The 268,441-nt window shown below is 47.6% G+C and overlaps 9 protein-coding genes and 2 long non-coding RNA genes across 24 annotated transcripts in view; 4 read left to right on the forward strand and 7 right to left on the reverse strand.

Moving 5' to 3' along the window:
• GLIS1 (GLIS family zinc finger 1) overlaps positions 1-6,809 on the reverse strand; it is a 249,851-nt gene extending 243,042 nt beyond the window's left edge. The window contains exons 1-2 of one of the 3 annotated variants that reach the window (XM_072649517.1): positions 6,675-6,809; positions 5,786-6,212 (exon numbers count right to left, since the gene is read on the reverse strand). In XM_072649517.1, the coding sequence (XP_072505618.1) occupies positions 5,786-6,173 (388 nt within the window). In that variant the 5' untranslated portion in view covers positions 6,174-6,212; positions 6,675-6,809. Of the gene's footprint in view, positions 1-5,785; positions 6,414-6,674 lie in introns of those variants that run through there. The other 2 variants (XM_072649516.1, XM_072649518.1) reach the window with 2 other exon arrangements.
• Positions 6,810-16,903: 10,094 nt separating this feature from the next.
• On the reverse strand, positions 16,904-52,857 carry NDC1 (NDC1 transmembrane nucleoporin). Its single transcript, XM_072649519.1, has 18 exons — positions 52,536-52,857; positions 49,878-49,998; positions 46,917-47,018; positions 46,389-46,563; positions 43,944-44,082; positions 42,108-42,216; positions 40,597-40,648; positions 38,990-39,122; positions 38,159-38,251; positions 36,848-36,929; positions 33,996-34,157; positions 32,942-33,190; positions 31,355-31,476; positions 30,506-30,556; positions 27,576-27,639; positions 26,932-27,032; positions 24,008-24,168; positions 16,904-17,844 (listed from the first exon to the last, which is right to left on the reverse strand). Exons 1-18 carry the CDS (start codon positions 52,659-52,661, stop codon positions 17,781-17,783), a joined length of 2,106 nt encoding a protein of 701 aa, XP_072505620.1. The 5' UTR covers positions 52,662-52,857; the 3' UTR covers positions 16,904-17,780.
• A 2,910-nt stretch (positions 52,858-55,767) lies between these two features.
• Positions 55,768-76,684, reverse strand: YIPF1 (Yip1 domain family member 1). Of its 2 annotated transcripts, XM_072649521.1 has the most exons (10): positions 76,522-76,684; positions 72,342-72,423; positions 71,799-71,962; positions 71,387-71,467; positions 67,824-67,911; positions 66,637-66,753; positions 64,730-64,896; positions 62,869-63,051; positions 59,258-59,369; positions 55,768-56,243 (listed from the first exon to the last, which is right to left on the reverse strand). In XM_072649521.1, the coding sequence occupies exons 2-9, from the start codon at positions 72,370-72,372 to the stop codon at positions 59,274-59,276; spliced, it is 927 nt and encodes a 308-aa protein (XP_072505622.1). In that variant the 5' UTR covers positions 72,373-72,423; positions 76,522-76,684; the 3' UTR covers positions 55,768-56,243; positions 59,258-59,273. The 2 variants fall into 2 exon arrangements, with proteins under 2 accessions (XP_072505622.1, XP_072505623.1); XM_072649522.1 differs by lacking the exon at positions 62,869-63,051 and having other exon boundaries at positions 76,522-76,660.
• Positions 76,685-78,832: 2,148 nt separating this feature from the next.
• On the forward strand, positions 78,833-79,458 carry LOC140530172 (uncharacterized). Its single transcript, XR_011975827.1, has 3 exons — positions 78,833-78,947; positions 79,059-79,123; positions 79,404-79,458. It is a non-coding gene; the product is annotated as an uncharacterized lncRNA (long non-coding RNA).
• Positions 79,459-98,828: 19,370 nt separating this feature from the next.
• DIO1 (iodothyronine deiodinase 1) lies at positions 98,829-115,361 on the forward strand. The gene is made up of 4 exons (XM_072649523.1): positions 98,829-99,235; positions 100,956-101,099; positions 114,039-114,238; positions 114,892-115,361. Exons 1-4 carry the CDS (start codon positions 98,905-98,907, stop codon positions 114,958-114,960), a joined length of 744 nt encoding a protein of 247 aa, XP_072505624.1. The 5' UTR covers positions 98,829-98,904; the 3' UTR covers positions 114,961-115,361.
• A 1,516-nt stretch (positions 115,362-116,877) lies between these two features.
• On the reverse strand, positions 116,878-127,029 carry IFT25 (intraflagellar transport 25). 3 transcript variants are annotated; one of them, XM_072649525.1, is made up of 6 exons: positions 126,713-126,892; positions 122,263-122,387; positions 121,200-121,306; positions 119,050-119,118; positions 117,997-118,040; positions 116,878-117,081 (listed from the first exon to the last, which is right to left on the reverse strand). In XM_072649525.1, exons 3-6 carry the CDS (start codon positions 121,273-121,275, stop codon positions 116,968-116,970), a joined length of 303 nt encoding a protein of 100 aa, XP_072505626.1. In that variant the 5' UTR covers positions 121,276-121,306; positions 122,263-122,387; positions 126,713-126,892; the 3' UTR covers positions 116,878-116,967. The 3 variants fall into 3 exon arrangements, with proteins under 3 accessions (XP_072505626.1, XP_072505627.1, XP_072505625.1); XM_072649526.1 differs by lacking the exon at positions 122,263-122,387 and adding an exon at positions 126,210-126,257 and having other exon boundaries at positions 126,713-126,886; XM_072649524.1 differs by lacking the exon at positions 122,263-122,387 and having other exon boundaries at positions 126,713-127,029.
• A 5,432-nt stretch (positions 127,030-132,461) lies between these two features.
• On the reverse strand, positions 132,462-138,351 carry LOC140530176 (uncharacterized). Of its 5 annotated transcripts, none has more exons than XR_011975832.1 (5): positions 138,264-138,351; positions 136,486-136,747; positions 136,056-136,151; positions 134,929-135,951; positions 132,462-134,819 (listed from the first exon to the last, which is right to left on the reverse strand). It is a non-coding gene; the product is annotated as an uncharacterized lncRNA (long non-coding RNA). The 5 variants fall into 5 exon arrangements; XR_011975831.1 differs by lacking the exon at positions 138,264-138,351 and adding an exon at positions 137,985-138,043; XR_011975829.1 differs by lacking the exon at positions 138,264-138,351 and adding an exon at positions 137,214-137,939.
• Positions 138,064-155,222, forward strand: LRRC42 (leucine rich repeat containing 42). 2 transcript variants are annotated; one of them, XM_072649527.1, is made up of 8 exons: positions 138,064-138,143; positions 145,640-146,126; positions 147,472-147,603; positions 148,640-148,758; positions 152,770-152,858; positions 152,957-153,070; positions 153,989-154,067; positions 154,736-155,222. In XM_072649527.1, the coding sequence occupies exons 2-8, from the start codon at positions 145,654-145,656 to the stop codon at positions 155,008-155,010; spliced, it is 1,281 nt and encodes a 426-aa protein (XP_072505628.1). In that variant the 5' UTR covers positions 138,064-138,143; positions 145,640-145,653; the 3' UTR covers positions 155,011-155,222. The 2 variants fall into 2 exon arrangements, with proteins under 2 accessions (XP_072505628.1, XP_072505630.1); XM_072649529.1 differs by lacking the exon at positions 138,064-138,143 and adding an exon at positions 138,358-138,606.
• Positions 155,223-160,151: 4,929 nt separating this feature from the next.
• Positions 160,152-182,573, reverse strand: LDLRAD1 (low density lipoprotein receptor class A domain containing 1). Of its 2 annotated transcripts, none has more exons than XM_072649536.1 (6): positions 170,204-182,573; positions 169,644-169,701; positions 167,808-167,939; positions 164,057-164,191; positions 163,225-163,350; positions 160,152-160,703 (listed from the first exon to the last, which is right to left on the reverse strand). In XM_072649536.1, the coding sequence occupies exons 1-6, from the start codon at positions 170,222-170,224 to the stop codon at positions 160,555-160,557; spliced, it is 621 nt and encodes a 206-aa protein (XP_072505637.1). In that variant the 5' UTR covers positions 170,225-182,573; the 3' UTR covers positions 160,152-160,554. The 2 variants fall into 2 exon arrangements, with proteins under 2 accessions (XP_072505637.1, XP_072505635.1); XM_072649534.1 differs by having other exon boundaries at positions 164,057-164,194.
• A 137-nt stretch (positions 182,574-182,710) lies between these two features.
• Positions 182,711-203,862, reverse strand: TMEM59 (transmembrane protein 59). The gene is made up of 8 exons (XM_072649530.1): positions 203,471-203,862; positions 198,380-198,485; positions 196,486-196,580; positions 192,045-192,197; positions 190,701-190,785; positions 189,893-189,977; positions 189,046-189,154; positions 182,711-183,346 (listed from the first exon to the last, which is right to left on the reverse strand). Exons 1-8 carry the CDS (start codon positions 203,669-203,671, stop codon positions 183,191-183,193), a joined length of 990 nt encoding a protein of 329 aa, XP_072505631.1. The 5' UTR covers positions 203,672-203,862; the 3' UTR covers positions 182,711-183,190.
• Positions 202,910-233,356, forward strand: TCEANC2 (transcription elongation factor A N-terminal and central domain containing 2). 3 transcript variants are annotated; one of them, XM_072649533.1, is made up of 5 exons: positions 202,910-203,085; positions 207,657-207,817; positions 212,695-212,836; positions 223,410-223,603; positions 232,335-233,356. In XM_072649533.1, the coding sequence occupies exons 2-5, from the start codon at positions 207,716-207,718 to the stop codon at positions 232,521-232,523; spliced, it is 627 nt and encodes a 208-aa protein (XP_072505634.1). In that variant the 5' UTR covers positions 202,910-203,085; positions 207,657-207,715; the 3' UTR covers positions 232,524-233,356. The 3 variants fall into 3 exon arrangements, with proteins under 3 accessions (XP_072505634.1, XP_072505633.1, XP_072505632.1); XM_072649532.1 differs by lacking the exon at positions 202,910-203,085 and adding an exon at positions 203,989-204,335; XM_072649531.1 differs by lacking the exons at positions 202,910-203,085; positions 207,657-207,817 and adding an exon at positions 207,908-208,983.
• The last annotated feature ends 35,085 nt before the right edge of the window (positions 233,357-268,441 follow it).

Consider the following 268,441-nt stretch of genomic DNA (forward strand, 5'->3'; position numbering starts at 1 on the left):
TGGGGTAAGAAAAGGGCTGGCTATGGAAATGGGAACGGTTGGTCTGTCCTTCCTGATGAAAATGACAAGAAACAGAACTGGAGGGTGAAGGGCATGAAAGAACAGGGGGACCCCAAAGCAATCAAGGAGGGAAAAGGGAGATATTTGCAGCAACTCTTCTCGTGGAAGCTAATTACCAAAAGTGAAGGGGGGAGGGGTGCCCATCCATTGGAGACTGGCATATGCATATGAATACAGCTTTGCTGTAAGAAATGATGAAGGGAAATGTTTCAAAGAAATCGAGGAACATCTATAAAGACTTCTGCAGAGTGAAGTGAGCAGAACCCGAGGAACGCTTTGTATAACAGCCGAAATATTGTAAAGAAAACCCCCTCTGAAAGACTGAGGAACTCTGATCAAACCCATGACAAAGCACAGTCCCAGGGGGCTTGTGAGGGAAGAGGCTACCCACCTTCTGAAAAAGAGCAGAGGGTCTCAGTGTACAGCAAGACATCCACTTTGGGGCATGGTGTATGCTGGAATTTGTTTTGTTTGTCTCTGTATATTTGTTACAAGGATATTAGTTTTCCTTTTTCCCTTCACTGGGGATGAGGGAAGTGGGAAGAAGAGAAAACAGAATTTTGCTAACTAAAAAAAAAAAAAGAATACTAAATTTTTTAAAGCGAGGAGGTAGAACTGCCAGCAGCCCTACAGGGTCACCCCAACGTAGCTACTATCACACACACCCAGCAAAACTGCATTTCAAGGCTTAACCCAGGACCTAGCACAAGGGAGATGCTGAATTAATGCTTGCTAACTTAACTTGTTCAAGCTTTTTGAGAAGGAAAAAATTACCTGAGAGAATGGTTTACATTTATGATCTCTGAATGGAACACATAATGTAAAGTTGGAAAGATCCTTAGAACAGGAGATGTTAGAGCCTGGAGAGGCCTGAGAACAGGGAATGTCAGAGCTGGAAGGAGCTTTAGAACAGCGAATGTCAGCGCTGGGAAAGGCCTTAGAACAGGGGATGCCAGCGCTGAAATGTCCCTTGAAGAACACCTAGTCACCTAGTTCAAGTTCTTAGTTTCACAGAGTAGGAAACTGAGGAAGGAGGGTCTTGAACAGCTGACTTGACATCTCTCCATTCTCCTAAGGGGTATTTTTACTGTTCAAACTAATCTGGCCTCCAAGCCTCAATTTTCCCATCTGTAAATTTTGGGGGCTGGATGGAGAGTAGATAGGAAAGAACTAACCATCCCAGCTCCACCAACCAGACTGGCACCCCACCCAAAGCCTGGGCCATACCCAGCGAAGGGCTCCTCTTTCTCTCTCCCCAAGCAACCCTCCATCAAAGCAGAGTATAGGTCAAATCTCTCCCCACACACAGTAGGGCTCTGGAATCCTAGACATGAGACAATGGGACATCAGGACAGAAAAGGACCTAAGGATGTGGAATTTTAGAGGATGGAACATTCTCCCCCCATGGGCTCTAATATACTTATATTACAAGAGAAAACTGAGGCATGTCCTGGAAAAATAATTTGTCCAAATTCATACAACCCACCAATCAACAAACAATTTAATAATGATAACCTTGTGCCAGGCACTATGCTGAGCCCTGGAGAAACTGAGGAAAAAAGAAAGGAAACAAGCATTTATTAAGCTCCTACTATATGCCAAGCACTTTTACAAATACTATCTCACAACAACCATCCAAGGTAAATATTAGCATTATTCCCATCTTATAGTTGAGAAAACTGAGGCAGACAGAGGTTAAGTGGTCACAGAGCCAATAAATGTCCAAGGCATATGTGAATTCTGACCTTTCTGACTTCACTGCACCAGCAGCAGCCAAGAAAGGCAGGAAGGCAGGAATGCGGGAAGGAGGGAAGGAGAGAAGAAGGGAAGAAAGGAGGGAAGGAAGGAAGGAGGGAAGGAAGGAAGGAAGAAAGAAAGAAAAGGCTCTGCTCTCAAGGAGGTTCTACTCTAGTGGGAAAGGTAATGTAAACAATTGGAGATCTATTATCAAGGAGCAGAACTGGACCCAGACCCCCCAGCTCTCCCTCTGGGGCTCTCCCTGCTGACCCCACAGGGCCTCTGGAAAAAGAGAACCAAGAAATAGTTTACTGTAAACATTAAATGGTTATTAGTGTTAACAGTGATACTGTCACTGCAACTTTCCTGGCTCTTGCCACCCCAAATTGGAAACCATATCTGACGTTTACAAATACACTCTCCACTTCATCTGGAAGGTCTTTGATCCAGCCCCCTATCAGGGCTGAAACTTCAGCAGAACGCTGATCATCTGTAATCTAACCCCGGACCTTGGAATAATGTGTTCAGGACTTGTCCTGACGTCCTGTAGCTGCCAATATTTGGGCCTGAATCTTTCTTTTTTTAAAAAGATTCACCCTCTCTCTGTCCCAATTCCAGTTACCTTACACTAAGGAATGGTAGAGTTAGAAGGGCCCTTGGAACAGAGAATGTCAGAAATGGAAGAGAATCTAGAATATAGAATGTCAGAGCTGGGAGGGGCCTTAGAACAGGAAATGTCAGAGCTAAGAGGGGCCTTAAAACAGGGGATGTCAGGGTTTGGAGGGGACTTAGAACAGAGAATGTCAGGACTAGGAGGGGCCTTAAAACAGGAGATGTCAGGGCTGGGAGGGGACTTAGAACAAGGGATGTCAGGGCTGGGAGGGGCCTAAGGCCTAAGAGATAATAAAGCCCCTTGCTTCAGGTCAGGTAGGCAGAACCAGCTTCGCTGGGGATACAGAGAAAGTCAAAACCCATCATTGCCCTTCCAGAATTTACAGTCACAGGATCACACAAGACTTGAACAACTAAATACAAACTAGGGATGTGCAATCTACCTGCAAGGTCATCTTGAAAGCGGCTTTGAGGCTCCAGAGGCCTGGAAAGAGAGGCCACTCAGTGCAGAGCCAGACACAAAGACCAGGCCTGGACCTCTGGAGACCTGGGTTCTCACTCTAGGTCCCAATCATTTCATTTTGCTCCTCTCGGCCCCATTTCCTTATCTGGAAGAACACAATCTCGGCCAGATCTCCTGTCATCACAGGGGGATGAAGGAAACACTAGAAAATGATGTGGGCTTTTTCCTTCCTCATCCATAGCTCCACGGGGAAATTCAGAGACTGCTAAATCCTATGGGGCCTAAGGAGTCCATCCAGGAAAGCAAGACTCCAAGTGGGGAACACATTTCTTCCAAGGTCACACAGAGAGTCAGTGGCAGAGATGGGCCTTCATATCCAGGCCTGTGACCTCCCAATCCAGTGATCTTGTCCCTAATAACTCCTTGCTCAAGGAAAACCCTGTTTCAAAGATTTCTGCCTGGGGCACAAACCCAGGGGCTTTCCAAAGCCAGCCTAGAACCAAAACAAAGCCTGGGAACACAGCAGTGGCTGAGACCAGGAAAGGCCTTGACCTACAAACTGCCCCACAGAGTCTGGTTCAACATTTACTAGAGAAAAGTGGATTGATTTGGACAGAGTACCTGGGTCTGCTTTCTGCTGCTGGTGACTGTTGTCTTGGCCAAGTTACTGTCTCTGGGCCTCAGTTTCCTCTAAAGTAAAAACAGCAGGTTGAGCTACCTGAACCCTAAGACCCATTCCAGCTCTGACATCTAGTGTTCTTAGGTTCCATTCATCTCTGAGGTTCTTAGGTGCCTCCCTGCTCTGACAATCTATGTTCTAAGGCAGATAATCCTAATAGGAGGCTGGGTTTAAAAACAGTTTTTTGATAGCTGTATTTCAATATAATTGGTTTCTTTTAAAATCCTATGGATTTTATTTTATGTATTTATAAACATCATTCTGAAAAATGGTCCCTCAGGTTTACTAAAAGGACAAAGAAATCTATTTAAAAAATGAAGAACCCCTCTTCTGAGCTCCTTCCCAGCTCTGCCATCCCTTGTTCTAAGGCCCCTCCCAGTGCTGACAATTTCTGCTCAGTGTTCTAAGGTCCCATCAATTTCAAATCCTCCAATCCTATGAATACATTGTCTGGTCAGCTCTTGTTGACGAATAAGAATTTCTCCAGAAGACTGGGGGAGTGGGGGGGAAGCGGGAAGGAGTGGAGGCAAGGGCTCTTTCCAACTAAGACTCCTAACTCCTTAGTGAACGAGGTCAGCAGTCGTGAGCCATTTTGAATAAACGGTTCGCCACCAGCAGGGACCCATAGTCAACTGCATGACCACAGCCAAAGGTCTGGGTCCCATACTGTCAGTGGAAGGAAAGCCCATTGATGACAGTAATAACAGCAGAGGCCAGAGAGAGAGAGAGCGTGTGTGTGCGCGCGTGTGTGCGCATGTGTGAGAGAGAGAGAGACAGAAAGAGACAGAGAGACAGAGAGAGAGAGGGAGAGAGAGTGTGTGTGTGTGCGTGTGTGTGCGCATGTGTGAGAGAGAGAGACAGAAAGAGACAGAGAGACAGAGAGAGAGAGGGAGAGAGAGGGAGAGGGAGAGAGAGAGAGAGAGAGAGAGAGAGAGAGAGAGAGAGAGAGAGAGAGAGAGAGAGAGAGAGAGAGATTTCACTCAATATTTCCCTCGGAATGTCCACAGTTCGGGTGTTCAGTTGGCCCTTGAGGAAAGGGGCTTAGAAGCCCTGTTTGCTGAGATCCTGAGTGGGCTGGCCAAGCCGTCGGGTGTGAGGAAGACGTACTGCCTGGCCCCACTGGGCCTGTGCACATAAACTGTCTTCTCTCTCTTCCTGAGGAATTACCTGGAAATGGGATGTGTCATCTCTCTAAACAGAGAGTTCCCAAAAGCTGGTTGCTACGACAACGTGACTGCGAGCTGTCCAAACACACAGCCCTGTAGTTTCCCCCCAAAATCCCCAGCTCAAAGAGCAGCTAAGAGCCTCTGGTTAATTTATCGCCAAGCGTGAAACTTTCTAAATTTCTCTCAATAATAATTAACTCTGATGAGAAGAACATGTCCACAGCACCCCTCCCTCCCCCACAGCCTCTAATTAAGCTCCAGATGGGCACAGGGAGTCCCTAACATCCTAGATGGGGCTGGGCTGGGGGGCACCCCAGCACTGGATGCCACCCCAGGGAGCTAAGAGGTCCTCCATCAAGCTAGAAGCCTGGGAGGGAGGAGAGGGTGTGCGTGGCTAGGACGCTCCTGGGGAGCATGGATGAAGGAGGGAAGCTGGTACTCCCCCCCCAAGCAGCCTTCCTGGGGCCACCTCCTCAACCCAACCACTCTGGGTTTGCACATACAACAAAACGTCCGAACGTGAACACGGCTTGACAAGTCTAACTTGGGTCTTTTTATCAGGCAGATGCCGCCAGGCTTTCTTTATGCAGATCCCACCCCACCCCACCCCCGGCGCCCCCCATGATCACTTCCTGACAAGTCTCTGGTCCCGCAGCAGCCCAACAGTCACATCCTCACCCACCTTTTCTGGTGAAATCTATCAGTGCCCGAGCTGGTAACCGGGAGTGATGAGGGCAGGGCGGGGGTGCCCAAAGGCATCTGTGCCCAAAGACTGCCCCCACCACACAGGGCAGTCGGGGTTTACCCGCCCTCGGGGAACTTCTGTGCAGGCTTTCTGACATCGTGGACAGGCTTAGACCCTTCTCAGGGCTAGACACGGCCTCCTAGACCAGCCCAGACACCCGGGTCCCTCTGGGTCCGACCAGGCAGTGGTCCGGCCTCCCCGTCTGTTCTGCCCCGCTGGCTGCCCGGGCACGGGAGTCCCCGACCACGGCGCCGGGGAACTTCGGGGGAAGTTGCGCGCGATGCCCGGGGGCAGCAGCCGGGCGCGCTCCGGCTCTCACTCACCTTTGGTCCCGGGCGGCTGCAGCTTCTGCGGGAACAAGTCCTTGGGGCTCCGGGGCCGGGCGGGCTGCGGCCCCGGGCCCTTGGGGAGCAGCTGCTCCTGCAGCGGCGGTCCGCCGTCGCGCGGGCCCCGGGCCGGCTGCTGAGGCTGCGGCTGCGGCTGCGGCTGCGGGGGCTCGGGCCCGTCGCCCCCCGGCCCGCCGGCGCTCAGCGTGATCTTGAAGGCCATCGGGGAGTGCAGGAAGGCGGCGGCCGCTCGCCCATGGCCGGGGCCGGGGGCCGGCTCCTTGGGCGCCCCCGCGGGGCTGCCGCCGGCCCCGGGGCGCCTGGCCACCAGCACCTCGTAGAAGGGCGCGCCCGGCTTCTGCGGCTCGGCCACCTCGCAGTGCATGGTCCGCGGGGCGCGCGCGGGGTCACGCCGGGGCTCCTCCTGCGGGACGGACAAGGGCCCCGTGGGGGTGTCACCCGAGGGCCCGGGGCCCCCCTGCCCTGGGGAGGGTCTGCAGAGGTCACGGGGCAGATCCAAGTCTCGAACCCGAGCCCCCATCCCTTGGCCCCGCGGGCTGCCGAGAGCCAGGGGCCGCGGTCCGGCCGCCCGGACAGCCCCCTGGCCATCCCTGGGCCTCAGTTTCCCCGCTAAGTGTCCCCCCGCTACATTGTTTCACATTGTAACACTGTCCACCCCACGCGGCCGCTTCCAGCCGCCCCGCCCCGCCGCTGGGGCCCCGTCGGTCCGTCCGTCCGTCCGTCCGCCAGTCGGCCCGTCCGTCCGTCCGTCCGCCAGTCGGCCCGTCCGTCCGTCCGTCCGTCCCTCCGTCCATCCGTCCGCCCCGCCGCGGCAGCGACACGGCCCGGGAGCCCCGCACCCCTGCGCCCGGCTCCCTCTCCTCACCTCGCGGGCTGCCCGAGGCCCGGGCCAGCTGCTCCCCGCGGGCCGACCTTCGGGGCGCACAGGCGGGCTCCCGGCCCGGCTCCCGTCCGTCCTCGCCCTCCCGGCCCGGCCCCCAAGCAGCCGAGCGCCCGGCACCGAGCCCCGAGCCGGAGGAGCGGACGGGGGGGGGGCGGGGCGGGGCTCCGAGCCCGGGGGGTCCCTGGGCCAATCCGCGCGCGGGGCGGGGCCTGCCTGCCCGGGGGCGGGGAGGGGCGTGTCCGCCGGTCCTGCGGCGTGCGGAGTGTGCTGGGGGCGCAGCCTGGGGACCCCGACCGCACCCCGACACACGCCCCGGACTGAGGCGCGGCTGACCATCCGGGCGAGACGCGCTCTGGTCCCACGGGCCGCAGCCGCACTAGAACCCAGAACCCGCAGCCGTCCACCGCCCCCCCCGGGAGCCTTGCCCTGCCGGGCTCCAAGATCCCTCCGGAGACCACCGGGACGGGGGGCGGGGGGATGACGCGGGACTCCAAGTGGGAGGCCTGCGGTGCCCTGGTCATCCGAATCCAGGCCTGGCCGGACGCACCTCTGTTTAGCACCTACCGTGTACCTGGTACTACCCGGGCTGTGGGGCAAAGCCAGGGGAAGTCACGGGGAGGAGGGAGGTCACGAACACACGCGGAAAAGGGACGCACAAATGAGGCCGGCCGAAGCCCCGGGTTCCGATTCCGCCCGTGGGACCCAGGACTACTTTAGTGGAAGGTGAGAAGCAGGAGCCCACGTGCCTCTGCCGACGCACCTTCGCGGGAGCTGCCCAGACCCCTGCGGACGCATGCCTACGCTACCATGTCCCGTGGCATCTTTATTTGCTTAAGTGGTTCCCAGACCCTCCACTGATGTCGGTTTGGTCCAGAAGAACTCCCCTAAACTGGAGAATAGGTCCTCCATGCCTTCTCTCTCCCACCATCCCCAAGGCCTTCCTCCCTCTCCTTTTTCACACGCCCCGGGCTCCCCTTGGGTGACTTCGCTTCTCCTCCAAGGATCGGGGCTCCAATCAGGGCTTAGAACGTAGAATTTCAAAGCTGCGAGGATGGAGAAACCAGATATCCTGGTCTAACCCTTTCACATCCCAGAGAAGGAAACTGAGGTCCCGGACAGAAGGGACTGCCCAACTGACACAGACAATGTGGAGCTGAGCTGGGATTCCAAGATGTGCAGGAAAACGTAGGGGATGAGAGTAGACAATGCCATGTGATTTGTATCCCTAAAAAGGTTAAACACTTGTTAATTCACTGGTTAATTGATTTACCCCAGTCTCAGATCTTCCTGGGGATGAAATGGTTCTAGAGGAAGGGAAAAACCAGCAAACCAAAAGCAACAACCCAAGGATGGCTCAGCCCAGCTTCACTCCCCAGTCCTGTAAGACCAGGAACTCTTGGAACCTGGAGAGAGGTCAGGGTTAATCTTTAGACTCTGAGTCTCCAACTCCAAGAGCTCACCAAAGACCCCTCTCTCGGTTCATCCTTAACCCAACCCTTTCCTGCAGACTTTCAGTTTGACTACCCACTAGTTTACAGGTAAGGAAATGGAAAGGTTCAGAGGTCAAGGGACTGTCCCAAGGTCTCAAAGCTAGGAGACTGAAGAGTCATGACTCAACCCAAGAAGGTTTGTAGTCATTCCACTGTTGATTCCCAAGAAAGAACTCAATTTGGAAAATCGTTCCTAAATTAAAGACTGCATTGGTGCTGAAGGCCACAGCCCCCCAAGAGGCCCTACTCCTAATGGTTTATTTGAAAATTTAAAAATCTATTTTATATGCGGACAAACACCCTCAATTATAAAGCCCACTCAGGTTTTACACAAGCCAGGTTTGGGGGCCCATACCCTGAACAACCAGTACACCCCATTCCAGGTGCTCTTTTAGAGACTGGTTCTGAGCCCTCAGCCATTTGTGGTCATGGTTTATTTGGGGTATGCGAAAACAGAATCAGGTTTAATATAAAATTCACAGCAGGCTGCCTGCTGAAGACCGGGTTAAGATTTGATGGATAAAAAGAAGAGAGGGAACATACTGGTTACTGGAACCCTGCCTGTAAACTTAACTGCTCTTTTATAAAAATTCAAGGGGGAAAATGTACATGTGTTTCCCGGTCACTGGATGTATGTGTGTTTGAAAGCTATTCCCAAGATTTAACAGAACCCAAGCATCAGGGACTCTCCCAATTGGAAGGGATGCTAGGGGCATCTAGATGCTCTTTATGATAACAACAACGAGCCATTACCTAGCCTCGGCCTGCTGACCTCCCCTCCATCCAACCCATCTTTGTCTAGGGGCTTGATTCAAAAGGAGGCCCACAGGATCGTCAGAGCACAGGCCTGCGCCCCTGAAGCGTTGCTCCAGATCAGCGCTCTCCTGTGTGACCTTGGACAACCTCCCTGGGACTGTTATGACCTCGATGGTAAAACAAGAGAGGTCTGGACTAGCTTGCTTTGAAGGTCTCTCCCACTTCACAGAATCCAAAGTTGGAGGGTCTGATGTGAAGTCTCAGCTCTGTCACATACTTGGATAAGTCCCCCTCCCTGGGAGCTGTGAAACCAGCTGGTTGGCCTAGGTGAATGCTAAAGTCTCTTTTCACTTGAGATCCTACAAGAGAGCTATTCAGTGCTCAGAGAAGGAGCTACACTTCTGGGATTTCATATAGGTAATCGGGGTGGGGGGGGCCTTCATCGAGCTCCCCCTCTGTGCCAAGCAATGAGGATAAAAACACAGTATGATGGACCAACCAACTTATTAAAGACCAACTCTGTGCCAGGTTCTGTTCTTGGAGTTTGGGACCCAATGTAGTAAGAGTCCCTGCCCTGTAGCATTACGTTGTCCCACTGACTGCCCTACAGACAATCTTGATTTGAGCAAAGGGGGGCCATAGTGCACACAGCCCTGGGCTTGGAATCAGAAAGATTCATCTTCCTGAGTTCAAATCTGGTCTCAGAAGCTTACTAGCTGTGCAACCCTGGCAAGTCACTTAGCCCTGTTTGTCTCAGTTTCTTCATCTGTCAAATGAGCTGGAGAAGGAAATGGCAAACCACTCTAGTATCTCTGCCAAGAAAACCCTAAATGGAGTCACAAAGAGATTGAACAACAACAACAAATGAAAGAAAATCTAGGTAAAGATGAAAGATAAGTGAGGGCTGATGATTCATATCCTTGAAGAATTTCTTCTCAGTCAGCAAGCATGTACAAATTGCCTACTATGCGCCAGGCCCTGTGCTATGCATTGGAGACACTCAAAAAAGACATTTCCTGCCCTCAAGGAGCTCACCATCTACTGGATTCTCTCTACAAATCCCCTAGCAACCCCTCACCAGAAACTTTCACAAATACATTCAAACAGAACCTGGAGAGTGGGGAATTTCAAGTACCATTATCTCCATTTTACAGATGAGGAAACTGAGGTTTGAAGAGGTTTAAAACTTTCTTGCCCAAGGTCACACGGTAATGCTTTGCTGCTCTGAGATCTTGTCCAAATTGAGTGACCACCCACACCTCCCAACTGCAAATCCTCTTAAGTTTCTCACCTGCCCAGAGGCACAAACTGTTTTCACTTTTGTTGCTGTAGTCTTGGGGGAATGGCACATAGTAGGCACTTACACCCTTGCCATATGACTGGTGGATTCTGGTAACATTCCCCACACTCATCTTACCACAGGCTAAACTATCAATAATTAGGGATGTGAGCACTGTCCACATGGCTCAAACTCAACCTTGTACCCGTTGCCCAACCAATGCCCTGTGCTCTTACTAAATGACCGATCTCACAAAAATTAGCCTGTTTCCCCAAAGTGCAAAACTAGAGGCCATGGGGGAAGATGCAGAAAGGATTTAGCTTGATAAGTAAAGAAGAACTTCCAAACCGTGACAGCTGCACCCCCTTACAGAAGTAAAGAGGAAAGAGGGGCAACCCTATCCATGCTGCAATGGTCTGATTCTAGCTTACTCTCATTCTTCTAATCAAGCTTTTAAAAAGGATCAAGATGTAACCTTCTGAAGATGACCGGGGGGGGGGGGGGGGGAAGCCACGAAAATTCGGAGTGCAAGAAAAATGGACTGCTTCAGATTCTTTAAAGCCCAAGAACTGCATGTCCTCGAGGCAGCCCCAAAACACTAAACCCTTTCTTCCTGTTCTTTCATGACCTCCCAAGTGAGAACAGGGGGGGTCAAACTGACCAGTTGTTATCTGGTGATGAGTACAGCTGTCCTCTCATAACTCACTAGTTTTTATGGGAAATCCTCAGTGATTAATTTTAAAACTAGAATAAAAAAATTTTTAAGTCCCTTTGAATCTGAGAGAATCTTTGCCCCCGAATTCCAATAATCCACGATGGCTACTTCTTTCCAGGGCCTCACTAGGGGCCAGAATGAAGCCAGCTGACCAACTAGCCTAAAAACCCACCCCTTGGAGGGCTCATGATAGCAAACAATGCCTTTGGCTTGGGGCATTTCTAGAAACTCAGGTGTACTAAAGCTCTGTTTTCATCCTGCTTGGAAGTCTGGGAGATGTATACTCTCCCCTCAAAAGAAACAAAAGCCAAGTTTACCCCAAAAGAATACAGCACTGAAAAGAGCACAGAACTGGGCCCTGGAGACTAGTGGTTTTGAAGAAGTTATTTCCCCTCCTTTGTGAGATGAGGAGGGAGCACCTGGAGGATTTCTAAGATGCCTCCCAAGTCTGGTATACTCACTCTGGGGATGTCCCTGGCGGGTGGTCCCCTGTGCCTAGAATTCTGTCCCTCCTCGTCCCCTGCCTCAGCTTCCTTGGCCTGCTAGGTTAGTGCCTTCCCTGTACAGATCATCTCCAATCAATCCCATCTAAATGGTCACACAGCTGTTTTCGTGGATTGTGAGCTCCTCAAAGGTAAGGGATGGTTTTGCCTTTTTCTGTGTCTCCAAAGTTTAAGACTGGACCAAGTTCAAAGTAGATGCTTCATCGCTGTTTGCTGATTTAGCTTCTAAGGTCCTGAAGCTCTGACATTTGATACTCTTGGGTTCCTTCCAGCTCGGACACTAAGACAGAAATCCTAAGATGCTTCCCTGCTGACACTTCTCCCAATCCCACATTCTATGGCAATTCTATGGCTTTTATTAAAAGCTGGCACTTAAAAGCTTACAAAATGCTTTACAAACATTCCCTCATCTGATATTGTACCTAATAACCACTCTGGGAGGTGGGTTATTATCCCCTTTTCCCAGAAACTGAGGCTGAAAGAGAAGAAACTTGCCCAGGGTCAGACAAACTAGGAAGTATCTGAGGCTGGATTTGAACTCAAGGCTTCCTGACTCCAGGGGTCAGCACCACCTGGCTCTCTGTTCTCATCATTCTGTGATAGACCAGAATAGTGACATGTTGCCTGCCCTTCACGGTATCCATCGCTAATGGCCTCCAATTGCAGCCCCCCAGGACGCTCCAGTTTCCATCCTGGGCTCCCAGTTTGGACACTTTCTCCTCTGGTGGCTTCTGGCACAAACCTGCAGGGCTGCAGGTTTTCTTCTCCCAACAACTTTGAAATGGTGACCCCTGCTGGCCGTTGGGGAGCATGGCGTGCCCAACAGTCACCCTGGGCCAGAACTCCCGAGGCCTGCGGGGTCCCCTAGGCTGGCCGCGGCAACCCAAACCAGGTGCCCCATTCCGTTGCAGGGGAGAGACCCTCTGAGCCGCACTGGGGTTACCGCCATGTAATTGGGATGTTAGCAAAATTAAAAGCCGCCCTTTCCATTTGCTCATCAGTCCAGAAAATTATTTTAAATCCCATGCTCTCCTATTTTTAAAATGTCATAATCGCACACAAATGTTACAAGAGAAAAACAACGCAAGGGGCCTATTAAAAGTCAATCTTCCATAGAAGCCTCACATTTTCCAGAGGGAGGATCCCAAAAAAGCTGGTTGATGACAAAGAAGTGAAGAAGGTCCAGATCCCAGCAGCAAAGCTCTCCACAGTCAGGGAGGCTGGCATGGATTTCCCCAGGGAGGTTGCCAGACAGAGGAGGCCTTGATGGGCATTGGCTCCAACACCCACCCTGATATTGGAGGAGAAGGCAGGTTCAGAGGTGATCTGCTCAAGGTCAAACCCAGGTCTTCTGACTCCAACCAGATCCTGGACTCTCTGCAGGCTTCCTGCTTTACTGGGTTTCATTTGTGGAATAACTGGTTGCTAATAAAAGCAGTAAGTAGCATTTCTATACTGCATTTTAAAAGTCTGGCACATCACTTCATGTAAGCTGTCTTGTTTCATCCTCACAATCCTGGGAAGTGCTATTATTATCCCCATTTTACATTTTGGGAAACTGTGTCAGGCAAATGTTAAGTGTCTTACCCAGGATCACAAAGCTGGTTGTGCAGCAGGATTTGAACTCGGATCATCCTGTTTCCCAGGTCATGTAACCAGGGGTTCTTTTGCTAGTCCACAGCAGAGGTGGCACCTTCCCAGGGATGCCACCCTCAGGGGCTGGAGCAGATGGCCCCTGAGGTCCTTCCACTGTCCCTCTGTAGTTCTCCTTTTCCATGTTTGGACCTAATGGTTTCAAGCTCTATTTAGATGTGGGATCCTATGGAATCCTATGGAAGGTAGCAATGTCTGCTACTACTATTGCCCATTCGCCCTCCATGGGGCATAAGATAGTGAGTCACCCAGGGAGCCCCTCTTTAGCCTGAGTGCTGTTCTCCACCTCCACATCGGGTCCTCATGCACCCCCTGGCCAGGGCCTTGGTCCCACCAGGGCAGTGGGAGTTACCGGCTCTGGCTCTGTGGAAAGCAGGTTTATCGTTATGATATCCAGCCTTACTGGACAGCACCTTCCAGAAATATTACCCACAGGATGCACCCCTCTGATGCTGCCTGCACTTGTTAAAAGTGTCCTCTGGACCGGTCCTCACCATCTTCACAGGCTCCTGGATGTGCAGGGGAATGGGGTTGGGAGTATACATGCAGACATAGTCCAAGCACTCGGTCACTATTATTACTTTCCCAACATTCTACTGGTCAAATGGTGGCGGGGCTCCTTGTCCCACAGCTGGTCATCAGGTCCTATTTTGGGGCCCCAGTGATTCTCAAAGGCACAAAAGGTGGCAACCTGCACTAGTTAGGTGAAATCACAATGGATCGCTGATATACTTGAAGCTCGTGCCACACAAACTCAGGTAAAGGGGCTGTAGGGGGAGGGCTGGCCTGAAGACCTGGGGTCCACACACCCTCTGACATATACCAAGAGTAGAAGGACCCTCAGGGCAGGGCCCATTTCTCTTCATCTGGATCCTCAGCACCTGGCACACAGCTGGTGCTTGATCAATGCCTGTCAATGGACTTGGTAGATGTTCAATAAGAAATGCTTGTTTACTGACATGAGCTGTGTGGTCATGGATGAGTCGCAACCTCTCCAAAGTCCCAAGCAACTTTTGCAGGTTCTACGTAAGCTACAAACGAGTTCATTGCTAAGCTGCCTCTGGATAGAGTTCCATGCTGAAAGTCAGTCAGTCAACAAACACCTATTAAGTGCCTACTATGTGCTAGGCACTATGGGTGGAGGTGAGGATACAAAGAAATGCAAAAGCCTATCCCTGACTTAGAAAAACTTAGAGACTAATGGAGCTCCTCCTGTCCATGAGATCACAGGTCTGTCCCCCCAACCATGTGCATGTAATAACATGTAAACATGCACGCACACAGACATGAAAAACATGTGGGAGAACACAGAACGGATTTCTCCCAAACAACTCACACATGCTAACAATAGCAGTAGCTAGGCAGGCGAAATTCATGGACTCGCAGAATTTTCGGGAAGGGCCACCATGTGTCCCATTCTCTTCTCTCACTGGGAGCCCCTGGGCAGGCTTGGAGCTGGATAGAGCCTTGAGGCCAAGGGCAAACCCGAGTTTAGACCACAGACACCCCAGAGAGGGACAGGGATCTGCGCAGGATCACCTAACTGGCCAGAAGCAAACCTCTGAAGCCTCTCCCTGCTCTGAGCTAACTGACCAAGAGACCACAGAGCTTGGGGACCAGGGGCTGGAGGGTCATGCCAAAGGGAGGTGGTTCATCAATCTCATCTGAGTGAAGGCCACAGGAACTTAGCAAGCTCTGCATCCTCAGGGAGAATGGTCTATTTACAAATACTATTTGGCAAGAAAATGGGCCTGAGGGTGATGGGGCTGGGAGGAGCGGAGGCAGCTTGCAGCACCTCAAACCAGATTCAGCCCAGAATGCCGGTTGATTAACATAACAACTGAACCCAGATTATTATCCAGCCAGATTGGTCCACTTAAGGATAAAAGCCAAGGTAAGAGCCCAAGAACCTGGAGCCTTTTCAAAGTGTGTCTACCACTGACCAGAAAGAACCAGGAGTAACAGGCTCTCTTCACCTTGGGCAAGAACACCATCAGGGCTGAAAGGGAGAGGAGAAGCTGCCCAGGCAGACAGAGACGATGGTCAAACTTCCCCTCTGCACGGGGCTTTCATTTTGACAAGGGCCTCTTCATGACCTTCCAGGGAGCACTATCCCCCACCCCACAGATGAGGGAGCTGCAGAGGGGAGTGGACTTGCCCAATATCACCCTGCTGGGGCAAGTCGGACCGAGGACACACAACCCACTGGTGGCAGGCCCGGGATTCACTTGACTTCTGAGCTAACGCAATTCCCACTATAGCTGGGATTCTTAATCTGGGATCCATGGATGGGCTTCAGGGGGTCCTTCAGTAAAGTTGATTTCTCCTGTTATACTATGGACTTTATCTCAGGCGAACAGGATTCCGAGATGGGGACCAAAGGTTCTGCCACACTGGCTGCCAAGGGAGTCTGGGACACAAGAAAGTGAAGCATTCCTGTGCCAGTGTGAATTATGCTGCTTCCCCACTTAACGAAGGGATAGATGGTAAACGTACAGCCTTTAAATCCACACACTTCAATTAACAAGCCATTTAAAATTTCTGATTTGTTTGTTTTCCAACCTTGGGTCAAATGTTTATTTAAAAAAACTTTCAAGAGCGATAAATACAGGAAGATATACAAAAATAACAACTGAGAAACAAGCTCTGTAGCCACAAATTTGTGCCCAGGCCTGGCCAAATGATGGGCCAGCAGTTGAGGCTCCCCATTCCTGTCAAACATCCTTCGGAGTCTGTACCTCTTACAAAGTCAAGCCAGCATCACCTGTGCTGATTTTAGCAGGCTCCAGACAGGTGAACAGAGAATGGGATGATGTCAACTGACTTCACAGGAGGTGTGAGGGGACATTTAACAGTCTGAGGTTGAAGGGGAAAAGAACACAGCCTATTAAAAACAACCACCACTCAGCCCCTCTTGTCCATAGCCAGGATATCCTTTCCACTTGCGCAGGGGTCAGGAGCTGGTGTGGAGATTCCTAGGAATCATAGCTGGGCAAAAAGCCCCCATCCCAATTCTTCAGCACAGCCTGTCTGGTGAGAGGTGGAGGCTTCCCAATCTCCAAAAGACTTGTGCCAACGGGAGTGAGCTGAGGCCCCAGGCGTGCAGCACTGCATCAGACTTCAAATAAATGCCTTTACCCAGAGCATCCAGTGAACAGCAACATTAACCCAGTGATTCCAAACTTAAATCATCACATATTCACCAGCAGGATGGCAAGAGGTTAAATGGCATTATATCTATTTAATAGGGGGAGGCTGGGAGGTGTAAGATGACCCCATCACCTGTGATACCACTGGGAACAGAATCTCAGACTTTTGATGCTTCCAGCTCCCTGGACTATGAGACATAACCCAACCATTGTTTTTTGGCTAGCTGGAGTATTTGTTTGAGTCTAAGCAAAGAGGTGATGATATTCAAAACTCAACTTTCACATTAAAAAAAAAAAAGATCCAGCCCACATTAGTAATTCAACAGAGAAAGCAGGGAGAGAATCTGACAGGCTGAAAGTGGGGGCCTTGCTCACAAAGAGGGGAAACTTAAAAGGCCAGCAGGATTCACTTAACCTCGTGGTTTGGTATGTGCTGGCTGAAGAGAGCCCCAGGGCCTGGGGCTAAAGTGGCCCATCTCACAGTGATCGACAGCTGGGAATTGGACATGGCAGGGCTGGGCCAGAGACAAGAGACGGGTGGAAAGGGGGATGCAGCCATATCCAAAGTCAGTTCAACGAGCTCCCACCACTGACATTTCCAACCATCCCTGGAAGCTGCCCCATCAGCAGAAAAGGGGCCCCATCCCAAAGACAAGAGGCACATCATTTCTTGGCCAATAACTTTTAATTAAACAGCACAGCAGAGGTTGCTCTCTCTCTAAGGTTAGAGAGTTTTGCAAAGCAACCTGACACAATGAAAATCAGCTCCCAAAAATATCCCAGGAAAAAAGTTGTCCATGTTTGTTTTCTTTGCAAAATGTTCCTCTTTGTTTTAAAAACTTTACAAGTGTATTATGTTCCACTTTGGAAAAGGAAAGCAAATTCAGTCAGAATCAAGAAGATGTATGCTCATGCACAGCACATTCATCAGCAAATCACTAAGCTCAATTCACAGATTCTGGTCAATCGTTTCTCATAAAGCGAATGTTTACGTTTAATCTTGTAACTTAAGAAGTGAAATTTTCCACATTCCTGAATGTAAAGTTGGCATCCCTAAGGGGGGAGGCTCTTTTGGACAATCATGCAAATCGAATCTCTCCCCATAAACAAAAACACAACCTGACATATTAACAGAATATGCCTCTCGATATTCTCAGTCTTTCTGCACCCGTCTGCCACCTCCTCGTTGTGCAAAACACCTGGTGACCTTGGGAGACACAACTTCCTCAAAAGCTTCGAAGAGCTCAGACTTTCTGAGTGTCTGCTGCTGTCAGGGATGCTCACGGAGAGGAACAAAGACTTTATTATCCCCCTTCCCGGCCAAAAAAAAAAAAAAGGATTGGTACAAAAAAGCAGTTTTCTGTTATTCAGCTGAGAATTTCTTTCCATGATTTCTCCCATTAAAGTATAGTTTTCAAAGCAACCACTAGGACAAAGGAAGCATCTAATTAGTCCATTTTCTTCTGATCCAAGAATGCTGAGCATTTACTGTCCCATGTGCAGCAGTATCAGCCGGGTAATGAGCACAGTTTCTACTACTTAACTACTCTTTGAACTCCAAGAACTGCTGCAGTCTTTTCTGATGCTCAGCAGATGCCCGCACCGCGCTGAATGAGACACAAATGCGAAGCATAAGCGTATTTTACGTGAAGCACATTAAGTGAACCACACAACATGAAGTCAATACTGCTCACAACAATTAGACAGGCATCGAGATCTTGGTGAGTTCATCCCTCAGAAGAACGTGTCCGAGGCCCCACTGGATATCCAGGGGCAGCCCGGCCAAGCAGCCTGAGGAAGAGTGCTCACTGCACCCAGGGCGCCTGCCCTGCGGAACCTGCTCTGGACGCTGCGTTTCAGGCCTGGCAGTGACTTTTCTGGATTTTATTATTTGATTTGAACCAGACCCCTGCATTATCTCGGAGCTGCGGGTTTTCTGGATTGCCTTTCATGTAAGATCCCTTAAACCAAACTGTTTAGTTAGAACACAATGGTCACAGGAAGCATTTTCAAAGGTAACAGCTTCGTGGTTCAATTCCCTTTCCCTTTGAACCTAAGGATGGTTAATTTTAGGGTTTTTTCATTCTCCCCCAAATCTATCACCATATTAATACTAAGGCAAATCTCTCTAGACACTCACTGTGAAGCGGCCCTTTTATTAGCTTCTAAGGAAAAACAAAACCCAGCAAGAAACGCTTTGGTCCCTGAGGTTCAGCAAGCAGAGGGACGATGGACCAGCAGAAGGGGAGACCCGGTTTCAGACCCAGCTCTACCACAACCAGCCACTTGACCCTGGGCCAATCCCTCTCCCACATGGGGCTTCATCTTCCTTATCTGTGAAATGGTCCAGGAAAAGGCCACTTCGTGCTGCAGTTGGTGAGTCCAAATGCTACACCAGGGGAAACTGTCAATGTTCAAGAGCCACCAGCTTTTAAGGAGGAGGCACCTGCAAAGTCCTCCCAGCTCCTCAGGCCCGACCTCTTTAAGACTTCACCTAAGCAAAGTGCTCAGATAACTGAAGCCAAGCCTTTTAAGGAGCAAAATGCCTTCATTGTTTTACTGATAAAATGGACTGGATGCTTCCCTGTCATTTTACATGAGGAAGAGAATTGAGACTTTTCTAAAGATTCAGGAATGTTCAGAATAGCTGAATAAGGAAGAAGAAGAAAGTGCCCTGAAGGAACAGCTCAGAGCCCTGGGTTCAAATCCTGATTCTACCACCAGAGGTCACTTCCCTCCTAGGAGGCGAGGGCTGAAAGGGGAGGTGCACAAGTCTGCAGCCATCAGTGCTGGGTCTCTCCACTGAATGGCCTACACTCTAGCAGCATCTATCTGTGTCTCTCCCAGTTCCCCTGGATGCACAGCTTGCATGTGCAACAGGTGAGGACCTTACAGTAAGAGTGGCCTGGTCTGTCTCCCCAGGAGCACCGCTGCAAACACTCAGTGGCACCTCTTTGGGTCATTCTGGGTCTGTTCTTGCTTCGTCCCAGAGAAGTCTCACTGCCTCACAATTACCCCCTCTGCACTCATCGACACCGAGCTGTGGACAAGGAGACAGTCTTTCTTGGTTATTCTTCTAGACTTACTGGACAATTCTTTGACCATATCCTTTGACCTTCTGTATATGGGAAACTTTCCTGTTCTCAAATCTGCCTCACACTTTCAGCTTTTGTCTCTCAACCAGAACTCCGTAGGGTCCTTGAGGCCAGGGGCCTGTGCTTAATACTTCTCTGCATCCCTTTCACTAGGGGACACACAGATGCTACAGTCATGACAGCCTCTCAAAGAAGGGAAGCCAGAAGGGGACAGAGAACACCAAAATCCAGGGCCCCCCTTCCTAGTAAGGAAGGATTGCTGTCCTCACTGGAGGGGGCCTTGGGGAGTGGGGACCTCTGGCTGAGGGGGAGGGCAGACAAAAGGGAAGAAGGAACCAGGGGATGGTGGGAAGGAGAGGTTGGCTTTTTTCCCCTTAATTATAGAGATTTTCACAACCTTTATGATCTTGGCCACAAACAAGGACTAGCCTTGAACAGTCTTGAGAAGAGGTCTGGCATAAGAAGGCTGCTCACCAGGAGATAACTATTTTCAGTCACATTAACTCACAAAATTATCTACTTAGGAATGAAGGAGCAGCCCCTGAGGTCCAGAGAGAGGCAAGTTACTTATCCAAGATCAAATGGGATCTTTGTCAAGTGTCTAACACAGGGCTCCGCACAGATAAGATCCTGATAAATGTTCCCTTCCCCACCCTTTCCAAGGTCACACAGGGAGTCCATGGCATATACAAGATTACCAGTCTAAAGTTCCTGCCCCAAGCTGTCTCACTCATAAAGAATGTTCACTGGGAAGTGACAGGACAGTTTATACATCTCAGCTTCTCAAAAAAACCAAAACCTCCTTCTGGCATTTTGACTGGAATTATACCAAATCTATTCAATAATCTGGGTAAAATTTCTTTTTTACCATTTTGATTTGACCCATCCATGGACATTAATGTCCTAATTATCTCTATCTTCTCTTTCTGTCAATAGTTTGATATTTGCTTTTATAAATATCGCCTATGATAAAATTTGGCATTGACAGAAAAGTCAAGGTTTTAATGGTAAATAACATTTTATGATTGCCATATAATCAGGAACTAGAACATGTATAGAAAGGCATGTACGCCACTTAAGACCTGCCTCAAAAGATGTTTCTTAGCCAAAGTGAAACTATAATCACGTTTGAAACCTGGTTATTGGAACTTGCCATTTTTAGATGCTGTGGGACTATTAAGTGACTGTTCTTCTGAGTCTTACTCCAGGTATGGGGAGCAAGAAAGGAGATCCGAGCCTCCATTACACAATGCCAGTAAGCCTGTGAGATGCTGGTATGAACTGCACAGGTGATCTCAAGGGAAGGGTGGGAGAGCAGCTGTTCAACATGGGCTGAGGTGGGATTCTCCGGACTCAATTTCCCCACTGACACCTGGCGGACTGTAAGCCTGACTGAATGCAGGTGGATAATCTACTCCTGCCTGGAATAGACATGAAGTTGGGGAGATACTGTTTCCCTGCAACGTCCCTACTCTTGGTGGCAATTTCCTACAGTCAAAAGGTTTGTAAGCTTAATACCAGATCTACTAAATTATAGATTGTTGGTAGGGGTACATCCAATGCTGTCTAAAATTAAGCTACTGGGCTTAGGACTTTAGACCAACAACGTTAGAGTCCTTTAATTCTTAGTAATACTGTGGAGACAATTAGGCCAAGAGCTTGTGAAGTTAGCAACATAAATATTATCTGTGTCTCAGTTGGTTAATGTTTAAAAAAAAATTCTTTTGTGTTCCATATTGTAAGTGCTTTAAAAAGAAGTGTCACCTGACCAAGAGTCTGAATTGCTTTATCAGTTATAAACTGTGTTAAAAATAAAAATAAATGAATAAATAAATATCGCCTGTGTTTGCTTCCCAAATACTTAATGGTTTCTGTTGAAAAAGTTTCTCATCATGTTTTCTTGGTATAATCGGTCGCATGAAAGTCTGAATATTTTATGGGTTTCTATTTACCGGCACCTTAATGAACTCAATGCTTCCATTTTTTGTTGAGATCACTGTATTTTCTAGATATGCTACCTAGACATTGGTAAATAATACTCCATCCTCTTTGTTTTCTAATCTCTTTCTCCCGTGTTAATTAGGCTGAATAGTGCAACAGTTAAAGGCACAGCCTCAAAAGCGGAAAACCAGTCCCCTCTTTGACCAACGCTGGCTGTGTAAGTGCCCCCCTGGGCGAGTCACTTAACTGCCAAGTGCTCCAGGCAAGGTTGTAGAGGTTCCACCCTGCACTGGATGAGGCCTTTTCTCACCAGGGGACTCCCTATACAAATGAAGGCCCAGGCCCCATCCAGCTACCCAGGTTATCACCAACGCCAGCACTTCTAATACAATTTCCAAACTGGAATGTAAAGAATGCCAAACTGAAAGTCCCCAAACCCCTCTGAGTCTGAATCCTGCTTCCACCACTCACTCAAAAAGCACCCATGGGAAAGGGACTGTCACTGAGCCTCTCTTTCCTCCTATGTAAAACAGGGGTGAGAACACTTGCCCTGATGATTTCTCAGGGTTGTGAACCCAAGAAGGAGCTCCAGAAATGGGTGTGAGGATCTCCCACTGAGAGGGTGAAAGTGACTTTCAAATCTGATTGACGGGCAGGCTTCCATTTTTACACAGGCCATAATGGGGACTTTGGGTTTCAAATATTTTATTTTTATCATCCCTCCAGCCCTGTTCTATGTGATGGTCACAAGTGAATGCTCAGTTCTGCCAAAATCTTTCCTACCGATGACAGCACATGGATTTTTAAAATCGTCCTCCCAGAGTGATCTCAGATATGCGCAGTGGGCAGAGAGCTGGCCTTGGTGGGAACATAACCTATCTCTGAGGCATCCATACCCAGCTGGCTGGGACCCTGGGCAAGGCTCTTACAACCTCTTGGACTCTCCTCTAAGAAGAGAATGAGCAGACAAGGGGCCCAGTGGAACGGGAATTGTCACAGGTCTGACCCAGAAAGGACCCTGAACCTGTGCCTGAGTCAGAAGGACAAAGTCATTAATAGCCTGCTCAGTGCCAACTGACAGCTATTTGACTTAGTGCCTGGGTGCAAGCCAGGGCCAACTGAGACACCTCACTGTGCCAGGGAAACAAGCCTGGACCACACACGTGCTTGTGTGTATGTTTATACGTGGTATATGTGTGTGTGTTTAGTGAGTGTGCTTATGCATAGTGTATGTGTGTTTACATGTGGTACATGTGGCGTGTGTGCGGTGTGTATGCTTGTGTGTAGCATATGTGTACATGGTATGTATGCTTGTGCATAGTGTGTATGTGTGGTTATATGTGGTATGTGTGTGCCTGTGCCTATGTGTGGTATATGTGTGTGGTATATGTGCTCGTGTGTGGTGTGTGTGTGTGTGTGTATGGTGTGTGTGCTTGTGAGCAGTATGTGTGCTTATATGTGGTATGTGTGTATGGTGTGAGTGTTTGTGCATGTGTGGGTGTGAGTGTGTGTGGGTGTGTTTGTGAAAGAGCTTATGATCCAAGGAGCAGCCTGAAGAGGTCAGTGGGATGAGGCTCAGCTCCGTACCTCCAGGGGAGAGGAACTAAGACACCAGAAGTGCTAGGCCCTGCGCCGGCAAAGACCCCCCTAGGGCCCCTTATTCTTACTTTAACACCTATTCTGTTATTGCTAATTCTGATGACCTGGGCTTGCTTTCTCCCTTTTCTGACTGCTTATGTTTCGTCAATTTTATTAGTCTTAAAAACAACTCTTGTGTTTATTTATTAATTCAGTATTCTGATACTCTTAACTATTTGGTTTGGCTTCTTCCTTGTTATTATCTCTTCCTTGTTTTTCTCTGGAGGAAAAAGCATGAGATCACAGAAAAGCAGCAGCCCTGGGCCCAGCCTACTCTCCCTCAGCCTGCCCCCTCCTCTCTGCACCTAGCTGCATGTGTGAAAAAAAAGGAGTGTGACAGTGGTCACTAGAGCCCCTCCCAGGGCCACTCACCCTGAGGGCCTCCTGATATCCCTATCTCACTAGCCAGCACCAAGGCAGGACTCAAGGGAGAAGAGCAGCCCCCCCACAGAGGACACAAGCTCTCCTTAGGGGTCTGTCTCTAGCCATTTCTAGGATTCACCAAGGAGGGCTCGATGTACTGCCACAGCACCACCACGTACAGATGGGACTCTCTGCCCTGGTCTGTGGGCAACGGTAATGCCTTTTCAAAGGGCTTTTCTCAAATGGTCAGGGAGCTTCAGGGCTGAGTTTTCTATTGTGTTTTTAAGGACAACCTTCCTCTAGCAGTTTGGGGGGTTACAAAGCACCTTCAGCTTCCTTTCTCTGAGGGCTGCATCCTCAGCCTGGCACCCAGTCCCACGGTCCCCCCAACACTTCTCTACTCTCTTCCCCTCTACTGTGGTGCTTCTCACCTCCTCTGGCCTTCCTTATTGGTCCTGGGCCTAAATCATGAGAAACAGGGCTCAAGGCAGTGGCCGTCCTTGACACATTTAAGTTCAGTTTTATCCATCCTGATGATTAGACTTTATACCAGAGTCTTACTCTAGGTTCCAAGTAGGGTTATCTTGATTCATCATGAAGGTCGCCCTGCCTAGCTATGAACCCCCATAATTCTCAAACGAGCTGCATGGACTCCAGATGAGCGCCAGGCCTTGAGGAGCTGCTGGAAGGCTCCCATCCAAAGAAAGGGAGCAGAGATTCCAGACACACTTACTTGAGATGTTCCCCAAAGGTGGTAGTTATCCGGTATATGGCAGTTTTCAGTGATGCACGGAGAGCAAACCTCAGGGTCTTATAAGAAGTGTCCACAAGGCTTCCTGAGAGCCTGGGCGGTCTGCTGGACGCGTGCGGCATCTTGAAGTGCTTGTCAACTGCCTGAAGGACAACAGGAAGTTGGCTGGCTTAGAACCAATTACTGAGGCCTACTTCACAAGATCAGATTCCATCTGGGCCCTTGAGGCAATTCAGATGAGAAAAAGGCTGGCCAGTGGCAGGATGCCTTTGGCCAGAGGAGAGAATCATCTCCTTCTGGGATGTGCACTCTCGGTCCTGAGCCCTGCACTGCCTTCTCAGGCTCCTGGAGTGTCTGCATCAGCTTGGCTTGTCATCCAGGGCACAACCAGACTGGTCACTGTCCTATGCACCCAGAAGCCTGCCTTTTGGCATCGATCCACAAGCATCTTTTAAAGCAGTCATGTGCCAGGCACCTTAGAGGCTGCATGTGTGCACAGGCTGATAAGTGTGTGAGGCAGGGTCTGGGCCTCGGACCTGGGGCCTTGCCCCACATACACCTGGATGCCCCATGGGAGAGCAGGCAGGTAGGCAAGTGTTATCACAGAGCAAGGCCAGAAGCAAGCAATCAAACCACAGGGCAGATCCAGCAGCAGGATCTTGGGACACCCCAAGAAATGGGTTTGGATCCCCCAGTGACTCTCAGGAGATGCTGGGCCATGGCAAAGTCCCTCATATCCCTCAGCATCAGTCCCCTCCTCTGTGACTGGGGACAAGGATCCCCAGAGCCCTCCTCTCACTATGAGGCCCATATGGGTACGCTAGTGATCAAGTGATCGTCAGAGCCCCTTAGCCCCTTGGACAGAGTGAGCGCACAGCACAGGAGAGAAGCAGACACCCCTCGGTGAGGGACCGAGCCCAGGGCCAGCTTCTTCCTGTGGCCAGAAGGAAAGGTGGCAGCACCCAAGGTCAAAAGCTACAGACAGCAGGGCCAGGATCTCATTGTCACTCCCTCAGTCCTGGTTATCCCGCGTGAGCACCATGGGTACCCCACAGCGGTCCCGCCATCGACCTTCCAAGGTCTGTGCCCAGTTCCTTCCACTACTCACCTCCCATGCTCTATGTTCCTTTCAGAAATCTCAAATTGGATGTCCAGCAGACATCTTAAGTTCAACATGTCCAAAATAGAACCCAAATCCTTCCTCCCACCTTCCCTATTACTACAGAGGCAGCACCATCCCCCGTTCCATAGGCTTACACCCCAAGAAACATCCTTGACTCCTCCCTCTGACCCGTGACAGCCCACCTGGCACCAAGGCCTATCAACTTCACCTTTGCAGCATCTCTTGAATATGCCTCCTTCCATCCTCTGATAATGCCCTCATTCTGGTGCAGACCCTCATCCCCTCACCTCCAGGCCATGGTAGTAGTTGTTGGGGGGCCAGGGGGCAGGGGTATTCGCTTGCCTCCAGTCTCTCCCCTCTCTAGCCTATCCTTCATTCTGCCACCAGAACAACTTTGCTAAAACACAGGTCTACCTGTGTTACTGCCCCCTACAGTGACTCCCAATCGCCTCCAACTCAGAGACAACATCCTTTGCTCAGCCTTCACAGCCTTCATGACCCAGCCCCCTCCTCCCTTCCTCGACTTCTTATACCCACCCTCAACACCTCCTGTGACCCAGTGACACCCTTGGGCTGCTCCACCAACAAGACTCCAGCTCTGGGCTCTGCCCAGGCCTGGAAGGCTCTCCCCTCTTCTGCTCCTTGGCCTCTCTGGCTTCCTTCAGGTCCCTTCCACAGGAAGTCTTCCCCCGTTAATGATCTATTAATTCGTATGTAACTTGCTTGTCCATATCTGTTTGCATGCTTTACACTGAGAGTTTCTTGAGGACGGGAACTGTCTTTTGCCTCTTCTTGTATCCCTGGTGCTTGGCACAGCACCTGGCACAATGTTTGCTGAGTGATGGGGACACTGAGAAGCCGTGTGGCAGAGAGGATCAGGAAGACAGCCAAGCCACACTGGCTGGGACTGTGGCTAAATCACCTACACTCACTCTGAGGGCCCTAGGGCACAGAACAGGCACTGCTCCTGGTGGACATGGGCGAGAGTTCCATGCACAGCTAAGTCTGTTCCAAACCAAAAGGTCCAGATCATTGACACTGCACTTTAGGGGTTCCCAAGCACCCCATAAGGGAGGGACTACAAATATGATTTCCCCATCTGTAAAATGGAAAAACTGAGGCTTCATGAGCTGAAAGAGATGGACCTCGAACACAGGTCACCCCCATGACACTGCCTTCCCACAGCCACAGGCACCTCCCCAGTATGGACCCCCACAGCAGAGTCTAAGCCCTGGGCCTGCATTAGGACACAAGGAGGTGGCACGCACAAGAGCTAATTGCATCTTATCTAAAGGCTGCCCAGGGGGAAGGAGTATAGGGCCAAGAAGGAGTCGAATGTCAAAGGAATGGGTAACCACAAAGCGGGGGGAGGCTCAACGACAGCTCTAAATGAGGTAATTTTAGGTTACAGCCTAGAATTCCTGCCCCCATCAAAGAGTGACGGTTTCCATCTCCACTCCTCACCTAAGCCCACAGCCAGGGGTTCATTCCCCAGTTAAGATATGCAGACAGAGAGTACAAAGACAAATTGGGCCACCACCCATCCCTGCTGGGGGACCCCAGACAAGTCCAAACAGAGAACAAGTGGGAGGCACCTACGGGCAAGGGCAAGAAGGCCCCTCCTTGGCCGTGGAGCTCGTTCAGATAGATCTTGTGGCTTGTGGACTAGGTGACCTTGAGGAGGTCACTGCCCTTCTCTGAGGCCCAGAATGACCCCTCCCAATATGACCTTCAGTGCACAGTTTCTGACAGCATGAGGCAGAAAGCCACCTGTGGGTCTTACCTCTTGCAGCACCAGCAGAGTGCTCAGGATGGTGGGGAGCGTGGTCTGGACGACTCCAAACCTGTCTTCAGTAAATGATGCTGCTACCAAGTGGGACAGACCTCAAAAGAGGGACAGACAGATCACAGGTACTAATGAAATCCAAATGAAAATGCTATTTCCTCCCTCGGTAGCCCCCAAGGTGTGCCGAGTCTGGGCACAGGGGCCTCAGCAGGCACCAGATCTGGGAGGACAAGAACAGAGGTGCTTTCCCACCATCCACGAAAGGAAGCCCAAGGGGCGAGGTGGGGCACTGCTCCCCCACCCAGGATGGACAGACCACAAGTCTCATCTTGCTCCATCTCACCCGACCACCAGAGAAAGAACTGATGGTGTCTGAATGAGGATCCAAGTGTACTGCTTTATGTTCCTTATTTTTCTTGGGGTTTTGGAGCCATGGTTTCTTTCACAACATGACTAATGCAGAAATGTGTTCTGTGTGACTGAAGATGTATAAGCCCTTATCAAATCGCTTGCCTTCTCAATGACGGGGAAGAGAATTTGGAATTCAAAATTGTAAAATGCAAAGGTTAAAAACTGTTTTTACACATAATTGAAAATATATTAAAACTTTAAAAATAAAAAAAAAAACAACAACACCTTACCTTCTAATGCCCAGATGTGCATTTGAGCATCTGAAAAAACTGCCTGGATAGAGGCCTCTGGGTGCTAAAAACAAGGAGAGGCAAGTTCACTTTGGAGGTGGCAGCAAACAGACATCAAGCTCTCACCCCCCACATGCAGCCCAGACCAGGCATCTGAGGGAAACTGAGTCTCAGCTGCGGAACCCTGGCAAAGACCCTTCCTGTGTTGGCATCTCTGCCCTCTGTAAAATGAAAAGTCTCATCTGGGGGCCTCCAAAGTCTCACTCATCTCTAAAACTCTGAGACTTAAAAGTCAAGTTCTAAGATGGATTTTTACATATTTACAGTTTTAGAAAAGTCGCCCTGCAACGCACTGTGTCCGTCAGAAGGAGCAGCAGTGATAGCGCCCCTCGGCCTTGGCCCCTAAGAGCTCAGGAAAGAGGAAAAGGGCCCGTGGGTACAAAAGATTTCAGCAGCTGTTTTTTATGATTAACTTTTTTCTAACAAAAATCAATTTTCTTTCCCCTCAATCCTTCCCCAAAGACAAAAGCAAGGCCCTTTAACTAAAGAACATTATCTCAACCAGGTGTGTAGTGCGTTTCAAGCCCTGGTGCTCTGGAGCTGTGACCAGACATTGCACTGGGGCCTTTATCATGGTGATGCTTTAACAGAAATTCTTCTAGCTCTGCTCATTTCCCCCGCATCAGTTCACACAAGTCTCTCCAGGTGTTTCCAGAACCATCCCTTTCATCATTCTTCATGCCACAATAGTTTTCCATTACATTAATGTGCCACAAAGAGCTGCTACAAGTGCCCTCTTCTCTCTTTGATCTCTTTGGGGCTGGATTTTGTTTTTTAGGGGGCAGGTGGGTGGCCCAGTGGACAAAATACCAGACCTGGAGTCAGGAAGACTGGGTTCAAATCTTGCCTCAGTTACTTATTTCTTGTATGACCTGGGCCAAGTCACCTAACCCATCTACCTCAGTTCTGTCATCTGTAAAATAGGGAGAACAGCACCTGCTTAATAGGGCTGAGGTAAGGAACCAATTTAGCCAACCTCAGAGTATGGTCCAAATGCTACTATTACTACTGTTAAGTGCTACTGAATGAAGCGAGTCCACAAGAACTTCTCCTTCTGGTTCAACTCTCCATGACCCTTCTGTAGGGTTTGCCATTTCCTTCTCCAGCTCATCTTACTGATGAGGAAACACAGGCAAACAAGGTGCAAGGACCTGCCCAGGGTCATCCAGCGATGAAGTGTCTGAGGTTGGGTCTGACCCAGGGTCTTCCTGACGGCAGGATGGAGCTCTGTGCACTAGGGCGCCACCTAGCCCAATTCATACACTGCTGTTCAAACAGCTTGGGACGATGGCCATCATCTACATCGCCCATTTCTACAGCGTGCTGAGCATTGCATAGAGCTTTACGCAAGAGATCTCCTTTGCTCCTTCTCCTCCCCTGGGATAGAGCCCAAGGCAGTGGCTGTGACTGACAGAGAAGCGACGCCTGACAGCAGACAACTATGCGCACTGGTCCCTAGGGTTTGTCTTCTAATGGTTGGAGGAGAAGATGGTGGGCTTACAGGGTGAAAAAATGGATTGTTGTTAATTAATCACCTTTCACTTTTAAATTAAAAAGAAGGCCCAGGAACTGGAGCAGGAGTCAGGCCTATGTTAGCTCAAGGTGCAGCCCCTGCCTGAGGCATCAAGAACACACCATGCCTGGCTCCCTGGGTCCTGCCAAACACACTCTGTAGGACCCATATCCCCACCCCTCAAGCCTACAGCATCCTGGCCAACTCAAGCTCACCATCTTTTCCCTATAAGCTCCTCTGCTCTCCTACCTGAACACCAATTCCCTCTGCCTTCCTGAGACACTGAGCTGGGGTTAGGCACCCCCTGCCATCCCCAGACCCAACCAAGTGTTCCCTACAGTAGGCACTCAATCAGTGTTTGCCAATGGCGATGAGTATATAAGGAAAGGTCTTAAGCAGCTCAACTATGAAACCATCAACTGAGTGCCCTGCCCTGACGGGGAGGGAGGTTGAATGCCCCGAGATCCCACCAAACCTGAGAACTCTGGACCTGGAGGGCACACCTTGAAGCAAGCCTGGCATCAAACCTGGCATTTAACACATAGCCACAGAAAGAAAACTTTTGGCTGTATTAAAAACTGAGCGCCACTCCCTCCTTCTAGCTCCCCCCACATTCTAGGCAGCAGTTCTGTTCATCAAGGATTGATTAATGCAAAGCAGTCAGAACCCAGAAAACAGGGAGACATCCTCCATCTGCAAAGGGATTGATTCTCCTCTGGTGTCTGGAGCTTCTGGTGCATGGGACCGTCCTGCAGCTCAGCAGGCATCATGAGCTGTCCATGACACCCATTCCAACTCGAGTCCCCTTATACTTCCTGACTGGCCATGGAGGACTGAGCAGAGGGACACTCCGGGAGGCTGGACAGGGAGCCTCGGCTCTGCCCTCCTGGCATGCCCTCCATGGAGAGGTGGGCAGGACAGTGCTGAGAGCCAGGCTGCAGGCTGGCTCCGCTCCACCATACCCTACCCTGCTCCCTTCACTTTCCTCATCTGTAAAATGAGGGCCTTGAATGTTATGACTCCTCGGTATCCCTGACACCAAAGTTCCTGTCTGGACATTCTCTCAGCCCTCCAAGTCCTGACATTCTGGGCCCTAAGTATTCTTCACGACTCTTGTGGCCTGGGCACCCTGGGCAGTCAGCTTGGGAAAAGGCATGGACCCCTTGGCAGAAGCAGGTTTTTAAATGCATAAAATACAAAGGAAACAATTAAACTGAAAATGTCATTAAAACAGTAAGGAAAAAAGCTGCCATGGCAGACAATGGATGGACAGAGCCCCCTGGTACCCAGGCTCCAACCCATCCCCTGCCCTCCCCTCCCCCACCTCCCTACTCCCCCCACAATGCTGGGTCCTGACCTTGCTGAAGAAGTACAGGATGAGCACACGCTTGGACAGGAAGCTCTTCACCTGTGCGGGGAAAGAGACAATGACAGGAAGAGCCCAAAGGCAGCACCTCTGAGTAGGTGATTGGGGCAGTGCGTGGCCTCGGCCGCCCCCCTTCCACACCTGCTCAGACCCCCACCAGGCACCGGTGACCAGGAACACAACAGTATGTGAGCAGCACTTTGCTACAAATGCCCGCCAGGGTGCCCCAACCCCCCACTTTGGGGCTCATCCAGTCCCTCCCTGTCACTTGACAGATGCCTTGCCCAAGGCTACGCAGGTACTTCGTGGCAGAGCTGGGATCTGAACCCAAGACATCCAAAGCCAGCACTCTTTCCACCAAACCTTCCTACTCCATTTAGACCAATGCCTCATTCTGTAAATTGGAGCACCAAGAAGGGCATTTCCTGTTGACTACCAATCCCCACGTGATCTCTGAATATACCCCTCTCCTGACTCGGCCAGCCTCCTCAGCTCTCCCTTCCAGACATCCCTGCCAGGGTCCAAGGCTCCTCCAACCACCCTCCCGGATGACTAAAGCTCTCCACGGGGGAGGCAGGTGGGACTCCCAACCTTTTGTCCCCCTAAGAAGCTGCCAGACTTGCTGGGGGCCATACTGGGGGATGGTGGCTCGTGTGACTGAGAGGAAAAGACAGCATGGTAGTTAAGATTACATAGTCGGGCCTTTCCGTGCCCAGATCACAGCCTTGCCCATGACCTGCAGTCCTCTCCAGGGAGAGTCCTGGTGCTCCCTGCACAGCACAGTGCCCTCCATGGACTACAGAGCCTTGTGGGCATGCCCGGTCACGCCCTCCAACCCACCTGTTCTTGTTTACTCTGCAGCCACGAGTACAACTTCCTGGGTGGGTCTCTGCCTTTATGTCCAGCCCCACAACTAACAAGGGGAGGTGACAAAGGGCTCCGCAGCCCATTGCTCTGCAAGTCTAAGGAGAGAAGGGGAGGGAGGTGTTGGGCTGATTAAGACTGCTATAGAGTAACAAAAATGCAAAGATAGACAGTCGGTGCTAATTAGGCCCTCCATCCCTAGAACAGGCCCAGTAGAAGGTCCCTCCAGTAAAGGCCTCATTTCTAGAATTTATAGAGAACTGATCCAAATGTATAATCATACAAGTCATTCCCCAATTGATAAATGGTCAAAGGATATGAACAGGCAATTTTCAGAGGAAGAAATTAAAGCTATCTATAATCATATGAAAAAATGCTCTAAATCACTATTGGTTAGAGAGATGCAAATCAAAACAACTCTGAGGTACCACATCACACCTATAAGATTGGCAAACATGACAGAACAAGAAAATGATAAATGCTGGAGAGGATGTGGGAAAGTTGGAACACTAATTCATTGTTGGTGGAGCTGCGAGCGCATCCAACCATTCTGGAGAGCAATTTGGAACTATGCCCAAAGGGCTACAAAAATGTGCATACCCTTTGACCCAGCAATATCGCTACTAGGACTATATCCCCAAGAGATCATAAAAATGGGAAAGGGTCCCACATGTACAAAAATATTTATAGCAGCACGCTATGTAGTTGCCAAAAACTGGAAGTCAAGGGGATGTCCATCCATTGGGGAATGGCTGAATAAATTATGGTATATGAATGTAATGGAGTACTATTGTGCCATAAGAAATGATGAACAAGAAGACTTCAGAGAGGCCTGGAAGGACTTATATGACCTGATGCTGAGTGAAAGGAGCAGAACCAGGAGAACTTTATGCACAGCAACAACCACAGTGTGTGAGAGTTTTTTCTGGTAGACTTAGATTTTTGTAATAACACAAGAACTTCTTACCAAAAAAAAAAAAAAATCCCAATGGGGGATCTCAAGGCAAAATGCCTGCCACACTCAGAGAGAGAAATATGGAAGTCACTCACATATTGTAGCAGATCATGTTTGTGTATGTGTATGTGTTTGTGTATCATGTTCTGATTTGTTATACGATTTCTTTCATTTATCTTAGTCTGACTACATAGCATGACTATAGTGAAAATATACTCAATAGGAAAGTATATGTAGAATCTATACAGAATTGTATGCAGTCATGGGGAGGGAGGGGGGGAGTGGGGGGTAGGTGGGGGGGATAAAATCGCAATTGTATGGCAGTGATTGTTAAACATTACAAAATAAAAAAAATTAAAAAAATAAAAAAAAAAAAAGGTCCCTCCAGGTGGTCTCTGCCCAGACCCTTTGTTCTCCTCCTGGGCCCCCCATCCCCAATTAGAATGAAGCCCCTCTAGGGCAGGGCCTGTCGGTCTGTCTCATTGTATGTCTGTAGGCCCAGGGCTGGGCACGCTACTGGGTCTAGAGTAACCACGTAGTAACTATGCACTGACTTGGCCACTAATAAAATGTATGACAGAAGGAAAGGAAAGCCAGCCAGCGCTCACCTGTAAAGGAAGTCCACAATCGGGGGCCTCTCCTCCTCAGCTGGGGACTTGCAGGGCTCTCGTATGCAGGGGACTTGAAGTCTCCTAACCCTGCCATTCGGTTCCCTACGTTGTCCCCAAAAGGAGAGCCAAGCAGGGTGGGAGCATCAGGAGAAGTAAATTTGGAAGAAAAGAGGGATGCTTTCACCAGCGATGGCATCAAAGCCTTCGACATCAGACTGGCCTTGGGAGTCTGAAAGGCAATTTCTTCTGCAAAAAACAAACAAACAAACAAACACATCAACCTTAGCAAGCATTTCTCTGCCCGAGAAGTATGCTATCCACAGACGCCCATACCCCTACCACACGTTTTTCCAAAGCCACCTCCTGTATGGCCTGGGTTTTCCTCTTTACAAGTTCAAGAGAATCAGTTGTAGTGCACAAACATGAGAGACCAGAACCCAGAGAAGCACCAGGAACACCCACAGAAACCTGGGGAGACTTTGGTGAACCTGTGCAGAGAGACATTAGAACCAGGGGAAAACGGATATGCTCACAAGGATATGAACCCCTAGAGGCTGCAGACCTCTCCTCAACCCACAGACTACAGGGAATGCGAACCTGATAAGCTTCCTGCCTCCAGAAACAAGAAGAGAAAAAGGAAAAAGTGGGAAGGGGGAGCATAGCGGGGTGGGCGGGGGGTAAGGGGAGAAGCACGCCCTGGTCTCCAGGCCTCCAATCTCAACACTCTGCTGCCCTTGAACCCCTGAGCACTCATTAGCATCTGAGGATGAGTGTAACCCACAGGACACCTCTTTCCGATGCAGGGCCCTGGCTCTTTGGCCAGTCCCCAGAGAGCAAGCCTCACCACTGGCACAGTATCTGGCAAGCCTGGTGTGTGCTGCCCTACTGTGGGACCAGGAGCATGCCATTCAAGCTCTCCAAGCCCCAGTTTCTCCATCTATAAAATGGGGCTAACAGGCACACAAGAGAGGAGGGGGGACAGCGAGGCAGCCCATAGCCTTGCTAGTGGGGAGGGGAACAGCCAGATAGCCCAAGGGGTATCCTGAGTTACCTTCTATCACAGGAGGCTTTTTCAGCTCCATGGGGCTGGGCGGGGGCTTCACTCGTCCATTGGTGGCAGCAGCTTCTTGGTACATCACAAGTTTCTGAGTCAAGTCATTTAGCAGAGTCAAGCACTCACGAGATATGGCCACCCAGTTGTGGGGGTGCCCCCCTAGAGATCAGACAACAGCCTTAACCCCCATTGCAACGTGACAGAGATAAAGAAGGGCAGGGTCTCAGAGCTAGAAGGGACCCAAGATCAGCTCACCCAGCCCCCATCTCCCCTGGAATCCTGTGGACAAAGCCCAGACTAGGGACCCCCATGCCTCTGCCCCTTCATTTGTCCGCACTCTGACCTCAGGGGCCAAGCTGAAAGAGCCAGAGACCCCACACCACTCACATCCAGGCTTCCTCAGGCTCAACATTCCCACTTCTTTCTACAGACCCCCACAGGGTCCGGCTCTGGGGTGCCGGCTCCTTGCCAGCTGCCCTCACTAAAACGTGATGCCCAGAACTGGACACAAACTATTCTGACAGCAGTAGAGGGGGGGCCTGGCAGCATCCTGGGATTGCCAGCCATGTGGCCTGGCCACAAGAAAAGACTCTTTGGGTTGCCAAGACCCACTGCTGACTCCTAGGACTACGAACCCCTTTCCATGTTTTTTCCACACACATCAATACAGGGCTTAACTTCCTCCATTCTAGACTTGGGTTAAAAAATCCTTAATTAGCTATACCAGGATACAGCTTTACATTCATCCTCATTAGGCCCACCATTCCAGCCTGTTGAGATATTTTGGGGATTCTGATTCTGTCATCTCTTTTTCCAAAAGTTTCCTCCTTAACTATTAGCCCAGGTCCCAGGCCAAAAGAATCTCAAAGGCAAAAAACTGACTATTCTACAATAAAAAGCCCTGAAAGATAATTTAAAAGCAAACCACACCCTGAGCAGTAGGTACGGACACTTTTACATCTGAAGTCCATGAGAAAGACCAAGGATGACATCATTAATTGCAATCAACAGGCTGAGAACAAAGTACCCAAAGGTGGCCACATCGAACAAGGGGCAGGTCAGCACCCTGAGGCGCCCCCCCACCACCCCCGCCAGCTGGGGGGGATCCCGTGGGATGAAGTCGGCCCTCTGGGGGTTGCTCAGGCCGGGCCCCTGCCCAGCTCGCACACACATCTGCTCTCTCATTATTCCCCCTTTCTTCAGGAAAGTCTCTCTGCTTCTCATCATCTCTGCAGGCCACAGCAGCTCTGTTTCCTTCCTGAAGTCACTCAGTGTTGGGAGAGCATGACAGTGGGGTAGGCGCCTGCACAGGCTCTGCAGGAAGACCCTCCTCAGGCCAGCATTTCCATATGGAGCCAAAGGAGAGGCCACTTCTCAAGCAATTCCCGGGGATGATCCCACCCTTCTGGCCTAAGCTTTGGCCTGGTGTGAAACAGGGTTACCCCAAGTCATGGGATAAACCAGTGCCTTTGGAAAGGCTCCCTCCAAACCTGCTACTGCCTCCCTGGACAATCTTGGCAGGGTCTTCCCCTCTGTAGGCCAAGGGCCATTGGGGTCCCTTCCAACTCTACAGCCAGACCCAGGGGTCTCTCCAGAAGTAGGCCGCCTCCTCTCATGAACGGTCAATCACTCACAACACCAGAGACAACACTGGATGTGCAGGGAAGGGGTCTTTCCTCAACAAAACTTGGCTCAGGTAGGTGACTCCAAGTTATTTAGGCTAAAAAAGGTGGGAACTGGTATACATCATAAAACATCACCTATATCTGATTCACACACACACACACACACACACGCACACACGCTCTCTCTCTCTCTCTCTCTCTCTCTCTCTCTCTCTCTCTTACTCTTTTTAAAAAGGAAGGTCTTCGGCACATGAATTCTCTTGTGTCAAAAACTGGCCTTCCAAGCTCCTATGCCCCCATCCCCTGGTCCTTCCGCCTCTTCCATTAGAACACAAGCTCCTGTCTTTCTTTTGGCCTGAATCTGTGTCCTCAGCACTGAGCCCAGTGCCTGGCACACGGTAAGTGCTCCACAAATGCTTCCTTCCTTCCTTCCAAACCATCTCAGCTTCCCCTCACTGGTGGAATACGGCCTAGGAGCTCCCTGCTTGCTTTCTTCCTTGCCAGGGGGAACTCCCCACCCCCCCAATGCTAAGGTGCTGAAAGGGAGAGAGTTATGGACAAGGTAGGGTTGGAAGAGTCCATGGGCTCATCCTGCTCACCCTCCCTGAGCCTGCCCAACCACCCCTGGAATGGCCCTGGCTTTACCCACACTGGGATTGCCTGGGGGGCTCAAAGCCATTCAGTTTTACTCTGCAATCCGGCCCTGCCCCTCATCAGTCCTTACCTGGAAATGAGATTTCCCAAAGGTGCCTTTCAGCTTTAAGGTTCTACAACGCCCCTCTCTCCTTTTCTCTAAGTGTCAAGTTAATCATTTCTTTGGGTGGAGGACAGACAAAGAACCAAGGAGAAAAACAAAACGCCTTGTTTCTAAAATCCTTTCCCTGATGGGCTCAGTGCTGCCAGGCGGTTCACCTGCAGCAGCCAGGTCAGGTGGGCTTTTCATCTAATGGACCCAACAGTTTATGCTGGGGATCCCTGCTGGTGATCGTCATCTTTAGCGCTACTTTTCATTTTTATTTGCTTTCACTTCCAAACAGAGCCTACCTTTTGTGTAATAAAGACTTAAAAAAGGGGAAAAAAATCTGTTGAGCCCAAGTAGCCGTGTACCCGCCGAGGCCCCACGGCTGGCAGGAGGGAAGGGCTCGGCAGACAGGGTGGGTGTCATAGAGCAGAACTCTCCCCTCCTCCACCCACCCCAGTCAGGTGGAGGAGCCTCCAACATACCTGGTTGGCTGAGGCTGAATACTTCTTGTCGCCTGGAGGGAGAGTACTGAGACAACAGCATGAGGTCCTGCAGGGCCAGATACTGGAAGACAGACACACAATGGTTAGGAAAGCCTACCTGACACAGGGTGCCCCCAAACGCATCTGGGGACCCCCCCAGGTTCCTGCGTGGCCCACGTCAGTGTCTTGTCCCCTTAGATGGCTTTTTGTTTCTTCCCAGTGTGTAACTAATAGGACAAATACCGATATACATAAAATCTAGGCTTAGAAAGCCCAGTAATCACTCCCACAAAACAGATTCTGGAGTCAAGGAAAGTGATTCACTGGTCGTGTGCCTTACTCACCAGAATGTAGTTTCAAAAGCCCCCCTATTCATTGGCTTGTTCATCACCAGCTAACGCTGCCCCTCCACTAGCAGCAAAGTCAGCACCACCCTCATCCCAGGGGTGCCCAAGCCCAACGCCCAGCTCTGGGGAGCATCCCGGGAGGGAGCTAGTCTCCATGAGACTTTCACGGGCACAGCAGGGGAGAGGAGGCTCGTCCAAGCCTTGGGGGCCTGCCTGTGGAAACCTGGTCAGAAGACCCTGCTGGGTCCCTGCACTGACATTAGTACCAGGGAAGGCCTACCCAGAGACCTTGGGCTCCAACTCCCCCCGAGGCTTCTGCCATAAACGTGAGCCACACTTTTTACTCATTATCCAGTGACTGACCAGGGGCAGAGAAGGCACCACTCAACTGAATGTGCTTAAAAACATCTCTCTATAAAGTGTCTCCATGTTACTCTTCTGTCTTATCCTTAGAAATCACCTTCACATTTATCCAACTCAGGGTCTACTTTACATGGCAAGTCAAATCTGAGGCACCTGAATGTAAAGATAAGGGCCAGCCCAACAGCCCCTGCCTGGGATGTCAGAAGGTCAGCCCAGGCTGCAGCCACAAGGAATCACACTGACTGCTTCCAGCTGGTGCTAGAATGGGAAGTCAGGGGTTCTAGCCCTGCCTCAGCCCTGCACCACCTACATGGAGTCGCTGGTTGCTGATCCCCCCAACATTGTGAGCCACCACAGGAGTCCTGGAAGGCGTGGAGGTGGATACACAGAGCAGGGAGGGTGGGCTAGCACCTAACCAAAAACAAAAGGCTGGAAAAATCTCTCCACATATAGAAAGTGGTCAGCTGAGGGAGGTGTGCGCCCAAGCAAGCTGGAGAGCTGACCAGTCCCTGGAAAAGCTAAGGCAGCATCAGAAGCAATCAGCTTCCTGGGACAGGACCCAGGAGAGGGGGCAGGCTGGGGGGAGGGTGGCAGTGCACACCTTTATGATGAGGGGAGAGCTGCCATTTAAGACCTTGGGTAAGCATTCCTCTGGATCTCCTGTAAACACAGGCTGAACAGGGAAGACGTGCGCCTGAAATCAGAGAAGACTGATGAGAAAATGAGCCGTTCATCTGTGCCCAGGCAGCAAGACTAGATCCAGACATATGGCAAAGCCCAGACAGCCCAGGGCAGAGCCAGCCGCCCCTGTACCTCTGACGGCCACCCACTCCTCTGAAGCCACACAGAGAGAACGAGGCCCTGCTCAGGCTGCTCTCACAAAAGCTTTGATTTCTGCCAGTGCCTCCATCTTATAAAATCTCTTTTTACAAACTCCCTGCAGCAAGAACAGCAACCTTAGCACACTGTCATTAAGCTCTGGTTAGAGGATCACAGGCACTTTTTAGTGAGGAAGTGCCTCAGAGGCCATTCAGTCGAACCAACGTCTAGAAAAAACCAAGCCGGCCTTTGTCTGACGGCCTCCAGGGAAATCAAAGATGCACCTTACTTCAATGTCCGAGCCCTCTCTGCCCCCAAACACCTGTTTCCTTACACCTAGCCACTCTACATTATTAATGTAAACATCATTATGGAGCCAAACCCCAGGCCCTGTGGGGCTGGCAGGAGGACACTGAGAGGGAACCAGGTTCCCAAAGCGCCTCAAGATGGCACTTTGCTGAGGGAGTCAATGCTATATCCAGCCCTGTGATCTCCAGGGCTCTGGGCAGCTAAGACTCTACACAAAAACCTGCCTGCAGGAAATCAGCAGCCAGTTTGGAGCCCTGAAAACTGCCTGCAGACAGAGGCTCCAGGGCAGCCCCTCCACACTGACCTCCGTGGCATAGATCTTGAAGAGCACCCAGGTGATGTACCAGGTCACCAGAAGAAAGACCCCGCACAGCCAGACATGGTAGAGCAAGGAGAGGTCCAAGAGCCCGCTCACACTGTCCAGGGGAGTCTGGTTCCTGTGAAAAACAAGGTTCCAGTCAGCCTCTGCCACTGGTGGCAAGGAACCCAGCAGTCAGGAACCGGTGCTCAGCCCAAGGTAGGAGACTGTGTCTGGGCCAGCCCCCTTGGGTCTTGGCAGCTGGTCAGAGCAGGTCACTCAGGGAGGTTGGCGTCTCAGACCCTGCTGGTGGACATGGGCCTACCAGCACCCAGGTGACTTCGGGCCAATTCTGAGAGTTCAATGTTCCTAATGTTTACTCCCTCATAATGTCACCTCTGCTCTTACAAATAAACTCAATGGCCCAACCTGGCCTTCCAAGTTCATGGGCAGTTTTCCACTTCTTTTAAACATTCCAGCTGGTCTAAGTCATTCAGACTAACAAAGAGGGAAGTTACAAACATTGAGTAATGCACTGGTACCTCTGCTGTCTGGAGACACACTGGCCGAGGCAAGGGGAGGGATCCCCTCCCAGACGGACCTGACCCAACACCAGAGCTCTGGATGTCAGGGCCAGCAGAAGGCCTGTTCCTGAGCACATTCCCTAACTGAATGCCTTGACAACAGTGACTGACATCACCTGCAGAAGCACTGGGAAGTGACAGCACAAACAGAAGGGCACTTTTTAAAATAACAAAAATCAATGAGATTTTGAACTGGAGGATTGCTGGATTCCCATCCACTATGTGTGAGGCACTGCCCTAGGTATGCCAGCTGGGACTCGGAGATGTCTACCAGGCTCTCTCAGGTTGCCATCTTGATTTGCCCCTCCCCCCAGCCCCACCCCACTCAGGTCTGGACTACTGTCAGCGGCAAGACCAAGGTAGAAAGAGTCCCGGTCTAGAAAGGACACAAGGGTCTACACGGAACCTGCAAGCGAAGGGTGGAGGTGGGTGCTAGCAGGATCCCCACTGTACAGATGAGGAAACTGAGGCAAACAGCTGACCAGGGCCTCACAGCTTATAAGTGTCTGCGAATAAGATGATGTGAGGTCTTTCCCGGCCCAAGATATATTATCCAGTGACATTTGGAACCTGTCACACTTCCTACTCTCTTCTAGGGGATTGCCTCCCCCAGCCCCACTCTTCGTATACTGCTCCACTCCACACAGGCTAGGCTCCAATTACTGTTCCACCCAGGGCCCCTTCTGGATATACAACCCACCTCCACACCTTTGCTTAGATACTCCCTCTTCCTGGAACACTTTCCCCTTCCACCTTAAGGCCCCAATTCAGAGCCCCTGGATCCCTGAGGCTACACAGGCTAACAGAGCCTGCCAATTATCTCCACCTCTCTCACACTGCGCTGCCATGACCTGTTCCCTTCCCCTGACCAGATGCCATCTCCTAGAAGGCCAAGAACTCTTGAGTTACCAAATATTCCCAGCCTGGTAAATGGCATGGGAAAAGGGGAGGGGGGAGGCAGGGAAGAGGATGGGGAGGGGGAGGAGGAGAGGGATGGGAAGGGGGGAGGGAGGGGGAAGGGTCACTCACTCATCTTTCTGGAGGTCCATAGCAGTGCTGATCCATGCTTTGGGAATATAGCCTGGGGGGAAACACACCAAAGGGTAAATCTGGGCAACCCAACTGAGGCAAAGCCAGGAGACCACCTGCATCTGAAGAAGGTGGAGTTTAAAACCTCTGGCCCATGACAAACAGAAGCCACAGCGCTGAGAAGTATACTGAGGCTCCTCCAAGGGCTCCTGGACTTGTAAAGAGGGGAAACAGATCTAATGGAAAGATGGCATCTGCCGAGACACTGTCTTTGGAGAGAGGCTCTCTCTGCACTGCCCCAACATCACCAAGCTGCCCTCTGCTTGCAAGCACTGGCCACAAATGAGCAAAGGGCAGAGGGGGCTCAGGGCCCAGGCAGCCCCCCAGTCAGAGAAGACATGGAGGATGTGATCTGGAATCCAGCACTGGCTCAGGCCAGCCCCTGGCTGACCTGTATGTCCAGGTATACAGAAGGAGGTTAATAAATGCTGCTTGATTGGCTTGTGTCCTGGTCCCCTAACTTATGAAATGGAAATAGAAAATAGCTGTCCTTACAGAACAGGGCCCTGATTTCCCAACACACCCCTCGATTCAGCCGCTTAGATCTCCCTGCTTAAGGAGTTAAAACTAGGGAGGACACAGAGGAATCTGAGGTGTGGCTCCTGCTTCCTTTAGTACAGAAGAATCACAAGTGGTATCACCCAAGCCCCTATCTGGCACTGCCAGGGAGAGCCTCCAGGACCAGAGGGCAGAGAGCCCAGGAATCAGGGCCTTCAGCTGGCACTGCCAGAGAGACCCCGGTTCCAGAGGGCAGGGAGCCACCAGGGATAGGAGCCAATTTCACCCTCACTTACTGGGGAACTGTGGCAAAGACACTTGACCAGGGAAATGGGCATCACCAGCCGAGCTGCACCTGCCTCCTTCCCAAAGTTGGGCAGGCACGCCCAGGCTCCTGGCCCCAGACACCAGCACCTACTAGCAGGGTCATCATTTTTCCCAGCTGGGTGGCATTCACAGGACAGGATGCACAGAGACACTGAGCTCATGCTGACTGACAAGGCTCTCCTGGCATGGAGAGATCCTCCAGGCGTAAACTACATGACAGTTAACTCAACATCTCCACACATAAAGGGAGAGGGTGGAGCCACTCAGACCTCCTTGCTTCCCCCACCTCACAGGGTTCTAATGAGCATCAGAAAGGAGTGGATCAAAAGCATCTGGAACCAGAAAATGGCACAGAACCAGAACCATACCATCGATACCAAGTCAGAGTCCTAAAGGGGTGCCAGTCACATGATGAGCAGAAGCCGAGGAGCCCTAGACTCCTTATCTAAGGTTCTGGGTCTCAGTCAAGGTCACCTTAGCCCAGGCCCAAAAGAGTCACATGCCAGAGCAGGTGTGGAATAAATGTTTGCCCAACAGGTCAAATGGCATCTTGACCTACCAGGCCACCCAGGAACAAGGACAACAGAGAGAGGAGGCACCATCCACAAAGGGCCACAGATCCTTACCCAGGAAATAGTAGAGGCCGCAGAAGTTCCTGACCAGGTAGAGGGATTCCACGGCACTGTGCCGAAGGAGCAGGGGCAGAGCTCTCCGGAACCGCAGGAACTTGTATTGCTAGAGAGAAGGAAGAGAAGAGGTGGTGGAGCCTCTATGGGCCTTGTCTGGGCGTCCAGACAGCACCCACCCCCTGGGGGCAGAAGAGAGAGAGCTGTCAGATGGCGACAGTCAGCGGGTCTTCAGCTCACACACAGGTCCCTTGGCAGGTGAGCCCAGCAAAGCCCTGAGGTGTGCTTACTGTGCACAGTGGCCAGGCCTACAGATAGATGAGATGAGTGGGACCTGAGTCATCCTCCAGGAGCTCCCAGACCAGGAGGGAAGAACCACAGCAGGGCAGTACCTGGGCATAGCGGGGACATGCCAGGCCCTGGCCAGCCCACTCCCCACCATGATGTGACTTCATCCCCTCCTTGTCTCTGGGCCTAAGCCATGAAGTGAAGCCTCGTGCCTGCTCCCCAGGGGGTGGGAGAGACTCTGCACTTTCAGGCCCCTCCCCACACATCACCCAGACAAGCTGCCCTCTGGGGCCCCTCAGAGTGTGTTCAGATGAAAAATTCTGAGAGAGACCAAGGGAAGGCAGCGGGTTGAGGGCAGGGGGCTTCAGTCAGTCATTAATGGGCTTCAATGAGCTCCTCAGTCACTTGGAATCTGTTTCCTCAGCTATAAATTCAAATGACCTCTCTGGTCTCTCCCTGCCCTAACCTCCCATGAAAGACTCAGGGAGGAAACACTCAGGTGGCAGCTGCTCCTCCTGGTCAGGACTCGCCCTGGGATCACAGGCCACCACATGCCAGAAGGGCGAGGGGCAGCAGAGCAGAGAGAGCCTAGCTCAGCTCAGAAGACAGTTCTGTGACCCAGGGACACATGCTCAGGCAGCAACAGCTCACCTTCTCTCAGAAAGGTTCAGTTCAGGCTCAGGACATAGCTAGGGGACCTGTTCCAAGTGTGACTCTGCCTGTCAGACTTTACAAGGAAGGGATCAAAATGCCAAAAGAATAGAAGCATTTGGAGGGCACGGCCTGGCTCATCCTGCACCTATCCCTAGTGCCTTGCACACAGTAAGTGCTTAATAAATGCTCTGCTGAGTGGAAAGATGATCTAGGATCACAGAATCTCACACCGGAGCATGAGGGATCCCTAGAGACACTCTGTCCAGGCCCCTCGTTGCAGAGATGAGGACAGGAGCTGTCCAAGGTCTCTGAGGCAGTGCCAGAGCCAGAGCACCCCCCAGGGCCTGGAGGGTCCCTCGAGGACAGAGGTGCCAGACACGGAATCTGAAGATAGACAGCCAGCTGTGACTCAGGCCTGGCTCACTGCTTTAAAGACACTGAAGTGTACTTTGCGACCCTAGGCAGGGCTGCTGTGATGTCATTCCAGGGCACTACCTTCAGTTTCAGCCTTCTCAAAAGCTCACCCCCAACCCTACAGTTTGTGAGACAGCCACAGGCTCCAAAAAGCAAGGTCGAGGCACAAGGCTCCATATGGTTGTGAGTGAGGTCACTGGGTGTCATGAATGAGGATGAGCTCTGCCCACCTGGACCCCCTCACTGCAGTGACCATTCTAGCAGCCCCTCCTTCATCTTCAACAGGCCTAGAAAAGCCTCTGCTCCTGGACAAAAGCCCTGGAGACAGAGGAAGCCTCTTTCCCAAGGGGAGCTCAGGCTGGAAAAGCAGGTCAATCTCTGTCCACTGGAGCTACAGCGCTGACCTTGGGGCTGAGGCCACCATGGCAGGAAGGGAGCCAGCAGGCTGGGACCATGAGGGGTCGTTGAACTCCTTCTTACCTGTATGATGGGGAAGGGCAGGTAGTTCATGTTGTTCACAAAGTAGAGGAGGCTGTAGCTGTAGCCCATGAAGGCTCCGGCTAGCAGGAAGAAGAGGTGATGCTCGTTCAAGCAGGCCCGAGCTGCCTGGCTGTCCAAGCTGAAAGGAAGCAGCAGAATGAGGGAGGACAGACGGCTGGCCCGGCTGGTCCCCAGGAAGGAGAACTGGGAAACACGGAAAGGGAAAGGGAAAGGGAAAGGGAAAGGGAAAGGGAAAGGGAAAGGTGCCTCCAGGAGCACCCACCCAGGCACAGCTCCAGGGCAGTCACAGGGCAGCATCTCAGGTTAAGCCTGCAAACCAAGGCATGCCCAGCACAGCCTGGCTTCAAACCCTTGGAAGAAACGCCCTGATCCTAAGAGCAAAAAGGCCAATAGCCCCAGCCGAGCTCGCCAGCACTAAGCCAGCACTAAGCCAGCACGAGATCTACCTCACATAACAAGCTGGCACCCTCTTCTTTGTCTCTTTGAATACTCTGGGTGCTCAGTGCCCAGCCACTCTCATGGTTCTGGGAGGGCACAAGAAGCAGTGAGGGGGGGGTTCCCTTTCCCCTATCCTTGGCTGAGAGCTTCAAGGCCCTAAATGCCAATTAAAACAACAGAGTAAGCATTTTTGGAGGCCCAAGGGCAGACAAAGACAGGTATACTTTCAGGGACCATCTAACCTAGAAGCAGGATCTGTTATTTCAGCTGCCTGGCACAGGTGGCCTGTCCCCTGCAGTTGCTACACACCTACGCCCACTCCTCACTGCAGCTAGGCTATAAGAGGGGCTGCGGATCCCCAGCTAGGGATGAGCTCTCTCCTCAGCCAAAGACAGACAATCTGCTCACAAGTCTCTGTGTTTGCTGGGACCAGCTCAGGCCTGTTCCCCCTACGTGCCATGGTGGGAGAAGGGGACCCCACAACTAGGGGTCAGGGCAGGAGATCAACAAATCACAGGCCCCAAAGATCAGCCAGCCCCAAACCACCGTTTGAGACAGGAAACAAGCCTAGAGATGGAAAGCACATTCCATAGTGCTCTTTCTGCCTCCTCAGCCTCAGTTGTCTCACTTGTAAAATGGGGATAAACATACTTCCACTACTGCTCTCATGGGGATAGCTAGTGTGACGATCATGTAAGATAACTCAGGGAGAAGTAATGAAAGCCAGAGCAGCACTGTGTTTTCCTAGAACTTTTCTCACCAAAGAGCCGGGAAAGGTGTCCCCAGGGGAGGCCTTGGCCCCTCACTCTATTTACAAAGACCAAAGAGCACAAAATCAAGCCAACCGTGACAAAGCCCCCTTCTATCTGTTACTGAGGCCTGGTGTGCTTCGTACTGAAGCTACTTGGAAGGGATCAGGAAAATTAGGAAAATTAACCATCTAAGAGACTCTCCTGATCCCAGCAGGCCACAAAGGCAACATCCTCAGTCACAACCAAAACTCCCCAAACCAAAGGCATTTCTGACTCTTAGGGGCCTTTTGTTCCGGGACCAGTGACTGCTTTTTTTGGGTCTCTAGCCCCAGCCTTTCCACTACAGCATCAGGGCTTGTTCTGGAGGCCTGAGACACCCGGAAGGAGCACACATTTTCACCATGTCAATATTTACACAAGAGAAGGTCTCTAGGCTGTTCATTACAATGCCCAGGCTTGGCGGAAAAGAAGGGCTGAGAAGGTGTGCTCGCCTCTCTGTCTTCCTCACGGAGGTGGAGAGCTATGGGTGAGGAACCCTACAAACACTGTCACCGGCTGGTTCTGCTGAAGTGCTCTGTAAATGGATCTTTGTTACAAAGGAAGGACACACATGAAAATGCAGACAATGTCAAGCAAAACGTACCCACGTTTTTAAAACCTTCTAAGAACCACCAGAGAAAGGCCAGGTGGAGCAGTGTGTGGAGGGCCCTGTGTCCCTCCAATGGCCTCTGGGTACTGGCTCTGGGCCCCTTCTAAGCCCACCAGGTCTGACCTGCTGGGGAATGCTGAGGAAAGTCCAGCCCACCCGCTCCCTCTCTGCAGAGGGGGAATAAGGGATGAGAGCCCGGAGGACCCAGCCCCACTGCTCCTTCGCCCCCAACCAAGGCAAGGAAACAGCAGATCAATGAGCTCCAAGCTCACTGACGACCGTTCCTGTCGGAGACATTTTAGTCAGTCCTCGATGTCTCCCTCATCCTTTCTGTAACCACCCACCAAAGCTCTTTCTTTAGCCTCTTATAAGAGACAACCTATTACACTCCTACGTGCTTTACAGGATCACAGAACTAGAGTCCAAAGGGTCCAAAGGCATCTAATCCAACACCCATCTTACAGCCGAGGGGCCTGAGATGCAGAGAAGCAATGGCCTTGTTTGAGCTATCAAGGTCACTCAGAGCCCACAGAGGTCATCCTACCTGGGGAGTCCGGAGACACTTTCTTCGGTCTCCGCCATTACCTGTCAGAGTCAGTGCACGGCACAGCCAGAACGTGGTACTGGTCCTTGGTCATCACAGCAGCACACCACGCCATCAGCATGCCCATGGCCGAGTGCACCAGGGAGTGTATCACCTGCTGGGGGTGGACGATCTTCCCAATCAGGGCCAGGCGGGAGCAGGGGATGGACGGCGCCACTGTGGAGAGAGCATTAAGGTCAGGAGAGGAAAAGAAAGCCCTTGGACCTTTCCTAAGGCAACACCCTGAGCCCCAAGGAAGGACTGACAAGGAGCACCCTGGCTCAGGAGGGCCCTTGGGAGAATATTCAGGCTGGACTGCTCCCCCTGTTCTGAGTCCCCCATTCTGATCATCCAGAGACCTGCTGCCTAAAGGGAAGTCTCCATCATGAGACTCAAAGTCACTGTACTCTGGACTACAGGGCATCTGCAGGCATGCCCCAGATACGCACACCATGCACATGCACACACTGGACCAAGTGCAGTCAACAGAAACCTGGCCTCCTCGAGGCCAGACACACTTGCACACTCACCTGTGTAAAACTCAACGTTGAAAACACTGATGATGACGATCACCACAGACAGCAGCAGGAGGTAAAAGAAGATATAGGGGCCATACAGATCACGGAAAGCATCTACAACAGGAGAGAGAGGAACTCATGACATTCCTTCTGCGAGCGCTGCTGCGCCTCAGCACAGATGCAGCCTGGGGACAAAAGGTCAGTTTCGGACCCATGGCATTGGGGGGCGGTCTGGTGGTGGGCACCTCAGGCACTGCACTGTCCAAATGAAAAGCACTGAAGTTCCTCCAGTGACATCTGCAACGACCCCTCGGCTCACACAGCAATTCAGAGACACCCTTCCACACCCCTGCTACCTAATCAATGCCTGTAAATCAAAGACTGTAAGTGAGGGTAGAGCCAGCAGGACACATCAGCAGTCCCCACGCAGAGGTACCAACGGGTCAGGAGACCTAACTGGGGACACGTACAGCCAGACAAGGGCCAGCATCCTAGCATCCTAGCCAAGACAGCCAGAAAGTCAATCAAAGCAGAAGGCAGAGATTAGGAAGGAGAATGTTCCGGGCATGGTGGATAGTCCAGATGCAGGAAAGGGAGCACCATGCATGAGGAGCAGCAGCAAACAAGCTAATACGTGGCCCAATTCAGCCTCAAACACTTACAAGCTGTGTGACCCTGGGCAAGTCATTTACCCTGCGTGCCTCATCTCTCCATCTAGCACCTAGCTCCCAGAGCTGCAAGGATCAAATGAGATATCGCAAAGTGGTCAGCACAGCTCCTGACACGTGGCTATTATTACTATTATTAATATCACGGGATCTCAGAGAGCACAGAGGGATGTAAGGGGAGGGCACAGAGGGCTTCCCAGCCAAGCAGAGTCCTTTCTATTGATCCTGGAGGCGACAGGGAGGCAGTCAATGGTGCTGAGTGCAAATGGCCCGAGAGGGGAGGATCCTGTGGCAGGCAGCCCCGGTGGCAGGGAACACAGACACATGGAGCGATGCAATCTTGACAGGCAAGGCCTCCAACCCCCTCTACTCCTCACCACTGCCTTCAGGCCCTAGAACTAAAATCTGACCAACAAGAAACTCTAAACCAAGTAAATTAGTGACGATTTATTTCCCTGTAAAAAAGAGAACGGCTCGCAGTGTAAGATCCTTCTAAAATCACTTTCGCCCTCAATTTCCCTTCTGAAACACAGGCCAAAGTGATTCAAATCTAGCAGAAGCAAAACTGCAGGTAAGAGCTGTGAAAGCAGGTGGGTGTGAGAAAAGTTTCAGAGAAACACACACCAAAACCAGCCAGGCCTGCCAGGCTGACTCACGCAGAGAGCGAAGGGACGAGGACTGCCTGGCGAAGCTGAGGGGTCCTGAGAAGGCCAGGGAGCAGTCAACACCTCCCCCCACCACTGCCTGTGGTTCCACCTTATGCTACAGCAGGGCCACTTTCCCCTCCAGGGGAGCCCTCTCCCTCCCCCACCAGTACCCTCCTTGCCATCACCACATATCCAGAAGGGACTGCCACAACAATGTGAGATAGGCCAGGCCTCAGATAACATTCAGGGAGGCCAGCCCTGAGGGGCTCCCAGGGCTCTCTGGCCCCCACTGAACCTGTTCAGCTCACCCCTGAAAACCCATACTGGTTTCTGTCTGGGTATACTCCGTGCTTAACAGTGCCTGGCATGTCACAGGGGCCTAAACTAAACAAAGAGAAAGTAGGCCACTGACCATAAGCAACTCCACTGGCCCTTCTCTGGCCCAAGAAATGACCTGGTCACAGGCATTTAAATGCCCTCCTTCAACCCCTTGCAGGGATTGCTGCGATTTCTTCATCTGGATCTCAGGCAGACAGGCTAACCAAAGCCCCCCAACCCTCTCCTCCAGCCCAAGCTACACACATGGTCCTTCTTCTGAGGGGCTCCCTACACTCTAGGGCTGGCTTCAGACCAAGAGTAAATGGGTCAAGTACCCATCAAGGCCTCCTTTTCCCAACAGGAGCAGAACTGGGCCCGAATGAATGACGTGCCCTTTGCCTTGGAGGCTGGGGAAGCCCTGAGCCTGGTCTCCATCTGTCTCCTTTCCTTGCTGTGTTCTGCTCACTGGGACTCTTCTATTTGGTTCCCCATCATCCTCTCTGTTCTTGGTGTTTATGGTAACAGGAGGCATTGCACTATAAGGGCTGGGGATCCTGCAGTGCACAGAGGCCTGAGAACCTGCCTCTGAGCCTCACTGGCTACGTGGCTGTGAGCAGATCATCTCAGAGTCTGTTTCCTTGTCTGCCACAGAATGTGAGTCGGTCATCTGTCCCACCTACACGCAAGAGAGGCCTCCCTGCAGCATCCCCAGCAAGGGGTAGTCTCGCAGGGTCATGTCTTCAAAGGACGAAAGGAAAGAGTGCACCATGCCCGGTACCCCAGCTCTGCTTAGAGGAAGCCCATATGGATGGGAAACGCTTGATGGAAGAGTTTATATTCTCTGTATTTGAAAAGAGGAAAAGTGGAGCACTCCAGATCTCCTTTAAAATAAAACCTTTATAAGCTGTTCTTTACAGATTTTTCCTTGGTCCAGATATCCTTGGAAGGAAAAAAATGTCATAGTAAAATCATGGAGTGACTGAATGGGAAAGGATCAGGGGCATCCCCATGAGCCAAGCCCGAATCCCGCTCCCCCAGACACACACAAACACCCAGAACCTTCTGCAACAGGAGCACCAGCTGGGACCCAGAGGCCCACACTCAGGAGTCCCACCAGACCAGGCTTCTCCCCCACCTCAGATCGTGGCTCCCCAGCTGTGTGACAACATGACCTCATCTGGAAAGCTGAGCAGAAACCCTGCACCCCCAGACTCCAGGCTGCCCAAGGCTCTCTACAGGTCAAGTCACATCCTCCTCACCACCTGCTGAGAACAGGATGTGGAGGAGAATCACCTAAAATCGGCCACCCATGGGTCACCGAGCTGCTGCTCCAGCCCTACCTGAGATCCACTGGATGGGATGGAGTAGGTTGAGTCTGCTGAAGATGATGAAGGCCATCGTGCAGACAGGTAGGAGCAGGACAGACCAGACCACACTGGTGGCTATTCTCCAGCCAAGAACCTAGGGCAAAAACCACAATGACTGAGTCAGGATAGCTCCCTTGGACCCTCCTGCGCTGTGTGCCCAAGCCACAGTGTTTACAACCAGGTCTCCCATGAGGGTAGCGCTCCATCAGCCAAATGGCCACAACTAATAATAGGACACAGCCATGGACCGTGTCAGATTGGTTCACAAGCAAGCCCAGGTGCCAGCGGTTGGGCCACAAGCGTTAAACAAATACCTGGCAAAAATAGAATAGGGTGCCTGTGACAGGAGACAACAACCTGCCCTCTGACCTTTCCCTCAGCACTAAGCTCACTGCCAGGTCAAAAAAAAAATGCCCTTTTTAAATGATTACATCTGTCCCTTTGTCACCTGGCCAAATGCCACCTGTGCCCACGAGCTCAACGATGGGAACACATGGCATCTATGAGGGCAGACAGAAGCATGGAGCACAGCATCAGGACCATTTCCTTTATGTGGTGTTCATGCAGAAACCTCCCAGGAAAACCCAAAGAAGTCTCCAGGAACGGAGCGGAGGCAGCCAACCTAGTAGAGCTCACAGGCCTGGACAGAGGGCTCCGCAGCAGGCAGGGGGTCACCAGGAGTATTGTCCTTTCTGAGGGACCCTCTCCTATCCGATGAGCCCCGCTGTCTACACAACTGCCCCTGCTGAAGGACCACAAGCCCAGAGTGAGGGCAGGACTGCGCCATCCCCATGGGCGCCCACAAGGGGAGGAGGGAATACAACTCCCTAGGGCCAGGTGTACAGGGGTCCCCCAGTACTAAGTGACCCCAGGCAGAGGGGCTGCCCAAACCCACTGAACAGACCACAACCATCCCTCACTCAATGTGGTCCAGACTTTCCTAAGCCCCACCACAGGATGCCCCAGATCCCCCTTCTAAATGACTGGCCCTGAGAGGAGGGCAAACACAGAAGGCAGGTCAGTGAATCCTTCTGTGGGTAGGGAACAGCTCTGTGCAGCCCCACTCCACCCCCACCCAGATGGTCTTCACTCTGCCTTCCCAAGACTGTCAGGAGTAGAGTCTGTCCTAGCCTGAAGCCAGGGAGCTCTGGATGGGAGGGGACAGAGCTGGGCCTCAGGTCACAGCGGAGGTATCCACACAGCAGAGGTGTCCAGTGTGGCCTGAAGCCTCTGCTTTCGGAGGGCCTCACCTGCGCCTCCATCAGAGGGCCACCAGCACTGCCAGGCAGTGCCCACAGGGGCATGAATACCCACGGATGGACGTAAGAGCACAAGCCACGAGGGGGGTATACGTGCTCCTAGGTGCATATATGTGTACATGTGGGATGGTTCAAAACTACATGAGAGAGACACAGAGACAGAGAGAGAGACAGAGAGTGCGTGAGTGTGTGTGTGTGTGTGTGTGTGTGTGTGTGTGTGTGTGTGTGTGTCCGAGGGCACACCCTCAGGACAGACAGCAGAAAAAGGACTGGCTGCCCAGGGAAGGCAGATCCTAGTGGCATTAGCATGGAGGGAGATGTCCAGCAGGTAACACTGACCCTTCCTGGTTATGGTCTGGACAGTGAGGGGAGGGTGCAGATCAGTATGCACTTCACAAATGTGTATGGAATGAATGAGTAGACTATACGGGGCGAGGGGGAGATCCTGAGGGTCTGGGGCTCTAAGAGAAGTCTGGAAACAGAGACATGGGCATCACCAGAGTGCAAGGACCACCCAGAGGTTGGGGAAGGGAGCGAGTGCAGAGAGCCAAAGGGCCTGGGTTTGATTTCTGGCCATGCCCTGCCCCCAGGCCTTGATGGCACCAGAAGGAAGAGGGTGGACAAAAGGGGGAGAAGCAAATAGAGGAGGGGCAGAGCTCCCCAGGATGGCTGGCCTCAGTTTCTTCCTTTGTTAAATGGGGTGTGGGGGAGTGGAGCGGTGTGGATGGTGGCCAAGGTCCTTGGGCCAAAAGGAAGAAGACTGGATGGGGGCAAGGGCAGGATGGACAGAAGGACGGACCAGAGGGTCAGGATGGATGGACAGAAGGACGGACCAGAGGGTCAGGATGGATCAGAGAGTCAGGAGGGACAGAAGGACGGACCAGAGGGTCAGGATGGACAGAAGGACGGACCAGAGGGTCAGGATGGACAGAAGGGCGGACCAGAGGGTCAGGATGGATGGACAGAAGGACGGACCAGACGGTCAGGATGGACAGAAGGGCGGACCAGAGGGTCAGGATGGATGGACAGAAGGACGGACCAGAGGGTCAGGATGGACAGAAGGACGGACCAGAGGATCAGGATGGATGGACAGAAGGACGGACCAGACGGTCAGGATGGACAGAAGGACGGACCAGAGGCTCAGGATGGATCAGAGGGTCAGGAGGGACAGAGCAGAGGTCCTCGAGCCCACCCCAGAGAGAGGTCAAGGCTGGAGGCAGGAGTGGGGGAGGGGGAGGAGACGGTCGGCCGGACAAAAGCCCCCCTCCCCCGCCCGGCCAGCCCACGGGGAGGGGGAGGGGGCCCGGGGGAGGAGCGCGGCCAGGCCCCCTCCCCTCCCCCCCGTCCCACGTGCCCGTGCCCCCGCGCTCACCCGCCAGAGCAGGTCTCGCTCCATGCTGGCAGCGGAGCGGGGGCTCCCGGGGCCCGGGGGCGGGGGCGGTGGAGGCGGCGGGGGCGCCGGGGCGCCAGCGGCGGCCGAGGCCGAGGCCGTGGCCATGGTACCGGCAGGAGCAGCAGCTGCAGCCCCGGCCGGCCGCCTGCTCGCCCGCCACAGCCGTTCAAAGGAGGCCGGGCCACGCGAGGACCCCGATGCGTACGGGGCTGGCCGCGGCGCCGCCTGACTAGAGAGGTCGCGGGGGCGGGGCCTACCTCCCGCTGCCAGAAAGCGGCATGCCGGGAGCTGTAGTCTGCGACGCAGTGCGGTGCACGCCGGGACTTGGAGTTTCCCTGTGGGGATGCAGTGCACGCCGGGACTTGGAGTTTCCCCGACTTGCAAGCCCCATGACTAGGGTTCCAAACGCCTACAAACCTCCTCCCCTCTCCTCTTCCGGGTCTCTCCCGTGCCCCCTCCCTCCACCACACCCCCACAAAACCCTGGACTAGACAAGGCCCAGTCTGCGCTGAGTCCGCTCCTCCTCGGCTCCGGGGCCTCGGTGTCCACATCGGTGAGACGCTTAAGGTCAGCAAGCATTGATTAAGCACCTGCTGTGTGCCGTCCGCACCCCGGGCCGCCTCCAGGACCTGCCATCACCCGCGTGAGCCCCAGCTGGCTCGAAGCCCTCCCGGGAAGGCCCGCCTGCTTCTCCCCCCCCGTCGTGCCTAGCACCGGGCGCAGCCGCAGCCGGAGCCGGGACCTCTCGGACTGTCTCCAGCTTCGGACCACTGTGCTGTGATGGGGGAAGGGCGACATCTTCCTCCAGGAAACCCCAACCCCAGCCTGCCGGGGGCGCTCAGCAAGGGGGGGCAGGGCCCAGGAGGGCAGCAAGGCCCAGGAGGGCAGCAAGGCCCAGGAGGGCGAGGGGCTTTGGTCACAGACCCAGCCCACGAGCCTGGCACGCAGCGGGTGCTGTGCTGACTTTGGCCCCCTGCCCCTGCTCTCCGAAGCCCCGGCGAGGTGCTGCCGTCACCACTGCCTGGGGGGAGGGTGCACGGTGCTGCATGCCCCCCCAGCTAGACTGGCATCCCCTCCAGAGCCCCTCGGCACCCTGGCCACCCTGAGTACACGTTATCAACGATAATAAGATGCTGGGAAGGTGCCAAGGCCAAGGCTGCCCAGGGACCGAGACCTTGGGCAGCCAGCCTCCAACGCTGGCCCCGGGCACGGAGCCAAAGGGGGCAGACCTGCATGCCATTGCTCAAGGAGCAAGGACAGGGTTCTCCTCCTGTCTCTGCGCTGGAATCACCACATTTGAAGTACTTCGTTCAGTTCTGGGCACAGGTTTAGGAAGAGCATTGATAGGATGAAGGGAGTCCAGAAGAGAGTGACCAGGACATATCCATCAACAAGCATTTATTGAGTGCCTACTGTGTGCGATACTGTGGGGAGGCCAAGACAGAAGTCAGTCAGCCTTTGACCTTACAATCTACTGGAGAGGAAACACAAAGACGGAATCAGGACAGATTCCTAATTGGAGATGCCATGAACACAGGGCAGGAATCAGGAGAGGCCCTGGTGAAGGTGGTAGCCGTTGAGCCAAGCCTTGAAGGAAGCCCAGGGTCCCAAGAGGTGAAAGTGAGAGGAGCTTTGGAGGGATGAAGCAAAGGCAGGGTGATGGTCAGTGGAATGTCAGGGGTGGAGAACATGAATAACATCCATATCCTTAGATTACGAAGATGGGTGGAAGCCAGATTGTGAAGGTTTAAATGCCCAAAAGGGGTTATTTTAGCCTAAGGGCCTTAGGGAGTCGCTGAAGCTGCTCAGGCAGGGACTAACCTAGTGAAAGAGGGGGAAGGCCTTACGTTCCTGCCAAATGTGAATCCACTGAAGGATCTCAGGGCGTTTAACCCAGAGAAGTCCACGAGGGCTTCCACCAAGTACTCACAGGACTCAGACTAGTCCCAATTGACCAAAGAAGGCAAAAGAAGGGAGTATAAGTTGCAAAGAGGTCCGTGGAGGCTAGGTATCTTACCTGTAGGCAGCCTGGTGTTCCAGAGGGTAAAAGCACTGGCCTTGGAATCAGCCAGAGAATCAGAGTTGAGATCCTCTTCAGACACTCACTAGCTGTGTGAACTTGGGCAACTCCAGACTTGACTTCAACCTTTGTTTCCTCATCTCTAAAATGGGTATAAACACCAACTTCACAGGGCTGGTGTGGAGACTGAATGAGACAACACATGGGCCCCCTTACAGCATTATGTTAAATTACTATTATCATCAAAAGGAGCTTTGCCATCTGAGAAGGGATGGCCCAGGGACCTCACCTGAGGCTGCCAAGCAAAATCCCAATGACCACATGTAGGGATTCCTGTTCATTCCTGGGCTTGGACTCAAAGGCCCCTGGGGTCCCTTTGAACTCAGATTCTGCGTTGGGAAGCTGTCCTCCCCAGCCTGCCCAACTACTTCCACACCTGACATGCTCCGTCCCACCTTTCCTACAGATTCTCTCTCATCCTTTCAATGCTGCGGCCTCCAGGAAGCCCGTCCTGATGTCCCTAGTTACTGCCAATCTCTCAGATCATACCCTTTCATTCTTCTCTGTAATGCAAATATCAGGTAATAATATTATAACCAAGCAACAAGCATTTACTAAGTACCTACTTGATGCCAGGCACTGTCTGAGGCCCTGGACCTACCAAAGCAGAAAAATGTGGGCAGGAAGGCTAGGGGTGGGAGGCTGCTCACACTCTCTGCCAGTCCTCTCAAACACTGCTTTCCACCCCGACTCTCCTACACAAGGATTCCTAGGTCCAACACTGCAGCTTCCTCCTTTCATTCAGAACCAAGGGGAAGGAAGTGTCCAGGGGCACATGGCAAGGTGGCAGCAGGCCCCAGCACCCTGACCTCCAAGCTCAGCACTCCTTCCCCTCCACAAGCTGACATCTTCTCCTACAAGGATTTAAAGGACCCCATCCCAGCCTCTAGCATGTCACCTGGTGGGGAAGACACCCACACCCATGACGAGAAGACAGAGGGCACAAGGCCCACTGTGAATGATGACGTGTGAGCCAGAAGCAGAAGGGACCAAGGCTGGAGCGAGGGGAAGCGCAGAACAGCGGCAGGAAGAAAAGAAAACCCCTGTATGGTGGCAGGCCCAGCAGGAAGCCATGTCCTGGCCTCAGGCCCTGTCCCGGGGTGGGCACATAAGCAAATGATGACAGAAGAGTTGGAGCATTCTGTGAGGTATTTATTGCACCACTGTCTGAGTCAATGACCTAAAATCACCCGAGACACCAACCCCAGCCCCACAAGAACCAGACTTACAGTGAGCTCCTCAGAGTCCCCAGGCAGGAAGAGGGAAGCGAGAGCCCAGGCCCCTCCCTGGCCTGGAGATGCCAGGCATGAAGCAGGAGATTGGGTGTTCAGAACCGCTGAGCTTCTAACCCACCAGCAAGAATGATAAACGATTCAAGGGCTGTAGACACAGCTCCAACAAGCAATCAAGGTCACAGGACCGCAGGAGAAGATGTTAGGACAGGTGCCAAGGATGTCAAAGATGAGGAGGAAGAGAAAATCCACCCTGGGAAGGGGGCAGGTGGGTCTTCAGTATGGCGGCCTCCAGAAGCCTGGGGTCTGCAGGCTGGTCCATCCCTATCTCTCGGGCTTCTGTTACTCCTTAATCCAGGAAACGAGACAGCAGACCTGAAAATACAAAAGGTAGCTTAGGGATGAAAACTCACAAAGTGAACTCCCTACCACCACCATAATCCTGGAACCCCAACTGCATCAGGTTCTCAAGGAGCATCTCTTGCTACCATCTGCTCAATCCTGGCTGTACCACTTGCCATCTGGGAGGCCATGGACAGTCACTTAGCCTCCCCAGGCTTCAGTTTCCCCATCTGTAAAATGAGGGGGCTTTTCACTTGCTCCAGACCCTGGATGTTGTGGCCAATCGTCCTTAGCCCCAGTACAAACCCCCTGGCTCTGTAAGCTTTCCCTAATTCCATCTGCCTTGTCCCCAACAAGAGAGGGAGCACCCCCTCTTGGGGTGCTTTCAGTTCTGAATCTGTGCTGATAACATCTGTTTTTCACATCCCTGCTATTTCCAGGTATATCCCACCCCACTTCCTCTCCTGCCCAGTGAGCCAGCCCAGGTAAGAAAGGGAAAAACCAACTGTCACCTCAACTGATTGACAGCCTCCTCTCTGGGGATGAGAGGTGGTTACGGCTGTTTCCTTTGGATCTGTTTACTCTGCCGCAGGTTCTGCCTGCTTTGTTGTGCATCAGTTCATAGAACACTTCCCCTGCCCCCTGGAAGGATTCAGACCCACCCTCCCTTATGGCCCAGCCACATCCCCAGTGCAACCCCGGGACAACTGGCTGCACTCCCCAAGATGGGCACTGGCTTTATTCCCAGGTCTCTGGTGCCACGAAAAGGGCTGCTGCAAATATTTTGTTCTCTATCCTCCTGGGGTCTCTCCTTGCACACTGTGAAAGAATACTTTCAGTGATCCATCTTGTGTTTTCATAGGGTCCAGTTTCCCCCATACCCTCCCCAACCCCCACTCCAAGAGACTAGCTTTAGAACAAAGAATTTCTTTAAAAAATCAAAAAAGAGGAAAAAGAAACAAACAAATCCACGAAAACCAATGACAACGTTGATAAGTCTGATCTAATTATGGGCGACATTCTCTGCTGTGGCCTCTGACCTCTGCGGAGGAGCTGGGGGTGGGGAAGGGGTGGTCTATTCCTCTTTATACACCAGCCCCACCTCTGGGCTGCTCAGGGAGCTGCTGGTTGCACTGACATGGTGACAGTATGGATACTGCTTCCCTGGCTCTGTGGACTTCACTTGGCATCAGTTGGGCAGCTGGACAGCACAAAGCATAGAGCACTAAGCGAGAGGTCTGCAAGAGCCTGACTCAAATCGTCCCTCATACACTTCCAAGCCGTGGGACCCTAAGCAGGTCACTTCACCTCCTCTCAGACTCAGTTTTCTTATCTGTGAAATGAAGATAATAAGAGCGGCCACCTCCCAGGGTTGTCGTGAGGGCCAAATGAGGTAACGTAAGGAAGAGCTTTACAGACCTGCAAAAGCTCTATAAAAGCTGGCTGCTGGTGATCACTAGTGTCTATCCCCATCAGGGGAGGAAAAGGAAATGACAAGAGGGGATGTTTCAGAGAAACCTGGGAAAACTCATCTGAATGGATGCAGAGGGAAGTAGGCAGATGTGGGAGGGCAATGCAGGCCATGACAAGACAAACAACTAGAAAAGAAGCCCGGGAGGTCAGCCACGTCAAGAAAAATACAGAAAATCAACAAACCCAAAACTACAAAAAAAAGATCCTGGCTCCAAAGAAGAAGAACGAGAGGACACTCCCCCCTGCCAACCCTGGCACAGGAGGGGTCCCCAAGGCTGGCACACAGCACACACTTTCAGACATTTTTAGTGTATCAATCAGTTATGCCAATTTTTTCCCCTCTTCTTTTTTCTTGGTATTTTTTTTGTCTTGAAAAAATGTTATTTGCTATATGAGATAGACCATTGGGAGGAGAAGGGGGAGTAAAAAAAAACCAACTTATTAAAAAAATTTTTTTCAACTCTGGTCCACACAGTGACCGAGCAGGATGAAAGAGGCTGCCCAGTTCTTGCCAGGGGGAGGGACTGAGGCAGGGTTGTGCTTGCTCATCATGCATTTCTGTCACAAAGCTGTTGTCCTTTCCTTTTCCATGGGGGTGGGGGAGGTGAGAGGAAGAAGATGTTTCCATTAATTGAAAAAATAATTTAGAAAATAAACGCATGTTGATTTGACTTTTCAACCCTTGGGTTCTGTTGGTGCTGTTGTACTTTGCCTTGAGCACCTCAGATCCAGTCAAAGGGTCTAAGTCTGAGCCTCAGCTCTACGGCAAGGGTGACCCTGGCCAGCGTCTTCACCAGCCTGGGCCTGAGCCCTTTGATGTCTAAGAGGAGGGGGCTGGACCACATGGCCTTTCTGCCTCATGCCAGGTCAGGCTGCTGCTTCCAGGAAGGACCCCAGAATCCAGGGCAGGCAAGGGGTTAACAGCTCCAGCAGCACCACTGATTTACATGGTGAAGGTTATCTTGGTGAGCAGAGAGGTTAGAAACTATTATTTCTCGAGGAGAGCTTGGGCCTGAGATTATGGTAAAATGCTTGGCCAGGTCATAAATCTCTGGCAGCCCAGGATCTGGAAGGCCCCTGCTCCCCACCAAGGAGATTGATGCCTCTGCCAGAGCGAGGCTGGAGGGGCCGTTCATCACTCTCTCACTGGGAAATGACACTCATGTTTACAGCCTGGAGGGACAGGTGGGGCAGGGGACTGACTCACCATCCTGTGCCTAGGCCTGTGCTGAGATCAGGGAGGCAGAGGATAAAAAAGGAAGAAATCTCTAGGAAGGTGATGCTGTCTAGGCCAGGAAGACAAGTTGCCTCGGGCAGGTTAAAAAGGGTGACCCAGAAAGACACCAATGCTGAAGGGATTTCTGGTTTTAAGAATCAAAACAAAATGCTTCAGCCGGTCTCCATGCTCCACCCCACCCCCAATCAGGGAACTGTCCAATTTATTCCCTTAAGAAAAGATAGAAGGGTCATCACCCCACCTCCTCCAACAGCTCAGTGGACACTTGTGAGCGACAAGTGTAGCCATTATTGGAACACACTCGACAGCAGGGAGACAAGACCCTGCCGTGACTTACAGACCAGGGGTCCTCTTCACCCGATCTTGCCCGTTCCAGCTGTTTGCGTCTGGGTAGGAGCAGAGGTAACCACAGGAGGATAATCCAGCTCAGGGGCATCAAAGAAGTATGCCTACGGAAAAGGAGACTCACAATGGAGAGCAGAACAAGAATCTCTGCAAAGGGCACAGAGATCTGAGAGGCGGCCTAAGGCCAATCCACTGAGACAGACCAGGCCAGCATCATTTACACTGTTTGGTGATAAGGGAGGATTTTATTGGTGGAGGAGCTGGGGTCAGGTGTTGACTGGAAAGTGTCAACCATGTTTTATAAAAGGTCATTAACAAAATTCGCTTTTTGAAAAAACTGAACGGTCGAAAACCCAGAATTATAAGATGCAGAGCTGAAAGAAACCTCAGAGATTGCCAAGTCCAGGAGTCCTTAATTTAGGACATGTGAATTTTTTTTTTAATTCTAATAAATGAATTTCAGTATAACTGGTCTCCTATATAATCCTGTATCTCTTAAGCATTTAAAAACATGATTGTGAGAAGGAGTCTAGAGGCTTTCCCAGATTGCCAGAGAAGTCTAGGATTCAGAAAAGGTGAAGACCCCCTGCCCTTGGCCAGTCAGCTCTCCTGTTTTTCTTAACCACACTGCCTCCCCCACCCCACCCCCCACTCCCAGTACCTACTTTATTATCCTAAGGATCAATAGATCAAAGCATTGAGTCCAGCCCCCTCTTTTGGCAGATGAGAAGACAGAGGCCCAGAAAGGCCAAACCCTGGGCCCAAAGCCACAGAGAGAAGAGTCAGGGTGGGCATCCTGACTCCAAATCCAGAATTCTTTTCCCCATCTATCCCAGGCTGCCGCCCACAGTTTCCAGGGAGATCTAAAAGGACTCTTAGACCATCTGGTCCGAGCTGGCCCTTCAAATTAAAGGTAAGGATCCTGAAGACTGAACATGCACAAACTGGCATAAGAGCCCATTTAGAACTCAGATCCCTCGACTCCCAGGACTCTTTCCACAGTAGCGCCTGGCTTCAAACTTCTCCCCTGGGAGCCTGTGTCGGGAAGCTCCAAAGAGACCAGGGGTGGCTGATCTGGACACAAGAGCTGCATGGGACGAGGGACAGCCAAGGAAGCCATCCCTCTACCACAGCAGGGCTCCTCTGAGGGTGGCCCAGGGCCATGCAGCTTATACAGAACCCACCCATCACACTGTGCTGCCTGATCCCCAACCTTTAGCCCTGGACTCCTGTAAACCTCAGGTCACCAGCATCTCCTAGGAGCAGCTTTTTTTAGGAGCCTGCCCTGGAAAGGCCAGCATCTTCACTCCCAAGGCTCTCCCATAGGGGAGCAGGTGCTGGACAGAGCCCAGAGAGCCCGGCCAGCCGCGTCGTCCTCATCAGCCAGCAGGGGGCGCTAGGAGAGCGCAGAGTGCATTTGAGAATCTACCAGAGCTCCTCCTCCACACCTTTGGGAAGCCGCCAACAGCTGGGCTTCCTCCTCAGCAAAGACCTAGGAGGAGACTCCTGGAAGAGGATGGTGGTGCAGAGGGAAGAGGCCCAGACTGAAGTAAAAGGATCTGAGTTTGAATCCTGCCTCAGGCACTTACCAGACATGTGACTGTCTGTAAAATGAGAATGACAGCATCTAGTTCCCAGGCTTGGGGTGAAAATCAAGAGATTATTTCCAGCTCCTCCGGGAGCAGCTTGTTTGCACACAGTCGGTGGCACATGGTGTCCCCCCTCCATCGTTAGTCTGTCAGCTCCTGGAGGGCAGGACTGCTCTCTTGTCTCTTTTTGTACCCCCAGGGCTTAGCACTATGGCCTGGCAGGGGTAGGAGCTTACTAAGTGTTTAATGACTGTGTAAAGCACTTTGCAAACCTTAAAGCACTCAGTAAATGCTTGTGTAGTCTTGGGCTTGGGGTCTCTATCAGCCTGGTTCACTCATCTGTAAGACGAGAGAGCTGGATATGGAGGTCTTTCACCTCCACCCCTCTCCCCTCAAGGAAACAGGGAGGTCTTGGTCCCAGCTACACTTTCACAGGGGCAGGGAACTTCCAGAGAGGAAACCTCCTCCCACTGATGAAGACTGACAACTCAAGGTCACTTAAGGGCTGCCTGAGAAGCAGATATCTGCCCAATATGTGCTGTTGGCAGGATTGGAACCCAGGTCTTCCTGATTCCAGGGCCAGCCCTCTATTCTCCTCCACTTCTCTCAAAACCAGACCCACAGAACATGCTGAGTACCGGCCACGTTCAGGTTTACATGGGTTAGATATAGGGAAAAACATAACCCCAGTAGAGGGTGAAGCACGGCTATGACTCAAAGCTGCACAGACAGAAGGGAATTTTCATGATAAAAAGTCACAAGGCAAATGAGGGGGCTTCTTCACTTTATCTTAAATGCAAATAATGATGCTGGATGATGATAACTGGTAGCAAACTGGTACAGCGGATAGAGTTCTAGGCCTGGAGTCATAAAGACCTGAGTTCAGATCCAGGCTCAGACACTATAGCTGTATGACCCTGAGCAAGTCACTTAATCCTTGTCTGCCTCAATTTCCCCATCTATAAAATGGGGTTGATAACAGTACCTACCTCCTAGAGTTGCTGTGAGGCCCAAATGAGATAAATCATAAAGCACTTAGGGTAGTGCCTGGCACATTGTAGGGGCGGGATAAATACTAGCTACTATTGTTATTAGATATTAACTATTATTTATACAGTGCTTCAATGTTCACCAAGTACTATCCACAGATTCCCTCACTTAGCTCCAATGCTCAGGAGCAGAGTCTTCCCTGATCCCTAAACTTGTTCCCAGGCCAAGACCATGAGCCTGGGATCCAGAAGCTCTGAGACCCTCCCAACTCTCCATCCAAGTGAGCAGTGCCTTCCTTTCCTTCATAGGCCTGACAATGAAAAGTGACCTACCCAAGGACACACAGCAAGTACAGGTCAGAGTCAGAAAATCAAACCCAGGTCTCCTGACACCAACTCCAACATTCTTTTCACTGTACCATGTTACCTCACTGATTTAAAGACAACGTTCTCTTTGAGATCATGGTCATCTGGGTTTATTTACTAGGCCACACTGTAGGCACCCAGAGGGCAGGAGATGATGTGAGCTATCTTTCTATCCCCTGTACAGTGTTCAGCATCCTGTACATCTCCACACTGGGGGGGTCTGGAATCCCCAACCTCCACCTGGAAAACCCTTGTGATGGGGAGCTTACTTTCTCATGAAATACCCCCTTCCACTTTGGGATAGACAGCTCTCAGAGTCAAGGGCTGAAATCTGCTTCCCTGAATTCACCACAATGAGATGCCCTCTCCTCCCTCTCCCAGGATGTGGCAACAACTCCTGGAGCCCATAGAGAAGCCCTGCGTGTTACCAGAGAGGAACTGTAGTACAGCAAAAATTCTACCCTGGACAAAAAGACACCTGGGGTCAAGTTCCAGCTTGACCACTCATCTTGGGCAGGAGCCTCTCCTCTGGGTCAAGGGAGATGCCCTCTACAGACCCTTTGAGTTCTCACCTTCCAGGATTCCATAACACTAACGCGCTCAACGCTATTACCCAAGTCTACGTGACCACTGGTGACCATGAAGGACTGAGCCCTTACCAAGCAGCCCACAGACAGGAGTGTGTGAAGCAGGACAATGGTCACAATGGTGGCGATGGCAATCCTCCGGTTATCATCCCGTACAGCGGGCCAGAACGTCATCACCAGGACGGAGCCTGAGAGGCCCAGGGCAACCATGACCAGAACCCAGCGCACAGCCTTCTGGGGGATGATCCACAAGATCTAGAGGGAGAAAGAGGGACCCTTCAGGGCGATGCTGCGGGTAGGCAGCATAAACAAACATTGCCTCCTGTTATTTAAGGGGGTTGCGTGGCTGTAAGGCCCAAGATCTCATCAGCTTAGGAATCACTGTTCTCAAGAAACACAACTCAAATCCCCTCTAGGCCAGAGGTCCTTAAGCTGGTCCCCAAAGAACCCTTTTCCAGGGTTCCATGAGTCACCCTCCATAGCTTCACTAGCCTCCAACTACAGTACAGCACTGACTTCAGTTGTTTAAAATCTATGACTCTGAGAAGGGGTCTGCACGCTTCAGCAGCTGACAGCGGGATCCATTACAACAAACCAGTTGGAGCCCCCAGAGAAGATGCCAGGCCCTGGGAAGACAGCTGCCTCTACCCCTGACTGGGGGGTACCTCTCTCAGCCTCAATTTTCTCATCTGTGAAATGGACTGAATAATCCTTAAAGACTTCTATCTGCTTCTGCCCAGGTCTAGGATGCTCTCCCTCCTCACCTCTGTCTTTCAGAACGCCCAGCAGCATTCCAGCTCAAGTTCAGCTCAAACACCAACTCTGACATGAATCTCCCTGATACCCCCAAGCTTCTAATGCCTCCCCCTGCATAAATAAGATATGTACAAGATTACGGAGGAAACCAATTAGACTGAAAAGTAGCTGGCGGCCCAGTGGAGCACTGGGCCTGGACTCAGGAAGACCTTAGTTCAAATCCAGCCTCAAATACTTAGCTGTATGACCCTGGGCAAGTCACTTCACCCCGTTTGCCTCAGTTTTTTCATCTATAAAATGAGCAGAAGGAAATGACAAACCACTCCAGTATTTTTGCCAAGAAAACCCCAACTGGGGTCATGGAGAATCAGACATAACTGAAATGACTGAACAACAACAGGTACTAACATTTTTTTTTAAAGAACCCAGGTTAAGATCCTGGCCTCAGAGTCACTAAGCCTGGGGTTCAAGTTAGGTCTCAGCTGTTCAATGACGCAGGCAGCTCTTTAAGATAATCACTTAGAGATGAGGTGTGATCTACATCAGAGGAGTATGCCTTCACACTGGGAGTTTCCCACAGGGAGGAAATCCCAAGTCTGAACTCAGACAATAATGGGACTGACAACCCTCAAACTTCTTTCCTCAAGTGGATATCTGGACAATTAAAGGGCTATTCTAATGATCATCAGCCATCTGCTCCTGACAGCCGGATCAAGATGCACATCCATGGGCCGAGGCCATGACTATGGTTTCTAGAAAAGGAGCCTGTCCAGGGCGTGCCAGTGAGGAAGCCCCTCAATGAACTAGAGGCACAGGCAGCAGAAGTGCTTGGGGGATGGCACTGAAACTTCCAGGGAAGAGCTGGGCATCTCTGACACATCCTTGCATATGGAACAAAGAACCACCAACTCTGAGCTGGAGGGGGCCTCAGACCCTTACTAAGTGTGCGGCCATGGTCAAGTCACTGCGCCACTGCCTGCCTCAGTTTCTTCACCTGTAAAATGAGAGGCAGGTGAAGGAGGCAGTGGTCCTAGAAGCTGACTTGTCCAGGGTCAAATAAGCAGTAGGTGGCAGAGGTGGGTTGACCCAGGCTCTCCCTGCACCACGCTGCTTCTTACCCTGCCCAAGGAGTACAGCCACCATACGTGCTTCCTCCTCCCCAGAGGGCCCAACTTACAGCTGTGGGGATGTAGATGAAGAGCGAGTAGCCGTAGACACACACAATCTCCAGGAATGAATAGTTGACTATGCTCATCACTTTGCTGTTTCTCCACAGAAGAAAACCCCAGAGGCCGAGAGGGACCAGCCAGGCATAGGCGTAAATAGCTGTGGCTGCGATGGACACTGGGGAAGACACCACAGCTGTCTAAAGGCGTGCACGTGCCAGCCCCGGCCAGAACGACCTCCACGCACAGCGCTCACAGGACCAGGCCACCCACTCATGAAAGACTGGTACAATTAAGTAACTGCATTGGCCAAGAGAAGACACCCAAAGGATGTAGTCCCAGGGATATGGGCAAGCATTTCAACCGAGGAAAGCAGACTGAAGATCCCCTTGGAGGACAGCGTCCTCTCTCTCTCTCACATGATAACCAGGGAGGACAGCCATTTCTTTGGCAAATTTGTTAAAGTGCCCTGGGTACAAATTAACTTTCTTAACATGTTACTGAATGTTTCTCCTGTGGGGGAAATGGGTATTTGAGTTCTTTGATAAACTGCTGGAAATAAGGACCAGTGTCCCTTTTTTGTCTAAATAACATGGCCTTGGTGGCTTGAGATGCTGTTTGGTGAACCCTCTGAACAGGGCTCCACTGACCTTTTCATTCTTCCTGAAGCCACACCAGGTTTGGGAAGGAAGTGCTTTCCTGCATTGTCTGTCTGTCCCACTCCCCCTCTCCCTTCCCTTCCCCTCCCCTCCTCTTCTATCTCTCGCCTATCCCTCCCCTCCCCTCCCCTTCCCTCCCCTTTCCTCTCCTCTTTCTCCCTCTCCTCTCCCTCTCTGTATGTCTCTCTCCCCTTTTAGGAACAGAGCTTCATAAAGCTGAAATAGCCCCAAGATCCAGCCCATCCTACTTTATGTTTTGGGCAGGAGAAATAAGAGCAGCGGTTGTTAAGTCTGCTTCAGTGTCCAACCAGAGCTAGGACTAGAAGTGGGCAAACGAGACAACTGCCTAGGGCATCCCACTGAGAAGGGGGCACAGGGAGGGGTTGTTTTTAATAGGACTATTTGTAAATGCGTGTATTTTTAATATCAAAAAAATCCCAGTCACTGTGGCACCAAGTTATTCAATCAACGAACATTACACACCTAATGTCTACAAAGAACTGTGCTAAGGGAAGGTCAAAGTTAAGACACAATCCCTAGCTTTATTCAATTAATCAACGTTTATTAATCACCTATGTAGCAAACAATCTATTAGATATTGCAAATGCAAAGACAAAAATGAGAAATTCTGTTATTGATGACAACCTGGGTTTAAATCCCAGCTCTGTGGCTTAATTAATGAATTTTTTTTAAGCAAGCCATAGAGTAGTTTTGAGAAGTAAGGCAGAAGAAGACTGGAGAGGTCTGAGTGGGGCTAGGAGTGGGGCTCTCATTCCACCAAGCAGAGGATTTTGTATTGGATTCTGGAGGCAACAGGAAGCCACAGGAGTTTACTGAGCAGGAGAGGTGACATGATCAAGCCTGCACCTTGAGAAGGTCACTGATGGGGGAGGGAGGAATGCCTGGAAGGCAAGGACTGTTTCCTATTTGTCCACAGCACTAGTACAGGACCTGATACAGAGCAGTCACTTCAAAAATAAATGGTTGTCCTCTGCCTTTGTGCTTAATAAACAATTACTGATTGACCTACTATTGTGGATGAAGGCCCAAAGCCTCCACAGACAAACACAGGGGCCCCCTGACCGCCAGACCACGCCCAGCACACACCAAGGCTTTGGAGCTGCTCTACTGACATGACCAGTTTTTTCATGATAAACACCCTGAGTGGCCCAAACTTGACCTCATCCACGGCGCCCATCCCCCTCTCCCCCAGGCAGGCAGTCCTCGGGGGACACCAGCTGACAACACCAACAACAGACCTTTCCGGAATTCTGGCACGTAATGGAAAGTCTTGTCCCCCAAGTGGATAAGGAAGTTGGAGAGATTCCCACTGATGGCAATGGCAAAGACCAGGGTGGCACATATCCAAAAGGGCCCTGTGATGGAGGCAGAGCACAGGGGCACAGGGGATGAGAGGAGACATATGTCCACACACATACACACGCACATGTACATGCACACACATGCACGTACAAGCACACATATGCAGTCAGCACCAGACCTGGGCTGCAAACTTTCTCTTCCCCTCTCCCTGAGCTGGTCCAGGAGAAAACAAAGAATTTCAGATAAAATCAACTCTTACCTAATGTGGCCAGAGCCTCTATCATCATCATTAGTCATTAGCTGGATTAAAGACTTGTGGGATTAGGGACATAGATTTCCAGGAATCAGGGAACCCCAGAATTCCCCCTACAGAACACTGGAAAACAGGTTACCGGTTTCTCCTTGGAGCCTCCAGAGACAGGAGCAGCCCAATCCAGTTTAGACAATAATCCTAATGGCTTTTCCTTCTACTGGACCTCTATTTACCTCTAAAACTTTTCCCCATCCATGCCAATCCAATCAGCATTTATTAAATAATCCTGACAAAGGATCACAGACACTGAGGAGGGATTCGAGAGGCCACCTTGTCCAATCCCCTCCTTTTACAGAGGAGGGGACTGAGGCCCAATGAAATTAGCTGCCCAAGACCACGGCTAGTGAAGTACCCAAGGCAGAATCTGACCTCAGGCCTTCTCAACTCCAGGTGCAGGCTCCAAGTGTCTAATATGGACAAGGCCCTGGGGACCCAAAGTCAGAACAGAAAACAGAACCAGGCCCAGGGCCACTTGAGGGGGCCCAGAATGAGGCTTCTGAGCTGGACCTTGAAGGCACCTGAGGATTCAGAGTAGGGAGAACATCTCTCCAAGGGAGGGGGAAGATCAGGGAACGTCCCCTCCAGGCTCCTGTTCTGGCCTCTTGCACAGGACAGCTCTTTAAGTACCTGATGGCAGTTCCCAGGCTTGGGCTGTCCCAAGTCTAGGCCTGGCTATGCTTGGCCCTCGAGGCCAGAACAAGGAGCAGCTGGAGAAGAGTGTTTGTTTGAGCCCCTCTCCTCCATCAACGCCCCCTCAGTCCCTCTCTTCCCAGCACAGAACAAAAACCAGCCTGACTGTGCAGCACCCACCATAGAGATCCGGATTACTTCGGATATACAGCCTGACAAAGTTTCTCCCAGGGATCGGCAGAACCGAGCCTTTTATCCTGTCAAAGACCTAAAAACAAGACAGTGAAGAAGTCAGAGATAGGCAACGTGACCCAGGCAGTGCTGAGAGAGCTCTTCTCCGTATCCTTGGGGCCCTTCACAGGATCTGACACATGGTAAGCATTTTAAAAATGCTAGCTGACTGACTGACCAAGCATTGGCCTGGAATCCAAAGGCCTGGGCCCAAGCCACATGAGCTTGAGGTCACAACTCCTAGGAGGCTGTGACCTCCATGTCCATGACAGCACTCTACCATGGATGAGGTGCCAGGCAGCCATAAGGGGCATGCAGAAGTGAGAAGAATATCATGTTATAAAAAACTCCTGTCTATTGGGGAATCAGAGGAAGTGTTCGTGGCTATACTGAGTAATTGTGGGAGATGTTGGCATGGCGGCTCGACTCTGGGATTTCTTTTTGGGGGAATGGAATTTCCTCTGAACACAAGGCCTGTCTCTCCAGGGGTGTTGGCACCCCTAAGAACCTAACAAAAAGGAGAGCAGAGAAGGGACCATCACCCTGAGATACAGGTTAACAAAACAGGAAATCCAAAAGATAGATTTCTGAAGCACCAAAAGTCACCCATGGGGAAGTGACAAGCCATGCAAGCCACATCAAAAAGAGAGGCTGGCCAACCCGGAAATGAGGCACCACAAATAACCACCAAGTGACTGCTCCACCCCCAGGATAATTACTGGCAAAAATGTTCACTAGGATCCTGTCTACACTTCCCTTTGTCCTAAGAAATGTATTATGCTTTCATTAAAAGTCATTAGTCAGGGCAGCTAGGTGGCACCGTGGATAGTGTGCCAGTCCTGGAGTCAGGAGGTCTTGAGTTCAAATCCAGTCTCAGACACTTGATACTTTCTGGCTGTGTGACTCTGGCCAAGTCACTCAACCCTGACTGGGTGGGGGGGAGTCATTAGTGTCCACATAAAAACAATGTGTTCCAATTTCTAAAAGTATGTTTGAATTTCACTATAAAAGGCCAGACTGAATCAAAACCTTCATAATTGTGGCAGAACCACAGAGTGCTGAACCTGCAGCCTGGTCACTCCTGGGAAAAAGTATGCTAGCTTAGTGCCTCAGGCAGGGGTGTGTGGGTAAATATTTAACATTCAGTTTTCTAAAATAAAAAAATGTGTTTCACACATTTTTAACGTTTAATCTCCATTATTAACATTTTCTCAATCACTTTCTAAAGTTCAGACAATCGACAAAACAATTAATCAAACCTTTGTGATTTCTGAAAAAAATACAATGAAAAAGAGAGCTCTCTGGAGTTGAACTGGCTCCAGCATACCCCCTAGCTTAAGGTCATCATGTCCAACCCTGGGGGCAGCTTTGTGAGTCTGAGAGGACAAGAACTCTTGGGTCCCTCAGTCAGTGCTAACCGCATAATGAGGGTACTCCACAGCTACCAGGGCACTTCTTAGAGAAGATGAGCGATATCAGGAGAAGAAGCCCAAACCCTGGCCTGACTCAACAGATCTGGACCTTGTGTACATCCAGTGCAGAGCCATGGGGAATGGAATGTGTCTATGTAGCCATCATACAAACTGCTTCATGTTCGACTCGTCATGGGAGAACGTAAACCAGTAATTACAAGTTCCTATTGCTTGCTTAAGTCTTCGTCAATATGCATATGAGTCTTTTGTGCTTTTAGTATTTCTTTTATGAGAAAGAGAAAAATAGCTGTCCTGTACCTGACCAACACTATAAGTTGAGGCGGAGACCATGGCCATGAGATAAACTTAAGTGTTAAGTGATTTTCTGCAGGTCTCCAGAGTAGGAACATAGTCAAAAAGGATAAAAAAAGGGCTGAAGCCCCTCTGCTGATGAGCCAGGGTGCCCCAAGTCTTTCCTGATCACTTTGATGTGCTTACAAGATGGGAGGCCACTGCATGGGACTACACTGGATCTCATTTCTCAGGAAAGAGGTCATTGGCTTGGATTGTTGTGGGTCAAAATCAATCCTTGTTCTGGGTCATAAAAATGGGGTTCCAATTACAGTGTCGCCTCTTTCACCTCTTTTCAGAAGGCCCCAGAGCTAAGAAGGGAACTGGGATGCAAGCTGGGGGGGGGGGGCATGCCCCCTGACCCCTGGGGGCCACAGAGAGCACGTTTCAATGGGTATTAGCTCTGGAGAGGTGGTCCAAGAAGCAAGTTTCTGGTCTTGGCCCCAGCCCAGAAAGGCAGCAGCATAACCTCTCAGCCCAGGACAAGAGCCACATGACCCAGGGTGGCAAGGCCTGCGTTCCAGACTTCTGGAGGAGCCCTACCCTGCCCCACAGAGAGGGCTATGCATGCTGGTCTCAGGAGAAGAGGGGCAGCCAGCACCCACCCCAGGCAAGGGCTGAGCTAGGACAGCACCAGACCTCACGTTCTGCTCTCCATCCATGATCAGGAGCAACTTGGATGGGGGAGGGAGGGCTTCTCTAGGAACCTCAAGAGCCTTGCCTTCCCAGGGGCACCCAAGTCCTCAGGGTAATGCTCTCAGGTCAGAGAGTGATACAGGTCTGTGAGGGTGAAGAACAGTTTCACCTCACACTGGAGGGCTCCCTTCTCTAGTGACTCCAACTTCCATCTCCTTCCCAGGGGAAGAGGTACTTGAAGGCTACAGAAATGCCCCAAACCCCATAGGAAAGGTGGGGCTCACTAGGCAGAGAGGTGAGTCCTGGCAGCTAATCACCATCTGTTTATGTTTTTGGGGCAATTTTGTGGAGAGAGGGGAAAAAAGCTGTCCTATGCCCAGTGTGTCCTGTTACCTTGAGGGCTTATGTGGGAGGAGTGTGGGAGCAGTGTGTAATACAATAGGGAAGGGGTTTGATGATCAATCTCAAGGACAAAAAAACACCTCACAGATGTCGTCCCAAGAATCTTGAGAGGTGGGCACATTTACTAACCCCACGTTATAGATGGAAAGTTGGCGCTGAGAGGCTATGCACAGCATCAACCAGCTACAAGGTGTCGGAGGATGAATTTGACCTCAGGGCTTCCTCACATCAAGGCCCGGCACTTGTCCAAATTGAGAATGAGTGAGGTTGGGTCTAAATCCCAGGCTGGCATTTACTATCAGAAAGTAGGAGCCCTTTGACTCCCCTGGGGCCCAATCTCCCTGATCAGGGGAGACTAGTTGTGAACCACAGCGTGGCCACAATCTGACATCTCCCAAGGAGAACAATGGGTGGGGGAAAAGGAGCAAGGAGACTGCGTGTCCTCCAGACTGAATCCAGGCCACCTCAGTGGCCAGCCCACAAGGGGAGCCAGGAACAAATCTTATGTTCCCCAAGTTACAGGAGGAGTCAGAACCTGGGACCAGTGAAGTGGCTGAGCATGAGTGGGAACCCCGTGTGTGCAGGGGCAAGGGCAGGCAAGAGTAAATCAGGGCTTTTCCTGGGGCTGCACAACCCCAGGGGCTCTGGGAAGCTAGATGGGAAAAAAGACACCTTTACACACACCCCCAAAAGTGGGAGTGGTGCACAAACCTGGTAAGTGTCCACATCAAAGAATGTCTGGTAGTATTCAAATGTCCAGAACGGGGAGCTCCTCTTCTGTCCAGCCAGGAGCTGCCAGGGGGAAGAATAAAGACACTGGGTGAATGCCCACCTGGGGCTGGGCCCTTCCTATGATACAAACATGAAGCAATGGGCAGGGGTGGGGGGGCAGTCTGTGTTCTGGGGCCTGGGATACTCCTGCCCAAGGAATGGCTTCCTAAGAGAATTTCAGGCACTGCCACAGGAAACAAACACAAGAAGGTCTGTGACGGCCCCTAAATATAATTCAGTATTTTTAAACCCAATTTAAGTATGAATTGTCTGGGACACACAACAGAAAAGTCAGGCCAAATTCATGGCCAGAGCTGCTTGCAGGCAGAGCCTAGGGGGCAGCCCTCCTCACCTCTGTCTTATCCGAGTCACTGTGGCTCAAGAGTTCTTCATCCTCCTCTCTCCCAGAGCCTCTTGAGAGGCCCCTCGAGGTGGGGGGCTTCGGGCTGGGCTCCTCAATGGTCACAGCCGTGGCATCCGGTGGGGTTGGCAGCAGGTTGGCTGCATCGCCAAATTCTGCAGATGAGAACCCAACAGAGAAAGGGGCGTGTCAACTCTGTACCTGGAATCCCCAAAGGATGCTGGAGAGGAGGCAACCTTGCCCATGGCCTGCCTCAGAGGAAGGAGCAAGGCTCTTGACAATGAAATGCATTCTTTTTTTTCTTGACCATTTGAAAAGCTGTGAACAAATCTACTACAGATTAGAATAACTGAATTTCCTTCTCCCTGCCACACGGTCAGCTCTAGGAGGCAGGGACCACGCCAGGGGCATTCTGACATCATCCCCAAACCAAGCCTACCTGCCAGGAAGCAACTGCATACAGCAGCCGCTCACAAAGAGCACATCACTGCTTTCTGGGTCAAGGTCCTGCAGGTGGGGCTGCAAGGTACTGACCTTCAAATTTTAAGTCATCAGCAGTTGCCATTCATCCGCTAGGTTCTCGGCCAAGGATCGAAAGGAACGGTCAAAGAGAGGTCTGAAAAAAGGAACATTTGTTGTGAATGGTCAAAAAATCAAAGAACTGGCAAGTTAGAACATCTGTCATTTGGGGAGCCCTTTGAAGTTTATAAAATGCCTTGACCATAATCGCCTTGTGAAGGGGCATTGCTTATCCCCATTTCCCTGGAAAGGAAACTGAGGCTCAGGGAGGTCAATCAACTGGTGGATCACCCAGCGTGTACTTAGTGCCTACTGCACTAGCCCTCCCTTGTGCTCACAGCCAGCTCCCTTTCAATTTGGTGACTACTTGACATTCCTAGGTCCCTTTAAGGTTGGGCCGGCTTCCCACTCCCACCCCAGGCCTCTCCTGGTCCTCCACCCCAAGCCATGTAGTTGTGTCTAGCAGAGTCATCAAGAAAAAAAGAAGCAAACTGTCCTATTTCTAACCAGATTCTGAGAACCCCCAGTACTCTCTTTAAAATGGGGATCCCAAGGGATTAGATCTTCTGTATGCACCAGCCCTCTCCCTTCAATACCTACTAAAAAGAGAGAGAAGTGGGAAGGAGGCTGAATGAATGAATGAATAAGGTTCAGTTGTATCCAACTCTCTGTGACCCCATCTGGGACTTTCTAGGCAGAGATAATGAAGTAGTTTGCCATTTCCTTCTCCAGCTCATTTTAGAGATGACAAAACTGAGACAAGTGACTTGCCCAGGGTCACACAGCTAGTAATTATTCAAGGCCAGATTTGAATTCATAATGAACTGATTCCAAGACCAGTGCTCTATCCACTGCACCACCAAGCTGCCCCTCAGAATACAAATAGAAAAGCAAGGACAGTCTCTGCCCATCAGGAGGTTATATTCTAATGGGAGAGACACTACACAGGGTATACTGACACACCCCATCCAGGAACAATGGCTAAGACAGGATTATAGCTCCAGAAATAAACTGGGGAAGGTGGGCCTGCCTTCCCCCCTCTCCCAGTGGGGACGAGGCTGTCTAGGAGGGGGCTGGAAAGTAGGGAGTGAGGGCTGAGGGTGCGACATAAGAAAGCAACAAGGAAATAATGACCACAGCTCCAATGACAATTAAGCTCACCCCATATTAGCGCTTCTTAACGGGGGGGGGGGGGGGGGGGGGCGGGGGGGGGGCAGAAAACTGCATTTCAGCATCACTGGTTTCCCCTGTAATCCTACAATTTATCTTATACATTTAAAAACACAATGCTGAGAAGGGAATCATAGGCTTTACCAGACTTCCAAAGAGGGCCACAACACAAAAAGAGGTGACAAACTCCTCTCCTGGATGTACAAAGGGCCACAGTGGCCTAGAAAGAGGAAGCTAGGGTGGAACAGGAACCACATACTGGACTTGAGTCAGTCACATCTGCCATGAATCCACTGAATGACCTTAGATAGATCACTTCATTTATCTAGGCCAAGCTTCTTCCTCTCTAAAATGAAGTGACCAGACTAGATGAAAAAAAATAAAAATAAAAAGGAGTCCCCTCCCCACCAGTACTGACATCCTGTGTTCTGGGGGGTCCCTTGAATCTCTGACAAGTCTCTGCTGCTCTGACATTCCAGGCTCTAAGGCCCCAGAGACTCTCAGAGTTGGAAGGGCCCCAGCTACCATCGAGGGCAATCCATACCTTAAAAGGTCCCCTCTGTGTAACACGCCAGCCTGAAGACTCCCAATGGGATGGGAGTGAGGGGTGGCTCAGTACCACAAGAGACATCTGTCAGATGGAAGGGGACCAGAATAATGGGTCTCTCCTAATTCTTAATACCCAGTGGGAGAGAAGGGAAACCTGTAGACTTGCCTCAAGGACACATGGGGCCCTCTAGGTCCTCAAGTTCGGCCCTTTGACTGAATCCAGACTTCACAGAACAAATCACCTTCATAAAAGGATTTGTTCTGTAAAACATCAGGTCCTAATTGGGCTTTCCCAGCCCAATCTACAAAACTCACATTATGTCCCATCTCTGTCTCTTCCTGGGCAGCTGAGGGTGCCCTAGGCATCCCAAAGGGTAGATGTCTCGCTGTCTGCATTTTCCCTTCATCAATCCACCAGTTATATAAGAGGAGATCTAATACCCTTAGTCCAGTGCCTGGCACACAGCAGGTGCTTAATAAATGCTTGCTTCCCTCCTTGCTTCCTCTTGGCCACACAAAGCTGTGCTTCCAATTCAGATCCAGCCAAATGAACTGAGGAGGCCTAGGCCCCAGTGGTGAGGACACACCCATCCCAGTGAATCTGGACTGCCTACCACCACCATCCAAACTTTTGTTCTCTGTTCTGTCTGCCCCAGTGGCCCACTCTGCTCTCCTCACTCATCATGCACTGTGTGTGCTCTCTGGGATGCCTGTTTCATCATTAACAAGCCAGACTTCAACTAGACCTTTCCTTTGTCCATCTTTCATGTTCTGGCTCTCCTCTGCAGAACTGGCTGTTCCCTCCCTCATTCCTACCCACTAGTTGTGGTGGGCAGGTGGAATAGTCCTTGCTCCCCAGCGTCCCTTGATTGACATCAATTCTCATGCCCATATCCAAACTGGTCAACCAAACCAGGGCACTGCCTTCTTCTCTCAATGAGTTCGGTGACTGGCTCCAGGTTTCTCTCCCCCCCAGCTCCTGCCCTCATCCTAGGGACTATGCCCACATACAGGAACTCCCTCAAAGACCCTAACCTCCCAGGACCACAGCTTCCTCATTTCCCAGGACACTCTCCTCCACCCCAGAAAGGGTCACAGCCTTGATCTCAACATCACCCATATGCCCCAATCACAAACTCTGAAATTCCTTTATCTGATGGTGATCAGGTATTACTCTACCTCTTCCTCAGCCTTCCAACACCCAGCCCTGCTCTTCGTCACCACTGGGACCTCCAAACAATCCCTCTGGCGGCCATCACCCCCGAACAGCTACCCCCTCCTCCCTTCCCCGTCTCAACCCCCAGTGCAGCTCTACATTCAAACACCTTGTCCTTTGTCTTATTACCAATCACACCTTGCTGGACCCTGACTTTAGACTGCCCCTACCACCTGCTGCTGGGGAAGACTAGGAAACTGCCTGCTTTTCCAAATGATATCGGCTCTCCTCAAGCCTTCTACAGCTTCCTCTCGGCTGAGCGATAAGACAGGAACCATCCTCCCAAGGATGCCAAAAGGATTTTTCTAAGCTCTCACCAACCTCACTCAAAAACAGTTAGGGGCTCCCTATCAGAACTTCCTGGATCAAATCTAAACTGCGCCTGGCCACTCCCCTCCCTCCCACCTCACCTCCAGGTCCAGGCCTTCCCCCTGAAACTGCTCTCAGCCTACCCCTCCTAGGAAAAGATATGCTGCCCCCACCCCAAGGTGAGCAAGTGGAGAGCAGGGCCCTAGGCTCTCACGTCTATCCTTATTGTTACTGTTATTAAGCGCTAATAACAGAGCTTGGGGACAGACTGATACAAAGTATCTAAAAAGTATCTTCTAGATGAGACACCACTAACAGTGAAGGGAATCCGAGAAGGCCTCTTCCGGAGGCGCCACAGGAGCGAGACTCATTGGGGGAGAGAGGGCATGAGGAGGGGGCACTCCAGGCATGGAGGGGGAGGGGCTAAGAGGCGAAGCCGCTCCCCTGTGACCCCGAGCCTCGGCACACTCCGTGAAGGGGGATCATGGTTCTCTGCAAAGGGCCAGGGATTCATTTGTCATTAGTCCTGACGGAGCTGGGGGGAGGGGGCCGCTAAGCTCCCTGAGGTCACAGATCCGGGCCATCCAGGTGACTCGAAGAGTTCAACTCTCCCTTCTTACAGATGGGGAAGCTGAGGCATGGAGAAGCGCAGTGACCTGCAGGCGGAGCTGGGATCTGAACCAGGGTCCTGGGACCCCGCTTCTGGACAGAGTAGTCCCCCCACCCCACCCCACCCCTTCTCCCCGGCAAGAACCAGAGCTGATCCTGCCACTGAGAGATAGAAAAAGGACGGGCAATGGTCACGACACTCAGGGCCCCGCGCAGCCAACAGAGGGACACCGCGGGTACTGGGGTGCGGGCTGCGGGGAGACGCTGGGGCAGGAAGAGGATAGGGAGGGGCGGGGTTCGGTCGCTCTCTGTCCCTCCCCGCCCCGGGGCTCAAATTCTTACCAGGCCCGGCTCGGATTCCCGAAGAACGGGACGGGGTGGGGGGCGGGGGGCGCGGAGCGGGGGAGAGGGGGAGTCTCGGCCTCAGTTTGCTCTGACTCCGCCTCCACCTCCTGGCTCAAGCTGCGTGGCGCGGGGCGGGGCGAGGGTGGGGCCAAATTTCCTTTCCCCCTTCCTGCACTCTCCCTGCTCTTAAAGAGACAAGAGCCCGTCCTCGGCGGCTCACTGCGCAGGCCTGGGAAAGCAAAGACCGCCCACCCTTGGTCCCCGCCCCTCCCGAGACCCGCTCTCTTAAAAAGACAGGAGCCTCGACCAAGGAGGATCCTGGGACCGGACAGAGGAAGGCGCCCCGCCCCTCGGGAGGCACGGGCTCTAGAGGAGACCTTAGGCGGAAGTCCTCCTCCTCCTCCCGCCCCGCCCCTCGGGAAAGGCGGAGCCCCACCCCCCAGCAGTGGCGGGTCCTGGAGGACGGCAGGAGCGGGATTTGGGAGGGGGGGCGGAGCTGAGGACGCCCGTCTGTCCCCGCCCTGAAGGCTGAGGGAAGGGCGGGGCCTGAGTGCGGCCCCCTCCCACGTGAGCTGGGAGGAGCCTCAGACCCCCCATCCCGCTGACATTTTGACCAAAGAAGAGGTTGAGGCCCAGGAGGGTCCGCGACGTCCCCGCTATCGCAGAGTCACGATGCGATTCGAATCCAGGCCCCTGACTCCGAATGGGTCTTGTCCTGCCCTTGTGACCCTGACAAGCCCGGCCTTTCTCGGGCCTCAGTTTCCCCATCTGCTTGGTCCTTTAGAGCATCCCCAGAGCATTCTGCAGCACGTGCCAATCTCCCACCTCCGAGCCTTTGCCACTTCACTCCTCCCGACCTATGCCTGCCCAGCTGGGGCCCAAGGAAACACGATGGAATGAGATCTCCACCCAACGGGCCAGTCTCACCTCCCTGCTTTTGCTCAAGCAGTTTCCTTTACCTTGCAGTGCCCTCTCTCCATGATGGCTGCATTTCTACCAAATGCCAAGCCCACCCCTACCTACCTTCACACTTGAACTCAAAATAGAACTTCATGTATCTGTCTCCAGCGCATTTATCATGTTTTGTGTAATGGCTCTTTCAATGTTTGGCTCTTACTTCTCGCCCCCCCCCTCCACACACACACACACACACACACACACGGACCTCCCCAAGAGCAGGAACCCCTCTTAGCTAAGCTTTTCCCTTCTCCCAGCATGCTGCTTTGCAAACAGAAGGCTCTTAATAAACATTGAATCTGAAAACTCTGAGAGCATGGTTCAGGCTAAAGAGCCTAGCAGCTGAGCCCAGACCCACCCAAGGCTCTCCTCCTCTGAGCGTATGCCCTGGGGCCTGTCCTGCTGGGTCAGAGTGGGCCTGGCCTGGACATTCATCAGTAACTATGCACTGAACTGTCCACTTACACAGCTTGCCTTTCTGGCTTTACTACCTCCAGGCCTGCCGGGTCCTTCATCTGGACCTACCAGCAACCCCAGGTGTTGACTCAAGAAAGTGACATCAGAAACACCACCTGCAAGTGTTGGGAAAGTCCCTGGGCTTATCCTGTCCCCTGCTTCAGCCCCTGCCACCAGGGCACATCCTAAATGGTTGGTCATTGCCCTGGACCTCTCTATGAGGAAGACGCTGGTAAGAAAGAAGTATAGCCAGCCAGGCTTCATCCAGGCTGCCGATCACGGCTTCTACTGCTCCTCAGGCGTTCGTGGTCCACCTTCCGTTGGAGTTTGTTTTGCTTAGAACTTATCCTCAGCTTAATCAACTCCCTCTTATTCCCACCTCTCCCACCCAACTGTGTGTGCGGCGCTCCCCTCCTTTGGCCATTTCAGTTGAAAGTGAGCTTCAGCCGTTGCCCGTGCCCCTCACCCTTCCCTCCTTGCTTGTATAATCTATGTATTCCAGTGATGAGATCCTTTTTCCCACCTCTCCTCTTCCTTTTGGCCTTCCTACTGCATTTCTTTTCCCTCCCCTCCCTTTCTTCTTTTAACACCATCAAAATTCAAAAAAATTTAAAAAAATAAACACTCCAAGGCTTTTTTGTTGAATTGAACTGAAAAAAGACAAATGAAGAGTGAACAAAAAAAAGAAACCTGCCTTAGAAAGAAATTAAAGTGATAAGGAAATTCAAGACATAACCCAGACTTTTTCTTACTAGACTGTTCCTGTGACCCCGGATGATGATAGGGTTCCGATGGGATCCACGGATCATCTCCCTGATTTAGAAGATAAACAATTCATCCTTGTTTAGTCTTTTAGGAGCGTTCATTCATATTTACCTTTCTTTCTCTTGACCAGGTTTTGTATATCAGAGTTTCTGTGCAGCTCTAGTCTTTTCTCCAAGTATGCTTGGAAGTCTCTATTCCATTAAAGATCAATTTTTTCCCTGTGGCATTTTACACACTTCTGCTAAGTAAGTTTTTCTTGATTATAAATCTATATCTTTTGCATTCAAGATTATCAGATTCTAAGCTCTATACTTGCTTTCTGGCTACTGAAAATACTTTTTTCTTTCTCCTGAAAGCTCTAGATTTTGGTCCCAAGCTTCCTAGGAGTTTTTATTTCGGGATTTCTTTCAAGAAGTGATTGGTATGTAATTTGTATTTTCACTTGCCCTATGTTTCTAAGAGACCATTTATTATTTATATGATATAACTTATTATAAAAATATATAAATTATTTAAATATAATTTATTATTCTTGAAATATGATGTCTAGGCTCTCTTTGGTCATGACTTTTATGGAGTCCAGTGATTCTCAAATTATCTCTCCTCCATCTATTTTCCAGTTCAGTTGCTTTTTGAGTTGGAATGCTTTCTGTTTTTTTCAATCTTTTGACTTTGTCTTGATATTTCTTATTGTTTTCTAGAGTCATTGACTTCTATCTGGTCCATTGTGATTTTCAAAGCATCTGTTGCTTGGGTAAGGTTTTGTTCTTCTTGTGCCAAGTTGCTAATTCTTCTCCTAATTTTTATCTTCTGTAGTCTCATTTCTACTTTTTTTCCCACTAGTGCTCCTTTCTTTTCCAAAGATTTGCTCTAGTGTTCTTATTTCATCTTCAAAATCATTTTTACCTCTTTAAAAAAAAAATCTCTTGCTTTATCCCTTCCAGTGTGTGGGATGGCTCAGGTCCCTACATAAATCAATTACTTAGAGGCCTCTCAAAGTGATGACAGAAAAGAGATTTATTCGATTCTCGAGAATCTGGACAATCCTACAGCAGTTCACCTGGAGTAGGAAAGCTGAAGACAAAGAAAAGGCAGTGATTTATATAGACCCTAATGCAAGTCCCTCCCCCCCACACACACTGACCATTATTCTCATTAGCTGAGAATATGATCTTACATTCTAGACACGAAATCTAACCAATCCCTTTTGAAATGAAGACATTGAAGAATTAGGTAAACTTTATCCAATCACTGAGACCCTAATGTACTATATAGTTTTATATCCTTATATGAAATTATTCTGTTCTAAAAATATAGTAACCTTGAGCCTCTCAGTCTTACCTCACCCCTTGGGAGAAGAATTACAATCTGAGAAGTCTTCACTAAACCTATCCCACTCAATCCCTCCTCTTATTTATTAACCTGAAGACTTCTCACGGATATTTCAACCACAGCTCTGTAACATGATCTCACACTGTCTATTAATCTCCTCATCCCAATCAGGATCATTCTTGTCTTTTGTCTCCACAGGTGCCCATCCTTTCTTTTTTTTTAGTATCATCAACCGAATGGCTCCTTCGGTCCTTTCTTCTACTCTAGCAAGTTTTAGTAGAGAATTTCTAACTATTTTAGTAATAAGTGAAATCAAACAAGGTAAACAAATAGGAAGTAATATGATACCACTAATTGCTATGATGCCAAACCACAGTAATCTCTTCTACCAGCTTCCTTCAAAACAGGACCACCAAGACTTATTGAAAAGGGAGTTCCAAGTTTGTACAGGAACATGAGTAACCTTCCTGATATTTTGGTGATCTCTTTCATTATTCTTCCATTATCATCAATTTTTAAGCAAAATGTAGATAAATTGAGTTTTCCACAAACTCCCCCTTCTTCTGCAAGTAAATAATCTAAGATCAACCTATGTTGCAGTACTGCTTCCCTAGTTTGTGTGGCTTGATCGGCCAATAAGTCCAAATCTTCCGCTGTTTGATTGGTAATAATTTCAACTATTGCTTGGAGTCTGATTAGTCTGTTTAATAGATAGATAGGGGTTCTATAACCCCAACTCTCATCTTGAGCCCAAGTTGCAGGCCCATACTCTCTGATTATCCTTTCAGGAGGCCAAGTGTCACCCCACCCGTTTGCATTTCCAGTTTGAGTGAGAGAGGTGTCAATGTTCCTCTTCCTTTTGGCTAGATCATCATATAGAGGAACCCCCAGATGCCATTTCCCTGATTCAGGCAAGAAAAAGAATTTAGGTCTCACCAATCCAATATAACAAACACCCCTCCAGTTTAACGGATGGTGAGTATAAGCTGTCTGTCCACATATCCAATAATGTCCTCTCAAAGCAGGATGTTCCTCTAGAAACAGTCTTACCCTATAATCCACAGCCAGAAAGTACTTCACATCTTCCCGGCCTAATGGTCCTCCTTTCATGATCTCTGACTTACACCTCCATAGTTGTTGCTTCCTCTTCCATATACAATGTTGATAATTCTTCTCAGTTCTATTGATTACACTCCAGAAAGTATCAAACATCATCCTATGTGTCCCATTCTCCCACTTCCATACCCATTCTTTATATTCTGTGTTATTCTTAGTACTATTCATATATATATGCAACTCTACAAATAGTCATAGTCATGACCCCTTCACATTCTTTCCCTTATGAATCTTTCCCTTCATACAGAGATTCAAAGGGAAAGGTAAATTAATGAATTGTCCATTTAGAGGTTCCATCTCATACAGCAGTCTGGGGAGAAGTATCATCTTATGCAGTTTTCTGATCTGGATGCTCCTTCAAACAGTCTTCAGCACAGCATCTCAGCATCTTCTTCTCTTCATCTTCTTGTAGAAATCCAGATGTCCACTCTCCTACAGAACTGAACTTAATACCATCTTAGATTACTATTCCTATCACTCTTACAAAAATCAAAATTGAAACTTTGACAAATTGTCATTTTTTTAAAAAGAAAATTCACATTAAAATGCAGCTTCTACATTTCACAGTAAGTCATTATTCATTCCCTCATTAGGAAGATGAGATTTCACTAAGGAGTCAATACCAGGCTCCAGTACTTATATAAATACAATAAATAATCATTTTTAACACAGTGCATATCACATCATAAAACAATTCCAACTTCTGATCATGTGATGCTTCTTTTAAAGAATTTACAATATAGTCCACAAACCATTTTTCATTTAACATTAACCAACTGAGACAAAATAATAACTATGCATGCTAGTTTCACAAGCCCTTGACCTAATCATCTCCACACTATTACTAAGAATTAAAGGACCCTAACTGATTGTTGTTGGTCTAAAGTCCTAAACCTGTTAGCTTAATTTTAGACTCAACCTCAGATGTTCCCCTACCAACAATCTATTATTCAACAGATCTGGTATTATTACTTACAAAACTTCTGATTTTAGGAATTTGCCACTAAGAGTAGGGACATTGCAGGGAAACAACATCTTCCTTACTTCACGTCAGTTCCAGGCAGGAGTAGATTGTCAACTGGCATTCAGCCAGGCTTCAAGTCTGCCAGGTGTCAGTGGGGAAATTGAGTCAGGAGAATCCTACCTCTCAGCTCAGGATGAACAGCCGCTCTCCCGACCTTCCCATGAGATCACCTTTTGCAGTTCATACCAGCATCTCACAGGCTTACTGGCATCATGGATCAGTGGCTCAGATCGCCTCTCTTGCCATCCACACCTGGAGTTAGACTCAGAAGAACAGTCAGTTAATAGTCCCACAAAAATCTTAAAATAGCAAGCTCCAATAATCAGTTTCAAACGTGACTAATTTCACATTGGCCAAGGAACATCTTTGAAGCAGGTCTAAGTAGCCTACATGCCTTTCTATACATGTTCTAGTTCCTGATTGAATAACAATCATAAGTCATTGCTCTAATAGATTTATATCTGTTTCCCAAACTACTTCATCCCTTTCTAACCCTGCTCAATCTAAAAGAATGAGCTACACATGTGATAAGTTCAAACACTAACTTGAATTTTTATGTTCGTGTAATGAATTCAAATCAAAACAATCGTTTAACTTTCAATGCCAAATATTACTAGACTACCTACCTCTAAGAAAATTAGACTGAAATTCTTTTTCCCAAACTGAAGATGTCTCTGATTTAGTCTCAGTAATTAATTCAGTCAATTGTTTTAATACTAATTGCTTTTACATCATTTTGTAACCTGTAAAGATCTCATTCCAAGTTGGGACCTTTGTCCATTACCCCAAAAGAGTTTTAGTCTCATTTGTCTAAAAGCTCTGGAAAACTTCACCTTGAAAACTCCTTGGTTTTTTTTTTTTCTCCACATGAACCGGCTCTCCTAAGGTCCACTCTATCACTATGCCCAAGTCTATTCTACTTCCCACTCTTAGTTCTATCAGTCCAAATCTCCATTTTACTGGCCACTCCCATCAAGCCCATTCCTGGAGCTCCCAGACCACCTGGGGCCACCCCCACCTTTTTTTTTTTGTAAGGGATTCCTTTCCCTGAATCCCCCTGTAAATAAAATACAATTACAGTTAACTTTAAATCCCAATCTTGTTCTATGTAACAATGATACAATATCTATTTATCCCCATTAGATTTAGAAAGAATGTTCCAAGGGATTTTATTTACCTCTTAGATCTTAAATTTGCCCTAAAGAGCCAATCACTGAAGATCATTTCTTATACATTTTCAAATTCTCACCAAGCAAGTTCTACATACAATCTCCTCAGCTGCTGGGGCTGCACTTCTTACTAGCCTGAGGACTGCTTCTTTCCCCCACATATTCACACAGTGTACCAGCTTTAGGTTTTAGCATTAGAATTACAAATGGCAAACATAATTTTCATAAGTGATAACAAATTGTTTTAGCTATGAACCTGAACAATAAATTTCAGATGACATCAACTGCATTTTCATATCCTGTTAGAGAAACTAAATTCTTCCCACTTTTGTAACTTAAAAATACAAATTGGATAGGTAGGCCTTCCTTTGTAAAAGATTTTACAAAGTATTTCTTAATACAACAAATGTTTCCTCTCTTACGAACAGTTTACAATTTATCACAATCCCCTTGAAACTAATTGACAGAAATCACAAGAAAAGACCTAAACCCACAGCCTTTTCACATTTGCCCATAAACTTTCTTTTACAAACATAACTTTAGAGGAAATGCTTGATTCATGGCAAAAACAATTTTAGCTAAAATTTCCTTTTCAACAGCAGAAATAAACTTTTAACATAATACATCCTCAGATGGAACAGGCTTGAAAATCACACCTACATATATATATATATATATGTACATTTTTAAAGCATTCTCATTTTCTTAATAAGAATGCTACAACAAGAAAACTCTTACAAAAAAAAATTCATAACAGCTCTTTTTAACCAATTCATTAATTAACTTAACAATGCAATTTCTAATACAATATTTAGATGAATTACCTAAAAATTTAAACTTATTTAAGTTTACTTAAAACTTAAAATAAACCATTAACCTATTCAGCTTTTTTTTTAATAACCAAATGTAAGTTTCAAATTATCAAATTTCTATCACATCTTTTTAAAACCCCAGTCCATATGCAATAAATTACAAAATTTAAAATCGTGTAACAGTTACATTAGATTAATGTTGCATCTAACAAATACCTATCCTTTTGTTACTGGATCTAACATTTTTGGCAGAAATGCTACTGGGTGTCTCTGCCCTCTTCTTATTTGTGCCAGGATTCCCAAGACCACCCCTTTCTGGCCCTCCCACTCTGCAAAGAAAAAGAAAAACCTAAACTTATTATCTTTTTACTTTAACTACATTGTCTGGCATCAAATATATTGATCTAATTAAACCTAAATCCAAAACTCAACTCTAAGGTCCTAACTTGAGATTTTTTACTTTCTAATCTTCTGCTTACTTCCACCAAACTTTAATAAATTCTAACCTGTCTTAAACATTAAATTAAGAATGACACATTCCACCTATTCACAATTCCAAATACAACCAGAATGAATTCAATTAACTTTCTGTTATTTCCCATTACACTAAAATTTCTTCTTTTGGGTGAGGCAGGAAATGGTTAAATGGTTGCTAGCATGCCTCTTTGATCTAAGGGAAAAAGATAAATTCCCTCCCTCCCTTTTGTACTTCTTCCAAGCCTTCTGATTACACAGTACCCCCCTCCTCTCATCATCTCTACCTGCTTAAATTCTCCTGCCTTTCCCTCAAGCCACTTTGAAACTGCACATAACTTATTTCTTTCTACTTCTCCTACTTTCTTTTACTTGCTGTTACCAACTATATAAACTGAACAGTAAAATAATTTTTCTCTCCCTTTCTCTCCCTCCTTGTCCCTCCGCCCCTCTGAAGCTAATATGGAGGGGTTGAAGAAGGGGAGTAACAGGAATTTCAAGGACAGTTCAGCTCAGCCTTTCTGCTCCTGCTGGCTGGCTGGCTAAATTTACAACCTTATCAGATAAAAACAGAGACACACAGACTTTCATTCACACAGAAATACCAACACAACATATACAGAGAAAACATTTAACAGAATAGAATAGTACATATAGGTTTAAATTTTTGGCAAACCCAATCCTCGGAGGAACCATATTTGGGCCAGATTGTGCCTCCTCCTCTGATATCTTTTCACCCCATATGAAACAACAATACTTAATCATCTTCTTCTTGTCCTTTCCTCTATAATTTGGTAATTCGTGCCAATTTTGTTATTGATTTCCCAAAGGACTATTTACCGATATTTCCTGACTCCATTCCGAAGCTTGGTGGGGTTTGGACTGCCCCTTCCCCATTCTTTTGGTCCAGGGTTGTCACCAACACCTCCGAGTCTATGACTCGACAAATTTAGCTAGCTCCCTCGCTAGCTCTCAGCGGGGGTCACCCACCCACCCACAGTCACCCAGCAAACGTTTTTGGGGGGCCCTTCACCCTGGGGTCCTGCAGTCCACCAGTTTGGTTGGGAGTCGTCACCTTCTCCCTGAGTCTATCTAAGACTCAACGAATTGACCCCCAGGCCCCCCCCCACGCTTACTGCTGGGTCGTATATGCGTACAAGTTGCCTGACTGCAACCTTCAACACCAACCTGTTGGCATTTTCACACACTTCACAGCTTCGGAGTCTTTGGAGTCCTATCTCTATTCTTTTCTGTCCTCACTGAGTTCCTCTGCTTCAGGTTGTTACTTTGCAGAAAGGGAGGCCCGGCAACCCCATTTCAAAGACCATGGGGGAATCTCCCCATGGGCGCCCAGTCTTTGAATTGAGTTGCCAGCCGTCTTTCTGAAAAGCCCCAGATCCCGGATGAGCCCCCAAACTGTGTGGGATGGCTCAGGTCCCTACATAAATCAATTACTTAGAGGCCTCTCAAAGTGATGACAGAAAAGAGATTTATTCGATTCTCGAGAATCTGGACAATCCTACAGCAGTTCACCTGGAGTAGGAAAGCTGAAGACAAAGAAAAGGCAGTGATTTATATAGACCCTAATGCAAGTCCCTCCCCCCCACACACACTGACCATTATTCTCATTAGCTGAGAATATGATCTTACATTCTAGACACGAAATCTAACCAATCCCTTTTGAAATGAAGACATTGAAGAATTAGGTAAACTTTATCCAATCACTGAGACCCTAATGTACTACATAGTTTTATATCCTTATATGGAATTATTCTGTTCTAAAAATATAGTAACCTTGAGCCTCTCAGTCTTACCTCACCCCTGGGAGAAGAATTACAGTTTGAGAAGTCTTCACTAAACCTATCCCACTCACCAGGAATTCTAGTTTAAACTTTATGCCCAAGCTATGTTTTCTTTGAGATCTTATTTGTTAAGATTTTAGAATCATTTTCTTCTTCTGGGTTTATTTCTTGAATTTCCCTACCACCAAAATAGCTTTCAAAGGTAAATTTCTCTTTTTTGTTTTGTTCATCATTCATCTTTTCTCAGTTCAATTCAACAAGCATTTATTAAGCACCTATTATAGCCCAGGATAAATGATATTGAAGTTTTTTCCAAAGTAAGAGAATATAGGCCAGTGAATTCAACTTCTATTCTTGTCAAAATTCCAGAACTCAGCTATATCTATATCTATATCTATATCTATCTGGTTACATATTCAAAGTTTTTACCCTGATAGATGCTGGGGATAAAGATAAGAAAATTAAATCATCTTTGGCATAAAGAAACTTACATTTTACTAGACAAATATAACTTGTAAACAGAAAACTGACCAATATGGGCTCAGTCCTGGGAGTATGAGCAAAGGACCTACTTGGATGTTTATTTAACCTGCTGTGTAAATAAATGATGATGCCGAGTGGAGGGTCCTGGCTCTCCATGTGTACCTTGTCTGTCTACTGGATGGTGAAGAAAAGCCTTTTAATTGACTTCTGAGCCAGAACTGAGTTTGTATACAAAGGGCACTAACTGGTTAGATCACTTCTCTCTCTCACAGACAACACAAGAAGAAATGCTGTAAACCTGCAGGGGTGAGAGCTCTTTCCAAAGCCCTTCCCAAAGTTCCCTTTGTGGAACTTAGGATGCTTCTGGTGCTGTTCGGTCTATTTCATTTTGCTCTTACTTGAAGGAGTACTGGAGATGGAAGGACGATGACATCAAAAGGTTGGAGAAGCCACCAGAGGTCAGGGCAGAGATTGCAGCCAAGCCAGGTGAAACATCCATGCACAAGGTTTGACCTGCAGGATCCAGCCCAGCAGGGAACGGACCCCATCCCAGCAGCACTGTGTCCTCCCACTAAAGGAGGAATTCTGCAAATGCATGAATGACTACCAAGGACATTTATTAAACATCAACTCCGTGCAAAGCGCCGTGCTGAGCACACACAGAAAAGTAAGACAGTGCCTGCTCTCCAGAAGCTCACCCTCTAATGGAGGAGACAACGCACATGGCCGGAAGGGGCTTCGGTTGCAAGTCAGATGGAAAGGAGAGATGGGGTCAGGCATAAGAGGAGAAATGCTTCCTACAGGATCCCCATTGGGATAAGGGCTTTTTGGGTTCATCCTTCACTTTCAAAGAAGAGAAATGATGACATGCCTTGCACTTGACTTTGTTTTGAGTGAGGGAGGACTATGCAAGGTCACCAGTCTCACTTTCTCCTCTTGAGCCATCTGGATCCAGGGACCAGATAGTCATCAGGATGACTGGAGATGGCCCAGGATGCAATTAGGTGCCACAACAGATAGAGCACTGGGCCTGGAATCAGGAAGACTCATCTTTGTGAGTTCAAATCTGACCTCAGATATTTACTAGTTGTATGACCCTGGGCAAGTCACTTTACCCTGTTTGCCTTAGTTCCTCATCTATAATATGAGCCAAAGAAGAAAATGACAAACCACTGGAGTATCTTTCTTTGCTAAGGAAAAAACACCCAAATGAGGTCATGAAGAGTCAGACATGATAGCAAATGACTACCTTACAAAGCAAACTCAGTAGAGTTTATTGAAAACAACAAAAATGTTCACGGATCAGTTATTCTTTAAAAGGGACCTTTAAAATAGCTAGAGATTGAAAGCAGTAGTTTGAATTTTAATTACTGTCTTATTAGTCGTGAGATATGTTCAGAAGAGATTCAGTGAAACAGGAATTCAGGGAAGTGTTAAAATAAGAAAAACTTAGGGAATAGTAAAGTGACTTTAGAATAAAACTCTTTCGAATTTAAATAATTTCACAACTCAGGATTTTAAAAGGAAACATATTTGCTAAACCTGAGGAAGTTTCAGCTAGCCAATCTCTAAATCTGAAGTTTTGGGGTATCAATCTGTGAAACTGGTTTTCATTTTAGTGTAGAATAAAGGTATACTTAAAAACTATACTTGAACTTGGGATAAGTTTGTGTGGGATGGCTCAGGTCCCTACTTAAATCAATTACTCAGAGGCCTCTCAAAGTGATGACAGAAAGTTTATTTACTAGATTCTCGAGAATCGGGACAATCCTACACCAGTTCATCTGGAGTAGGAAAGACAAAGACAAAAAGAAGGCAGTGATTTATATAGACCCTAACGCAAGTCCCTCCTCCCCCACTGACCATTATCCTCATTAGCTGAGAATATGATCTTACATTCTAGACACGAAATCTAACCAATCCCTTTTGAAATGAAGACATTGAAGAATTAGGTAAACTTTATCCAGTCATTGAGACCCTAATACACTATACATTTTTATATCCTTATATGGAACTATTCTATTCTAAAAATATTGTAACCTTGAGCCTCTAGCCTAGGTCTTACCTCACCCCTGGGAGAACAATTACAATCTGAGAAGGCTTCGCTAAACCTATCCCACTCAAGTTTATTGTAGGAAGGAATTTATATTACTAGGAGAATAAGGAAATTCAGACCATCTTCAGGAAAGAATAAAAGTGGATAGGGTCAAAGTTTGTTTACCATTCTGTTATTCATTGCTTCTAAACAATCAGCCTGAGGGTACCAGGCAAATCCTGAAGGAAGGTGAATCCCAAAGTGCTCCCAGAAAAAAACAAAATTTGTTTTGAAATCAGAAAGCAACTGAAAATAAGTGAAATTTAGTGATAGTACTACAGTTTAAATCAATTATTTAGGTAAATTAGTAACAGTAAAATTTGTGTTGAAATCTATTAATTAGTGAATTAATTAGTGATTGATTAATATAAATAAGGGTATAGTAAGTTAGGGAAAGAATTATTGAAGACAGAATTGAATGATATAAAAAAGATAGATATAGGAATAAATTAAAGGCATTCACACCTAATAGAGGTGCCACCAGGTAGAGCATGAGGATCTTTTAGTCTTATGAATCTGGACCCCAAGTCTGTGACTCCATCTCCAGAAGCTTCTCATAAAGGCTGATGGGGATTGAACCACGTGTCTCATCAGGATAGGAAACCCTAAAAATATAAGAATAATTTAGTTTATATAAAAGGGGAAAGGGCAATATTTCTGGCAGCCGCGCCTATGACTGCAGGAGCAGGGCACTGTGATACCAGGTGCAGAGAGTAGGGGGCTGGCAGAGGAACCTTGTAACCATTTAATAGGAGAGAAGGATCCTTAATGGCCACACCAAGGCTGGTTTGAGCAGCCCTCAGTGATCGTAACTTTGAAAGTAAGGGTGGCCAGTCAGAAAGTCATGAAAAGTCATAAATGATCATAGTCTTAAATGATCAAGGGCGCTTGGATTACAAAAGATCAAATTAAAATGAGCATATGACTCATTCAGTATAAAATACTGAAATTTTGAGAGGGAAAAACAGAACTTGGAAATTATTTCAGGACAAATAAACATTTTATAGGATGAAATAAGGAAATGTACAATATAAAAGTATGATAGACAGCAAAGAGTTAAGTTTCCACAGAGTTGCTAGTTGCTGGAGTCATTGAGAATAAGTCAGGTAATAAGAAAGCTAGTAGACTGCAGGTAGACTCAACCAATCAGGAGACAGACAGTGGTTTCAGAAAATCAAAAAGTTCTTGATAAAGGGTCCAGGTCTAGGACTGGCCTGAACCTTTGAGAAAAATGACCAAGAATAACCTGGAGAAGGCTTTTCTTTGCTGTGCTTGCTTAATGAACCTCATGAATATTAACTTCTCCGCCCAAGGGGGAGAGATAGCACAAAATTAGGCATAATTCATATGTTGGGGGAGGGGAAACATCAAGGAGATATGTAGTAGGTATGTAGAGAAGATGGTGACCTAATGAAGAATGCCCCAATCCATCTCCTGATGGGAGGATCTGTCTGGAACTAACAGTATAAGAACCCTCTCCATTCTGTATCCAGCACTCCCTCCTGAAGAGGGGTGGAATCTGCTTTGGCCAAAGGTGTTCAATTCCTCTGAACTCTGCTTTAATAGATTTTCCTTGATACCTTTCAGTGTCAAGCATGTTTCTAACAAAAAGAAATTCTTATCAGCTGGAAACTTGCCAAGTCAGAACATAGTGACTAAATGATACCTTACAACAAGATAGGTTAAAAAAAAATAAATGGACTTAATTTTGAGTGATTTGAAAGAAAATAGGGAACAAGTTACACCCTGAGCCCTTCAGAAAAGTCCACTCTCTATCAGATAGTTTTCCAGTAGAGCAGTTCCTGTATCACAGTTGAGCTGCGGCCGTTCCCCTTGGGCATTGCCAAAATAGCTAGACAAATGTTTTTCCAGCATAAAGGAGATTAACTCTGAGGAGATGGATGGTTTCTTCCCCAAAGTCATCCTGCTTACTGAAATCTGTGACATTTTACAAGGAGGAACTTGTACTAAGTGAGCTGTTCTTGAGTCTATTTGCCAATTATTTACCAAAAACCATGTGGTTGTAATTAATTCTAGCTGGCCAAAGGTCCTTGAAGAAATCAGTATGAACTGTGCATTTATAACCAAAAAGGGGTTTACTAGAGGAATTAAGTTCAGTACAAGAAAGAAAGAGTAGTGTTGAATAAGGAAATAAGAAAAGTTAAGAATGAGGAAGAGAGAAAAGAAAGTTGGAGTCTGTTTGCATGAACAGAGTAAAGTCTGGGTTTGAAAGGAAAGGGTTTCAGAGTTTTGTAAAGGAGATTTCAGAGAGGGTCTTAATCCCATAAAAATAGAAAAGATTTTGAATTGTCATCTGAGTCACAGATAATTGAGACCATAAATCCTTGTAACTGGGGATATTTACTTTATAAGAAATTATCCTATAACATTCTTTTTTATGATAATATAATTAGTGGACCATGTCCCAGTGAAAAATGCAACTGGATTAAGAATTTCATGCATAAAAATTGTTTGAAACACCTAATAATATTAAGAGAGACAAAGACTCATTTTCCAGTTCAGGCCTTCATGATGCAACAGTTGAAATTCTGAAATTTCAAGTGAATTGTGTACTTTTAATGTAATGATTTTTTCTTATAGCTCTATTTTATATTGAGTTTTTGTTATGAAGTAGATCTAGAAGGAAGAAGCCCCTTCACAGCTGACCTAAGTAGGTGGCTTGTTCTAGACATACAAAGTGATAGACCTTGGACTTTTTTCATCTGCATCAAGGACATATGATTCTTAATAACTGAATCCACATAAAGCTATGAAGCATGATTTTTGGAACTTGCTGTTAGATTTTACGGGACTGTAATTGATGTTATTTTGAGTTTCATTCCAGATATGATCATCAAACAATCCTATTAGACCAGTAACCCTATAGGGTTGATATCCATGGATTACAAGTGGAGTTCTCATAGGGAAAGGTGGGAGAATGACACTCGGAATAGGCTGAGGTAGTCTTCTCCTGGCCTGATTTACCCAGGATGACGTTTCCTCTTAAATGGAAAATATTCCACCTTTTAAGCTTGGCTCAGCAGGCTTGGCTATCCATATGACTCTACCCTGGAACTAGCATGAAGTTGGAGAAGCATTTTTTCCATTACTGTATAATGCCCCTATTTTCTTTCTATGGCAAATTGCTATAATTGTGGCAGATTATAAGTATAAATACAATAATAAATCTTTATTTCATAGGTTAATACTGGAGCATATTTGAGCTATTATAATCAGATATAATTATAAGGTTTGAGCTATTGAAACGAAAATGTTAATCCTTCCTAAAATTAATGTGAAGATAATTGGGTATTAATGGAACAGTTTATGGGACCAAATTCATGTTCTATTAATTATTAAGCCTAAGACAGAAACATCTTTAGTTTTGCCTTAAAGAAAAAGATGTTAGAATATCTAGTGTTACCAAAAAGCCAAATTTATTTTTATCAAGTGGCTGTTGAGTATGTCGTAAAAGACAAACATGTTTTATTATAAATAACTTATTTGACCTACACTGTCTTGAAGTGGATTACTCAATGTGTTTACATATCCATCCCAGAACTTTTCATTAAAATTGAAATTATTTTGGCAACTTCTTAATGAATTCAATTGTATATCAGGTTATTTTTTTAAAAAGTGTTTCATTAATAGTTCCCTAGAAGAATCTCATCCTTCTAGGGGAAGAAGTAAGGGAAGGAATGAGCAGCCTAAGGAAAACAGCAAAAGGGAAAGGCTTTTTAGTTTGCTTTAATAAATAATTGTAGTAAGATTACATAATTACATGTGACAAATATAAAATTTGAGTTCAGAAATTTTTAAAATTTTTCAGTTGTTTGAATTTGCCAACTTAAAACTAGTCTAGTATGTTCATATCAGTGCTAGCTCTCACTACCTGACCCGGTTATTGTCATAGCAAATGATAATGTTTAATATTAAATTTTGGAATAATCTCTTTGTTCTCTCTGAAGCAAACTCAGAGAATGCCTCTTCCTATGTCAGCAAAAGCCAGCCAAGGCTGACTCTACATTCCTTAAGAGACCTTTAACCTAAGATACTATCTTGAATAACGGGACGTTTTCCATATCTTAATATCTGTAGACATATACTATGTTATGGCATGTTAACGGTAAAAAAAACACAGACATCTTGGGTTGTAATTTCTATTGAACTTTGTTTACCCTTTCCTATGTCAGTTATCTGTTTAGGGCAGGAAGCCTGCCACTCACTAGTGGTGGGATTTCCTTCTTTATCACCGAGACATATGTTTACCGAGCCTGGAATCCTAAGGCCTGACTGACATTACTTTGTTAATTGTCCTGTCTTACTGAATTTATGATTTGCTCAATTAGGAGAGTTCCTTTCTCACAGCAAAATATATATAAGCCAGAAGATTTCTGCACTGGGTAGCCAGAACATTTCTGGCTCCATAATGCATTATGTTACCGTTTTCTTTAATAGGGAATTGATTAATTAATTAATTAAATCATAAAATGTATGCATTTAGCCTGTTGCCTTTTCTTTAACCAAGTTTTCAGGTCAACACAAACTAACGCTGTATTAAGATCTATTTTGTCAGATTTTTAACAGAGAAGGGGATCTCTGCAAGTGACTAGAACTGGAGAAGGAAATCCAGAAGCTGCTCTGGAGCCACACTCATTTCACCATTCCTAAGAGGAGACATCTCCAGAGGACCACAGGGCCGATCCGAGGATGGTTCAGAGGCTGGACAGCCATATGAGGTGGGATGAGGAGAGTTGTCCTGCAGCAGGGGATTTTTCTTTGTGTAATTTGTGGTGGATTTGTTATAGTCCATCTCTGTGAGCTCTGTGTTGTGAGAGCTGCAGAAGCTTTTTAAAGACTGCTTCAGGGAAGCCCTAAAGCCCCATATGCCACTTCAACAATACTTGCCCTATTGCCCTATCTGCCTGCCTCAGTGTTACCGTAAGGGCATGCACATCAGAGCCTGCAAAGTTATCACTCTTGCAGAGAGTCGTGAAATCTTCAGGAGGGTTATTGAGTTTAGTCTTCTACCATAAACACCCTCTCACACTCCACTTTCTGTTTCGGGACAGATTTCAGGGGGTCCATGAACTTGAATGGGGGAAAAATTGAATCTTTAATTTCACTGATTTCTAACTGAAACTTAGCATGTCCTTTAATGATTTAAAAACCATTATTCTGAGAAGAGGCCCATAGGCTTTGTTAGGCTGTCGCAGGGGTCCATGATGCAGAAAAGATGAATTATCCATGGCCTAGTCCAACCCCCTCATTTTAGAGATGACAGGAGGTGACAGCTTTGACCAGGATTACACAGTCTTTCATTCTGGGAAGGAGTGGCTTACCTTCCTCAGTCCCTGAGAGACCTGGCTAGCCTTGTATCACTTCTCCTTCTTTACCACATGTTCATACACAGTGAATACTCGCATTAAAAGACCCAACGGCATGAGTTTCCAAATGATCTTAAATGGCCCCCACTTTGGCTGGGACAGGTCCCCTTTCCTCATAGAGCAATGCTATAGAGTTTTATAACACCCTGGCCTTAGAGCTGGGAAAATCTCTAACTCACAAAGAACTTGGAAGGGAACTTGCCACTCTCGTCTCCCAATGATGAGTTATCATTATTTTCTAATTTATGAAAACAAAATATACGTAGGAGGGGATGGGATAAGGTGAAGGCGGTGCTGACAGAAGGAAGGAAGGATTGGGAGAGGTAAAAGCAGACATGTCCCCTCCTATGCTTAGCTTTTCTAATGTAAAAAGAAAGAAGTTATCATCGTCAAGCTGACCTTTCTCATGTTACGAAATGTTTTCCTCCGGTCCCTACCCTTTTCTTTATGACTCCAGTTAATGAGTAAGGCTTTTCTCACTTATATTCTTAGGATTAAATCAATTCCTGACAATCGGGGCTAAGTTTTCAAAGGAAGTTTTAAAGGAAAGATGGTATAAATTTTGTTGGCGCTAAAATGACGTGTCTTAAGACAGCAAAGGTTAGCCCCAAAATTAGGAATTGAAAGAATTGGAGAATACACCAAAATAGATCCCTGAATATTTGACTGTTAACTGTAGGAAAGGACCCACATAATAGGGGACTTCCACATTAGTGGAGAAGAAAAAGGATCTTTTAGAAAAGGCCTTTTTAGAGGGAGACACCACTTTAGTAGGGAAGCTTTTAGCTGGAGAAGTGTATTGACAGAAAGAAAAACTAAGTGAAATAAAAGTGAAAAGCTTCCAATATTGTGAAGATGAAGGATTGAGCAAAATCACTAGCTCATTTGCTCTAAACTGGTCTGGGGATATTGCTTGGTGAAATCCCACCATCTTCTGAGGGCAGAGTAATCCAAAGTTCTGTTCTTGGGCTCCAGCACGGTTCCCTCGAACCCTTTGTTCAAAGCAGATCTTATACAGTGTAACAGCTCTGTCTCTGGTCATCCCCTGCTGGACAGGGGGTCCACACTTGTCCAGGCCATCAGACACTTGCCCAGTGGGGATCCTGTAGGTAGGCTTATGCCTGACCTCATCTCTCCTGTGGGGTCCCCAACCAAGAGCTTCCCCACAAATGTGGAGGGGATCTCCAAGGCCCAACATTTGTCATTGTTGTTCAGTTGTTTCAGCCACACCCAACTCTCTGTGACCCCATTTGGGGTTTTCTTGGCAGAGATCCTGGAGCGGTTTGCCATTTCCTTCTCCAGCTCATTTTACAGATGAGGAAACTGAGGTAGACAGGGTGAAGTGACTCACCCAGGGTCACACAGCTAGGAAGTGTCTGAGACTGGATTTGAACTCAGGTCTTTCTGACTCCAGGCCTGGTACTGTATCCACTGAGTTACCTAGCTGCCCTGAGCACATAGTAAGTGCTTAATCAATGTTTATTGACTGACTGAGGTCCAGTCCTTATCCCAGTGATATCTAAAAGCAGGGTATCTTTGAAGCCTTGTGTTCAGATAATTAACTCCTCTGAGGCTAAATTCTTTCAGCAAATATCATTTATGGCTTTAGTCAATCGCCAGAATGAACTCATGTCCCGTCATGTTGGTGCTGTCCCAAGCTCCCCTTTACTTGTACAGCGTATGAACTTGGCTTTGCTACTCTCAGATTTTGACCCTTTCTCTCAATTTGTTAATCAGCTACAGACACTGATGACATCTTGCGAACGTACATTTTGGGAGACAGGAAGAAAAACATGGGAACCAGGGGACAAAGTGCTGTTGTTACCCAAAGAAATTCAATACTTAGTTTTTCTCTGAACCCTTTGAAATGTGTTCTTCTAAAATCCAGGATGCATATCACACTATGTCTGGCTTTCCTCTCCTCCATCATTAGCTCCAGCAGGGAAGGGTCTCTTTTTACCACCCAATGACTTCCCACTCCGTTTCCACTGCATTGTCCGCCTCCTTCCTTCCCCGTGGCCCAGAATCATATCCAGAATAACATTCTCCTTGATGACTCCTACACCTTTCAAAGCAGAAAATTATCATTAAGAAATCGTTGTTATTTGGTGATTGGTTTTTGGCTGAGAAATCTTTGCTCTCTGTTCCCCTTTCACTGATTCTACTCCTTTTAAATGGGGCATGTGCCCTTCCAAGTAACATATTTGAGAGTACTGAGGGATCAGCTCTCCAGATAGCAGAAAAAGGGAGAATATTAAATGTTTAGAAAGAATCATGAATGTTAATACTATCAAAAGAAGATGATGGAGAAGATGTCAGTAAGTACCAACTCATATGCCTACTTACCCATCTGCACAAAATCTGTATGAGAATTCTTGTTACATTGGTAAGTCCTAGAGGCCTCTCAAGTAGGTCCTCCAGACAAGGCTATCCCAGGTTCAAGATAGCCTACGGGTTTGCATCTACTCAAAACCACAGCTCACAAGCCCCCAGTGATGTATTTCCCTGTACTAGTCAGACAGAAGATACAATGCGTTCAAAGCAAAGACTATGAAGTAGCATAGCACAGAGTAGCAATGGAATATTTTCCCCATAAACCTGGGGCTTATTACCTCACAAATATACATGTCAAGAGAGACTGGTCACTGAGTCTAGTCCTATAATGTGTGCAGAGTACTTAGCTCTTGGGAGAAAGGGCTAACCTCCAGTTAAATACATAGCATCCAGGGAAAAGTGATTTAGGGAACCAGAGTGATAATGTAATATTAATGAGAGTTGCTTGATTAGGGGAGGCTTGTCATGTAAGAGTTAAAGATCTTCCCTCTGCGGTTAATAGGCCCTCCAGCTCTGAAAAGTGTATGTATACTCTGAGGGGAGGTTTTGCTTTGGGAGATCACTCTTTGGAAGAATGATTGTGTGCTATGACCAGAGGAGATTCTGGGTAGTCATTGAGGAGTACCCCCCACTTCAAAACCCCCTATACTGATGCTTCTCTCTCTGGAAACTATGTATGCATGTGATGGTCAGACAGCTGGCTCTGTCAGTTGATCTGTGCTTGTGGTCAGACAGTTAGAAGCCCTGTCTGTTGGTCTTCGTTTCTCTGCTTGTATTTTCTCCATTGGTACAGGTGATTAAAGAAGATTGTTGACCCCCCAGAAGTTGCTTTCCTTTTAGAAAAGCAGACCTAAGAACTGTACAGCAGGCCCTCCTGTGTGTGCTGGGGTGTACTCATGGACAGGCTGTTCATTCCTCTGAAGCCATGGGGCCACCGAACCTCTCTGTTCCACTATCATTGTGCCCTACTGGTTCCAAAGGCTCTGCTGGTCACTGCAGGTCACTGTCTGGTACTGCTCCACACATACTCCAGATATGCTCCAACTGGAGAAAAGAACAATGAATGGTATTCTCACCTCCCTAGAAATGGACACTAAGCCTCTTAATTCAGCCTAAAATCACACTGGCTTTTTTTGACTAAGGATAGCTCAGAGCCACAAGCCCTATAGAACATTGCCAGGTCCCACATCCTTCTAAGGACAACTCCAGGCCACATTCCCCCTAGGGACAGGCTTTACATGCCTAGGGATGGCCATATTTGTCCCCCAGTGTTTAACACACTGCAGATTACACAAAGAAAAATCACCTGCTGCAGGACAACTCTTCTCACTCCATCTCATACAGTTGTCCAGTCTCTGAACCATCCTTGGATGTGGTCCTGCGGTCCTCTGGAGATCTCTCCTCTTAGGAACAGCAGAATGAGTGGGACTTCAGGCATGTAGTAGACGATTTATAAACGCTTGTTCACTGGAAAGACTTTGATGAACTGATGCAAAGTGAAATGAGCAGAACCGGGAAAACACTGTGCAGCAAAACTGTTTGCTGATCACCTGGGGTTGATGTAGCATTCTGAGCATTCAGTGATCCAAGCTGATTCTGAATGATTTAGAATGAAAAGTGCCATCCATCCCCACAGAGAGAACTGAGGGAATCTGAATGCAGATTGAAGCATGCTTTTTTAGACTTTATTTTTCTGGAATTTTTATGTTTTTGGTCTGTGTTTTCTTTCACAACGTGACTAATATGGAAATATGTTTTGGGTGGGTATCAAATCTTTTGCCTTCTCAATGAGGCCCTAGGGAAGAGATGGAGAGAAGTTAGAACGTGAAAATTTTTTAAAATGAATGTTCGAAAGTTTTTACATGTAATTGGGGAAAAAATACCAAATAAATAATTTAAATAAGATGCTTGTTTATTGATTGATTGACTGGCCCCCTACAACAAATTCAGGACCCACACTCTTCTAAGGATGTGTCTGCCCTCCTTTGAACTATAGATGACAGCACATCTTACCCCTCCCATCCGAGGCACGTGGCTGGGCCCATGACCTTCTGGCTCTGTACCTGCTTGGGATGGCATAGCCTACTCTGCTCTTTTGATCTTTGTCCTCCTGTCTCTCCCCGCTCTGTCTGCAGCCTCCTTCCTGCCCAGCCCGTTGGGGATCCAACTCCACCATGGCTGGGCTGCTGCTCTGGGTCCGGCGGCTCTGGGTCTTGCTGCAGTTGGCTTGCCATGTTATAGTGGGGAAATCATTGAAGATCCTTTTCCCAGACAGGATAAAGAGAGAAATCCTCAGCCTGGGCCAGAAAAGCAGCATTAGTCAGAACACTCAGTTTGCATATGAGAACTGGGGTCCAACGTTCTTTAGCCTCCAGTATTTCCTCTTCGTTCTGAAGGTCCGCTGGCAGCGACTGGAGGACCAGGCACTACAGGGGGGCCTGGCCCCCAATTCTCCAGTGGTCACCTTCAAGGGGGAGAGTCGCCACATCTGGGACTTCATGCACGGTCAGTGAACTGGGGAACAGGATGTAGGGGCCAAAGCCCAAGTGTCACAGACTATTATGTGATGGGGTCAGGTCTGTTGCCAATATGGGCCTCAATTTCCCCAATTTCAAATGAGGGAGAGTGTTCGCTTCAGTGGGCTTGTCTGAACAATCCTGGGAGTGAATGTAAGTGAAAACATCCTGTGGGCTGAAAAATGGTTGGCAAGCTTTTCTTTTCTGTCTTCGAAAGCTCTCACAAAGAACCTGTCACATAGCAGGCACTTAATGAAGATATGCTTAGTGAAATTGAATTGTGGGTGTTGGTGGGCTTGGGAAAAGTTTAGCCTCTCCTTGGAAACGGACCTTAAATTGTTCTCATCCATGCCTACTCCCCACACCCATTCCCACTTGATAGGTGAGGAACTAAGGCTCCTGGGAGCAAAGGGACCAACCCACTGTCAGTGGGTTTATGAGTGGCAGAGCACAGCCTCAAACCTAGCTTTCTAGACTTCAAAGTCTGGGGAACTTTCATTTCTACCAAGCTGCAGGGGTGGACTTGAGACACAGCTGAAATGTGACTTTTCAGAGCTAAGCCTGGCCAGCACATTCTCGTAAAATCCCTGGTGAAAACATGCCCATTGCTTCTTTGAGTAAAGAGTTGGTCATCAGGACCTAGTGGGGACATCTGCTCATGCAGAAGTAAGCATTGGCTGCGTTACCCAGTGTCAGAACCCCCCCGGGGGTATGTCCCCATGTTACCTTTGGCCTCTCTTTGGGGCCTGGACACTCAGTTTTCATTCTCTTTATGTGTCCCCAGAACCTAGCACCAAGCAGCCCCCTGCTGAACTGAACTGTACTGATTCGCTTCACTCTGTTTTTGTTTGTTCATTCGATTTTCAGCCGTGCCTGACTCTTCGTGACCCCACTGTGAGGTTTTCTTGGCAGAGATACTGAAGTAGTTTGTCATTTCCTCCCCCAGCTCATTTTACAGATGAGGAAACTAGACAAACAGGGTGAAGTGACTTGCCCAAGGTAGACTAGTGGTGTTTGAGGCTAGATTTGAACTCAAGATGAGTCATCCTGACTCCAGGCCCAGCATTTAGCTACCTTACCACCTGGTAGACCTGAGAGCTACCTAATTCCCTCCCAATTTTTGCCAGATATGCACAGTATAGGATAGAGAACACTTTAGTAGAAGCTATTCCACAAACTGGTAATTCCCCTCTCCTCCCTGGGCCTCAGTTTCCCTGTCTGTAGAACAAGGAGGTTGGAAAAGATGATTAAGGCTACTTTCTACTCTAACATCAATGTTGTATGTTCTAGCATTCTCTCCCAGACCCAACATTCCCTCACAACTCTGTCACTCTCTCCCAAGTCCCTTTCAACTTTGCCATTTTGTGTTCTAAGGTTCTGACATTCTGTGTTCTATGAGTTCCTGCCAGCTTTGACATTTCCTGTTCTAAGTTCCCTTCCAGTTCTGACATTCCCTGTTCTAGGTCTTTCCTGGCTCTCGCATTCTCTGTTCTAAGCTTCTTCCCAGTTCTGACATTCTGTGTTCCATAGGGCCTCCCAAGCTCTGACATTCCATATTCTAGGTCCCTCTTAGCTATCATATCCCCTCTTCTAAGGTCCCTCCCATCCAAAGCAGTGAATACTATCTGTCTCAGGCCAAGGAGCCTTCTCACTGTCTGGATTCTACGTTAATGGGCACCAGGGTTTTCATGGTTGTATTTCCGTTGCAGGCAACAGGCCTTTGGTGTTGAATTTTGGAAGCTGCACCTGACCCTCATTTATGCTCAAATTTGACCAGTTCCAGAAGCTCATTGAAGACTTCGGTTCGATAGCAGATTTTCTCATCATTTACATTGAGGAAGCTCATGCCACAGGTACAAAGCAGTGTTCCTGACTGGGTGGCTGGATGGATGTCCTCCATGATGGCTGCTAGGAGGAAAGATGGTCTCTGAGATCCCTTCCAACTCCAAGATTTTGTCTTTGGCAGCTGGTGGTGCTAACGTGGTTAGAGTGCTGGGCCAGGAGCCAGTAAGGCCAGGGTTCAGTTTAGTATCAGGTACACACTAGCTCTGTGACTCTGGGCAAGTCACTTAATCTCTATTTGCCTCTTTAGCAGAAAATGGGGATGATAGTGGCACCTATTACCCAGTGTCTTATAAGGATCTAATGAGGTAATATTTGTAAAGTGTTTACCACAGTACCTGGCATAAAGTAGGGTACTAGATAAAAGCTTATTGCCATTCCCCTAATTCTCCTCCCTCTTTTTGTCAGGCTTCTATACATCTTGCTCTCAGAGATACATGGGCCCCCAGAGATTATCTTTTAAGAAAGGTTTAACTGATAAAAATTGCTTGCTCCTAATGTTCGATCATAACCCTGCCACAAATCAGTCCTTTCTGGCCCCAGGAGTAATTCCAAATAGAAATGAAGAAACCCAGAACAGCAAAGGTCCATTCCACTTCAGTACTGCTTCTGAAAACAATGGTTAGATCGTTAATTAAAATATCAGACAGAAGTTTACATGGCGGTTGCTCACCTATTGTACTGTGGACTTTAACATTCTTGTCCCCCTTTTTTCAGCAAAAGCAAAACTCATGTACCATTTCTGTTAACTGCTGATTTGTTGATAGTTTTTTATCGTTGACCCCATTTTAACAAAACTGGCTTTACCATTTGGGCTTGGTGTGTGTGTGTTCATCTTTCATCGCTGAAGAAGACCACGCCATCAGAAATGATGACATGACTTGCACTTGACTTTGTTTTGAGGGAGGCAGGGCTGTGCAGGTCACCAGCCTCACTTCTCCTCCAGAGCCATCTGAATCCACATATTCATCAGGATGACTGGAGATGACCCAGGATGAGGCACTTGGGGGTAAGTGACTTGCCCAAGATCACACAGCTAGTGAGTGTCAAGTGTCTGAGGTGAGATTTGAACTCAGGTCCTCCTGACTCCTGCACTGGTGCCCTATCCTCTGCACCACCCAACTGTCCCTGAGTTAGGTATAAAAGTGGATTACCATCTTTACTGTTGTAATGTGTTACACTCATAGAAGCTAGTTAATTGTTTCTGATGGAAAGTATTTGAGTTTTCATTTTGAATGCATTTTGACTAAACATACAATAAACTACTGATGTCTAAGAAAAATGAAAGAAAGAAAATTTATCAGACAAAAAACTGATGAGGAGAGCCAAGAAAAAGTCACCTTGGGTATTTTTTCTAGGCGAGTTCTGCATGGGAGTGCAGAGAGGTCTGCAGACACTGGGGTTGGGATTTGGCCAGGAGCCCTATTCAAAGAGAATTCCTACACCAAAAGAGATCAGGGACTGGACAAGTAAAGGTCTTACAGCCATTTTGGGACACCTCAAGTGGGAAAGATGACAACTGGCCCCTTTGTTGCCCACAACCTGGTTCTGAGATACAGATCCAGGGAAGATTAAGAAAGGGAGCTCTACTACCCTCTAATCCCACACCTTCTCCAATACAGGCCCTGGATTGTGTGGCTCAGGTCCCAGAAGCAGAGCAGGGTTGCACTTATAGCCGCTTATAGCAGTCTTAAGCCTGGAGAGGAATAAGGCAAGGATGTCAGACCAAAGGGAGCCTGTGATTCATTCATCTGGCTGGTAGAGGCTAAGCCCAACAACAGTCTATTATTGTTTAGACTCAAATCCAGGTCAGGAACTTTCAGGAAGGTAGTGATCAGATTTTGCCCTGGATCAGACCACTTTGAGAGCAAAGCCTGTAGGTCCCATGCCAGAGTGTCCCTGAGATCTTGGAATAACACAACACTTAGCAGCCCACAAAAGTGGCAACAGAACAAGCCCCAACCTTTCCTCCAGATGTGTGCAGAGCCTGACCACTGAGACATTAAGTCCAGAGTCAGGACGTATGCTAGGAGAATGAGCAAACAAAAAGGGAATTCCACCATAAAAAGTTGTTATGATGACAGGGGTGGTAGAGGGGAAAAATGGAGAAGAAATAAGAGATATGGAAGAAACAATTGGAAAAGAAATTAAAATTGTGTTATGAGGCACAAAACCTTGTCCATGAAATAAACTCCATGAAAAGGAGAATGAACCAAATAAAAACTAATGACTCCATAAGGCAACAAGAAATATTTAAAAATATTTAAAAAGTCAAAAGAAAAGGCAAGGTATCTCATAGAAAAAAAAAAAAACAAATGACCTGGAGAACTGAAGAAAAAAATGAAAGAATCTTTGTACTATCTAAAAGCCATGCCTAAAATTAATACCTAGGTATTGCATTTCTAGAAATCTTTTTTAAAAAATGCCTAGATCTCTTAGAACAAGAGGACAAAGTAAAAATAGGAAGAACCTACCAGTCACCTCCCAAAAGAAACCCCAAGAACCTTTTAGCCAAAAAAAAAACATTGCAAACAGCCAGAAAAAAAGAATTCACTTACTGAGAAGCCACAGTCAGGGTCACATACAATTAATTGCCACCCCTACAGAGAAGCAGAATACTTGGAATTTAATATTCCAAAAAGCAAAGGATATAGGTTTAAAGGCCAAGAACAGTTTATCCAGAAAAACTGAGTAAATCTCTACAGGGAGAAAAATGAATCTTTAAGGAAATAGAAAACTTCCAAGCATTCCTAATGAAAGACCAGAGCTGCTTGAAACCTTGAAGTACAAACACAGGAGTTGAGAAATATAAAAAGGTAAACATGGATGAACAACCATAAGGGACCTCTCAAGCATAAACTGCTTATGTTCTAATGGAAATGATACATTCATCCTCTGAACTCTACCATCATCAGGGTTCTTAGAGGGAGTATAATTAAACAAGACTTAGGAGACTGGTTCTGTTAGGTCTGTTAGATCTTAAGAAAATAATGGAAAAAGAAATACACTGGGGGAGGGAGGAAGGAATGGGGGGAGAAAGTAAGGTTGGGGAAGTTATCTCCTATCAGCAAGGTGCACAGATAGACATCTACACAAACAACAAGGATTAAATGGGGGAAGTTACTGACTCATGAATCTCGGTCTCATGTGACTTGGTCAAAGGAGAGAGGATTACACACGTAGAGATTTGGGCAAAAAAATAAATTAACAGGGAAATACAGAAAAGAGAACTAGGAATTAGAAGGAGGATAGATTAAGGAATAGTCCTCAGCAAAACAAATGCTAAGGATATATACAAATATCTGTAGCTCTTTTTGAGGTGGCAGAGAGTAGGAATTTGAGGAGGTACCTGTAAATGAGGGAATGGCTGAGCAAGTGGTGGTACGTAAATGTGATGGATACTATTGTGCTGTGAGAAATTAGGAAGGGGATGGTTTCAGAAAAGCCTGGGAAGATGTGGATGAACCGATGCCGAGTGAAGTGAGCAGAACCAGGAGAACGATGTGTTGAATGATAACAATATGGTAAAGATAAACAGCTATGAGAAAAGGAGAAACTCTGATCTGTGTGACCACCAACTTACAATTCCAGAAGACCATGATAAAATGTGTTAGCTCTCCAAATGTGGAGAGGTGAGAGAGACTCAAGGTAAAGCAAGAGACATATACATAGATACACATATACACATAACAGATGTATATGTACACATACATACTTACTGTGTTTCTGTGTGTATGTATGTGTGTGTGTGTATAAACATGCTGGGCAGCTTGATGGTCCAGTAGACAGAATACTGGTCTGGAGTTCAAATTTGACCCAGACACTTACCTACTGTGAGACCCTGCACAAGTCACCTCACTCTGTTTGCCTCAGTTTCCTCATCTGTAAAATGAGCTGGAGAAGGAAGTGGTAAAACACTCTAGAACCTCTGCCAAGAAAACCCCTAGTGAGGTCCCAGAGAGTCAGACACAACCGAAAATGACTGAACCATGAATATGGACATGACCTATGCAGAAATTTGTTTTGCTTTGACTATGCATGTTCATAACAGGGGTTTTGTTTTTCTTTCATTCAGAATGAGGGGGAAAGTGGGGAGGAGAGAAAGTGAATTTTCACTGATTGAAAAAATAAAATATAATTTAAATAAATAAATCTTAGCTCACTTAACTGCCTTTGATCAGCAGTTAGCACATTCCTCCTTAACCCTGAACAGAAGCTACTCTCAGGGTCTGACTTCAAATCTGAAGCAGCTGGTTTGAATGAAAAGTTCCCTGGATTTGAAATCAAGGGACTCAAGTTTCAGGATCACTCTGCTATTTACTGCTGGTAAACGTACTAGTCAAATCCCTTCTCATCTCTGAAGTGCAGTTGGCCTTGATGGAGGATTCTTCATTCTTTTGTGTTTCGGGGAGCCCATGAGGATCCCCCACCATTCCCAGCAGCTAGTCTGCTGGAACTATGGCCTCTTTCTTAGAATCACATTTTTAAAGGCATAAAATAAAATCCACAAGATTATCAAATGAATCAATTACCTTGAAATAGTTATTGTTTTTTAAATCCACAGACCCTAGGTTAAAACCCTCTGATAGAAGATCTCTTTATTTCCTTGCAGCTTTAAATCTGAGTTTACTGGAACAATCTATTTACCAATACAGCTTCATTTATAGAAACCTTATTCTCTAACTTTTTTCAAGATTCCTCAGAATAAACTGAGGATCCACTTTGCTGTCTGTCTATAGGGCCTCTCGTCCCCACATACATATGACTCTCTCTCTCTCTCTCTCTCTCTCTCTCTCTCTCTCTCCCTCTCTCTCTCCACCCCTTTCTCTCTCATGTTTGTATAAATGGAAGCATTTATCTATTTTAACATTTCAAATATATGAAAATACATTCATTCCAGAAAATGATAGGGAACCCACTATCTCCTGAGGTGGGCAGCCCATTCCATATTTGATGGGATTAAATGTTATGTTTTTCCTTATGATGAGCCATAATTTTCCAGCTTCTACCCCTTGGTGCCACTGTGAAGGGTCCCTCTTCCCCCATGATAACCCTTCAAAAACTTGAAGACAGCTTCCATGTTCCTAAGTCTTGTCTTCCCAAGCTAAACAATCCCAGTTCCTTCAGCTGACCTCCTAGTACTTGGCATATAGTAGGTACCTCATAAATACTGATTGATTGATTAGTATGAATTCAAGGTCCTTTGCCATCCTGGTTATTCTCCTCTGGTGATTTGCCCTCTGACCAACATCCTTCCTAAATAATGGCACCCAGAACTGAACCCAGATCTGACATGTGACCTAACAGGAGCAGAGAGCTACCATCTTAGACACTCTGCCCATGCAGCTCAGCATAACTTTTGGTTGACTAGGACAATGCAGCCTTTCTTCAGGCCCATACTCAAACCCAGGCTCCTCAGCCTCCGAAGAGAAGACACTGGGATCAAATTTCATATAATGATTTATGTATCTAGGTTCATAAAGCCCCCCCCCAAATTATCCAGGGACCTCATTTTAAAAATGCCAAGCTGGAGAGCCTCAAAGGTGCTTTCCACATCCAAATCAGTGATTCAGTTTAGTTGCCTATATAACAAGTAGAGCCAAGGCCTTCTGACTTGCCAAGTTCTCTGCTGCTCCCACCCTCTTATCATGTTTCTGGAAGAACAGGGCAGCCCGTTATCTATTATGGAACAAATGCCTGAGCTCAGTAATTGTCATGCTCCTAATGCTGCAAGTGTTTGTTCCTTCCAGAGGGAGAGATCAGCAGCAACTCTGGACTTCAGCTGCCCCTGCACTAGGGATGCCCCATTGGATGTGGGATGGGAAAAAAAGGTCCATCAGAGACCTGTCTGTTGCAGGGCTGGGCCTGGTCTCTTTTTTGGACCATAGTGAGTACCTCCTGAACCTGTTTGTGGAGCCTGAATCCCTCATTAACCACCTCAAAAGCTCACATCAAAGAGTGTTATTATCCATCCATCACATTTGAAATCATTTCTGTTTTCTCTTTCCCATTGCCTGGTACCTACAACTGCTAGTGTCTGCCCTGTCCAGCCTCAGAAGCTGACTAGTTGTGTGACCATGAGCAAGTAACTTAGCCTCTCTGTAACTCAATTTCTTTATCTGTAATGTGGGCCTAATAATAGCACTTACTATACCAGGTTGTTGCAAGAATCAGTGACTGGCACACAGTAGATGCTTAATGTGAGAAACAAAGGAAAAAGTTTCATTTCCACAGGGTCAAAACTTTCAGTGAGGAAAGTTAATCAGAGTTAGCAGATCTAGCAGAGCTAGCAGGGTCAGGTAACAAAGGTCAGAAACTTGTGTATAGGTCTGATGAGCTGTTTGAAGGAAAGCCTATCAGAAAGGAGAACATGAAGTCATTGTAGGGAGACAACTAAAAATCCAAATGCACTTGTTAATGACATACAGTGGGTGTATCAAAAGATTGTGACCCAAAAGAGAACGGACCAATCCTTCCTCTGATGGTAGGATCTGTCCCACACAAACTTTATAAAAATGCCCTCACTTCCATCTCCTCACCTTGGTCAAGGTGTTCAATTCCCTTGAACTCTATTTTAATAAATTTTCCTTGATATCTTTTTGTGTGTCAAGCCCGTCCCTAGCAATTTGGCACCGATTGTGGGGCTTGACTCGCTGATTTGGGTAGAGTGAGATAAAATACAGGGAAAGAACTCCTGTAAAAAAAATTTTTTTCACAATCCCTGTAAGTTAAATCTACTCCATTTAAGCATGCGACCTCAAACCACATTTTGGAGAGTTTAGAGGAACTGGGGAGGAAACTTACTGGCTAACCAGTGTTGACCTGAAAACTTTGTTAAGAAAAGGCAACAGGCTAATGCATACATTTTATGATTTAATTAATTAATTGATCAATTCCCCATAAAGAAAACAGTTACATAATGCATTATGGAGCCAGAAACGTTCTGGCTACCCAGTGCAGAAATCTTCTGGCTTATATACATTTTGCCGTGAGAAAGGAACTGTCCTAGTTGAACAAATCATAAATTTAGTAAGACAAGACAATTAACAAAGTAATGTTGGTCAGGCCTTGGGATTCCAGCTGGGTAAACATATGTCTCGGTGATAAAGAAGGAAATCCCACCACTAGTGACTGGCAGGCTTCCTGCCCTAAACAGATAACTGACATAGGAAAGGGTAAACAAAGTTCAATAGAAATTACGACCTAAGATGTCTGTGTTTTCTTTACCATTAACATGCCATAACATAGTACATGTCTACAAATATTAAGATATGGAAAACGTCCCATTATTCAAGATAGTGTCTTAGGTTAAAGGTCTCTTAAGGAATGTAGAGTCAGCCTTGGCTGGCTTTGTTGACATAGGAGAGGCATTCTCTGAGTTTGCTTCAGAGAGAACAAAGAGATTATTCTAAAATTTTATATTAAACATCATCACCAGGTAAGCCAGTACACTGGGAAAAGATCAGGCCGCCCCAGGAACTTGAACTCTGGGTCACTCTTACTGACAGAGTGGTATGGCAATCTCTTTGTTGGTCATATTCCTGTCCAGAAGATTCCTGGTTGGTCCTAAGCTAATGAGTGAACTTGGACAAAGTCCTGGGAATTTGAGCAATGGGGGAAAGGAATTCTAAGCTTAATCTCTGAGAAAACATATCTCCAGAGAGCCCACTGGGGTACATATTGGGAAGACACTCCCAGAACCAAGGGAAAGGTTAAGGAAAAGATGATAAAATATTGTTGTCAGGAGTGGACCAAAGGACCTATCCTGACACCTTCAGTATTTTGGTCAAAATTTGTATCAGAGGAGGATTGGGTCTGCCAGTTATTGAATTTACATCTAAATAATAAAAAGGAGGCATCAGAAGAAGAAAAACGACTGTGCTGGTTGCTGGGGCCCAGGGACTTTAGTCTCAACAGCAGCCAGCATTTTCCTAAGCCAAACAAAAAGGAAGGAAGACTCTCCCCTTGAATTTTTGGAAAGGATGAGAGAAAGTTTTAAGAAATACTCCAGATTAGATGTGCAAGATCCCCTTGCAAAAGGAATGTTTAAGGCACACTTTGTGACCAATTCCTGGCCAGATACAAACAAGAAACTCCAAAAATTAGAACAGTGGAGTACTAAACCTTTAGAAGAGTTATTGAGAGAAGCTCAAAAAGTATATGCCAGAAGGGAAGATGAAAAGCAAAGGCAAAAGGCCAGGATCATGGTTCAGGCTGGTGAGGAAGTGGTAAAATCAGAAGGGACTAAGAGGGAACCAAGATCATGACAGAGACACTAACGAGAGAGGAGAGGAAAGGCTGACAAGAATGGAGAGCAAGGGTGACCGGGATAAAATATATGCTTTAAATGTGGAAAGTCAGGACATTTCAGGAGAGACTGCCCTGAAGGGGAAAAGGAGGAATGAGTGATGCCACTCATTCCTGAAATCAAACAGAGTTAAGGAAGTTCTTTCCTTCTAAGATATATGACGTTGTCCATCTTTTTTTCTTTTATAGAAAATATCTATATTCAAGTTGTATTAAATGATTATCAAGTAAGAGTGTGTGCCCACGTGGTGGTAAGGAGATGAAATTCTGTGCAAAGTGATATGGAAATGCATTCACCTGAATAGTTTTAAATATGTGATGTATGTTGTTGAAAAAGTAATTTATCTAAATGTTGTTATATTAGGAATTGCATTGTTAAATTAATGATGAATTGGTTAAGAAGCTGTTATGAATTCTGTGTAAGAGTTTCTGTGTTATAGAATTCCTATTGAGAAAATGAGAATCCTTGAAATACACACACACACACACACACACACACACACACACACACACACACACATATATGCTATATATGGGTGTGATTTTTCAAGCCTTTTCCATCTAAGGATGTATTAAGTATGTTAAGAGGTTTATTTCTGCTATTAAGAAGGAAATTTAACTAAAATTGTTTTTGCTATAAAACATTTACAAAAATCTGTTGGGGAAAGGAAAATTGGTAATTATGAAAAGGCCTTGATTTTAGATCTTTTCTTGTAATTTTTGTCAATTAGGTTCAAGAGGATTTTGTGATAAATTGTCAACTGTTTTTAAGAAAGGAAAATATTTGTTGTATAAAGAAATGTTTTATAAAATCTTTTGTACAATTTTTGGAAGGTCTACCAAATTTGTATTTGTAAGCTAATTGCTTATATCAAGGTTTTTATAGGGTTGGAAGATAAGGGACAAGATAAAGGAGACCAGGAATTTTATGGCTCCAGGAAGCTCTGTGATAAATTTAAGACAGTCTCATGGCGGTTTCCTCATTCACCTTCAAAGTCGAGTCATTATTACAGAAGGACTTCTTAAAATCTAATCTGAACTCAGAGCTGCTCAGAGAAAAGATGTTAACTCTTTCCTATTGTCTAAGGAAAGGAGGGACACCAGCCCCACTCTGGGCCACTAAGGCTGGAAAAGTCTGAAAGCATCACCCAAGTGGCTATAGCATCTGAAGCTAACAAGCAGTGGCACCTCAGACTCAGATAAACTTGCTTTGTTAAAAGTTGCAGTCTGTACATGGAGTTCCTAAATAAGGAACTTGTTTTGGTGATAAATAATCTCTAGTGACTGGTGTTTAGGACAAATTTAAGATTTAAGATGTAAGCCCTGGTAAAATTTTCTGGGACCATAACAAATCATGTTCTCCTACTCAGAGGAGAATGTGACTATTACTGGCAGAGGTTTGCCTCAGGGGACAATCCTTTTCTCTGCCCAGGATGAGATTCTTCAGGCTCCACCCCCATTGTGTTCCTTTGAAAAGGCCTTTATAATACCAATGTAAGCAGATTGGGCAGGGTCTGAGCATTTTCATGGAGACAAGATAGATCACTGTTTACAAAAAGAGGACTGGGGATGGAGTTGGGGGGGGGTGAACCCCAGGTGGTCTGGGGGGTTCCAGGGATGGTCTTGGTGGGAGTGGCCATTAGCCTGGAGAATTGGATTGATAGGGCATAGTGACAGGGAAAAGCTTATGGGCCTCAAGAGAGCCAGTGCAAGTCGGGAAATCCAAGGAGTTTTCAAGGTGAGATTTTCCAGGGCCCTGCTAGACAAATGGGACTAAAACACTTTTGGGGTAAGGGACAATGGTCCTGACCTGGAATAAAGTCTTTACGTGTTACAAAATGATGTAAGAACAATTGGGTAAATACAATTGACTGAATCAAATTATTGAGACTAAAGTAGAGACATCTTCAGTTGGAAAAAAAATTTCAGTGTAGTTTCCTAGGGGCAGGTAACCTCTGGTAATATTTTGCACTGATGGAAAAGTTAAATGGTTTCTGTTTTCATTTGAATTCATTTCATGAACATAAATTGAAGTTAGTGTTTGAACTTATCATATGTATAACTCATTGTTTTAGACTGAGCATGGTTAGAAAGGGATAGAGAAGCTTGGGAAGTAGATGTAAATCTATTAGATCTATAACTTATGATGATTTTTATTTAATCAGGAACTAGAACATGTATATAAAGGCATGCAAGCTACTTAAAATTTGCTTTAGAAGATATTCCTCAGCCAATGTGAAATCATAGTCATATCTGAAACTGATTATTGGAGCTTGCTATTTTAAGATTCTATGGGATTATTAACCAACTGTTCTTCTGAGTCTAACTCCAGGTTTGGATAGTAAGAAAGACTGTCTGAGCCACTGATCAATGATGCCCCTGAACCTATGAGATGCTGGTATGAACAACATAAAGGTGATCACAGTGTGTGGGATGGCTCAGGTCCCTACATAAATCAATTACTCAGAGGCCTCTCAAAGTGATGACAGAAAAGAGATTTATTCGATTCTCGAGAATCTGGACAATCCTACAGCAGTTCACCTGGAGTAGGAAAGCCGAAGACAAAGAAAGGGCAGTGATTTATATAGACTCTAACGCAAGTCCCTCCCCCCCCACTGACCATTATTCTCATTAGCTGAGAATATGATCTTACATTCTAGACACGAAATCTAACCAATCCCTTTTGAAATGAAGACATTGAAGAATTAGGTAAACTTTATCCAATCATTGAGACCCTAATGTACTACATAGTTTTATATCCTTATATGGAATTATTCTGTTCTAAAAATATAGTAACCTTGAGCCTCTCAGTCTTACCTCACCCCTGGGAGAAGAACTACAATCTGAGAAGTCTTCACTAAACCTATCCCACTCAACAGGAAGGTTTGGAGAAAGATTGTTCCGCCTGAGCTGAGGTAGGATTCTCCTGACTCAGTTTCCCCACTGACACTTGGCAGACTTTAAGAGTGGCTAAATGCCAGTTGATGTTTTACTCCTGCCTGGAATTAACATGAAGGTAGGGAGATGTTGTTTCTCTGAAACATTCCTACTCTTAATGGCATTTTCCTATAATCAAAAGTTTTGTAAGCATAATACCAGATCTATTAAATAATAGATTGGTGGTAGGGGAACATCTGAGATTAAGTCCAAAAATTAAGCTATTAGGCTTATGATTTTAGACCAACAAGAATAAATTAGGGTCCTTTAATTCTTAGATATGGAGACAATCAGGTCAAGGGCTTGTGAAGTTACCATACATAGTTAATATTATTTTTGTCTCAGTTGGATAATGTTAAAAGAACGGTTTGTGGTCTGTCTTGTAAATGCTTTAAAAGAAGTATCACATGACCAGAAGTTGGAATTGTTTTATAACGTGATATGTACTGTGTTAAAAATGATTACTTATTGTATTTATGTATGTACTGGAGCCTGTTATTAATTCCTTAGTGAAATCTCATCCTCTTGATAGGGGAAGTGAATAGTGAATTAATGTAAAATGTAAAAACTGGGTTCTAATGTGAATTTCTTAAACATGACAATTGACCAAAGTTCCAAATCTGATTTTGTAAGAGTGAGAAGAGTATAAAGCTTAGGAATGGTCATCTAAAACTGTATCAAGGTCAATTTTGTAAGAGAATGGACATCTGGATTTCTATAAGAAGATAAAGGGAAGAAGATGCTGAGATGCTGTGCTGAAGACGGCTTGAAAGAGTATCCAGACCAGAAAACTACATCAGATGATGTTCCTCCCCAGACTGTGTATAAGATGGAACTTCCAAAAGGACAATTCATTGATTTCCCTTTTTCTTTTGAGTCTCTGTATCTGTACTTATGAAAGAGGACCGCCCCCTTGTAATATGTCGATGTGTTGGTCACTTTTGTTCCCTTCCCATATTCATATAAAGGGGAGATAGATGAAGGGAAGAATTCATGGGGAAAACAAAATGAGGAGGGATTGATGGTATTTAGGTGTGGAAACAAACATTTTGGAGAAGGGGGGGTTGTGGGAAACAGAGGAAAAAGTTTTGTTTCCACAAGGTCAAAACTTTCAGTGGCGAAAGTTAATCAGAATTGTGACCTAGCAGAGACAGGTGAAGGAGGTCAGAAACTTGTGCACAGGCTCTCATTATAGGGAACCAACTAAAAATCCAACTGCATTTGTTAATGATGTACAGTGGCCATGTCAAAAGATTGTGACCAGAAAGAGAACAGACTAATCTGTCCTCTGATGGGAGGATCTGCCCTGCAAGAACTTTATAAAAATGCCCTCACTTCCATATCTCTCTCTCTCTCTCTCTTTCTGAAGAAGGGTGGAGTTCACCTTGGCCAAAGTGTTCAATTCCTCTGAACTCTATTTTAATAAATTTTCCTTGATACCTTTTTGTGTATTATGCCCATCTCTAACACTTAATAAATGCTTATTTTCCTCCTTTCTTCTTCTGAAACTATCTCCAATTTACCCTGTACATATATTGTTTGTGCCTAGTTGTCTGTGTGTTATAATTTCCATTAAAGTATGAGCTCCTTGAGGGCAGAGACTGGGCTTTTGCCTTTCTTTGTATCCCCAGTACTTAGCACAAGTACTGGGGCACATAGTAGGTGCTTAATAATAGCTGTTGACTTGACCTGTCTTTCTCCTCTAGATGGCTGGGCTTTTGAAAACAATATAGAAATTAAAGAGCATCACACCCTCCAGGATCGCATGAAGGCTGCCCAGCTGTTGAAGGACAGGAAGCCATTATGCCCCATTGTTTTAGACACCATGGACAACTTGACCAGCAAGAAATATGCTGCACTCCCAGAGCGCTTCTATGTACTCTTGGAAGGCAGGATCCTCTTCAAGGTATGGGTGGTTGATTTCAGGTGGGATTTTGAAAAAGACTTGGGGTTCTCAGGGAATCACAAGCTCAAGGTGAGTAAACAACTTGGCAAGGCTATTTAGAACATTAATATAATCTTGGGAAGCAGTAAGATACTCAGTGGTCCCCACTCACACAGCATGCCACAAACAAGAGTCTCCTTTGTAGATCCAGGTACAAGGGAGCAAGTCCCAAGCAGATCCAATGTTCCAGAAGCATGTAGCATGAATGAGGAGGTTTGGCTGAAGATCAGTGCTCCCTTGAGCCATTGCCAGCTCTAAAGTCTATGAATCCATGGTCCTGGGCAGCTAGAAGACACCATAGCAAGCCAACATCCTGTTCATTATCAGCATAGTGCCTTGGCTTTTCCTGTGGGCAGCTGTTGTTCATATTTCTGACAGAGTGGAAAGAATCCCAGGGGTTGGGAGACCTAGGTTTGAGTCCTGGCTTTGGCACCAGCCTCTTATATGCCCTTGGGTCAGTTGCTTCTACTCTTTGGGTCTTAATTTGCTCATTTGTAAAAGGAAGGAGTTGGCCAGTGAGATTTTAAAGGTCAAGTACCAAATCTTGAGTGAGGACTAAAGATTGATCTTGCAGTCAATATCCATTAGAAATGAGTTGTTTTTTTCTCTTTCAGGGTGACCCAGGCCCTTGGAATTACCACCCAGAAGAAGTCCGGGCTGTCCTGGAAAAGCTAAGCAGATAAGCCACAAGGAAGTTCTGCATTTCCTGTGGCAGAGGAGATTAGGGCTTCTCTCCTTCCCCAGGCACCAGATCACGCCTATTGGGCTGGAGGCCACTTGGATCACTGGCTCCAAAAGTTCTCATCACAGTGACTGGGTCAGTTAAAGCTTGCTCAGTTACTCCCAAATTCATTTAAGAAAATCTGCTTTTCTGATGTCTTTGTAGTCATCACATGTGGTGGATTCCATCTAGCTGTGGAAGGATCCATGATATATCTCTGTGTTTCAAACCTCCTTTTGTGAATATTTTTTTATGACAGTCATAGCTTAAAGCTCAGGCCAGCTGAGACTCGATGTGAGAAAATGTTTGTAAGAGGCAGTGAGTACACATGGAAATGATTAAAAAAGATCAAATGACATTTCAGCCGATGTAGCCTTTCTGTTTTCTTTTCTACACATGAAGAATGAATGGATGAATGATTGAAAATGCATTTATTAAGCACTGGGGATATGAATACAAGAGTGAGATAGACCCTGCCTCTGAGGGCTTACATTCTAACAGAGCCCAAGAAGGCGCTTTGGAACAGGAAGTCAGTCACAGAAGTGGTGTGGGGTAATGGTGATTTGATTACAGTTCCTAGAGCAAAGGGCAGGGAGAGTGGCAAGAAGATGGTAGGGGTGAATAGTTCTCTGCCATCATGGTCTCCTGATCTGGGCTGGCTAGAGAGTGGACTCTCCATAAGAGAATGGACTCACTCACTGGTAACAAGGGGTCCCAAAAGTCTTAGTGCGGTCTGAGGTAGAGGCCACAGGAACATTAGCTAGGGAGATGAGGGAAGACCTCACGTAGAAGGGGCTGTTTGACCTGAACTCTGAAGGATTTGACAGACTGTAAGGCAGAGGTGAGGAAGGGGGACAGCCTAGATAAAGGCCCAGAGGTTCCAGATGGATTGTCATGTACAGGGCCCAGCAAGTAGGGCACATGAAGAGAAGTTATGTTGAATAAAACTCATGTGGTTTTTGTTCTTTTGTTTTCAATGAGGGAGGTAGGAATAGAGTGAAAAGGAAGTAAAGGGAGGTAGAACCAGAAAAACAGTGTGCACAGAAACAGCAACATTGTAACACTGCACAACTGGGAAAGACTTGGTAACTCGGACCAAGACAAGGATGCACAGCTCCAAAGGACTCATGTGCAATGCTATCCACCTGCACATAGAGAACTGATGGTCTCATTATTTTTATTTTTTTACTTCAATATGGGTAATGAGAAAATGTTTTGCATAACTATATGTGTATAACAGGTAGCATATTTCTTGCCTTCTCAATGGGTATGGCAGGGACTGGAAGGAGAGAAGCTGGAACTCAAAAATAAAATTAAAACAAAAAGGAAGGGAGCTCTTTGGGGGTCGGCACTATCTCCCTTTGTATTTGTAACCCCAACACTCATCACAGTGCACGGTCCATAGGAAGTTCAATAAAAGCTTTTCGTTATTGCATTAGTTAAACATATACATGTTGTCTTCAGCAATGGACCATAAGGTGCCAGAGACAAGGTGCTACTTAATGTTTTGTGTTTGAACGTGTAGCCTTTAGCACAGCGTTTGGCTAAGACTGTGTGCTTAGTAAATCATTCTTGATTGGTTATTGATGAATTGCCAAGAGGCTGAGATAAGGAAAAATTTCCCCCATTAAGAACTATTGAAAAGCAGGAGACCACACATTTCCTGTCCCCGGAGATAATCAGAAGATGGATGATGAATGACCACTTGGGAGCCATGTTACAGAAGGAATTCCACACCAGACCAGCCTTGAGTTCCCAGGGGAGCTGTGACCCCCCACTCCCACCCCAAGACTTGTACATAGTGTGGGTAGAAACAAGGGACTAATAAATGAGTTAGGCAGACGACAGGAGAGAAATGAAAATGCCAGAGACACAAAAATGCATCCAAACCCCTTTAATACACTAGGAAGATAACTCCATTTACACAAATACCATTACAAAATCAAACACAAGCTGCTTTCAGGAGTCCTCAGGTGAGGGAGGAGACACTGATTCCTTCTATAACAACTTTGTGCACCGAGACAAAGTGATCGAAGGCTGATTTGATAATAAACCGCAAGTGAGTGGCGTAGCCATCCCGGAACTGTGGAAGACAAAGAGTCAGTGGGAGTTGCCACAGTGCTAGACTTACTTGTCCAATGATCTGATAACTAAAGATGGTGGCTGAGGATGGACATAGCACTGGCAGGCACTGCAAACTTCCCGCCCTTCTTAAAGATGACCCTTTAAAGACCTAGGCTGCCAGGAGGCCATGGGCAGGGGTGCATGCCAGCAGTAAATTGGTGACCGAGGACAGGCCACCCACACAGATCATCTGATTGACATCTAATGCTAAGGGCAGAATACATGGCAGGGCTTGGTTATAAGAAGAGGACCATGATAGAGGAAGGAGACCTGGGTTCAAGTCCTAGCTGATCCTGACTAGCTATGTGACCCTGGGTAAGACACGTGAATTCTCTGGGTCTATCTTACAGAGACAATGAGAAGAAAGCCCTATATAATAAGTGGGAATGATTAGGAAAACATACTGAGGCTGCCACTAAGAAACAATTTCCATCAGATGGTATCCTGTGAGACACCCTGGCATCTTTTCTGATCATGGTCCTAACTTGGGCAGAGATGCCAAGAATGTGCTGGCCTCCTCAATCCAGGCATGTTCCCTGAAGCACGGTGGGAAACAAGCCCCACGAAATGACCACAGCAAAAAGAGGAATGGATGCCTCTCCAGAGCTTTAGGGTGCACAGACATCAGTCCATCTGAACCCCAGGGGTCACTATTAGCTACATTTTACACATGAGGACACGAGGTTACCCAGGGTCACACAGCTACCAAGTGCCAAGGATGGGATTCCAGCCTAGCTCTCCCTAATCCCAAGAGCAGAATGCTGGCTCTGAAGAGCCCTTGCTGCTGCCCTGCCAAGTCCCGAGAAAAGCTTTAGGTGGGCTTTCCAAGGCCATAACGGGGTCCTGTAACTGGTCGGGGCATGCAGGTGCTTACCATAAACTCCTCTGTCTGAAGCTGCCCCTCAACGTGTACCAGGTCTACAAGAGAAGTTCAACGGCACAGAGTTAGAAAGCTGGCCACCCCATACCCATGGCTAATCAAGGTCATCAAGGTCAGGGACAGACTGCCATCTGGGCATGAGGAGGAAGCTACTGATCCAGGCAGGATCTAACCAGCAACCCTGACTAAAGCCCAGGACATGCCTCCTTTTGCCTCCTTTTAGATCTATGTTCTTCAGGCCAAAACCTGATCATCCCATCACCACCAAGTCAATTTTTTAAAATCAAAGATGATCCAGATGAAAAGAAAGTGCCCAGACCTGCCAGAGCTCCCTCTCACTGTGCCCTTTCTGCTGACCACTGGACAAAGGAACAAACCCAGTTCCTGCACAGGGGAATTTTCAAGATGAGCCTGATTTGGGTTTCCAAAACTGCCTATGATCCTTTGTGATCTCTTTTCCTTGGGGACTGTTTTTAAACTTCACTTGGGGTATTTTAAAAGTTTAATCTGAATGTGTTAATTCAAGATATCCAACAGGTAGACTCCTGTAGAAAAGCAAGCACATTAAATATGCTACTGAAGAGACTTATGGGCATTTCTAGAACAAGGGAATGTCAGAGCTGGGAGGGACCTAAGAACCCAGAATGCTGGAGTAGGGAGAGTCCCTAGAACAGACTGTCAAAGTTGGGACAGAGAGAGAGAAGGAGCTTAGAACCTAAATGCCAGAACTGACACCGAATGCCAGAGTTAAGAAGAAACTCAGGGCAGAGAATGTCCTTTGAGTCAAATGACTGGGGCTGACGGAGGACCATGGTTGTCATTCAATCCAGCTCCCTCATTTTACAGCTGAAGAAGAGACTAGAACCTGGACCTACTCATTCTGAAATCTCTTTCCATTATACCAGGCAGGGTCTTCCCACCACCTGAACCCATAATAAGGTAGGGGGGGCATCAGAAGAAACGCATCTTCATCACTTTTCACCCAGCCTGGGAGTGCAAGGACAGAAAGTAACGACTGACTTCTCACAATCCATGCAATGCACTCACCTCTTTCCACCCACCGTTCAAAGTCGACCGGTTCCTTGGCATTGCTTTTCTCAATTCTTATACTCCGCACTAACATTGCAAAGAGACCAGAGGTGGCATCAACGGTTTGTCGGCTCCCATCACTCTCCCCTCCCTCCACCAACTATGACAACTCCCATGTCCTGAGGGCCCAGACCCTGCAGCATCAGCAGTGCTCTGCTCCATGCCTGGGACAAGCCTCCACCTAAAGAGAACCCCAGGAGTCTGTTAGGGTCAATGACAGAACCAGATTCGTGAGTGGAGGGGGTGATGGGTCCTCCTCTTTACTGCCCCTAAGAATCCTTAGTAACCAGGAGGCCCTATTCCTCAAACAGGATGTCACCTTTACAGATGACAAAGAACTCCCCCCAAAAACCGTCAGGTGAGCAGTGTAAGTGCTGCTTCTGGTCTTGATCCGTGACTTCATCCATGCAGGGTCCTCCCCTCTTAGTCTTTGGTTAAATGACTTACCCAGGGTCATACACAGTCAGCACATATCAGAGGCAGGGTTCTTACCATGCTGCCTTACCCACAGAAGGCCAAAGGCGGCCCAGAGGAGAAATTATTTGCCCCAGGTCACACAGGAAACAGGTATCAGAGGAAGTTCTATGTCCATTCTCCCTGACTTTAAAGCACACGCTGCCTCTCTTGTATATGAGGGTACTCATGGTACCTCAAGCAGGGAAGGGAAGCTGTGGCAGACCTCAGGACATGGGATCTTGGGGAGAAGCTAGCAGGGAGAGCCAAGAGGTATGGATGCCAGGTTGACCTCAGGGGAGCTAGAGGGAGGGGGTGCTAGTAAATGTCTAATGACCCACCCTGAGGCACCCTACCCAAGGACACTTTTCTCCATCACTTTCTTAAGTTCACACAATCAACAGAACATTGAATGGGGCCCTGGGGTATGGTGGTTCACTGATTTGAGTTGGGGCACATTCACCTGGGGCACCCTTGGTGGGAGTGGAAGCTGGGCAGTGGAGGGGCAGGCCCCTGCTTCTGCCCTTCAGAGGGAGAGGCTGGCACTGGGTGGGAGTCTAGCCCAGGTAGGTGAGAGAGGGTGGAAAAACAAGATCTAACAGGAGACTTGAGCCAACCTCTGGAGCCAGAGGAGGCTCCAGGCCCCTCTAACTAGGAATTCTGGGCTCTCTGAATGTCTGCTCATTAAATAAATACTAGTAAAATGTTTCTGAAAAACCCAAACTCAACTTGGGAGGAAGCAAAAGCCAAGGAAGCAAGCATTGCCTTGGTGGGCCTGGGCATGGTGCTAGAGAAGGACACATCCTCACAACCTTGGGATGCCCACAAATCAAGGCTTTGGATGGAGAGGCCCTTCTTGGGAGTCATTCCCTTTCCTTTCCTTCCTCGACCTACCGGACCCTCACTTTCATCCTTTGGGAATCTCATTTACTCTCATCATATCAATGATCCCTCGGGGGACAATCTTCCAAACTACCTCTGGAGCCCAAATGCCCAACTTTCTGATGCCTACAGAAACAACTCATCATTTAGCAACTTTCCCCCAAACCCAATTCTCCTCCTCCTAAAGCCCCCATTTCTCTCTGGGGCCCCACATTCTTTCACCTCACTTTCCAGACCTTGGGGCCCCAGAGGATGCAGTTTGGCCTGGAGGGGCAGAAACAGCTGGAACAAGGGATGATCCAGGGTCACAGCCTCTCTCTCCCCTCTGCCCCCCCACACCCAAAGGAATTCCACAGATCCCCACAAGCTTCCCTGCCTAGCTGCATTCCCTTCGGATGAGCTCCCATGAGAACAAAAGGCTGGCCCCAGAGGTCAGAGCACTCCAGAGTAAACGAGTCAGGCTCTCCACTTTAAACAGGAATTTGGTGCTGATGTCAAATGAATCCACAGCAAAAATGTTGTGGATTCAGGCTCTGGCAAACTGACTATGTTTTTGAGTAAGGTCTCTTGCCAAACACCTTCACAGAGCGGGCTGGGTGGAACGTGGAACTTCCTGTGTCTTGGAAGGGGCTTGGCCTTCTTGGTTGGACAGAAGGCCTAACTGGGTTGGGAACCATTCAGCAGAGCTCCTCCCTGCCACCCCCACCCTGCCCTGGGCAGGCAGGAAGCTCATCTCTGCCCTGGACTGAGGGACAGCAGACCCTCCCCCTTACCCAAGTAGCACTGGAGGGAGAGTCTTTCAATCTTCACGTGTTTGTGAAAACAAATAATAAACTCCTGGGGGAACATCCCCGTGGTGGTCCAGAACGTGGTTGAATTCCTAGAGAAAAGGGAGTTGGCTTTGTTCAAAGGCCGAACAGGGCCAGAAAGGTCTATTTACCCTTTCTACAATTCAGTTCCAATCAATAACTATAAAGACAAACCACAAAATAACAGGACATATGACTGAGAAAACATTGCCCTGGGACAAAGGACATTCATATCCATCGTGGGAACCACACTGGGGCTTTTTGGTGAGTGGAATTCCTAGGAAGAAAACTCCCTTCACCAGTACAGACCACCCCCTCCACCTTCTCTTCCACTTAAAGTCTTGGAGAGCGACTTGAGCTCTTGAGGAGTGAAGCAACTGCCTGCAGAGGGAGCCTGGGAGAATCCCACTTTCTACCCATTATGATGCCCCTCAGGGGAGGTTTGCAGATTTTATTATCTCCACTTCATAAAGAAGCTGCAGCATGTGCAGCAGTTACACCCCAGCAAAATTATCTCCAAAAATGGGCTAACCCAGTTGAAGGTAATTGACAGGCCTCAAACCCATCAGTGAGTTAGGGGATGTCCCACTAAGCAAACACCTGAAGCGTTCCCCAGCTGAGTGGACAGATGAGGATGACTTGTTCCAATGGCCATGAAGGCAGCTGAAGCAGGTGTTCTGGGGCATTTACAGCTTGAACAAACATCGCAGGTGCCAAGGTCACCCACCACATCCCAGGCATTGCCCATCGCCAGTCATTCTGATTTCTGTCCTGCCACTGGACTCTGATGACCAGCAGAGGGTGCAGCTGAGGACTGTGAGTTTCTGCCCCACTTTAGGTGGTCCCCGTGATGTCACTGGTCATCTTCAGAATGAAGGATAAACAACCACAACCAAAGAGGCCCAGACTAGAACCCTGCTCCCCTAGGGATCTGTCCAGTCCCTCCCTTTAGCTCGTCTCATTCGGCTGCCCTTTATGAGTTGTAAGTAAAGTAGGTGCCAAGAACGTTAAGGAGTCCTTCCAGTACCTGCCTCACAAGGGTCAGTCAGTGACTAAGCCTCTGCCATGTGCCAGGCACAGCGCTCAGAAGTGAGGACCTGAAGAAAGAAGACAACAGGCTCCTGCCCTCAAGGAGCTCACAATTTATGCAACCTGAACCAGGTACAAATGAGACATAAACAGGATAAACTGAGGATAATAAACACTCACTGATCTGCACATCCCTCCCAGCCTCTAACCACCACCATTGTGCCATTTATACAGTGTTTTCACATGTAAGGCCTCAAAGCCAGAGTGGCCTGGGTTCAAGTCATGACTCTGACAGATACTGACTTGTGAGGCTGGGAAAGTCCTAACTTTTCAGTGATGTAGGAAGTTCTCTGAGACTATAAATGCAAGAAGGTCATGAGGCGCTTTGGTGGAGGTTGGTTCCTCACCAGATCCTGTACCAAGGGAGCAAGGGGTCCCACCCTTGTCCATCTCCATCCTGGGCCTCTCACCAGGCTGCCCACCTGTGGGTCCCTGTCCTGAAAACAGAACTCTGGACTTGACCTTGGCCTGAACCAGGCCCACTCTCTAGACACTCTGCCAGGCTGCCGCTCAAGTGCAGACTATCAAGGGTATTTCATGCAAAGGCTTTCCCCCCAAGGCACCTCTTCTCATTCTAATGGCAAGAACTTCATTACTGTGAACTCCTGGAGGGCCAGGACCAAGGGGTTTTTTTGCCTCCCTCTGTATCCCAAGTGCTTGGCCCAGGGCCTGGCACATTAGTAGGTGCTTAATAAATGCAAAGTGACTCACTGATTATCTGGAAGCTTTAAAATTCACATACAGCACTAGTTAATCCTTTCATAGTGCTTACTCTGTGCCAGGCACAGTGTAGAGGGCTTCACAATAATTATCTCACATCCCTCCAACAACCCTGGGAAGGAGGTGCTATTTTACAGATGGGGAAACTGAGACAAAGTTTCTATGACCAGCCCAGGGTCACACAACTGGTAAATATCTGAGGCCATATTTGAACTTCCTGATGTCTTCCTGGTGCCAGGCCCTGCACTTTATCCACTTTACTTTATCCAAAATAGTTTCCTCTCCATAACTGTAACCTCCCCTTGCCTCTAGTTTTTGACATTAAAAGCTTTGTTCATTAGGAATTTGTGTAGTGCTAAGTGTATGCTGCTGATCTAAACCAATTTTTTGCTCTCTGATTTCTGCATTTCTCAGAAGTTTGTGTTCCTGGTTTTTACCAGATACCCATTAAAGAACTTATTTTCTCAGGTGTGCTTACTAGCTTATTCCACTGATTTATTTTTCTGTCTTTCAAACCTAGTAACAGACGGTTCTTAATAATTACTGTTTTGGAGTCAAGTTTGAAATCCCCTATACTGAAACCTTCCATCCTTCCTATTTTTAACATTAGATCTCTTGATTCTTTGGGCCTCTTATGCAAATGAATTTTGTATTATTTTATTTCATTCTATAAAACAACTTTTGAGTAATTAGCATAACATTACAGTAGTCATTTTTATACACTGATATTGCTGAAACATAGACATTGGTTCTTGAATTACTTAGGTCTTTTTTCAGGACGACAGGATATAGATATATAGCTGCAAGGGATTTCAGAGGTCAACAAGTCCAAACTGAAGATCAGAGAAGTTAAGGGACTTGCCCAGAGTCACACAGTTAGCCAGTATCAGAGGTGGGATCTGAACCTAGATCTCATTGACTTCCAAGTTAGGCTGACTCTAGTAACGCTATTTTATTTTGTTGTTACTGTTTAGTTATCTGACTCCTTGTGACTCCATTTGGGGTTTGCCATATCTTCTCCAACTCATTTTACAGATGAGGAAACTGAGGTAAACACCATTAAGTGACTTGTCCAAGGTCACATAGCTGGTAAGTCTCTGAGGCCAGATTTGAACTCAGGAAGATGACTCCAGGCCCAGGTGCTCTGTGCATTACGGAATCACCTAGCTGCTTTTCTTCTTTTAATAAATAGCATATTACAAAAGTGTAAGATTGCATGAACCAGAAGCTGCAATTATCATTTTATGCTGCTCTGCTTAACTATTTTCAGAGAATTCTAATTGTGGTTTATGTGTTCGTTTTGCGGGGGCTTTGTCAAACAAAAATTTATCAGTTAACAATGGAGAGTTGCCCTTGATGAGTTCAATTTGCCAGATCCAGAACCACATTCAGTGAACTAAGAGAATTTGCAGGTGTGAGAGCTGAGCCCCCATCAGTGATCTCAGAAAGAACGAGGAGAATGGGCAAGAGACCACAGGACAAGAGAAGGACCAATGGCCCAATCTTCAAAAAGAGACAGATGAGAGTGGAGTCTGCCAACTACAAGCCAAAGAACCTGACTGTGATTCCTGGCAAAATCCAGAGGATACTATTGACCAGAGGGTTTGTGAGTATCTAGAAAAGGGAGCTACTTCTTTGTGTAGACATTGTTTCCTTCCAGTAGACCAGAAGCTCCCTGAGAACAGGAGCTGTTTCATCTCTGTCTTAGTAATCCTAGCACCTAGAAGGGGTGCCCTGCATACAGCAGGGACTTATTAAATACTGGCTGAATGAATGAATATGTGAGTAAAAGCAGTGGACATAAATAAAAGAGCCATCTGGCTTCATCAAGGACAGGACTCTCCCTTCCGCTGGCCCAGGCTGACAGGAAGGGCTCCAGGAAAAGCCCAGGGAGCCTGCCTAGGGATGGTCCTGTGTTAGAGCCCATTGCTAAAATACGAGAGACAATGGTCTTGGCTTCCATGTTGATCCCGGTCCAGCAGGTGGGGGGAAGGGAGCCCTCAGACCATCCCTTCTTTACACCAGAATAATACCATTTCCTTTTTCGACGAGGCAATTAGACTGATAGGTAAGAGGAATGTTAAAGATTATAGATACAGGTCTTGATTTTGGCAAAGAATCTGACAAAGTCTTTTCCAATATTCTTATGGATGGTGGAAGGTAAAACATATGATGAACTCCAAATACAGATTAAACATCCTTTTTTTTTTTACTTTTTAAAATTTTTTCTTGGTTTCTGTGTGTATGTTTTCTTTTGCAACACAGCTAATATGGAAATATGTTTTGAATGGCTTCACATATAAAACTGACATCAGATTGCTCTCCTTCTCAAGAATAGGTAGAGGGACTGGAAGGAGGGAAAGAATATGGAACTCAAAATTTTAAAAAACAAATGTTCAGTTTGTTTTAAAAGTGTAATTGGAAAATATTTAACAAAATAAATAAAAATATATTTTAAAAAAGACATAAACTAGATGAGCATAGTTAGGGGGCTCAGAAATCCCACAAACCAATGCTTTCCATGACCTGGACCTCATTTTTGTGCCTGGGCCTTGAAACTAGGTTCTCTCTTTCCGTCTGCCTAGTTTCCTTGGGGTTCTTAGCCATCGTGGTTCAGCCTCCACCCACAATTCCCCTTGTTGTTTCCTCTATTTTTCATGAAGACAAACCAAGAAATCATTGGTTGTTCTTCTTTTGGCAAATGTAGAAAGCTCTGGGCCATGGCAGAAAAAATGGAACCCTTCATTGTCACCATATCACAGACACAGTAGGCTTGTGGTCTGTTTACCAGACTCATCTGTTACACCCTTTGGATCGGGTGGTCTGCAGGAATTCTTCAGCTTCACTGGCCAGCTTCTACTCTCTGAGGGACAAGCATCAGAGAGCCCTCAAAATAACTAAGGGAAAAGTCATTTCTCCCTGGGTCTCAGTTTCATCTTCTGTGAAAGAAGAAGGTTGAATCTCAGCCTGGCTACTTTGTAACCTTGGGCACCAACCCTCTAGTATCTCTCCGCCTCAGCTACAAAGCTAACAGTAGCTAACATTTATAGTTTGCAAAATGCCTTTTCTCGCATGATCCTCAGAACCCTATGAAGTAAGTGGGACAGCAATGGTATGGTTCACGGCTCTCAAGTCTTAAAGTGCCATGTATAGCTCGGTGATTACCGTTATATTAATTGCAGGAGAGTCACCTGTGGGCCTCAGCTTCCTTTTCTGTAAAATCAAGGATGGAATGGAACTCAGCAGCGAGAAGGGGGGCATCCCGGAGGAATGCAAGGAAGAGAGGGGTCAGGGCTGCTCCACCCCTTTGAGGCCCAAGATCGGCTCAATTCTCTAGGGTCACCTTTGCTTACCAGGGGACGTGAGAGCAGGAAGGAGCACCCGGTGTAAGCCCTGCTCCTGAGCACTAGAAACACAACGGGCAGCGGGCTCTGAGTTCAAGTCCTGCCACTGACCCTGGGGGCCTGGGGGACCCTGGTTAGACCCCTCCTCCCCCGGCTCAGTTTTCCCCATATATGCGTGGGCCCTGGCTGCCTCCCTGGCTCCAGCACTCCAGGGCTGCGTGGCCCAGCCTGGCCTCAGTTTCCATCATGCGGGCCCGGCCTCCCTCCCTGCCCAGGCCTCCGTCAGTCCTCCCGGGGGCGCCTGCCCTGCGCCCCGGGCCTCACCCATCAATAATGTTCTCAGGCGGGTACTTCTCATCGCTGGACGTGGCCAAGATGACCTCGGTGCCCTCGGAGGCCAGGCACAGATCCACCACACGCATGGCGGCGCCAGGGGGAGGGGGGCTGCTGGCGCCGGAGGGGGGCAGTCGCCTGGCAAGCAGGGGGCGGCGCCAAAGCGAGGCCAGCGGGAAGGGAGGGCGGAGACGCGTTGCCTGGCAACTGGAGGCGGTGCCAGAAACCTGGAAGGCGGGGCAGGGGGCGTTGCCCAGCAACGGAGAGACCTCCAGCCCCAAACGGGAGGAGCGGCGTTACCTAGCGACGAGGGAGAGCTCCACGGGGAGCCGGTAGTCGGGGCTGGAGCCGCCTCGGAGGGATTCCGGCTGTGCCCGGAGCCTCCGCAGCGGCGTTCCGCCTCCTGCCCGCACCCTGGGTTTGAACTGATCTCTGCACTTCTCATGAATTTAATCACCATTGATAATGTTTAATATAAAATTTTGGAATAATCTCTTTGTTCTCTCTGAAGCAAACTGAGAGAATGCCTCTTCCTATGTCAGCAAAAGATAGCCAAAGCTGTCTCTGCATTCCTTGGGAGACCTTTAACCTATGACATATCTTGAATAATGGGACTTCCCTTTATATCTTATTATCTATAGACACATAATATGTTATGGCATATTAATGGTAAAGAAAAATAGGCATCCTGGGTTTCTATTGAACATTGTTTGCCCTTTCCTGCATCAGTTATCTGTTTGGGGCAGGAAGCCTGCCACTTAACTAGTGGTGGGATTTCCTTACCACCTGGGACATATGTTTACCCAGCCTGGAATCTCAAGACTTGAGTGACATTGCTTTGTTAATTGTCCTGTCTTACTGAATTTATGATTTGCTTAATTAGGAGAGTTTCTTTCTCATGGCAAAGTGTACTTAAGACAGATGATTTCTGTACTAGGTAGTCAGAGTCACCTCTGACTCCATAGCGCTGTGTAACTGTTTTCTTTATGGGGAATTGATTAATTAATTAAATCATAAAATGTATGCATTTAGCCTGTTGCCTTTTCTTGGTAAGTTTTCAGGTCAACACCATCTACGCTAATGATTCTCATCTCTCCCTCTCTGCATGCCTCCAGTCTCGTATCTCCAACTGCCTTTCAGACACCTTGAACTGCATGTCCCGTAAACCTCTTAAACTCAGCATGTCCTAAACTGGGCTCATTATGTTCCCCCCCCCCACCCCGCCCTCCCCTGCCTTTAAACTTGCCTATTACAACAGAGGCAACAGCATCCTCCCTTCCAGGCCCCCAGAGTCACAGCCTAGGAGTCAGTCTGGAGTCCTCTCTCCATCTCACTACCCCCTCCCCCCACCCCCAATCAAACTGTTGCCAAGGAAGGTCAATTTCACCGTTGCAACATCTCTTGAATATGCTCCCTTCTCTCTGACACTGCCCCCACCCCGGTGCAGGCCCCCATCATTCCACACCTGGACTACTGCAGTTCCTGCTAATGGATCTGCCTGCATCACCTCTCTCCCTGACTCCGTCCATCCTTCACTGTTTATCAAAGTGACCTTCCTAAAGTTTAAGTCTAACTATGTCACCCTCTCCTATTCAGTAAACTCCATTGATTTAATATCACCTCCAGGATCAAATTTAAAATCCGCTCTGGCATTCAAAGCCTTACCCTTCCAGTCTTCTTTTCATCTTACTCCCCTCTATACGCTCTGCAATTCAGGACCCTGGCCTCCGAAGTGTTCCACAAACCGTACCCTCCACCTCTCAGCTTCAGGTATTTTCCCTGGCTGTCACTCATGCCTGGAAAGCTCCCCCCACTACTCCCCTCATCTCTGCCTCCTGGCTCCCACTGGCTTCCTTCAATCTCAGCTAAAGTCTTCTACCTTTTACAGGAAGCCTCCCTCGGTTCTCCTTAATGCTAAGGCTTTTCCTGTGAAATTACTCCCAGTTTATCCTGTCTGTATCTTGTTTGTACGTAGTTGTTTTCATGTGTCTCCACTGTGAGCTCTTTGAGAATAGGGACTCTCTTTGCCTTTCTTTCTATCCCCAGCCTTTACTGTGACCTTGTCCATAAGTGTTTGCTTATTTAACTTGACTCTGAGTTATAGATTTAACCCCACATCACAATCACCATAGAGATGAAGATATTTCCCCAGAATCCATCTGCATTAATGCTGATAGCTTGGATATATTAGATTTCATATAGCAGTTAATATTGAAAGTAAGCTTAATAGTTGTTACAATAAATGGAGTACTAACATAACAATAATAGAAACTAGTCCTCAAATTACTGAAAAGTAAAGTTGAATTGTTTGCCTGGAGCAGAAATCGAGTTACTTCAGATAAATGCAGACTTTGTGGTTTTCAAGGTTGGCTGCTGTCTGATAGGCTTTCAATGTGACTTTTTTGATGTTCTCTTAACACTTGTATTGGGTGTCTGCTTTATTAGTTGACTATTGACCAAAGCAATTTACTTTTTGAAAAGAAAGTGGGATTTTTTTGTTATATTACAGTCAAGTTGCTGAAACCAGTTAAAATATTTTGATAGAGAAAGGATTGTCTGATAACTTAGGAGTTTCTTATTGTTTCAACATCTTTTTTCTTGTGATGACTAAGATGTTAGCTTGCTGTTCATTTATTTAGCACAAAGATTTTAGCAAAAAAAACCCTTTAAATCATTAACTTTCATTATTGATTGCTCATCCAAAGTAATGAACATAAAATACCCTGAATAAAATGTTGTGTCTAACAGCTGTTCAGTGGTGTGTTTTACCACCTTTTCTTCCAGCCTTCATCAGAAGCCTAATTTAGTATTGAGCCTTTTACAGTTTTGTGGGTAAAACACTTTAATTACCACTTTGTCAACTAGACTTTTAAATTCTCTTTATGGGTAATGTTGTAAGCTTTGAAACTTCTCAACAGAACTGTGCTATTCAAATCACAAGATTGTATTTTAGGTTTAGGGGATGATCTGTATAACATAGAAATCTGAAGGAAAGTGATAATAGGTGTTAAATTCAGAGGAGCTGAGAGGTTCAAGGCTCTTCCCTTTTTGAAAGAACATGGGCTGGCTCTAAATACTCCAGAGCTCATTATGGCTAACTTAACACCCCACCCCCTTCCCAGTTAAATTATGCTAATGCAATAAGCATTTTTCATAGGATCAGAGGTTTAGAGGCATCAGGGAACTCAAGTTAGTTACTAGGTTCAATCCAACCTGAGGAACAGTTTAGGTGACTCCAAGGTCATACAGAAAAGGAGGTGGAAGAGCAGAGTTTTCATTGACACACTGCAGCCAATTCACTCATATCTTTATGGGATACCTACTTTTCCCATTTCATTTCTTAAAAGTACTATATTTGTTTTCTTTTGAATAAATATTCCTTTGAAACTTAGAACATTTGCAATATGCTTAAAAGTGCACTTAGCTTTTCCCACACCACTTGAGTAATTAGACACAGGACAACACTTTTGACAGGTATGTTTATTATAGATATCAGCAGCAAGTCAACTGGATAGGGGCCACTAGGTGATGCAGTGGAGAGAGCACCAATGCAGGAGTCAGGAGGACCTGAGTTCAAATCTCATCTCACACACTTGACACTCACTAGCTGTGTGACCTTGGGCAAGTCACTTAACCCCAATTGCTTCATCCTGGGTCATCTCCAGTCATCCTGATGAATATCTGGTCACTGGATTCAGATGGCTGTGGAGGAGGTGAGGCTGGTGACCTGCACAACCCTCCCTCACTCAAAACAAAGTCAAGTGCAAGTCATGTCATTATTTCTCTGATGGCATGGTCTTCTTCAGCAACAAAGGTCAAACACACACTGGGGAATAGTCGGAGAATTTTCATGAAGAATTTAAGCAGAAAGATACTAGAAAGGAAAACGTCATCCTTTTTAGGACCACGTAGCCAGGGCCTCTAGATCAGGACATCCTACTCACCAGTGCCCAACTCAAAGAAGGGACTGAGGCCCTTAGATCCAAATGCTTTGACTGTGACTGAGGCTATGAATATGTGATGAGCTGATCACATTAGGTTAGATGAATTGCCCAGCTCTCCTGAAGAGCTGCTATACCTTCTCCTCTAATTTCAAGTTGGAGATGGAAACAATTACTTTGATTTCTCCCCATGAGAAAGAGTTAGAGAAGCTTGTAGTCTTTGAATGCCCTCGAACTGCTCCCTTTCCCCCTCTCATCTTTGTCTAATTACTGTTTATTCCCATTCTTATATTAAAAATTACCATTGTGTTGAGTATTTTATTGAAGGGTTTTCCAGAGTTGGTTCATATGAACCAACCCTTAAATTTTCACTGTGAGCATTTACACTTCAGAAATCGGCTTGACTGATTGTTTTATTGCTTGTCTAGACAAAAATATGATGGAGAGAATATTAATAAGCAGATTCAACTTAAAAGTATGTTGAATGCACATTTTTTCTTCTGGAGTCTTCTCTCTTGCTCCTCACTCAGCACCTTCACTCATCCATCACAGGGAGGAGTCATAGAGTGGAACCTCCTGATCCCAGGTAACCATGGGAGAGCTTGGCACCCTTCTTCTCCCTGAGTCCCTCCACTTTGCATCTGCTGCCCTGACTCCACTGAACAAGCTTCCATAGGGCAGAGACAAGGAACCGCTCAGTTTCCCATGTTATATATACTAAAATTCCAAATCCTTTTTAGTAATGAGTTAGTCCTTCCAATCCAATAAACATTGATTATGCACCTATGTGCCAGAGACTGTGCTGAACACTGGGGATATGATGCACAGATAGTCCCTACCCTCAAGGAACTTACAGTTTAAAGAGGGAGACAACACACAAAAAAAGACAGGAGAGGGAGACAATGAGACATGGAGGGTGGGGGGGTGGGGGTCAAAGGGGAAAGGGTGGCCATGGGAATAAGGTCATCTGGAGGACCTAGATCTCAGTGAATGCCAGAGGTGGAAAGAATGAGAAGAGGTTTAAGATAAAATGAAGTTTGTTACTTAATGGAGCAGGAATTTCAGAGGGCACAGCGGAAGCTAGGCAGATGTGGAGTGGGACTTTGAGGGTTCAGAATCACTGTGATAGAGAGTAGAAGGGGTGATGTCTATTAAACCATTGAGGAATGAATTCAAGGTGTGTCAGGGTTGGAGAGAGGTCTTTTGAGAGAAGCAGGTGATTAGACCTTTCCAAGTCTGCCCTTGAGATCCAGCTTCGTGGCCTCTGGCAGTGTTGCATCCTGTGAAGCCCTTCTCACACCTACCTAATTGCTGGACAGCGTTGGAGAAGGTATGGGAATGTGGACAGGGGCTAGCCTACTGCCAGAGAATGCAGGTGGAAAGTCTTATCCCTGGCTGCACCACCTGGACCTGGTTCTGGAGATGGCCCTCAGGCATCTTATTCTTAAAGTACCTGTCCAATACTGGACTCATGTTATACATACAGTACCTTTTTTTTTTTTTAACTCCCGTTTTGGGAAACCCTTGATGTGAGCCACAATCTGTCTCTGAGATGCAAGGGCTGGGATTTAATGAGCCAAAGAGAATGAGAAAAGGGGCCCTAATACTTAGGGGTCAAGTTCCCTTAAGACTGATCTTGGTGCAGACAGGAAGCCTGGATCCAAAAATAAAAGGGCCCCTTAGTGGAGAAGGGAGTGGTACAGAAGCCTAGGCCTTTGGGCCCACCGTTGGTTCCAAAAGCTAGACTTACATGTGATCAGGTGGTTTCCCCTGATAGAAAGAACGATATAAGCATCAACCTGAGAGCAAGGACTGCTTTTATTTTTTTTTATCCTTAGTACCTAGAGCATACAGTAGTCACTCAATAAATATTTGCTGTTTAACTGATTAAGTTCCATCAGAGGATGAAGGTTTCCACATTGGAAATTCCCTATGAAATCATAAGTCCAGAGTAAAAAAAAAAATCAAAGTTCTTGTTTGCCCAAATGTTTGAATCCTACATCAGTCAATGTATTAGTTAACACCTCCCCCAGCTTTGCGTCATCTGCTAACTTGGTAAATATGCTATCCAAGTTATCAATAAAAAAACAGCAAATAGTAAAAGCCAGCTATAGATCCATGGGGCACTGCACTAGAGACTTCCTTTTAATGACCATTAATAATTACTCCTCGTTAGCAGGTAGGACTAATCAGGTTGTTTGTGGTGTGGTGTAACACAGTCATGGACTTGGATCTGAAAGAACTAGGTTCGAATCTGGCCTCAGACACTGCCTATGTCCATGTGCAAGTCTTAACCTCTTAGTTTCCTTTTCTATAAAATGGGGATAATTCTAGCAGGACTTATCTCAGAGGGTTGTTAAGTGAGAAAGTACATGTAAAACGCCTGGTAAATGTTAAATTGTTATATAAATCTTAGCTATTATCATTAATATTATCTAGCTCACATTTCTTCATCTTTTCCACAAAAGTGGTATGAGACACTTTGTCAACTGTTTTGCTAACATTTACGTAAATGTATCTGAGGCAGCTAGGCAGCTCAGTGGATAGAACATTGGGTCTGGAGTCTGGAAGACCTGAATTCCAATCAAGCGTCAGACACTCATAAGCTGTGACCCTGGGCAAGTCACTTCACCCTGTTTGCCTCAGTTTCCTCATCTGTACAATGACCTGGAGAAGAAAATGGCAAACCACTCGAGTATCTTTGCCAAGAAAACACAAAATGGGGTCAGGGAGAGTTGGACACAACTCAACAAGAAGTAAATCTATCCCTATTAGAGCAGTCAATTTTTAAAAATTACTTTTTATTGTTAACTTAAGCATTTCAATAAACAAAAAAGGCTGTATATAAAACTCTGAATTTCTGTTATAAAGTTTTAAAAGTGTATATACTTTTTAAATATCATCATTAAATTTATTAACCCTGTTCAGAAATGAAATAAGGTTAATAGGCATGACCTATTCTTGACAAAGTTGGGTTTTGTGATCACCATGTCCTTTTCTAGATAATAACTAACATTTTAAATATTTCTCTCTTCTTTGCCCTCACTAATACAGAACTGCTGGGATCCAAGCCCTGTGTGGTCTGTCTCTGGGAAGCAGGAGGCTGTCAGCTGCTTTGGTGAAATCAACCATATTTCCATGATCAAGGTCACCTGACCCAAGGAAATAAGGGGAGGCACTGTGACCTGGTCTTGAGGACCTTAGCACTTAGCTTTCCCTTAATAGTGCCTGCTCCAATGCTGACCAGAATTACAAGGGAAACCCACTGGTTTACAGACATACACAGGCTTCCCTTTCTGGAAAATCAGGAGGATATCTGCTCATCTCCAGTCCTGGGGCACTTCTTCTTTCCTCCAGTTTTCCAAAGATTATCAGTAGCAGCGGTGGTAGCAGCAGCAGCACTAATTCAGCAGCTCAGTAGCAGCAGCAGTAGAAAAAGTTCTAAAAGCCCAAACCAGTCTGGACCAGGGCTTCTTAAACTTTTTCCACTCTGGACTCCTTCAGCACTTAAAAGTTCTTAAGAACTTAAGAAAAAGTTTAAGAAGTGCTGGAGGTAGCCCAAGGCTGGGAGTGTTCTGTTATAACTGAGAGTGGTCTGGTGGAGAGGTATTTTTTCTGTCCAAAGGTGTTGTGATGATGGATGACATCAGTTCCTCATTGGAAGGGGATATAAACTGTGAGCCCTCCACCATGAGTGTGTTTGGTCTAAGAGAACTGGCCAAATGACCATCCTTTTATTAATAAAATAATTATCCAGAAACTGTGCCTCTTGAACCTTTTTTAATAGTTACAGGTGGTTGATGTTGTTGGATAATGTCTTTAACTATTTGCCTCCTAGCTAAGGCAGGTAAGGTAAGGCAGGAAGTGTTTTTAGTGACTGGCAATGGTTACAATGCTCAGCACTTAAATAATGAATGAAAATAGCACCTACCAGGCAATCTGCTGTGCCAGGGACCTTGAACACTAGGCTAGGGGGAAGGACCTCATTCCAAGGCAATGGGGAGACATGAAAGGCTTCTGACCCAGAGGGGTGAAGTGTGCAAACCTGATCCAGTCATACTGTTGAAGGATGGATCGGAGACGCAGAGATTAGAAGCTGGAACACCAGATAGAAGACTGTAGCAGTAGGTCAGGTCTGAGGTGATGAGGACCTGGCTCTGGTGGGAGAAGGATGTCAGAAATGAGAGGGAGAAAAAGGAAAACAACCCCTCTCACACTCTCCTCATGGAATGTTCCATACTGTTATTATTTCTGTTAGACACTCACCTCCTTAGGAGAAGTGATAGTCTCACTTTGCATCTCCCCTCGATCCTCAGTGCTGTGGTGTTCGTTTGTCCTTTCTTCTTGAAGACTACCCGGACATCAGGAAGATGAAGCCAAGACTTGGAAATGGATTTAAGTGAGGAGGGGTGGTGCCAGGTCACCAGCCTCGCTTTCTTCTCTGGAGTCATCTGGGTCCAGTGGCCAGATACAGAACAGGATGACAGGAGAGCCCACAGTAGGGACTGTCACATTTGTCAAATGAATGAGTGGATACTATTATAGGCAAGGATGACTCCAAGGTTCCCCACTTTCCCTCTGCTGTTTAATTTTTAGCTTTTTCCTATGTTACCACCTCAATGCCCTTCTACTTCACACCTTGTTCTTATTCACCACACCTTACCTACCCAAAATTTTCTGAATATTTTGTAGAGGTGCAACATGAAACCATGAACTTGAAAGTTAAATCAAGATGTGATTGATTCACAATGTAACTAATTCCCCAACTCCTACTCCCACAAGTAGGCTAGGACCCTGAAGGTGATCTCTTCAATGTTTCAGAAAATTCTGAGGGGCTGGGGTTTCTAGTATCATTGCTTCCAAGCCCCCAAAGGTGTGTTCCACATGGATTATCAGACAGGCTTAATTAGGTTTTAGAAATGATATTTTACTAAGCAGATACAGCAAGTACAGTTGTTACAGAAACTTCTCCCCAACTAGGAATGTACTTTCCCTTTGCAAACACAAAATCCTTGGGGAGGATTCAAACAGTGCATTTGGCCAAATTGTAAAAACTCAAAGCTCTTGGAAATCCTTTTCTCTCTTTGTAGAGTCCTCATGGAGCACCCCTCTGGGAACTCTGCCTGGGTTCTGAGGCTTGGTGACCTCATGGAGCCCTTTCCTCAATGTGTCCAGTTTGTGCATCTCAGATCCCCATGCACATGCTGACTTCAGCCACTGTTGCTCCAGGTCCACTGCTAACATCTCTTAGGAGAATTCCAGAACTTTTGAGGTTCTTGAGGACATCAACTAGTCAAGGGGAAGGAAAAAGAGAGTAACTCCATCCTCTCTCCCTTAAGGAAGTTTCTTTTCAGGAGTCCTTCACCCACAGGTTTAACCACCACTCAACTGACCTGCTGCCGGAATCTGAGATTCTGAACTGACTTGCAGTTCCATCCAGGTCCAGATGTGTGACTGCTTTCAGCCAATGATTCCAAATCCCTGTGAGCCTTTTAAAACAATTAAATAATTATTCATAGCTAGTTTACTTCTGAATGATTGCTTCTCTGGGCTTCTTACAGTTCTATTAATAGGGGTGGGAAGGGGGACAACAGTCATAGGTTTCAAACCTGAAGAGACCTTAGAGACCTTCTAATCTACCCCCTCACCTTTTTCAGATGAGGTACTAAGGTTCTGAAACGTTTAGTTATTTACTTAAGATCACACAATTATAAGGAGCAGAACCAGGACTGGCATGTCAGGTCCTGTGATTGAAAATCCAAGACTCTTCCCAATATACTAGGATACCTTCTGATAATAAACAAAAACTCCTTAAGCACCTACTATGTGCCAGACTGCTGGTTCTGGATCTCAGGGTTCCTCCTTTTAAAGGCACAGGGACAAAGCAATGATGTTGGCTGCCGAGGATTTGTTTGAATCCCCTACCCTTGTGCCCCACGGGGGGTCACTGAACCTCAGTTTCCTAAGGTGGAAGTTGATGACACTTTCATCTTTTCAGTAGGTGTCCAAGCGCACAGGGTCAGAAAGCCTCAGGCACTGTGACCCTGGGCAAGTCACTGGACCCTGCGGGCCTCAGTTTCCTCATCTGTAAAATGAATTGGAGAAAGACATAGCAAACTGCACCGGTGGGGGTGGCTCCTGGAGAGGGGGGCCACCGGAAGGGGAGGGGCGGGCCACTGGAGGGGGAGGGGCAGGCGCCTGGAGGGGAGGGGCGGGCCCCTGGGGGGGAGGAGCGGCCCCTGGGGGGAGGGGCGGGCCCCTGGGGGGGAGGAGCGGCCCCTGGGGGGAGGAGCGGGCGCCTGGAGGGGAGGGGCGGGCCCCTGGGGGGGAGGAGCGGCCCCTGGGGGGAGGAGCGGCCCCCTGGAAGGGGAGGGGCGGGCGCCTGGAGGGGAGGGGCGGGCCCCTGGGGGGGAGGAGCGGCCCCTGAGGGGGAGGGGCGGGCTCCAGGGAGTTTTCCTCAGGTGCCCCCTTGGGGACCCAGGCCCAGCGCCGCTCGGCGCCCCGTGCCGATCCAGACAGGATGCTTCTCCTCCCACGTCCTGGGCCCTCACGTGGGATGCAGACCCGCGGCGGGAGCAGGGGACTCCGCCCCTTCCGTGTCACCCCGTCAGTCTGGGAGCTTCGGCCCGTCTCCCAGCCTGCGGCCCCGGGTGTGCTCTAAATTCACGCTCGCTTTCTTCATTCGTTCAATTCCCACTCTTTCTTCGGGCCCCTGCCCGCGCCTGGGCCCTCCTTTCCCCACCCCCACTCCCGCAGGCCCAGACCCTCAACGGTTGCTCGGCATCCTCCGCCCACCACGTTGTTCGCCACGCCCACCCACGGCACGAGCCTACCTCCCCTTGCCCTCCCCCTCCCCAGGCTCGAAGCAGTCGTCGGCATGCGCCCCGCCCCCAAAACCCGTCGCTAAACGCCTCTCTCCGCTACGCGGGCACACTCTCGCAGCGGCCCTCGACTTCTGCCCCGCCCCCTCAGCACCTTCCTTCCCTCCGCCCCGCCCCCGCCCTCCCGTGGCCACGCCCCCTTCCCGTTCTCTCCAATCCCCTCTCTGCTTCCTGTCGCGCACCATCCTTCACTTCGCTCCGCCCCTCCCCCCGCTCCTCCCTCCTGGCCAGTTCCAGCCCAGGGATCCAGGCCCTCCGCCTCGGTCTCCGCTCCTCCCGGCCTTCGGCCTCCGGCCCCTCCTCCCATGCCCGGGCACCCACTGCTCCCGCCCCGGCCCTCCCTTCTGCCTCTCCCCGTCCTGACTCGGTCCAACCCGCCCCATCAGGTCCCGCCACTGGCCCCCAGCCAAGCCCCGGTCTTCCTCGCGCCCCGGCCCTTACCGCGGAGCCTGGGCTCGATCCGCCCGGCCTCCTGTCCGTCCCCGCCCCCTCCCAGCCCCGCCCCTTCTCCCGCCGTCAGCCCCGCCCCTTCGCCCGCTAAGCCCCGTGGGAAGTTCGCCGTCCTCGCCGGCCCCTCGGGCGCGCGCCCGCAGGAGAAAGGTGGGGGGAAGAGAAGGGAGCGCTCCTTGTCGCGCGCACGCGCGCCCCGCCCCCCGCGCGGCCCCCGCCGGGACCCGACCCTGCCCCCGCCCCCGTCCCCGCGACCCTGCTCGGTCTTACCTGTGTCCTCGGTCCTCGGCTTCTCGCCCAGGCCCCTGCCGCGCCTGCGCGTCTGCCGCGCCCTGCCGCGCCCGCGCGCCCGCGCGCGCTCCCGGGCCCGAGCCTGCCCGGTCCGCGCGCCTGCGCTGCCGGGCTCGCGCCCCCCCTTCTTCCCCTTGCCTTCCCCCTATTCCTTTGGCCTGGGCCGGGTCCCGGGGCCCGACGGAGGGACGAGCGGGGCCAGCCCGAGGCGGGAGGCCGGGGGCCGGAGCTGGCGGAGCCCTCGGGGCGGCGGGGAGGGGGCGGCGGAAGCGAAGGCGGAAGAGCGGGGGGGCGCAGCGGCCCCCGAGGCGGCCGGGCGCAGGTAAGGGGGAGGGGCCGGGCCGGGCCGGGCCGGGGGGCCAACGGCCTGCACGGCGGAGGGGGGGCCCAGCGGAGGGGGGGCCCCGGCGGCGGAGGGGGGCCCCGGCGGCGGAGGGGGGGGCCCCGGCGGCGGAGGGGGGCGCCCGGCGGCGGAGGGGGGGGCCCAGCGGCGGAGGGGGGGGCCCAGCGGAGGGGGGGCCCAGCGGCGGAGGGGGGGGGCCCAGCGGCGGAGGGGGGCCCAGCGGCGGAGGGGGGCCCCGGCGGCGGAGGGGGGGGCCCAGCGGCGGAGGGGGGGGGCCCAGCGGAGGGGGGGCCCAGCGGCGGAGGGGGGGGCCCAGCGGCGGAGGGGGGCCCAGCGGCGGAGGGGGGCCCAGCGGCGGAGGGGGGCCCCGGCGGCGGAGGGGGGCCCGGCGGCGGAGGGGGGGGCCCAGCGGAGGGGGGGCCCAGCGGCGGAGGGGGGGGCCCAGCGGCGGAGGGGGGCCCAGTGGGCTCCGAGGCCGCCGCCCGGCGCCGGGGCCTTGGCGGGGGTTCATTGGGAGAGGTTGGGGGGAGGGGAATGGGTGCGGCGATTGGGGGGGGGAGGGATGCGTGACCTGGGGGAGGGGAGGGGGCCCGAGCTGGGAGGACCGTGAGCCACCCTGGGGGGTCTGGGGAGTGGTGAGAAGGCCGCGAGGTCCGGGGGGGCATGGGAGCCCCCCGGGGTCGGGCAGCTGGCCCCCCTTCTCTCCGCCGTGCCAATGTGGGCCGTTCTGAGGAAGGCCCGGCAGCCTGCACCCTTGGGGAGCACGGACGCCAGGCCGGCCCTCCTTTTACACGCGGGGAAACTGAGGCTGGGGGGGGCCGCTGCCCCCCTCCCTCTGCCCCAGCCCCCTGCCCTGCTGTGGGCTGGGTGGAGGCCTCCGGGCACGTGTCCGGATGGGGCCCGCTGACCGGACTCAGTTGTGCCGTCCGTGTGTCTGCGTGTCAGTGTGTCTGTGTGTCCGTGCGTCCGCGTGTCTGCGCGCCACACCTGAAGTAGGTAGGGGGCTGGGCCCGGAGGTGACCAGGAGCAGGACCGTGGGCCGCCGGCCTTACCCTAATGACCCCGGGCTTCTGGAAGCAGCGGCTCATCTCCTCCCTCCCAGCTTTTGTCTGTCATGGGGCGCGCAGCCTCTGAAGAAGGAAGCCAAGGCCCACCCAAAGGGCAGCCCGGGGCCTGAGGTGGGCACACCAGGGATGAGGCAGAGAAAGAGTCAAGGACGTGGTCCAAGGAAGGTTTGAACCACGAAGAGGGGCAGTCCAGCTGGCGCCGGGCTCCTTGGGTGCCTTGGCACAGGCCAGGCCCCCGGAGGTGGAGCAGACTCTGGCCAAGCTCAGGAGGGCAGAGGTGAGATTCTCCAGAATGATTCTGAGCTGCGTTAAGGAGCCCAGCCCTAAGGTGGCCAGCATTCCTTTGGTGCCCTGCATTTGTATTTCCATTTGATGCTCACCACGACTCTAGAAGCCAGTGCTAGAGAGGAAGAACCAGGCCCAGAGCGGGTCCTGAGCGTCTGAGGTGGGATTCAGAGTTGGGTCTTCTCGACCCCAGGCCCTGCACTTTCTTCACTGGACCACAGAGCTGCCTGGATCCTTTTGGAGTCATTGGAGAAGGGGAGAAGGTGCGGACAGCTGGGGAGATCGGGGAAGACTGCGCATGGTGGAGATTCCTACAAGTCTCAGCTCCTGCCAGGAGCCTTTGCCAGGCCTTCGCTCCCAGACGATCCTCAGGTCATCCTGTCGCCATCTTGTTTGTACGTACCCGTGGAGAATGTGCAAACGTCAGCATGTGGTCTCCCCTGGCATACTGGGAGCTCCTTGAGAGCAGGGACTGGGTTGCTTTTGCCTTTCTCTATATCCCCAGAGATTAGCACAGTGTCCAGTACATAGGCAGAGATGAGGAAGGAAGATGATTCAGGTGAGGCACAGGGCAAGAATAAAAGCCCTGTGGGTGGTAGAAGGTTGGGTTTGCAGAGGAGCTGGCAGTTGGGTTTGGCTGCCCTGGAAAGGGGAGCAGTATAAAGACTGGCAGCCTTACGCTGAATAATTGGTATTTTTTCCTAGAGCAGGGACTCTTCAGCCAACGGGTGGGCTGGGAAGACCTGAGGACCCTTCTCAGAATATTGTTTTTTAAATGCACAAAGTAAATACATAGTATTATAAAGGAAACCAATTGAAATATGGTTTGAAATGCAATTTGAAATATATTTATCAAAAAACAAGGCCATGTGCTTCGGGGGGGGGTCAGGTAAGAAGCTGAGTCTTAGAGGTTGGGGAGCCCCTGGATGTCTGAACAGAGGAGGGGCTCCATCAAATCTGGACTTCAGAAAGTGATTTTGGTAAACACTCAATGAATGGATGGAGATTGGGGAGACAGGATGAGGAAAGGGTAAAGAGAGAGCAGCAAGATAGAAATGAGGCAGCAGCTGGTGGTGTAGATTGAACACAACCTGGAGTCAGGAAGACTTGAGTTCAAATCCTGCCTCAGACACTTCTTAACTGGAGGACCCTGAGCAAAGCATTTAACCTGTTTGCTTCCATCTTCTCATCTTTAAAATGGTAATAGCATCTATCTTGCAGGGTTGTTGTGTGCAGCAGAATGAAATGATATTTGGGGGAAAAAAGCCCACTTAACCATGCTGTCTGGCACATAGCAGGCATTATATAAATGCTTATTACCTTAAAAGTGTGCAAGATGTCATGGAGGTAGGATCCATAGGCCTTGGGAATAGACTGGAAGATCTGAGTATGCCTCCAAGGTTATGGTGCCAAGAAGGACAACGGTGTCCTCTGAAATGGGCCAATTTAGAGGAAGATGAGTTGGGGGGAAGATGACAGGTTTTATGTTGGGTTTCGATGCTGATAGAGCCATGTAGAAAAGGAGAAGAAGCAGAGGGTGGGAAGACCCTTGCTCACCTCCTGGCTTGTGTCATTTGGTGTCTCAGAACCTGTTTCCTCACTGGCCCAGATGATCTTGGAGATGCTTTCCATTTGTGAGTCCCACACAAGGAGGGCCATTGGTGACTTTGTGGGATTAGCGAAAGACAGGGGCTGGCTAGAGATTCAGGAGTCTTCTGTGTGCATGTGACTGCTAAGCCTCCAGGAGCTAGTGAGATCACCAGAAATGGAGTCTTGTGGGATACCCCTGATGGGAAAATGGGGGTGCCTTCCCGTAGAGGGTAGGCAGAACAAGGATGGAGCAGCGGCCCTGAGTCCAAGAGTGCAGACGTGTCAGGGCAGAGCAGGAGGAGAAGAGGCTGGGCACACTCACTGCAGGACAGGCCTGTGTGAAAGTGAGGATCCAGGCAGCAGTGGTGAGGCCCAGAAACTCCGTCACTTTTAGCAGCAGCCAGAAGAGATGAATGAGACCTGATCCCTGGCCGCTGGGCTCTTGGCTTCTAGCACGGAGGGCACATGGCATGTGCCCATATACTGAGAGCCATAAGGAGGGGCAGAATGACGTGGGGATAGGGGTGCCGTCAGACATGGAAGACTTCCTAGAGAAGATGGGAAGTGAGAAAGGAGAAGAGAAGACTGAGCATGGGCATGCAACTGCCTTCCAGAAGTGTCTAAGAAGGCTCAGACCCCTGCCTGAACCCAGGGGGCAGTGGCCAAGAGGCCAGTGGACATCAGGAAGAACTTTCTGGTGCTGTGCCAAGTGAGATGGAGGCTGAGGCTGCAGTGACCCCTTGGACGTCAGGCCCTCAGGCCCCTTCCCCCTGAAGTGACACTGGGTGGAGAGGAGGGATGCAAGGGTTTTTGAGAGCTTGGCAGGATCAAGTCGAGGGTTTTTGAATGACGGGCGGTGGGGAGAGCATCAGGCAGGGAGAGAGGCAGGGACAATGTTTTTCTCTTTACCTGACGTTTTGGGTCCCCCACATGAGAGTAAGATGGCCCTGATTTTTACAGGAGAATCGGCTGGCCTGCATGAAACGCAGTGGAAAAGTCAGCCTGGACCAGTGTTGGCCATCTGAGCTTTTCCAGATGGGCAGGCAGCTCCTGCCTCTCATTCTCAGGAAGAAGAAGCCGAGCAGTAGGCCTCAGAGCACGTCCTTGGACATCCCTGAGTCCAGCTCCCCACCTGCCTTCATTTTTCCCAGAGAGGCCAAGGTCTGCTAGAGCTGGGATTTGAACCTGGATTGTGCTGTCCTGGAGTGGTTTACGCTGTTGAGATGTTGTGCATTGTTCTAAGAAAGAAGCACTTTACAAGAGAACAGAAAGGTTTAGAAAGAGATTCCATCAAGTAGGAGTGCTTGGAAACCAAGTGTAGAATGCTATCTTTCCTAACAAGTCCAAGCTATAGGTCCTGGATTCCAGCACCAGCACGTCTCTTTTCCTGTTCTCTGTCGTCAGCCTCAGACACTTAAGGAGCTGGAGTCTCAGGGCAGGCCTCAGTCTCCCCACTTGCCTCTGAGGCCCCTCCCAGCTCTAAATCTCTGAGCGCTGCACTGCACAGGTCCTGTGGCGACTGGGGAAGCTGAAGTGTCCTGCCTGAGGCCCTCCTGGGCTCCCCCTCCTCTTCTGTTTCCTTATTCTGTAGGCCCCCAGGAGCCTCCCGTTGGAGAGATCCGTCCCTGGAGGGAACACAGAAGTAATCAGAGGATGGATGGGCTTCGGGGTGTGGGATGGCATGGCACATGTTGATGTGGCCCAAAACCTCAGGAAAGGAAGAGTTTGTCTTTTTTTTCTACTGATGTAGACAGTTTGCCAGGGGTTCAGGAGCTTGCCTGGTTAGCCAGGCTTGTGTGGGGCCTAGAAGTCCAGGATGGTGGCCTACCCCGGGGGCAGCCCAAGAAGTCTGCTCTATGTGACTTCCTGGGCCAAGCAGTCAGAATAGTGCTGGATTTGGAGTCTGGGGTCTGTGGAGTCTGTGGTTCAGGTGCCACCCAGCTCTGCTTACTCCCAGTCATCTTGGCTGAATCATTGAACCCCTGGACTGGTTTGAATCCTAGCTCAGCTGCTTAGAACCTGGGTGGCCACCTCCTTGGTCTTCCCTTCCTCATCTGTAAAATGGGAGAACCCCTTTGAGCCAATTCCAGGGTTTCCAGTTGGTGGGTCTCGGGGCCATTAGTGACCCCTGCTGGTTGGAATCAGACTCTATAGTGAAGAACTGGAGAGCCCAGGACCTGTCAGGGAGTTCAACCAGTCCCACAGTCAGCTAGCCACAGTGATTGTGTGCACTGCAGACAGCGGAGCCAGCCTAGGCCCAGCACTCCTTGGGCCATGGCCCACAGCTTTTTAACACATTCCTTTATATTACCCACAGTTCCCATGGTGACCTCCTCTTGAGTACCCATTTCCATCCTTGTGTGAGTGCGTGCATGTGTTTGCATGTATGCTGAGGATCAGGCAGGGAAGGGAGGTGGCTGCCCTTCTGGGACACCTAAGAGGGCCCAGAGGGAGCCAATGCTGAGTCAGTGCTAGAACCCTGCCCAGGGCTGTTCCAGCCTCCAAGAAACCTACAAAGCTGAAAGCATGCTCTTACCCCTTAAGAGTCTTTGCTCCTTCTGTCTGGAGCTCGGCTTGGTCCCCATCACACTGTGCCTAGTGTCATTCTTCACTTTCGAGGTCAGCCATCAAGTGCTGACCCTCGTGCCGAGCTTGTGTCCCTAGATCTGCTCCCAGTACGTTGTATACAGTTTGTTAATAAAGGCTTGGACCGAACTGGACTGTCCATCTCCATCATTTCAGACTGTGGAGCTGTTCATAGACTTCGAGGATCCCTTGTGCTCCCTCTGCCCCCATTAGGATCAAGCTTCCTCCTTAGGGGAGTATTTCCTGACTAGGAGCAGGAGTGGCTGGGAGAGGGGTGGATGCTGCTGCTAGGAAGCTGGGCTGTTCCCTAGCAGCCCCGGGCTGACTGCCCTCACACACAAGTGTGGCTGTCTGTAGCCCCCATGGGCAGCAGGGATCCATCCTTGCTGAAGGGATCTTGGCTGTTCGGGGCCTTGGATCTTACTGCTTGCTACAGCTCTCCATGCCCATCCCCACACTGTTTCAGCAGAAGCAGCCAGAAGTGCGAAAGGATCAGGACAGACCTTTTGTAGAAAAAAGTAGGGTTTTATCTGTTCATAAAAACAGCATTTTCAGCCTTCAAATATTCTTGGCTCCATGTAGAATCTTGTCCCGTCTTGCACAGGAACAAGGCTGGACTCCTCCCAGGAGCCACATTTTTGGGTTGAGAGATGACTTCTTTTTCTGATATTGATAAAACTGTGAAACTACAGGATTTCAGACTGGATGCCAGGCCCTGCCCAAGCCCAGCTCCTTCATTTTATGGGAAACTGAGGGACAAATAGTTTGTCCAAGGTCACGTGGTGAAGCAGCAGCAGAGCCACGCTCTCCTCCACGTCCAGCATTGACCCTTACTTTGATTTTTCCCTCAGAGGCCTTTTCAACATGTGTTCCTTTTGGATAATTTTCATATTCTAAATCTCTAGGTCTTGTGAATATAGCATTTATATACTGTTGGGGCACCTAGGTTGCGCTGTCATGCACAGAGTGCCTGGCCTGGAGGCAGGAAGACTCATCTTCCTGAGTTCAAATCTGGCTTCAGACTCTTACTAGCTGTGTGACCCTGGGCAAGTCATTGAACCCTGTTTGCCTCAGTTTCTTAATGTGTAAAATGAGCTGGAGAAGGAAAGGGCAAACCACTCTAGGATCTCTGCCATGAAAACACCAGATGGGGCCACGGAAAAGTTAGACTCGACTGAAATGACAGCCAGATAGACGTGTTAGTGCATCATCTCCTGTAGGAAGTGACCATCTCCTTGGTCTTTTGTCTTTGTATCTCTGTTAACCAGGCACATGTTAGGGATGCAATCAGTGCTTCTTGCTTGTGTCTCTTTTACTTCTCCCCTCTGAGCTGTATGTGCCTCCAGGGCAGGTCTTCTCTGTACTTCTCCCAGTACCTAGCACAGGGCTTGGCACAGAGTTGGAGCTTAATGAATGTCTGTTTAGTGACTGTCTTAGTCTTCTAGCTAAGCCAGCCTCCTCCTTTTGGGTCTTGCTTTTTGTAGGTGCAGCCAGGGGAATGTCTTGCTACCTCAGATCACAAAGTTGCCCGGACCCCGGTCCTATCTATGTCAGGGAAAATGGCCGCCTCCACATGGTAAGCCTTGCCCTCGATGGCGTCACAAGCAGCTTGCGGGAGCCAAGGCCTTTGAAGTTGTTCCCCAAAGGTTTCTCCGTGGAGCTGTGCATGAACAGGGAAGATGACGCGACCAGGAGGGAGAAGACGGACCACTTCATCTTCACGTACACAAGGGAAGGGAACCTCCGTTACTCAGCCAAGTCTCTCTTCAGCCTTGTGCTGGGCTTCATCTCCGACAACGTTGACCACATTGACTCCCTCATCGGCTTCCCCGAGCAGATTGCCGAGAAGCTGTTCTCTGCCGCAGAAGCCAGGCACAAGTTCACAGAGCCTGGCGCAGGGCTTCGTGCCTTGCAGAAATTTACAGAGGCCTATGGGCGTCTGGTGCTGTGCTCTCTCTGTCTTCGTAATAGGTAAGTGGGGGTCTGAAAACTAAAGATTAAAGAGGCTCCCTATGACAGGAGGGCAGGCTTGTTCAGGTGCAGGCCAGACTCAATGCCCCAGGATGCTGAGCTTGGATAGGTTTGCCTTCCTAGTTCAGCCCCCCATTCTGCAGGTGAGACACTGAGGCCCAGGGAGAGAGAATGACTTAGAAACGTAGGTTTCTCCAGCTAGAGCTGAGAGAGACCTCAGGGACTCTCTATAAGGAGAGGCCTACCTCTTCTCTCTAAGGTGGATGCCAGAGGTTTCTAGTTTATTTGCAAAGGTCATATTGGGATACTTCTGGTCTGGAGTGACATCCCAAATTGAAGGGGGGAAGGGTTTTTTTGGCTTTATAGTGCAGGAAACAGCACAGCCCAGGCCTGCTGTCCAACTAAGGAGGCTGAGCTGCTCTGGCCTGCCCAGTCATCCCCTCCCCTAGAGCCCCAGATGCCCCCTGGGCCTCTCATGTAGGGAGCTATCATCAGGAGTTCCCAGGGGGGCTTCCTTTCCTCCCTGGCTGGGTTCCTGGCTTTGACTCTCACATCCTCCACCAACAGCCCTTGTTCTAAAAGCACAAAAATCTCTTGATTAATTCTTAGTAGCTACATGGCTTTTTTTTTCCTCTGGTTGTTCAGCAATTCCCCAAATCCCCATTAAGTCTGTGATTGGAAGATAGAAAATAGCAGTTTTATTTACAGTGCAATTAAAATATGACTGGCCAGGTAAGGTCGGTCTGTGAACTGTGCTGCGCCTGTCATCCACCACCTCTGATTCAGCATTTCAGAGGGACTTCTAGGCCCTGAGCCATCTGCCCTTGGGAGTTGGGCTGGGAGCACATCTTACCTTGGTGTGGGGATGGAAGAAGCTAGCCCTGGGTCCCACCTCCTCTCCCTGCCTGCCCTACAGGCAGCAGAGAGGGGTCTAAACCTTCCACACTATCCTGCAGCACAGCACCTTTTCAGGGATGATTTCCCTGGACACTGGAAAGGTGGGGCTGGCAGAGCAAGGCTTTTCCTCCACACACCTGAACCCTCTTCATTTTTTCTCACTGGCTTCGTGTCACCACCAGCATTGGGTAGAGCACAGTCTCGGCTGGCTTTCTCCTTGGGAGAGCTGCAGCCGCCCAGTAACGTTAACAACATTGCTCACCTCAGCCCCTAATTTCTCCTTTACTGCTTAGCTCACCACAAGTGAAACACATTCAGGGAGTTGTGAGAGTGAGGGGCTGAGGGCAGACCCTTTACAGCCATGGCCAGAGGCAGGCAGTGTGGCCACTTAGACCTGGCATCTGGGGCCCAAAGGAAAAGTACACTGACTAGTCTCTGTCCTTGGCAGGTACCTGGTGATTTCAGAAAAGCTCGAAGAGATCAAGTCTTTCCGGGAGCTGACCTGCTTGGATCTTTCTTGCTGTAAGCTTGGGGATGAGCATGAGCTCCTGGAGCATCTCACCAATGAGGCCCTGTCCAGGTAGGGCCTATCAGCCATGCCACCCCCGGCTATGCCACACGGAGGCCCCAGAGTCCACTGAGCCTTTCACAGGCTCCTCCACCCAGAGGTGAAAGGGACCGCAGGGGCCAGCAGGGCATCACTTTATAGTGGGGGAGATTGAGGTCTAGGTCACACAGGAATAGTAGGTAACAGAGGCAGAATTTGAACCCAGGACCTTTCCCATTGTCCCATGGTGTTTATTGAGGACTGGGTGCTTTCTGACAACCTCCTCAGGCTGTGTCCATTCCGTCTCACCCCTGCTACTGAATGCAAGATCACGCATTGGATCTGCCTTCGGTCACCTAGCCGCTCACGCCAGGCTGTCCAAGAGTGTAGAGAATGATTGCTCTCGGTCCTGATTTTTCCTGTTCATTTCATAGCTACAGAACTGCTCAGCTTTTCTTGTAGAACACAGATCCTTTGGGGAGTTGGTCTTCCTGCCACCGGCTCAGGCTCTCCCTCACCTTGGCAAATTATCTTTGAGTTCTTTGGGAAAAAATTGATGGCCCTGCATCCAGTGTGACATGGAGCCTTGCTGAACTCAGCTGTTCTGGTCTTGGGGCAGGAAGCAGCTCGCCCATTCCTGGGCTCAGGCTCAGAGCCCCTCAGGTCAGGCTATTAGAGCCTTCCAGGGCTCAAGAAATGGGGAGGGGGTGTCACTTTTTACCTTGTTTGAAGAGTTATAAATAATCAAACAAATCACTTTTGAGAATCTTAATTTAAACACTTGTTTTGGTATTCTGTGACTGTCATGGCTGGGTGCCATGATGGGCATTTGGGTATAAAGACAAAGAAGAGGATCAGGTTACTGGAATGAGACCAGTGCACACACGTATGGAATGAAAGTTTGCAGAGTAAATGCAAGGAGTCTGAGAGGCCAAGGCACAGACGTGTGCCCAGCCAGTGCTGGGGCCACTTGAGGGAGGTGGGTTGGGGAAGCCTCATGGGAGCTCAGCTGGGGCTCCATGCAGAGCCCCCCAAGTAAATTCTGGTGTCTGTGGCTTCACTCCCACAGCGTGACCCAGCTCCACCTGAAGGACAATTGCCTCTCTGATGCCGGGGTTCGGAGAATGACAGCTCCCGTTCGGGTGATGAGAAGAGGACTGGAAAACCTTGCCTTACTCGACTTGTCCTGTAAGTTTGGTGCAGTCACAGTGGGAGGGCACCAGCCTCGAGTCCAGAGAAGTGGCCTAGTTGGCCATGGTGGCCAGGTCTGTGCCACCTTCTAGCCCAGCTCCCTTCTCTCTTTTAACGAACCCGAAAAAATTTCTTTAGTTTGAACTTAAGCAATACCAAAAAAGAGCATTTCTGGAATCAAAGTAGAATGGGTAGAGGGTTATGTGTGTGATATGTGAATCTCTTTTCCACAGTGTTACTGCTCCTGTCTGAGCTTCCTTCTCCCACCCTTGCTAGATGTTTCGGTGCCCCCCACCCCATCCTTTCTTTCTCTTTTCCTTCCTTTCTCTCTTTCTTCCTTTCCTTCCTCTCTTCTTTACTTCCTTCTTTGCTTCCTGCTTTTCTCTCATTACCTCTTCTCCCCCTCAGACTCCTCCTCTAATTAAACACAGGAAAGACCCTTCATAACCAAGAAGCTGGACCAAGCCAAGCACATCCATGCTGTGTCAGAGTTCCTCCATCCCTCTTCTTCCTCCACTCTGCAGCAAGGGTCCCTGGCATAGTCTCTGGGGCTTTCCACCAGCTCAGTAATGTTTCCTCACATTTGTACATGAAGTTTCAGCCATTACCCATGATGGATCAACATTCCCTTAGGTTCCAAACCTTTTTGTCTTTTGCTTCCTCCTTGAGGATGAGAAAATTTGTTTTACTTGTGACTAATCTGCCCACACCTTGGCCTCCTTGACCCACTCCTAGCCCTGCCTGTTTGCTGATTGAGCTTGTGTCCCTCATTCTGTGTTTATAAGTGTGGCTGAGGGTGGAGGTTTTCCACCTCCTCTGTGTTAGACAAGAATGAGGCACACCTGTTTGTTACCCACCTGTCCCCTTCTCACCAAGAGCAAGTTCCCCCCTTCCTCCTTTGCCCACTATGGATACCTCCCTTTACCCTTCCTTCTCTTGTCCCTCTTAGAACCGATTCCATGTACCCATAGGTCCCCTGCTTTTCTTATTTAATTCCATTAGTTTCCTTTGAAAACATTAAGATTCTGAAGTGACACCTGCTTCTTCTCCCCCATTAGGATGTCAGGCTTTCATCATCTCACTGCTCCTTTCAGCTGCTCCAGTGAAGGTACCTTTCTAGATTTCTCTTGCATTTGCATTTCACAATTTCCGTTCAGCTCAGTTCTTTGCATCAGAAATGCTTGGAAGTCTTCTATTTCATGCAAGGTCCATTTTCCCCCTGTAGAAGTATGCTCAGCTTTGCAGGTGGAGTCCTTCTTGGTCATAAGCCTCCATTTGTTGCCTTTTGGAAGAGATTCTGTTTGAAGATCACCTCCCCTTCACCACAGAAGCTGGCAAGGCTTATGTGATCCTGACCATGGTTCCCGGTACTTGGACTCTCTCTAGTTCTGTCTGCTTGGATATTTATTCTTCAGTGTGGAAGCTCTGGCAATGACATTGCAGGCTTTCCCTTTTGGGTCTTTTAGGAGATGATCAGTGTATTCTTTCTGTCTTTACTTTGCACTCTGGTCTAAGAGATTTGGTCAGTTTTCATCTATGAATTCTTTTTTTTTTTTTAAGCAATTGCTGTTAAGTGACTTGCCCAGGGTCACACCACTGGTAAATGTCTGAGGTCAGATTTGAACTCGGGTCTTCCTGACTCCTAGGCTGGTGCTATATCCACTGAGCCACCGGGCTGCCTCTCCCTGATGAATTCTTGAAAGAGAGTGTCCAGGCTTTTAGGGTTTTCAGGGAGTCCATTGCTGGGCAGAGGCGGCCACCTCCTCTCCTTTGTCATTCTCCTTACAGTTCCTTCTTCCAGGGCTTTTGTGGTCCTGGTAGAGAATCTCCTTTTTCCTGTATGCTCTTTTCACTGGGGAGCTAGGCTCTCCTTCTGGGTTAGCCCTTTTAGTTGGCTTATTAAAATGATGATGCAGGTAAGTAGCAACCACAAAGAGCCAGAGAACCGACCCGTGTCCCCGGTGTTCTTCACACAGTGGTCAGGTGCCTTTCAGTCATCAGGATTGTGTTTGAATCCTTACGCCATGGAACACACATGAGCAACATGTCCCAGTGGCAGTGAGAGCGCTGAGGGCGGTGAGGTGCCTCACTGTGGGCTAAAGGTTGGTCCTGGGGCATACAGTGTGGGATGACGATGATGCCTCAGCCAGTACCCCTTTCCCCCACTCGGAGTAAATCATTAATCTTTACTGCCTGAAAAACTCCGTATTTTAGTAACAAATAAGCTTGATGAAGAGCGCTGGCGCTGAGAACCCAGGCATGCAGAGATTTTAGGAGCCATAATATTTTTCAGTCAATCCACAGTTTTGTCGGCTCTGTTTTTGAAAGTTTCTTTACAGACTCCAGTCGTTGACGAGAGGGTTTGGGGCCTTCTCGGGTTTATTCTTCTCTCCAGATTTTGTTGCTGAATCTCTGAGGCTCAGAGCAGCTGACCTTCCGACCCTGTGTGGCACCTCTAGACAGAGGTCTGGGCACTTGTGACTATGTGGGCACTTCCTGCTGCTCTTGGGCTCATCCATGACTCTGCCCGCCTGGAGCATCCTCAGGGGAGTGGCTTGCACTTAGGGCCCTGAAAACTGTGTGTCAGCCTAGGCTTTTCTGGGAGTCCTCCTTCCCTGCTGCCTGGGGCCTTGTGGCCACAGGTCCTTGCTGTAGCCTGGATTTGGCTTCTTTAGCGCTAGAGTAGGATTGTGGGCGTTGGGTTGTCTGTCTCTATTCGAGCTCCCTCCTGGCCAGACCTTGATCTCTGAATTTCCATTTATCTGCTCACTGTGTCTGTCATCCCCTGGGTTCTGCCTGCTTTCCCCTGCTTCTGTTCAGACAGAGAATTCCACCATTCTCTGAACTTCTCCTCATGCTCCCATCCCACTCATACCAGTTGTCACTCAGCCATCAGTGGCTTCCACTTGGTTCTTGACAGCACCTTTTAGTGCTGAATGTATCTACAACATGATGAACCCACTTGGGAGACAGGCAGAAAGAAAACCTTCCCAGCCCCCCAGGGTCAGCAGAGACTGTTTTGGTGATTGTTGGATCTGTTGGATCCTGACCTTCCTGCCTGGGCATGTTGTGCCCAACCATGGGGCCCCTAAGCATTAAGTCCTTATGAAACCTGGATTAAGTCCCAGCCGAGGACCATCCCCCAGCAGGAGGTGAGTGCAGCTGTCTAAGATGTGACGTTCCACAAGGTCTGCAGAGCACTTGGTTCTGTGCGTACACTGCGCAGTTGTAAGTGTTCCTGTATTGTGAATGAGGAGGCTGAGGCCTAGTGAGGGAATCGTAGCTGGCTCAGGCCTCCTGATCCCAGTCTAGGGTGATGCCATTGACCCACCAGCCCCTTCTTATTTCCCCTCAGATGTTCACCATTCTGCAGTTGAGCTTGCATGGATGCCAGCAGAGGCTGGCTCTTTTTTTCCATGTGATTCCAAAATAGACACAGTCACTTGACATCAGCCAATCAGCAAGTGTTTATGTTCGGCCTGTGCAAATGCTGGGGACCCAAAGAAGGCTTGAAGGGTCACTGCCCTCGAGAGGCATGTGGTCTAAAATGGGAGCAAAGAGGAGATGGGACATAGCCCAGCTCATCCATCTCAGAGACGGAGGCTTGAGCCTCTGACTCAAGCCTTTCAGGAAACCAGAAATTTCTGGAGGAAGCGATGGGGATGGGGACAGGAACCATGGAGAGGGTGCTGGGTGCGAGGAGCAGCAGTGGGCCAGTGAGAAAGGGGCCAGAGCCTGAAGGAGGAGTTTAACGATGGTCAGGATCTCCAGTTCATCCTGAACAGCTCCTGCGCACCTGGTTATCTCCATGTTGTTATAGCCCCAGGGAACTGTGAGCTCCTTGAGAGAAGAGGCTCTTTGTTGCCTTTCTTGTGCCTGGCACACAGTAGGTCCTTATTAAGTGTTTGCTTACTAACTGTTTACTCTAGTACTTCTTAGACTTGTGATTAATATTTGGCCCAAAATTTTATTTTCAGGGAAACAAGTCTCTTGTGGTTCTCTTTCCAGGTAATCCGGAGATCACCGATGCAGGAATTGGCTACCTCTTCTCTTTTAGAAAACTGAACTGTCTGGATATCTCTGGGACTGGTCTTCAGGTGAGAGCACAACCCTCCTATGGGGACTGTCTGAATGGTAGCTGATGCCCTGATGGGGGTGAGTCTGGGCATTACTTACCCGTGTCTTCCTTGCTTAGGACGTGAAGGCTGTCATGCACAAGCTTCAGACTCACATCGGTCTCGTTCACTCCAAAGTGCCTTTGAAAGAATTTGACCACAGCAGCTGTAAGACGGAGGGCTGGGCAGACCAGGTACCCTGGGGAGCGACCTCATCTAGCCCTCTGAACACTGACGTAGTGTGTTCAAAGATGGCAAGGGCCGAGTCTGTGTCAATAGGTTTTGTCATTTATCTCCCCCATTCAGTGGCAGGGAATGTTACTGGCCTTGCTTTGTCTCTTTGGGTTTAGCCCTGGGTCCGGGTCGTGCACACAGCAAGTGCTTCATCGGAGCCCAGGGCTCAGGGCCTTGCTCCCCCTCCTGGAGCTACATGATTGCCTTGCCCTATGCTGCCTTGTCCTTGTTGCAGGGCTAGGGGAAGATAACAGTAACTAATGTTTGTGTAGTACCTACTGTGTGCCAGGCCCTGGCCTGAGCACTTCACAAATACTATCCCATCTGATCTTCACAACAGCCTTGGGAGGGAGGTGCTCTCATTACCCCTGCTTTACAGATGAGGAACCTGAGAAGTGAAGTGACTTGCCCAGGGTTACGTAGCTAGTGAGTGTCTGAGGCCAGATCTGAACTCGGGCCTCCCCAATTCCAGGCCTCATGCTCTTCACTGCTGGGTCACTTGGCTGCTCGCCACCAGAATGGACAGGAGCTTTCAGAAGCCTCAAATAAAGGCTAGCACTTTGTAGTGCCAGGCTCTGTGCCAGGCCCAGGGGACGTGAAGGCAGAAAGACTGCCTTCCAGGAGTTTACATTATACTGGGAAAGACAAAACAAATGGTCTTAAGACTGCTTTCCCCTGGTACCCCTGAAGGACCCCAGGCTTGGTGTCAGGGGGGCTGCCGCCCATCCTGGAGCTTTGCTGTGCGGCTAGCTTTCCCAGGCTCCCATTGCCCCCCTCCCAGGACACAGAGCTGAAGAGTTGGGGGGCTGGAGGTGGGGGCTGCCTGCAGGGCCCCTGCGGTGGGATGGTGGTGGACTCCGTGGTGGTCTCTGTTCCAGATTGTTCTGCAGTGGGAGCGCGTGATCTCCGGAGCTGTCACAGGCCAGGACAAGCCCCGGACAGCGGCATCCCGTTTCTGTACGTACCTCTGACGCAGCCCTGCCTCTGCTCTGCTCTCTGAGCGGTTAAAGCTGTCCATTATTGTTGCTCAGCAGGAAGGCCAGAGTCACAGAAGGTCAGAGCTGGGAGGTCATCTAGAGATGATCGCCCAGGACCATGTAGGAGACAGAGGCCCAGGTTAAGTGGGGGCCCAGGGGCGCCCCCACAGCTAGTAAGTAGTGAGCTGGGACTCATACCCTGGTCTTGGACCCCGGAGCTTTCCCACCAGAGGATGGGCTTGTTCTGGGAGATGTGGAGCCTACAGAGCTCAGAGCCACCAGCATGGTCTGGGTTTGGTCTATGAGGCCTGATGCCTCAGGCCACCTTCTGTCCAGACAGCCTGGGCTGGGGTCACCTGTCATGTATCAGAGTGACCTGGAGGGTACTACTCTCTACACCAAACCGAAAAGGGGCCAACAGCAGGCATGGGGCACGAGGCCCGGTGGGGGGATGTCACAGGGAGGCTGATGGCTGCTCCATCCCCCCAGGATTGACTGCTGTGACAGGTAGTGAGCTCACTGTCACTGGAGGTCTTGGAGCAGAGATGGATGAGCCCTCTGCAGTGTTCTGGCACTAGATTGGGTGGACCTCGATGCCCTCACAGACTCTCACACCAGACTCAGTTTGTGTCTTTGCTTCTGCCCTAGATGGAAAGCGGCCCCGGACAGAAGCCCCTGCCAAGTGTCCCTTAGCTGATGCCCACATGAACTCTGGCGAGAAACTGCAGTTCTATAAAGAGAAAGCCACAGAATGCCACGGGCCGTCATTGAAACGGGAAGCAGCCATGAGCCCTGAGCTCCAGAGCGCCAAGAAGAGAGCGCTGGAGGAGCCTGACAAGGAAGCGCCGAGCTCTTCTTCATCCTCCAGGCAGAAGTATGTCTGCCTCACCATGGAAGACTGGGACTTGCTTAATTCTTACTGATGGGTGAGGGGGGGAGGGCGTCTTCTGGCCCCAACTGTACTGTGGGGCGCCAGGGGACCAGTGACAGTGGGCTTTGGGGTTGGAATTGGGCCGTGGCCTGGTAGAGTGAGCCAAGATGGCGGGGCGCTCGCATCCAGAGCAGGAGGCCGGCGTTTCTACTGTATATTTTCAATACATAGTAATTTTTCAAATAAACCTTTTTGCTGTTGTTAGCTGGTGTGCTTGGATTAGAGTGGGGCCAAGGCCTTGGGGGAGGGAAGGGGAGGGGAAGGGAGATGTCCTGGAGCCTCTGTTTGCCTTTCTGACTCCATTTCTCAGAGAAGACTTTGACTGCCAAGACTGACTTGTCCTTCACCTTTTTCCTGCCAGGCCCCTGCCCACATCAGTCCTTTCCTTCTGCCCACGGCCCTCCCCCTGCTCAATCACAGAAATAAAAGGCATTTGCTTTTAGATGAGCAAAACTACTGCCAAAAGACACCAAACTTGACAGCGTATGTCACATTCTGTGCCCATAGGCCCCCCCCACCTCTTGTACTGAGAGGAAGGAGTCAGGTGCTTCTTTATTCTCTGGAACCGTGATGGTTCATTGCAGTTCTTACAAATTCAGCAGCCTTTTAAGGTTATTTTCAGTTGCATTATTGTCATTACTGTATAGACCAGGGGGTTCTCCATTTTGTGTGTTCTGAACCCCTTGAACTGAAGCCAGGTCAAACCTAGGAACCCCTTCTCAGAATTACGTTTTTAAATGCTTAAAATTAAATGCACAGGATCACAAAGAAAATCTATTATAGTGAAATAAATGTTAGTTTTTCCTTCCCAGATCTTGGACTCCCTTGAACTCTCTTCAGGGAATGCTTGATGGGGGGGAGGGGAGTTGTGGCCCCTGGGTCCAGAGCCCCCCATGTACAAGGCTCCTGGCTCCAACATCACCTCCCTGGAGTCTCAGGATCTCTTATTTTTTTTCACAACAGTTTCTAGAAGCCCTGACACCGAACATCCGATTCCTACAAAGTCAAGCAAGATTTACATTTCAAGCCTCTCCTTTGGGCTCTTTCTCTATCCTGATGAATGAGTCATCTTGGAGTTCTTGCCACAGTGTTCAGAGCGAGATAATGTTGACCTAGTGATGATTAGATATTCTATAAAATAAATGAGAACTTCCTGGTTGTTCTTTTTAAGTTGGGTTCTGGCTGATTGATTCATCCTGACCTTGGGATGAGTCATTTAATTTTTCTGTGTCTCAGTTTACCTCAGAGTGGTTCAGCATCTCCCTGTGCTGTAGCAATAATGTGGGGTCTTGGAATTCTATGCCAGTGGGATGCAAAGACTGGCAGATGACACATGGTCACATAGCCAGTCTTGCCCATTGACATTTATCCAGGCAGCTCTAGGGGTACAAAGACAGGCCTATAAAAGGCAGGCCTGCCCTCAAAACACTCTTCTGGGACAACCAGCCTGGCCAAGTGTAGGGCATCCCATCATCAGAGGGTGGGAGAGCCTTTTTTGGCCAGAACACTCACTTGTCTTCTAAGGTGAGTGGAGGGCCTCTGAGTGAGCCATGTCAGCGAAGCGGTGAAGAGACACTCCCTCCCCCAAATCCCAGCCATCGCCCAGAGCCCATGATCAGATTACAGGAAAGATGCCTAATCCCAGAAGCATCTCTTGAGCAGCCCCGCCCTCCTGGGTGGTGTCCTTAGAAAATAGGTCTAAAGTAAAGGGGATTTTCTTTACCAGGAGAAGTAATTAATGAGAGAACTTGGCCTTCAGCACCACCTTGGATGTGGTTTGAAGGCTGCCTCCAGCTCCCAGGTTCTGGGGCTGCTTGAAGGTTTCTGGCCTTGACCTTCTCACCTCTGCCCCTCAGCTTTGGGTTTTTATTCTTAGCTAAGGTCTTTTTTCATCATCTTCATTTCTAAACACATCCCAGCTCTTGACTTCTCCTTGAGCCTTCCCTTGTAACAAAAATTTAATTAAAAAAATAAAAAGATTTTTAAAAGTTCATCCAACCAGCTCATACATCCACCAACTGCACCTGAAAGTCTGTGCTATTCCACTGCGGCCTCCCTCCCTCTGCGCTGATGGGAGGGAGGCCCATGTCCTCAGCCATTTCTGGAGCCAAGTGGGTTAGGAGACCTATAGACAGCCTTTGTTTTCACTTTATTGGTCTTTGCGTTGACACCATTGCCTTGGGTCTGTTTCCCTGGTCTTTATTTCACTGCATTAGCTCCCAGAAGTCCTCCTTGCTTCTCTGAATTTTTCCTGTTCACTTTTGTTATGGCACTGAGGAATCCGTACATGAGTACCTACCTAGCCATATTAAGGATTTACTAGGTGCCAGGTACTGTATTAAGCGCAAAACCAAATTATGTACAAACAAGGGTGTGTGTGTGCGTGTGCATGCGCGTGTGTGTGTGCGTGTGTGTGTGCATGCGCGCGTGTGTGTGCGCATGCGCGTGCGTGTGCGTGTGCACGTGCACTCACACCAGCCTCAGATACTTATTAGGTGTGGCCCTGGCCAAGTCACTTAACCCTGTTTGTCTCTGTTTCCTCACTTTTACAATGAGCTGAAACCTCTCCAGTGTCTTTGCTAAGAAAACCTCAGAGTAGGACATGACTGAAACAACTGAACAAGAAAATATATGTATATGTACATACACGTATACATGGATATTTATACATACACATACAAATATATGAACACAAGACCAAATTATGTACAAACAAGGTATCTGGTGTGTACCTATGCATACATATAAACCTATATACACATATACATGTATGTCTGTGTAATACATGTGTATGTAGGTACATACACCCACACACAAAGGGTAAACAGAGGGTAATCTCAGACGGAAGGCCCTAAGAGTAGAGGGACACAGAAAGTCTCCTGCAGAAGGTGGGATTGGCTGGTGGGGGAGATGAGGATGACACTGAGTTCATGATCCTCTAGGATAGGATGGTGATGCCCTTGACAGTGGGGAAGAGGGGAAGAAGGTTGGCTGGTAAACCTGTAGCTCCCAGAGCTTGGAAGGCAGATGACCCACAGACATTTCTCACCCAGCCTCCTTGCCCCACACACCTCTATACCTAGAGGAGGAGAGAAGTATAGTTATCATCTATGCTCTGGTACCAACAGTAATCATTCCTGCAGTTGGAGCCCAGCCAGTGATTTCCTCTCCACTCTTGCCGTACACTCTTGTGTATATCCCATTCTCCTCAGTCTGCTTTCTTCTCCACGTCAGTTCATACGAGGGGGATGGAGGGGGGAGGACAGGCACCTCTGGTGTATGGGCTGCTTATCTACCTTTGGGAACGGAGCTATAGCATGTACAGGGGCCACATCGCCTCAGCAGCTGAACTAAACCAGGGCAAGTGACAGGCCTCAGGCCCAGTGGTGAGTTGGGGGGCGTCTGTGGAGAGCATGAAAGACTTTCCCTGATTGGAGGGGTAGATGAGAACAGCTTGTTCCAACAGCCATGAGTGCTGCGGAGTGCTTAGAGTTTGATCAGACATGGAAGATGCCAAGGTCACCCACTTCCTCCTGACTCTTGTCCTGCTGCTGGACAAAAGGAAGAGTGAGGATGATGACTTGTGCAGCTCTGCCTCACTGAGATCCAATTTGTGTGTGAATCAAGATGCCACCATGTGATGTCACTGGGCCACTTCGAAGATGGATGAGCAAGTTTGTACACATCTCCTTTCCCGTGTTTCTCTGGTTTGGTCATGGTGTCTCCTGCAGTTCCATAAAATATTTCATTCCATTTCTAGACCACAATCAGTTCAGCCAAGGGCCAGTTCACTGCTGCCAGAGCAGAGTTGCTATGAATATTTTGTCTTTGTCCCTTCTACCATCCCCACTAAGATGGGCCAGAGAAGGAAACGGCAAACCACTCCAGTATCTGTGCCAACAAAACCCCAAATGGGGTCATAGACGGTCGGGAATGATTGAAAACAGCTGAACAACACAACAACATATATGGATACATATAATACCCAATGTACATCACCCTCTAAAATCTTACTAAGGCATTGAACTAGATGGCTTCCCGCTCTGGGCCTCAGTTTTCCCATCTGTAGAATGTGAGGGTTGGTCTTGAGAGGCCCTCAGGCCCCCTCTCTAGTTCTAAATCCTACGATTCTCTGATCCTTGCCCAACTCCAAAGGTGGGAAGATGGGGGGCAAGGAAAGAGAGTCCAAGGCAGACACCGGAACCAGAGGGTTAAATGGGATAGATTTCAAGCTGAAACCAAAGAGCATAACCGGAGCCTACTTTAAGTTCCATTAATCTGCTGTCTCCTGTTTGAACAGCAAAGAGCGTGTGTGTTTAATGTCCTGATCTTGGACCCAGGGCCTGGCCCAGCTAGGAAGTGGTAAATATTGACTGTGGGCACCCAGCGCCCAGGGGGCCCCATTTTTTCTCCTGGTACCTAATCCTCTGCTGGTATTGAATGACTGGTGGAGGATGAGGGAGTCGTCTACCCCGGGGAGTCAGGAGTCTGTGGGAGGCTGATTGCTGACACATGGCTGGGGAGTTTGCCATGGCAGCCTCTCTGTAATGTGAGGCTGTCCCATTCTGCCCCTTCCATGGACACCCAAGGAACAAGGGGTTTCTCTGCCCCCAGCACAGCCGTATCCTGGCTACAGGTGGGCCACAGCTGTTTCCCTCTTTGGTGTGAGACCTGACCAATGAGTGATCAGCGAATGCCCAACGAATGCACCAAGGAGATGGCCTTGGGACGTCCTTACCAAGAGCTTTCTGAGATGTAGGGAGGAAATGGCAGCTCCTGTACTGATGGTCCTCTGGGACATGTGGTCATAGAAACGAGAACTGGGAAAAGCCTACAGAGTTCATCCAGGCCAGCCTTGTAACTTTACAGATGATGAAGGTGGGGCCCAGGGAGAGAACCAGGGACTCACCCAAGGACACCCAGCAAACCTTGGTGGACTGCCACCATGGCCCAGAGACAGGAGATCCCTAAAGGCTGGAGGAGCTGGGCCACAGAAAGAAGTAGATGAAGTCCACTGACTTTTGTGACCCTCCAAATGCCCCCCCTGGCTCACTCCCCCCCCCTCCCCCCCCCCCCCCCCCCCCCCCCCCCCCCCGCCAGAGCTCTCTATTTTCAAGTCAGTAACATCCATCATTGTCAGGTTTTGTATGGGGCAGGGGTAGGGAGGGAGGGAAAGAATAAAAGGCTCCAATCTGTGGCCCCAGGCAGTCATTCCCTCTTCTGTTAGTGGGTTGGTAGACACTCTAAGGATCATAGATTTAGGCTGGAAGAGACTGGCCAGCCTAGCTCCCTCATTTTACAGATGAGTAGCTGAGGCTCCAAGGGGTTGGTGACTTGCCTAATATTACACAGCAAGTAGGAGCAGTGGGATTCGAACCCAAGTCTTCTGACTCCAAATCAGGTGGCATAAGTCCACATGTAGAATGATGTAATGGTGGCATCCATGAAGCTGCAGGTGTTGGAAGAGCCAGCTCCCACAGGGAGGTCCAGAGGTGGTGAGGAGCCTGCAGGGACAGCAGGGGCAGGTGGGGCTTCCTCAGGACCTGGGGCAGACATACTCGTCTGACCAGTCTGTGCAGTGCTGCACCTGATCCCGGCAGAGGTGCCGAGGGATGCAGCCACAGTACTGGTAGAAGGTGGAGGGGCAGTTCCACCACTGAGGCCCGCAGGGCGGGCAGCGGGCCACTAGAGAGAGAGAAAAGAAGCACATCAGAATGCCCAGCCTGTTTCCTCTGCTGCCCAACTTTCACTGCACTCCATGGCCCAAAGGCCAAGGGCCAAGCTCTCCACCCCTCACTCACACAAGGCCCTCACCTACACTTCCCAGTTTTATATCCCTCCTGACCAGCCCCCTCCTCAAATCCTCCACTTCAAGCAGATTCACTGTCCCCTGTGCAATCTGAGGTATCATCAACTCATCTCTCACTATTTCCCTTCCTGGGAATAGTTGACTCTTTCTTATCTGAACCAAGAGTTCTAAGGGGACGAGTAACTTTGGATAATCCACCCAAATGGGTAATAGTCATAACTAAAAACTCAACCCACTTTAATGGGCTTTGGAATATGAGTTTATCGATTCTTGGGAATTTTCAACTCTGAAAGCAAGGTACAGACCCAAGGTTGGATAATTCGGTGCAAAAGGGGTATGAGACCTGTTCAGACCCCATTCCTCTCCCCCACATAGCACCAGGTTCTAGGAAAATAAAGAAAAAAAGACAGCAGCCTGGTTCTCAAGGAGTTCTAATAGAAGAGGGAGCAAAGTTGGTGCTTAGGAGCACAGGTTTAGTGCTGGAAGGGGCCCCCCTTTTACAAAGGGAACAGATTTATTTGGTTAACCTGCCCAGGGAGTGGAGAAGTAACACTGGAACCTAAGGCTTCTTTATTCCTACTCTATTTTCACTTCACTGAGACCTGAACTCTACTGAGTAACTGTGGGCCTCAGTTTCCTCCTCTAGAGAACTGAAGTTGGAATAGGTGACCTCTGAGGTCTTTTCCATCTTCAAAACTCAATAGTTGTAGGATTCATCTTTCAGTGAAATTGGTATTCACTTTCAGCCCCTTTTACAAGTGGGCAGAACAAGACCACAGAGATGGCCTACAGGGGGATGACAGCACAGTGTGTGTTCGTCCTTCGTTGCTGAAGAAGACCATGCCATCAGAGAAATGATGACATGACTTGCACTTGACTTTGTTTTGAGTGAGGGAGGGCTGTGCAAGTGACCAGCCTCACTTCTCCTCCACAGTCATCTGAATTCAGTGACCAGATATTCATCAGGATAACTGGAGATGACCCGGGATGAGGCAATTGGGGTTAAGTGACTTGCTCAAAGTCACACAGATAATGACTGTCAAGTGTCTGAGGTGAGATCTGAACTCAGGTCCTCCTGACCCCTGTACTGGTGCTATACCCACTGCACCACCTAGCTGCCCCTGACAGCACAACAGATGAGAAGCAAAGCCTGGCAATTCCCAGGGAAGTGGAAAGACCATTAAGTTCGAAGACCTGGGTTTAAATCCTGCCCTGTCTCTTGCTGCATGACCTTGGGCAAGTCACTTATCTGGGCTTCAGTTTCCTAATCTGTAAAATTAGAAAGTTGGAGTACAGTAGATGATTTCTAAGGTCCCTTCCAACTATGACTTCTCTGGTATCTTCTAAATAAGGAAACGAAGGCTATAGAAGAGCCAAACAGCCCTGGAACCGTAGGACTGTGGGAGAAAAAACACACAGGTGTTTGTTGATTGAGAGATAAAGGCAGCACCTGCCGCTAGCAGTATTGGTGGCTTCCAAACTCAGAAAGATTGAATTCAATGCGGCCAGTGTTTAGTTAGTCCATTGCTTGGGCTTAGGTAAGACAGGCTCAGGGTCCAGACGGTCTGATCCGTATTAGTGCCTGATGCCCACATGGTGACATGCTCTGCCTGAACCCAAGAGGCCTCAGGGAAGGACTGAAGGGTCAAATGGGGAAAAGTCTACACAAGGTGCTGTCCAAGAGGCAGGTGATGCTCACTGAGCTCAGGGCTCAACCACACAGAGTAGGTGCTGACTGATGGAGAGATAAGGTAGCTAATAAGCTCCTTGAGGATGGGGACTGTTCTTTTTTTTAATATTTGTATCTCCGGCACTTAGCAGTAGGCACTTAATAAGTGTTCAGCCCACCCAACACAGGCACACAAACCCAGGTAAGTCAGCTCCCCCAAAGCGGCCCTTCTTTGTTCCCCAACTCTTTTTACAAGGGCAGTCAGCTCTGTAATATGAGGGCCAGCTTGGCACCCCATCCCAGAGACCAGGACTACTTCTGACAACCTTAGAAGGGGAGGCTGGGAAGGCTACTCAAGGCCATTGACCACAGCTGCTGCTTTTGCACCCTCCAGAGAAATTGCCTGCCTGGTTGTGGGAGGTGGAGGAACATGCTTCTCAGTGGCACATCAGAGGAGGGATGGGGACTTGTCAGGTGACCAGAGAGAGAGGCTATTCCAGGCACAGAGAACAACACTCAGTGACACACCAGGCTTAGTCCGGCTAGGAGTCATGTGCCCGAGCCTCTAGAACTAGCCCCTGGCAGCAGATTGGGGGAGCTCTGAACATGTCCCCAGGAAAGACACCTGAGCTTTCCCTGGCAGGCAGCAGAGGGTGGTGGGACATCTCTGAGCAGAGGGGCTGCTCACATACCAGACTGAACCTGGGGGATGAGGGGGAGGAACTCACAGGTGCCTTCGTCAGAACAGTCTCCACAGTCATTGAAGCCATCACATTTCTGGTCCTCGAAGACCCAGGATGTGGAGTCGCTGCAGTGGAACACCAGGAAGCTGGGGAGGCTGTGGGGGACATTGCCTAGAGAGGGGACAACAGAGAAGGAGGGTATCGCCCACTCTGAGTACAGTGGGTCCAGTCTCAATCGGTTAGCTCAGAGTAGGGGAGGCTCTGTTATCTGGGGATGGAGCAGCTCTTGGGGGTTCCGCCAGACCCCTGATTTCCTCTGCAGATGCCTGAGCCTCGAACAGCTCATGTCTGTCTCCCCCTGCCCCATACTTAGGATGGGTGAGAGCTTCACCAGTTGCTGGCTCTGCCTCCTAAGGGCATCTAAAAGGGAGCCCTGGATTCGGAGGATCTTGAATCAAAATCCAGCTATTTATTCATTACTTGTGTGGCCTTAGTTTCCTAATCTATAATATGGGACTATGGGGCAGCATGATCTAAAGAGAAGCATCATGGGAAAATGGGTAAGAACACTAGCCTTGGCGTCAGAAAGTCCTGACTTCAAATCTTGTCTCTCCCACGTTAACTGTGTGACTGTGGGTAAGTCACCAGCTCCTCAGTACTCCTCCAGGCCACCAAGACCAAACTGTATGGAGGAGGGCTGATTGGTCAGTCTCTTTAGCCAGAAGCCTCTGCAGTTCCCTGGTCTGGCCAAAGAAACAACCGAAGTCGGCCTCGGCCTGATTGGATGTGAGACAAGGCCCCAAGGGAAGGGGCTGGATGGCTAGAGTGTGTTTGTTGGGGGAGGAGGAGCAGCGTTGACCTTCCTGCTCACACTTACCACACAAGGCTTCTTCTTCGTCCTCTCCATGTGCACAGGTACGGACATGGTCACACACGAGGCTGGCAGGAATGCAAGTCTCCCGGTCATCACACAGGAAACCTGTCTTGTTGGATGTGGTTGCACAGGCCCTGGCTGCTGAGGAAGAAAAGCCACAGAAATGGCTCAGTCAGAACCTGGGAAGCCTGTGGTACCTGCCCAGGACCCACCTATAGGACCGAGTGTAGGTTTGCTCTGTAAGGTGGGTGATCAAGCCTCAGCCCTTACAAGAAGTTGCCTTGTTCACCTCTAACAAGAGCCAGCCCTGGACCTCTCTCCCTGTTCTCAGGTCCCTCTCAGCTCTGACATCCCTGTCCTGAGCCCCCTCCCCGCCCAGCCATTCTATAATTCTGTTTCCATGTAGCCCTTTGTCACAGGTAATATCACAGTATGTCTGGGATTCAAATCCCCAAGCCTCCAAACCCGTGGCTTTTCCATCATGGCCCAGGGTGCACCAGAGAGCCAGGTGGGGGCCCTGCTGGCCTCTGAAATCCCCCTCAGGGCCTCCCTGTTCACCCCTAGAGCCAGCGCCACTCTCCTCTTGTCCCCCCCAGGGCCTTCATGGAGGCCTATTGATTGACAATCCCATTAACCACTCATGCTCCACAGGGATCTAGAGCCTAGAGAGGGCTTGAGGAGGAGAGGGATCTTTCAAGGTAGATGCCACAGAGTGGAGAAGCTCTAGCTCCTCTCTTTTTGGTCCAGGGTATAGGCTTCTTTGGTCCACTGAACTCTATAGCCAGCACCACCACAAGGTACTCAGGACCTCTGTGAATGTCCAACTTCACTTCACTAAGAGCAGCCATCTGTGACATATTATGAGGTCAGTGCATAGTTATAATGGGCAAATTCTGTTTACTTTAAAAACACCAAGCATGCTGGGTAAGTATAATGTTGACTGAAAAAAATATTTATAAATTTTATTTTATCTTCAAGATTATAACAATCAAAACTTTCTGGCTCATGTAGAGAAACTTGCAGTACACACACACACCACACATACACACACACACCCCACCACCACACACACCACACACAAACACACCACACATATAACATACCACATACACATCACACACACAAACACACCACACACCACACATACCACACATACCATGTACACCACACATACACACCTACCACACACATACGCCCCACACACATACACACATACCACCCCCCCACATACACACACACATACCACACACACCCACCTACCACATATACATACCTGCACACCACACATACCACATGCGCATCATACACACGCACATACATGCATACCTACCACACACATACATACACCACACATACACACCACACATAGCACACACCACATACACACACACCACACACACATACCATGCCATACACACCCACTCACCACACACACACACACACACACACACACACACACACACACACACCCTATTTGACAACCACTGCCCTAGTGAGTAGCCATAAGACATGCAGTGTAGCAATAGAGATGCCCAGGGCTTCACAGGGGAAGGAATCCAAGAAAGAAAGCCGTAATAGAACCCATGCTTCAAGTGCCTAGACTCAAACAGCCCAAGCTGAGACAACAAGAATGAGACAGTAGATGTTCTGATGCAGGGAGTCCAGTTTGGCCACACAGGTATCCCTGAGGCTGGCAGGGTGAGGCCTATGCCTGGAATATGCTTCTGGTGAATGGAACTTGTTCAGAAGAACAGGACTGGAATGGCATTGAACATTCATGAGAGGAAGTCCAGGAACCAGAAAAGGAAAGAGGGTGGTGAGCATTTGGACAAAGATCCGTGGAGGAAGAAAGAGAAGGTCTATTGTTAGCAGACTAGGCTAGAGACCACTGGGACAGAAGAAGGAAAATGATATGGAGTATGGGAAACAGATCATAAGCCTGGCATAGAAGTATGATCTTGGTAATGATGAGGAACTTCAATTATCCAAAGGTCTGTTAGGTCTCTCTCTTTCTGCCTCTTTTTCTCCTTCTCTCTCTCTTTCCTTTCTCTCTCCATCTGTCTCTCTCACTATTTCTGTTTCTTTCTCTCCTTCTCTCTCTCCTCTCCTTTTCCTTCTCTCTCTCTCTTAGTAACGATTTTATCCTTAGGAGGAACAAAGAAAGGGAAATCATCCACTGAATCTGATTCTAAGAGAGAGGAACTCGTTACTGAATTGGAAATGATAAGAATCTTAGGGAAGGGGCAGAAAGGGGTATCTTAAAATTTGTGATAGAGAAAACCAGGAAAACTGGAGCTAGTTTGGTGCACACTGAACTTTGAGACAGCAGAGTTCATTTGACTAAAATCCTACAGGGGAAATCAGTCCCAGGGAATAGAAAATTCTCTGGAATGAAACTCCGAAGACACAAAAGGGGAGGATTCAGATGAAAAGGGCACGAGGGAGCTAGGCAGTGGTGCTTTCCAAGCCTTTGTTCCAAAGGAAGGCTTATGGGGAGATGGTACCTGAGATAAGGAAGTACTTGTGCTTGGCTAAGAGCTACTTCACTTTGTCATCAATGACTTGAACAAAGGTGTAGATATCACGCCCATCAGACACGAAGATGGTACAAAGCCAAGAGTGAGATCTACCTAACCCATTAGAACCTAGTGTTTAACGACTATAAAACTTTATTAAAAATGTAAACAAAATTCTTAAAACTTGTGGGTTATACAAAAACAGGTGGAGGGCCACATTTGGCCTGTGGGTCATGGTTGCTGACCGTTATACTCGATAGAGTAAGGATCTGTAAAGCTCTTGACCATCTAGATGACCGAATGAGATGACATTCAGTAGAGACAGAAGCTAAGTCTTACATCTGGCCTTTAAAAAATCACTTTGACAAGAACAAGATAGAGGAGATGTGGCCACGGCAGCAGCTCATCTGAAGATATAGGGATCTTAGTGGACCACAAGCTCTATATGAGCCTTGTGGTTTCCTTGGTATGGAGACATTTCTAGTGAAAGAATTTCTTCTACCAATAGAAATCAACTATTCTGCAAGTTGTAGAAGCCACCACTACAAGAAGTGGAGGGCAGTTAGAGATAAGTTTAGGCCTGAGGTCAGGAAGTACCTCCTAATGATGAGTGAGCTGTTTAAAAGTGGGATGTGCCACAGGAGGTTGGGGGGCTGGGCTTCCCTTCACTGGAGATCCTCAAGCAGAGGCTGAGTGACCACCATTGGAGATGTTGGGAAAGGAACTTTTGTGCAGGTATTGACTGGACCCACTGAGGTCCCTTTTAATGCTGCGATTCAGTGATTTTGTGGAAAATATGGGAGCTGGGAGGCCAGTGTCTTCTATGTTCTCAACCAGACTTGAGTCTTTCTAATAATAAGGCATCGTTCTTGTCCTTGAGGGTAGAAGGATATAGAATGTCAGAGGGGAAGTCTGACCCAAACCAGGTATTCCTTTTAACTTCCAAAGGGTTAGGGGACCCCCACTAGGGCACCAAAGCACCATGTAACCTTGAGGTACACACTACCCAGTAGGGGGAAACTATAGGGGGATGATCATATTGACCAGCACTTACCAGGTTCCCTAGGCCCTTTTGGAACAATGAGCTTTGAGGAGCCCTCATTCCACCTGGATGTGAGTAGAGATCCCTTCTATGGAATGCTTGCTATGTGGTCATCTAGCCTCCATGGGAAGAGTCTGGGTGATGTGGAGCTTTTTCCCTCTCAAGGCTACCCCCTGCACCCTGCCAGAAGACTTACTGGGAGATGGTGGTGGGAGTCCAAAGTTGCTGACCAGCCAGATGATGAGAGTCAGAGAGACAAGGAGGAGCAACATCCAGGTAGAGATCCAAAAACCTCGGCGGGTACAGCAGGAGAAGGGGCCACAGCAATCTGTCCAGGAACATGGAGAAGGTGTGACTGTCACAGGCACAGGGCAGCCTGGGAAGCGACCACTGGGCACCATGCTGGCTGTCGAATCTCTTGTTTACTCAACATGGTATATATCTTCCTCTGGGAATTTTCAGTCAAAATCCCAAGATATCACTCCAGGGCTAGGTCAAAGGCTTGTCCTCCAACACTCTTTCTGTCTTGCCAAAGACAGAATCTCCTCTGAAGGGGCATCTTTGTGCTGACTCGGGCTCAACCCCTCTGTGCCTCAGTGTCCACTCTGCAGCCCTTGCTGGGGCTGAAACCATTTATTTCCTTGTGACCGACCTCAGCTTTCCCACACTTAGCATTTGGACCTAGTGCCCTCTGCCCTTGTCCTGGGAAGCAGCCCTTGTGGGGATGCAGCACCAGAAGAAGAGGCCTGGGCCCCAACCCTCTGCTTGGCTCCTGCACCCTGAGGACCATGGGACCTTCCTATCTCACTGGCAGCTGAATCCCTCATATGTGCTGTCTCCACCATTAGATGGGAGCTCCTGGGCCTCCCTGAGAGCAGGGTCTGTTGGGCTTTTCTGTTTGTGTTCCTCCAGTGCTTTATACACATTGAGAGCTTAATAAACATTCCATTCGTTGATTGGGACACACACATACAGACATGGACACACATGTGCATATATACACACTCCTACATGTATTTACATGCATGCATGCACACATGCGCACATACACATACACACGCCCCTTGGGAGCCAAGCTTTTCCATTTTGGTTAGGGCTGCTTGAGTCTGCTCTGTGGGCACAGCCTGGGCACCTCCTTGGCATTCCCACCATATTCTGTTGCCTGACCTCCATCTCAAAGAATCTTCGGCTGCCTTCAAGAATCAGTTTGGACACCCCCTTCAGCAGCTAGGCAAGGTCAGATGAGGTAAGACGCCCTGATTAAGTTTCAGGCATACAAACCCCAGGCCAACAGAAGGCTATTCCTTCTAAGGGAGAAGGAGACAAAGGCCAAGGGCTGCTGTGTGGAGTTTGGAGAGTGGAATCAGAAGCGCGGCTAGGCTGCTCTCCAAAACACGGGAGGTCTTGCCCAGTTTCTCTCCGAGGCTCCAGTGCTTCAAAGATGTTCTGAAAACATTTTCATCTGAAGGATTTGAATCAAAGGATGTTTTGATGCTTGAAGACCCAGTATTGGGGGAGCAGGAACACAGAGCAGACCCCGGAGTACCATGAATGGATGGGGCAGTGGCCTGGCAGTCCTCAGATCCTGGCTGGAAATCTGGGACTTGATCTTTTGCCAGCCCTGGGCCCCTGAGTGAGTCCCTTCCCCTCTCAGAGACTCAGTGCTCTTTCTTGGCAGAAAAGGAATGTCTATACTTCCTACCTCCCAAAACCGCTATGGAGATTCATTGACACAATTAACGTGAAATGCTTGGTGAATTTGAGGGCCCAGTCCTATCAGGGATGGTAGTTGTTCCACTGAGGTGGACAGGCAGCTCCCAAGCTTGCCACTCAACAGCAGCACCCCCTGAGGCACTGCCCAGCCCCAGGCGGGTCAGTAGGAAGATAAGCCTGAGGGACAGCTGAGTCCCCACATTAATCTGCAAGAGCTTGGCCTGCCCTCTTGGGACAACTAGGGTCACCCCCCACCCCCAACCCAGGGTATTATCAGGGATTGCTTAAGACAATGATATGCTCCACCAGAAGCACTTACCTTCTTCACTTTCAAAGGTCTTGCTTTCCCCCTCTGGGTTTCCATCCAAGGTCCTTGGCTAATGGCAAGAGAGTGGAGTGGAAACTGAGAAGCACTGATTTATGGAACCCTAAGCCTATAATGGCACAGTTTGTGTTCTATGGCTGCTCCCACATTGGGTATCCCATGTTCTTGGCTCCTGCCCAACCTGGGCATCCAGGTTCTACGTTTCCTCCCAGTTCAGACATTCCAAGATCTCAGTTCCCTCCCTGCTGCCTAAAGGTTAGTGTACACAGTCACGTTTCTCCTTAGTTACTCCTCCTTATCAAAATGGAATCAGGCTGTCCCTGTGGAGCTAGACTCTCCCTCTGCCTTCCCTGGCCAGTTTGCCAATGCCAACACTTCACTAGTGTGGATGTGGTTTTATTTTTTGCTGAGGCAAACTGGAGTGTGGAGTCTTGTCCTGGGGCTTTCTTGGCACATCTTGTCGGTGTGTGGTACAGTTCTATATTCTCTCTCCCGCTAAGAAAATGCCTGTCTGCCTCACCCCGAGGATTTCTCTTAAGACTTAAGACTGTTACCTGAGGAAAGATTCTGTTCATGGTTGCCTCTGTCTGTTGGCTCTTGGATAGGAGAGAGGTGAAGCCTGCTTGGAGATCTGTCCAGACTCTTCCCAGGTTAAGTCCCTCTTCGGGTCCTTCAGGTTTAGGCAAGGACAGGGAGCCACGTTGTTACCTGGTCTCCAAGGAAGGAGGCGTTTTCATTCTCTGGCACATGCCTGTGAGGTGCTAGCTGCTCCCTCACCCCCCTCCCATGCCCTTCTCTCCACCCACCCTCCTTTCCCAACCCTGATTAGCTTAGATCAGCCTTGGTCCATCTCCTGGGTCACAGGGGAAAGTGATATCTGTGGAAGTACCCTAACCCCCTAGTGGACAGTCTCGGAATTACACAAGCTCAGTCCTTGACCAGGACTGTTCAGAGACACCCGGAAAAGTGGAGTAGAAGCCCCGTGAGAGTAGACACTGCTTGTATTCTAGCATGGTGCCTGGTACATAACGAAATTGAATTATTGAACTGAATATCGGAAAGTCTGGCCTGGTAGAGGAATTGTCATGAAGCCTCCCCTCACCCTACTTCCATATCCCAGTCCCCAAATACCTCTGTGATGTCCAAAATTCTAATTCATTCGCTAGCAGGAGATGAGGCTAAAACTGCAGATACCACAGAGAGGAAGATGCTAGGAGGCCTTGTGATGAAAAAGGGAGAAAGCTTAACTGAGAGGCAGAAGACTTATTTCTTATTCTCTGCATGACCTTGGAATAGTTATTTCCTCCCAGGGGAACCTCCACTATAAAATAAAGGGATGTTATGATTCCTAAGCTCCTTGTTAGATCTTCCAGACACTACAACCTCTGATTTTTGGATAAGGTCTGTGCTCAGAACAAAACCAAGGAACAAAAATTCTGTTCTAAGCTCCTTCCTGGTTCTAGATTCCCCTTCTAGTTCTGACATTCTCTGTTCTAAGTTCCCCTCCCAGTCCTGATTTTCCCTCTTCCAACGCCCTCCCCACTCTCATACTCTAAGGTCCCTCCTAGATCTAACAACCTTCTTTGGTCTAACATTTCCTCCAATGTTGATATCCTATGTTCTAAGGTTTCTCTCAGTTCCAAGGCCCCTCCCAGCTCTGACATTCCCTGTTCTAAGGTCCCTCTTGGATCTGATATTTTTTGTCCTACATTATGCAGTTCTGTGACTTAATTGGCCACCAACACTTGCAAGAGACTGACACTGAATCAATTCAGCAAAAACTTGTAATGTGTTTTCTGTGTGTGCAATTCTGCATCTACTGAAATAGACTTGGCTCTATCCTCAAGGAGATTTAGCTGGAGGATAAGACATGGAACCAAGCACACGCTACGAAGAACAAGAGAGAAGAATGAAGGGGGCTCTGAGGAGAAGCGATGGTGATGTGCAGTTGGGGAGGGGCTGGGGTGAGGATCGATGAAGCCTTCAGGCAGGAGGCCAAAGCCTGACCCTAGAATGAGGGATGGCTTCCCTTAGAAAGGTTGTGTGGTATAGGGTCAAGGGTCTTGGAGATGTGTTTGACCCTGACTCATTGTAAAACCTTCTGAAATGTACTTTTCTATGGGTCTCAGTTTCCTCATTTGTAACAGGAGGCAGTTGGACTGGACCATCTTCCTGCCATAATTTGAAGTCTGTTTAGGGGTCTGTCTGACAGCATGGCCCAATTCTTCTCACCAACTGCCTTTCCAAGGCCCTGTCCAGCTGCAGGGGACTGGCCTCACAACCACAGTACAAGAAATTATGACATCATGATCCCTCTAGATGAGGAGTGTAGCATGGCTACCACCCCATCTCTGGCTATAGGGATGGACCTCGGTTTCTTTGAGTTGTTTCTCCTTTACCAGAAGAACCAATGTGAGTGTCAGTGACCTTGGAATGGTCATGGTAAAGAGGGGAGGAGAGGAAAGGGAACAAGCATCCACTGAGCACCTACGACCTGGCACATGCCAGGGTTTGTGCCAAGCCCTTTACAAGTGTTTTATCAGCTTGTAGGGGTCTGGGGTCAAATTTGAACTCTGGCCTTCTTGACTCCAGGACCAGTGCTTTGTGCACTGTGCCCTGAAGCTGCCTCTGAGAAAGGTGAATGTTCTGATTTTTTGTAAAAGGAGAGGGAATGGAGTTACAATGGGAATGACCTACAGTAGGTCAGTGAGCTTGGTTTTGATTCCTGGTAAAACTCTGGAGTTATTATTACTAGTAATGATATTATCACTGTAACCTGTCAGGTCCCAAGGTCAGCTCAGGGTCCTGGAAAGGAGACTAGTCTGAGCTTTAAACCTCTTTCGGTCCCACCTGCACCACTCCTTCAGTTGGACTGAATTTACTCTGCAGTGCAAGGGGTTGAGAAATCAGTGAGAGGAGAGAAAGTTGAGGTAAGGAGTTTGTGAAAGGGACCAGAGATGGCTGTCTTCCTCGATTCTCGAGGAGAACCAAAATGACATCGCTATGTTAAGAGTCAAATGATAGTGTGTCTGACTATAGCTGATCAGACCAATAAGAGCTCAGAAGGCTCTACTACAGATTAGGCACAAATAATCCATGTGAACATTTGGGGTGGATTCTCAAATTTGCACATCTTGCATTTCGTTTGAGCTCCTTCAATTCTGCTTTGCTCATAGAGCACCTTCTCTAATGAGGGCATGCCATGCTGGGCAGCCCTGTGCCAGCGTCTCCCATGTCACCCAAACAATTCCAGAGTTCTTCAGAGAGGCCTTGAGAGTGTCCTTGTATGGCTTCTTCTGACCACCATGTGAACGCTTGCCTTGGGGGGGGTTTTCTGTAAAATAGTCTTTTACAGAAACATACACTGGATATTTGAACAATGTGGACAGGCTGTTGGAGTTATGCTCTCTGCAATAGAGTTTGAATGCTTGGCAGTTCAGCTTGAGAAAAGACCTCAGGGTCTACTACCTTATCCTGCCAGGAGACCTTTGGAATATTCCTATGACAGTTCAAATGCAAGTAATTCGGTTTCCTGGCATGGTGCTGGTAGACTGTCCAGGTGTCAGAGGCACACAACAATGCAGTCAGCACAATGGCTCTGTAGATCTTCAGTTTGGTAGGCAGCCTAATATCTTTTCTCTCCTGCACTTTCCTTTGGAGCTTCCCCAATACTGAGCGAGCTCTGGCAACGTGAGCATTGACCTCATTATCAATGTGCACATCCCTGGAAAGTATACTGCCAAGGTAAATGAACTGATCGATAACAATCAAAACTTCTTCATTTGCTCTAACTGATGGTTCCACATATGGATGGTGTAGTGCTTGCTGGTGGAACACTTGTGTCTTTTTAGTGTTAATTGTTAGGCCAAAATTAGTACAAGCAGCAGAGACTTAATCCCTACTTTGTTGCATCTAAGCTTCAGAAGCTGCATTGAGTACCCAATCACCTGCAAACAGGAAATCATGCACCAATTCTCTTTCCACTTTAGTCTAGGCTTGTAGCCTTTTCAAGATGAATAACTTGCCATCCATGCAGCAGCTGACCTTCACACCGTACTTGTCTTCCTGATGACGTCTGATCACACTGCTGAGAACATCACACAGCCCTGAAGAGAGCTCAGCATCCCTAACACCAGAGGTACTAGTGTTCCCCGAACACATTCTACAATCCAGGAGACGCTGGATTTTTAATTACAATAGATTGCTAATATGTTTTTCTGCTTCTCTCCTATCCCATCCATTTTTCACACCACTTCCAGAATTATCTTTCTTACACACAGTTTTGGTCAGGTCTCTCCTTTGCTCAAAAATCTTTAGTGGGTTTCTACTGCCTCCTGGGTAATGCTCAAGCTACTTGGCATTCAAGCATTCTGTTCTTCTATTTCTTTGCCTTGCTTATTTAAGAAAATCTTCTTTTCTCCCCTTGCTATTTTCTGGAATTCAGTATTCAGTTGGGCATATCTTTTCCTTTTCCCCCTTGCTTTCCTTCTTTCTTCAGCTGTTTGTAAAGCCAGCAGACAGACCATCTGTAACACAGTAAACACACAGGTAACACCGGCTACACCAAGTATAAGATAGGTGGAGACACGGAAAGGTTACTAGCAGGGACTTTTTTGGCACAGGTTCACTCTTGGTCTGGGCAAATAGGAAGACAGGAATGAAGTTATAATAAGGGATTGAATGAGCTTCCTTTATTCTAGTAAAGTCTTCTGAAAGTGCTGATAATGGGAGCACCAACTTCTACAGCTTTCCCTAATTACTCTTCTCACAGGGGCAAGAGAGAATATAGTAGGAGTTACAACTCCTATGGGATCCCCTAAGCCTTGTGCATTCCTATTCCTCCCTAAGCCTTGATGGGGGCCAATCAAAGCACACGCACTCAGCATTCCAGCTTCTGCATTCAGATTCCCCACTTGCAGACCAGTGGCCACTTGATTTATAGGGCAACAGACAGAGAAGGCAATTGGCCAGCGGTAGCTTCACAAATTCACATTAACTCATAGTTATATCTCGCTGTGCAGTCGCAGTGGGTATTTACAATTTTAAGCACCAATGTTTATACTACTTATCATTATATAATGCTGTACAATCACGGTGTAGATGTTTACAAGCCATGAAGTCATAAACCTCGTGGCTCTGTAAAATCCTGTTTATTTCCACCTGCTTCTTCGGGGCCTTGTGTGAAATTCACTTATAATTCTTCTGAGGTATTTCTGTTCCATGTCTTGCTGACATATAGCAACACCAAGATGGTATTAGGATTGGGAACACATACATCATATAACTTTGTGTATTACAGCTATTTGTGTTGGTAACTGGACTGAGTGCCTAAACTTTCTATCCACCTGCGTTTGGCAATGTGTCCTGAAATCAGTCAGTCATTTAATCAGCAAGTGCCCACTATCTACACACAGCCAATGTTGAATATTTGTTTCCTTAATGAATGAAAAAGTGAGTGACTGGATGGTGGCAGAAGTGGTAGGAGCACCAAGAGTCAGAGGTTGCTTTCCCCATGGCCATTCACTCAAAAGAGCCATTTGTTGGGTTCAGGGTGAGGAGTCTTCTACTTTTCTGATTAGGTCTGGCCTATACAAGTGGCTTTACCTTCAACCAACCACCATTTTCTGGGGGCTGCTATCGTAGCTTGTGCAATCCTCATTTATTCCGGAGCAAATGCTTGCTTTGCACCACCAGGAGTAAAGTCAAGCCAAGGACCAGCAAATGACATGATACTCCTTTGAAAAGGTATTTTGCTAGTTAATACGTTTGCTACATGGAAAGCTAATTTGAGGATGTGGTAAAAAAAAATATGAACTCCCTCCATCTTTCAAGGGCCAGTATAGAAAATGATTTACTTATTCCTTGTGTGTGCTTGAAGGAGTAGGTATGAGGTACTAAAAGGAAACCAGTGTGGTGTTGGGGACAAACCACTGTGGCGTTTGGGACAAACCACTGTTTTGGTCTAGGGGAGCTGGGAACCCTGAAACGCAAGGGTACAGGGCGTGGGTCTGCCTGGAAAGAATTCAACCACTCAAGCCTTCTTTCAGTTCGAGTAGAGAGTTTATCATGATACTGGTTGGGGTGGGTGGGATTCCTAGTGAGTCTGCACTATATGTGAGGCCAATACAAGTGGTCCAGATTTTAAATATCTGGGCATTTGATGCGGGCAAGATTGACACTTTTATAGAGAAAGACTGTGGGAAGACCTGCATAGGATTAAGGAATGTCAAGCAGTCTGTGGTCTGGAGGTAACTGAGAATGAAGGTTTGGGCTGGGGCCACAATGAAAGGATTATACTGGGATGAGCCCAATGCCCCAGGCAAATGCCAGGGATCTGGGTTTCCGAAGCTTGTGGGAAAGTTCAAGAACTGAGGGGGTCCAGATCCCATATCTGACCCCACTATCTAGACTCAAACCTCAGTTCTGACTCAACCTGTGTGATCCTCCTATCTCAGTCTGACATTTTTCATTTGTAAAATGGGGATAATTCTTGCCCTGTCTATAAAGTAAAACAATTGCAGTTTACATTGTATTGGGAAAAAATGGCTATTATAGAATATACTTACAATATAAGGGGATGGGGAGGGGTTGGTACTCATAGCTGGGGGATAGAAAGGTTTCGTATACAAGGTGGTACTTGGGCTGAGATTCTGTAGGAAGTTAGGGGTTCTAAGGGGTGAAAATGAGGGGAGCATGAGCACTCCAGGCTTGAGAGATGGCCAATGAAAAGGGACAGAGATGGGAAAAAGAATAATTGGACCATAGAGTGTATGAAAGGGAATAAGACTAGAATGACAGGCTGGGGCCAGGGTGTCTGGCAGTGTGGTTAGAAGATGTTGACCTGAAAGTTTGGTTAAAAGAGGCAAACAGGCCAAATTGATATTATTTATTCCCACAAAGCCAGCAGATACATGATCACGGAGTTTCCTCTACATAGCATATGTCTTTGTCCACTCTGGTTGCGTAAACAGGTCTTTGAAGTTGCTGACACAGAAAAGGGCATTTTTAAAGCAAAACAAAGAAGTTTGGCTTTGGCCCTTATTAAAAGTCCAAAAATGATATTAAATGTTATCAAAGGCATCAAAGAATTTCAGAGGTGCAAAATTAAAATCTGATTTTAATTCTATCTTGCTAAGACTTAATCAAGGTAGATTTAAAATTCCCTTTCCAAGGAGGTTCCTTCCTTTTATAAACTTCACCTACAACCCACAAGCTTTTGTCTTGTAATCACCTCCACCTTTGTAACTCCACCCACCACCTTGGGCCCTCTCCAGAGAAACCTGATTAACCTCAAAGGTCAAATCTCATCAAGGTTAAGCTATAGGAGCAACTCCCAACACTTGGGAGCCTTTGTCTTGGGATTTGAATCCTGTGTCTTGGCTGAGGTTAAGGGAGTTTTGGAAGGAGAGGTCCCAATGATGCAATCTTGATTCTGTCACTGATAGCCCATCAGAAGAGACACTTAGGTTCCAGATCTTGCTTGGTCACCTTGCTTGTTGTTATAAAAAATCCTGTCAGCCCTCACTCAGTCTCTTTGGTCATTGAGAGAGGCCGTTGACCCAATTAATTGGTTACTGCTAGCCTAACTAATCAAGTGATCCTGCATCCAATCTTAATAGGAAGCCCTGGTATGACCTCTTCGTGAAGATCTCCAGTGGGGGATTCTCTGCTACTATTGATTTAAGCACGTTTTCTTCACACTAAGTTTACTTCTTTGCAACCCAGCCAAACAGAATGAGTCACTCAGCCTCTAATTTGTCCTTTCTGCCATCTGTTTTCTTGAGATGCCAAGAATGATGTTCGTGACACAGATCTAACCGTATCACCCAGAAACATCTTCAGCAATTACCCCCACATCCAACTTTCATTTATATTGCTTTCCTTTCTGCTCTCCCAGCTTCATCTTTGCACAAGTGGTCTCCCATGTCTGGCAGACCCTCCTTCCTCAGCACTATCTCTTAGAATCCCTGGCTTCCTTTTGAAGCAGGGTCCAGAGGCCACTGGATGTCTTTTCCGATTCCACTTCCCATACCAAACCACCTCACCATCTTTATAGCTCTCTTCTGGCAATTCCCTGGCATGTGCTGTATTCCTGCAGCACAACTGAGCTCCTGATGCAGGCAGGGACTTGCAATGAGGAGGCATTTAGCCACTGTTGAGTTTGAGTCTTTTCCTTCTTTTCATGACAGGTTTTAAAATACTTGGAAGATGGCCTTGCATCCACTCCATTTCCTCTTCTCTAGGCTGAACGTTCTCAATTCCTTCAAGCTGATTTTCACAAGGAAGAAACCAAACCAAGATCCCCCATGATTCTGGTTATCCTCCAATAGATCCAACACCTAGCCAACTGTGTGACACCAAGATCTCAACATACTACTCCAAATACAGTCTAACCAGGGTCAAAGCAAGGCTGTGAATTACTTCCCTGATGCCAGGAAATGGCCACTGCTCTTAACATAACCTAAGATGGCATTAGCCTTCTTGGAGGCTGGTTCAAGTTTGCAGGCTCTAAGATTCCCCAATCTTTTTAAACAAACTGTTGTTTAGTCACATCTGCCTTGTACTTATGAAACTGATTCTTGAACCTGTTTGGACTTCACGTTTATTTATCCCTATTCAATTTTATCTTCTTAGATTTCTAATGTCAAGATTGCTTTAAAAAAATCTTGATCCCATCATTCATTAGATGAGCTATACCTGCGGCCCCAGTTTATCACCTGTAAATACTGAATGTGTTTAGTAAACTGGTATCCAAATGAAGACCTTCCTTCCAAATCTCTAGCGAGGAGCTGTTTACTACCAGTCCAAAGATTTCTGGTTTTGGAGTACGGAGATCTTGGGGCTCATATCCTTACTATTTATGTGACCTTCATCAAGGTGCTTAAGCTCTCTGGGGGTGGCTGAATGAGACAACCTCAAAGCCCCTTTGCAGGTCTCAATCTAGGAACCTATGACTTGTCAAAGTAGGATGTTTTCCTGAAGTTAAACCTCAATTTGCCTCTTTGTATCTGCTACCTGTTTCTCCTCATTCCTCTCTTTACGGCCCAGTTAAACAAGTCTATCCCTTCTCTGACAGCTCTTCTAATGATTAAAGCCTGTCATGAGGCCATGAACTCCCTGTCTTGTCTCCTTTTCTCCACTTCTAGTTCCTTCAGCTGATCCTCATCCACAATAATCTTGTGGCCTTTCATCATCCTAGCTGGTGGCACCTAGAACTCATCATCAAATCCTCATCGTGGTTGCACCAGGATAGAGGAAAGGGGGCCTGCCATCTCCCTTGCCTAGTGTGCTACGCCTTTTGAAATTGCATTAATCATCTTCTCGGATACCTTATCACATTCTTGACTCATAAACCTTGCAATGAACTAAAACCTTATGTTTGCTGAATAAGAGACTAAGACATCTCATTTGATGGAGAATACTGGGACCCCAAGTGGCTCCAAAGAGTGTAGGGATTAACATCACAACATTAACAAGTCTGATGCAGGCAATCCGAATTTTATTTAGGTCCACCATACTTAAGAAATGGGAAATTAACATTCCTTGGGCTCTAACAGAGATTGCAGGTGATTTCAAGGTAATAATCATCAAGGTCTTTTGTTGAACCATCTTATTCTTAATCAGCTGTTGATTTCCCTCCCATTCAAACCTTCAATTATTTTCATTCCAACATTTCAAAACAATTCCAACACTAGAAACACAGAACAAGAGGCAGTAAAAATTAACCCAAATCATTCAGAAGACAACAATTGAGCAAAACTGTTGTTTAACATGACATGGAAAGGAAACCTATAAGTCTGGGATCACAGACTGTCAGAAACTGGAAGGGACCTCAGAACATTTAGGGGAACCTGTATTAAAACAGGAATTCTGGGCCATCCAGAGGTTCCTAAAACATTCCCAGTTTTTCACTTTGGGACATTCTAATGGTTAGGGAGTTTTTGCCAACACGGAGAATCATTCTGCCACTTTTTCTGATGAGGCTTATTCACCCTTCCCCCATCCCCTGTCTATGGCACCTTCCCTGGCAGGTAAGTAGGGCTGGTAAATTTCCCCACTGGTCCTAGTTCTGGGTTAAGATGGCTCCTAAGTGACCTTCGGACTTAACGCTTAATACAAAACTGGAAAGAGCCAAAGAACAGAAATCTGCATTTACTCTTTCAAATCCAAGTTTTCACATCATATTTTGAGAATTTCTCAAATTCGTTTCTTGAATTTAGAATGATTCCAGGACAAAGTAAAAACCCTCAAGGAAGGGGTTGCCTTTTAAAACTTATTCAGTCCAATCCAGAATAAGAGGGAAAGGACACTGGATTAGAAAGGACAGGATTGGTTAGAATGCCAGTTTTGCTACATGTTGTAGAAGAAGGCAGGCCACTTTTATTGCCTTGTTTTTTTAAATGAAAACCTATGTAATATAGTGGGATGGGTTAGATCTGTCCAGGTCCTTTCCAGCTCCATCACCTCTAAGGAATTGGAGTTTAATACAAATATACCTCCACACCAAAAATATAAACACATAATGAATCATTATGGCAACAACACCACAGATTCTCAGCATTCAATGATTTACACAGTTATATGATCTGAACATGAAATTATATACTATTGAGCAACACAGCTCAGAGCCTTCAAACTTTTTGAAATTCTTTTCAATTACTAGAATCTAAGCAGATCTGGATCCATTCAACCAGACCTAGGAAACACCATACTTTACTTAAACCAAGGACATACAAATGTATGTATCCAGGAAGTACTAAGACTTCTTGTCCAAAGAAACTATTTTTGAAAAATGGCTGTAGTAAGCAAAAGCCAGAATATCTATTTAAAATGAACATTTTTGTACTTTTTTTTTTGTACAGGGTCCAGCTGTATTCCCCTTTACCTCTACCAGCAGTGGTTCCCTAAATGAATTAGCTTGAAGTCTCAGACCCCTGCTGAAAATCAAATATTCTATGGGGGGAGGTGGAGACCCTCTTTTAATGTCTCTCTTAGTTACTTTCACTTTAGCTGGGCCTGAGTTTCAGGTTTTCCTGACAGGCTGCTTTGTAACAGCTGGGGGAAACACTAAGTACCTTGAGAATATGTCTAAGAGTAAAAAACAGAATTTCGAAGACTAGAAGGATCCTAAGCTCTCTATTTTGCCAATGGCTTACTATCCTAGACAGAAGTATCCAAAAGAGACTCTTTGCAAGGACCCTTAAGAAATATCTGAAAGTCAAAAATGAATGAGCTCAAGTCTCAATATTAACTTGATAATTTCTACGGGTTTCAAGTGGCCTTTGGATATAGAAGTAAATAGATGTTTGTTAAATTCAGGATTCTCTTCCATACTAGTTATATGTTCACATCTGTCATCAGAGATTAGTGTGATGCACCTGGTAATATCTGTACTGCTCCCACTCAAGTGTTGTTGGGAGAAAAGCACTTTGTAATGTGAGCTGGGCCTTCATCTGTACTAGAGATAGACACTTGAACAGGTGGAGTAGCTGAAGGGTAGATATAAAACTGAAAACTGCTCTTCTCAAATTATAAGAATTGTTTCAAATATTATCCTTCACATTAGAAATGCCTGCTCAACAGAGACGAATTAGCATGGACAAATGAACAAGATCTTCTGGAAGAATGGCACCAGACTGGCTACCTGGTGAACCCAGGACTCAACCTCCCAAGGTGGAAGCAGTTGGAAGAGATTGGAGTAGAAAGGTTGCAGAGGGGACAGCTGTGACAAGGGGAGGCTGGCCTAGATGTCTTGTGAGTTAAGTTTCAACAATGGTGGTGAGGGTGGAATAAAACCACACTTGACCAGGGTTCCAGAAGGAGGTGTATAGAGCAAGAGAGGTGGAGGACAAACTACACTGAAGTCATATGAATGCACAAGTTATGAGAAAGGAACACCTTCCTTAGCATCCATGAACCCCAGAGTAAGAATGACCAGGTGGAAACAAAAGATAGAAAGCTACCTCCATGTATAACACACAAGTCCCAAGACAGTTTCTGACCTCTCTGGGTTGGCTTAGCTAAGAAACTGCCTGCACGTAGAGTGGGTCACACAATTTCTATCTACCGGTCCCCTTGAATACTAAAATTTTATGAACCTCAAGAGGAATTCTGATTATATGTATGTAGCACTACATACAGAAAAAATTGCCTCCGATATTCTTGTCCTTAAGTTTTGAGTCACCAAAGGTTTTTCAATTAGCCTCGTGCATGATTTAGAGCCAAGGCAGCAACAAAAAATCTGTGCTAACAAGAACCACAACTGGAACTGGATCTGGAATCAGCCCCTAAGCCCAGGATGATGATAGCCAAGTCACTTCTCTGGGGGCTATTTCCTCCCCTCTCCAGCAGGGTGAGAGGGGGTGGGGATAGATTGAAAGAGTTCTCCAGTCCCTTTCTGCAAACTCTTCACCACTTACAACCACACCAAAGGTTGGACTTCCCCTTCTCTAGGATACATAACCCACAATGCTTCCTAATTGAGTGGCTAGAACATAGCAGTTTATTCTAAATCACTAGCCTCTAATTTGGAATTGCCTGAAACTTAGCATGCTTAGTTAGCACTTTACAGGGCTGCAATCCAGCATCTGAAAGCTGGCCCCAGGCTGCAAAATGAGAGGATAACACCTTTGGCCAGGATCTTAGATGCCAAGGCAAAGTCAGTCAACATGGTGAGGTGTACTGGAGATAACTTTTCCCCAAGAGTCTTGGCCAATTCTTGCCATGCAGCATCCCACGTGAACAATGGTTCCTGCCAGCGGATGCAGTCAGTACTACCCAAGGACCAAAGCTCCAGAAAAGAGGTGCCTGGGGCAGGTCCTTCCTAGCAGAAACTCCATACACTTGATAGGCCTTTTACAACTGGAAAATAGGTCTTTGGAAAACTTCCCTTTTCCAATCGAAGTGGGCAGATTTAAGCCACTTCTTGTTACCCTAAGCTTACAGTAGTTTCCTTTCATGTTATTCATAGACTACTGTGACACAGACAGGCAAAATATTTCTTTTAACCCTGGAAAACACTGGAAGTATGTAATGTATTAACACAACATTTATACACAGAGTGATACAAATAAAACTTTAATAACATGAGCTCACTACAACTGAAAATTAAAGGCCTCAGAAAGGCTCCTCATGCTGACTTTTGATTTCCAATCACGTTTATGGAGACATTTCTGAGCATTGACATTATATCCTATCACATACCTTCTATTAATTAGGGTGACTGCCAGGATCATGGTAGAAGGTTCAAGGGCAAGAGGACATGCTTACAGAATTTTGTCAGGGGAGAAATAAAAGCACATTGCAAACATCGATGAAAAGCATTTACAGATAGTAAGACGTGAGATCCCAAATGTCTCTCTCTTCAATTACTACAGACCATACAGTGAAGTGACAGACAATACCAACATCCCAGATCAGTAACTTTATTTGCATTTTATAGCTAATTTCCTAAGCCCCATATCCAAAGAAACCAATAAAAAAAGCCACATCAAGAACGGAAAGTCAGAATGTCTATTAAATTAATTTTTCTTTAAAAAACGTCAAATTTCTGAATGAGCAAGATTCACTTTGGCAGGAAGAGGCCCAGCTCCTTCACGCTCCTCAGCCTGGCACTGAAGCGCCACGAGGGAAGACGGCGGGCATGTGGGCAGCTTCTGTCCGCTCATGAACTCCAAGTCTCCATAGATGCTCAGCTTCTGAAATGAACCAAGGCATTTTAGGACTGTGCTGGCAGACTTGTGGGCTTCCCCCAGCCACACAGAGTGTGTCTGATCCTTCCAAGCAGCAGAGGGGGCTATCCCGAGGGCCCCATCCAGGGTCTCCGTTTTTAGGAGAGTTACAGGGTTTCTAAATACCTGAAGTCAGGACAGTTGGGTCTATGAACCCGAGGGCCTGAGTGCCATTCCAGGCTCACTGAACAATTTTTCTTTCCATCGGGATGTTATTTCAGTTAGCCCAGCTGTGAAATGAGGATGGGGCGACCTCCTTCTCTCTCACCCTTTTACAGCTAGGTCGAATAGGAATCCAATGAAGTGGTTGCATCTATTCAAATTCTTGCTACTGGAAGTTATAATTTTGTAAAATAAGTTAACTAGTTCCAGCCCAGTGGACATACTGGGTGTGAATTCGAATGAAGAGATTCATTATTTGTACTAATCAAGACCTAGCTGTATCTCCATAGAGTATCAGATGAATCAGGAGAAGACCAGACAGAAAGCCCTCCAAAGCTTAGTCAACACTGGTGGTGGCCATGGCTAAAACAACGTCATCATTGCTCTGCTATTACCAGACCCACTTTTTTCTCTGTGACGGAGGGTATTTGGGGGAGTGCATCAAGGTACTGCTGGGGAAAACCAACTCTGAGTTAAGAAATCTGCAGTCTGGTCTTGGCTCAAATACAATACCATAAATAAAGAGAACAGTGGCAGCCCTTTAGGAGGCACCAAATGAATGAAGAAGCCAACAAGTTAAAGAAAATTCCCATTCTGAAGCCTTCCCATGTCCACCTGAATTCCTCACTGGGGGCCCTCAAGGTCCCATCTTGTGAGTTCTGCTGGCTTCTTTCCTTGGCTCTAATGCTGCAGAGCTGGGCAGCTCTGGGTAGAGGGATGTGGAGTGGGGTTAGGATTTACACCCAAGCTACAAGAATAAAGTAACCCACCTGCACCAGGCCATATACCTCAGAAGGCTTCCGGCCTTCTAATCCCCAAAGGACTGTGTGGGTGGGTATTCATGCCCCTTTCTCCTCTCCCAGTTAGCCAGACTCCTCCTTAGGCTGCCTTGGCAGGCCACAGTAAACTGCAGGGATGGCACATTTGCATTGTGGAGGGCTGTAGAGCCCATCAGATAAAGGGTGTCCTGGATTTACACAGGGGCTACAAAAGATTTTGCTTTGCTGCTGATGAAGAGGAGTTGGCTGCAATCCTGCTAAGACTAGATGAGCTCTAATCGTTAAGATGATTTGATCCATTCAAGGAATGTAAAAGCCACATGGAATACTTTAAAAGATCCTCAATACCTCATTCTCAATAATCACTGTTAGCTGCTCTTCAACAGATTTATGGAAGAGTAAAAAGAAAACCTTTGTATTGAAAAACCCCCAACAATATTTAAAAATAAAAAAGCTCTTTGAGATATTCTGGAATTCTTGGAAGAACATAGAACCCTCTGCTCTGATCTTCACTTGATGAACATGTGGCAGCCAGGTGATGAATGCCCTCCACCCAGGCACTTTGTAAGCCTGAGACAAAGCCTCTCTCTCTCTCTCCCTGCATTCCCTCAGTCACCAGACGTCCCCGATGCCCACTTGCCCTCTGTCAGACCCCACCTCAATTCCCACCACCCTCCACCTGTTCATCATTTCCTTTCTCTTCTTTCTTCTCAAGGACATGCCTTGCTCTGTGCTCTTGGCCTCATCCCTCCCTTCTCCAGTGGACCAGCAGTTCCATCATCCTGCTGTAATCTCCCCATCTACGGCTGCGCCCACACCAGCCCTTTTAAGCTCTCCTCTCGTTCTCAGTCAGATCCCTCCCTCACCTGAAACTGCCCCCCTCAAAGGTGCTGGTCACTTCCTAGCTGGACCTGGCCCAGTCCCTCCTGTTTGTCCTTCTGCTCAATCTGTTAATACCACACTTCTCCCTTGAGCATTTGGCCTGCTTCTCCTCACAGTTTACACTGAGGCTCTGTCTTAGGCCCTCTGCCCTCCCTGGTGACCTTATTAAATCTCACGGATGGCCAAGAGGGTCAAATGTAGCACGAAAGTTGAGAAGACCAAGGTCTGGAAGAGGACCATTAGATGTGACAGCAAAGAGAAGTCTGGCAATCCTGGAGAGGTCAGATCAGACTACGTATGACTGAAAAGGACATAGGGACAGGCTGTGGACCCCCTCTCCCCCATCTGACTGAGAAAAGCAGGAGAGGAGGAAAATCTGAGGGCATGGGATGGCAAACTGAGCCAAGGTGGATTTTTTTTTTTTTTAAAGCAGGAAGGATACACTGGCAGTCTAAAAGAGATAGGGAAGGAAACAGTACTTGGGAAAGGCTAAGGATTTGAGAAAGAGGGAATGACTGGAGAAGAAGGGAGGGATGGGATCAAGGGCACATGAAGATGGGGGAAGACAAGATGAGGGTGAGGTCAAGGCGCTGTGAACAGACTGAAAGGAGAGTTCACCCTTCCCAAGAGAGCAGGGGACAAAGTCCTTGACTAATGGTGGACAGATGACACTTGGAAAAGCTTCTGTGGGGAATGAAAGAGGAAATCACTTTGGGGAGAGTGAAGAGCCTGCCTAGCTGCCCTGAGGGCCCAGCTCAGGCTGGCTAATGTGAGTGGAGGGCCTCGGGATCCATGGTCCTGGTTTGGCAAGGGCTGAGTGGTGTGCTATTACCAAGAGGTGACGGAGCAGGAGACAGACCACGCAGAACCAACCTGAGACTGGGGTGGGAAGGATGCATACAGTACGTGGAATGGACTGAGGAAGCACTGAGGGTTGAGGGACAGAGTGGGTCACATGAGGGCAAATGCAGCGTTTGAGAAGAGTGAGGCAGAGGAAAGAGACCAAACAGTATGAGAACCAGTTTGGGGCTGATAGGAGAAAGACAACATGGAACCATTCTAGGTAACGGTGACATCTGGAGTGCTGGGCCTGGAGTCAGGAGTGCAAGGCTCCTCCCACAACTCCGTGTCACCTCCAGAAATGGTAACCAACGATGGGGCTGGTGGCCTGCTAAGGGCCTGCCTCAAATCCCTTTTCCCATCTTTAGAGAACAGATTGTGGAGGTCGGGTGGAAGTCATGGCTGGTAAGAGGCACATCAAAGCTGAAGCCATCCCAGCATTACTGGATACAATACCCAGACCTGCCATTGTGGTGTCATGAACCACATCTGGGCCAAAGCCAGGCCAACAATCCCAGGAGTCAGAAGATGAAGGCAAGGTGTTACACCAAAAATCAGACAGGCAGAGAGAGCGTAGGGATGCAGACTATAAGCCTTTCTCATGGCCCCTCCCTACTGGAGGCACAGAATTATACAGGAGAGATATGGTCAGAAGAAAGGACAAACTGAGACAATGACTCAGTCCCCCTACCTCTAGGCTAGTGAGGGAATCTGGTTTTAACAGCCAGGCCAGGGAAGCTGTCCATGAAAGGCATTCGGTCCTTCGTTCAACGACCAAGGTTGAACAAGCAGCCGTCTCGATCACAGAGAAAAGGGAGCTGCTGTGAGAGCAGCAGTCTCTCTGCTTCTGCCGGGGGCTGTGAGTGGGAACTGTTCAAGGCAGCCACTTGGGACATGTATTAGTGACTGAGCAGTTCAGCTATGGAGCTTCGAGGCGGAAAGAGAAAAAACAATATTTGGGGGGAAGTGAGGCCATTAACTCTGGGGATCGTCCTCCTCCCTGATCCAAAAAGTAACCACTGAACATGGCTTTTGCCAATACCCTGGGGGTGGGGCGGCTACAGCGAGGATTTCTCCCCTGGGTGAGTCATCTTGGTTTGCTATAATGACCAATGTATTTTTAGGCAGATGCTTCTTGGGGAGATGCTGGTCCCCTTGATGGACAGTCCCCTCAATTCTGCCCTGCCCTCCTGGACACAGCTCTCACTTTCAACACCTGCAAACAGTGTAATAATCCTTCTAATGACCCCCCTTCCAATGATTCTTAAAGGACCATTGGGGCAATGAGAGCTGGTGCTAGCAGTGAGCTGTCTGGGGAGGGGCTGACTTGGCCTGCCTCATGACCCCCCACCTTGGGTGTCCTCCCTCTGTCTCTCTCACCTTTCTAGGTCTAGCTTATCTGCCTCCTTCATCAGAAGCTCCACAGGGTAGGGACTGTTATTCTTACCAAGCACAGGAACATAACCATGTCTTATGTATCACAGAGAAGACACCATCCTGCCATACTGAGCTTCAAAAGCAAATCCACAAGAGGAAAATGCTACAAATGCCTCAGGCCTTCTTGAACAAGGTGAAAGTCCCCACTCACAGGCTTCTCCAAAGCCACACTCATCTGCACTTGGTGGTCATGTCCTAGGTCTTACATGAACAGAGAAATGTGCTCTCTCTCCGGGGTCTTATGTTCTCTGAAACCAACCAGATGGCATTTTAAAATTATGTGTAAATAATGCAGAAAAGCCTCTATTTAAGGACCACTTGGACAAGGCACCCAGACCTCTGTGGAGAGATCAAGGATCTCTCAGACTCATGGCTCCAAGACTGTTAGAAAGAAAAGATTTCATGGGAAAACAGCATTTGAAACAAATGGCTCTGGGCCAAGAAACTCAAATGTGTTTTCAGCATTAAATTTTTGTCAATTTTGTAAATTCTACATTTTTGTAGTAAATGAAGCAAGAAGTAATCATCATGGCATCACTAACTCTGTGAGAAATACGAACTGAGTGGCTAGAAGCGTTCTTCGACTCCAACCTGGAGAGATGAGCTGGAAGGCAACACTCTGCAGACGTGGGGAGCTGGCGTCTAGCTCGCCCTCCAGGCTAGGAGAAGCCCTTTCCCAAGGACAGTCCCGGCTTTCTGAGTCTTCCTCCTCTCTGGCCCATCCTGGCCAGTTCTCAACCTTGGAGATGTCTTGGACTTTTGTTTCTGTGATGCCCCACACAACTGGCTACCAAGTCTTACCAAAGTCTAGCCCCCAAGGTCTCTTCCATCCAGCTCCTCCTCTCATCTCCCCGGGCTTGGACCTTCCTAATTGTCCAGACCCTCCTCTCTCTAATCCACCATCTTCTGCATAGCTGCCCAAGTGCCATTTCTAAAGCACCTGCCAAGAAGTACCAGTTACCCCTCCTGCCTCTAGGAACAAATACAAGTCCCTGGGCATTTACAGTCCTTCCTAGCCTGGTCCCAGTCTGACTGCATGTTACCGCACTTCTCAAGTTCTAGCTTCTCAGCCTGGCTGTTGTTCCTGTGACAATCCATCTCCCACCTCCAGGCCTTTGCCTACATAGGTTATACTCCTCTCATCCTTTCTCTTGTGCTCTACATTCCAACCAAACTGGACTGCCTGCCTGGTCCCTGAACACAGCCCAGTGAATCAGCTGTGCCTCAGCTGTGTGTAAAGCTGTCAAGGACCCAGAAATCAGGCCCTCTGCCACCTGCCCAGAACTAGAACCTCATAGTTTGCTGCTGTTACCCTTAGTCTCCCCTTGCCCACAACCACATCCCACAGTCCTCTAAGAGGGACAAAAGTCACCCATCAGCTGGGACCTAGGCAGAGGCTTTTGGGTTACCCATCAAATCAGATTTGCTCTCCTCTCTGAGTGTCCCCTCCAAGCAGCTTATCTGGAGTCAGATTAGGCAGGCAGGGAGCATACTTTTTCTCTAGGCAGACAGCCCTGGGCATTTGGTGACAAGCCCCATCCCATGTAGCTCCTGCCTCCCACTCACCTCTGGTGGGACGTACTGCTCCATCGCTGTGGCAACAGTGGCACAGCAGATCCAGAGTAACACCAACACCGAGAGCACAAGGGTGATGGTCACAATCCAGCCGGAATTCCTGACAAACAGCAAGGGAGGCCCATGAGAAGCCCAGACCTGGAGAGAAAACTCTTCCTAGCCAAGAGCAGACCAGGCCTGGCTGTGCAGTCTGCCCAGGGGGCACTGCAGCCTTAGGGGGCCCCTGTGACATGTCTGATGTCACAAGGGGGACTCTGTGCTGCTATCAGAATGTGAGTGCCTGTCGAATGGGGCTACCTCGCTCTTCAAAATCAGACCTTCAGGACCCAGCTTTGGTACCTGCCTGTGGGCTGAGTTTAGTCACTACCTGCTGACTGACAGCTTGGAAGACACAAAGCTGTGGTAAAAGCCATGTTACCTTGAACCCGAGAAGGAAGGGAAAGGTGGGGGAGCTGTTTAGTGGGTAGGGCGCTCAGTTGTTTCCAAGGAGAGAAATTTATGTTATGCTGTTGGAATTCAGCAGCAGTACTACTGCAGGCAAAAAGTGAGGAAGTAGAAGCGTACAGGTTATAATTAATTCAATTGTATCTTAAAAGTGGCAAACATTACTGCTTAAAAGAAATCCTCTGGGGAATCCCTTGGTGATGGGGGAACATTAATTTCTTGGTCTTTTTAGCATATAAGCTTTTAAAGAAATGAAAACAACCTTAAAAATAAGAGGAAATAAAGGGACACAGGGGGATACGGTTTGACTGTTAAAATGGGTTAAAAATGAATACCCCCTCAGACCCAGAGCAGAGCATGTCTCTAGAAAGAGAAGTAAGTTAGAAATACATACAGAGAGAGGCATTTAAAAAAGCTGTCACTTTCTCCATCTTCAAGATAGCCTCTGGAGGCTTGGGAGCCTGCCGGCTGTGGATGTGCTGAAACACCAAGGCATAAGTCACATCAGACTCCATCACTCCCCAACACTCACAAGCCTCAGAAGCTGGGTCTGGACTCCCACTGTCACTGACTTGCTGTGTGATCCTGGGCAAGTCCCTTCCCCTGTGCCTCACTTTCCTCACCTGTAAAATGAATGGCTGGGGCAAGGAGCCTCAGAGGTCTCTTGAGATGCACCTCAAGAGCCTCTTTCCAAGGGCTCCCAGTGTGTATGGAGGGGCAAATGGGACAATATGAAGGTCTCAGGAGGAACCAACATCTTTCCAGCAAACGAGAAACCAAATGCAGCAGAAGCACCTTGGCCCGCAGCCTCGTCTGCTAGGGATGGGGATACTGGTTCCCATTAGAATCTGAGGAGGACAGTACCCCTTGACCCTCACCCAGTCTCCGTATTTCAGGGGAAGATATGAAGTTAAGAAATTGTCTTTTTGCTCAAGAGAAGTTAAGAACCAGCAAATGTGGTTAAAGTGAACCCTGGCAATTTGGCCTGATTTCTCAGCACACAGCAAGGAAGGAGGCAAACACGGAGGCTTTGTTCTAGGGTACTGAGTCATGGGTTTACCTTCAGGCTTTGCTGGAAGTTGTAAAGCCCAGTCTAGACACAAATGGGCAAGATTTGGGTCTTATCCCTTCATTAAGGCAGATAATCTGCAGTAGAGAATCTACTATCAGTGATTTTATGTCAGTCCTGAAAGAAAACTTACAGGCCATTTTCTTTAAAGGTGCATTTTTCCCATGTGCAGAATGATCCCGATCCACCTGGGTTGGATACTGAATTTCTGGTTTAGACTGAAAAAGAATCAAAGGGACCGTGAGCAGCCTGCCGACCAAAGCCCATCCAGGACACATTAACACCTGCTGTCTTTACAAACTGTTATGCTGGTACAACAGGACTAGACAACTCAGAAATGGAAACACTCCCACCATGACCTTGACCCCCCACTGAAGCCCCCATCCAGCTGCTTCCCAAAGAGACTGTGACAGTGCTACTACCAGTCTGGGATAAATCAAGGAGAGTTTGATGGCATCATCACCAGTCTGGAGTAAATCACGGCGAACCCCCACATTCAATTTCACACGGTCAGAGCATCACAGGGACAGCCACATTGGCCCCCTATCATGGCCTGCTGCTTGGGGCTCCCTGCTGTTCCTCAGTGAAGCAGGAAGAGTGGCAGCGTGGGGTCAGCGGGCAGACCCGCATTCCAATTCTGTTTCTATTCCTTGTGACCAAGGGGATCTTGGCTTTGTCTCGCCCACGCTGGGTGTTGTGGTAGCTCTTTATTAACAGCTGGGTCAGCTAATCTATACCACAATCAACACAGACCTGTACTGCTATGATCCTGCCTCAACAAGTGATAGGAATATACACACAAAAGCAACTGTAGCTATGGCCTGACACCCGTACACTTCAGACCTTTCACTGAAATTGTAAGAACTTATTCTATTACTAACCTATAGTTTCCAAATTAAAAGAACAGAAGGAACAACAAAGCCTAAATTGGAACAAAATACCCATCTTAATCTTATAATCAGTCCCTCATAATAATAACAACAATAAAACGTTCACTTCATTTATCCCATTGTTTTTCGGATATACTGAGAAGTTAGTGGGCTGCCCATGAAGGTTATTTGTCCACAAGGCTGCCTGAAATAACGAAATGGAAAGTCAAGCCCTATCTCTGAATTTCTTATCCAAGTCCAAATCAAATCACATAATTACGTATATTACCTTAGGTTTCTTTGCTCCAGTGTCCTACTAGTATTAGGCGAGATAAGAATTAAACTATTTATATTGCTATACCAGTTGACAGAAGTTCATATTGAAGCACCTATGATTTTATTCAATCAAAATCACCTCCATAGTACTCACAGGCAGAGGCTTAAAACTATTTGGGGATATTCAATAGGAAGCAGCTTTGAAATCATTTCATGCAGAATCCTAGGGAAAGGGGTACAGAGGATTTACTCCAGAGAAGGTCCCTTCTTGCACTAAGCATCATACAATTCTTAAACTAGCACTTGCTACTTCAGTCTAGTCATACTCTCACCTGAAAAATGACAATTTTTCCATCATCGGCTTGAAGGTAGAAAGTCCATGAAGAGGTGATGAAGCTCTGTGCTGAGTCCATCATGTCACTCCAGAATGATCTCACCAGTGTCAAAGGGAAAAGGAGATGCATTCTGGGCATCAGGGACATGAGCTGTAAGGAGACACCAATTTTAAAACACCAGCTACTTTTCCTATCTATAGACACAAAACCATTGTCATTATGGTCAAGTCTCTGTTATGTGTGTGGGCGCAGGAAACATCATAAAACTAATCCCAGGGTGACTTTCTTTCCCAACTGTACACATGTGGGCTGCCTCCCCTTAGCATCAGTTGATACTATGGTCAGAAATGAAAATGACATTTTAAACTAAGTAGTTTAAATTGGTAATCTACCATGATTTGTTAAATAAATGCATCCTGTTTATTAGTTTCCAAAACTGAATTCCAGATAGTAAGAGTGGAGTTTCATGAGAACTTTTTTAAAGAAGCATTTATTATCTTTCTTTCCTCCACTGCCCTACCCTCCCAAACTAGACAATAAAAAAGCCATGCCCAAAAACGTATGACCCAGCCTGCATTTTAAGTGCCTCACTTCGCTTCATCATTAGGTCTCTGGAATCACAGATTATCACTGTAGGATGTTTGTCTTTAAAATGTTACTGTCATCATATACACTGTTTTCCTAGTTCTACTCCATTCTGCATCAGTTCATAGAGATATTCCCTGATTCCTTCAAAACTGTCCAACTTGTCATCCTTTCCTATGGACATAGATATGTATGTGTACATGTGTGTGTGTGTGTGTGTGTGTGTGTGTGTGTGTACACACATATTCCACCATATTCTATCAGCACTTTGCCTACTACAACATGAGGGGTGAATTTTGGTGGTTGCTGATGGGCAGCCTCGTGGCACAGTGGATAGAACACTGGACCTAAAGTCTGAAAGATTCATCTTCCTGAGTTTAAATCTGGCTTCAGACACTTAGTAGCTGTGTGACCCTGGGCAAATCACTGAACCCTGTTTGCCTGTTTCCTATCTGTGGAATGAGACAGAAATGGTAAACTGCTCCAGTATCTCTGCCAAGACAACCCCAAATGGGGTCACAGAGAAACTACTGAAAGAACTGACCAACCAGATATCCTTTGACCATTTGTTTATCGAGGGATGTCTCTTAAGTCTTATAAATCTGGTTCCTTATATAACCCGGAAATGAGACTTTCATCAAACTTGTTGCAAAGATTTTTTTTATAGATACATTTTCACTCTCATTTTAACTGCATTAATTTTATTTTTGCAAAATCTTACAAAATTGTCCGTTTTATCTTTTTTGATCCTCTCTGTCCCTTATTTAGTTATAAACTCCTTCCTTATCCATCAATATTAAAGGGAATTTCTCTTTTTATCCTATAAAAATTGTTTACGATGTGACCTTTAAGTCTGAGTTACGTATCCACCTGGACCACATCTTGGTATATGGTAGGAAGTGTTGATTCATACCTAATTTCTGCCAGATAGCTTTCTAGTTTTCCCAGTCATTTTTGTCAAATGGTGAATGAGATTATTTATCCTAGTAACTGAGATGTTTAGTTTTATTGAACACTCATGTTCACTTCTGTATGCTGTACACCTAAACTGTTCCACTGACTGACCTGTTTTTTAACCAGTACCAGATTGCTTTAATGATTACTGCTTTGCAATACAGACAGTTCTCATTTTTACAAATGGACTATTCCATAGATCTGAATATAAAGAGAATCTGTCCTCTGACATGGGGGAGGAAGGCAGGAAGGGAGCTGGCACATGGTGCAAGTATATGTGGGAGCTGGGGTAAGAGAAGTGAGAGCAGGAGGAGAAACATACAAGGGCTGGGGTTAGCTATGTGGGCGCCTGACTGGGTACAAGAGGAAGAACATGTACGGGACAGATACATGTGGGCGGGACACAGAGAGAAAAGGATGGGCAACATGTGAGGGCTGGGGATGGATACACAGTGCCAAGTATGGATGGATGGAAGACAGAAAAGTGGGTGCGTGGAGCAGGGCAAAGGTCTCCTCTCTTGGCACTGGAGGTCTCAAACCAAGCCTTTAATCCAACAGTGGTCTCTTTATACTTCTGTTCTGCTTTCATTTGGAAGATTTTTTTGGGGGGGGGGAGGGAGGATTTTTGTTTTTAGTGGAGAGGTGGGAGGCCTCAGAGTCAAGGGGTAGGAGCAGGGAGAGGGAGAGGGATAGGGAGGGGGAAAGGGAGAGAGAGAAAGCATACAGTGCAATAAAGTTAACATAGGTGGTTTTTTGAAATGTGAATTTTTCAGAATGTTTTACTAAAGTGGAATTTGCACAGTGCAAATTTACATAAAATGAGAATTGTTTGTATTCTGAAATCTGGTACTGCTAAGCTCCTTTCCACATATTTTCCCATTACTTCCCCTGAAGGGTTTTTGTAGTTAAAATCATATACTTCTGAGCTGTCTTGGTAGACACCTCTCAAATATTTTATACCTTCTGTAAATATTTTGAATGACATTTATCTTTCAAGCTCTTACTGCTGGGTTTTGTTAGTAATATATGGGAATACTGATGACATCTGTGGCTTTATTTTATATCCTGCACCTTTCATGAACTCTTCCAATTAATTTTATTACTAACTCTTTGGGGTTTTCTAAGTGAATCATCAGATCCTCTGCACAAAGCAATCATTTTGTTTCCTCTTTGCCTATACTTATTCCCTTGATCTCCCTTTTTTTGTTTGACTGCTCTAACTACCATTTCCAGGTCTATGCTAACCATTAGTGATGATGGACAGCCTTGCTTTATCCGTGATCTTCCTGGCCTCTCCATTATATATAATGTTTGTTCTTGGTTTCATATGTTAAAAACTTACCATGTTAAGAAAAAATCCTTTATTTCTATGCCTTCTAGTGTTTATAATTATGGTCTTTATTATTTGTACTGTTAACTTGGTTTATTATTTTTATAGTCTTTCTTATATTGCTTTTTGAAATGTTGGATAGAATTCACTTTTAAATCTGTCCTGGAGTCTTTCTCTTTGGGATTTCATGTGTGGTTTTTTCCAAATTATTTTTGTGAGAGTGGGTTATTTAAGTAGTGAAGTTCTTTTTTTTTTTCTTGTCAAATGGGGTATTTAAAATTTTAAGTATCCATTTCCTCTAATTTATCAGTTTGGCTGCAAGAAAATTTCGATCCTGGTGTATTTCTTCTTTAAAATGGTAGCTAGGAAGTTATGTCAATGACCATATATGACTTCATTGCTACAGGATACTGATATCCTGATTCTCTATGACTCAGAGTGAGGTCCTCAAAGAGTGAGTTCACTCTGCAGCCAATCTGGTGGCTGAATACATCTCTGAATTTAACTCTGACAGACACACAGTCTGTCAATTAAAAGCTTTCTATATCAGCAGAGCTTGTGTTCCACTGGTATAGAGGGTGAACTCCATGTTGCAGTGAGGCATCAGAGCAGCACTCAACTGGAGGGAGATGGTTGTTTTTTATAAAAATTAACTTTACATGCAGTTCTTCAGTATGGAAATTGGCTTAATTTCCTCTTTTTCTTCCCCATAGCTTCTCAGGCACTGTCTCCCCCAGACCTCCAACAAAACATAAACAAACCAGACAAGTGGTGTGTAACAACAGAAATGAGACACAATTTCATCTTTATATACACTTTATAATTCACCAAGGGGATTGCCTGGTATCTACACTGAGGAGTCCACAGTGATAGAAAAACCACATTTGAGTAATCTTTAATTCTGGATTACCCCTCCTTGCCCTGAACTGTTAAACACCTAGCAGGCAAGACAGACAACTTTCCTAGGGAATTCTACACCTGCCTTGCCTACCTCACTGGATTGCAGTGAGCTTTCTCTGCCAGACTAAATGTTATTTCAGACTTGGTTTCAAATCTCCTACTTAGCCTGTTCACCTTCCCCTGCATGCACGCCTGTCCATATTATCCCTAAAATGGAATGCTAAGAACTAGACATAATACCCTATATGTGGTCTGGCCAAAGCGTGGGACAGTGGGCCTTTATCCTGCCTAATTCTGGACATTTCTATTCATATCTAAATATTAAATTTATCTCAAAACACTTAATAATTTATCTTAATTTTTTAATTGTTACTATTTCTATTAGCATAAGTTCAAATGATTATTTATTGAGAAGCTCTGCCACAGTACTTGAAGTCCACTAAAATCTATAGGCCTTTTTCCCATCTCAGAATTGATCTTTATCTATATCTCTATTAAGTGCCATTGTTCTGCCCCGTTGGAATCTTTTAGGAGCCTGCTATCTGACAAATGCACTCCCTTTCCAACTGGTGATACCTAATGGGACAAGCAGGGAGCCACACTAGCACCCCTCAAGAAAAGTGCTGTCAGAAAGGGAAAAAAAAAAGGAAGGGAGGGCCATGTGCTTACTTGTTCTTGTCTCAACTCGGCGAATGGCAGCTGACTCTGGCAGCCCAGATGGCAAGCATACTGCTCGCCAGGCTGGGAGTACGCCTCTGTGCAAGCTGAGAGAGAGAGAGAGAGAAAGAAGGTGAGGGAGCTAAGCTTCAGGGAAGGTGTGCAGGGCTCCAAACTAGCAGTGCATCAGAATGTGGTCCAGGCTAAGGCAGGGTCACTTGGTTACTTCTGTTAAGCTTCACATTTCAATCAATAAGCAATAATGAAGTGGTTTCTATGGACCAGCATGAAAAGAACTAGCCTATCAGGGAGACTGGAGGTCAGGGATCAGCCTGGGAAAATTGAGGGATGAGTTGGAAGAGGGCTTTTGTCCCAGTTCTGCCAAGCCACAGCCATACAACTACGACTAGGTCATCTGATTTCTTCTCTAACCTCAGTGGCTCCCCCAAAAAACAAGAACAGCAGCTGCTCTACATAGCTCACCGAGTCTGTTGTGGATCAATCAGACTACACAGCAAAGTGCTTTGAAAACTCTCTGATGCTACGCTGATGTAAGCTGTTGATAATAATAATCACAGAAAAAGGTATTTATACGACAAAACTGCTTCCAGGCCGTGTGTCAGCAGCCCTTCATCATTTACACAGCGCTTTCTTACAAGTAGAGTGAGTGCTGTTTTAGGAGAGGTCAGCCCTGGACCTGGTCAGGGGACATGACCTGCAGATTTAAACCGTGACCTGATGCTAACTGGACCTGAGTTTTTTCCACTGCAAAATGGGATCCACAACATCTGCAGTAACCAATGCAAGGTTTTTATGAGCAAAGCTTTATAAGCTTTTAAAAATACTTTATGAATGCCATTACAGAGAAAATAGATTCAAAAAGGTTTATAATGACCTGGCCAAGGTCATTCATTTGGCTAGATTATAGCAAACTCAGGACTCAACCCCAGCTTTGTCTTTGACTATCAGCCCAGGGCTTTTTCACCGCCCCACAAACAAGTCAGTGTTCCTTGTTAGGATCTGAAAATACACACCTCCTCCCATCCTGACCCAGGGCTGTGACAATGTTACCATACCATTTACTTTAGAGATGAAGAATTACCAAAGAGAGCAAAGAATAAGGGATTTAAAAAATGATTCAAAATAAAACAACTAAACAAGACATTCAACTCTGAGAAAATTAGGGCCCATTTTTAAAGGTTTACACATCATAATTTTTCTAAGCTGCTGATAAAAAAGTATTCAGATGAAAACTGAAAATGAAGTCTACTGGAAGATGTGTGTATAACAGACAGAATTCTTTTATTTTGTTCATTAAACCAGGTTCTTTTCCTGATACATTTTTGGGTCACGGAGAATAACATGAACAGACCAAGTTAAAAAAATTAATCCACTGACACTGTCTCTGATTATAGCTAGGCCTTGTTTGATTTTTGCCAGCAAAATCTGAAGTTAGTGATTTTAACTGATGAAAGAACTCGATTTCTCTCCTTCCTGGAATGACCCACAAAGAATACACTATTTAATATTTAGTCAAAGGCCTGATTCAGTAAAACTCGCCAGCCAGTCAGTGCCAACCAACCTATGACTGAAAAATCTTAGAGAGGAAAATTATACCGTCTAAGAAGATGTGGTGATGAATTAGCAGTGCAGCAATTGCCACTTCATTCAGGTAAGCCAAAAGGTTGGTAAAATAAAGGCATCCTAACTACTGCACAAAACCAACACTGTCCCAAAAATGAGATGGAATTACAGAAACCCTAGCAATCTGGCAGTTACAAGCAGCAGCTACGGAAACTCTGTGACAACTGTGTACATAAGACTATTTAATAGAAGATACTTAGGATTCTTTAAATAAATAAATGTAAGAAAAAAGGTATAGTATGTCATTAGCATGTCATCTTACCAGATTCACACTCCAATTTGGTCCGATTTAAGTCAATTCCATCATCCACAAACTGACAAATTGAAAACAGCCTGCAGCCTCTCTGACAGGCATACAACTCCTCTTCCTAAGGAGATAGGAAAACAGAGGAAATTACAAAAAGGTCAATATTATCCCTGGAAAAGAAGGCTAAAAAGAAAGCAAAGTTAGTAGCATCTGCTATAAAGTCTTTACTGGAAGGTATTTTACTGAAAGAAAAAAAGATGGCAGGAGTTGGGGGCAGCACCATGATGCCCATACTGCCTGGCAAGGCTTTTGTGGCTTCCTTTTGAAGCTCATGTACAAAAAGATGACTGTCAAGCAAATAAATTACTCCTTTTCCTTCCCATCTTCTTTGTCCAAGTGCTATTTCTGGCGAAATACTGCAGTTTAAAAGAGGGATCCAAGTAATAATGGAAAGTTTTAGGCCAACAGGAAGTGTGGACTTCTTCCCTCAAAGTTGGTGCTGATGCCAGGCACACTGTGCTCTGCTGAAGGACCCCTCAGCATCCTTCCCCACGTGGTACACAGTATCATGAAAGCCCGGAAAAAGCAGAACATATAACAATGGCCAATGCACAAGGAAGGATTCCAATTGTATATAAGTCTAAATACAGGCCACAGTTTTAATATGGGGTCTCTTTGGAAAGAACATCTGTGTGTGGGTATAAAAAGTAACATCAAAATTACAGACCGAAAACTAAGTTTTACACAAGTTACATTTTAGGGGTAAAACACAAGGCATATGTTTGAATTAACACTTGGTGAAAAGAAGTTCACGTTAAACAAAGTATTTCAGTTATCAGATACTGCAGATGTGAATTAGAGAGGAGAGGAAGACCCTCTGGAGCTCACTAGATGCACAATTCCCCATGTGAACCGCCTCATGGATGTACTAACTCTGAGGTTCCATCTTCAAAGACGGAAGTGGATCGGAGGAGACTGGCCTCCAAAGGTCTGAAGGGATTCTGACAACGAGGCACATATGGGTAACAAACTGATGTGAAAATCAAAGCCCTCAACTTACTGCTTGGCACCTGGCCCCTGGTAAGGAAGAAGATGGCATGTGCACATGCCAGTTAGTTACCAACAAGATAGGAAAGGCTTAGGCATTTCTTCCTAGCAGAAGGATTAGTGACTTATGCAACAGCAACAACCAGTTATGAGAAGGCTGTCATTAACAGGGCACGATTCTAAAGGAGAATTGTTTAGGCCTTAATTCTAATTCCACTCCTTCAAATGAGATATTTGAAAAGTGCTGAGGGCAGAGCCTGGCACACAGTAGGCACTTAAACACTTGCTCCCCCTTGAAGGAAGCACGTGGCATGGAAGATGACCTTCCCTCTCCACTAATGCTGCCAACTCTGTGGTGTGCTTCCTGTGAGGCGGCTCGCCTGCATTGTTTTGGGAACATCGTGTACTCTGTCTTCAAAGGCAGGAGTTTCAGATAATCTTTCAAAATGGATTTTCTTTTGGTAACAAGCCAACCCAGTAAATTAGTGCACAGGTAGGAGAGGACAGCAGATTTCTAAGGTCCTTCCCAACTCTAAAATTAAGTGTCTTGACCTATTTTCTAAGTTCCATCACCTGCTACATACCATTTAACCGTACTAGAATGACCAGCAGAAGCTTTAAGAGATGCCTCCTTTGATCTCCTTTGTCAAGCACAAACTGAACAGGACTGTCATGCTAAAGGAGGGAGGCAGAGCTTCTGTACCAGGGCGTCAGAGGCCGCAGTTGCCTGCAAACCCTACCTTATGCTCTTTACTCTTAGGTGCTCAACACTACTAACGTGAACAATGCCAGACTGATTTCAATTCACCTAATGATTATTAAATGTCTATGATGTACAATGCTTGGTGCAAGGCTTTAGTTGTATAAAGACTAAACAGTTCTTGCTTTCTTTAAAAAGTCTACAGTAGTGGGATGGGGTGGGGCAGGATGGATGGAAGATGAGAAAATAAATGTAATGTGTACAGAGACAAGGGGATGGGGGAAGTAAAATAGAGATAAACAAGCAGGTGGGGAGAAGAGCATTAAAGTGTAGCAAGGGGTGGGGGGAATCAGGAAGGTCACGAGACAGTAATTTTGAGAGCTAGAGATAGGGAAGGAGTGAATTTCAGGCACAAGGGACCAAGTGAATTTGGGAAACAGCTAATAAGCCAGGTCTGGTAAAAAATATAAGGGAAAATAATACAATACAGAGTTGGAGCCACAGGCTGAAAGTCAGACTGGAGAGTGCCAAGAACACCAGTATCAGAAAATTTGCTCTAGAAAACCTGCCAACGGGCACTAACTGGGCATTATTCCTGCGGTCTATATTTGACCCAGACAGGTTATGTAACTATACATGAGGAAAGTTAAAAGGAAAAAATTCCAAAAAGCCCAGGCTCATCCTTCTGGTCAATCCCTCTCTCCCTAATGCACAAGGCTCCCATTTGAGGATCTCTGGTGGCCTCTTACATCAAACTCAGCTTAACATTCAAGGCTTCTGCCACCACACTCCAGTACACTAGCCAAGGATGCAGTTTCTAGACTCAATGCAACTGAATGCCCCTTGAATGCTCCATATATCCTGATGACCCAGTCCCCTTGAAGGCCATGTCCCACCCATGGCCTCCATGTCTTCCATTCATCCCCTCTCTACTGCTATCTCCGGAACCCTTAGCGCCCTTCCAGGTTCAGGTGAGGTGAAGCCATCAACTTCTGTTTCCCTCCTCACATCACCTCCTGTTCATCTCTGATCCATCCCCCGATCGGAATGTAAGCTCCCTGAGAGCAGTGACCGTTTATGGGAATATACACAAGTGCTTAATAAATGTCTGTCGAATGAAGTAGAAAGAGGCAAAAATACCCTACATCCTTTCAACCGATGACTAAAAGTACTTAAGTCTTTTTACCACGTCTGAACCACTGAAATTAGGAAGGAAACATAGTGTAGCTAAAAACCCCATGGATTCGGCACAAGAACTAGGATGAATCCCTTTTGGGATCACTAAGCAAAGGAATCAGAGGCCCAGCTCTCACTCAATCCTGGAAGCCGTCTGTCTGTGCACCTCAAGTAGGGGAGCTGGCCCACAAGCTCCCTGAGGGCAGGAGCAGCAAGGAGGGGAGCCAAGGAGCTCCAGAGGAGGAGCACAAGGACCCTTTTCCACCAGGAGGGTTTCTGGGTAGTCACATGACTTGCAGAGGGTCCCAAAGATAGGCAGTCACTGCAAGTCAGCCCTGACCATGACTCCATGTTGCCTTTTGGGCTCTGCTTAGCATAGACATTGTTGTTCGGTCCTTTCAGTCGTAACCCCATTTGGGGATTTCTTGGCAGAGATACTGGAGAAGTTGGCCGTTTCTCTTTCCAGCTCATTTTATTGATGAAGAAACTGAGGTAAACAGGGTTAAGCAACTTGCCCAGGGTCACACAGCTAGTGTCTGGGGCCTGATTTGAACTCAGGAAGAGGAGACTTCCTGACTTCTGGCCTGGCAACTTATCCACTGCCCACTGAGCTGCCCCTGCCTGGCACGGAGAGGCCCTGAATCCATGCATCTTGGATATCAGACTTTTTTATCAGGTTTTGATGGCCAGGCCTGTTTAAGTAATCAATAAATATATACGCACCTGCCCAGCCCTGCTAAGTGCTGGGACACCAAAAAAGGTGACAGGGGCCCAGCCAGTCTGATGGGGAAAACAAGTAATCAAAAATGCACCAACAAGACACACCCAGATTACAGGAAACAATTAATGAAGGAAGGCACTCCAAACTGGAGGGATGGCTGGAGCAGAGGGAGAGCAGCCTAGGCGTGGGGGACAGCCAGAGAAAATGCCAGGAGGGCAGGGTCACTGGAATGAAGTGTACCCCTGGAAAGGAGGGAAGGGGGCCGGGTGGTGAAGGCTCTGAAGGCCATGCAGAGGACGCTGTGTTGGATCCTGAAGGCTCAGCTCTGTGCTTTAGAATAAAGGATGGACTGGAGTGGGCCAAGACTTAAGGCCAGCAGACCCACCAGCGGCTAGTGCAAGGATCCAGGGCTGGGGAGAGCAGAGGAGGGGGGCAGTGTGGGAGATGCCCAAGGGGGGGACTGCCAGGCCTTGGCAACAGCCTGGAAGGGGGACGGGCCTGAGGGTCTGGGAGAGCACTGCCCAGAATCCTCCCCCCTAGTCTGTCACTCATTGGTTATGGAGGGAAGAAAGAACAAGCCCTCGTTGGCCCTCCGCTGGGGTCCTTCGGGGCTGAGAGCCAGGGCCTGGCCCCGGGGCGCCCCTGAACCAGCCTCCAAGGCTCTGGGGCACAGGCTCCGTGAAGGAGGGGGCGAGGCGGTGGATGCCCCGGCGATGGAGGGGGCTGCCCTGGTAACCAGAGAGCCCGAAGAGGAGCCAGGACGGAAGGGCTCCCGCCACAAGGGCGGGCGGGGGTCCGCACCCCCCAGGCCCGGGGCTGCTCGGCCTGCCCCTGGCAGAGGCTGGCATGTGCTAAGGAAACAAGCACGGAACCAGGAAGGCCCGCGTTCTACGAGGCGCGGTCCGAGAGTTCTGGGGCCCCCAGACACCCCCGGGCTGATCCTGATTTTGGGGACTCTTCTGCAGAAAAAGGGGCACTAACCTGCTCCCTTCTTATCTTATGGACGCATTCCTGGGGGCACACAGAGCACCCCACAACCAGCAGCCCTCCGGGGGCCGGATATGGGGACACACCGGGGTACGCGGGGGCGGCGACTAACAGGGAGCTGAGGCAGAGGCGGGAGCAGGCGGAGCCCGGAGGGCGGTGGGGGGACCCCGGGACACCAAGATGGGGGAGGCGGGTGGGGCACTAGTGCGGAAGGTCGGGGGGAGGGGCGGGAAGGCCCCCCCCCCCCCCCCAGCTCGGCGCGGGTCCCCTCAGGGTAAAAACAGCGGGGGGGCGGCGGCAAAGGAGGAGGAGTCAGTGGGGGCAGGGAAGAGTGGGAGGAGCAAAAGAAAGGGGGCAGGGCAGCAGATAATGGGGGCGGGGGCACCAAGGAGACCAAAAGACGAGGCGCCGAGACAGAGAAAACAAAGGGGAAGGGGGCAGGACAAGGGCGGGGAGCCCCGCGGGCGGGGCCTACCTTGGGGTAGGTGTGCAGGGGGTAGGTCAGCTGGCAGGCTCGGTGGCAGGACGCCGTGTCGCCCAGCACCGAGTCGAAGGCTTCGGCCGAAGCGGCCCCGGCGGCCTGGGGCAGGCCCAGCAGCAGCGGGAGCAGCAGGAGCGGAGGCCCCGGGAGCCGCGGGGCCCGCCTTTGGGCCCGGGGCGCCCCCAGCGCCGCCATCTTGTCTCGTCCCTTCGGTCGCCGCGGCCGCCGCCTCCTCCTCCTCCGAAAGCAGCTGTTTTTCTTCCTCCTCCTTCTTCTCCCCGCCTCCTTCCGGTGCCGCGGCCGCTTCCGCCTCCGCTGCCCCGCCCTCGCCCCGCCCTCCGGGACCTCCCAATAATCGCGGCCTCCGCTTCCTCCTTCCCAACGAACTTCCCAAACGGGCCAGCCTCGCGAGATCCATCAGTCGAGGTCGCCTGCCAGGGCACGCTGGGTAATGGAGTCCACCCCGCCCCGGACGGCCGGGGAAAGGCGGGGCCTCCGTCCCGGGCGGAACTACAGGGCCCGGCAGGAAGCGCGACCATCTTGCTTCCGGAGTCGGCGCCGGCGCCGTTCGGGGAGAGCGAGGACTGCTGGAGGCAGTGGCCCGCCCGCGCTCCAGAACCGTATCGGTGGGTCGGCCTGAGCTCCGGCAGGCTCTCAGGGCCGCCCTGACATTCCCCACGGAGGGGTTAGGGGAGGGCAGACGGCTTTGAGAGACTGGACGCTCCCGAATTCTGGGAGAGGGAAGGCGGGAGTGAGGAGGGTCTCTCAGCTCCGTGGGTGATTGGCTGTCGGTTCCTCAGAACCTTTGACTTCCACCGGTGATTGGTCTCCCGTTGCTAAAGTCCCTTCGCTCCCACAGGTAATTGGCTACTCGTTGTTATTGTGATTGGCTGCCCGTTGCTAGAGATGGCCCAAGTTCCAGAGGTGATTGGCTGCCCGTTGCTAGGGTCTCCTGACTTCCAGGGGTGATTGGCTGCCCGTTGCTAGGGTCTCCTGACTTCCAGGGGTGATTGGCTGCCCGTTGCTAGGGTCTCCTGACTTCCAGAGGTGATTGGCTGCCCGTTGCTTGGCTCCGAGTTGGGTGTGGGGAGGGTGGTTGGGAGGCCCCCGATACTCTGAATAGTAGACTCCAATTGCAGAGACCAAACGCTAGTTTAGCCGCGTGTTGGGCGCCAGAGGAGCACGTGCCTCCTCTGACTGCGAAGGGGAAGGGCGGCCCCTCAGAACGAAGACCCGCTAAAGTCTGCAGGAAGAAGGAGCCTCAGGACGGCTGCTGCAGCCAGCGACTTCCCCAGAGCACCAGCCGGGGAGAAGAGGAAGGAGATTCCCAGGGGAGACAAGCATGGGATGAGTTCCAGTCTGGAGGCTCGGGATTCTCAGAGGCCTTCCTGCGATCCAGAAGCGAGCCCTGAGAGTGCCAGTGCTCCTGATGGAGCTGGTTCTGCAGGAGACGGTCCCCTTTGATGCTCCAGAGACAGGACTGGGAGACTCAGGTCAGGAACTCCCCCCAGCTACTGGTAGCCCAAGTAGAAGACCGTGTGAAATGACCAAGACATGCAGCAGCCATCAGAGCACAGGAGCGAGCTGCTGCGGCCCCCACTACGAGGAGAGTGTCAGGGTCAGCAGCCACGGCCCTAGCTGGGGCTCCGGTGTGGGAGGTACAAGTGCCATCGCTCCTCTGTTTTCCTGCTACGCTGGAGAATCTGGGAATGATGGTGTGGTGGGAGAAGAGCGAATGAGCATACCGGAAACTCTGATGGACCTTCACCAAGGGAAGCAGAAAGAGGAGGAGAAGAAGAACACTGGAAGAGTCATTCAGACCGCGAGGGGAAGAAAAGGAGAAATAGGAAAAACTGAACAAGGCGTTAAACGCTGAGGAGGACGGCTTCCATCGTGTCAAGGAGGTCATGCAGCTCTGTGAGAGGAGAGGCCCCACAGTAGCCTGTAGGAAGGGCAGTGGAGGCATACGGGAGGGACTGCCAGAGGCTCCATGGCCCCATGGCTTCTTTCCTGGGACAGCAGTAAGGTGACTTGGAAGGAGATTCAGGACACAGACTTGTGTGTATTCATTTTAGTCTCATGGTAAACAAAGATGGAAAAAATCTTCATTTGTTTTTCTTACTGTCTGTATTTGAAATAAATTTCAGGAACTCTTTCATAAAAACAAACAAAGACTCAGCTATATAGTTTGAGCCTTACAGGTAGTTGCTGTTAATCCTCATTCTACAGATGTGCAAACAGGCCTAGAGATGACCTTGTCCAGAAGTGGCAGCCAATCAGCAAGCATTTATTGAATGCTTTCTATGTGCCAGGCATTGCATTAAAGAAAGGCAAACACATAGTTGTGACCTCCAGGAGCTCATGTGTCACCAACTATGTGCAAATGAGACATCTTCAGGGTAAATGATCATAGCCAGCATTTATATATAAGGCTTTAAGGTTTGCAAGACACTTTACAAATATGGTATCATATGACCTAACAACCCTTTGGGTTGAGTGCTGTTATCCTCCCCGTTTTACAGATGAGGAAATTAAGGCAGACACAGATTAAATGACTAGCCCACTTAGGTGTAACCACATAGCCAATAAGTTTCTGAGGCCATATTTGAACTCAGGTCTTCCTGATTCTAGGTCCATCGCTCTGTGTGCTGTGAAATGGATGTGGAGAAGGCCTGTTGCAGAAGGTGGGATTTAGTTTAGACCTGAAGGAAGCCAAGGGGTCAGGAAACAGTGGGGAGTGAGAGAATTCTAACCTTTGGGGGACAACCAGTAAAAGGACCCAAGGTATAGCTGAGAAGTATTTGTGGTAGGTTTTGAACTTCAGTCTTTCTGACTCTAAGCCCAGTGCTTCATTTACTCTGGTTTGTCTTGATGTGGATGAGGTTATTGTCTAATGTCCTTTGTGATCTAGTAGTGGAAACATCAGAAGAGCAATGAATTTGAATCCATTTACTAGCTGTAGGAGCTTAGGGAAGTCAGTTAAACCTCAGTGTTTTCATCTGTAAAATGAGCATATTACTTCTCTACTTACCACAGCCAATACAGTGAGGATTTGATGAGTGAGTGTAGGGGCCGTTATCAGGAGGAGCTGAAAGACTGACGTCTGCCCTGGAGAAGGGATGAAGATTATCATTGTCATGAGTAGTGTTCTCCTTGGTAGAGACATGGACTGTCATGTCATCCAGGTCACGTTGATGGGGTTTAAGGAAGAAGCCTTTGTTCTACCTTTGAAAACTTCTTTTCATGGAAGGTGTACACTGGACTTGAATGAATTGGCTCAGTCTGGGTAGATCTGACTTTGTAAACCTTCTTGGAGGCAGCTCCTGTATTCCATATACTGGACCTGTAGTCAGGACACACCTGAGTTCAAATCTGGCGTCTGACACTTAGTAGCTGAATGACCTTGGGCAAGTCACTTAACCATCATTTGCCTCAGTTTTCTCAACTGTAAAATGGGGATAATAATAGCACCTCCCTCCCAGGGTTATTGTGTGGATCAAATGAGATAAAGCACTTAGCACAGCTGCTGACACATAGTAGGTATTTAAATGCATGTTTCCTTCCTGTACCTCTGAGGTGGGTTAAGTGAGGAATTAACCTTCCCTAAATCTTAAGGCGCTGTTGCACTCTCGGACCCAGAGCTCGAGAGAGCCGTGATCCCACCAGATGTTCATCGCACATTTGAAAAGGTGCTGGGTGCCTCTGCACATCATCTCATTGAGCCTGTGATGGGATGGAAAGGCCTCTGGCAGTAGAGTTAGGAGGCCTGGGTTCTGCTGCTTCTCTCCTGTGTCCTCTGGGTGAATCTTTACCCCTTTGCCCCTGGGCTTTCTCATGTCTTGAAAGGGGTAATGATACCTCTCTTCACATTGCTCTCATGTTTATGTGATGGGGGTGCGTGTGCTACCTCTGTCTTACAGAGGAGGAAGCTGAGGCTCAGGGTGCGAAGGGGCTTGTTTGTAGTTTGTCCATAGTCATGCAGCTGGGAAGTGTCAGAACCAGGGCTCTTGTGCAGGAGGAAGAAAGCCCCCGTCAATTCAGCCTTAAAACAGTGTAGAGAAGGGGAATAAGTAAGCTTAGCAGTGACAGGTCTGCATGTCTTTATTGTACGTGTACTGTTCTGTTGGTGACCTCGCTAAGTAAGCCATCTCTTACCCACTGCTGTACTATTGTTCCATAGGTTTTAGCAGACAGCCCTCTTCCTGACTGGCTGTGCTGCAGAGCTGGAGCTCCCTGGAGATGGATAAGTTTGTCATTCGAAAACCTCTGCCTCACAGCAGCCCTCACAAGAAAGATTCTGGAGAGAAGGTTTACAAGCAGGCCACACTTGAGTCTCTGAAGGTGAGAAGTGGGAGAGAGACAAGGCTGGGAGCCCTAGCCTAGGTTTTCTTATGCGTGGCTTGAGGAGGACTAGGTAATCATGAGTCAACTGCCATGGCCCTCCTCTCTCTCTCTCCTGAACTCTTGTCCTGGTGGACATCTTCATTAGGATGGCCTAATACAACAGAACCAAAACGGAACGCATTCCGTTCCATCCACAACTCTTCTTTCTTCCAAACTGAAGGCACCCCCGTTCTTGGAGTCAGCTGGCTTAGCTGCCTCAGGGTCTTTCTTGGCTCCCCTTTCTCTCAGCTCCTAGATCCAGTCATTTGCTGGGTCTTGTTCATTCTCCCTCTGTGACATCTCTTGCCTCCCTCCTCATTGCCTCTAATGAGTCCTTCTCTGGCTAACCTCTCTCCTCTCTGAGCTGCTGAGTTTCTAGTCCTAAACACAGGACACACCATACTTGACAATCCTCAGCAGATAGAATGCAAGTTCCCAGCCTGGTATTTACAGCCCTTGGACGCTTGGATGTCTTTTTAGAATTGCCCCCTTGCTGTCCTCTGAGCTCCAGAAGGACCAGTGTGACAGTGCCCCTCTCTGGGACCCTAAATGTGTGTTTTGTTGGAGCCATCCCCTCTCTCCTCAGGAGACCTCTCCCTCCTGTGCCCCTCTGCTCCCCTCCCCCAGTGATTCCTCCTAGGAACCTCACATTTGCTTTTTTTAGATTCTTTCTTTGTTTGTGGATTTGTTTGTTGTAGTCTGCAGGAGATGTGACCTCCTTGAGGGCAGAAGACTTTCATCTGTGACTTGATAGCCCCAGGGTCAGTACTGGACCAGTGTTTGCTGTTGAAGTGAAAGTGTGGTAAAGGCCACAGGCATAATTTCAGGTCCTGTAAAGCAGGTTTGGCAAGGATTTTTCCTCCTGTTTTCTTGATTCAAGTGTTACCTGTGATCACCCCTGGTAAGGGAGGCAGTATTGGAGCCAGGGCTGGAAGCTTCCACGGGGACAGAACATTGGCTCCGTGGCCCCAAGGAGCCACAGACCAGCCATGTGTCCTGTGACCTCATGCGGATCCCTTGGTGGCCTGGTTGTCAGGGAGGTCAGGACGTCTCAGGTGCCGGATCTCGGGGTCCCATCACTTGACTGCCCAGCTTGTCTCTGTTCTGTTGGGGAAGAGGCAAAGGTAAATAATAGTAAGGGAGGTGACCAGATGTGTCTTGTTGCCATCTCCATCCCAGGCCCTCATTGTCCTGCAGCTAGCATGTTATTGTTACCGTGTGTCTGTGTTGATAGACTCTGATGACAGGAGCCTGGGTGGCCTGGTGAAATGTGAACCGCCCCTGCAGTCAAAGAGAAGGTGTAATTCAGAGTTAGGAGAAATCAGGCTTCTGGGTCTGTTTTTGGCACTGGTTGTGCTCTGTGAGACTCTGTCTCCGTATTTGTAAGCCAGGCTTGATACTGGCTGTAGTATCTGTCTTCTGAGGATTAGACAAGGTAGGGGGTTGGAAGGCCCTTTGCAGACCTTCCTGCCTGAGTGAGACCTCTATCATCCTTTATTCCTGTCATCCGTGCCCTTGGAGAGCCTATGTCTTCCCTGAGGAAGGCAGCACACATGGGCAGCCTACACTGAGTGACTGTCATGTCCCATGCAGAATCTGTGTCATCACCTGACAGACACCATGAGAAGGTAACTCTTGGAATTACTTCTTGTAGTCAGTTATAGAAGAGCAATAGTTTGCAATGGATCACTAACCCCAGACGAGCAAGCGCATCCCATCAGCCATTTGGCTCGCCCCCAGGCTGCTCCACCCTCCACCCTATTGGACAGGAGGCCTGGCTAGGAGATGGTGGGTTAGACTTCCAGGGCTAGTGCAAGGCCAATGCCCCTGACTCTGCCACCAAGAGGAGGGAGCAGAAGTGCTCAGCCCAGGCTGTGCTGCATCTGTGATCTCATCGATGCTGATGTTGGCTGCTATCATGGAGGAAAGTGGTCAGTACATCCACATTGATCAAGGGCCAAGCACTGCTAGATAATCAATGAAATGATCCCTCGTTAGGCCCAAGGCACAAAGATGGAAGATAGGAGGAACAGAGAAGTCCAGTTGGGCAGGAATTGCTGAGTGCAGGAGAGAAGTAATCTTGGATGAAACCTGAGAGGCTTCAGACGAGAAGTGCAGATGGGACAGAGATTCCTTTAGCGTCCTGCAGGGTCTCCTGTTTGTTGATACTTTGTACCCCCTGACGTTACAGCAGGATTCATGATGGATGAAATGAGGACAGTGGCAAATACGGCACCATACTGAGAAAGCCCAAATTCTGCCCAGGGGAAAAATGCCTGGAGGCTGGGCCAAAGCAAGCCCTGGGAAGGAGATGGCATTGTTTTAGCCAATCAGTCCAAATACTGGGCCCCAAAATGAAGAGATGGCAGAGAGAGGGAGGTGCTGTGCTGGGAAAGCTTTTCAGCATCCAGGGCTCTTCCCCAGGGCCAAAGCACCAGCTTCTCCTGCAGATCCTGGGAGGTGTTGAGTCTTACTACACCCCATTTTCTGAGGAATGGAAGTTGTAGATGAATCCTAGGTCAAGGAGGAGATGAGCAGCATGCCCTGTAGACCATAACTTTTCTAGTCTTTGTTGAGGTAAGAAAGCTGGAAGAGAATGTTGTTTAGGAAATGGGCAGTTAGAAAAGGATGCTGTGGCCTATGGGCTTCTAAGAGTGCAGGACGAGAGCTGCCCAGCCCATCTACTGCCCTGGTGCCTCTGTGCTGGAGAAAGGCCCCCAGAATAGCTTCCAGGTCAGCTGGATCCTCTGAAGAGGGAGTGTGCCTGGGAGGGGATGCCCAAGAGTCATCTGGGACAAGGGTGCATAATCGGTGGGTCCTCATCGCATTATACCAAGGTATCTGAACACTGGAGAGAAGCCTGTCTGTTCTCCATTGTAGCAGAGGCCCTTCTCATCTGTGTCAGCATTGACCCAAGGGCCTTAGAGGGGACTCTATCAGGCAGCACAGGATCTAGGGTAGAGTTGAGGCCACAGAAAAAGGGCCCACCTTCCTCCTCATCACCAACACCAAGTGCTGACCAACTGGTAACATTGGCCACTGCACCCAAGAGCAGTAGTGCACCCATAGCTGTCAGTCCCTGGAGAGAAGGAGCTTGCTATCTATCCCCAACATCTGTCAGCCAGGTGAGCCCTGAGAGGGAGCCTGAGGCGGCATGTGCCAGGCACATCAAGTCCCCCCCTCTGTGTATCTCAGATCCAGGAAATTGGATCCAAGAGAGTTGGGGACCACTGTGGCCCAAAGGCAGCTGAGCTCCAGTAGATCTGCTGCCTGCTGTGCCCTTGGGATGGGGCTGCGACTCCCAAGAGTCCTTTTCTCCCTTCCCTTCCATGAAGCCCGTGGGTCTGTGCTGTGGCCATGGTGCTTCAGGGAACAGGTGGAGATCAGGGAACAGATCACCTGGGAAGGTCCCTGGGACTCAGGCTTCTGTTCTGTGAAATGGAGATAATGATACTTGGATTCCCTGCAATTTTAGTGATGAGAGCTCACACCAGAGCCTTCAGTTGAAGTTAAATACAGTCCTAATGCCTGACAGACAACAGGCACCCACCTTCCACTTCCACGGCACAGCTGGATGTGGTGCATTGGTCTTTCTCACTGTAAGTAAGCCAGCGCAGTTGGATGAGGCTGAGCTTGGGGGAGGGGCTTCCAGAGAGCTCTCCTTCCTCACTGTCTGCTCTGAGATTTTCTGTAGAGGAAATTGTTCTCAGAGAATGAGGGTGAGGATGGCACTTCTGCTTTCCCAAAGGGAATACTGGTGTAGTTGTTGGCTCAGCTGTTGTAACTGTTCAGTGTGGGGTGAGATGGGACCCCAATGGAGAGGCCTCGCCGTAGGCCTGAGAATGGGAGGCACGGAAATGCAAGGGTGAGACTCCGGCTAGCTGCTGTCAGAGATCACTTTCCTCTCACCTGGAGTGTCTCTAGGTCCCTTCCCAGCCCTGACGATCTGTGAGTCTACTTCGGAGACCAAAGTATAGCATGAGTCTTAGCTCATCAGCTGAAGTGTCTTCTGCTGATCTTTGAGGGAAGCATTTTATGCTCAGGGTCCTCTGGGATCATAATTCTGTCTTTTTCCCATCTTAGGTGTGGATGTGTTCTATAAAGTCTTCAAGCCTGACCTTGATCTTTTCCCCTTCCTCAGTGGATCCTTCTACTTTGACTTGGGAAAGAACCATTTTTCCCTCACTAGTTTTGTCAAGCTGGATACTTCCAGCATCTTCCACAGCAGGGCCCGATGGTCCGGTGCATACCTGACCCCCTTTTTGTCCTCCCCCCTTTTCTAGAAATCGCCCTTTCATGTTGTCTGTACACACATAAATTCCACATGGATACTTTTCAAGGAAGGGTTTGACATTGGTACCAATTTGTGTCCTGTTCTGGGGGCAGGCTTAGAGCTTCTTTTTCTGGTCCCCTGGATTCTGTTAGGCCTCCTCAGAGCTCCAGGATCTTTGCTGTGACCCTGAGATGGGCTACACTTAGGGCTTTATGGGTAGATGCAGCTCTTCTTGTGGCAGTGGACGGCTCATGGGGCTGCTCTGCCCTCCTTCCTCGAGGTCCCCGTAGATGTGGGGCCTTACATTTTGAGTTGGCTTGCTGTGGTAACTTCTCCCTCCCCTCTCCCTCGTCATTCATTGCTAAGTGCCCCAGGACTGCGAATCCACCAGGACCAACTCATAAGCCATTATCCATCATTTGGGGTCATCTCATGTGCCGTGCTTTGAGTCAGGTCAGAATCATTAATTCACCTGTCAGTAAGAGTGCCATTAGTACAGGTGAAGGCAGATGTCTTTCTGATGAAAACATTCTACTCTCTAAATGGCTTTTCTCTTTCCTAGAGAGTGGTGGTTGTCGAAGACATCAGAAGATGGAAAGGAGTGTTGGAGCTTCCAGGGCAGCCTCAAGAAAATTTAGTTGAAGCTTTACGGGAGTTAAAGAAGAAACTACCCTCAAAGGATGTGTTAAGGTCGACCAAGATAGGTAGGTGTGTTCGACTGCTGTTGGCTCTTTGTGTGTCCTCCCAGTCTCCTGTGTCCTAGTTGTAACAACCAGCCGCTGAAAGGGGTAGCTCGCAGCACTTTATGTGAAGACACAAAGGGTTTGCTAGCTGCATTGGCAAACTGACTCCTTGGCTGTAACACAGAGGCCATTTAGATGGTAAGCAGAGGAACAAAACTGACTCTGGTATTTCTGTATGGTTTCCAGAACATCACTGCTGTAAAAGGGAGAGTCTGATGCAGCCACCACTCACACCCCCATCTGCAAAGCCATCAGTCAAATCAAAACTTGATCCTGGCATCTTAGGTCCTCTCCTGTTCCAGCTTCATGTCAGACTTCTCTTTGGTTTACATTTTAGTCAAGTGGGACAGCTTTCTCTGGCTTGTCTCGGGGCCTTGGCCCCTCCTTCCCCCAAGTGCAGGGTGGCTTCCTCACTTCCCCAGGAGTGCCTGTGAACATGCCTGCCTTCTTTTATGGCCTAGTTCAGGGGTCTTCTCTTTCCAGAAGCCTTCCCTGTCACCCCTACTGCTCCCTCTGCCTTCCATTCCTCCTGCATGGCTCCCTCCCCTTGTATTGTCTGTTATCTTACTGGAATGTAAGCTCTTTGAGAACAGGGTCATGCCTTTCTTTGGGATCAGACAGAGAATTTAGAGGCAGCTGGGTGGTGCAGTGGGCAGAGCACCAGCCCTGGAGGCAGGAAGGCCTAGGGCACTGACTAGCTATGTGACCTTGGGCAAGTCACTTAAACTTCTGTTTGCTTCAGTTTCCTTAACTGTAAAATGAGGATGAAAATAATAGCCCCTGCCTCCTAAGGGCTGTTGTGAGAGTGAAACAGGATAATATTTGTCAGGTACTTAGCGTGGAGCCTGGCATGTAAACCCATCCTCCCCTCCTCCTTCCTTCCCTTCTCTCCTTCCCTCCTTCCTTCCTTCTCTCCTTCCCTCTTTCCTTTTTTCCTTCTCTCCTTCCCTCCTTCCTTTCTTCCTTTATTCCTACCTTCTTAAATAAACTTTAGAGGTCATTGAGTCCAAACCTTCATTTTTCCAGAGCAGGGAACTGAGGCCCCAAGAGGTTCAGGATTTGGGAAGGCTTCCCAAAAGAAGTTGACACGCAGGGGACCTCAGGAGGGAGTAGGGGAGGATCTGAATAATTGGGGAAGGCTGTGGCCCCAAGAGAGCCAGGCTGTCACAGGAAAGTAGCAGGTTTGAAGTCCTGAGGCCCGGCTGCCCAACACAAGGTGTTGTTCTCTATGGCTACAAGTTATTGATTCTCTGACTTGAAGACAGAGTCAGTCAAGCAACAAACATTTATTAAATGCCTACTGTATGCCAGGTACTGTGCTAAATGCTGTGGATGTAAAGAGAGGTTAAAAACATGGTGTCTGCTCAACATGCAATGAGGAGTCAACATATGAATAACTGTGCAGTCGAGATATTTACAGGATAAAAGGGACAGCCTACAGAGAGAAGATGTTGACATTAAGGGGGATGGTGAAAGGCTTCTTGGAGAAGAGGGGAATTTAGCTCAGACCTGAACGAAGCCACTGGGAGGCAGAGAGAAGGGAGGGCGTTCCTGGGCTGGGGCATGGCCAGAGAAAATGCCTGGAGTCTGGACCCAGAGGGCCATCTGTAAGGAAGGCAGGAGGCTAGGTTGCTCCACAGGGGCAGGGAGAGTAAGATGTAGGGAGACTGGAGAGGCAGGAGGGGACCAGGTTGTACAGGGCTTTAAGAGCCAAGCAGAGCTTTTTGTATTTACTCCTGGAGGTGACAGGGACTCGCTGGAGTTGGTTGAGTGGGAAGGAGATGTGTGTGAAATGGTCAGACCCTTGTTTGAAGAAGGTCGATGTGACAGCTAAGCCAGGGTGGCCTGGAGTGGGAGACCAGAGGCCAGCAGACTCCCTCAGCAGATTATTGTAGTGGTGCAGGCCTGAGGGGCTGAGGGCCTTGTTCCAGGGGTGGCAATGCCAGAGGGGAGAAGGCGACATATTGGAAAGATGCCAAGGCCTTTGCAACAGCTTAGATGCTGGGGGAGTGGGTGGTGAGAAGGGTCTAGGTTGTGAGCCTGAGGCCCTGGGAGGGTGACGCCTTTGACAGGGCAGGGGAGTTTGGGAGAGAGGAAGGTTTACGGGGAGAGATATGAATTCAGTTTAGGAAATGTTGAATTTCAGATGTCTAGGGGACATCCAATTGAGATGTCCAGGAGATGCTCAGTCAGCAGAGACTAGGTCTGGATAAGTAGATCTGAAAGTTCTCAGTATAGATCCATAGGAGCTAATGAGCTCCAGGACAGCCCCTGGGACACCCAGCATGAGCTGTCAGAGAGGCAAGAGGAGAGGATGCAGGAGAAGAGGGGATGGGTGGTATCAGAGGCTGCAGAGAGGTGGAGAAGGAAGAGCAGGAGGAGAGGCCTATAAGAAATGGTTGGTGACATCGGAGAGAACAGCTTTGATGGAGGAGGAGGCTGGAATCCAGCCTGTTGAGAGCCAAGAAAAGAGTGGAGACCTGATTACGATTACCTTCTCAAGGAGTTTAGCCAGAAAGGGCATAATAAAAATATATAAAAATACTGATGATAGCTGAGATCTGTATAGGACCTACTGTGTGTCAGGTGCTAAGTGTTTTACAAATGTTACCTCATTTTGTCCTCACAGCAACTCTGCTGTTATTATCCCGTTTTACAGTTGAGAAAACTGAGATGGTCAGAAGTTAAGTAGCTAGCTGAAGTCCCACAGCTAGAGAGTATCTGAGGCCATTTGAACTTTAGGCCATTGCGATGCTCTGTCTACCACGTCACCATCTGCCCAAAGAGATTTGAGGTGATACCTTGTGGGGGGTGGATGGATCATGCAAGGGCATATTTGGAGGCTGCAGGGAAACAACCAGTAGGAAGGGAGAGATTGAAGATAAGTGGGACAGTGGGGATGGTAGAGGGGGTGATTTGCTGGAGAAGATGGAATGGAACAGGATCCCCATGCATGTGGAGGGGTTGGCCTGGGTGAGACAGATATGGAGGAGGAAATCTGAATGAATAAGGAATGGAAGGGAGCCCTGTGAATGGCTGTCATCTTTGGTGAATTAGGGTTGCATTGCTATAGCTAGGGCCTCCTTGAGATCATATTTTCTCCCTCTTCATTCAAGCACAGGTGTGAATTGGAGCAAGGGCAATGGATGGTGGGAGTAACCAAGATTAGGGCTTGGTTTGTTGGAGGTGATGGGATGAAGGAGAGGGGAGGGCCAGGGAGAGTAGAAGTGGTCCACTGAGGGATCAAGCTGGGGAAGGGAGAGGGGTAGCTGGGGAGGATGGAGAGGACCCTCAGTCCCTCATTAAACATGGCGGCTTCCATGTGGAGTATTCTGGGCTAACCTTGTCAGAGGTGTAGAGAGGCCCATGAATACGGAGCCAGCTGGGCACTCACTGCCAGAGACCTGGGAAGTCATCTCCACTTACTTCCTTACTTGGCTTATAGGCTGACCTCTGACCCCATCATTTATCAAAGACCATTGTCTCTAGTTACTGGGATCTCTTTAACTGCCAGATCTAAAGCAGGATTGTGGGGCAGTCACACTGAGACCTAGTTCCCTGATAATACCACCGGCCCCACCTTTTCTCCTGTGGTATTGGAGGACTCTTTGATTGGGAAATGAACCACCTGCTCCTTCACAGCTGGTCCAACTCGATTCTGAACAAGGACTATTTCCCCTGCACCCCCAGCCCAACAAGGGCTCATTCAGCCTTTCCTAGAAGACTTGGAGCATCATGGAGCCCGTGCAGTGCAGGGGAAAGGGTCCTGTAGGAGAGAAGGCAGAAGATCTGAGTGTAGATTCTGCTTCAGGTGCTTCCTGGCCATATGACCCTGGGCAGGGCAGTCACTGTGTGCCTCAGTTTTCTTATCTGTAAAATGAGGCCATTGGATTCGATGTCTCTAAGGAACCTTTAACTCTAAATGTATGACATCCTGTGAACCTACAGATGGAATCCATTCTCCTTTGGATTAATTTTAATTGTCAGGAAATTTCCCTTTTTATCAGCGTTAAATCTGACTGCAACTTTTGCCCACTTTTATGATGTCTGCCCTTGGGGCCAGGCAGCACAAATCTTTTTCTCTCTCATATGCCAGCTTTTCAAATCCTTGAACTCAGTTCCTATTCTCTTCTTTTGCCTAGTCCTAGTGGGCCACCCTCCTAAGCCTCTTCACCTCCTTGGCCGCCCAAAATGTGGCGCTTGCTCCCTGCTGAAGCTGAGGCCAGTTTCCTCCTGGCCACAACAGAAGTGGTCTGGGCCCACCTGAACCTCCTTTGGCTGCCCTCTGACCCTGATGACTCACCCTCAGCTGTGTATCCCAGCAGCCCCGTGATGATTATTCTCCTCCGTGGTCTCGGAGGAAGACCAGTTATGCCTCCTGAGTAGGAGGGGCTCAGGAATGGTTGTGTTGAGTTGGCATGGCATGTTGGAAAGAGCGTCTGGATTTGAAGCCATGAGTTCTGAGTGCCAGTGCTGCTCTGACACAGCATGCCTGTGACCTTGGGCATTCCCATGTCTTTGGGCCTTGATTTCTCCCTCTGTAAAACGAAGGGTGCTAAACTAGATAGTCCCCTCTGGCCCTCCCAGTTCCACATCTTAAGGTATTGCCAGGTCCTCCTAGCAGCTGTTTATTTTTTGACTTTTAACCCCCAGGGCCTGACTCACACTAAGGTACTTAGGGAAATCTGTTTATTGATATTTTAATGCTTGACATGTGGATTGACTGAAACTTCTTGGCCTCTTCAGGCCCTGTAGTTTGAGAACATCCAGCCCAGGTGTTGTGGCTGCTGGACCAACGTGGGCCCTGCACAGAGGTTAAGAGGTTAAGGAGTCTCCTCCTTTGTGGAAACCAAAGCTGAGAAACATGGGCTAGAGGGAGACTGTACTCTGCAGCTGTCCTGGATTTTGGCCACCAGGGGGCAGTCAGCCTCCATAGGTGAAAGCAGGGGCTGGCTTGGCCCAGGAGAGGGGGTGCCCCCCGGGATTCATGTGGGGGTGCACAGAGCCGTGTTGAGTGAAAGGCCTGTTGACCACCTCAGATCATTTCTTAAAAATCATTTGGGTTAGTTCTGGAATGTAATTTTGAATGGATGTGGGTGTGTCTGATGGTCTGGGAATTCAGTTCAAAGAAAAGAAGGAGGCCCCAACGTGCAGCCAGGACTCAGGGCCCTTGGAAAGCTGCCTACCTGGGCAAGGCTGTGTCCTTAGCTCAGACCTTCCCTGGTTCATGCTGAGGTTGGCTTGCAGCTGAATTCTTAGGGCTTGGAGGAATTGGGGGTTCCAGGTTCTATTAGCACAGTTATGGGCTGGAGACATTTGTGGGATAATTTCAAAGACCCTCCTTCACCTTCTAGCTCCCTGTCTAGCTCTGTTCTGTGGGCTCTAGGAAAGAGCAGACTTCTAGGCTTGGTCATGAAGTGGACATGGGAACACAGCCTGGTGCAAAGAGTCCAGAGTGGGCTGGACAGTTCATAAGCAGGATCCAGTCATAGACTGTAGGCCTCTTTGGCACCTCCATACTGCTTAGATCCTACCAGGGCATCTTGGCCTCTGGTCCCTGGCCTCCCACCTTTCCTTCCTTTCTTCTGGGAACCTTCTGGGTCCTGGCTTCAGAAATCTGCCTCCCTGTCCCTAACTAACTTTCCTGTTGCTGGCACTGATTTCAGCACCTTTCCCACCCCTCCTTCACATGCTCCAGACCACACACTTGGGATTACCAGAGGGTATACACATATCCAGAAATAAGATGTCAATGGAAGGGAATTTGATGTGTCCCTAGCTCCAGCTTGGCCTATCAGGAGTCTCCCTAGGCCCAAGTGTCTGCTCTTACATGGTTCCTAGATAAAAATGAGGTCTCCCCAGCTGAACAGAAACACCTCCAAGCCATGTTTGTGACCTTCTTTGGACACACTGCATGGAACTCATTTTGCTAGGCCACAATCCCAGATCTCATCTTGGCCAATCCAAAAGCCTTTAGGTCACATAGTAGGTTTTTGGTATTGCTGTCCATATGGCTAAGGGTAGAATTACAGAGAAGCAGGTTTCTATTAGTTTCCACCAGTGGGTTGGGCTACATCAGGAGGTAGTGAGTGAGCTCCCCCTTCCTGGAGGTCTTTTTCAAAGCAGGGATGACCATTCTAAGGTGTGTCCTGTCTGCGGAGTGGGGGGACCAGTAGCCTTGAGGGCTCAGCAGTTCTGTCATTCTGAGTCATCTCTTTGCTAACCTCTTTCCCCACGACCCCCTCCTCCCATCAAGGGAGGGCAGCCTCCACCTGAGAAGAGTCAGCTCTGCATTGTCACTTATGGGTTAGTTTCCAAAGACAATCCTCTTCTCCATAGCAGCTTGCTTTCTTCTGTTTGGGTCTTTCTTTCCTCTTGTTTCTAGAGAGATCTTGTTGTCTTAGGTTCACATCCCACTTGTGACACTTACTAGCTCTGCAGCCACAGGCCAGTCCCTTAGCCTTTCTGAGCTGTGAAATGGGTACAGTCCTGTCATGTCAGCCTCAAAGAGTTTGGGGGAGACTCAAAGGCATCCATCCAGCTCTTTGAAAATCTTCAGTGATGATACTTGGATACTTCCCCTGGGTCCTTCTGGCCCACATGTTGATGACTCCTGTAGCTTTAGGAAAAACCAACCAACCAACCAACGGTGGAATGCAGATTTCCATCGTTATAGTTTTCAGGGCTGTTGAGAGGAGACTCCAGGGTAGGTACAGAGACAGGGTGGCCAAGATGAGCCTTGAGCACTCTATTCCTGCTGAGATTCCGTGATCTTCTCCTAGACAATAAGCTCTTTGAGGACAGGGGCTGCCATGTTTCTTCTTCTCAGTGTCCCCGTAGGACTCTTTGTATAGAGGAGGCATTGATAAATGCTTGATGAATGAATGGGAGCAGAGCCCCCATCAATTGAATCTGCTCACCTTTTCAAATAACCAGTTTCCTCATTTGTAAAATAGAGATAATACCTGCCCCATCTCTCTGTCTCCCAGGACTGTTCTTTGCAAACTGAGGCGCTGCCCAAGATCACGGTTGTTGTTGTTACGTTTGTACATCCTGCTGCTCTGTTATGAGCTCCGAGAGTGTAAGGATCAAAGGTCGCTACTATTTTCATCTTCCTGGGCCTAAGCACAATGCTTGGCACAGAGTGGCTGCATTCCTTGTAAGAAGGATCTGTCTCAGACTGGCAGGTGGGGAGGAAAGGAAAAGGGGAATCCTCAAGATCCAGTGAGTAGGTGGTGTGGTGGTTGTCCTCTCTTTTCAAAGAGTGACATCACAGGTCATGTTGATGACATCATGGATGATGTTTTGATTTTTGCAGGAATTGAATTGAAGTGAGGCGGAGCCACACAGTTGTCAGCCTCACTTTCTGAGTCATTGAAGTTCCGTGACAGGACAAAAGTCAAGATGACTGGCAATGGCCTGGGGTGCAGTCTTCCCTGTCTGACCAAGCTCTAAGTGCTCCCCAGTGCCTATTTCAGCCGCCTTCATGGCTGTGGGAGCCAGTTGTTCCCAACTGCCCATCCCACCAGGAGAAGTCATCGTGTGCTTGGGTTGGACATCCCCAGCTCCCCTCTGGGCTTGAGGCCCTCATTTAACCCTGGTTTAGCCTGTCTGCTAAGCTGGTTCAGCAGGGTTTGGCCGCCGTGTGTGCTGCAGCTTCTTGGAGACACAGATGAAAGTTGAGTGAATCAGGTGGACACCAAAAGGGAATGAGCAGCCTGTACACCCTGCCCCCATCCCACATTTAGTGACTAGGTACAGAAAAGGGTGGGAAAGGAGAGGGAGGAAAACAAGATGACTCCAAGGCTTCAAAGCAAAGTGACTGAAGAATAATGCTGCCCCTCAGAGAGATTAGGAAATAAGAGAGTAAACTTTTATTAAGGGCCTACTCTCTAGGGGGCACAGAGGGCCAGGCCTGGAGGCCCCAGACACTTACCAGCTGTGTGACCTTGGGCAAGTCACTTCACCCTGTCTGCCTCAGTTTCCTCATCTATAAAATGAGCTGGAGAAGGAGATGGCAAACTAGTCCAGTATCTTTGTCAAGAAAACCCCAAATGGGGTCACACAGAGTGAGGACATGACTGAACAACAGTGCTCTCTTTTCAGGTGCAAGGACACAGAAAATGAATTTTCCCTCCCTGCTTCCTCTTGTGAGTGCCCAATTGGGCAGGGAGATTTTGGCAGGTTTGTCATGACAGTTGTCATTTTTTTAGGGCTCACAAATCAAATCATTAAGCATTTATTAAGCTCCTACTATATGCCAGGTACTATCCCACAGAGCTGACCATAAGCCGTGCTCCTCTTGTTCTGTCCCTTGCTCTCTGCCTCTCTCGGTACCACTGAGGACTTTGTGGCATCAAAATGCAGCAGGCTCCCATGGCGCTTTCAGTTCACCGAAATCCCGCCATCTTTTTGTTTTTTAAGTACAATGCTTATTTGTCAATCAGTAAGTAGTTTTTTCTCCCTCTCACCTTTTCCTCCCCTAAAAACAAAGCAGTGCAAAAGAAGAGAGCCAAGACTCTGTAACCAACACGCCAAGTCGAGCAAAACAAAGGACACGAGACGCTAAAGCGTGGTTAGTCCTGCCCTTCTCTGTCCTTCCTCCTCGGTCCTCCGGCGCCAGGGTTGGCTCTTGTGTTCACCATAGTTATTGTTTCATCTTGTGGTTTGGTCATTTTCAGCCGTGTCCGATTCTTGGTGACCCATTTGGAGTTTCCACAGCAGAGATCCTGGACTAGTTTGCCATTTCCTTCTCCAATTCATTTTACAGATGAGGAAACTGAGGCAGACAAGATTAAATGACTTGCCCAGGGTCACACAGCTAGGAAGTGTCTGAGGCTGGATTTGAACTCAGGTCTTCCTGACTGCAGGCTGAGCACTCTGCACTGCACCAACCCAGTTGTTTTTTTTATTACAATATTGTCGGTATAGTATGAATTGTACTAACCTCACCTCCCTCATATGGATCTTGCCAGGTTTTTCTGAAACCATCCCTTTCATCCTTTAATCTGGCACCACAGGATTCCTTTACATTCATTACCGTAATTTCTTCAGTCACTCCCCAGTTAAAGAGTTCTTCCCTCCCCCCATTTTTTCAAAACAGACTCTTGTCTAGTCACACCTTATGCTTAGGCAATTGACATTTTGAGCCCAAGTGCATGAATTTACATTTATTCCTGTTCCATTTCAGCATGGCCTTTTCAATGGAGAGCTAGACTCAGAGTTAGTAAGAGCTGGGTTCGAGTCCTGCCTTTGACTCATGCTGGCTATATGACTGACTCTGGTCAAGTCATAGCTTCTCAGTGTCCAAGGACATTCCCCAAGGTTCTTAAGATGCACCGTAGCTGCTACTGAGCATTGATAGAGGACATTTCTACACTGATGAAATAACAGATTCTCTCTCCTCACTCTTAAGGAAAATCTCTCCTTTGATTCACTTTGGCCCATTGTTTTAGCCTGTCTAGATGCTAGAGGCTGCTCTCTTCCTGGCAGACTTCAGCTCGTCCCTCATTGTTAGGTTAGGTGCACTTTGGTGTTGACACCTGGACTGTGAAAGCAGCCTGTTGGACACGTCTTAAGGTTAGCAATACTTTCCACAAAGACTTGAAATGTGATCATTGGGGATGGTATAGAATGTCTGCACTATCTTTCCCCTCCTAACAAGGGTTAATCCCTAGAAAAGGGGTCTGCTCCAGTCCACCCAGATAGGAAGCAGCAAAGCCCCCCACCTTTTTTGCAAGGGAATATCTGCATATTTATTTCAAAGCTCTAGCAAGAACAGACATGCAGATAGTCTTCCCAGTTCCTGGAGGCATCATCCTCTCATGTGCTGCTTCTGTCACTGGGGAGGGGAAGCGGATTAGGTTCCTAGAGCATCAGTTTCACCAAGTTCTGGGCTTGTTTCCCAGCACCCTGACTCCTCAGGACTTCTCTGCTGATTTAGCAGCGACACCCCCTTGGAATCCTGGCTCCAGGGACTCCATTGTCTGCACCTGGAACGTAGCCTAAAAGCCCCCAGCCTGATTTTCAGGGCTTCAGATCCCCAAGGGGGAGGGACCTTCTTCCTGCCGGTACAGTGCCTGGGGCCAACGATTTGGTTGCACAAGACATTCACTCCCAGCTGCAGCTGGGAAAAGAGCCCCAGGTTCTTTGTTTTCAGATGTGGTGCTTCTCTTTGGTAGAGGAGACCAGTCCTTGAGTGTCAGAACGTGTGCATGGAATTGTCCAAGAAATGTTGAAGCCCGCTGGCACTTGTGCTCTTTTGTTGCTGTTTGATTCCCTACAGTGGCGATTGCTCTTTGTAAAATGGGTCCAGGGTGAAATGTGCCAAGTAGATTGGGCATTTAACCTTGGTCAAGTTGCCTTGGAGCTCTCCACACCTACAGAATGGTGGCATGGATGGTGTCCAGGTAGCTTCTTCCACCTCTGACATTCTCCTATCATGTAGAAAGCAGGAGCTGAAGTTGACCTGATTTGGGGCTTGACAGGAAAACAGGAAGAGCCCTATTTCTTGGACTTCTCTCATCTTGTCTAGGTCACACTGTGAACAAGATGCGCAAACATTCAGATGGAGAGGTGGCTAGTCTTGCCAACGAAGTTTACACTGAGTGGAAGACGTTCATTGAGAAGCATTCGGATAAACCTTCCATTGAAGTCCGCAGTGACCCCCAAACTGAGAAGTTCAGGAGAAATGCCCAAAAGCTACTGTCGGAAGCACTGGAACTAGAGGTAATGTTCTTGGCAGCAGGCCTCAGCCAGGCCTGTCCCTGGGCAGCTGCACAGCTGCTGCACAGTGAGCGGGTACCTTGGAGCATCCCTGCCCCTCAGCCCTTGCTCAGTGGATCTTTGTCTTGACTTTGGGGTTTATAGGCAGTTTCATAAATTTGTAGCCAGGACCCTGAAACAGGCCTTCAAGAAAGGCTCAGTTACCAAGTACAGAATCATTCACTGTTTCTAAATTGTGTTCTGTAGATCCCAGGTGGTCTGTGTAATGGAAATTGGGGTTCTGGGAGAATAGTCCAATGATAATATTCATGGCTCCAGATATTAAGTAGGAAGTGCCATGTCATTAGGTGCAGCAGTTTGGGACATGAAAATAGACCTAATATCCTGTAAATTTTACCTTGGTCCCAAGGCGATTCCATCCTGCTGTCTAAGCCTTCCCCAGCTTACCCACACAGGTGTTCCATGGCCCAATTAATTCTGGAAATACAGGATTGGATGCTAACTGTCTAATAGAGAGGGGAGATCATGTCCAATTGGAGGCCACTTGGGCCAAACTAACACCCGTCCATACATCTATAAGGCAAATGGTAGGTTAAGGAGCCTGTAACTAGCATGGTGTAGCATGAAGATGAAGATCTGTGTTTGTTCATAATTTTGCTTCAGGAAGCCTGAATTCCCTGAGTGTCCTGCAAGTGATGTTTTAATGCCTCTGACTCATTCCTCCTTTGTCAGAGGAAAGCCTTGGATCTGGAATCTGGGACCTGGGCCTGCCTTTGCTGCTGCCCCTTCCTGTGGACCAGGACAGGCCCCTTCTTACCCGCTTGTAAGAGCGATGCAGAATGAGGTGTGGCCCCTTTCCTGCTGAAGAGTCTGTGATGACTTTGGGGTAGATTCTGTGAGGTTCACCGCAATGGCAGCTGTTGGTGTGTTTTCACATGTCGGCAGGGGCATGACTAAGAGAAACCTAGACCCTGCCTAGAGCTTCCAGCTCTGCCCCCATGACATGTCCTCAGTGACCTTGAGCATGAGGGTTTAGGAGTTGACACTCCACAAGGCCTTTCCAGCTCAAAAGCTCCGTGGTTCTCTTGAGTATTCATTATAGGCTAAGTGTTCCATAAGATATCTTTTTAAATAGGGACACATGTAAAAGGAAAACAGAATGACTTGGAGGTTTGGTGTCTGTCTAATTTTCCGGGATATCGATTAGCTGACAAGACTTGTTTGGTATTTTAAACAAAGTGTTTTTTTGCAATAAATCAAAATTGATTAGAGAAATGTACAGTAGGGGTGAATAATATATAGTTAATGTGGTGGTAAATATCAGCTCCCTGTGGTATCTTTTTAAGTAAATGATTATAACGAAGCCTTGCTGTAAGGATTAATGAGCAGTTTGCCTGCTATATTAAACTCCATAATAATTATCCTTTAAATGGCACATCAACTGTTTGGCGCTCAAGTGTTCCAAAGCAAAGTTAAAAAAGTGATACATTCGTTCACTTTCCAGTTTCATCAGGGAAAGAGATCACATTCAGCGGGACTGAAGGGGTTCATTTCCAAAGCACAAATTAAAAAAAATGAAAGACTGAATCTTCGGCTGATCGTCAGTGAGAAGCAGAGCAGACTGTTTCCCTTGCCTAAAGAGCATCTGATTGTCTTTTCATCGGTTTCATGTCATGGAATGTAGACACAAACACTTTAGATAGAGTAATGCTGAGCAGCTCAAAGCATCTCTTGTCATCTGCAGCGTTCCTACATTGGCATGAATCGGTGTGCCTGGGACAGGAGCCAGTGTGGAATCCATTTGAATCAGATGCCAGATCTCCATAAAGGTCATTGATCAGGCAGGACTCCACCCTCCACCCCAGGGCTCAGTTCTCAGCCAAGGCCTGCGAGGCCTTTCTCTTGTGCTTTGGCTCAGTGTTCTCTCAGATGCTGTTTCTTCATGTCGTGAGGAGCGTTTCTACATTGCTCATCTCAGCAGATTCTATCGCTGTGATTGCCACAGGTTCATATACATTGGACCAAAAAAGTCCATCCCTTATTAATATAAATTTGTTCCTTTTCCATGTCAGTGACTGCTTCCTTGTTCTCAGAATTATGGAAGAGATGAATAGAAAACCCATCTTAACTGTCCTGGCTTTCTCTTTCTTTATTTTCTCTTCTTTATTCTCTTGCATCTATTAGATCTTCCCTCATATGAAAGTCTCCTGCCGGGTCATTCTCTTACCTCCCCTTCCTCATTATCCACTCGCCTTCCCACCTCGCTTCTGTGATCATTTAAAAAAAAAAAAGAATAAATGTGGTTCTAAATGTGAGCCTGTATCGTCAGCGTTAAGAAACAGCGTGGCTGGTTAGCGAATGTGCTAATGAGAACAGGGTCAGAGGGACAGTCCCCACATGGGCCTGCCAGCTCTGCTTTGTTCCATAGCCACACACTGCACCCTTAACTTGGACCAGCCTCCTCATAAACATGGTCCCGAATGATGGGAAATCCACTTTGGGAGAAGTGTAACATTAGAGGGTCCCTTAGAAGAGAGGGTGTCAGAAGATGTATGTTAGCTGGCAGGTGCTTAAGAAATCATCTGCTCCGGTCCTCTCATGTTATCCCCTTTGCCCCTTCCCTGCCTACCCCTGTTTATATAGGTGTGTCTTTGGGGTCCATAGTAGTTTCTTAATGAATGGTTGTTGAATTAAATTGAATTGAATGAAGACTGAGGCTCTCAGCGGTGGCTTTCCAGAGGACTCAGGCCTTGCAGTAGCCAAGGAGAGGCTTGAGTTTGAGTTTCCTGCTTCTCAGGAGATTGCTCTTTCCCTCCTTGTAGGAGCTTGTTTGGATTTGCTTTTTGTGAGCACACTAAGGCCTGAGAATCAGCTGTGTCCCCCAGCTCCAGGACACGCCATCTTGTTGTAGAAAGCATCACTTGGATATTGGGGTGGATTTGTGTTCTCACTGATGCAGCTGGAGCCCCGTCCATCCTCAGGTGACTCTTGTCCTCATCTCTGTACGTTGGTCGCAGGGTGTCCTTACCTTGGGTCATTCAGGTGTGACGGTGGTTTTCTTAGCCAGCTAGTCTCCTCAGCAGTCCCTGTTTGCGATGTGTCCTGGCCTGCTTGCTCCCTCAAGTGCCCATCTGTTCCTGCCTTTCTTTTGACTTTTTGCCATTCAGTGCTTATGTACTAAAAAGATGACCAGTGTTCAAGGAGCTGCTGGGAGTATGAGGCAGAGTCATGCAGTGGGGAAAGTATGAGATTTGGAGTCTGAGGGCCCAGCTTCAGATCCCAGATTCTGCATGACCGTGGGCGTGTCATTTAACTTCCTGGTTTTTCAGCTCTTCCTCTGCAACGTGAGCCGGTTAATAACAAATGACCTCTGAGGCTCTATCCGGTTACAAAATCTGTGATGCTGTCATTAAAGAAAATTCCAATTCCCAAAGGCAGTCTAGCTCATTTTCTCCCTCCTCCTCATGTTTAATGTTGGGCCCAGCTTATCCCCCATTGGCAATGTCTGTCAAGACAAACACAGAGCTTCCTGATGGATAACGGCTATGAGTTGGCCAGTTGCAGCTCCTTACCAAATGGACAGTAAGCATTCTTTGTCCGCAGGTTTAGCCTTATGTGGATAGTTCAGCTAAACTCTTTTGGGTGGTATTTGAAATCTTCCAAGATGTGGGATTGATGAGCTTGATGCGGTCAGCACAGTGCTAGTCACAAATAGATGGACCTCATGATTTAGAATTATAATGTTTCATTTTCATATTTTGGCCAAGGGTTGGTGTAGTAGGTATTCCATATTTCATAGACATATGGTTTCAAGCAAGAAGGGACCCTAGAGGTCATCCTGTCTAACTCCCTCATTTTATATAGGAAGAAACTGAGGCAAAGACTTGCCTGCCAAGGAGTTAATGGCTAAGCTGGGCATAAAAACCCCAGTCTCTTGCTTCTTATTTCACTGTACCGCACTGTACACAGACACACACGTTTTTATTTTCAACTTGTATATATATTTTCATTCATATAGTTTTATAATATTCCTATTATATATATAGGGTGTATATATTTTCATCTTTGTAGCCCAAATTCTCAAATTTATCATGTAAAAACAGCTTACACCAAGTCCTCTGATGGCCCTTGTGGCAGGGAGGTGACTTTGAGTTCTAAAAGCTCTGTCAGGTTTGACCGTTCTGGAAAGACTCCAGGGATGGGTCTTCTTTCTACGGACCAGCCTAGCCAAATACAAACAGGCCTGTCAGTACCAAGAGGCTGGTGACATGGCAATACATTTTTTTGGCCATAGTCACTTGTGCACCCACAGACATACAGCAGAAGATGCCCAGTCCTGCGGAGCCCACTTCTGCTTTGGCAGTGATGGAGTCCGAGCCGATAGAGGCGGACAAATGGGCTTGTGAGCCAAGGTATTTCGATTATCTCCAAGCCCTCACTTGAATTTAGCTGAGCCTTGTCCACACGCCTGGAAGGTGGACGTTCCCTGGCAGGAGCCAAATTGTATCAATCTTAACATTCTAAAAACGGTCAAAACCGAAATGAAGAAGGAAGTTGTAGGGGAATGATGGTTCACAGGTAGATCATCCTTGATGAGGAAGGTGTTGGAGGACTGGCTTTTATCTTTCCCTCAAAGGCAACAAGAAACACTGCAGTGGACATTTGATCACCTCATGTTGCAGTACGTGCGGTAAACATTTGCAGAAAGATCACTAACTGGAATGTACGGTTCAACATCAGCACACAGTATGGAGAGGTAGAGAGTGAAGAACCAGATAAGATTCTCCAAATTAAATCAGCATGCACTGATTTCACTGCAGAATTGAAGGTGGCACAGAATACATGAGAAAACATTAATCAGGAAGAAGGAAAGGTCAAACACTTGCAGACACCAAGAAGCCTTCCACTTGTATATCCTGAATACTTTCTTTAAGAAAAGAACTGGTAACTAACAAATAACGTTGCAAAAAAGTGAAGCTGATTATATTTTAATAGACACGATAAGACTCATTACTGGTGTGTCAGATATCTGTGTATGTTCAGGTCTCTGGCTTTTCAGAAGAGGAATTAGAATTAGTAACTAGAGAAAAAGAATGAGAAAAACATGGAATATTATTGGAGCAACTCAAACTCTCATGGGATTTATATTCTAATGGGAGAAGACAACATGCAAAAGAAAGCTAAAGTGTGTGTGTGTGTGCATGTGTTTGTGTATGTATATTGTATACATGTGTGTAGATATCTGTGTGAAGCATGGGGAGGGTAAAAGTCCAGAGAATCAGGAGTGGAGCCAGGTGAGATATGACAGCGAGCCACTACACTCGGGCTTTAATATCACAGTCACAGACCTACTTAGATAGGGGCAGGAATGATACTTTAAAAAAAGAGCAAAGGGTTATTATTTGGTTGTTTGGTAAAGATTCTGGAGGGTTTTGCCATTTCCTTCTCCAGCTCATTTGACAGATGAGGAAACGGAGGTAAACGGGGTTCAGTAACTTGCCCAGGGTCACACAGCTAGGAAGTGTCTGAGGCTGGATTTGAACTCAGAAAGAAGAGTTTTCCTGACACCAGGCCCAGTGCTCTATCTTTGGTGCCACCTAACTACATTTGGCTTAGACTGAGTGTGTCTAGAGGAGATATGTGCTAGAGACAATACATTTGGTCTGACTATCCACATAGTGAAGAGCAGATGGATGAAAAGTTGCCATTGTTCGATTTGTGACACGTAATTAGACGTGCAGCCTATGGAGCTTGCCCATTAGTGCGTATATCTGTGGCAGATCTGTACAAATCAACAGTGAGTGGGGCCAAGGATTAAATAGGAGAAAGAACAGTGGGTTTGAATGCCTTCCATCAATGAAAACATATTTACTGAGTGCTGACCATGTACCGGGTATTGTGCAAAGTCCTTTTAAAGGTCCCAGACAGAAGTGTAGACACACTGAGTGTGAAGGAAAAGGCCTGGAGAAGTGGGGTGAGTGTGCTGAGGACTGTGTGAGCACTGCACACTTGGCAGGGAGGAGGGGCTGGACTGGAGCATTCTGATGCGTCTAGATTTTGTTGTTTACAAAGCACTCCTATTTTCTGCATTCATTTACCTGATAAATTTCCAAGACTTTTCCTGTACATGTTTGGCTCACCGTCCTTTGAAACTGAGTGGAGGTCAAGTCGGAGCAGAGTCCTGTTACTGCGAGCTCCTGCCTCATGTGAGCCACAGTTTACATGTAATCCCAGCACATGTGCACACACGCACACACACGCACATATGCCTCTTTCTTGGTGACCAGTGAGTGCTCCTTCTGCTTTGTGAGTGCACTTTTTTCTGCCTTCCTGGGGAAGGAGGCAGCTCCAGAATCTCCAGAATCGTTATCCCTGTTGTGCTCATGGGACACATGACTAAGTGTCCTCCAGGGCTTGAGCTCAGTCCTGCTGGATGGGTCGTATGAACCTCTGAAAAGGTATTTTCTAGTGACCCTGCTGTGTGAGCGCCAGGCTGAGTGAGCAGTGCCCTTCCTCTGCCATCCTTTAGTGCTGGGGCTACCCTTTTCAGCTGGTCCAGACGTCAGAACAGGGGGGTTGGTTTAAAACAGCCAGAGGAAGTCTGGCCCAGGTCTGGAACATCACATCTGGAGAATCAGATCAAGATCTGCAGTCCAGACTTAGGATCAATCATAGTCAAGGAAAGCCAGCTTTTGGGCAGCCCCAGTCCTGGCCCAACCACAGAGGATCTTAACCCCTCAGGGAGGACAGAGGGCAAGGCCAGACCAAGCAAGAGCCATGCTGGCTGTACCTGAGTCTCCAGACTTCTCCTGCCCCAGCCAAGCTGGCTTCTGCAGTGGTTGGGAAGGGATGGGGCATTGATTTAGCAGCGGTTGGCATGTGAGGATGCTGCGTTGCACTGGTGGCAAGTAGACCTAATGTTTCTAAGGTAGACTGAGTTTTAGGACCAAAAGGTTCTTATTTACATAAACATGCACAGCAGAATTTTCTGAAAACCCAGGTGTTCCCTGCAGTGAGAACATAGATGCTGTGAACAGTTTTCTATGGTGATGATGCTTTTTCCCCTTTAATATATTAAATAGTAAATCATGTTTATCTGAAAGATTATATCATGGCAATTTGGTGTACAAAATAGGCTTAATTCCCTGTGTTCTGCTCCAATATCTTCCTGACCCTCTTTATCAAGGGGACATTCCCACCCTGAGGGCAGAGCTTGAAGCAACAGGAAGATCTTATAGAATGACAGACTGTGGCCTGGTATGATGAAAAGTGGCACTGCTTTCCTCGTTCCCCTCCCCCCCAAAAAACCCCAACTCAAAACAAAGTGGGCCCAGAGGGAGGGAGATGTCCATGTGAAGTTCTGGAAAGAACACCAAACCTGAGGTCAGGATTGAATGGCTCAGTCCAACAAATGGATGGATGGATGGATGGATGGATGGATGGATGGATGAATAGGTAGATGATGGGTGGATAATGGATGAAAGATGAGGAGAAAAGAGGAAAGGGAGGAAGGGTATAGGATGAGACATAGAGAGACAGAGGGAAGGGGAAGAGAGAGCCTCATACATGACCCCCTAGTCTCCTGACTCCAGGCATTTTCACTGAGTGTCCTCCACTGCCTGAGGTTCATCTCTGCCTTCTGGCTTCCTTCAAGCCCCATCTCTTTGACAGGAAGCCTTCCCAATCCCTTCCCCCTATTGATTATCATGTGTTTACCCTGTCTCCAGGTTGTTTGTTCATAGTTGCTAACACATCCTTTCCCCCGTTAGGTTATATGCTCCTTGAGGGAAAAGATTGTCTTTGGACTTTGCAGTTTTCCAGGGCTTAGCACAGGGTCTGATACTTAGCTTAAATGTCAGTTAAATATTTATAAGCAGACAGATAGAGCGTGTATGTAAGTGCTTGTGATGAACTAGGCCTCCTGTGCCAGAAAGCCAGCCCCTGCCCTCCAGAAGCCTCCCTTCTAACAGCCCAGATCAGCTGCAGGGAACGTGGAGGTCCAGGGCAGGGACTCCCTGCACAGGAGAGGACCACAGTGTGGAGGGACTGAACTCTGGCTCCTTGGGGAAGTCACCCTTCGATCCTCGATTTCCCCACCTGAAATATAGCGGTGCTAATGCTTGGAGTATCTCTCACTCAGGCGTCTTGTGAGGAATCACTGCACATTTGAGAGGACGCTAGACATGGGGTGATGGTTAACATCAGAGGTGGACCCCTCCTCAGGGCCCTCCAGTAAAGGCTAGTTGACCCCTTTGGCTGATGGGGAGGGGATTCTCGGTCAGGGCTTTTGTGGGCGCTCTGTACCCTCAGGCCTCCCAGATCAACACTGATGTATTTCAACATCCCCCTCCCCCCCAGAGGTCCTGTGGCCTAATGACACTGATGTCCTGATTAGAATATCCAGTATTATCCTAGTGGTTTCCTGAGCTTGCAGAGTTAGTTACAGGCCGTAGGACCAGTTACTTAGTTCAGGCAAGTTTCCTGTTATAATGGCAAATATTACCACCCAGCTGGGGTTGTGAATGAGGTCTCTGTCACATAGCACATGGCCTTGTTCCTTAATTGCCAGGGTGGAATTAATTTGCTCTTCCTGTTTCTCTTGTGACAGGAAGTAGATTTCCTTGAATTTAAGTTGATTAATGAAGGCCTCTGAGCCCCCAAGCTCTCGTCTCTACTGCTTCTAATCCTTATGAAACGGAAGGCCCTCATTTGATAATTTTGCTGTTTTTTTTAGATGGATCACCCACTGGTTGAAAATATTGAGCGTGAAGCTTTTCATCTCTGCTCCCGTCTCATTAATGGACCCTATCGGCGGACAGTGAGAGCCCTGGTCTTTACATTAAAGCACCGACCTGAAATTCGAGCTCAGGTCAAGAGCTGCTCGCTACCAGTCAACACGCTGGTGCAGACTTACAAAAAGTGACCTTCGTAGTTGCCCAGACCCCGGGGAGCAGCTCCAGGCCCACCGAAGGCTAGCCGCTTCCTTCTTTTCAAAGGCCTCTTTGAATTTGGGTGAGGGGGAGACCCAGCCGCCATCAGCCTTCTCCAAGTGCCATTCCATTCAGAAGGAGGGCATGAAGAACAACAGGGGATGGGCCCGGCATCATTATCCATAACAAGTGCCACTGTCTGAAAGCATCAGTGGCGCCCCAGGACCCTCGAAGCACCATGTTTGTGATCACAAAACTAGGCCAGGAGGGTGATGGGGCTTATTGTGGACTTGCCAAGGAGGCCTCTCAACTCCTTTCTCCTGTTGGGCCAATGATGCCTCTCTCCCTTCTTCCACCACCCCGCAGGTAACTGAGACTCAATTACTGCCGTGCTTGGTGATGTCCCCCAGTGTTTAGATAGCCCTTGTGCTCTCAGAACTCACCCATCTGTCTTCTCTTTACTGTATGCCAGGGGTAAGTCTGCAGGAACCCACCAATGCCCCCCCTCTTCCCTGATTGTACTTATCTGAATGTTTCAGCTCTCCCTTGAACACCTTCAGCCTTGGTCTCTGAAGCCCCCATGCTGGGGCATCTAATGAGCTTGTGGCCTGAAGCAGCCAGACCTCATGCTTTATTTGAATGCCTGGCTGTTAGACTTCAGAGATAGATAGAAGGTGGATAATGAAATCTCTCTCTAAACAAGTTGGTTGAGAAAAATCTATTTTAGCAAATCATGACTGGACTACAAGAGACTCCTTGAGTGATTATGTAAATGCAATTTGCCTTTTTTAAGAGTGTGATAATAAACCATGTGGTTTAAAATATAGGAATGTTGACTTTTTCCTTGGAAAGCATATTGGACAGAAAGTGTATACTGGTGTCTCCCTTTTAATTCTTTGAGTGAAAATCCTTCCATAGTATTGACACTGCATACAGAACGTCAGAGATGTGTTTGCCACACGTTCCTGAATCCTCTCAGAATAGGGCTCCTAGGCTCAGGGAACATGGAGAGATGTGTGGGTCAGCTTCAGGCTTGGGCTTGGGTCTGGATTGGAAGAATTATACAGCTCTTTTCCAGATTTAGAAATGGTTTAGGTTCCCTGGAGTTGAGTTGCCTTGCCTAGAGTAGGTGCCTAATCTTTGAATAAGTCTTTGAATTATGTTTTTGTTCATCCTGACATTTATTAGTGTGTGCACCTGTCTTTGGGGGCAGAACCAATGCGTTGGATGCAGAATTCCAGGATTCCTTTGGTGAGCTTCTCCATCCATCCTCACTCCTTTCAGGTAGGGGGGTGACTTTATTGAATAAGCAGAGGGCCTACACCTGTGCTCTCACTGGTCCAGGGACCTCTCAGATGAGGCCTTTCCTCTCCCGATGCAAGTCGGCACCATCTCTGTTGCTTGTGGTCTTAGAGATCTGTCCAGTGCACCAAAAGGTGAAGGGATTTTCTGAGGGTTACCAGTCTGTATCAGAGGCAGGACTTGAATCCAGCTCTTCCTGATTTGAAAGACAACTCTCTAGCCACCATGCTGTGCTATTAGTAGCTAGTATTTATATCAGAGTTTTACCAATATGTCCTCATCTGATCTTCACAACACCCCTGGTGCTGTTATTGTCCCTGTTGTACAGATGAGGAAACTCAGGCAGATAGCAGTTAAGCCATCTAACTCACGTTTATTTAACAATCACAGCTACTACCCTTACAGCAGCCCTACAGCATACATCCTATAAGAATCCTAATCCTCATTTTACAGAGGAAGAGCCTGAGTTGAAAAGGTCTAGTAACTTATCCACACTGAATATTTCAGCCAATATTCAGAGCCAGCATTTCTCCTGCACCCTGCACCCTACTGCTTTGTGATTGTTTTTTGTGTCTTAACTTCAGCCCTTCCTGCTATAGTCTGTCGGCTTCCTCTTGGCTTCAGAGATGCATCTGGTCACTGCACGTGTACACACACACACTCGGAAGTGCATTATCAAGTGACCCTTTTGTGAAGAGACTGAAACTGGGAAAAAGGGAGCCCTGGCAAAGGGTGACTCATGACTCTGTGTTGATTGTGGACGTGGGCCAATAATTGACTTTCCTTCTGGGTTGTCAATACCAAACAGCCACCATATGGTTGAGACATCTCTGAAAGAGTCCCTATGATAACATCTGCCATAGGGAGACAGCCGGGCCAATGGGTCGTGTGGAGCAGCATGGATTGGGGGCTGGCAGGGCCCCAGCCTATCTCACCGGAGGCCACCCTTGACCTTTGCTCAACTTCAAGAATCTAAGGAACAAACTAGTTTCTGTAAACCAGGAAATGATTGTGGGATGTGTGCAGGGGCAACCAGGAGAAGTCGAGGCAACTGCTGGTGAGCCTGAAAAATCAATTGTGAGAAACAGTATCAAGGGAGAGAATTCTCATTTCAGATGGACTTTGGGCTAGTCAAGGCCAAACTGGACAAGAGTAGTCTACCTTCCATGTGACTGCCTTTCAGGAGCATCTCTCAGGGGCTCTCTGAGCCTTCTCTGGGCTACCCATCTGCCTACTTAGGTCTATGCCCCCATCTTGAAACCCTTCTAGGAAGCTCTCCAGGTTTCCACCCTTCAGGCGTTCCTGCAAACACAAGCCTCTGGATGCAGTCTGACCAGGCTGACCTTGAGCCAGTCATTTTTTCATCTCTGTCTTTTCCACAAGAAGAGTATGAGATACTTTATTGAATCAGTGCCATCATTTCCCTGATCTGGCAGGTTAATAATCCTGTGAAAAAGGAAATAAGGTTAGTTTGTTATGACATGTTCCTGATGGGATCACACATTGACAGTTTCCTTTTCAAGATGTCACCTAATCATCCTTGCCATTGGGTCCCCTTTCAGATCCCATCTCCTACAAGGAGCCATTTGAGATCTCCCCTAAGACTGCTGCCTTTTTTCTGCTCTTATCTCCAGTTTACCCCATCTAACCATTTGTCATGTTGTCTTTCCCAGCAGGCAGTGAGCCCCCCCAAGAGTGGGGATTATTTTTTGCTTTGCTTTGTGTCCAGGACTTTGAACGGTACCTGGCACATAGTCAGTGCTTAACACACTCTTGCTGACCTGACTTTAATGGATCTATTCTTTAATGTTCCCTGAGATCAAAGTCATGCTCATGGCTCTATTTTGAGCAGACTGTTCATTTCCCAATATTTGATTTTTTAAAAAATCCGAACATTTGTCTTTCTTTACTCCTGTAGTAAATTCTCCATTTTCCACAACCTTTCACATATCCTAGTCAGTGACTCAGCTGTCACACCTGCCACTTGCTTGAGGGTGCAAGGATGTCTTGCTAGATGACTTAATTCCTCAAGGATGCAGAGTGGGGTCTCATCATCTCCTCATCTTGGGTATCAGTTCTCTGTGAATCACTTTTGTTTGGTGACTTCCAGTCCAAAAGTGATTCGCATCGACACAGAGACAGGAAAAGGAGAATTGAATGCCTTGGCCTTCTCATGTTGTCCATTATCATCTCATCCACCCCATGCAATGGTCTTATTCCTGATTTGAACCTCTTTCCCCATGAAGCTTTTTAAAAAAATACCCTTTCTGACCTTAATTGTCCTTTCCAACCGTAATTTGTTCTGAGCTTTAGCAGTTATGACATTTTTCTAGCACTTGATTATAGGATGGATACCCCATGACGCCAGGCCTTTCTAGGGTTTTCTGGTAGCTAGGGTGACTCAGTGGATAGAGTGCTGGACCTGGAATTAGGAACACCTGATTCAGACATTTAATAGCTGTGACCCTGGGCAAGTCACTTAGCCTCTGCCTCAGTTACCTCATCTGAAAAAGTGAGGATAATAATAACACCTCCCAGAGTTGTGAGGATCAAGTGAAATAATAATGTGGAAAATACTTTGCTGGCCTTGAAGGGCTACAGGAATGATAGCTGTTATTATTATTAGACACATCTGAATTGGTTGGTGAGTTTGCTATGCATCCATAGCAGATCCTTCAGAAATGTCTACTTTTGTCCTCATCAGAATTGTTTCCTGTTATTGTCTTCTAAATTTCATACTGTGGAGTTTCCCATCCCTCCTGGTCAGACTTATCTTGTAATTGTAGTTGTAACAACTTCCGCCATCCTTCCCTCATCGTATTACTCTCTATGGTATCCAGCTCTGTGGTGTCAACTGGACCAAACTGGCCTCTGAACTGTGGATGGCTAGAGTTGAACAGAACAGGCTAGAGACAGGAGAGTCAGAAATCAAGTTTAATTTCAAAGTGAGGGAAATGGCTTGCAGGCAAGTTGGTAAATGAGACACATGTGCTGGGGGGGACCTGCTTTAGTGTGGGGAGATCTCAATAGTTATCACTGTTTCAGTGAGCTGTAGCCCTGACAGTGAGGGATGACAGCCAAGATAAGACAAGTTTGATTCCTAGTAGGGCTCCATGATCAGAATGTGGATCCAGCAGATGCTTGTCCGAGCTCAGAGTACACCTGGTGCTGCTCAAAGCTGTACAAAAACTATATGAAACAATCCTGGCATTTTGCTGTGGCTGAGATCATCCAGAAGGTGAACGATCATTGTGATGCCAGGCTCGGGGTACAGCTTACTTGCTGGGCCTTTACTCTGGTAAACAGGGTGTCTCTAATATCTTGACAATGGATACACCGAAGTCGTTTTCTCCCTCCCTTGTTCTTTTTATTTTAAGCCTTTTTAAAAATTAGATTTGTAAGACAACTCTTAAAAACATTTGCCAGCCCTTGTTAGATGCACTCCATCCCTGTCTCTGCATTCATGTTTCTATATATTTTAAGCTATTGTTCAGAAATCCAACTCACGTTCCCTTATGGTGTCTCCTTAGCCCTCTGTTCCCTTGCCAAATCAGTTTTTCTCTCTTGCATCCCTTATCTTCAGTGGCCGACAGTGAGGAAAAATAACTGGTACCTGCCTGGTCTTTAGTTTGTTGCCCAAGACTTTGTAGTTTTTATCCATACTTAGTTTTTAGGTTCTTTTTGTAGTATCATATGACTTTGTGCCCATGTGAATCACTGAAGGTGAGTAGGAATCATTCACCTTTACAGGTTATCTCTTGGGTATATGCCCCAGGAAAACAACAGACCACACGCTTGCTGTTAGGTTGATAAAATGCAGCTTCAGTATCCCCAACAGGGCATCATCAACCATTCCTACTCTTCTTCCAACCCTACTAATGACCTCCACTGATGATATCTCAGGCTTTACTGGATCCTTCTTTGGAGAACAAGCAGCTGTTTCCTTCTCAAATGATCCAGCTCTTTTTTCTTTAGGAAGATCATAGGAAGGTCCAAGGGTACAGCTGTCCTTTTCCTCCTCCTCCTCCTCCTCCTCCTCCTCCTCCTCCTCCTCCTCCTCCTCCTCCTCCTCCTCCTTTATTTCTCCTCCCCTCCAATTTCCTGACACAGGTCATTTTGCCTCTGCTATATCAGACCCTTTTTCCCCATTGAAATTCCCATTTGTTTATTTGAGGGGCAGGGTGAATCTGGAGTCTGTACAGGCTTTCCCTTGTAGGAGGGAGACTAGTGTACACTTGGAACATAGGCAACAGTGTAGATATAGAGATGCTGGAGGGTCTTCTATGTCCTAAGGCCCCTTGAAGCTCCGACATTCTGTATCCTGCTTTGACAATGGATGCTTAAAGGGCCCCTGCAACTCTGAAAAGATATGTTTCAAGGTCTTTTCTTTTTCCAACATTCTTTGTTGTATTATCCCTCCCAGTTCTAACATTCTATGTTCTATTGTCCCTCTCTTTTTTTTTAATTAAATTATTTTATGTTTTCAGTGTTCGACAATCACTTCCATATATCTTAGATTTTTTTCCCTCTTTCTCCCTCATTTCCCCCTCTCTCCCCACTTCCTCCCTGAGACAGTGTACAATCTTATATAGGTTCTACACGTACCTTCCTATTAAATACATAGAAGAATTAAAATGAATGGGAGAAACCATAAAACAAAACATGATACAAAAGAAAATGGTCTGCTACCTTCTGTGACCCAGTTCCACAGTTCTTTCTCTGGATGTGGAAGGCGTTTTGCCTCAAGAGTCCATTGGAAATTTTTTAAGTCCTTGAATTGCAATGAAGTATTAAGTCTACGAGAAAAATTCCTCACACGCTGTGGTTGTTGCTGTGTACAAAGTTCTCCTGGTTCTGCTTCTTTCACTCAGCATCAGTTCATATAAGTCTCTCCAGGCCTCTCTGAAGTCTTCCTGTTCATCATTTCTTATAGCACAGTAGTATTCCATTACATTCATATACCACAACTTGTTTAGTTATTCCCCAATTGATGGGCATCCCCTTGATTTACAGTTTTTGACCACTACAAAGAGAGCTGCTATAGATATTTTTGTACATGTGGGACCCTTTCCCATTTCTATGATCTCTTTGGGATGCAGTCCCAGAAGCAATGTTGCTGGGTCAAAGGGTATGCACATTTTTGTAGCCCTTTGGGCATAGTTCTAAATTGCTCTCCAGAATGGTTGCATCAGCTCGCAGCTCCACCAACAATGAATTAGTTTTCCAACTCTCCCACATCGCCAACATTTATCATCTTCCTATTCTGTCATGTTAGCCAATCTGATAGGTGTGATGTGGTACCTCAGAGTTGTTTTGATTTGCATCTCTTTAATCAATAGTGATTTAGAGCATTTTTTTCATATGATTATAGATAGCTTTAATTTCTTCCTCTGAAAATTGCCCATTCATATCCTTTAACCATTTATCAATTGGGAATGACTTGTATTCTTGTACATTTGACACAGTTCTCTATATATTTTAGAAATGAGGCCTTTATCACAGATACTAGTTGAGAAAATTCTTTCCCAGTTTTCTGCTTCCCTCCTAATCTTGGTTGCATTGGGTTTGTTTGTGCAAAAACTTTTCAATTTAATGTAATCAAAATTATCCATTTTGTACTTCCTAATGTTCTCTATCTCTTGTTTGGTCATAAGTTTCTCCATTCTCCATAAATGACAAATACACTACTCCTTTCTCTCCTTTTTATAGTATCAATCTTTATACCTAGATCATGTATCCATTTGAACTTGATTCTTGTGTATGGTGTCAGGCATTGGTCTCTGCCCAGTTTCCATCACACTGTTATCCAGTTTTCCCAGCAATTTTTGTAAGTGAGTTCTCATCCCAGAAGCTGGGGTCCTTGGGTTTATCAAACAGTAGATTGCTATATTCATTGACTACTGTAACTTGAGTACCTAACCTATTCCACTGGTCTGCCCATCTGTTTCTCAGCCAGTACCAAGTACTTTTGATGATTGCTGCTTTATAATACAGTTTGAGATTTGGTAGGGCTTGGTCACTTTCCCTAGCGTTGCTTTTCCTTGATATTTTGGACCTTTTGTTCTTCCAGATGAATTTTGATATTATTTTTTGTAGCTCTAGGAAATAATTATCTGGTAGTTTTATTAGTACGGCACTGAATAAGTAAATTAATTTAGGTAGAATTGTCATTTTTATTATATTAGCTCAGCCTGCCCATGAGCAACTGGTGTTTTTCCATTTACTTAGATCTGACTTTATTTGTGCAAAAAGTGTTTTGTAATTGTGTTCGTATAGTCCCTTGGTGTGTTTTGGCAGGTAGACTCTCAGATATTTTATAGTGTCTACCGTAGCTTTAAATGGGATTTCTCTTTTTATCTCTTGCTGTTGAGCTTTGTTAGCAATATATAGAAATGCAGATGATTTATCTGTGTTTATTTTGTAACCTGCAACTTTGTCAAAGTTGTTTATTATTTCAAGTAGTTTTTTACTTGATTTTCTGGGATTCTGTAAGTATATCATCATATCATCTGCAAAGAATGATAACTTAGTTTCTTCTTTGTCTCTTCTAATTCCTTCCATTTCTTTTTCTTCTCTTATTGCTACAGCTAACATTCCTAGTACCATATTGAATAATAGTGGTGATAATGGACATGCTTGTTTCACCCCTGATCTTATTGGAAATTCATCTAGCTTGTCCCCATTGCATATAATGCTTGCTGATGGTTTTAGGTAGATTTTGCTTATTATTTTATGGAAAGTTCCCTTTATTCCTATGTTTTCCAGTGTTTTTGATAGGAAGGAATGTTGTATTTTGTCAAAAACTTTTTATGCATCTGTTGAGATAATCATGTGGTTTCTGTTAGTTTTGTTCTTGATATGATCAATAATGCTAATAGTTTTGCTAATATTGAACCAGCCCTGCATTCTTGGTGTGAATCCTACCTGATCATAATGTATTAATTCTCATGATAAGTTGCTGTCTTCTTTTTGCTAAAATCTTATTTAGAATTTTTGCATCTATATTCATTGGGGACATTGGTCTATAATTTTCTTTCTCTGTTTGGCTCTTCCTGGTTTAGATATCTCTCCCATTTCTAACATGCCATGTTCTAAGGCTCCTTCCATTTGTAACATTCTATTCTAGATTCATCAAACTCTTTAAAACCCTGTAATTCTGAGATGTAGTGACTTCCTTGAAGTATGATACCTTCTAAGGAAGGTATTTAAGGATGATGCCTATCTAAGATAGCTTTTAATGGTACAAAAATGATGATGATAATAAAAATAGTAACTAGCACTTGCAGAAGAGAAATGAAGCCAGGAGACGTTAAATTATTTCCCCAGGATTTGAACATCTTGAGCATTAAGTTGCTCAGTAAAGGCATGCTGAACTTGGAGTTAGGAGGATCTGAGTTCAAATCCAGCTTCAGATGCTTCCCAGCCATGTGTCCCTGGGCAAATCATTTCACTTCTTGGTGCCTCAGTTTCCTCAGCTATCAAAGGGGATAATAATTGCACTTATCCACTGAGGGGATTGTGAGAATCCAATGAGATAATGCATGTTAAACGCTTTACAAACCTTAAAACATTATGACAAGGTTATTTTTATTAGTGTCTGAAATATTCAAGAAACGTTATATCCTTTAGTCGTATAGTTATAGTTATTTTTATCTTATGTTCTCTCTTGTTCTCCGCTCCCCAAAATTGAAAGCATCATGTCCAAAGTTTGTCTCCTCTACTACCAGTGCATTTCCTGTGAAAATGTCTCTCATTTACACTATGGACATATGTGTGTGTATGCATATATGCATGTATACATCCATCCTAAATACCAGATTATTTGCATGTTTCCTATTCATTAAAAAAAAAGCTCCTTGGGGATAGGAACTGTTTGTCCCCAGTGCTCAGCACATAGTAAATCCTTAATAAATGCTTGGTGACTAATAGTGACAAATGACCACATTCCATGAATAAATAAATACTGGTTGGCTAACTGCCTGAGGTAACTCATAGGATGGAGCCTTCCTGAGGGCAGGGGCTGTTTGATTTTTATCTTTGTTTAGAGCACCTGGCACATAATAGGCTCCTAATAAGTACTTGCTGATGGATGTGTTCTACCTGGATTTCAGGAAAGTCTTTAGCAGAGTTTCTTGGGATGGCTTTGGGGCAGGGATAGAGACACATGCCTGGGATAAGAGCTAGAGTTGGGTGTATCTGGGGCTTGGTTGACCTCCTAGACCCAAAGTGAAGCAGTGTCACAGGGTTCTGCCCTTGAGCCGATTCTGCTCAATATTTCTATTGGTGACTTGTGTGAAGGCACAGATGTTGTAGAGGTTGTGGTGGAACGGAATCAAGAACCTAAGTAATAATCATGATGAAAGTTAATTGTAAAACTCCCAAGCATGTGGGATTGAAAGCTACATTCTCATCCTCTCCTGCCTGTCCCTGAGAAGAACACAGAAAGCAACCCCATTTCCTCTTTCATTTCTCCCTTGGCTTATTTCGGCTTCCTGGAGGAGAGAGCCAAGCTCTGAGGAAGCCAGTGAGGGGGTTCTTGTGTCAAGAGCTCAGAAGCCTCCAGTACAGTGGAGACAGATTGCTTTTTGGCCGAGATCCTTCAGGGGTAATGGTTAGGATGGGAAATGATTGCCAAGATAGGCTTTTGAGATTTCAAAAGTGTGCTGCCCGTTATTTGTGGCCCTTTCCCCCTTGATGCATGTGTGGAATATCTGCCTTTCAGGGCATCCTGGGAAAGGGAAAGAGAACTGTCTACTGATACAGGCGTTTGATGGCAAGGGCAGCTTTCAGCTACAGCCTGGTTCTAAGCACAGCAGGCATTTTGGGGGGTAGGGCCTGGAAGCCCCAAAGTCCTTCCCCTTGCTGACAACCTCGGTCTCTGCTGGCTTACTTGGACAGGATAAAGCTTCCATCGTCTTTCCACAATGCCCTAGGAAACTTGAGAAAGCAAATGGCACCATAGATAGACCTTTGGACTTGGAGTCAGAAGGCCTGAATTCAGATTCTGCCCCACATAAGTTACTATTTATGTGACCCTGGGCAAGTCTCATAACCCTTCATCCTTAGTTTCCTTATTTATAAAAAGGGAAAAATAATAGCATTTACCTCAGAGGGCTATTGTAAGGATCCAATGAGACCACATCATGTGTACAGTATTGGCAGACCTTAAAGTACCATATAAGTACTGCCAGCTATTATTTTGAACACAATAAAAGCTCCCATTTGCAGGTTTCCTTACCGGTCACCAACTGTTTTCATCACAAGAGCCCAGAGCGTAGGCAGTGCCAGTATCATTACTCTGATGCTATAGTGGAGAAGGTTCCCACACAAGAGATAAAACCAAAATTTGAACCCAAGTTCCAGGAATCTCTCCCTCTGAAATAAATTTTAATTTTTTGTAAATAGAAAATGCCCCATTGATAGCTTACAATGCCCTGGAGTTTTACAAAGTGCTTTTTTCTCAACCAGTCTCTAAGGGAGTTTAGTCTCTTATTATCCTCACAGGGCAGAAGGGGAAGAAGTGAATGACTCCTGGTCACTGTGTTAGTCAGTGACAGAGCTGGCTCTGGAATCCACATCTCCTGATTCCCAAGAAGCTCTTTGCCCTACAACTCATCATATGATCATCAACTCTTCAATCCAGAGCTGAGAGTCTCTGGAGTCCAACACCCTCATTTTACAGATCAGGAAACTGAGGCCCAGAGATACCTGGAACCACACAGGTCATCTTTCTTGTGATCTTTAGACTGTGAGTCTCCTAAGACCTGGGCTGGGACCAAAGTTCTCTGTATTCTGCGCAGATTAGGTATTTAAACATACCAAAAACAAACAAAAATCATAAACCTTTGAGTTGCAGTAGGTGGGTTTTTGTTGTTGAACAAATGATGGTTTAGAGTTGAGCAGATAAATATTGTTACAGAGACCCAGATCTGAAAAATGCTGAGTCACTGATAACGCATTTTCTCTGCTCTGTGGTGAAAGATGGGGCAGCCACATTTTTTCATTTATAGAAAATCAAGTTCTTAAACTTGTTCCTGTCCACCCCATTTGTTTTCCATTGTAACCTTAGCCTGTAGGAGCCTCACTTTGAGATTTGTAACTTATTTTACACAAGAGTTTATCACCATCAGACCAGGGTGAGGATTCAGTTTGTTCCTGCTAGTTATTGAGATGAGAAGCAGTCCATCTGTAAAATGAGGCTCTGGAAATCCTATTGATTTTGGTGACACTGACCTGGACAGTCTGGGGGTGGGGGCACTGTCTAGTTGGGAATCTCTTCAGGTTAACTCTACCTCACACAGCTCATACCCAAAAGCAAAAGAGGGAACCATTTAGGCAGAGTGACTTTAGGGCCCTGGGCTAGAGGTGGGAAACTAGGCACATCAGATTTATGAATGATACAGTGCTAAGAGAGGATGGAGAATACAATGGAAGACCAAGCTGGGATCAGTGACTTCCATTCAAATCACCCACTATGGCAGCTAAGCCTTAGGCGGATACGGACAGCTAGGTGGCGCCATAGTGCACAGAGTGCCATGCCTGGAGTCAGGAAGACTCATCCTCCTGAGTTCAAATCCAGCCTTAGACACTTACTAGCTGTGTGACCCTGGGCAAGTCACACTTTCCTTCAGAGCCTCCCAAACACCGAGCAAACTTTGGCAACACACGCGTCAACTTCATCATCTATGTGGACATCCTACTGACAAGGTAAGTGAACTTATCCACAGCATTCAGAATATCTCCATTTGCTGTACCAAGAGGGTGGGTAAGGCTGTAGAGGCAGCAACAGGAGGGACTCCTCTTTCTAGGAGTTTGGCAGTGAAAGGGAAGAGATCTAGTGGGAATGGCAGGGTCAAATGGAGTTTTTTTGGTCATGTGTTTTTAAGGATGGAAATCTGGGCATGTTAGAAAGTAGCAAAGAAGGAACCTATATAAAGGGAGAGATTGAAGACCAGAGAGAGAAGGATACACACACACATACACACACACACAGGCCGGAATGGAAGGAGAGAGGACAGAGGGAATGATTAGGGGTCATTGTCTTGGAAGAGAGGGTAAAAGGTGGGATCAAGGGCCCGAGTAGAGAGACTGACTTTGATTAGAAGAAAAGTTACCTCTTCCTTAGAGCCTGGAGCAAATAAGAGGGAAAGAGACGGTACAAGAAGGTGTTTTTGGGAGGGGAATGGGGAGAGGTAATACTCTCAAGAGAAATAGGGAAATTCGCAAGAGGGAAGATAATAAGTTCCATTCTGGGGATAGTGAAGTGGAGATACCAATGGGACTTTCAAGAAGAAATATTCATCAGGCAGTAGCTGATATGGAAATGATGGTATTCAGGAGCATAATTAGGACTGGACATTTACTAGTTGTGTGACCATGATGGATTCAGATAACTTCTCTAAGCCTCAGTTTGCTCATCTGTAAAATGGGAATAATAATAGCACGTATCTTCTAGGATGGTTGTGAGACTCAAATGAGATGTAAGTAAAAGGTTTTATAATCTTCAAAGAGCTGTTATCATTATTATTAATATTAATTATTGTCACTGCAGCTTGACATTCCGCTATTCCTTACTTGGGTTGGGGAAGATTACATTTGTGTGTTGATCAGTGCCCTGGTATTTTGTTGTCTCAGAACAGAACATAAGCCCTTAATGGGTGGGGGCTGTCTTCTCTTATTTATGTTGGAAAATGTACCCAGAGGCTAATAGCAGGAACATCTTGTAAACATAGTAAAATATTTATATCCCCATGAACAACCTAAAATAGTTCTTCTGTGCAGTTTACACCCTTCTAGCCCCTCTGAGCCTGGTTTATATTTCCTTCCACCCCCATTCTTCAATCCTCAATGGTTTGAGGCTTTTCTGCTTTGAAATGCCAAGTTGAGGGACGTTCCTTGGCTAATTCAGTGGTTCAGGGAATGGCTTGTGAGTGCAGAATAAGATACTGGGCTTGGAGAATGGTAAAGGTTTGCTCAAGGTCACAAAAACAGAATGGAAGGGTCCTGAGAATATAAACTGGGAATGTTAGTAATGGAAGGGGCCTCAGAGTGTAGAGTGTTAAGAACCCAGACCTTTGAAGTTCAGTGATGGAAGGAACTTGGGAACATAGGAGGTCAGAACTGGACAGGAATTTGGTAATCATCCACCCCTGCTGCCAGAATTACAAATCTATTAAGCACTTGCTCTGTGCCAAGCACTGTGCTTAAGTTCTGGGGGATACAGAGAAAGGCAGAACAGTCCTTGTCCTCAAGAAGCTCCCAGTCTAACTTCTTTTTACAGAGGAGGAAACTGGCAGGAGGTGAGATGTCAGCTTGTCCTCTATCCTGGTCCAAATCCAGCCTTAGAGAAGTCTAGGGTCTTGTGCTGGCATGACAAGGCTCACAACTCTTTCCCACCTTGTGTCTTCTCCTACCTCTAATTTCCAGTTAGTGGAGACACGAAGCAAACAGAGTGATTACAAAGCTATCCAGGCCCATGGTCCTCCATCTGTAAAATGGGTACAAAATAACTAAAGTACCTTCTTCCTAGAGTTGTTGTGAGGTTCAGATGAGACAACTGGGCCTTGCCAATTCTCACCGTCCCGTTCCCCGCCCCCCCCCACCCCCAGGCACTCTGCACTGCAGCCAAACTGTACTGTTCTCTCTTCTCACTGTTCCAAGACATAGAATCTGGGGTCTCAGTAGGGGAAAATGGGCCCTATCTGGAATCTGAGTTCAAATTCTACTTTACCTGCTTGCTACTCTGTGACCTTGAGCAAATTACTGGTTGGTCTCAGTTTCCTCATTTTTAAAAAAGGAGTTGACTATATTTTGTATATTCCTATTTAGAGAAACGCTTACCTCATTAAATGTAAGTTCCCTGTGGGCATGGACAGTTTTCACTTTTTATTTGCATTTCCACTAATTAGCAATGCCTGTCACACAGTAGGCACTGGCTTGGTTAATTTTTTAAAATTGAACTTTGTTTTTTTTCTCAATGAACAAAAATCTATTTTCTCTCCCTTTTACCCTTCCTTTCTGCTTATTGAGGAAAAAAAACTTGTAAAAAATATAGTAAAATGAAACGAATTCTTGCTTAGACTATGTCTGAAAAAAGTCTCATTCTTCATCCTGAGTCCATCCTTCACTGTCAGGAGGTAGGTTTGCTAGATAAATTGACTAGATGACCTCTGAGCTCCCTTCCAACAGAGAGATTCTTCAGCTTTATTTAGGAAGCAGTGGGGAACCATTGAATGTTTTTGATCAGAGCTGTGCATTATTGTTGTTCAATTGTGTCCAACTCTTCATGACCCCATGACCATAGAAAGCCTTTCTGTCTTCCACTATCTCCCGAGGTCTGTCCAAGTTTTATGTTCATTGTTTCCATGATAGATCTATCCATCTTATCCTCTGCCAATCCCTTTTCCTTTTGCCTTCAGTTTTTCCCAATTTCAGGGTCTTTTCCAGTGAGTCCCATCTTCTCATTATGTGGCCAAAGTATTTAAGCTTCAGCTTCAGTAATGGACCTTCCAGTGAATAGTCTGAATTATTTAAGTATTGACTGATTTGATCTCCTTGCTATCTGAGGGACTCTCAAACGCCACCAACGCCACCATTTGAAAGCACTGATTCTGCAGTGCTTAGCTTTCCTTATAGTCCAACTCTCATAGCCATGCACTGCTACTGAAAAAAGCATAGCTTTGACTATAGGGACCTTTGTTGGCTATGGGATGTCTCTGCTTTTTAGTCTGCCATCCAGATTTGTCATAGCTTTCCTTCCAAGGAGTAGGCATCTTTTAATTTCATGGCTGTAGTTACCATCTGCAGTGATCTTTGAGCCCAAGAAAATAAAATCTGACACTGCTTCCATTTCTTCTTCCTCTGTATGCCAGGGAAGTGATGGAACCAGATGTCAAGATCTTAGGTTTTTTTTGATCTTAAGCTTCAAGCCAGCGTTTATCCTCATCAAGAAGCTTCTGAATTCCTCTTCACTTTCTGCCAGAGTGATATCAGCTGTATAGCTGAGATTGCTGATATGTTTCCCAGCAACCTTAATTCTGGCTTTTGATTCATCCGGCCTGGCATTTCATGTGATGTACTCTGCATGTAAGGTGACAATATACAGTCTTATCGGGCTGCTTTTCTTAAGCCAATCAGTTGTTCCATGTTTGGTTCTGACTGTTGCTTCTTGGCCCCCACTCAGAAGATAAGTAAGATGATCTGGTACTCCCATCTCTCTGAGGATTTGCCACATTTTGTTGTGATCCAAAAAAAAAAAAGTTTTATTTAGTGAAGTAGATGTTTTTTCTGGAACTCCCTTGCTTTTTCCATAATCCAGTGAATGTTGGCAATTTGGTCTCTAGTTCCTCTGCCTCTTTGAAAACTAACCTGCTCTCCTGTTAATTCTTAGTTCCCATATTGCTGAAGCCCAGCTTGCAGAATCTTAAGCTTAATTTTGCTGGTGTGTGAATTGTTTGGCCATTTGAACATTCTTTGGCATTGCCTCTCTTTAGGACTGGGATGTAAACGGATCTTTTCCATCCCAGTGGCCGCTGTTGAGTTTTCCAAGTTTGCTGACATATTGAGTGCAGCACTTTTAACAGCATCATCTTTTAGGATTTTAAATAGCTTAGCTGGAATTCCATCCCCTCCACTAGGCTTAGTCTTAGCAATGCTTCCTAAAGCCCACTTGACTTCATTCTCCAGGATATCTGGTTCTAGATCAGCAACGACACCATGGTGGTTATCAGTAATGTAGAAATCTTTATTTTGTAGTTCTTATTGTGTAGTCTTGTCACTACTTCTTAGTCTTTCCAGCTTCTGTTGGTTAGTTTCATATGTCAATTGTATGAAGAATGAATTTGGAGTGAGTAGAGGGTATAATCAGGAAGATTTTAGGAAATTACTTCAAGGTCTAGGATGTGGGCAACAAGGGCCCATGGAGCATGGTGTCAGCAAGATTAGAAAGAAAGGTTTGGGGAGAAGTTGTAGAGATAGAGTCTGTATGGGGAGTCAGGGCTTTCACAGATTTTCTACAGAACAAATTATTCCTGCGATAGAAGCTAGGACAGTGTCCAGTTCACTGTAGCAGTAAGCACCCTGACACACATCCAGAATGGCCTGCTAGCACAGGTTCTTAGATTTGCTTTTCTAAAGAAAGCAAGTTAAAAGGGGTCAATTCACCAACAGAGAAAATACAAGCAGAGAAATAAAGGCCAACAGACAGGGCTTCTGTCTGACCATAAACAATACATACATCACGGGTCAACAGCCAGAGCCAACTGTCTGACCGTCACATACATACATAGTTACCAGAGAGAGAAGCACCAACATCTGGGTTTTCAAAGCGTGTGTGTGTGCGTGCGTGCGTGTTATAGTGTATATACATATATACACTCTTCAGAACCAGAGGGCATCGTGACCCTCATGACCCAGTGCCTCATTAGAAATTACAAAAGGTGTGGGCCTTTCTACAAAACAAGCCTCCCCCAATGAAGCTTCCCTTAATGGACTCTTCCTGAGGTTATTAATATGCCAGGAAGATGTTTGCCTTCCCACAAAACAAGCCTCCCCTAATCAAGCAACTCTCATTAATATTACATTCACATGAGTCAGTGGGCATGGAGTAGGAAGGACCGATTGAGATTTAAGGCCCCTCCTTGTCCTAAGCTCCCTCCCATCTCTGACATTTCATTTTCTAAGATCCCTCCCAGCTCTGACATCCTTTGTTCTAATGTCCCTCCCAGTTCTGACATCCTCTGTGCTAAGATCCTTCCTAGCTGACATTCTATGTTCTAAGGTTCCTCCCAGCTTTGACATTTCATGTTCTCAGGTCTGTCTCCCATCTCTATAATCTTAAGTGTTAAGGACCCTCCCAGCTCACATTCTCCATTCTAAGACCTCTCCCAGGCCTTGGCCATTCTAAATCTATGACGTTTTTTCCTGCTACAATGAAGTATATAGAATATTTCTAGAGTATGAGATGCTGGATTACTTGGGGATGCCTGGGTCTATCTGTGATGCTGCCATGAATGACTTTCAGGACAAACCTGCCCCCAGCTTCTGGGTCTCAGCTGCTTCCCCAAGGATTGAAGATGCTGGATGAGCCTATCTTGGGAGATCTCTGTGCCTTTCTGCACATGATTCCCATCCCCCTCAAAAGCTTGAAGTAAAGCTGCTCACCCTTCAGTCCTGTGTCCATACCAGTCATTCCTCCTTGCCCATGTGGAATCACAATAATAATAACTATGCTTTCTGGCTGCATAGCTCTTCACCGTTATGGATTCTGTAATGGATGGGATTGTGAGATTAAGAGCTGGGATGGTTCACAAGGTCATCTTGCCCACCTTTCTCATTTTACAGAGAAGGAAACGGAGTCCCAGAGAGCAGAAGGGATTTGTCCAAGGTCACAGAGGTGCCCGAGCCAGAATTTGAACTCTGGTCCTTTGATTCCCAATCTCAAGGTCTTTTAATATAATGTGTTGCTTCTGAAGTCATTCCTGAATATGTGATTTGCTCTTAATGGTTGCTTAGGAAATCTATTGAATGGAATTGAATTTGATGGAATAAAATCAAATGGAATTGAATTGACAAGACTATAGAAGGGAGGTAGTGCCATGGTATGGTGTAAGGGAGTTTGGGAACTGGGTTTGAATCCCATCATTGCTAGCTGTGTGATTGGGGTAAACCATATCACTTCTCAGAGTTGGTTAGATCTTTTGTCAAATGCTGATGATAAGGGGCAGCTAGGTGGCGCTATATAGAGCCCTGGCTCGAGTCAGGAGGGTCTGAGTTCAAATGTGACCTCAGACATTTGCTGTGTGATCATCGGCAAGTTACTTAATCCCAATGGCCACCCCCCCAAAAATGTTAATAGTAAGGCACAGTACGGTGGGAAGGGGGCTGGATTTGTCCTCCAAGGACTTAGGTTCACATCCTGGCTCTTCCTGTTCCTTTGTGAGCTTGGGCAAATTATCTCCCTTCTCTGGGTCTCAGTTTGCCCATCTGGGCTAGATGAGCTCTTTCTGGAGTGAGAGCTAGGATCCCTTGGTCCTAAATCACTTTCCCCCACCTTCCCAGTCCTTATGTCTCACCCTACCTCCTCACTGTGACGCAGTGACAACCTGGTCCTTTGCTCTTCTTTGAACAAGAGCCTCCATCTCCTGACTTTTCTCTGGCTGTCCTTAGGCTTGGAGGGCCCTCCTTCCCCTTCTCCACCTCCTGACTTCCCAGCTAAAATCCCACCCTCTGCCCGAAGCTTTTCCCAATGGCCTTTGACGCTAGAGCTCTCCAAGCCCTCTGTGGCTGTGGCAGTCAGGGTGACCTGAGTTCAGATTCTACCTCTGACTCTGAACAGCTGGGTGACCTTGGGCAAATCATCTCATTCCTGAGCCTCAGTTTCCTCCTGTCATAAAGCACTGGGGAGATGGCATGGGCAAGGTGGTTTGCAGAGTGGGAAGCACCATATAGATGTCAGTCATCACCTCATCCTTATCATTATTGAGATTTGTCAGAGGAGAGAGCTGTGCCTGGCATCTGAGCCTCCCAACTCTCACCCTCTTGAGTTCACCACTTACCCCAGATGCCATTGCCCGCCCCCGCCTCATTATGTATCTTAAGGTCCTTCTACAACATGGGCTAATTGGCTGGCTCTTGGGGAAATGGATGGAGGTTACACATGAGTGTGAGCTGCTTCTTATAGGTCCTTTCCAAAGGACCTTCTATTTGGACTCTGCCTTTTTAATTTTGTTTTTTCCTAACCTAAGCAATCTGCCTCCTTGGATCAGTGCTTCCCATCACTGTCCAGTTAATCTCCTCAGAGCAAAGAGCAATTCATAGTTAGATCATTATAGTGATATAGCCCCAGAAAACCTATCCCAGATTCATGGTACTGTCTAGGTTCACCTCTCATTAAAGAATGACAACATAGCTTGTAAGCCCCCACCAATGTGTTCACTTTTCCTAGTGTGCCAGAGAGTACAATCAGTTGAAAGCTAAGTCGCTTAATGAAAGCCTTGTCAGAAAAGTAACAACAGAACCTTTTTCCCCTCAGCCACAGCGCTCCAACAGAGGGTAGACTCCTCGAGGACAAAGACTGTTTTCATTTTTTGTTTGTTTCTTGTTTATTTATTTATGGATTGACTGTTTCCTTTTTTACTTTGTATCCTCAGAACTTCACATAGTGCCTGACTCAGGACAGATAGATCCAAAGATAAGTGGACAAAATTATGGACAGATCTAAAGAAAGATGGATAAAAATAGAGCACTTAAAAATGCTTACTATGTGCCCTGTACTAAGGGTAGATATTTGAAGAAGTAAACCTTCAATAAATACACATAGTCATTGGGAAAAGTGGACACACTTAGGGAATATGTAGGTGACATACCTGTGGGAAACATCTAGGAGCCACTCCCTTGGGGTAAGACCCACATATGACTAGGACACACATGGGGGGACAACTCAAGTCTCTGACATTTCAGGCCACTGTCTGCTTCCCACTGACCCTGAAGGTGTTCAGTTTCCACCAGGCACATGGCGTCTGCTGTCTCCATTGGCCATTGCTTCTTCTTCTTACTTCTCTTTGATGGCTCTCTGTCCCAGCCCGAAGGCTGTCTTCTAGCCTTCTAAGGTCCCTCCCAACCCCGCTATCCCAATAGAAAGTAAATCTCTTAAGGACAGAGACTATTTTCATTTTTGTCTGTGGGTCTTCAGTGCCTAGCCCAGAATCTGTCACACAGTAGGCACTTAATAAATGCTTGATTAATTAGGCATCTGAGTGGAGGCAGTAGCTAGAGCATGGGACTTAGAAGTCAGGAAGACTTAAGTTCCTCAGTCATTTACTAGTTATGTGACTTTGGGCAAGTTTCCCTCATTCTCTCTCTGCCTCAGTTTCCTCACTGGTAAAATGGGGATAATAATGGCACTTTCATCACAGGGTTGTTGTGAGGAACAAATGAGATGATCTATGATGGGATAGGATAAGCATTGATTAGGTACCTACTAGGTGCCAGGCACTTGGTATACAAATAAGAAAACACAAATAAGAAAAAGAAAGACAATTTCTACCCTCAAGGAGCTTATAATCTAAAGAAGGAGACGATATACAAGAGGAATCTAAAAGGGGGGGTACCCTGTGGCATGAGGAAGGCGATAGTGGAGCAGCTGGTGGCAACATCTAAAACTTTCTGGAATTTTCGAATGCTAGCTCTTATTATTCTCATATCCCTTTGAATTCAGGCATTCTGCATTCTAATGTTGTCCCACGGTCCCTTCCATGACCTTCATTCTCCTCTCTAACAGTCTCTGTTCTCTGGGCCCTCCCAGCTCAGCCATCCTTCCCAGCCCTGACGTTCTAGCATCCATCCTCCCTGTTCCTCCCACAGGTCCAGGAGGCAGCTCACAAGGCTTAAACTCTCCAGCTCAGTTACATAAGTTATATATGGAAAATGCTAAATAAGGCAGCTTGAAGAAAGCACAGATGGTGAGGAATGCATCAGCTCTGGGCTCTGTTTCCATCAGTCCCCTATGGCCCGGGTATTAGAATAGGCTCCGCATAAATGATCTCCCCCAGCCGCTAGCAGAGGTCAGGAGCTGGGACTGGAAGTAGAGGAAAGCTGCCGTTCGTTCTCTTTGCTGATGTTTTCCTCGTCTTGGGCCAAATCCATCCCCTCTGTCGACTGGACTGATTTACGTCCCCATGTTGGCTGTTGTTGACTGGCCCGGTGGTAGGGAGGAGGCTCAGTTTAATCAGCATGAGTCTTTTTCTCTCCTTATTACAAGGACATGCTTTATACAGTACATGGGCCCTCAGAAGGACAGAAAGTTCCTCCCAGAGAAATGATCTCATTAGAAGGATGGTCCTTCCTGGGAGATCCATCTTCTAGGCATTTCCATCCATCAAGACCTTCCCCCTCCCCCTCCCTTTCCCTCTCCCAATCCTGCTCTATCAGACAAAGGAGCATGGAGACATGGGGCTGAGTCTCTTCCAAACATTTCTCCAGCAGCTGAGTCTCTTCCAAACATTGATAAAGGGGCAAGTCCAGCCTTGGGGCAATTTCTGTCTCCTCCTTCCTGGGAGGTGGGGATCGTGGGTCCCACCTGAACCCATTCCCACTCTCATTTGATTCATGTAGCAACTGAGAGAAGGGGCTCTTTTATTACCTTTTTTTGTTGTTGTTCATTTGTTTCAATGATGCCTGACTCTCCATGACCCCATTTGGAGGTTTTTGGTAAGGATATTGGAGGGGTTTGCCATTTCCTTCTCATTTGACAAATGAGGAAACTGAGGCAGACAGGGATAAATGACTTGCCCAGGGTCACACAGCCAGTAAGTGTCTGATGTGGGATTTGAACTGCAGTTGACTCCTCTCTCCACTATGTGATACTTTCTTTCAGCTTAACTGGTGACTCCATCAGGAAGCCTGTATGTCTCCTAGACTGGTTTGTCCCTTGAACTTTAGTTCAAGCTTTCTGTTTATCCTCTTAGGTCATCATGGGAACCACAACCCTTTCCATGGTAAGGATTTTTCCCTTTTAATTGTTCTGAATCATCTCTTTGCATCAGCCCTATTGGCATAGGGATGGGAATCCAACAAAATTATTAGGTGAGGTTGAGACAAGAGAAAGATAATGAACTTGGGAGTGAAAAAAATCCAAACAAAAACCCTGTCTAGAAAGGCCATCTCCCTTCCTCCCCTTGGATTGGGGGTCAAAATTTCCAAAGAGGTGGCTTAGGGGAAGGACTGGCCACCAGGGCCAAGGGGCCTTCTTTTGAATCTCTTAATCCATGAACTGCTTTATTAGACTGGAGAGACTCAGGGCATGGGGGTGAAGGTGGGGCCAAAGTCATTTTTAGTAGGAGTGGGGGGTTGGGGTGCCTCAAAACAGGGGTTCTTAATGTTTTTGTGTGTCTTGGACCTCCCTGGCAGTCTGGTGAAATCTATGGACCCCTTCTCAGAATAAAGCTTTTTAAATGCATTGAATAAAACACATGGGATTACAAAAACCAATTGTATCAAAATACACTTATTACCGTATTTAAAAAAAATTCACTGACTTAAAGTTGGTAATCAATACTCTAAAACGTGAGAGGAGCCCAGGGTATCCATAGGGGATGTGGAGTGAGCTCCCCATCATTGAGCATCTTTGAACATGGGTAAAATGACCATTTTTACCAGGGCAGGTAGGTGATACAGTGGATAGAGCATGGGGTCTGGAGTCAGAAATACCTGAGTTCAAATTCAGCCCCTGACACTTACTAGCTGTGTGACCCTGGGCAAGTCACTTAACCTCTGTTTGTTTCAGTTTCCTCATCTGTCGTATGAGCTGGAGAAGGAATGGCAAACTGCTCCAGTATCCTTGCCAAGAAAACCCCAAATGGGGTCCTGAAGAGTCAGACACGATTGAAACAACTAAATAATAATGACAGTAAAATGACCATTTGTTATGGATTTGGGGGGGAAGCTGTTCTTCTGGGTCAGTCCTGAATCAGACCCTGTCTCCTCCTCTTCCTCCTCTTTTTAATTAATTCTTTTCTTTGCTCTGATGGAAGCCTCTTCAGAGATCCAACTAAGTCAATCGGAAAGGATAAATGTCCAAGAGCATTCAAAGATAAAAATGGAAGGATGACAAACGAAGAAAGAGGAACAAAGAGCTGCAAAAACCATTTGAACCAATTGGTTACTCTACAAGGACAGTGGAACCACCGTGTGTGGAGTCTAACGCCACACTCCCAGCTGGGCTTGGAGAGGAGACAGAAATGACCCGAAAGAGAACAAAGACAGGAAAAACAGCTGATTTGTCTCAAGTCTATTCAATGAATAGAGAGGAGATCCGGTGATACAATTGTGAAAGCCCCCAGGACTAATATACAGGAGAAGGCATTGGAAGGAAGGGGAGATGCCGAAGCAGGGAAACCTCCCCTCCAAGCCCCGAAAGGAAGCATCATCTACACGTGAGTCAAGGGCATTGTCCATAAGGGTATTCATTGGACATGAACAGACTTTCACAAGCCGTGTTCATCACTGGGATGAATACTGAATTATCAGTTGATAATAATAATAACTAGCATTTATGTAGTTTTTTAAGGTATCCATTCTACTAGTATTAGTAAATTATCAGTCTATGTATCTATGCATGAATCTACAGCCCTGGGATGTAGGTGCTATTGTGATCCTCATTTTACAGATAAGTAAACTGAGGTAAACAGAAGTTAAGTGACCTGTCTAGGGTCACACAGCTAGTAAGTGTCTGAGAGTAGATTTGAACTCAGGTCTTCCTGACTCCCAGGCCTGACTCTCTCCACATTGAATCACCTCATGGCCAATTTACAAATTAACTGGAAGGTTAAGAATATAAAATTCTACTGTTTGTTATTTGTGTTGATAGAACAAAGCTCTGTCTCCCAGGCTCCTTTACAATAGGGGGTCTCATTCATGTAATAAAATCCTTTGAGATTCCTTGGAAGATGTAACAGCAGAAACAACCCTGTTTAATGATCTTTGGATAATAAACACCAGGTGAGGGCTAGAACAGGGAATGCTCCTCGAAGGTGAACCTCTCTAGGAATCCCAAGCTGAAGAGGAATTCCCTATGGATGGTAAATTCTGCCAGATACTCCTGTTTGCAGATGACGACGTACCTCTGTTTTCCAGCAGATCATTCCTCCCACTCAGAGAAACATCCCTTATAACAAAAGAAAGATAGTCGGGTGGAAAGTGAAGAAGCAGCTCAGTAAAACGAACCAGCACATCAATGAAGTCTGACAGTGTAGGCAGGGTTCCACCCCTATAGACCCTCATATCTGCAGGGGGGGGGGGTGCATTTCCTCATTTTTTCTCTGGGATCAGGCTCAGTCATGATGGTTTCACAGTGTTTGGTTTCAGCTTGTCCATGACAGCATCAGGGTCTTTGTGTCTGTTGTTCTCTAGGTTCTAGTTAATTCACTTTGCATCAGGTTCCTAAAATTCTTGCCGTGCTTCTCTGAATTCTTCACTTGCATTGTTTCTTATGGCACGTGATATCTCCTTACATTCATGAGCTACAGTTTGTTTAGTGGGATCTGAAATTCTACAGTGTCCTCTCTGAGGAAATCTTTGGACCCTTTATTCCCTCTAGGGACATTACTGGGCTTCTGATTCTACCCCTCCTTCCAATAATCTTGCCCTATGAACCCCTAGGGCCCTTTAGGGACATCCCTGATCCCTAACCTCTTAGGAACAGTCCAATTTCCCATTGCCCCACAAACACTATTGTCCAGTGCTCCCCATGCTGTTCCCTCCCTCCCCTAACTCTATCATCTATCTATCTATCTGTCTATCTATCTGTCTGTCTGTCTGTCTGTCTATCTATCTATCTATCTATCTATCTATCTATCTATCTATCTGTCTATCTATCTATCTATCTATCTATCTATCTATCTATCTATCTATCTATCTATCATCTACCTACCTACCTATCTATCTCTCTGTGTCTGTCTATACCCCTAAGGCCCCCTGGGGACAACCCTGGGCTCTAACCCTTAGTGACAATCCTGAGAATCTCTCACAGCCCTGTAGACATTACTGGACTTCTCCCTACCCTAATCCTGTGGTCTCTGTAGGGATATCCCTGAGTCTTAACCACTTGGGACAGTCCTCCAGCCCTCCCACACCCCTAAGGACAGGCCTATAAGTTCTTCTCTGGATTTTATGCAAAGAAAAATGATGGCTCGTATGTATTGAAGCAGCTCTAGTTGAAAGAAAATTGATTTTTCTCCAGTGCCGCCTTCCTTATGTCAAATTGAAATAAGCCTCCCCAGGCCCTGGGAGCCTCCAGGCACAATGACAGACCTGCTATAAGGTGAAGACTGGAAGTGGGTACCTGCACAGGGTCACCAACAGACCTCAAGAAGAAGACTAATGGCTGATAGGGACACCCCAAAGGACCCCAGAAAATGGGAGAGCTAAGGAGAATTCCTTTGAAGATATGCATGGTCTGAGTACCTTGGAGTAAGACATGAAAAGAAATGATGAATTTCACTCTCCAAGCATGAGACCCGTCCCTGTCTCCTGGGCCCAGGGGAGGAGGCCCCAAGAAGAGATAGCTCAGCAATGGAACGTAGGCAGGGAGTTCCAATGAGGCTGACAGAGGCGGGACTGAGGCAACTTAGTGTGATGGATTTGGAGTCTGAAGACCTGGGTTCAAATCCAGATTCTTCTGCTTTGTACTTCTGGTCTACCTTCCAGTCTAATTCTGCATTACCTGACTTCATACCTTCTACATTCTAGCCCAAGCAACCTGCTTACTGCTAATCAGAGACATGCCATGTCACCTCCCCCTAACTCCCTCCAAGAGCCCCCTCTTCTTCCCTGAGCCCCTCCTCCCCCATCTCCTCAAGGCAGTTCCTTCTCAGAAGTCCTTCACTGCTGGATTTAACCAACACCAGACTGGCCTGGTGCTCAAATGGACAAATGAACAGTTGGGCTGGTTTACCCCTAGAGCCAAAGGGAGTGACCAGGCACAAGATATATCCTCTGTGGCTTCGGCTGCTTTCATCCAGTGACCCAAAGCCCTCCTGATCCTTTCAAACTGATTATGGACTTAGTCACACTTGGCTTATTTTGTAGTGACAGTTGTTGGAGCCTTCTGTGACTGAGGGTGGGGATGGACCCCCAACCCTTAGATTTAAATGATAAATCGAGAGCTGGGAGGGATCCCTGAAGGTTCTCTAGGCCAATCCCTTCATTTTACAGATGAAGAAATGGAGGCCCAGAGGAGTTAAGTGATTTACACAAGGTCACACAGTAGCAGCAGCAGGATTTGAACCCAGGTCCTGTGACTTCAAAGCAGCCCTTTTCTAGCTCACAGCCTCTTATGTGCTGGTTTCCTCCAGCAGGAGGCTGCCATTGTTTCATTCCAGCTTGTGACCCTGTTGCCTCATAGAGGTAGTTTGGTGGCATAGGGGGCCATTAAACCACACAGAAGGATCCCTGTGGGGTCACATATTGACTTGGAAAACCACATATTAGCATCATCTGGGTTTCATTGTATTTTAATTTATTTTGTTCACTATTTCCTAGTTATATCTTAGCTGGGGGTGTTGTGGACCACGTGAAGCCCAAGAGTTTGACGCTTTTGGCGTGATGGATGAAGTGTGAGACGTGAAGTCAGGAACACCTGAGTTCAGGAGCTTATTCCCTGCACCAAGGCGAGTGACTTCACCTCTCTTCCTCTGTAAAATGGGGGCAGTAGCACCTACCTCATGAAGTTGTTGTGAGGATCAAATAAATTAACATTTGTAAAGGGCTGTGCAAACCTTACAGTGCTACGGAAATGCTAGCTATGAGGTAATATTTGTAAGGCACTTGCACACAGAAGGTGTTTAATAAATGCTTGTACCTTACAATTATAAGTATCTGACACATAGTGGGTACTTAATAAATTTATGTTCTTGCCTGCCAATTACCAGTGCCTGGCACATAGTAGATGCTTAATTGATGCTTATTCCTGCCTTCCAATGACAAGGACCTGGCACATAGTAAGTACTTGATAGATGCTTGTTCTTGCTTTCCAATGACAAGGACTTGGCACATAGTAGGTGCTTAATAAATGGTTGTCACGTCTCTCCTGTCTCCTTTATAAAATAAGGGGACTGTAATACTTGATCTCTAAGGGTCTTTCTAGCTCTGATATTCCCTTACAGATCTCAGTCTCCTTTCGTGACTCCATTGGTCTCAGTTCCCTGTCCCTTCTAACCTTGACTTCTAGTTTTAACATTCTGATTCTCTGTGTGGGAGGCTTGTGTGTTAACACCAGCAAATCCAACTCTGCTGGCTCAGGAGTCTCCAGGAACTGACACTTTCCTACACTCTTCCATCCCTCCTGCCATGAGCCTGGGATCAAGCAGGGGTGAGGGTGGGGTGCCCACTCAGCTGCCAGGAATGCCCATCCTCAGCTCCCTGGCAGCCCCCATTCCCCCAAACTTTCTAGCCACAAGGAATTTCTCTTAAGTGCAATCTAAGAGCAGAGAGGCAGGCTCCTGGGCAGCAGAGCAGCATTCAGAAAATAAGGGCTTGGGGGAAGTGGTGGTGCCCATGGACAAAGAAGAGTGAGGTCTGGCATATCTCTCTCTGTGACCCAGGGAACCACAGGGTCACAACCTCAGGAGGGCCCAGGGGAACCCTCAGCAGTTCAAGTGGAGAACTCGATCCTTGAGGTGGGGGTCTACTCCCTCTCTGTCTACTGCCTTGAAGACTGCCAGGGACCCTGAAGTACAATCTCCTTGTCAGAGGTCCAGAGACCACTAAAAGTTTGGAGGCTAGCAGGGACCTCAGGGAGCATCGAAGTCCAACTCTGAATTTTACATTTAGGGAAACTGAGACCCACAGAAAGGAGGTGATTTATTCAGGAGCTCAGCTCAGAAGGGGCACATGCAGGATTCAGGTCTCCTGATTCCAAACTTGGTGCTTTCCCACTGTTTTACATCATCTTCTTCCCATGTGCATCAAGTGAGACAAGTAATACCTGTCTGACCAAGTAACAGGCTCGAACACCTTTGGGAGCTCTGCTTGAGAGAGTTTGATGGTTTTACAAAAGCCCCATCCTCACAACATCTTGTGGAGGGGTTAGAGCAGTGATTATTTCTCCATTTTACAGGTGAGAAAACTGAGGCTCAGTGAGGGGACCCTGACTTACTCAGGGTCGCATAGCTGGTGAGGGCTGGGGACTGGATTTAGAACCAGTTCAGTGATCTTCCTTGCACCCCAAACCTCTCCCATGTGATGCACCAATAGCTGTAACAGTGACAGATTATCTCCACCTGAGATTGGGGGGGTTCTGGGTCTTTTTAGTATACAAAGGGGAAGTGGGGGCAGGGAATCCAAGGTCACTGTCTCTGTTTCTTTCTCTCTCTGGCAGTCTGTTCTCTCTTTGCCTCTTTATGTCTCTGTCTTTCCCTCTCTCCTCTGGCTGTTTCTTCCCCCTTGGTCTTTCTCTCCTTTCCTCTCTGTCTTCTTGCTGACTCTTCTCTCCTCACTCGCTTTCTTCAGCCTGTCATTCTCCTCTGTCTCTTCCATGCTTTGTCTGCCTGTCTCTCTCTGCCTCTCTCCCTTTCTGTCTGTCTCTGTCTCTCTGTTTCTGTCTCTCTCTCTGTCTCTGTCTTTGTCTCTGTCTCTGTTGAGAAGACTACCATGCTCCAGGCTCCCAACCTAGGAATCATCCTGGACTCCTCACTATCTCTCTCCCCCCTATTTGGAAGGCCTTTCAACTTGCAGCATCTCTCGAATGTGCCCCCTTCTCTCCTCAGACACTGCCCTCATCACCTCATACCCAAACCACTGCAGCAGTTGTTGGGGTCTACCTGCCTCAAGTTTCTCCCACTCCAGCCCATCCCCATTCGGCCACCAAAGAGTACAGATCTGACCATGTCACCATTCTACTCAGTAAACTCTTAGGGTTCCCTATGCCCTTCAAGATCAAATACAAAATTCTCTGGCTTTCAAAGCCGCTCATAAGCTGGCCCCCTCCTACTTCTCCAGAAGTCTTACCTCTCATTCCCTAACACCAACTCTTCAATCCACTGACACCAGCTCTGGGCTCACTTCTGGGCATTCTCTCTGGCTCCCTCCTGCCCCCTCAGAACACTACACCTCCTCATTTCTGCCTCCTGGCTTCCTTCAAGGCCCAGCTAAACTCGACCTTCTGCAAGAAACCCTTCTCTGTCCTGATTACCCTTAATGCCTCCTGAGATTGGCTCCGGTTCGTCCTGTCTAGTTCCCATTTGACCATAGCTGTTTGTTGTCTCTTCCATTAGATTATCAACTTCTTGGGGGCAGGGCTTGGGCCATTCAGGAAAAAAAATTATCTCATTATTTATTTTAATTTTAATTTTCAGTTCCAATTTCTCTCCCTTCCCTTTGCCCCTACACAACCCCCTAAGGAAGCAAAACATCCAATGCCTCTTGTACACAGGACATCAAGCAAAACGTAATTGGACACTGGACAGTTCTTTTGGGGGGGGGTTGGCATTTTTTTGTACTCCCCTTTCTTAGCTAAGGGCCTGGCACAAACTGAGTGCTTAATTAATACTTGTTGACAGGTCTCCTTTACCGAGGGCAACTGCTGACGGACTACTGTAAAAAGAAAGACCTTGGACCTTTTGCCCTCTGAGGCCAACCTGTGGCCCTGTGGGAACAGGCTTCAGGTGTTTGGCCTCTATGTTTGTTTTCCATCTTAGAAGAAGGAATTGGAAATTCTGAACTTATGAGTCTCAAAAGGTCAGGAGAACATCCTCGGGAGTTCCAACATCCCAGCATCCGGGTTTATGATCCAGCCTCAGTGATGCCCTGAGGAGGAAGGAGTGACCGTCAGAGCCCTGCTTGTGGGCAGCTGAGACAAGGATTCTTCCAGAAGCAATGCCAAAGTCAGACAGGAACTCATTGGGACCAACATTAAAAATGGCATCTATGCTAAAAGTGAGCCCCCTGTGCCTAGGGACCAAGGGAGGCAAGGGGAGAATATGCCCCCAGGAGGGTGGGGAAATTTTTGGACTTCTGTTCTTGGCACAGTAAAATTCAGTTTGTAAAAGCTAAGTGATATTGAGTGGCTAAATGGGGCACTAAACACTGGCATCTGACCATGGGGGAGAGGATGAAATCACAATTTGTGGGGACCTAAGCCAATGGCATTAGAGAAGAGGTCTGACAAAACTCTCAGTGGGGTTAATGTAGCTGGCTTGTTGTTGACAGAGCATTCTAACTACGTGTGTTTTAAAGCCCCTCCCAGCCCTGTCAGTCCCTGTTCTAAGCTCCCCTCCCAGCCCTGACAGTCCTTGTTCTAAGCTCCCCTCCTAGCCTGACAGTCTCTGTCCTGTTCTAAGCTCCCCTCCCAGCCCTGACAGTCCTTGTTCTAAGCTTCCCTCCTAGCCCTGACAGTCCCTGTCCTGTTCTAAGCTCCCCTCCCAGCCCTGACAGTCCCTGTTCTAAGCTCTCCTCTTAGCTATGACATTCTCTGTTCTAAGCTCCCCTTCCAACCCTGACATCCCTTGTTCTAAGCTCCCCTCCCAGCCCTGAGAGTCCCTGTTCTAAGCTCTCCTCCCAGCCCTGACATTCCTTGTTCTAAGGCCCCTCCAGTTCTGACACCATGTCCTAAGGCCCCTTTCCACTCCACTCACCAGACTGTACCCCTGAGGCCACTCCCAGGGGAAGCTCAACTACTCTGACTTACTCTCCCAGAGCCCCTGCTGCCTCCTCTGTATCTGGCCATTGTCCACCTTGTGGGAGGTCTCAGACCCAAACGCCATTACCATGAACACTGGAACGGGCAGGTCAGAAAGCTGCCCTATGGCTCCCCTCACCAGCTCTGAGACTTCCAGATTTCCCTCCCTGACATCTGGGCTGTCTCTCCCATTAGATTGGAAGCATCTTGAGGGCAGGCTTCTCTTCTGGACGTGCTTCCTTAGCACAGTCTTGCTCCTCATTCATTCATCTGTTCCGATTCCTCTGAGCTCAGACAGCCTGTGATCCTCTGATTACAACAGACACATCACCCGTAGATTCATCAAAACATTTTTTAAAAAATTCATTTTTTTATTTAACCAGAAACTCATCTTCCCTCCCTGATATCTCTCTTCTCTGGAGAAAAAATATTTTAACCAATATTCAGTAAGTAAAACCCAGCCTCACCCACCTCATTGTGCATCCAGAGCCCCCTCCATGGGAGCCGGGGCCTCTGTTGTCAAGGCTGGTGGTTCCCAAGTCTCTCAAAGGGGCTTCTCTATGCCAAGCTGTTGTGTCCCTTTCAGACATTATTTCTGCTTCTCTCTCATCTCACAGTCCCAGAGGCCTGCTCCCTGTGGCAGATAGTAGACCTTCCTTTGCTTCCAGCTGCAAGCTTTGAGCCCCAACCTCAGGGAGCCCAGGGATTTGGTTGGCACTTCCTGCAGGTAGGAGGCTAAGGCCAGCCAGATGGGAGGCAGTCCTCTCTCACCAGGGGCTCAGGGACTCAGGTCTGAGGTGTGTTTGTTTTTAAATCAAAGAAACTCAACAGGGAAGATACTCCCTCCTCTTGTGACCCTGTGGAACCACGATAAACAAAGTCACAGTGGAAATCCCCAGACAAAACCAAACCGGCCTTTACTGAGTCTGAACCTCCCTTCTCTTGCCCATGAGGCCTTATTTCCTCCCAGGATTTCGTATCCCTTTGGAAATTCAGGCCCTGCTGGGGGCAAGCTTCTTAGTAATGATCGGAACTGGAATTAGGATGACCTGGGTTCAAGCAGCAGCTCATTACCTAGCGACTTTGAGCAATTCCCTTCGGTTCCCTGGGCCTCAGTTTCTTTGTCTATAAGATGAAAACGTTGGATCCCCTGAGGTCTCTTCTAGCCAAGTAACATCCCAAAGGCATCTCAAATTCAGTGTGTTCACAACAAAACTCATTATCTTCCCTTCTAAACTCAGCCTGCTCCAAACTTTCTTGTTAATCAGCCGATCCATCAATAAGCATTTATTAATTACCTATTGTGTGCCAGGCCCGATGCGAGGCACTGGAGATACAAAACAAAAAGTGAAGCCATGTTTGCCCTCAAGGAGCTTATCCTCTACTAGAGGAGCAAGCTGAACACATGCAAGGAAATAGAAAATGTCTATGAGGTCATTTCTGGAGAAGGCAAAAATAATAACTGGGGGCAGGGGGAGGGGTGGGGAAGACCTCAGGTGGGAGGCAGAGATTGGGCTGAGCACCAAAGGATGCTGGAGTTTCTAAGAGACAGAGGTGAAGTGGGATGGCATTCTAAGCAGGAGGGTCAGCCTTGGCAAAGGCACGGAAAAGGAAAATGGAATGTCAAACACGAAGAATGGTAAAAAGGCACATCACTGTTATTCTTACCAAACTCACATTTTGGGGGGGAGTGTGAGAAAATGTCCTTTCCACCATGCCGATCAAGAAGGCCAGCTCCTTTGCAGCCTGGCCTAACCGTCCATTTGATCGAGAAATCCTTCATTTTTTTTTTAGTTCACTCAATTAACAAATCATTATGGAGTACCTACTGTGTGTATGTCTCATTCTCTTGAAAGTTCAGGGAATCTTAGCTAGAGAGATTTAGGGGTCCATGAAATTGTTGGGGGAAAATGCAGCTTTATTTTCACTAGCCTCTAAATTAAATTTAGCATTTCCTTTAATTATGAATATAGGCAACTAACATGATTCTAAGAAGGGGCTGTTGGGCTTCACCGGAGGGGTCCATGACACACATAAAGCTAAGAACCCCTGAACCCTCCAAAATCCAGCTATTTGCTCATTCTTCCAGGAGCCTTCTCTTTCTCTTCTCTGGGCACACTCTGGTTTCCCAATCTTACCATCCACCATTTCTTCTCTTCCAGCTTCTAATTTAGCTAATCTGTATCACCATTGCCTCTGGGTTTCTGCTGGTCCAGAGACCCCCTGAATTAAACAGGTTGGAAGAGTCTTTACAACATAAAATGGTAGATCTGGAAAGGACCTTCAAACACAAAACATTAGAGCATCAGAACTGGAAGATCTCAGAATGGAGAAAGTCAGAATACAGACTATCAAAATTGGAAGAGAATTGACAGAGCATCTTATCCAGTCCCCTGCTTTTAAAGGTGAGGAAATTGAGGACCAGAGAAAGGAATTAATTTGTCCAAGGTTAGATAGTTTGTAAGAGATAGTATGGGTACTGAAACCAAGTCTTCTTACCCAAATCTTAGACATTTCACAAAACGTTCCTGAGAGCAGTAATACCCTAGGACCTCTGAAGTGACCGATTCAGGGTGCTCTAGGAAGCAAAGTGAATCTAGTGTCACAGTAAATCTGTCTTCTGAATTCTTGTGAATATGAATAAACCATATTTGTGATGAAGACTTTTGAAAACACTGGTTATCATCTCTTTGGTATTTGCTGCTGTAAGAGTATTTAAGAGTTAAAACCTGTGTTAGAACTTCTAATTTTAAAATTTTATTTTATTAACCAAAATCCATTTTCTTTCCTTCTCACCTTTGCTCCCAATTAAAAATCAAGCCAAACCGTTGTAACAAATATGCATAGTCAAGCAAAACAAATTCTCCTATTGACCATGTCCAGAAATAGATGCTTCATTTTGCACCGAGTCCCTCCCCTAGGGGTCTTCTGGAATAATAGTCACCGCATTGATCAGGATTCTTGAGTCTTTCAAAGTTCCTTGTGTTTATAATATTGTTGTTATTGTGTTAATTGTCTTCCAAGTTCTACTTACTTCACTTTGCATCCATTCATAGAAATCTTCCCAGGATTCTGTGGAATCATCCACTTCATCATTTCTTCCTGTACAACAGTATTCCATTCATGAGGGTGCTGGTAGATGTTTAACAACTGGCTCTCCAAAGACATGGGACATATTTTCGGGTTGAATCAGCATTATTAACATTTTCAGCATCACGTGCTTAAGTCTGAACAATCAACAAAACAATAAACCAACCCTACTTATAAGTTTGCTAATTCTGAGGTATAAATGCTCATGCTGAAAGTGTTGACGGTACCGTCTCCAGCCTACCCCCGAAGTCCTTACATTTATATATTCCATAGTTTGTTCAACTCTTCTCCAGTTGATGGGCATCCACTTCGCATCTTGTTGTTTGCCACCACAAAATATTTTTGCCCCCATGGATCCTTTCCTTCTTTGTTTGATCTGTTTGGGATATAGGTTTAAGAGCAGTATCCCGAGATCAATTTAGTAACTTTCTGGCCATAGTTTCAAATTTCTTTCCAATAGCTCAATAACTCAATAAATTTACCAACAATGTGTTGACGTGCCTGTTTTCCCATAGCCCCTCCAATATTTGTTATTTTCTTTTTTGTAAGCTTTGTCCATCTGATAGGTATGAGGTAGAATCTCAGAGTTGCCTTAATTTCCATTTCTCTAATTATTCATGATTTGTAGCATTTTTTTCATGTGGTTATTAATAGATTGGATTTATTCCTTAGAAAACTATTTTTATTCTTTGCCTATTTATCAATTGGAATTGGCTCTTTGTCTTGTGAATTTGAATCAGTTTTTTAAATCTTGGAAATGAGACTCCTATCAGAGAAATTTGCTCCAAAGAATTTTCCCCAGTTATCTCTTTTCCTTCTAATTTTAGTTGTATTGGCTTTATTGGAAACCTTTTTAATTTTATGTAATCTGATTTCACATGCATAATTGAGACACGTTGCTTGCCTTCTCAAGGTGTGGGGGAAGGCCTGAGGGAGGGAGGAAATTTGGAACTCAACATTTTTAAAAATCAATGTTAAATTTTTTTGGAAAATGTAATTGGAAAAAATTTAATAAAATCAAAACAATTTTTTAAAAAATTTTGTGTCATCAAAATTGTCCATTTTATCTTCTGGGACCTTGTCCATCCCTTATTAGGTCATGAACTCTCCCCCTAACCACAGAGAGTATATGAGTTTCTCTCTTCCTCCTCTAATTTGTTTATGATGTCACTCTAGGTCTAATTTGCAAATAGGGTCTAAGTCGTGTCCATTTGGAGCCAATCTTGAGATATGGTGTGAACTGTTGATCTATACCTCATTTCTGTCAGACTTTCCCAATCCCTGTCTTCTCTTTTCATTTTGTTATTATTATTTACAGATGAGTTAGTCAGTTAATCAACAAGCATTTATTAAGTTCCCATTCTAATCAGGAATCCAGTAGGTAATAACTAGGTACATATGAAACATACACAGTGTGAATGGTCCTCTCAGAGGGGATGGCTCTGACAGTTAGAGAAGGGGACCAAGAAAAGCCCCTGAGGCCCAGAGAGAAGGAAGCCTCCTAACATCACACATGGCAGAGACTGGCCCCAAACCTGGGCCATGTTATATTCTGCATCAGTTCATCCGAGTCTTCCCAGGATTCTCCAAGGAGCCCGATGACTTCTGGACTCCTCATTTCTTTCTTTTATTTTATTTTCCCCAATTACCAGCTTCTCTGTGGGGACATTATTCTGTTAACTGTTTCCTTACCATCAGCAATTAGCAGGATAAAAGCAGTTACATTTAGCACACACCGGAGAGGTCTTTGTATAAGAAGGGGGTGTAGCTACACTGGGGGGGGGTTGGTCGGCAGCTGACCCTTCCCCACCCCATCCTTTGTATTTCTGTCCTTTGTATTTCTCTCCCCATTTCCCCCATCCCCCAAAAGGACTTGATCTTTCATATTCAGCACATACTTTCCTCTCTCTTTTCTTTCTCTGTAAAATGGGAGGGTTGACCTTGATAATCATTAAGGTTTCTCTGATATTCCTAGAATCCTTTTACTGGATTTCTGGTCTCTCTGAGCCTCCATCAATATCTTCTTTGTATTATATCCCCCTATATATAAATGCTGAACCCTACCCCTGCCAAAGATCATGGGACCATGGATGGAGAGCTGGAAGAGATCTCAAAAATCATAAGGTCCAAGCGCCTCTTTTTACAGATGAGGAAACTGAGGCCCAGAGAGGGGTCCCAAAGTTAGAAGAGGCAGAGCTGGGATTCAGACCCAAGGCCCTTGAACCACCCATTTGAGTCTGTTTTCAAGAGCACTATTCTACCTACCTAAAATAGTGTAAGGCCAGGGTTGGGGGCTTTTCTCATCTTGTGTTCTCATTGCCCAGTACTGTTTGTTGGCTAGAACTG

The sequence above is a fragment of the Notamacropus eugenii genome, chromosome 2 (assembly GCF_028372415.1).
Source record: "Notamacropus eugenii isolate mMacEug1 chromosome 2, mMacEug1.pri_v2, whole genome shotgun sequence".
In the NCBI taxonomy this organism is placed as follows: domain Eukaryota; kingdom Metazoa; phylum Chordata; class Mammalia; order Diprotodontia; family Macropodidae; genus Notamacropus; species Notamacropus eugenii.

Coding starts and splice junctions, on each gene's coding strand:
- NDC1 (XM_072649519.1), bottom strand. CDS start 52,661: ATGGCCACGGCCTCGGCCTCGGCCGCCGCTGGCGCCCCGGCGCCCCCG. Junction 42,217..43,943: donor TGCCCTTCCCCATCATACAG/GTAAGAAGGAGT, acceptor CCTTCTCTCTAG/CAATACAAGTTCCTGCGGTT. Junction 39,123..40,596: donor ATGGACCTCCAGAAAGATGA/GTGAGTGACCCT, acceptor TGTTTTTCACAG/GAACCAGACTCCCCTGGACA.
- YIPF1 (XM_072649521.1), bottom strand. CDS start 72,372: ATGGCAACTGCTGATGACTTAAAATTTGAAG. Junction 71,963..72,341: donor TGATGACTTAAAATTTGAAG/GTCAGTACCTTG, acceptor TCTCATCTGCAG/AATTTGGCGATGCAGCCAAC. Junction 71,468..71,798: donor GTGACTCGGATAAGACAGAG/GTGAGGAGGGCT, acceptor TCCCCCTGGCAG/CTCCTGGCTGGACAGAAGAG.
- IFT25 (XM_072649524.1), bottom strand. CDS start 126,810: ATGCGTGTGGTGGATCTGTGCCTGGCCTCCGAGGGCACCGAGGTCATC. Junction 121,307..126,712: donor CCTGAGAACATTATTGATGG/GTGAGGCCCGGG, acceptor CCTTTTCTCTAG/GAATTCAACCACGTTCTGGA. Junction 119,119..121,199: donor CTCCCTCCAGTGCTACTTGG/GTAAGGGGGAGG, acceptor TTGCAATGTTAG/TGCGGAGTATAAGAATTGAG.
- LRRC42 (XM_072649527.1), top strand. CDS start 145,654: ATGTCTTGCTACCTCAGATCACAAAGTTGCCCGGACCCCGGTCCTATC. Junction 153,071..153,988: donor CGGAGGGCTGGGCAGACCAG/GTACCCTGGGGA, acceptor TCTCTGTTCCAG/ATTGTTCTGCAGTGGGAGCG. Junction 154,068..154,735: donor GACAGCGGCATCCCGTTTCT/GTACGTACCTCT, acceptor CTTCTGCCCTAG/ATGGAAAGCGGCCCCGGACA.
- LDLRAD1 (XM_072649534.1), bottom strand. CDS start 170,224: ATGAACAGAATCTTTCCTCAG. Junction 169,702..170,203: donor TGAACAGAATCTTTCCTCAG/GTAACAGTCTTA, acceptor TCTTGCCATTAG/CCAAGGACCTTGGATGGAAA. Junction 164,195..167,807: donor ACTCCCACCACCATCTCCCA/GTAAGTCTTCTG, acceptor TTTCTTCCTCAG/CAGCCAGGGCCTGTGCAACC.
- TMEM59 (XM_072649530.1), bottom strand. CDS start 203,671: ATGGCGGCGCTGGGGGCGCCCCGGGCCCAAAGGCGGGCCCCGCGGCTC. Junction 190,786..192,044: donor GAAAAATTGTCATTTTTCAG/GTGAGAGTATGA, acceptor ATTCTTTTTCAG/TCTAAACCAGAAATTCAGTA. Junction 189,155..189,892: donor TTTTTTAAATGCCTCTCTCT/GTATGTATTTCT, acceptor GCTGTTTGTCAG/GAATTCCGGCTGGATTGTGA.
- TCEANC2 (XM_072649531.1), top strand. CDS start 208,849: ATGTGTCCTGTGACCTCATGCGGATCCCTTGGTGGCCTGGTTGTCAGG. Junction 212,837..223,409: donor GTTAAGGTCGACCAAGATAG/GTAGGTGTGTTC, acceptor CATCTTGTCTAG/GTCACACTGTGAACAAGATG. Junction 223,604..232,334: donor CGGAAGCACTGGAACTAGAG/GTAATGTTCTTG, acceptor TGTTTTTTTTAG/ATGGATCACCCACTGGTTGA.